The 239,605-nt window shown below is 43.7% G+C and overlaps 4 protein-coding genes across 5 annotated transcripts; 3 read left to right on the top strand and 1 right to left on the bottom strand.

The window, feature by feature from the left end:
- The first annotated feature begins 11,399 nt into the window (after window positions 1–11,399).
- Window positions 11,400–122,675, top strand: EGY2 (ethylene-dependent gravitropism-deficient and yellow-green-like 2). The gene is made up of 12 exons (XM_086783025.1): window positions 11,400–11,596; window positions 52,336–52,441; window positions 67,284–67,346; window positions 67,457–67,510; window positions 67,622–67,726; window positions 86,390–86,464; window positions 86,541–86,646; window positions 86,743–86,836; window positions 101,374–101,527; window positions 121,643–121,850; window positions 121,939–122,099; window positions 122,182–122,675. Exons 1-12 carry the CDS (start codon window positions 11,478–11,480, stop codon window positions 122,407–122,409), a joined length of 1,473 nt encoding a protein of 490 aa, XP_086639151.1. The 5' UTR covers window positions 11,400–11,477; the 3' UTR covers window positions 122,410–122,675.
- On the top strand, window positions 98,167–100,979 carry LOC147612422 (uncharacterized). The gene is made up of 4 exons (XM_086783024.1): window positions 98,167–99,478; window positions 99,593–99,938; window positions 100,045–100,206; window positions 100,330–100,979. Exons 1-4 carry the CDS (start codon window positions 98,244–98,246, stop codon window positions 100,780–100,782), a joined length of 2,196 nt encoding a protein of 731 aa, XP_086639150.1. The 5' UTR covers window positions 98,167–98,243; the 3' UTR covers window positions 100,783–100,979.
- On the top strand, window positions 113,276–114,354 carry LOC147612421 (uncharacterized). Its single transcript, XM_086783600.1, has 2 exons — window positions 113,276–113,443; window positions 113,571–114,354. The coding sequence occupies exons 1-2, from the start codon at window positions 113,390–113,392 to the stop codon at window positions 114,105–114,107; spliced, it is 591 nt and encodes a 196-aa protein (XP_086639726.1). The 5' UTR covers window positions 113,276–113,389; the 3' UTR covers window positions 114,108–114,354.
- An 8,775-nt stretch (window positions 122,676–131,450) lies between the features above and the next one.
- Window positions 131,451–142,823, bottom strand: LOC147612419 (uncharacterized). Of its 2 annotated transcripts, XR_015263454.1 has the most exons (5): window positions 142,641–142,823; window positions 133,797–133,916; window positions 133,533–133,620; window positions 132,205–133,158; window positions 131,451–132,104 (listed from the first exon to the last, which is right to left on the bottom strand). XR_015263454.1 is itself a non-coding variant. In XM_086783023.1 (4 exons), exons 2-4 carry the CDS (start codon window positions 133,908–133,910, stop codon window positions 133,028–133,030), a joined length of 333 nt encoding a protein of 110 aa, XP_086639149.1. In that variant the 5' UTR covers window positions 133,911–133,916; window positions 142,641–142,776; the 3' UTR covers window positions 131,451–133,027. The 2 variants fall into 2 exon arrangements, 1 of the variants encoding a protein (XP_086639149.1); XM_086783023.1 differs by having other exon boundaries at window positions 131,451–133,158; window positions 142,641–142,776.
- Between the last annotated feature and the right edge of the window lie 96,782 nt (window positions 142,824–239,605).

Here is a 239,605-nt window from a genome sequence, read left to right as displayed (position 1 = left end):
CATAAGAGGCACCATGAGAGCCAGAACGAGTGCGACTAGACAAAGGGGCATCCAACTTGCTGTCACGCAAAGTCTGCACCAGCCATCTAGGCATGTTCCTAGAGCCCTCAATCTCTTGTCTCTCATCCTCAAGTGCATCATGCACATCTGCATCAGATATAGGCTGATCTGTGCCATCATTTAAAACCTGCATAGGCTGAAAAACTGCCTCATGAGGTATTGCACTTGACTGTGCACCACTGAAAAGAGGCAACAATGTATCATAGACATCACGTGAGCTGATATCTGTCTCCTTAGTACATGAAACCAAGGGCTGAACTGCATCTTCCACAAATACAACATCACGGCTAACGAAAATGCGCTTTGTCTGTGGATGATACAAACGATAGCCTTTGCTCTCAGCACTATATCCAACAAAAATACATTTGACAGCTTTGTCATCCAATTTTCTGCGATGTTGCACAGGCACTAATGCATATGCCAGGCAACCAAAAACACGTAAATGGCCAACAGATGGCTTGCGGCTATGCCAAGCCTCATATGGAGTGACAACCTGTAATGCTTTGGTGGGACACCTGTTTAGTACATAAGTGGCACACATGACAGCCTCAAGCCAAAAACCATGTGGTAGACTTTGACTCTTAACCATACATCTTGCCATTTCCATGAGAGACCTGTTTTTTCTCTCAGCCACACCATTTTGCTGTGGTGTATACGGCACTGTACATTGGTGTTTTATCCCACGCTCAGCCAGAAATGCATTAAATTCTGAAGACATATACTCCCCCCCTCGATCTGAACGGAGGGTGCCCATCTTACTTTCTGACACATTTTCAGCCATAACCAAAAACTGTTTGAAGCACAAAAACACTTCGGACTTTGCCTTCAAAGGATATACCCATGCATGCGTGGTAAAATCATCAATGAAAGTCACGAAGTAAAGGTAGTTTCCAAATGATGGAGTTTGCATGGGACCACAAACATCACTGTGAACAAGCTGCAATCTGCGTTCAGCTCTCACTGATCCATCTTTGGGAAAGGAAGCACGCTGCATTTTACCCAATATGCAGCCCTCACAAACATGCTTGACAGGTGCCTCAAGCTTAGGCAAAGAAGACACCATTTCAGATTTCTGCAGGCGCAGCAAACTTGCAAAATTCAGATGACCAAAACGTGCATGCCACAGTTTTGCATTTGAAATAGCCTGCGTATCCATAATAGCACATGCTGAATCCTCTACACATTTGCCATCCATATTGAGCTTATACAGCCCTCGACATAGTGAACCAGATGCTACAATGATGTCACCACAAGAGAGATCATGAACAGTACATCTGTCATCCACAAATTTTACAACCAAACCTGTTTTGGCAAATGCGGAGACTGACAGCAGATTCTTTTTGATCCCTGGCACATACAATGCATCAAAAAGTGTAAAGGTGTTGCAATTTGCAACATTCAGCACAATCTGTCCAACTCCTTTAACGGGATAAGAGGAGTTATTAGCACAAGTGACAGTATTCCCTGTGGGAGCAGACTCAAGGAAAGTGAATAAACTGCGCTGCGAGGTGATATGCTTAGTGGCACCACTGTCAAAGTACCATACATCTGAATCTACTGCAGACATACATGTGTCATGCAAAGATGGGTCATAACTGCACTGCGCATTGAATGCCCATTCTGTATCTTGAACAACATTAGCAGATTCATTGTTAGAAGGAGAGGCATCTGCAACAGCCATACCAGCCTCTTTCTTCTTAGCCTCTTTCGCAGCCAGCTTAGGACACGCTTTGATGACATGATCATTTCCCTTACAGTACTTGCAAAATGTCTTCTGTTTGTCACCCTTCTTCTCATCTTTGTCTTCCTTCTTTGGTTGCGCAGCATTTGCAGATTTCTGCTTACTAGAAGAAAAGCCAGCTTTACCTTTCCCGCTTCTCTGACTAGCAACGAAAGCTTGATCTGCGACACGCATAATATTCCTGTTTTGCCTTGACTGGTCTTCTTGCAGCAAAACAGAAACTAACTCCTCAAATGATAAGGCATTGGGATTGCCTTTCATCATCAAGCGAAGAGTGGAAGCAAAACCCTGATAAGAATCTGGTAGACCATTCAAAACAGTCTGCACAAGTGAACTGTCTGACAGGATTTCATCTGCAGAAATGAGCTGCTCTTTGAAATCCTTGATCTTTGTCAAAAAGCTATCCATAGAATCACCTTCGTTCATATGCTCACTCTCCAACTGTTTTCGGAGGTAAGCAACACGAGCCTCATTTCTTGCCTGATACAATGTGGCAAGTACATCCCAAGCATCCTTAGAAGTCCTGCAGGAGCGAATATGTGGGATAATGGTACGTTTGACAGACAGCGCAATCAAGGCATGAGCCTGCGCATCTCTACCATCCCAACGAATCTGCTCTGCTGAAAGTGGTGGTTCTCGAACAGCTGCTACAGCACTTGTGCCTGCACCATCATCAACAGTACCTGTTTCTGATGTGTTTGCAGCATTCCCAGCCACAATAGGACGTGCATCAATACCCTGCACAATGTTCCATAATCCCTTTGCTACCAATACATGTCGCATCATATATGCCCACAATGGATAGTTGGTGCCATCCAACTTATCCTCAGCAGCCAACATGCGGAATACATCATTGTTGTCAGCCATGGCCAATGACTGTACTACTGGATGTAAATGCTGTCTGTAAGAGGTAAACCTGTATAAAATCGACCTGTGCTATGTAGCACAGCCCAAAACAGACGAATGGGCACCTGTCCTGCAGATTTTAATCTTGACAGAAAATCTGCACAGTAGGACGATTTTGCCTGCGCAGTACTTGGAATGCAAAAACGGAGGGCGAAATGACTTCAGATCAAAATTCTGAAATGACCAAGCCCTACGGGCTCTCCCACAGCATATACTAACCTGCAGACGCTCGTGAAACCTCGTCCCAATCGGAGGAGATGAAGCGGCAGGTGCCGGTGATGCTGCCCGGGAGGAGGAAGCCTGCTCTGATACCAATTGTTGGAATTAGGGTTGCAGGAATGCACACACAACTTCAAGAAGATGAGGAAGCTTGAGCACAACACAGTAGTGTATTATGAGTGCCAAAAATGAAAGATAACAAGCCCTAGAAGATAATGGGCGTATATACAATGCACGGGGGAAAAAACCTCCTAGTGAGGGAAAAAGTGCCCCGGCGGTCCTAAGTGTGTTCACACACATCACTACTATAATATGGTAACAGCCAGGGCTTCTATGAAGGGAACCCATCTGTTTAGGTCCCAAATCCCTCACGGTTTGCATAAACCCAAAAGCCAAAATGATCTAGATATGATGGCCTCATAGTACCCAGTACCACCCCAAAAATCAAGGCTTTGTTGTATCTTATCAAAATTGCTAGATGTAGATTCTATGAAGAAAACCCCACGTTTGGGTGCCGAGATCAAAGAACCCTCGGACCCCCAAAAACTCACCCTTAAACATCAAATCCAAGTGGGTGTGGAGACCCAAAGCTATGCCTTCGTTGCCAACTCTAAAGCTAAGGAGGAATGGAGAGCACTGGTTCCACTTGGACTTATGTGTCGACATAACCTTTAAAAAAGTTAAAAGAGTCCATGGACCACGACCAGAAGAGACAACACCTTGCCCATTTATAGTGGCCTTACCCATTCTTGTTCTCATTGAAGAAGAGCCACCCATGGTGCCAAACCCTAAAGAGAACCATGCACACACTTCTGTGGTACCATTAACCAACCTAGGATCACCACACCCCCCTAACACCTATGTGCACCACACTATAACATCAACTCACTAGCTAGAAGGCCAAAGTTTAGAAAAGTGTGCCAATAGAAAAGCACACCAGTGTCCAAGCTTTCATCATGGATGGGCAAGTCATTCTCTATGCTTGCCCATTGAGCGCATGCATGGTATGTAACATAACCATCCGCACTCAAGTATGCAGTCATTAGCTTCACTAAAGAATGATTAAAAAAACACCAAAACACAAACATATCCATTTTTTTTAAAATTCTTGATGGTTGTCCTGAAATTCCCATTAACATGGATATGATCGCACGATTCAAGGAGTGGCAATTTGTAAAGCTGAATTAAAATTTGACCAGTAGAATTGGCGATTCAATGTGGGTTATCTGTAAAGCCAAATAACAATTTACAAAGTAGGATCGACAATTTAAAAGTGGGATCATCCAAAAGTTGGATCATCACCATGATCCAAGATTGATGAATCAAAAAAGTTAAATAGTCTAAAAATTTGAATTGCCCCCATTGTTGGATCACCATGATTCAAGATTAACAATCAAAGAAATTGAATCGTCTGAAAAGTGGAATCCTCCAAAAGTCAGTTCCAAGAATTGATGATTAAAGAAGTTTAATCGTCCAAAAAGTGGAATTGTCCAAGAGATCCCCAAGAATTGACAATCCAAAATGTGCAATTGATAAAGTTGGATCGCCATGATCTAAGCGTTGATGTAATCAAAGAAGTTGAAATATCTCGAGGTAAGATCCTGATTCGAAAGGTGAATTAACAATTCAAAGGTGAAATCATTGGAGTTGGATCACGATCTTAAAAGTTAGATCAATGATTAAAGAAGTTGGATCGCCTACATGGATCGCTCCCACGTCTCATGATTCACACCTCATGTCTAGAGAGAGGACTCGGACTACATCTAGAGAGAGAAAGCATGAACTTAGGTCTACATGTAGAGAGAGAATGCATGAATGTGGATCTTTATGTAGAGAGAGAAGATATGAACCTAGCTAGATCTATATCTAGAGAGAGAAATATAGGCCATTGATCGAAATAGACCTTCTTGTCGCAATACCAATTAGAGAAGATAAGGGCTTGTTGGCCTTATGCACTAGTATAGCCAACAATCAGAGAAAGACAATGCTTCCTTCCCTTGTGCACCAGTAGAGAAGGGAGTGTAGGAGAAGCTAGTATTATCTTAGCCGAATGCAAAGCAAAGATTTGCATAAGCAATAAAGTGCAAGGTAAGTTGTTTCTTTCTTTTGTGGTGGGCAACATAATAGGTAGGTTGTTATTTTACTGCACATGGATGTATGATCATGGCCAAGAAGACTCTACTACTTGTTAAGGCTAGGGAGAGTGATGGGCTGACATAGGTCATCTCACATCCATACCCTTCTGCGTGTGTTTCATAGCACACCTATTTGTATGGTCAGCTTGGTCTTGGATGTATCCTTAGGTAGTGTTGTTTTGCCTCCTGATGAGATGTTGGTCAATGTCTACCACCACCACGGCTTCTGATTTGAACAAATTCAATAGAATCTCCAGTATAGAATGAAGGCTCAAGGAATCTGTAGGATGCTAACCAACCATCCTTAGTGTCAAGGCCATAACCATCTCCATAGCCATGCCAATGGTTTGGATTCTGCTACTCCTTCTAGGATATACTAAACATGGGCATGATGTGGAAGTGACTCATGCGCTTTGGACATGTGCAAGTTGACGATTGTCTCTAGATATGTTCTTGCATAAGCGTGCAGCTTCAATGGCTTGTGGCAAGGGCTGACGTTGTTGAAGAGGGTTTGTTTGAAGGATACCTTATTGTGGACAGGCCATTACATGTATGCCAAATGTGGCATGAAACTAAAGCATAGCAAGTGTTTTACAAGTTTCCTTTTCAAGACATGGATATTGTTGTAAAGTGTGCTATGTGCAAGATAAGATGAACATTGGCTCGGTAGATATCCAACTTGAGGGAGTCTTTCTAGAAGCTCCCACCTCGGAGGATTGTGGTAGCATAGGAGTTAGAGACAAGATAAGTGTGCTATGTGCAAGATAAGATGAACACTGGCTCGGTAGATATGCAACTTGAGGGAGTCTTTCTAGAAGCTCCCACCTCGGAGGATTGTGGTAGCATAGGAGTTAGAGACAAGGGCCAGAAAGTACAGGTTTTCAGGCTATGTACTGATCTTGACTCTTAGAGAAACAGGATGTCAAGTAAATGTCAAAGGAAGTAGCAAAAAGAGTCAAAGAAACTAGCTATGTTGGAGAAGTCCTTGTGTTGGAGTACACCCACACCAGCACACCTTTTGCCCATTGCCCATGCATATCACCTACGTATTTCACTAAGGGCATCACAATTTTTCACTTCTCTCATCTCATGACATGCACAAACACATGCACTTGGGAACCAACCTCATTAATGCCAACCCTCTAGGTACATCTCTAAATGTGGGAACCATGGCGGTGGTGGTGAGGACAGCACGGGGGCGCAAGCCTAGCCCATGGTATGACCCATTACTTAGAGAACCATCAAACTTGTAGGTACCTGCCTAAAGATTCCATGCCTCTACATTTTCAATTACATAAAGCCTCTTTTTTTAAAAAAAAATCAAGCCCTAAGGTTCTCTACTCTAAGGTTTCAAGAGAAGGTTTATACACAGTGCATCGCGGCTCCTTCCAATGGTCCGTTACTTGTAGCACGTGGCCCATTCTACAAGGCTATAGCTCTACATGCTTTAGCCTTTATCGGCTTCAACATCCTTACAACCAGGGGATCTCTTATACTTTCTTCTTGTATTTTTCGTCGTTTGGTGCTTCTTACATATTATTTGTTAAAAATGAAATTCGATCACTCTGTCCCACAATCACCAAAATATGTCCCTCTTTGCATACAAATACATGATTTGTGGGAGAAAATGAACTTATTTATGAATGATATCTGCCTTGTGATAACACGTATAGTACCTCAACTGACTTTGGATACCCATCACTTTGGTAGTCATGATGGTATACCGAAAAAGGGATTAAAACCAAAACTTGCATTAAAGGATTTGAAACCACCAAAGTACACTGGCACTTTACCTTCTCACATGGCTAACCTAGTAGATTAATGGCTTTCTAAGTGATATCACAGATGAGCACATTATAATCCAGCATGCTGTATTTAATTTACAGGATGTGGCTCATCGTTGGTGGAGGAAAATTCAAAAGGACAAGAAGGCAATCCCGAAGACTTGGGAGGAATTTAAAGATATGTTGATTCATAATTTTGTGCCACCAAATGAGCAGAGTAGAGCCCTTGATACTTGGTTTTTTATCTCTTAAAAGGATCTTATAGTTCAGGAGTACGCTGACAAGTATCGTGACGTGCTTATGAAAATTTTATAAATTTTACCAAATTTCTTACAGGTTCATAAATTTGCCTTGGGATTAAATGATAAACTTCGACCATTAGTGTGTCATGAGAAGTATCAAACCTTATCCAAAGCTATAGAAATGGCTTTAATTTATGAAGACGGTCGAAAGGGTCAAAATTAGGTAGTGGTTCAAGTTTCCAAGTCTCATTTTATGTGACCTACTTATGAAGCTTCAAGGTACACCAGTGGGAAAAAGGGAAAGGCACTATATGTGGTGTACATTCATCTACAAAGACTCTTGCAAGTATATGCTTTAATCTTTAATGTATGTGTGAGTTTTTAATTATTTCTTCAAGAAGTACATGAGGTCTCGTGATAGTGGTATCAGAGCTATTATGGGTACTTACACTTGAAGAAAAGCAAGAAGCCCACAAAAATCCAAATGGTAAAGGAAACAAAGACTCAAGAACTCTTGGACAAAGACTGGAAGGTTTATGTGAAATTTATGAGTCCACAAAAATCACAAAAATCCAAATGGTAAAGGAAACAAAGACTCAAGAACTCTTGGACAAAGATTGGAAGGTTTATGGGAAATTTATGAGCCAGTATAGTGGATCAAGATTTGGATCAAGGGATGAGGTTTTAAGTCACCTTTATGCACAAAAACACTCTTTTTGTGAAGAGAAACCACTCTTCTTCTTCCCAAAACCACTCCCATGAATCTTAATCCTCTCTATAATCCATCAATAGGGGCACATTGAGAAGATTATGGGCCTAATTTCAGAATTGCCAAGCATATAGAGCATGCTCAAATCTATAAAATGGAGGGTTCAAAATTTTTCTTCTCCCCTTCTCCAAAAATGGGCACTACGTTGGTGGTTTTTCTCCTTGAAGAACAAAGGAAAATTTCTTTTCTTTTTATTTTTCTTAATTTAATTAATCCTCCTCTTCCTCCATCCATTGGCGGGACTGTGCGAATGGTTGGTGGCTTTTATTATTATTTTTTCTCTCCTTCCATTGGTTGAGCGACTGATTCTTCCTCTTCTCTCTATTGCGCGCTACGTGCTTTTTTTGGATCGTCGCGGAGAAGATTAAGCCTTCTAAGCAAAGTTATAAGCTTATTATTATAAGTTTTAAAAGCTAATATAATATGTAAGCTTTTTAAGGTTCAAAGCCCCTCAAATCTTACAAAAAGGAGAAAAAGACAGAGAGTTTTATAAAAGCTTTGAAATAAAGCTTTTACAAATCTTCTAAGAGGGTTTACAAGTACAGTTTGTGGGCATCAAAAATCTCCGCACAAAAATTTCATATTTTTGGAAAAACTCATAAACAAATTTTTTACAAATTGTTCGAGGTGGAAAATCTAGCTTAGAGGTGTTATTGGATTATTATTCATCTTGTTTGCTGCATGCCATCGACTTCAAGCACTTCAACAACGGGAGTCAGATAAGCTTGTTTTTTTTTCTATTTTTGCACATTAGCTTATTATTTAAAAAAAGTTTTTTGTCTTACCTTTTACATAAGCTAAAGTTTATCTCTCTTTAAGCTTCATAAAGTCACAAAAAAAGACAAGGGAATTCTATGAAAATTTTCGCTCCTTCTACAAAGGAAAGGAATTTTTTTAGCAAGTGGCCAAATCTCAGGCATGATTATTCCACAATTCAAAAGAGTTTTTGAACGTGCTTTTTCTCGGATTCTTTGACATGAAGGAGTCTTTAATAATTTATATTCTTGCATCAAGCACATTGGCAACACTTTATTATTCAACCACGCATCAGATGAGCTAAGTATTGTTATTTTAGTAAAATTTTCATTTCTATATTTGAAATTTACACCCTTTATTTTTTTCCCACATCTCTTTTTCATCATGAATCCCCTAACATTCAAAAGCAACTTTAGTCATTCCAAAATCGGATAAGTTTGTTGCTTTTGCAAATTTTAAATAACCGTTTTACAAATTATTTTGTAATAAAAAAAAAGAAGTACTAAATTTTGATGATGAAGAAGACTTCTACTACAACAAATAATCCAACTCTTGAGGTAACATATTCATTTCATTTGATTTATTTTACAACAAATTTTATTTCAAACTTTTTGTAAATTTCAAGGAGAGTTTTTATGCATCAAACCTTAGGAAACTAAGGTAAGAGTCTTTTGAAAGCTTTTTATCAAAGCTTTGTAGTTTGAAAGGTTTAATAGCGACTGCAAATTTTGAATTTTTTTTAAACTATTGCTCATAAATTGGACCCAAAAAGAGTGGAACAATGAGAAATTTTGTGATTCTACCTCCGCTAGCTTGTGCATCACAATAGTCGATTTGAGTACGTGGATGACTTTATTTGGAGTTGGACTTCGGAAGATAAAGGTTATGAATCGGGATGTGAATGAACGATAAGGAACGTGAATGAATGTGTTAGCATGTGAATCGAGATATGAATAAATGAAATGTGATGTGATAAGATGTAATGTAAACTGAATATATGTTAATGTATGAGAAGTGATGAGATGTATGGGTAGATGTAAGTGGATGAGATCTGATGAGGATAAATGAAGAAATAAGTGATGAAATAGAAAAAGATGTGATTAGATAAAAATGGAGAATGCTTATGAAATGAATGTGGATTGATGTAGATGAAGGTATGAATAATGTGGTTTGATGTGGACAAGACAACTATCCCTAGAAATTTGCGAATTAGGTTTATGTCGAGTTGTCTAGCTTTCTTCTTCTCTTCTCTCTTTCATCCATTAATCTCAAGATTTGATTCGTTAATTTATTTCTAACTTTATGATTTGCTGTTAATTTATTGTTAATTTCATAGGGAAATTATCAATTTAATTGTGGATACACTTAATTTATTTTCTAAGAAGTTAAATTCTCGGTACAATATTGGCTTTCTCACATAAGTCTATGAGTGCTAATGCGTTAGGATATAAATCTTGAAAACCAAGAGTTGCCACACTGGCCATGATGTGTTATTATTCACGCACTAAGTTTGGTTATAGTGATGGGACAACATTTATGCCCAGCATGGTTTGTGTCATGGAGGCATACACATCCTCATATGGGCTTTTGGAGACTTGGGTATGCTAAGGGAGGTCCAACTTTGCTTAACCAGCTCTCTCTAGTCTTCACCAGCTCCCTCTAGTCTTCCACAAAAGATAAGCTTGGGGGAGTTGAAGATAGGAGGAGTCCCTTTGGACTATATATACCCTTTCATCTTCCATATTGCCTTTACATGTGGGATTACTACCCTTGTGAGATTTACACTTCCAACAAACCCTTCCAATCGAGCACGGAGGGAATCGGCGTGGGACCATGCATCAGGGCTCTTATATCATCTTGGAAACCAAGAGTTGCCACATTGCCCATGATGTGTCATGGTTCACACACCAAGTTTGTTTACAATGGCGATGGGCCAACGTTTATGCCCATGATGTGTCATGGTTCACACACCAAGTTTGTTTACAATGGCGATGGGCCAACATTTATGCCCATCGTACTTCAAGAGCTTCTAGCACCCTTAGAGGCACACACATCCGCATGGGCATGCGGAGCAGTTCCCTGTGCCTTAGGCAGGTCCCCACTCTTCCTAACCAGCCCTCCAGTCTTTCACAAAGGACAAGCATGGGGGAAGTTGAAGATAGGAGGGCTCCCTTTGGACTATATATATACCTTTTCATCTAGCACATTGGACTACACACACACACACATACACACACACACACACACACACACACACACACCCTTCAATCTTTCGCATTGCCTTTGCACGTGGGATTCCCCATCTGCAACCCCCACTATCCATGCAAGATTGGCACCTTGAACAAGAAATGCCCTATGGATGTAAAGGATGGAAATGCCATATGGCTGTAATCTCTTTTTATGAGTGCTCTAATCTTATGCGTTTGCATCTTCTTCATAGGTTCATCATTGTCAAAATTTGTAGAGAAGAAGGCGTAAGTAGAGTCTAGCTCTAGTCTTTTCGCGTTGTCCCTTCATGAGTATGTCTTTGTGTCGTCGAATGCGGTGACTCTTGTGAGCTGCATGTGAAACGGCCCTCTTCTTTCATGGGTTCATCATTGTCAAAATTTGTAGAGAAGAAGGCGTAAGTGGAGTCTAGCTCTAGTCTTTTCGCGTCCTTTGTCCCTTCATGAGTATGTCTTTGTGTCTTTGGATGTGGTGACTCTTGTGAGCTGCATGTGAAACGGCCCTCTTCTAATGCCCTTGTACGAAAGTGAGAATGGATGACGATTGGATTTGGAAGGATAGGCCTAGAAGCTCGAAGGTATATAAAGGGATGCATGGTGTTGAAGCTATACATGTGAATGTAGCCATGCTTTTGTAGCCATGATTCTCCTTCTCGCACAGCCATGTGCACCGTTGGGTCGCAGAAACGATGCTACTACTGTCTGCGCGGGACCTGCGCCTTTCATCGGCCACCACTACGTCCGACCTTTTTTCAAACGGTTCGTCCTGCGCTTCCACGCTTGAATGTTTAAGCGAAGCCTGCATTTTTTATCTGCATGCGTCTGTTTTCAACATACTAGTGCAATTAAGTAGTACGCTAAGTGAGTGTGTATGCCCAAGACCTTCAGTTTTTTCTTCTGAAGAGAATCTATCATGTTCAAGCCAATCCAGCACGTGGGTTACTTGGCATGTAGCCACAGCAGGGATGGTTCAAAGCTTATCAGTTCTATCATGTTTAAGCCAATTGAGCATGTGGGTTACCGTTACCTGAGCCAAAGCAGCCCTCAACAGACAAGATCGCGGGACTAAACACAAAGGGAGCCTGCTGCACGAGTCTTTGCCAATGTGAGTGCTTTGGCAATGCCTCTGAGCGTGTGAATGATGTCTGTTCAAAATGGAACGTTTACTGAGGGACGTTGTGCTGTCAATGGCTTTTAGAGATAACATGCTTGGTGGCTATGCTTGGCTGTAAGCCCCCTTGCCGTCTCCCCCTTGGAATGAGGAGGCATAGATTGTGCAAAGTGGTTTGAGGCCATGGCAATAGGAGAGTTGTCATGTTCTCTATCTCGATATAACATTATTGAGTAGGACATAAAGCACTCCCAAGATATCGAAGCACATACCTTTGTTAGAATTGTGCATCTCAGTGTTTTGGGGCTTTACTATTTATTTGGTATTTTACTGGATTTTCTCCTATTTATTTGTCCAGGGCTAGTCGGCCAGCCCTAGAGGCAATCGGCCTAAGGAGTTCCCCATTATTCACTCATTCATCGACTTCCCTTGCACATAGTTCAATTACTGTTGTTATGAAAGGTGATCTTGTCCAACTCTCTCAATCTCCTTTGCACTCTCTCATATGTTTACTATTTATGCTTCCGCTTGTGCTATCTCCTTCATGTACAATTTTGAGTGGTCTTCACATGAAGATTGCAGCAAGGGCAAAAAGGTGAGACACCTATGACTAACCTTGAAAGCTTGATCCTTGTAGACACAACCAAAGGAAGAAAGTGATCTCCATATGTCAGGTGCTGTCCCAAACATGATGCCATAGCTTATTGTCTTGGGTGGTTTGCCCCATTGTCCAAAACAATAATGGTTTCCTTTGATGCCTATACTCTTGGATTGACCCTAGATGCGAAAGAGTTATTTGTGACCTGGTATATTATAAAAAGTAGGAGAAAAATCTTTGTTCCATCATTTGCCATGCTGTCCTAAATGCTGATCGCATATAATCATTCAAGAAGACAAGCTCACCCTAATTGGCATCGTCGTTGTGTGGAATGATGATACAGCTAGACCTAATGGCATCAGTCGGTCCTCATAATGTCCCTTTTCCATTCTTAAAGTGGGCTTTTGATAGTCCTTCTCAGTAATCTGAATCTGATTTTAGCTAATTTATGGTAAAAATTCAGTCACTATTCAATCGCTCAAAAATACAATAAATCTGAGGCAAAGGAAACTTACTTTTGAATGTAATCTTGTTCAAGGCTTGGCAGTTCACACACAATTGGGCCAAACTGTCTTTGTTCTTTACAACCAGAGTTTTGGCAGCAATAAAGGAGTGATTGGGTAAAAACTATCCTGCAACAACTCCTCCAACTGCTTGCCAGATTCTCCTCCATCATCTTGCTCAGGAAAAAGCAAAAAAGCATATGTGACCCAGTTGATGGCAAGGGTGTGATTGTGCAATTAGGATGGCAGCAACTGAGGTGGCAAATCTTGATGCTGAAAAGTGTCTGTAAATTTGTCAATAGATTTGCCTTTGTTTCCAAACTGGAACCTTGTAGTTTCAGTCAGAGATCTGTTTTCAAAAACGTTTCATACTTTTTTTATTTTTCAATAACATTTCATACAATAAAGGGTTCAAAAAGACTTATGGCAAATTCTAAGGCATGTTGCCTGCTGCATAATAGAGAGTAAAGCATCACAAATATAACGATGTTTGGAATACATAACAGTGAATATACCCTAAATGTGGTTATTGGTAATCAAATGAGTACATGTCTCTAGCTGAAATCTGTTAGCTCTAAGCTGAAAGCTACTAGCTGCAAGCATTGAGCAGCGAGAGGGGGCTAGGATTCTGGACTCTCCCTCCTCCTGAAGATCCTCCGCCGCCTCTTCCTCTGCTTCTGGAGTGGCTTCACTCTCACCGCCACCAATAGATTCCTCTAATGGACTAGCCTCTAGTCACAGGATGAGATTGTGTCACTCGATGATGTGTACCATCTATCCTAGGGTGCTACGTGGGCATTCTCCTCTATCTAGGACAAAGGATACCTTTTCTGATGGGCCAAGAGTGTGTTGGAAATATTGTTCATCCCCTGGTGGACTCTCTGCATGCTTGGTTTTGGCCCATTTATAAGGCCTTGCATTGCATATTTTCTCTACTATTTTTTGCACCATTTTTTTGGGTGCCTTTTTAGAAATTTTTCAGCATTTTGTGGATTTTTTTTTGTGGCCGACTAGCACATGAGTACCCATATAATAGGTGCCTCAGCCCATGTCACTTTTATCTCTGATTTCAGCCGTGACTTGTACATACCAGCACTCACGGGCCTCCCTCGTGCTGTACCGTCATTCATATTCAGGTTCTTGATCATCTGCAGTCTATTGTCTACACATATATGCTGTTTTATTCTCTGTTTTCAGATTTACAGCAGTAGCACATATTTCTCACATGGTATTAGAGCCTAGAACTACTCTAGGACCTGTGTTTTCCTTCATCAACCTGTTTTTAAATAGATTTCAGTTCATAAAGACCTGCGTTTTAAGATCTGACACAACCACATATATAAGCAGCATCTCATAAATTTGGAAACAACACACATCATAAAACAACATTCACCATCTGCTCTACCGGGCTACCTCTGCAACAACCTGGAGTGCATCGTTTATCTGTAGTTGCTGTCGGCTCCTTCCTCTGCACACAGCAGCACCAGCCCGCGGCTTCTGCCCATACCTATCTGTTGTCCGCTCTACCCCTTGCTGCAGCAACAGCAGTAGCCCGGCAAACCTTTTGCGTTGTTCCTGCAGCCTGCAGCTCCAGTATCTGTACCTGCAGCACACCTTGGGACGGCAGCCCTCTCAGCTCATCATCACCCATCGACTTGGGACAGCAGCCCTCTTTGCTCATCATCACCCATCGACTTGGGACAACAGCCCTCTCTGCTCATCACATCTACTTGGGACAACAGCTCTCTCTACTCATTCGACATTGACTTGGGACAGCAGCCCTCTCTGCTCATCATCACCCGACGACATCGGGAGAGCAGCCCTCTCTGCTCTTCACCACCTACCTCATGACGACAACACACCATCTGCCTGGGATAACAACCCTCTCTGCTCCTCTGACTTGCGTCTCTCCTGCAGTCACTCATCTGCAGGTTTGCATTTGTGTGCATTACGTCACCTTTGGAGAGCCATTGCCTCACATCATCGACACATGCCTTTGACATCCAGCCTTGCAGCCCTCCAGGTATTGCAACACCCGTCACAAGTCTGTACCCCTCAAGTACCGTAGCACCCTTGTCACTAGAGCCTGCACCACTACATTTCCGCTGCCCACTACAGACATCTACTACCTCGGAGTGCCACCGCATCCACCAATGCGAGCCTTCGACACCGACCACCTCACGGAGTGCCACCGTTGTCCTCGACGCGAGCCTGTCACGGTGCTTCAGTTTTGACATCATCTTTGCTTCTTCGATCGGACTACTACGCAGAGTCACCTCACATCAGAGGGCCTCTTGGATAGGATTACATTCATCATTGTACATACGCTCATTCATCCATTTCATGCTTTGTTGATTTTCTCTGATCTCTCGTACATCTGGTCCTTTCGTCCCTTTGCCCTCACAATACGGCCCACCTTCTCTCCACGATTGAAGCTTTTTGGATTCATCAGATTTTGGAACATCTATGCTATGCACAGGATTCTCCTATCACAATTTTCTCGGACTCCTAGAGTGCTATTGCTTTGGCACAGATACCGGTGATTCATGGCCGATCCAAACATATCGAAGTGCATTATCATTTTGTTCGAGACTGGATCGAATTTGGTCGTTTTCGCTTGGTGTATTGTTCTACCAAGGACAACGTTGCATACCTCTTCACCAAACCGCTCCCTCGTGCTTCTTTGGAGGTCTTACTTAAGCGTGCTGGCTTTGGTCCGCGCATCTAGCGCTAAAGAGGAGTTGTTGGAAATATTGTTCAACCCTAAATGAACTCCCTGCATGCTTGTATTTGGCCCATTTATAACGCCCTGCATCTCATATTTTCTCTACTATTTTTTGCACCATTTTTTGGGTGCCTTTTTAGCTACAGGTCGACCAGCACATGAGGACCTATAAAATAGGTGCCTCAGCAACATCACTTTATCTTTGATTTCAGCCCTGACTTGTACATACCAACACTCACGGGCCTCCCTTGTGCTATACCTTCATTTATATTCAGGTTCTTGATCATCTGCAGTCTACTGTCTACACATATATGCTGTTTTATTCTTTGTTTTCAGATTTATAGCAGTAGCACTTATTTCTCACAGAGTGTTGGACATGTCATCTCCAGTCCATTTTACTCCATTTTATGCCACCTTTTATCCCGATATTTATATGATATAATTAGGGATTTTCCCCATATTTTCAGCTATTTTATAGCTTAATTTAGGCTTTTCTAGGCATTTATCATTTGTACAAAGTAGTAGTTTTTTTGCTATAACCGACTAGCTCTAGAGTTATGTATATAAGCATGGACATTGTTCATTCATAATTCAATTCAATACATTTCAGATCTTGCCTGTCTACTTTCTCTTGTTTGATCTCTACTTGCTTCCGCTTCATATTCACATATTCTCACATGGTATAAAGATCTTGTGCTTCCATAGATTACCAAGAAGAGTTTTCAGCCTATGTTTTTTCTCCTTTGCTCCTTTGGTGGTTGTGTTTTGGAGATCTCCTTCAAGCACACATCAGCACTTCTCTTGGCATTGATTCTAGGCTGTTCTCAGCCTCTTTTCTTCATCTTGGCCAATCCTAAAACCTATGTATTTTTTTTGGAGCCCCCTTTTTCTGCGTTTTGTATTTTGTCCGTACCCCACACTAGGGGTAGCATCGTGCGTGTGCTCCGTTAGTCTCTTCCTCTTTTACTTCATCACGCATCGGTTTGGCACCCGTTTTTTATCTGTGCGCCTTGATCTCTGGCAGGAGTACAGTTCCACATCTTTCTTTCACCTCACGTAGCCTCTAGGAAGGAGTCGGCAACCCCTGGGTACCTACTTGCAGCCTTTCCGCTATAAATTCAAGAGGAGGATTCCATGGCTTCTACACTGACTGTCGTCTCTTCATCCATTCCTTAACTTCCCAAGGAATCCATCTTAGATGGAACCAATTATCTTGATTGGACACTACAGATGAAGACTCACTTCGGTATCATTGGCTATGGGGTATTGTTTCTGGTACTGAAGCCTCTCTCGATGCAACTTCTCCTCAGATTGAGATTGATGCAACTTCTCCTCAGACTGAGATCCTGGGCCGACAAAGATGCAATGGCTCATGTCTTTATCTTCTTCAACATACAACCCTCTATTGCTCGTCAATTTGATGACAATGATGAGGAAACTGTAGAAGAATTGTGGGATACCGTCCAGAGGAGGTATCACCGTGAGAACTTTGCTTAGAAGATAGCACTGGAGAATCAACTCTCCAACCTAAAGATTGTCGATACTGCTAACATCATGGATTCTGTTACAGAGTTCATAACCATTCAGAAGCAGTTGGTCTCTTTGGGGAGCAAAGCTACCGACGAGGACTTTGTCAATCGGCTCCTTGCCAAATTACCCGAGACTTTCTCTGCTTTTTGTGATACTGTATCACTTCTTCTTTCTACTCTTGATCTACATACCATTGTTGGCATGCTTCAGGATAGGGCCAGGAGAAAGAAGACCAACCAGGGTACTTCGGAGACCCTTCTTCAGGCAAGGGTAAAAGCAAATGGCAGTCCAAGGTTTCCACGAGCAACAAAGGTGACCACAAACTTGCCAACAATCCTGCTCATAAGAATCTTACTTGTCATTATTGTGGTCTCAAAGGTCACAATTAGCCTGATTGTCGCAAGAAGAAGAGAGAAGGTGGTTTTGCTAAGAAACCCCTCAATCAATCCTCTTCATCCACCAACCAAACTCAAAAGTTCTCTTCCACCAAAAAGATTGTCTTCATCGGTATTGAGGAGCTTCCCTTTGACTCTCTCGTTCCTTCCACCTCACGTCTTATGGATTGGATGGTTGATAGTGGGTGTACTACTCAAATGACTCCCGACAGGATCGTTCTTCATGACATTTGCCCAGCTCTTCGATCGTGTCCATTGGTAATGCTTCCAACTTGCAGGCCTCTTCGGTTGGTAATGTGCGACTTAACTCTTCCCCGGGCAAGTCTTCTACCATTCAGGATGTGCTTCATGTTTCCAAGCTCTCCAGCAATGTCCTCTCATTTTTTCGGATTGCGGAGAAAGGATATAGTGTCTACTTTGACAGTTTTGTCCTTGAGATCATTGACACCACCACCTTGCAGATTGTTGCCATAGGTATCCGAGAAGGTGGCCTTTATTGGTTGAAGGACTTTGGTGGCTCTTTGACTGAGTCCCAATCTCATGTGCTGCTGTAACTTCTTCACAGCTATCATGCCTTGGTGACTCATGTGGATATGGATTTGTGGCATGCTCGTTTCGGGCGTTTGAATTATACTTCTCTGCAGCTGCTGTCTTCTCAGCAGATGGTCGAGGGTCTTCCACCACCAAAACCCTCCTACTCCACTTGTGTGACTTGTCTTCATGGCAAGCAACACTGAGATGCCTTTCCTCACGAGGCTACTCATCGGGCTTCTCATATTCTGGAGGTCATTCATATAGACTTGTGTGGCTCCATGTGGACTACTACCCAAGGAGAGCCAGGTACTTTATGCTTATTATTGATGATTACTCACGCAAAGTTTGGGTTTATCTCTTGGCAAAAAAATCTCAAGCTTTCTCCTGCTTCCAAGAGTGGGTGACTTTGGTTGAGATTTCGACTACACAGAAGGTTCAACAAGTCCGCTTCGACAATGGAGGAGAATTCATTGTCAGAATACGCAGCGGAGATGATGACCAAATCTGGGAACACGAGAGCAAAAACGCAGGCAGAAAAACAGCACAAGAGAGAGACAGATGTAGGCGTGTAACTCTGCTCTATATACACAAGAAGATCCCGAGAAATGATACAAATAAGGCATGGGGGCTGAGGACCTATATATACTCCCCTAGAGGGCAGTCGGCCAGCATAAGAGAAGCCCACGACGATAAAAGAAGTCCATGACTGCATAAATGCAGTCGGCCAGCTATCTGGTGCCAAAACCTGATCAAAACCAGTCGGCCAGCAGCAAGAGTGCCCACGACTGATAAACACCCAGTCGGCCAGCACTGTACTGCTCTTGGCACCCTCTGGCAGCCCTCCCAAGCCTCAGAAAAAATGGGAAAAATAGGGGAAAAATACGGAGAGTGGGGAAAAATGGTATACGGGTGGGCACACCCACAACAGAGGCCCTGGTGTATACAAATGGACAGGAGATGTCTTCTAACACCCCCTCTCAGCTCCTGGCTGTGTGACCAACCACTGGGAGCTGGGGTGCCGCCTGAGCAAATCCTGAGAGCGACTTCGTGAAGAGGTCCACCGTACTGTCCTCCGTCGAACAGAACTCCAGCAAGATGTCATCAGCAACGATCTGTTCACGAACAAAGTGCCTCTGGATGACCATGGGTTCCTCCAATGGAAGCCCAAACCTGCAATGTAACCTCCTCCTGCTCCGTAAAACTGCTCCTGGGCCATAAGTAGATCTCCTCGTGTCCAGATCTCCTCCCCAAACCGAGTCACTCCAACCGTGGAGTCGGACTCCATCCAACAATCCCCCTCCTGTGTAAAAGAGTCCATGATCCTTCGCATGCCGCAGAAACCACAGGAAACGCAATCCTGCCTCCCAAGGAGCCATCTGCAATCGTGAGCTCAACCGCCTCATCAAGAAGCTCCCGTCCAATCTGGTGTCCATCAACCAGATCAATGAACCATACAGCTTCTGAGTCAAAGAGACATCACACTGCTCACAAGGATCAACACCTGTTATGGTGCACAAACAAGTCCTGGAAACCTTCTGAAGACCATGCAAGGCCTTCTGAAACCTGTTAACCACCCCCTCTGAATCCGGAACCACAAAGCCTGGAGAAACCACCTCCTTCTGCAAGTAAACACCTGTCACCTGCCTGGCTTTCCGAAAGGTCCCCGTGGAAAGAACATCCTCATCTACTGGAAGGTCTATGTCCCGAACACTACGAGACATCAGAGCATAAGTGACCTGTTCAGCTTCCTCTGACTCACGAACACAAGAACTACCAACCTCAGTACTGGAAAGTTCCTGCCAACTGCTGCCATCTACTGGTAAGCTATCCACCATCTGGTCTCGGAAAGCCCGCACCTGCAGCGTATCCACACCTGAGTAGCTATTACCACACTGCCACTCATCACAATCTTGAGGACCTGGGAGAGAGAGTGCTGAAAGCCTGTAAACTCCATTCTCCACTCCACCTTCCCAAACCACCTGGCCTGTTGCTTTGTCTCGGAGAGCAACAAAATGCTCATCAAACTCCACCCGTACGCCAGTCTTGCAAACCTGATGCACTGACAACAGATGAAAACCAAGTGCCGGAACATACAACACCTGGGAGGAATGCTTCCCCCCTCTGCCATCGGGAACTATCTCCATCCTGCCCTCACTGTGAACTGGGATAGTGGACGTATCCCCAGTAAGAATATGACCAGAAAGCCTGCAGAGATCCTGTAAACCGGAATGGGAAGGAGTCATGTGCCTGGAAGCACCACTATCGAGAATCCACTCCCGAGTATCCGTTGCGGAGAGTCCTCCAATCTCCTCCCTGCCTGAAGAAAATGAAACATCGGTGTCCATCACCTCCAGGTGCACAAAAGCCGGAATCTTCATGATTGCTGCTGAGGAGTCTTCACCCTTCTCGGTCTTCCGCTTGGGACACTGCCTCCAGAAGTGGCCTTTCTCGCCACAATCATTACAGGTCCGCTCTGCCTTCAGTTTCTCGCGGTCAGCGTCGGACATCTTCTCAGAAGACTTCTCCGATGAAGCCTTCCCTTTGCCCGAGTTACGGCCTTTCGACCGTTGGCCAGTAAAGGCCTCCGAACCTCCACCCTGAGGAGGGTTCGTGAATCGTTCCTCCTGGTCCAGGACCATGGGCACAAGCTCCTCCCACGTGATGGTGCGGAGCCTGCCACTGGTAATCAAAGAGGAGTAAAATGCTGAGTACGAAGAGGGCAAATGTGACAGCAACGTGATGGCCATGTCCTCTGACGATATCTCCTTCCCAGCCTGAAGAACTTCCTGCTGAAGAGCCTGCAGCTTGTTAATATGCTCCCGCATCGTCGACGACTTTGCAGGGCTCATAACCCGCATTTGTACTTCCAAGGAAATCCTCTTCATGGGCGATACCCTGTTGTAAAGTGAGGCCAAATGCTGCCATATACCTCTGGCCAGCGTCATATGCTTTACATGATTGATTACCTGCGGTGTGCAGTTGAGGAAAATAAATGAACGGACCCTGGCGTTGACACGATCCCACATCTGTGTCTGGGCCTCCCGGTCCTTCCGGATCGACGGTACCTCCCCTTCCTCTACTTCCGGCCGTGGAACACCAACAACGACAAAATCGGCGAGGTCGTAAGACTCCAGAACGGATTCCATCATCACCTTCCATATGCCGTAGTTGCTCCCGTCTAACTGACGGTCCACCGGGAACGTGGGGAGTGTCGGGATCTTCACATGTCTCTCGGCCATCTCAAACAGATCTGCCACCATAGCGGGGATGTACTCTGAAAAGGGTGGGTGGGTGGGAACAAAGAAGAACTAATACTTGCAAGTGGCTGTCCAGCAAATCAGCCCGCCTTCCTCTTGCTTCTCCTCTTCCCGATCAGCCCAAAACAGTCCACCAATCAGCCACAAAACAGTCCCCCTCTTGCTCACACAAATCCCAAGACCTATCTAGAGCCTAGGGCTCTGATACCATGTCAGAATACGCAGCGGAGATGATGACCAAATCTGGGAACACGAGAGCAAAAACGCAGGCAGAAAAACAGCACAAGAGAGAGACAGATGTAGGCGTGTAACTCTGCTCTATATACACAAGAAGATCCCGAGAAATGATACAAATAAGGCATGGGGGCTGAGGACCTATATATACTCCCCTAGAGGGCAGTCGGCCAGCATAAGAGAAGCCCACGACGATAAAAGAAGTCCATGACTGCATAAATGCAGTCGGCCAGCTATCTGGTGCCAAAACCTGATCAAAACCAGTCGGCCAGCAGCAAGAGTGCCCACGACTGATAAACACCCAGTCGGCCAGCACTGTACTGCTCTTGGCACCCTCTGGCAGCCCTCCCAAGCCTCAGAAAAAATGGGAAAAATAGGGGAAAAATACGGAGAGTGGGGAAAAATGGTATACGGGCGGGCACACCCACAACAGAGGCCCTGGTGTATACAAATGGACAGGAGATGACTTCTAACATTCATCTCCAAAGCTTTCCATAATTTTTGCTCACAAAAAGGTATAAGCCGTCAATTTTCGACACCTCACATTCCTCAGCAGAATTGGTGTGGTTGGACGCAAGAACAGGATTGTACAAGAGATGGCCTGGACCATGCTTTCTTCTTCTTATCTTCCTTCCTCTTTCCGGGGAGAAGTTGCGAGCACTGTTGTTTACATCATCAACCGTTCTCCTGCAAAGGCGGTTTCTCATATGACTCTAGAGGAGGCTTTTACTAGACAGAAACCTTTCGTCTCTCATTTCAGGGTTTTCGATTGTGAAGCCTATGTTAGTATGTTCACATCCCTGATTCTGACAGATCCAAATTCGATCCCAAGTTCATGAAGTGCAAATTCCTTGGATATAGCTCTCATTCCAAAGCTTACAGATTATGGGACGTGGATTCGTGATCCTTGGTGATTTCTCGCGCTGTTCACTTTGTTGAATCCTTAGATGATTCTCGCTCTCATCCCAAGCTTACTATCGAGGTTCCTCCTCCTTCCTTGGCCACCCCAACTCCACCACGAGCTTCTCCACCATCAACTTCTTTACCCCTTGCTGCCTCTCCACCCCCACTTCCTCCTACCTCGGCTCCTGCTCCTGCTCTTGCTCTTGCTCCTGCTCCTGCTCCTGCTCCTGTGGAGGATTGCCCCTTAGATTCCACGATCGCTGGAAACTACTGTTTGTGATTCTCATCTCTTTGATATGGAACTTCTTTAGCTTGTTGATTCTTAAGCACAACCTTTGACATGGGCACAGAGATTATAGCAGCTTCATCATTCTTGTAGCCTCACCCTGATGAGTACAGTGATACAATCATATGAGCCTACTACAGCTAAAGAGGCTCTTGCTCTTCCCGAGTGGTGGGAAGTCATGGAGGCCGAGATTGTTTCCATTGAGAGGAATCGTACATGGGAGCTTGTGGACCAGCCTCTACATCGTCAGGTTATTGGGGTCAAGTGGGTTTTTAAGACCAAGTTTCATGCTGATGGATCTCTGAACAAACACAAAGCCAAATTGGTTGCGAAAGGGTTCTCTTAGATTGAGGGTGTGGATTATGAGGAATCTTTTGCTCCTATAGTTGGAAACACCACCATCCGGACAGTTCTTGCTCTTTCTGCTCATGAACACTGGCCGGTTTATCAAATGGATGTCAGGTCTACCTGTCTTAATGGTGTCTTACAATAGGTGGTGTATGTTGAACAACCTCAAGGTTTTCAGGTTCTCAGATATGATAGTAAGATGTATTGGTTGCACAAAGCCCTTTATGGTTTGAAACATGCACCCAAGGCGTGCTATGATAAGATTGATGCATTCTTTCTTTCCCTTGGATTCCAGAGATGCAGAACGGTCAGTCCAGGCGGCGGCCAAGCGGGCTGATTTGCCGCCAACAGCTTTCTTTTGGCCTTGCTCTTTCCCTCACAAATCCCTTCAAGGTTTTCATGAAGGCATTCAAGAAAGCACATCCATCATCTATGAATAGTTCCACATATAGGCACCTCATCCGCCAAATGTACTAGAAGGTGCACTTGAGTTGTGAGTATGCTTCTTGGAAAGCTTTCCTCAATCATACACATCACCTCAATTGACTCACCTCCCCCTCACCTCTATCCTACTTAATGGAATCTTGATGTATCTTTTTTGACACTATCCACCTATTCAACAAAGAAATAAATGATAAATTAAAAAAGAATATATAATTTCAAAGCTAAATGTCAAACCATGAAGTATACATATCAGCTCATAAGTTTATATACTAACCAAGGAATTAGCATGAGGCATCAAGTTGGTTGACATTGGTTCAAAAGATTCCTACTTTCGTGAATGAACAGTTGGTGCTCTGTTTCTTTTCTTTTTCAAAAATTCACAAAAATAAAAAACATAAGGAACCATTGACTGTGCCAAAAACTTGCATTCCATTCCTTACGCGTGGCACAATCAGTTTGGGATCAATTGGATAAGTATTTCTCACCCAAAATCATAACTTTCGACGCGGGAAGTTCCACATGAAACTATAGAAAAACGTTCACGCGGTGAACATTTTCTGCAACTGCACGCTGCGAATCGCTCCCGAAATCAGCGCCGCAATTAACGTCACAAATCACGAGATTGTCTTGCCAAAAATAGGCAACCTTATTCTGACACTTGAAGTCTGCCAAAATTTTGATCACGTGAAAGTTCAGCAAACAGGAGATGATATATCCTAACAGATATTGTGGAGATGATATATGCTAACAGATCTTGCAGCATTGAAAGATAATAGTGTTGTCTTGCAATACACCATGAGAAACTCAACTGATAAGGAAGTAACCGCCTCATTGATGAAACCTCAATGCTTGTCACGTGCATCCCGCACTTGGATGCCACGTAGACATTTCTGTACAGCAGGTGCAGGACTTGGGATGGTGAACTGGTCCCATGTGAGCCCAGTCGGGGATGAGTCAGCCAGGAATCCATCTCAGTCGTCCGAGGTCAGGTGTGCATTGTCCTGCACATGAGTCCAAGGTCAGGTGTGCACTGTCCTGCACATGAGATAGTGCGAGTCCGCGCTGTGAGTCTCCCTCTGGAATGATGTCAGTTGTTCTGTATGTTTGGTCTGCCACCAGATGTCAGACAGCTGAGTAGATGTAGGTATGCAGTAGGTTTGGACTCGGGTAAGGCTATGGGCCACCCCAAGGGGGGCCAGGCAGCCCCAGGACTTGCCCACCAGCCCAAGGAGGGGCTGGGCAGGCTGTCGGCCAGCCCAAGAGGGCTTGGCCAAGCAGTCGACTGGCTTTTGGGCCAGCCCAGCCAGTTGGCTAGCCCATAGGGCAGCCTGGACTGCAGGCGGCCAGTGCCCAGGTGCTGCCCAGCAGCCTGCGCTGGCCTGGACAGCAGCCCACAGAGGCAGCCAGGACAATCCAGTGTGAACACGTGGCATTTTCAGCATTAAATGATATTAAAACAGGTCGTGGAGGGAAAGTGAACCAGCCGACTGCTCTTGATGGGGTAGTATAAATAGTGGAGGCCACAATCCCATTCACCATCTCATTATTCACCAAGAGCTCAAGCAAATCAAGGGCTAGACAAGCCAAGGGAATTGCTAAGCAAAGGGGTGGAGAACTGAAGGTCAAGGGCAGAGATTTCTCAGCCAAGAAAAGGTCCAAGATTGCTGTATTATCTTTCAGTTTTCTCATCATTCTAATAAAGCAAATACACCATCCGTGGTGGGGGCCCTGCAGAGGGTAATTGGGACCCAATACTGTGTCCTCTCCACCTCTCCCTCTCTCTCTCTCTCTCTCTCTCTCTCTATTTTCTGCACATCTCCTTTCAGTTTGTGCGTTAATTTTCCATCGCGAAAAGAGTGCTGAATTCTGAGTTTTGAAGTTACCGATTCTTCTCCGAAGCTTCCGCATATTACAGTGGTATCAGAGCCTACTTCAAGTACAAAGATTTAGCAAAGAAACCAGAATTTTTTCTCGCTCGTGTGGTTGGTTTTTAGACGCCGGTGGACTACCCTTTTCGGAGTGACCCCTGTCCCTCGAAGGACGGTTGGTTTTTAGCATCCAGAAGCCTCCGGAAGTCTCCCACACAGATAGTGGATGGTCAGATTGCGTTCCGGAAAGGAATTGCATTTTCCTGCTATGGCGAGCTTCGACGATGAGGGAGACCAAGAACCATGGGACCAGAGTGCACCAGGCAGCCCAGCTAGGGCGCCAGGCTTGAGTGTCACAGACATGTTCCAACAGATGATGGCAATCGCAGAACAGACAGCCAAGTTGGATGAGCAGAAGGCGCAGATCTTGGCTCTGGAGGAGCGTACTCGCTCTCCAGCGTCGCGTTTTCCATCTCCTCCTCCCTCTCCTTCCGTAACCCAGATACCAGATCCTCGACACAAGGACCCTCTCGCGGGGTCACAGATGCAGCCAAGCTCCTTGCTTGAGTTGTAGATGCGTGCATCGGAGATCCGACAACGAGAAGACGACGCCATGCGACGCGTGGAACACGAGCGTTACCTCAGAGCTTTGGACGCCAGATTGACACCGGCGGCGCCCTCGAATCATTTTCTCGAGAAGATGAACTTCAGTAAGTAATAATGGTAAACTCGATCCCACAACTCTTTATTCATGGTTACATCAATTTGAAGCTTTTTTTTTTTTCCCTCCGAGAAAAGATCCTTTCATTAGTTATATAAAAAACGCCCGTAGGGCTACAAAAGATCCTCTCTGCTCATAAGAAAACAGAGTAGAGAACAAAGCAAGGCAGCCAGGGAGACTCTCCCTAGGTGCTGAAAAGTACAAGTATCAGTACAAAGAACTGAGAGGCTATATCATACAATAGGAGGGGGGAAAAGCCAAACAGGTGGCGTGTAGTGCCAACGGGGGACCCCGCGTGTAGGGTATAGAAGGGGCCGCTGCGCCAAGTGGTGTGAAAGGCCTGGCGCCGCAAGATCGCCTCATTCGAGTCGCCCCGGATGCGGTCATACTGTCCTCGCAGGGTGTGGATCAACTCGTGCCAGATCCCCCGAATAGTCTCTGCTGGTGGCTCCAGTCTCCCCTCAAAGGCCCTGAAGCACCGGGCCCTCCAGGTGAACCATATGGTGAGGCTGCTGAGGAGCTCCCATCGTAGATCCCTCTCCTGTGTCCAGCCGGCGGACGAGAATGCCTAGCTGTCTTGCTCCGTCTCATAGCCCATGGCAGGCCATGACGAAGTCGACCAAGCAGCGGCACCCCACGTATACATACCCTCTGGAGAAAGGGGGGCCAGAATGCGCAGCATCCGCAGCCAAATCTGCTGTGCCTGAGGGCAGTCCCATAGGCAATGTCTCTATGTCTCCCTAGGGTGGCCGCATCGGACGCAGGCCGCCGGAAGGCGGCTTTAGACAAGCCAGGTGCCAACTGCAGAGCCCCCTGTGGGCGACCAGCCACTGGAAAGTCGAGATCCTGCGTACCTGTCGACTAGCCCAGATCCTGGTCCAAAAATCCTCCAGGAACTCCTGAGAGAGTCCCTGTTGCTGCTAGTGCCCCGATGCAGCTGGAGAGACCATCCTCCTCGCCATCAAAATATGTCGCCCCAACCGAACAGTATACTGGAAAAAGGTGATCTCTGTGGCCTCAAGGGATGCATAAGGATCATGCCACTCGTACTCGCCTGGGTCCCATTGGAGCCGGGCCAAGGGGCGCGCTGCATATGCCCATATGCGCCAATCAGAGTCCACATCTGCAGGGTCTGGGTCAATATGCCACTTCCGAGAAGCGGCGGCCACCACCCGTATCCTCTGAAAGATGCACTCTGCAACCAAAGGCGACTCCACCTCCACTCTCTGAACTTCTGAAGCCTGCCCTCATCTTGGATCTCATAGTAGAGGCATCTGCCATCCTCAGTGCAAGCTCTGACAGCAATCAGGATCTCCAACTGAGTAAAGGCTCCCATCCACCGTGGGGCCACGGGCTCGAGAGGCATGAACCACTCCTCTGTGAGTGCCTCCTGAATGTCATCCCTCATAATCAACCCCCCTCTGAAGTGACTCAGCCTCTCCACCTGGATCTCCTCTGGGAGACTGCAGAAGGCCTGCCAGTCTCCAAAACTACGTGCTGGGCCTGCCGCCAATGGTCCCCAGGCTAGACGAGGTCGAGAACCCAGCATATGACCTTGCTCTGTGCGAACCGATGGACTCCAGATGAGCGGCTATCTGGCCCGCTCCTCATCACAAGAAGGAGGTCTCTGAGAGAGCCCCGGTCTCAGCAACTCCCAAGCTCTCAGGATGCTCAAGGCAAATCTGTCCTTCCATCCTCTACTGAGGCTTGTCCTCCTCATCTCTTTTTTTTTTTTTTTTTTTTTTTTTTCCGGAAAAAAGATCCTTCTATTAGTTAATGAGAAAACGCCATAAGGCTACAAAGCTCACCTCGCAAGGAGGGATAAAAACACAGTGAACTCCTGAGCTCCACCCCCGTGGCTGGCCGCTCTCTGGGGGGGCTACCTAGTAGTACATGTGGGAGGTGAGAAAAGCCAAACTGGAGGCCTGTAGTGCCAAGTGACATCCTCGCCCCTCACGGCGAGGAAAGGGCCAGGCTGCCAAGTGCGAAGAAAAGCCTTGCGGCGCCCTCTCATGCGATTCGAGTCGCCCTGGAGTTTCCCCCAGTGTCCTCTCAGTGTCCTCTCAAGGTGTGAATGATGTCCACCCAGAGGGCCTGTATGACCTCCGCCGGTGGAGTCGCCTGGCGGTCAATGGCCTCCCTGCATCGGGCTCTCCAAATGTGCCAAGCCGTCATGCTGCTGATCAACTCCCATCTGTGCCCGACCCCCTCCTGAGGGGCTGCCGAAGAGAAGTCTGGCGTCGGAACCACCGCCATCACCCTGTCAGAGACCTGGATGGTCGCACTGCCAGGGACGTCCTCATATCCAAGGGCCGGGCCGCTGTCCGTGGCCCAAGCCACCGCACCCCACGTCACCAGCATCTCACCTGGTGAACCTGCAAAAACCATCCTGAGAGCGCGCTGCCAGACTTGCTGTGCCTGTGGGCAATCCCATAAGCAGTGCCGCTGCGACTCCTGTGCATGGCCGCACCGAGGGCAGGACGCTGGGTGACTGCCGAAAGCTAGCCAAGCCCCCACAGCCAGTCCTCTATGCGCTGTGAGCCAGAGAAACAGCGTCACCTTCCGGGGCCGGAAGCTGGCCCAAAGGCGCTGCCAGAAGTCCCGAAGAAAGGCAGGGGAGAGCCCCTGTCGCCGCCAATGCTCGGCCGCCGCCGGGGTGCTCGCTATCCTGTGTCTCTGAATCCGCCGCCCCAGCCTCGCTGTGTACTGAAAAAAGGGGATGCCTGCGCTGGTAGGGGCCAAGTAGGGATCTCGCCAGAACCACTCACCTGGATCCCACTGAAGGCGAATAAGAGGCGTGCTGTCCTAAGCCCATAATCTCCAAGAACAATCCTCCCCTATCGAGGCCGGTGAGGGGTCTACATGCCACTGTCTCTGATGAAAGCCGACCACCCGCACCCTCTGAAGAATACATCCCTGGAGCCCATCCAAATCTAGTCGTGTCCTCTGAAGCTGGCCACCCTCTCCCACCTCGAAAGTGAGGGGGGCGACTCTCTCCGCAGTGCCGCATACCGCTAGAAGGATCTCATGCCGAGTAAAGACACCCATCCACTGTGGAGGTGGAGGGTCCTGTACTGGGGTCCGCCACTCCCGGGGGATGGCCGCCTCAATGTCCTGTCTCATCAACTCTCTGCCCCTCATCCCACTGAGTCTCCTCTCCTGAGCCTCTAGAGGCAGTTGCTGAAAACCTATCCAGTCGTCTAGGGACTGGGCTGGGCCAGAGCTCAGCGGGCCCCACGACACGTGAGACCGCGATCCAACCATATGGCCACTGGGGAGACGAATCAAGGGGTTCCAGATCAAAGGCTGCCTCAGGCGCTCCTCATTGGTGCCCGGGGGAGTCTGGAAGAGTGACGGCCTCAGATGCGACGAGGCCCTCAGAAGGCTAGCTGCAAAACGCTCCTCGAAGCCAAGGCCCACTCCTCTGGATCGCTGCTCTGTAAAGATCCACCTGATGCTGGGGGTCCAGGGGCCGCTAAGAGAAGGGGTGCGGCTGAGCATCCTGGAAACAAGAAACTCCTTCCACGGCTCAGCGCCTGGCAGGAGGCCACGAACTACCAACTTGCCAAGCAATGCTCGGCTTTGGCAAATAGGATCAACAATGCCCAGGCCACCTCTCTCCCTCGGCTGAGTGATCACCACCCATGCCACCTTGGCCCTGGCAGGCCGCCCGTCGCCACCGGACCAAAGAAAGTTCCTGATGAGCCTCTGCACCTGGCCAATGCACGCCCGAGAGAAGGCCCAGCAAGAAGTGATGTACCACATAGTAGCGAGCAGAACCTGGTTGGCCACAACTACTCGGCCAGCCAGAGATAAACGAGAGGTACTCCAATACAGAAGCTTCTTCCGAATGCTCAGAAGAAGGGGGGCTATCTGCTGCTCCGGAGATGTGTCAATGCCCACATAGCATCCCAAATAACGCGCTGTAGTGCCGGGGGGCAGCCACTGAAAACCGTCAACTGGCCTCCAAGTCGGGGGGGGCATAGAGCTGACCCACAACCCACACGACTTGTGCCAGTTGATCAAGGCGCCCGAAGCTCTGCAAAACCTGTCCATGGCTAAGGCGAAGCGGCGGAGGTTCTCCTCACCTCCCTGAAGATAGACAGCAGTGTCATCCGCAAACTTCGAGTCTAGGAGCTCCTCCGAGGTGCGGATGGGAAGCTGGAGGCCCCGCAGACCTGTATCCTGTGTCGTCAAAAATGTGCTCATGGCCTCCGCCACAAAAAGAAAAAGAAAGGGCGCCAAGGGGCACCCCTGCTGCACCGAGCGCGAGAGCTGGAACCTCTCTCCGCGCATGCCCTGTATCAGCACCTGGCTATGAGCCGATGTGTAGAGTGCAGAGACCCCACGGATCCACTGAGGGGGGAAGCCCATCCTCTCCATAGTGCCTTCCAAGAAGGCCCAGTCCACCCGGTCATATGCCTTCTCGAAGTCGAGAAGGAGCACTGCCAGATCCTCCTGTCGAAATCTAGCCAGAGCCGTAGCCTCCCAGAAAGAGAAAATGTTATCCAGAATGCTCCTATCCTGGATGAAGCCTGTCTGCGTGGAGTGGATGATGTCCGGAAGGTGAGGCTGAAGCCGCCTGCTGATCGCCTTAGCTAGGACCTTGTAGGCCGTGCCTAGCAAGGTGATCGGTCTCCACTGTCTAATCTCCAGTCTGTCTCCTCCCTCTTTGGGGATCAAGTGGATCAACCCCTCTGCCATGCTGTCCGGCATGACTCCTGACTCCATAATCTCCTGGAATGCCAATCTGAAGCCCCTATGTAGGAGGCCCCAGTACCTCTGGAAGAAAGCCACCGAAAGACCGTCCTCTCCTGGGCATTTTCCCCGAGGTAATGCCTGAAGAGCCTCCTCCAGTTCCGTATCCGAGAAGGGGGAGAGAAGGGAGTGCTGCAAATGGGCCGGTACAACCGGTCTCGTGAAGCTCCAGACTGCCTCCCGAGCCTCTCTCACCCTGTCATCTGTTGGCTCAGCAGAGAGAAGGTCCCTGTAAAAATCTGTGGCTATAGCCCGAACCCTGGGGGGATCCACCACAACCTGGCCATCAGCCTACCGAAGACGCCTGAGACCCTCTCGTCTGAAGCGAGGCCCTGTCGCCTCAAAGAAATCTCGAGTCACTGTGTCTCCAGCCTGTGTCCAAAAAGAAGCCCGAGCATGGAATCGGAACTCCACCCTCCTCTCCTCGATGGATCTGATCTCCGTGCGAGCTGACTCCATCTGCTCTGATATCCAAGGGCTCGTAGGATCCCTCTCCTGGAGTCTCTGGAGGGACGCTAGACTCCTCCGTAGGCTCCTCTCCTGCTCTCTGAAGGCCTCCAGCCGGTCCAAGGCAGCCTGTCTGAGCATCTGGCTGATCTCCTGCAAGCCACTGGCAAGATCGCTGGCTGCCGATCCTCTCCTGAACTGCAGCTCCTGCCAGACCTGCTCAACTCTGATCGCAATCTCGGGCTCCTCTATGAGACAATCTGGAATCCGGACGCTCTGGCCCTGCTCTCCTCTCGTGGGGTCCTCGATCTGGAGAAGCACTGGAAAGTGGTCTGAAAACGAGGAGCCTGCAAGTATGCCCACTGTGCCACCTCTATCACAGGCCCACTCATCAATGTAAAACCTGTCGATGCGGGAAAGGTTAACTCCTGTGGCCCGTCTATCCGAGCGCGAGAAAGATAGACTCCCCTGCAACCTGCCAAACTCCGGGAGAGTCCACGGATCCTGGCCTCTCACCTGTAGCACTAGTTCCTCCCAGGCAGCGAGCTCCGGCCCATGAATGGTCTCCTGGCTGCCCCCCATCCTGTCCTCTGCATCCTCCAACATGTTGCAATCCCCTCCGAGGCACCAGTGGTCTGCCAAGGGGAGGGACTGCCTAATGGTGCTCCAGAACTCGGCTCTCCCGGTCGCCCCATTAGGGGCGTAAAAGTTGAGGAAGCCAATGCGGTCTTCCCCAACCCGAAGGATGATCCACTGCGCACGACCCTGGACCAGAATGCCAGAGTCCACAACCTCGGATAGAAGCTGCTCGCTGACTGAGATGCATACTCCACCCTGGTTCCCCTGGGAGCCATATGCCGGTGACCAAAAAGTGTGACTCCTGCCTGGCAAGATCTTCCCGCAGGTGCGGGTACGCCCTGCAGAAAGGTAGCTCCTGGATGAAAAGGATATCTATGGGTCCTCCAACGAGAGCCCTTTGGATCTCCTGGCGAAGTCTCCCCCGACCAATGTAGCAGCGATGTCCACCGAGACCCTGGATGTTCCATGAGAGGATCCTCATGGATGAGCTATGGCAAGTGAAGCCTCCACTGGCTCACCCCTCTCAGCCGGCCCGGATGATCTGCCCTCCACTCTGTGAGTCTTGGGCGCCGGCTTGGAGGGAGAATAATCACTGTCTGTCCGGGTGCGGAGTCTCTCCAAAAAGAGGGTGACCTGTCTCTGTGTCCAGCCCCACTCCGCCTTCGCCCTGTCCAGGGCATAGGCGTGAGACCAATCCTCTGCATATATGTATCTAAAGGTAGGCTGCACCCTCTCGGGGCGGCATGGAGGAGAATCAGAAGCACCGCCTCAACTGAGGTGTGGACCGGATCCGCCCGCCAGTCTCCTATACCAAACAAGCTCATGCGGGCTGAGTGTAATCGGGTCTGCAATAGGTCCGTGAGCCCCAAGTCACTGAAGTGGTGAGAAAACTCCAGTATCTGATCACGCAAAACTTCCTCTACAGAGTTGCAATCCCATGCTGTGTCTGGGGCAACACTGAGAGGAAAGGAGAAAGCCACCATGCTGCTCACCACAGAGGGAGAACGAGAGGGATGGCACACCACGCAAACTCGCAAGGGCGCGACCAGTGTCTCGAACGGGCCAGCGTCCAGCTGGAGGCACCTGAAAAAACCGTAATCCACTGGTAGCCCCATCACTCGCGGGGGCCCCCCAGGGGAGGCTGGAGAGAACTCTGTGGCGGGCGAAGCAAGGATCGCCATCTCCACCGGCCCGGAGTGGCGGTGGAACAGCCGCTGGACTGAGCTCTGGCCTACCCAGCTGCGCTGCCCCGGGGCAGTGGGTGGTCTGGCGAAGTATCCTGGAGAGGCCGAGGGAGGGATGGGGGCTCGCAGCGAGGAGGGGGGAGAGCGAGGAGAGGATGGAGAGGCATCTGCCAGAGGATAGGTGTCAGGGGGGCCGCCGGGGGAGGCGGGAGGGGGGGGGCTGGGGGGGGAGAGGGGAGGGTGGAAGGAGTGCTCTCCGGGTGAGGGGAAAGGGAGCCGGGGGTCCAAGAGTGCGGCCCAGGATCCTCAGGAATCTGCTCCAAGGAGGGGCGGGGCCCCCCGCGGGGGGAGGCGAGAGCGGGGTCTCCACGTGGGAGGCTCCACCAGCGGCCTCAACGGGCACTGAGTCTGAATCCTCGTCCATCGGGGTGGGACCTGCTGGCCGCCTATCCCTGACAGGAGCATAAGTGCTGATAGGTGCCTGCACGCCAACCGGAGTCGCCTGTCCGCCAGCCTGTGCTGCCTGCTGGCGTCTGCGACGACGGTCCCTGCGGGCCGGGCGTTTCCGCCGGCGAACCTCCTGCCATCCGCCAGCCTCCTGGGACTGCGCGGCATCCTCCGCCGGGGCCTGCTCGTCAGATGATGGCGCCTGCTGTGACGAGCCAGGGATGTCCGGTCTCTGAAGTGGATGGCCACCCCTCGGGTCTCCTGCAGGGGGTCCGGAGGCGGCATAGCGTGAAGGATGAGCCCCCTTGCGGGGACAGGCGCGTGCGAGATGGCCCATCTCCCGACATATGTAACACTGGCCGGGGAGGCCCGAATACTCCACGCGCTGTATCATATGTCCTCCAGAAAGACAAGGGAGAAGGATCGTCTTCGGGAGGGACTCCGGTGACGGAACCACAACCCGAATGGCCGGGAGTCCTGCTGCCCGAGCAATCACTGAAGCCGCTGTCTGAGGCGTCTCCACCACCTGCCCGAACGCCTTGCCAATGGATGACAAGAGGGGCAAGTACTCCCTACGGAGTCCAGGAAAGCAGATAGTGACGTGGAAACCCGTCGCGCCTGCTAGCGGGTCAGAAGCGGGGTCGAAACCATGAGTCCATCGCGCCAGGAACGCCCGGGATGAGCGGAGGGCAATGGGGCTCCGAGCCAGCACCATCTGAGCTGCCTGTGGGGACTCGAAATCCACCTGATAGTAGCCACGTCCCAAAAAATCTACGCTGACGATCTTGGCGGGCACGCCAACAAGGCTGCCTTGCAGAAGGTCGCGAAGCTCTCTCCGCATCGGACGGCTACCCACTATCTTGCAGACCAAGGAGGAGGCCTCAAGAGCGGAAACTGTGGAAACAAACAACTGAAGATCTTCAGCTGTGAACTCCAGACGGAGACCGGAATCGGCAGGGTTAGTCGGAGCGGCTTCCATGGAGTCCTCCAGAGGGAAAAGGCCAGAAACCGGGGTCACCAACGGGAGGGACACAGCCTTGCGAGGAAAAAAGAGAGGCGGAGGGCTACAGGATAGCGGGGGCGGGGCGGGGGAGGGGGGGAAGCTGAGGCGGGGAGGAGTTGGCGGTGGGCGGAGGGGCGAGACGGAAGGTAGGAGAGAGAAGGCGGAGGGGGGAGAGGTGGCGGGGGAGAGAAGAGAGGTGGGGGAGAGGGAGGCGAAGGGGTTAGAGAGGCGGAGGAAAAAAGACGTGGGAAGGAAGCAAGCGGCGGGGGGGAGTGGCGGGGAAGGCAGCGAGGAAGGAGGCGAAGGAAGAGAAGGCGGGGGGAAAGAGGCAGAAACGAGGAGGGAGGCGGGGGAGTGAAGGCGGGGGAGGACGCGAGGCAGAAGGCGGGGGAGAGATGGCGCAATGAAGGAGGCTGGGGAGAGGGCGGAGGACTGACGGGGGGGAGAGTGGGGCGCGATGGCGAGAAGCAGCGGGGGGGGGGGGGGGGGGGGGGGGGAGAAGCGGAGCTCGCAGGCGTCTTCTTCAGTTCGTTCGTCTGTCCTCCTCATCTCTATGAAGATCCATCGTATCTCTGGTGCCCAAGTGCCCCCTGTTGGGGGAGCCCGAGCCTGCAGCCGCTGCAAAAGAAGCTCTTTCCAAGGCTCAGCGCCTGGAAGCAGCCCCCGAACAATAAGCTTTCCCAATAAGGCTCTACTCTGATCAACTGGATCTATAATGCCCAAGCCTCCCTGGGCCAATGGAAGTGTAATAACTGCCCAAGCAACCTTTGCCCGGGCTGGCTGACCATCCCGCCCAGACCAAAGAAAGTTCATGATCAGCCCTCTGTACTACCTGGCTGATACAAGAGCTCGAGAAGATCCATCAAGACGTAATGTGCCACATGGTCGCTAAAAGCACCTGATTTGCCACCACCACCCTCCCAGCCAAGGATAGCCGAGCTGTACTCCAATACAAAAGCTTCCTCCGAATGCTCAGAAGAAGCGGGGCAATCTGCTGCTCAGGTGACAAATCTAGTCCAATCTGGCATCCCAAATATCGCACTGCTGTGCCAGGAGGAATCCATCTAAAACCTGGGTCTGGGCTTCATGCCGGAGTGGGAGCGTTACTGATCCAAAAGGCCACTGTCTTGCGCCAATTGATCAATGCTCCCGAAGCTGCACTAAAAACCTAAAGCGACTGCTCGGCCTGCTGAAGATTGGCCTCCTGGCCATGCAAAAATAAATCCGTGTCATCAGCAAACTCAGCATTGAGCAGGTCTTCCTTCCGGACTGGGAGCTGGAGTCCTCTCAAACCAACCTCCTCTGCCGTCAGATACATGCTCATAGCATGGTTGTCACGGTACGAAAGTACGATACCATATGGGAATTTTTGGTACGATATGAAATTTTCGGATACCGTACAATAAAATACGATTTTTATTTTTTACACTTACAACCTATGGAGCTTCAAGCTTGAATGTGAGGGAAGGTTGGGAGGGGAGGAGTCTACAGTGCTTGAGGAACTAGAACATGGATATGTGTCTCTCCCGGTTGGATCTCCCGATTGTCTCCAAAAAAGAACCTGGATGGGTAATGCAATACCAAAGGTCTCCCAGTGTAGAGTTTATGACTAAGGGACCGTCCTTGCACAAATACGAGGAGTGCATCTAGGGTGATAATGTTAGGGACTCCTCTCTAGATCAAAATGGCCATGTCCAAATCTTCTCCCTCGTACATAACTTGAGAATCTAATTGTCTAGCCTACCTATACCAGGGATCCCCAAGTGATGTAGCAAGATTCTCTCATCCTACCAATCAAGTGTACACTACCAGTCTACCTCGCCAGATTTTTTAGGTCTCTCAACAACCCCATATGGAATACTAAGTGGACACAAAAGTTGCGAAGTATTGCGAGCATTTGGGATCTTCGTAAAGCAAGGTTTCTATATTTTTTTTAAGCATTTGGAAAATTTTTTTTCAAGGAAAAATGGTTTTTTGGAAAAAAAAAACAAAAAACTTCGTACCGTACGATATCGTACGGTATCGTACCACTCGTACCGTACCGTACGAACCTGTTTGTACGCGTACGAGAAACAACTATGGCTCATAGCCTCAGCAAAGAAGAGAAAAAGAAACGGGGCGAGAGGACACCCCTGACGGACTGATCTAGTCAACTCAAAACTCGGTCCCCGTCCTCCTGCATCAATTTGAAGCTTACTTTGCCCGAGTTAGGAAAATAGATACTGATAGAGTGATCTTAGTCAGTTGGTACTTGGAAGGTGAGGCCATTCCTTGGTGGACTCAGTGGGCTCCCCAGAAGATTTCCATGAAAAGTTCCAGCAGATTTTTTTTCGGGACAGTCTCTCTCCCCAGCTCCCCCCGTCTAGACCGGAGGATCATAGGATTGACCTCCTCCCAGGCTCGGAACCCCCGAGCAAGTTTCCGTATCGCCTTTCCAAGGCAATGGAATCGGAGTTGGACCCCAACTCCAAGAATTGTTGCAAGCTAGCTTCATCCGTTCCAGCGTGTCGCCATTTGCAGCATCGATCTTATTTGTCAAGAAAAAGGATGGGTCTTCCCGTTTGTGTGTCGATTATCGTGCACTCAACAAGCTGACTATCAAGAGCAGATTCCCGATGCCTCGAATTGACTATATTCTCGAGAGGCTGAATGGAGCAAAGGTGTTCTCAAAATTGGATTTAAAGAGTGGGTACCACCAGGTGCGGATTGTGGAGGGGGACATCCCCAAGACAGCCTTCCGTACAGAACAGGCCCACTATGAATTTGTGGTCATGCCATTTGGTTTGACGAACGCCCCTGCTACATTTAACCGCATGATGATGCGTGTTTTCCGGGAGTTGATTGGAAAGTGTTCATATTTTTGGACGACATACTCATATTTCAGCTACGGTTGAGCAGCATGACATTGATGTGGAGAAAGTCCTTAAGTTGCTAGAAAGCAATGAGCTCTACGTCAATGAAAAGAAGTGAGAATTTTATCTGTTCCAGGTGCATTACTTGGGATATATAATTAGTGCTGAAGGCATTCGACTTGATCCGGCTAAAGTGGCCGAGATTGTCAACTGGGAAGTACCTCAGACAGCCTATGACATTAGATAATTTGTGGGTATATGCCAGGCATATTCCACCCACATCGACAAGTTTTCTGACCTCTCGGCAAATCTCACCGATCTGCTAAAGGGAGTGAAAACAAGAAGGCAAAAGATTCGAATGACTCCACGAGCGTTGGAGGCATTCCAGAACCTCAAGGTGGCTTTATCACAAGCACCTTGTTTAGCACTTGCCTCGTCAGACGATCCATTTCAGGTGATCACCGATGCGAGTAACATCGCAATTGGAGGTGTATTGCAACAGAATGGTCATCCAGTAGCTTACATGTCTCGTAAGTTACTGCCTGCCGAGAAGAACTACTCAGTCTATGATCGTGAACTCCTTAGCAGTTATACAGGCCTTGAAACATTGGAAACATTTCCTGTATGGCCGTGACTTCGAGGTTCGCACTGACCATCAAGCATTACGCTGGATTCAGACGATGCCAAGTGCACAGTGGAGTGATCGCCAACACAGCTGGAGTCAGATATTCCAGCAGTTCGGTATGATTGAGTACCTTCCAGGAAAGGCGAATCCAGTGGCCGACGCTTTGAGCAGGAAGGGACAAGTGTCTACGATTCAGACCACTAGACTTGACCTTGTTGGTACAAGACTAGAGGACATGAAGCACATGTACGCGGATTCCGAGGAATTCGGTACACAGTGGGAACAAGCATTGGATACCATAGGACCATGCCATTTTCTGATATGCGATGGTTGGCTTTTCTACAAAGGCCGACTATGTGTCATGAAGTCGTTCAGGGCAGCTCTTCTCCATGATGCCCATGACGCCATTACATGGGTCATAGGGGCATGAATTCGACTCTAGAGAAATTGGAACGGCAATTCTATTGGCCAAAGATGAGGTGTGATGTGTTTACATATGTACAACGCTGTGACATTTGTCAAAAGGTGAAAGCTCCTCGCGTTTTTCACGAATCTGTCTCCCAGTCGGAGTAAGCGTAATACGCAGTGCTTAACTATTGTTGATAGGTTTAGCAAATTTGTTATGCTTATTCCTTGCAGGGCCAATGTGACCGCCGAGAATGTTGCCCAGTTGTTCATTCGACATTGGTACCCGATTGGCGGGATTCGTAGGACCATAGTGTCAGACCGAGATGCCAAGTTTACCAGTCATTTTTGGAGGGCATTGTTTGATAATTTTGGTACTAAGCTGAATTTTTCCAGTGCATTCCACCCACAGACAGATGGCGAGACAGAGATATACAACCAGTTGGCCTTTGATGTGCTGAAGTGTTATGTCCACGATCAACAAGGTAAGTGGGAATCGTATTTGCCTTTAGTTCAAGCTGTTTTGAATGACTCTTTTTCTTCAGCTATTGGCAGGACTCCATATGAGGCAGCATTTCGAAGACCTTTCCAGTCTTTGTTAACCAGGACTTCGTCTTCAGTACCGGAGGCGAACAGAGTGACGGAGTCTTACTAGGAGATCTTAGAGTCAATAAAAGACAGATTGGCTAAAGCGCAAGGGGCCTACACTCGACAGGCCAATAAAGACCGAAGGGATATAAAGTTTTCGGAAGGAGATTGGGTTTATCTTCGGATAATGAAGCAAAGATTGAAGCAGGTGGGCAAGCGATGTCCAAAGTTGTCTTTCGGGAGCTTCGGACCTTTTCCCATCCGAAAAAAGATTAATGAGGTTTCTATGCAGTTAAAGCTACCTCTGAGTTGGACTATGCACGATGTATTTCATGTCAGTTGGTTAAAGCTGTATGCAGGTCCACCATCCCCTTCAGAGGTCAAAGACGAAGCGGAACCACACATTGTTGATGAAGCATAAGTAATGGTTCCAGAACAGATCCTTCTGCACCGTTTCAAGCATGGTTCAGGCCGAAGACTACGAGAGTTCCTCACGAAGTTTCAAGACCAAGGAACTCATGAAGCGGTCTGGCTCGACAAAGAATTTTTTGAAGACTATCCGGCGTTATTGATGGATTATTTGGAGGCTATGCAGCTTCCGTCAAGTTAAGCAGAAGGGGATGTCACGTGCATCCCGCACTTGGATGCCACGTAGACATTTTTGTACAGAAGGTGCAGGACTTGGGATGGTGAACTGGTCCCATGTGAGCCCAGTTGGAGACGAGGCAGCCAGGGATCCATCTCAATCATCGGAGGTCAGGTGTGCATTGTCCTGCACATGAGTCCAAGGTCAGGTATGCACTGTCCTGCACATGAGACAGTGCCAGTCCGCGCTGTGAGTCTCCCTCTGGAATGATGTCAGTTGTTCTGTATGTTTGGTCTGCCACCAGATGTCAGACAGCTGAGTAGATGTAGGTATGCAGCAGGTTTGGACTCGGGTAAGGCTATGGGCCACCCCAAGGGGGGCCAGGCAGCCCCAGGACTTGCCCACCAGCCCAAGGAGGGGCTGGGCAGGCTGTCGGCCAACCCAAGAGGGCTTGGCCAAGCAGTCGACTGGCTTTTGGGCCAGCCCAGCCAGTTGGCTAGCCCATAGGGCAGCCTGGACTGTAGGCGGCCAGTGCCCAGGTGCTGCCCAGCAACCTGCGCTGGCCTGGACAGCAGCCCACAGAGGCAGCCATGACAGTCTAGTGTGAACACGTGGCATTTTCAGCATTAAATGATATTAAAATAGGTCGTGGAGGGAAAGTGAACCAGCCGACTAACCTTGATGGGGTAGTATAAATAGTGGAGGCCACAATCCCATTCACCATCTCATTATTCACCAAGAGCTCAAGCAAATCAAGGGCTAGACAAGCCAAGGGAATTGCTAAGCAAAGGGGTGGAGAACTGAAGGTCAAGGGCAGAGATTTCTCAGCCAAGAAAAGGTCCAAGATTGCTGTATTATCTTTCAGTTTTCTCATCATTCTAATAAAGCAAATACACCATCCGTGGTGGGGGCCCTACAAAGGATAATTGGGATCCAATACTGTGTCCTCTCCACCGCTCCTCCTCTCTCTCTCTATTTTCTGCACATCTCCTTTTAGTTTGTGCGTTAATTTTCCGTCGCGAAAAGAGTGCTGAATTCTGAGTTTTGAAGTTACCGATTCTTCTCTGAAGCTTCCGCATATTACAATGCTTTTAAGTTCCAATGGATATCCATACCTAGGGAAAACTTTCTTTTAAGTTTCAATGAAAACCTCAATGCTTTACGTTCCAATGGATATCCATACCTTAGGGATAATTTTTTGATACAAAATGTTCTCCATAGTAGGGCCATTCCTATTAGCATTGCTCACGCTTTTTTCACTTTATAACATAGTCCATGATATTTATTGTGTGCGCGTGCGCGTGTGCGTGCATGTGTGTGTGTGAGAGAGAGTGAGAGACATGTACCCATCTGTTGGATTAGTTCACAAACAACCACACACTTCAATTTAGAACTCAAGTTAAAACTTACATATATCCAAGTCCGTAAACTAGAACTAGAAATCATAATGTAATTAGGTTCAATAAACCACACAGACTTTTGATAATTCAGATTGGAGGTTTACAATTCTCATAAGTATGAGAAGATAATGATTAAATATTAGTGAGCAAGCCATGACAAATTGACTGGTGCCAACTGACATTGAAAGTGATCACACCAAACTGAGAACAAAACATGTTATGATTCTTTCAGTAGTGGCAATCTTGGTGTGAAAGGTTGCCACTGCTGAAAGAATCATCACACGTGTAAATGACACAACTGTTACGTATCACCATCCAACCAAAAATATGTTTTGGATAGGCATCTATGTCATGTCCCACTTGTTTTGGTGGTCACATATGTAAGTGTGATTCAATAGCAAGTGTGGATGCAAATGCAACATGGGAGTTAGTGCCTTTGCCTAAGGAAAAGACAAATTGACTGGTGCCAACTGACATTGAAAGTGATCACACCAAACATGTTATGATTCTTTCAGTAGTGGCAATCTTGGTGTGAAAGGTTGCCACTGCTGAAAGAATCATCACACGTGTAAACGACACAACTGTTACGTATCACCATCCAACCAAAAATATGTGTTGGATAGGCATCTATGCCATGTCCCACTTGTTTTGGTGGTCACATATGTAAGTGTGATTCAATAGCAAGTGTGGATGCAAATGCAACATGGGAGTTAGTGCCTTTGCCTAAGGAAAAGAAGACAATTGGATGTAAGTGGGTGTATAAAGTCAAGCATAACACTGATCATGTGTTGGAAGTGTGGGTGAGTACTCGGTAGTATACGAAGTCTTACTTCCAATTTTGCTAATTTTCGTCATCGATTCCTAGAGCATAAGCTAGCAATTGGTGACACGCATTGTATGGTTTTTTCTAAAAATCACAAAAACTACAAAAACAAGGAGCCATTGGTTGTGTTCATGACTTGCATTACATTCCTAATCCTTGGCACAACCTTTCTAGATCATTTGGATAGGGAAATCACCCTCTAACCATCATTCTGTCAATGCGGCTGTAAACTCGTGAAAGTGTAGGAAATTGTTCACGATGTGAGCCATAACCTGCTACTTCACAGCGTAAAACACTTTCTGCAAGCAACGTCGAGAATCTTGAGATTACCTTACTAAAATTAGGGCATCTTATCTTGACACATCTGACACAACGAAACAGAAAAATCTTATCTCTTGAATAGCAACGAAGCACTTCACGACGTGAACAACATTCGTATCACGGCATGAAGCATAGTCTACTTCACGACGTGAACATAACCTGCTACTTCACTGGTTAACATCGCACGGTTTAACACTTCACGAGTTAACCCTTCATGTACTAACACTTCATGGATTAGCAGTTCATGAAATAACATTTCACGGACTGTTAGTTCACGGATTAAGGGTTGTCAGCCCAGTAGTAAGAGAGTACCCTAATTGCACCATTGGGGTCTATCCAACTCAGATCAAGGTAATTATGAGCTAAAAATTTGAAATGTGAAACACAAGTTGCCCGCGGCGTGAAACACAGGTCATGTAATATGCGGAAGCTTCGGAGAAGGATCGGTACTTCAAAACTCAGAAAACAGCACTCTTTTCGCGACGGAATTAACGCACAAAACTGAAAGACGATGTGCAGAAAATAGAGAGAGAAGGGGGAGATGGAGAAGGACACAGTATTGGGTCCCAATTACCCTCTGTAGGGCCCCCACCACGAATGGTGTATTTGCTTTATTAGAATGATGTAAATCTGATACAAATACAAAGTACTTGACCTTTTCTTGGCTGGTAAACCTGCCCTTGACCTTCAGTCCTTCACCCCTTAGCTTTAGCAAACCCTTGGCTGTCCTGGCCCTTGAATGCTTGAGGCTCTTGGTGAATTGTGAGATGAATAATGGGATTATGGGCTGGGGTATTTATACCCCCTCTTGCATCCAGTCGGCTGGCTTCAGGACAGCCCACGACTGAGTCTTGTAATAATTGTGGTCACACTTTAATAAAGTGTTTTCACACTTGTCTGATGGCTGTCCAGCCTGCGCCTGACTCTGGGACAGCCTCCTGGCTGCTGGGCAGGCTGCGCATAGGTGTGGGGACTGCCCCTACACCTGGCTGCCTACTGTCTAGGGCTTTTACCCTCTGTCGGCTGCCTGTCCAGAGGCTCTGGAGCTGGCCGACTGCCCCTCCAGCCCTTGCCTTGGCTGGTGGGCAAAGTCTTGGGCCCTCCTGGCCCCTTGGGGGTGGTTCTACACCTCCCCCATGCCCATCTAAGTATGCACATGCAAACACCTACACTGGGGTAGCCCTATGGGCTGGCCCCATCTCTACATGCAAACTACATGCCTACAGAGGCCTGGCATCCAGTTGCAAACCAGATACACAGCACATCTGACATCATTCTAGAGGGAGACTCACAGCGCGGACTGGCACTGCTTCATGTGCAGGACAATGCACACCTGACCTTGGACTCATGTGCAGGACAATGCACACCTGACCTCGGACGACTGAGATGGATCCCTGGCTGACTCGTCCCGGACTGGGCTCACATGGGACCAGTTCACCATCCCAGGTCCTGCACCTTCTGTACAGAATGTCTACGTGGCATCCAAGTGCGGGATGCACGTGACATCCCCTTCTGCTTAACTTGACGGAAGCTGCATAGCCTCCAAATAATCCGTCAATAAAGCCGGATAGTCCTCGAAGAATTCTTTGTCGAGCCATACCGCTTCATGAGTTCCTCGGTCCTGAAACTTCGTGAGGAACTGTCGTAGTCTTCGGCCTGAGCCATGCTTGAAACGGTGCAGAAGGATCTGTTCTGGAACCATTACTTCTGCTTCATCAATGATGTCTGGTTCCGCTTCGTCTTTGACCTCTGAAGGGGGTGGACCTGCATATGGCTTTAACCAACTGACATGGAATACATCGTGCATAGTCCAACTCGGAGGTAGCTTTAACTGCATAGACACCTCATTAATCTTTTTCCGGATGGGGAATGGTCCGAAGCTCCTGAAAGACAACTTTGGGCATCGCTTGCCCACCTGCTTCAATCTTTGCTTCATAATCCGAAGATATACCCAATCTCCTTCCGAAAACTTCATGTCCCTTCGGTCTTTATTGGCCTGTCGAGTGTAGGCCTCTTGCGCTTTAGCCAATTTGTCTTTGACGGACTCTAGGATCTCCTGGTAAGACTCCGTCACTCTGTTCGCCTCCGGTACTGAAGACGACGTCCTGGTTAACAACGACTGGAAAGGTCTTCCAAACGCTGCCTCATATGGAGTCCTGCCAATAGCTGAAGAAAAAGAGTCATTCAAAACAGCTTGAACTAAAGGCAGAAACGATTCCCACTTACCTTGCTGATCGTGGACATAACACTTCAGCACATCAAAGGCCAACTGGTTGTATATCTCTGTCTGGCCATCTGTCTGTGGGTGGAATGCACTGGAAAAATTCAACTTAGTACCAAAATTATCAAACAATGCCCTCCAAAAATGACTGGTAAACTTGGCATCTCGGTCTGACACTATGGTCCTAGGAATCCCACCAATCGGGTACCAATGCCGAATGAATAGCTGGGCAACATCCTCGGCGGTCACATTGGCCCTGCAAGGAATAAGCATCACAAATTTGCTGAACCTGTCAACAATAGTCAAACACTGTGTATTACGCTTACTCGGACTGGGAGGCAGATTAGTGACAAAGTCCATTGAAATGTCTTGGAAAGGACCCTCAGGAATTGGCAAAGGCTGTAACAACCCTATCTTCTTTCCACGAGGAGCTTTCACCTTTTGACAAATGTCACAGCGTTGTACATAAGTAAACACATCACGCCTCATCTTTGGCCAATAGTATTGCCGTTCTAATTTCTCCAGAGTCGAATTCATGCCCCTATGACCACCTGTAATGGCGTCATGGGCATCATGGAGAAGAGCTGCCCGGAATGATTTCATGACACACAGTCGGCCTTTGTAGTAAAGCCAACCATCGCGTATCAGAAAATGGCATGGTCCTGTGGCATCCAATGCCTGTTCCCACTGTGTACCGAATTCCTCGGAATCCGCGTACGTGTGCTTCATGTCTTCTAGTCCTGTACCAACAAGGTCTAGTCTAGTGGTCTGAATCGCAGCTACTTGTCCCTTCCTGCTCAAAGCATCGGCCACTGGATTGGCCTTTCCTGGAAGGTACTCAATCATACCACCGAACTGCTGGAATATCTGACTCCAGCGGTGCTGTCGATCACTCCACTGTGCACTTTGCATCGTCTGAATCCAGCGCAATGCCTGATGGTCAGTGCGAACCTCGAAGTCACGGCCATACAGGAAATGTTTCCAATGTTTCAAGGCCTGAATGACTGCTAGGAGTTCACGATCGTAGACTGAGTAATTCTTTTCGGCGGGCAGTAACTTACGAGACATGTAAGCTACTGGATGACCATTCTGTTGCAATACACCTCCAATTGCGATGTTACTCGCATCGGTGATCACCTGAAATGGTTCGTCCCACGAGGCAAGGGCTAAACAAGGCGCTTCAGACAAAGCCACCTTGAGGTTCTGGAATGCCTCCAACGCTCGTGGAGTCATTCGAATCTTTTGCCTCCTTGTTTTCACTCCCTTTAGCAGATCGGTGAGGTCTGCCGAGAGATCAGAAAACTTATCAATGTGGGTGGAATATGCCTGGCATATACCCACAAATGATCTAATGTCATAAGCAGTCTGAGGTACTTCCCAGTTAACAATCTCGGCCACTTTAGCCGGATCAAGTCGAATGCCTTCGGCACTGATTATATATCCCAAGTAATGTACCTGGAACAGATAAAATTCTGACTTCTTTTCATTGATATAGAGCTCGTTGCTTTCCAGCAACGTAAGGACTTTCTCCACATCAATGTCATGCTGCTCAACTGTAGCTGAAAATATGAATATGTCGTCCAGAAATATGAACACACACACTCCAATCAACTCCCGGAAAATACGCATCATCATGCGGTTAAATGTAGCTGGGGCGTTCGTCAATCCAAATGGCATAACCACAAATTCATAGTGGGCCCGTTCTGTACGGAAAGCTGTCTTGGGGATGTCCCCCTCAACAATCCGAACCTGGTGGTACCCACTCTTTAAATCCAATTTAGAGAACACCTTAGCTCCATTCAGCCTCTCGAGAATATAGTCAATTCGAGGCATCGGGAATCTGCTCTTGATAGTCAGCTTGTTGAGTGCACGATAATCGACACACAACCGAGAAGACCCATCTTTCTTCTTGACAAATAAGATCGGTGCTGCAAATGGCGACACGCTGGGGCGGATGAAGCCAGCTTGCAACAATTCTTGGAGTTGGCGGTCCAACTCCGATTCCATTGCCTTAGAAAGGCGATACGGAAACTTGCTCCGGGGTTCCGAGCCTGGGAGGAGGTCAATCTTGTGATCCTCCGGTCTGGACGGGGGAAGCCGGGGAGGGAGACTGTCCCGAAGAAAAATCTTCTGGAACTTTTCATGGAGAACCGAGTACTTCTCGGAAGCACTGGCCACCGTCTGGGCTGTCTGGATGTAAATCATCGCACACTGTGCGCCTTTCCTGACTGCTCGCTTAGCCTGCAAATGGCTTATAAGCGGAAAGTTTGGAATACCTGGCTCACACTTAATGGTCACAGGGGTGTTTGACACATTCCGATCAATCTGGAACGTGTGCTTGTCCCACTTGACATCAGGGAGAAACTTGTGAAACCACTGGATCCCCCAAAATTATGTCTGCTCCTACAAGAGGGGCAACCATAAAATCACGCACAAACTCTATGCCCTGAATGACTAATTTAGCACCTAGAGCTTCATACTTGACGCTCGTAGTCATACCTGTGCTAAAACCCTCAACTTGTTTGTCCACCGGAGTGAGCTCGAAGCGGGCACGCCTAGCGGCCTCTTCCGTGATCACATCCTCCGTGCTGCCGCTGTCAAACAAGACAACGACTCTCTGGCCACCTATGTAGCCAAAGGACTTGAGCAATTCGTTGCGCTCATACTCCTGGTCATGGGCGCCCTTCTGCTTATCTTCGAGCTCCCGGCTGATAATTGCTCCAACTGAAGCACCGGGGGTTGAAGAACTAGGGGTAGCCACTGGGGTCTGTGTGGGAGCTGTGCTCACCACGGAAGCTGTGGAGGCGGCGGCGGGCTTTGGAGGCTTCTTCGGACAATCCCGAGAAGTATGTCCTTTTGTGTGACAAAAGTAACATCTACCCTCCTTCCTGTACTGAGCAAGCTCCTCAGAACTCAACTTGCCACCTGTCTTGCCTGCCTCCGCTTTCTGGTCTGGAGTAAGCTTAGACGCATTGTTCGAGTTCTTGGAGCCAGAGGCTCCCGGGCTCTGTCCTGGGGAAGACCCCGTCTGGTTCTGGCTTTTGCCCCCCGAGGTGTTAGCCTTGGGAGAAGCCGGCTGGGAAGTCTTGGGCTTGCCACCATTGTGTTTCATTTCTGCACTCTGCGCAAGCGAGAGTGCGTCCTCGAAGGTGGCTGGCCTAAACATACGCACCTCCCATTGGATTTGCGTGTCCAGGCCATACAAAAACTGCCCTTTCTTGTCCGCATCAGATAAGCCTAATTGTAGACACAAGGTCGAAATTCTATTGGCAAACTGAAGGACTGGTTGCGCATTCTGACGCGCACCCCTGAACTCGTCTTCGAGTCGCTCAAGGTAGTGGGGCGGTAAAAACCGCTGCTTAAGGTCACAGACGAACTCGTCCCACCCATAAGCTGCCATACCTGATCTGGTGTGGGCATGAGCCCACTGAGTCCACCAAGGAATGGCCTCACCTTCCAAATACCAACTGGCTAAGATCACTTTGTCAATATCTGATTTCCTAACTGCGGCAAAGTAAGCTTCAAATTGATGTAACCATGAATACAGAGTAGTGGGATCGAGTTTACCATTATACTTACTGAAGTTCATTTTCTCGGGAAAATGATTCGAGGGCGCCGCCGGTGTCAATCTGGCGTCCAAAGCTCGGAGGTAATGCTCGTGTTCCACCCGTCGCATGGCTTCGTCTTCTCGTTGTCGAATCTCCAATGCCCGTATCTGCCTCTCAAGCAAGGAGCTTGACTGCGGCTGTGACCCCTCGAGAGGGTCCCTGTGATGACGAGGATCTGGTATCTGGGGTACGGAAGGAGAGGGAGGAGGAGATGGAAAACGCGACGCTGGAGAGCGAGAACGCTCCTCCAGAGCCAAAATCCGCGCCTTCTGCTCGTCCAACTTGGTTGTCTGGTCTGCGATTGCTCGCATCATCTGCTGGAACATGTCTTGTACACTCAAGCCGGGTGCCCTAGCTGGGCTGCGTGGTGCACTCTGGTCCCATGGTTCTGGTTCTCTCTCGTCGCCAGCTCGCCATAGCGGGAATATGCAGTTCCTTTCCGGACCGCAATCTGACCATCCACTATCTGTGTGGGAGACTTCCGGAGGCTTCCGGAGGCTAAAAACCAATCGTCCTTCGAGGGACAGGAGTCACTCCGAAAAGGGTAGTCCACCGGCGTCTAAAAACCAACCACACGAGCGAAAAAATTTTCTGGTTTTCTTTGCTGAATCTTCGTCCTTGAAGTAGGCTCTGATACCACTGTAATATGCGGAAGCTTCGGAGAAGGATCGGTACTTCAAAACTCAGAAAACAGCACTCTTTTCGCGACGGAATTAACGCACAAAACTGAAAGACGATGTGCAGAAAATAGAGAGAGAAGGGGGAGATGGAGAAGGACACAGTATTGGGTCCCAATTACCCTCTGTAGGGCCCCCACCACGAATGGTGTATTTGCTTTATTAGAATGATGTAAATCTGATACAAATACAAAGTACTTGACCTTTTCTTGGCTGGTAAACCTGCCCTTGACCTTCAGTCCTTCACCCCTTAGCTTTAGCAAACCCTTGGCTGTCCTGGCCCTTGAATGCTTGAGGCTCTTGGTGAATTGTGAGATGAATAATGGGATTATGGGCTGGGGTATTTATACCCCCTCTTGCATCCAGTCGGCTGGCTTCAGGACAGCCCACGACTGAGTCTTGTAATAATTGTGGTCACACTTTAATAAAGTGTTTTCACACTTGTCTGATGGCTGTCCAGCCTGCGCCTGACTCTGGGACAGCCTCCTGGCTGCTGGGCAGGCTGCGCATAGGTGTGGGGACTGCCCCTACACCTGGCTGCCTACTGTCTAGGGCTTTTACCCTCTGTCGGCTGCCTGTCCAGAGGCTCTGGAGCTGGCCGACTGCCCCTCCAGCCCTTGCCTTGGCTGGTGGGCAAAGTCTTGGGCCCTCCTGGCCCCTTGGGGGTGGTTCTACACCTCCCCCATGCCCATCTAAGTATGCACATGCAAACACCTACACTGGGGTAGCCCTATGGGCTGGCCCCATCTCTACATGCAAACTACATGCCTACAGAGGCCTGGCATCCAGTTGCAAACCAGATACACAGCACATCTGACATCATTCTAGAGGGAGACTCACAGCGCGGACTGGCACTGCTTCATGTGCAGGACAATGCACACCTGACCTTGGACTCATGTGCAGGACAATGCACACCTGACCTCGGACGACTGAGATGGATCCCTGGTTGACTCGTCCCGGACTGGGCTCACATGGGACCAGTTCACCATCCCAGGTCCTGCACCTTCTGTACAGAATGTCTACGTGGCATCCAAGTGCGGGATGCACGTGACAGGTCACGACGTGAACTGCAGACGACTACTTCACGATGTGAACCATAGTCTGTTGTTTCACGAAAATATGAAAATTTAATGACCAGAAAAGACAATTTGGCAGAAAACCAGGTGAAACTGTTGGAGTAGTGAATTTGCTTGTTGAAATACATTCTCATGCACTTGAGGTCTAGGAAACTCATTGGAGACAACCTTAACCTTACCCCCAACGACAGTGCATCAAATCACCCAAGTTCTTCGAACCAAAAAAGTCTTGGTTCAAGTCGCTTGGCGAGCATTCAATTGAGTGTTGCAGCTTGGAGAAATCTGACCACCACTATAGAAACAAGTAGTGAAGAATCCATGGAAGAAGGGCTAAGATTCTTTGGCTTTGGAGAGGAAGAAAAACCCTCTTCTCTTGCGAGATCCGACGGAATCTTTGATATAGCCGCCAGGGGGTTTTTTGGTCTCCAGCACGGCTCGGAAGATGAAGCGCAATCTACAGGCACAGGCCCATCAACAAGCGCGAGAGACGGTCTAAGACCGGATTTATCAACCCAACCTTCTGGTCCTAGGAATGCTAACACAGTGAGGATTGGGGGGATGACCCCATGGTTAGAAGGGATAAGGAAAGCGCCACCAAGATAGGTCAAGTCTTCCTCCCCACATCGGAGGAAATGGAAACATACTTGAAGAGCGACAATTATGGCTATTTAGCTTAAGAAAACAAGAGCTCGATACGCGAAGAACGAGGGAGAAACAAAGGCAAATGGAGAATTTGAATCCGATTCGACCACGTGGCAAAGAACCAGAAACATTTGGAAATGCCACTGATAGCATGTGGATGGGAATAACCAAAGGAGGGATACCAACTCGGATTTGCTGAATATGACCGCAGAAATGGGCCGAGGCATGGTTAGGGAACTAGGTACTGCCCTAGAATCCAGAACTTTCCAAATGAAGCCACATATCATTTCAAAGCTTGTGCAAAAATTCTCAGGAGATGGGGACCCGATCCAACATGTAGAGGTCTTTGAGTCTACCTGTGAAACTTGTGGGCCAGTGAGCGATGTAACCATGATACATGCTTTTTCTCTAACCCTAGAAGGGAATGCCCGCCAATGGTATCGAACCTTAAAGCTGGAGGATAAAGTCAACTTCACTCGGCTTAAGAATGTGTTTATACTGAGCTTCGCTCGAAGTGGTGACAGATGGAGCCAACACACAAAGTTGTCATTTTCACAAGGGCCACACAACTAGAATAGGAGTGCTATTGGGAAGCTGACATCACAAGAGTCTAAAAGATATATTGGACTATGACCAGGTCAAACCCTATGAAAAACCAAGGTGTCTGGATGCGTCCACAACCATGGTCTAGGTGGCCATAGAGGCATCGGAGCTGTAGTTTACACTCCAGCCTATTTTACTCCATTTTATGCCACTTTTTATCCAAATGTTTATCTGATGTAATTAGGGATTTTCCCCATATTTTTCAGCTATTTTATAGTTTAGTTTTAGGCTTTTTTAGGCATTTTATCATTTGTCCAAACCGTAGCTTTTTTGCCACAGCCGATTGGCTCTATAGATATGTATATAAGCATGGACATTGTTTATTCATAATTCAATTCAATACCTTTCAGATCTTGGCTGTATACTTTCTCTTGTTTGATCTCTACTTGCTTCCGCTTCATATTCACATATTCTCACAAAGAGCATGTGTGTGTCCTAGCCCAAGGGACAAGTCACCCGGCATGTTCTAGGTCTTGTCGTGCCCTCTTTGCAAGATATGATGTTTGTATAGGCCAGAGTGGACACTTATTAGACCCATGGTTTGGTGTCTCGGAAGGCCAAGTGAATTGTCAAGTCCTTGTCTAAGTCTGGGGCAAATGTGTCGTGCCATGTGTGAAAGCCACATAGTCCTATGGTCACTAGTAAATGGTCATTTAGGGGGCATGGTGGCTGTGTACAGCCCATGGGTCGAGGACCTAAAGTGGGCATTCGGTAATGTCTAAACGTAGGAAAATAGGGTGGACCTTTTATAGGCGCCCATCTCTGGAGTTGTCATAAAGTACTTTGTGGACGTGTGCCAATAGTGCTCACACATACATCAATAGTCTTTGCATGACCTTGATCAAGAGCGTAGAATAAGACAAACAACCAAAATCACTATAAATATAGGCTTGTTAGAAATGCCTCATCCAAGCTCTGAATAATCCATGGCCTAGGTTGGATTTGTTGTCTCACTATTGCATCTCCTAGTACCTTTCTACATTTTACGACCCAGAAGTCTCACCTACCATTTTTTAATTATTTGCAGTCTCACCTACTATTCTTTTATTATTATAGATACACACTAGCATTGTAGAGTGTGAAATTGCAAGACACTTGATTTTACATTGTAGACCTAATATATAGAAAAGGATCGTTTTACACTTGACACCTGTCTTCTTTTGGCAAATTTACAAAATATTTTTCACTTGATTCAGGCTGAAATGGCAATCGTTGCAATTTAGGAGAAAAAGAATTTTCCATTGTAGGGCATCATCACAAGATGCTGAAGACATGCCAGAGGATGATGCATCAAAGAGTCAGGTTATATTGCTTTTTTTTTTTGGGTATTGCTTTTGCATATCGCAACACAATTATCATTTTCTTTTAAAATCTTTTTGTTGTGATTTGACTAGCATTTTGAAAGAAAGATTTTGTACATTTTAAATCTTATTGTAGGTGGTGTTAATACATGGGAGCTCGTTTGTTCTTAGCACAAGTACTAGATGCTTTGTTTAGAGAGAACAAGCTTTGTGGCAATATATGATGCTTTTATAGAATGACATAAGCAAAGGTGATGGCTAGTGGATTTGCTCACATGATTGATGCATTGCGGCTAGCAAAAGAAAAAAGCAAAGAGAGGGCATTCTCAATTGTAATAGCCTTGAATCATTTCCAGATGGTTGATGTGGGAAAGGACGCTAAGCCAAGGAGTTGGGATATGAGTCTCGTTCTTTGGCTTTATCCTACTTGGCCATGATGGGTAAGATCTTCAAGGGCGAAGATTGGGAGTATTTGTTCAAGAAGCCTGTGCGACCAAATCCTTTGGGAGTTCCCAGAGACAGGGTGAGATCTAAAGTTCATCAAGAGGAGGCTTCCGTAGTTTCCCACCATGACTCCTCTATTCTGTAGCGGTCTAGTGAAGATGCTCCAAGGAATGAAGATCAAGATCAGGCACATTGGCATGCAGATTGATTCTCATCATTCCCGTGAGGAGAAGAGGAAAATAGAAAGAGAGGTCTCTTCTTCTTGGAAGAAGACCAAGGACTTCAAATCTGGCGAGAAGACAGTCAGATTTGATAACTTCATGTTTGAGATTGACACCAATAAACTTTGGCATTCCTTTCTCAGTTTGAGATATCCTTTAGTGATGAGGAGTATTTTGATAAGTCAAAGCTGCGACTTGTGGCTATGCATATGAAGGGAACCACAAGTAATTGGTGGGTGGCACAAAATCTTTCCGATGACACTCCAACTACTTGGAAAGACTTAAGGCAAAGTTCAATGCATAGTTTTTGCCTCCTGGCTTTTGAGCAGGGTATCAGACAGGAGTGGGACAAGATTTCCCAAAAAGAAGGTGAATCCGTCACTTCCTACATCTCGAACTTTGAAAAGTGCTTTTACAGGTTACCCCTTTCATGTCTATCTCAAAGGAGGAGAAGAAGCAGAAGTAAGGACTTGCTCCTACTATTTAGAAGGGTGTAACTTTGTATCCAAATAGCACCATGCAACATTTGACCATCTCCGCCCTTGCCGCCGAGCATTTACATGTCGTTTGGTTACAACAAAAGATTGATTCTAGCATTGCAAAAAGGAGGGACTAGGCTGTCTCACCTCAACAAAATAGCGGGCAGCCACTGAAGAAGGATTCTAACGACACCAAAAAGTCAAAGTTTTCTTTCAAAAAGAAGCTAGGGGACAACTAATCTAGCTATCGCTCATTGAATGAGCTGAAGCGTGCCTATTTCTTAGAAGACAAGTGTTTCAAATGTGATAGCAAAGACCACAAAGCGAAGCTTTGCCACGAGGCAAAGAAACCACGAGAGAATACTAGCAAGAATGTAGTTCCTGATGTGCAGTGGGACTCCGGCCATGCACCATAGGATCGACAGGTCTGCACAGCAGGCTTGGGGAACAATCAAGAATCAACCTGCTCTTTTGTTATTCGATGTTTGTTTCATAGATAGCTTTATCTCTACGGAGATGGATGCTTCTTTGGGATTGAATGTGGACTTGGTATTTGGCCGCCCATAGTCCGAACGCTTTTGACTGATTGCCATGAGATAGAGAGCATCATTAGACGAAACTACACAGCAAGAAATGGCAGTTATTGGATAGTAGGTAGTGGGCTAGTGGAGTTGCACACCCAGGTGGTTACAAGAATCCCATGTATAAGTAGTCTTTTCTTGTACTTTGAAGAGATGTAATGCATGAGATACATTAGGATGCACAATTTTAGTTTATTGATGCCTATTTTTTTGTCATTCTCGATCTGTGTTCCATCATCTTGGTGAAGCTGCCGTCGCACAACTTGGCGATCCGGCGGGTTCAATACCAGAATCCACTCTAATTATGTAGAAATCTTTTTCATCCCTTTTTGTTGGCTCAATAATTTTTGGATGTTACTGCTGCAATCTTTGGTCTTCAATGTCTCTCATAAAGAAAAATTAAGGCCCAATATAGAAAATCTGTCTTGCTAAAAGGCTCATGCCTATTTTCTCAACATCCGTTCTTGTTACTGACATACCCGCTGCTCACTACCTAACCGACTGCAATGAACCCCAATATAGAAAATCTTTCTTGCATGCCTATTTACTCAACATCTGTTCTTGTTACCGACCCGCTGTCCACTACCTAACCGACTGCAATGAACCCCATTGTAGCTGATCCGTTGTTTAGATACCCACCATTGTACCTGATCCGCTATTCAGATACCTTAGTGAGTTGCATGAGAGTCTCCAATTCCGAATTCTTTCCTTCATCCCTGAATCATACACAGACGACTTGCAAGAAGGCACTGTCTTATCCATAGACAGCCTGCAACAAACCACATGGGATCAAATTTGGCATGAAATCTTCTCTATATTCAGCTTGCTGCATCTTCTGATTAGCCGATTGCATAATATTCACCACAACTAGCTTCCGCTATACTTATATAAGCTTTGATGACTTCTGGCTGTTCCTGTGGCTCATCAACCGTCTTTCCTTTACTTTTGATGAATCTGACGGGTTGCAAGTGGAAGCGGGAAGAGCCCCTGACTGGCAATGACCACAAGAATCCGGCTTCTTGTCAACGGAAGCAGAACGAGAAAGAAAATCTGCAGTTTTTGTGGCAACAAACGGCATGACTCCAAACAATGCCCGATCAAGCCATGTTCATCACGTGCACAAGTCGGAAAAACCGTTCTAAGCACTGTCCATGCACAGTGGAAAAACAATTCAGAAACCTTACCTCCATAGTTTCGAATGCCGTATATGACAATTGTATAGACGTATTAGACATTTTTGAAAATGAGGATTATCATGAAATAGACTGGTTTGAAAAGCATGTGTCCACATTTCCGAGTCTGCCCATTAGGAATCTTAAAAAATATACAAGCTAGATGGTCCGCCATCCGCCGACGTTTGTGGGAGGAGAGGAAAAGAGAGGTTAAGGTGGCATGGGAGGACGAAGAAGGCTATGAGTGCCGAGAAGAACCCTTGGATGCACCTAACCCATCGACAGAGAGACCCCTGAAGACAAATGCCAGGATGCATGATCCGACAAGCTGTGTGGAAGGATAGGATGCAAATCTGACCAGGGTAGATTTGGATAATGTGAGTAATGATTCGCTGTGTGATGCTGAGATAGCATGTGGTGACACATTTCACGATGATGCATGTGCTCATAATGATAAGTCTGGCACAAATATTGTGTAATACAAATTAGAATGTTAAGGATGTCTATTGTTTGGTATCAGAGCAGGTCAGCATCCTCTTGAGTACATCATCTGTGGGTCGTCGCCCATTCACTGTTCGCTACTGTGCACGGCCATTGTTGCTGTGCATCTTTGCTTCTTTGCTGCTGTGCGCCGGCGCCTTCAGCTGCTGCCTTTACTGCTGTACTCCCTGCCCAACAGTCGCTTCAGCCAGCTGTGCTGTGGCCTCTACAACGCCCGCCATCGCCAGTTTTTTTGCTTGCCAAATAGGAATTTTAAGGATGTCTAATGTTTGGTATCAGAGCAGGTCAGCATCCTCTTGAGTACATCATGTGTGGGTCGCCACCATTCACTGCTCGCTACTGTGCATGTCCATTGTTGCTGTGCGTCTTGGCTTCTTTGCTGCTGTGCGCCGACGCCGTCAGCTGCCGCCTTTGCTACTGTACTCCCTGCCCAACTGTCGCTTCAGCCAGCTCGCCAGCTTTTCTGCTTGCCACCACCACAGCGTCGCCTAGCAAAAAAGTTGCTTCAGCCAGCTGTGCTGACTCCTGTGCACAGCTAGTGCCAGCTGCTCCACCCAACAACGCTAGCGACGCCCAGTTGCTGCTCCTGTGCAGTGCCCATGGCTGCCCTCTGCCGACCTCAGCCATCTTTGTTGCCGCCGGTCACTCCATCAAAATTAATTTGGGGCGTTTCTGATTTTTTTGGGAAAATCCAAAAATTGGACCACCACTAGTGCGTACAATTTGGGGCTTCTTCAAAAATCGGCATTGCACTTTGGGCTTTTTGCATTTTGGCCCAAAATCGAACAATTGGACCAACATTGGTGCCAATATTTTGGGGGGGTTCGCAAAATCAAGCTCTGACTCCATCTTGTGTCATCTTGTGTCATCTTGTGTCTGAGAGTTACCTCAGCCAAGTGAAGGTCTCCAAGAACAATTCAGTCTATTTACAGCCAGCAGTCAGTCATTCTACTCATTCAATAAAAGCAAATGCACCATACGTGGTAGGGGCCCTTCAAAGGGTATTTGGGACCCAACACTGTATATTGTCTCTCTCATAGTTGTTAAGAGGCGCGCCTCTAAGAGTTCGAGGCGTACGACTGCCTGATTGAGGCTTCCACATTTTTTTTTTTTTGCTGGTTTGAGTCTTTAGACGGGGGCTTTAAGGGCCCAAGGCAGCCCCTCTCACACACTCTCTCCCTCATTCTCTCCCTCCCTCCCTTAAGCCTTTCTCAAGATCCAAAGTTCAAAGTTCAAACTTCAAACACAGTAGGATGATGATGTTTTTTACACCCACTGTTGGAGCTATCTCTATACTCTACCGGTTCATTTCATTTTACTTTGTACCCTTGAATCTTGATGATGAGGATGGACTATTTTGGTCTCATAGGTCATTTTGGCCTTTTGTAGACGTTTAATATAGCGCCTTTGGTTCAAGCAGTTCTTAATGACTCTTTTTTTTTCAGCCATTGACATGACTCCATATGACACGGTGTTTGGAAGACGTGTTGAGTCATTGTCGACCAAAACATTGTCTTAGACTTACCAGGAGATCTTAGAGCCTGTGAAGGATAGATTGGCCAAAGCACAGGGGGTCTGTTCTCGGCAGGCCAACAAGGATAGAAGGGATGTGAAATTCTTGGAAGGGGATTGCTAGACCTCCTCCCTCAGATGTCCAAGATGAACCGAAACCTAATATTGTCGATGAAGCCGAAGTGATGGTTCCAAAATAGAGGGTTGCATTGTTTCAAGCATGGCTCCGGCCGAAGAGAGCGTTAGTTTCTCACGAACTTATGCATGAAGCGGTTTGGCTTGACCAGAACTTCTTTGAAGACTATTCGGCATTATTGACGGTCTATTTGGAGGCTATGCAGTTTCGAGAAAGGGATGCCACGTGCATCCCGCACTTGGATGCCACGTGGACATATCTGTACAACATGTACAAGACTTATAGCGGTAACTCGCCTTTTGTGAGCCCTTGTGTGAGAAGTGTCAGCTAGGGATCCACTGTAGGGCATCATGGTACAAGTCCCGTACATGGTCATGGCCAGGTGTGCATGTCCCACAACCCTCTGGAATGATATAGAGGTGTACCATGCATTTATTAGGCTTCCACAGCTGGATGCATGGGCACCATTCCGGGTTCAGGATGCATAGACCTTGAAGAGCTTGAACATTGGCATGAGGCTAGCCATAGGCCAGCACACTGCCGGATCAGCCAGCCCTAAGGAGCCTAGGCCAGCAATAGGCCAGCCATTGCTCACTTGGCCAGTCCCAAAAGGCATGTCGGCCAGCAGCAAATACAGCCAGCTACATATATGAAAAGCAATTTAATGCTAATTTCTGCAACTGGAAACTGACCAGCATCTGGCTGTTCATATATAAGGACCTTCATTCCCTTGCATCATGTCATATTTCCGCAAGTGCCAAAGGTTCAAGGGCCTAGACAGCCAGAAGGAGCCGGAAGGTGAAGATCAAGGGTCATCTTCAGGCTGATAGTTACCTCAGCTAAGTGAAGGTCTCCAAGGTCGAGCAAATACATCATAGGTGGTGGGGGCCCTTCAGAGGGTATTGGGACCCAACACTGTATTGTCTCTCTTCCATAGTTGCATTCTGTACCCGTACTCATCCGATGAGTACCTTCAATACTTTCCGTACCACTCCATATGTACCGTACCTCGTATGGATAAGGTCTTCGTACCAAATATGTAGTTCAATGTATGACACTTATTTGGCCCGTTTTTTAACTATTTTAGTCAGTGGTCATTGCTCAGTAGTTAATAGATTAGTTTTCATTTCAGTATCACCATAATCTTTAATGCTATTTTTGTATGGATGCTAGATATTTCTTATTTTACACACACACACACACACACACTTTTTTTTTTTTGTAAAGCTTCATGTCATTAATTACAGGTGGGAAACCTCAAAACGAGGAAAACCCACCAAAAAGACCATATACAAGGGAGACTACTAGAGTGTTCACTATGTTCAGTGTGAACATAGTTAAACATCTAAAAAGAATCTGTAAAAAGAGCATACAGAGATGAGTCAATCTCGTGAAGAGAGAAACAGTCATATAAAGATTGCTGAAGAGAGGAACGGAAGAATGAGTAAGCATCCAAATGAGGCCCAGCAAAAACTATCCTGTTGCGAGACTCCCAGGTAGTCCATAAAGCCCAATAGCGAACCCAATCAAAGAAGACTTTATAGGATCTAAGGGGTGAAGGGAGAAGACCGAAGATCTTAAAGTATTTCCCAAAGGGTGCCTGTCGGAAGCGGGCTCTCAAACGTGCAGCAATCCGATCCAATAAAGTCCTGGTGAGAGGACAACTCCACAAAAGATGAAAGACTATCTCTTGAGAAGCACCACAACTATGACAAGTTGAAGGTGCCAAAAGTCGCCTAGCCAAGAAAAGGCCCGACTGGCAAGACTCCAATCAAGCATCTCCATAAAAAAAGTCTACTTTTCAAAGGAAGACTGCATTTCCAAAGAGAATGAAGCCGCTGTTTCCACCAAGCCTGACTTTTATGAAGATGCCAAATCTGATTCGCATGTTCTTGAACCCAAGAGGCAGGCAACAAGAAATGATATATCGAATGAACCGAAAGTTTAGCCATTGATAAAGGGCCTCGTGCAGGTTGTTCTCTTTTAAGGCTCCAATCAACCAAACGATCAGAACGATCCAAATCTGCAATTGGTTCAAAAGGAGCAAGAAGCTCTCGAATAAGCTACCAGATTGATCTATAATGCATCCCCAGACCAAATTTCCTGGCGGCAACCACAAAAGAAAGCACATGGCCACCAGCATCCAAAACATCATCAATAAGATAAACTCCTTTCTTTGAAAGGAAATATGCCTTCCTAGGCTCACGTAGAGCCAAGGGTACATCAAAAGCCTTGGACCAATGAATACTCTCAAGGCGAAGCGAAGAAGATTGCGCATTAAGCCTGGGATTCCAAAAAAGATATTGCGTAATCTGTTTCCAGGCAAAAATTAACTTAGATGAAAGAGGGCAGCCGACAATCTTTCCATCAAAATGGCTGAAAATTGCATCCCAATACGTAACAGTCCACTTTCCAAAAGCAGGTGAAGACATAGACATACACATATGACCCAACATAATAGCCCATGGCTGGCGCTGTTGTACAAATTCCAACAGCAAAGTGGATTTATGAGCAAGCACATGAAAATGAATATTCAATATGTTCAAGCCACCATGTATCTTTGGAGAACACATCTTTGGCATTGACAAAAGACGAAGACCCTTTTTACGATGTTGAGTTTTCCACACAATTGCCATTGCCAGAGACATAAACCGATCTATATCAGCTTTCCTCCACATAATCAATGGAAGAAAGAACTGTATTAAGCCATTACAATAGCCTGCACTATCCTGAGACGTACATGAAGAGGCCAAGTGGAAAGCTGCCAATAATCAATTTTGCGATTCAATTTTAGCATAACCCATTGAATCATTTGTGAAGATGACAGCTGCCAGCCCAAAGGGTAACCCAAATGACGAATGATATGTTCACCAGGAGGTATTCCACCGGGCCACAATACATGATGCCATTGCTGTACATTAAGCGCAAGCAAGGTAGACTTACAGAAGTTTACTTTCAAACCAGCAGCCAGACCAAAAAGTTCCAAAGCCTCCATTAATCTCTGAAGATCTTGTTGCGTATTCTTGGGCATAAAAAAGGAATCATCAGCATAAGCCTGAGCCAGGAAAGTATGCCCAGCAGGAAGCTGTAAGCCATGCAATTCATCAGTAGCTTGCAAAAAATCCAAGTAGCAAAGAAAAGGATGTGTGGCAATAGCAAACAACAAGGAACTAAGCGGACAACCCTGGCGAACTGAACGTCCCAATTTCCAAGAATCTGATAGAGAAGAGCTCAAAATCAAAGAAGCATCACTGTCATTATAGAGCCAATACACAATATTTTGCCACTTTGCACCGAAACCAAGATAATTCATAGTCATAGCTATATAGTCTCAATGCACAGAATCAAAAGCTTTCTCAATATCAACCTGCAAAATGAGTACATCTTGCTTAGTGTATTTGGCATATTCAATGGCAATATAAGCATTAGCCAAATTATCATTGATTTGCCTGCGAGGTACAAAACCATATTGCGCAGGATGTAAACCATCATGTAAAAGTCCTTTAATACGATTTGCCAACATCTTAGTCAGAAGCTTATAGATGACAGGCATAAGAGTAATGGGCCTCCAATCAAAAAAAGCTTCACAAAGATCCCGTTTAGGGAAAAGCTTAACCAATCCTTCTTTCCAAGAAGATGGTAGTACATCATTTGCCCAAGCTTCATTGATCATATACAGCAATGATTGTTCCAGCTGAGGCCAAAACGCATGGAAAAATTCCACTGTCAATCCATCCCATCCGGGAGATTTCCATCGACCCATTGAACGTAAAGCATCTTTAAGTTCAATATCAGTGAACGGAGATTCTAATTCCAAAGCATCCTGTGGAGAAATAATGGGCCGAACATGATGCAATAAAGCATAACGAGCATTAAGTATGTTAGGTGAAGTAGTTGGCGGTTTAGCAAAAAGAGCTGCAAAATGCTGACTAGCAATATACGAGAGCTCCAACAAAGAATGAGTCCATTGACCATCAGATTTTTTCACCCTTCTGATGCATTCCTTTTGTCTTGAAGCATGTAGATTTTTGAAAAAATCTTTGGAAGAGCAACCCTTATCTATGATAGCTCGATGTCGCGAACGTGTCAACCATTTTTGCAATTTTCTCTGATCATTTAGCACGAGGAAGTGCTTAGCCTGCATTAAAGATTCTTGTTCATTGGTATTTAAAACCCGAAACTGAGCAAGATCAGCCATAGATTGACATGTTTCTTTAGCCTGCAAGATCCGATTCCGCAAGTCGGCCATGTAATAACGACCATAATCACAGATCACAGCTTGCATGCGCTGAACAAATTGAAACCAAGCAATGTCAATATCCTCATGCATTTGAAGGGGCAAAGGCTCAATGGCTTGCAAAACCATTTCCTTGAAATCAGCATGCACAAGATAACTGTTGTTTAAAAGCAACAGCCTATGTTTCTGAAGAATAGAAACATCCTGTGGCATATCAAAATAAAGGCCTAACCATAAAGGAGAATGATCAGAGAGTAACATGGAGCGATCAATCCATAGCTTGCAAACAAAATCATCGTATTGGTCTGCATGTAACAAGTACTAGCGATCCAGACGTGTCCAGATATGTGGAAAAGCATTGTGATTAAAGGTAAACCCTTGCAGATGAGGGAATACATGCTGCCATAGGTCCAAAATATTGCAGGAAGAGAGCAAATCATTCCATGTTCTGCGTTCAGCTCCAAGCATATGAGTTCTTCCAGTGGAATTAAATTCAGGAGATGGAGCATTATTAAAATCTCCACAAAGGAATGCATTATGGAGCTAGGGATAAGCCAACATTTGCGACCATATATTTGCCATGCCAGCTGAGCTTTGTGGCGCATAAACTGCTGCAAATTCATAAATTTGTCCATACAATGAACATTGAATGACCATCCATCTGCCAGCAGAATCATTGTAGGCCAACATTGGTTGCAGATCATGCTTAACGAGTATAAAAACTCCCGAGTAATGCTGAGTGCCCGCATAAAATATATCATAACCAGCAAAGTGACCTGATTGACCCACTAAGGTATACTGATTGTGTTCTTGCACACACACCAGATGAGGTTGCATTTTATGTACATAGTGCCAAAACAACCTAAATTTACCAGGAGCACAAAGTCCTCTAATATTGTACGAAAGACATTTTATTGGAGCATCAAACATCAAATCTATACAAAGGTATATACAGTGAACAGTCAGCAAAAATCAATGCTGCATAACAACAACTGAATCAGGGAGAGAGCCCTCGCCCTGAATCAAGAGAGACTCATGCATATTCGTATCAACACACATATCCAAAGCATTTACATCGGCATCCATACTCGAGGAATCACCTCGAACTACATCCGACCATATTCTAGAAAGCATAGTCGAAGAAGTGGAAGACTGTGCAATAGTGGCAGATGCAGTCCAATTACGTGAAGGAATGGGAGCACGACGAACCATAGTAGCTTTTTTCGGAGTTTTCCATTCAGCCGAAGATATTTTATCCTTTCCTTTATCCTTGGATTGATTAGGCACGGCCAAAGAAGAAACAACTTGTGGAATAACTTTAGCTTTTCCTTTCTCTTTCTCCTTTTGAGTATTTCGAGTGGCTTGATTTGTTGGTATCTCCTTAACTTGAGTAGGCTGCACATTCGGTGAAATGGGAGGTACAGCAGATAACGGCGGAGGATGCAGCAGAGAAGGACATTCAGAAGCCATATGCCCAAACTTATGACAAGTGAAACAAGCACCTGCAAAGACTCCCCAATTTAATTTGAAATAACATGCACCCATGCCACGCACATTTTCTACTTCAACAGCAATTGCAGGTGGTTGCTCATGGTCCGTATCCCACAAGATGCAAAATCTGTTTTTGTTTCCTGTAGGACGAGGTGCACAAACCACTTTGCCCAGAGTGGCTGCTATACCTGGCAAATGTTCCCTCAAATATTCCGGAAAATCCACGACCTCGACCCAAACAGGACAACGATGCCTAATCAAGGACTGATAGTCCTTGGTCGGGGACCAAGGTAACACATGTACCAACTGTATACCAAACATAAGGGGAGAAGTTTCAAGCATCTGCTGCTTATATTGACCATCAGATAGCAATACATCATAAAAACCCCTTGCTGCAAAGTGAACTCCATCTACAAAGGGTCCACCTAGAATGGACTGAATCCATTGAGCTACTTCTTGCACAGAAGGCATTTTGCCCGGAAAGAAGAGGATAATCCCTTTCTCTGAGTATCCACGCAGAGGAGACACAATCGTCGGCAATTTAATCTTATAACTGAAAGAAGGAGGCGGGTCCTTCCATTTGACACGACTGTCTACAAAGTCCTCACATAAAGCCTCATATACAAACTGTGCATCCGACGAATCTTGCTTAATCATGGTGACAGATTCAATTGCAGTATGCTGCCTCTTGTTACTGTCTGTAGCATTATCCCGACGAGCATAGGTCACAACAGTCTCAGACATAATTGCAAGAGTAAAGTCTGTACAACACTGCCAAACAACCTTTTTTTTTTTTAATGAAAGCTGTATGCTGTATATAGTAGCCTAAAAAATTCCTGCTGATGCGAATCAAAAAGAAGCTCTATTTGTTGGAATGCTGAAACTGACTTCTGCTGATGCGAATAAAAAAAAAAAGCTCTGTACGTTCACACACACACACATACAAGGTTGTACAGAGAAGAAAAAGCGAGCAGGTGCTGAACAGAGAGGAAAAGAAGAGCAAAAGAAGAGAGCAGGTCGCAAGCAAGGGTGCGTCAAAACACAAGGATGCGTGAGGTCGTGTCATAGGGGTTGCAGGTCACATCGAGAACTAACACCACTGTGTACGTCTGTACACAGGCACACCACACACACACGAGCACGTGCACACACACGCGCGTGCGCAAAGGCACATACAGCAGGCGCACAGAGACGATAGTGGCGAAGACGGGCACTGCAAAAGCGGCAGCAGGCAAAAGGCAGTTCTGCAGAGGCGTTCCTCTCTCTCACTCTCTCTCACACACACACATACACATTCTCTCACCACACACACACACACACACACACATACACACACACACACACAGTTAAAAATGTGAACGTACTTAAAGTACTTATCTTGTTGCGTACTTTACGTACTTGTACTGCTCATGCACCGACCTAAAGTACTCAACCACTATGCTCTCTTCTCTTTCTGCACTGTTATTCTCATTACATTGTGCTATACATCATCAAGAAGAAAGGTGCTGAAAGCTATTTATTAAAGTATAATCTTCATTTGCAAGCTTTTGCATGTTACAATAGGAAAGTGCACAGAAACATAGCATGGTAAAATAGTACAAAAACAGAACATTTATATGGGGAAAAACTAGGCTGCCCATCTGTGAGAATTCCACATGACAACAAAATCAATTCAGCAAACACAAATATGTGCTGAATTTCATCAATGTTGTTATGTTTAATGAAATGATGATGGTAATCACACACATAAATAACAAAAACCATAGCTGACGCTACTCCAAGCCAACAACTTTCTCATGTTGCCGACATTGACACCCTGTTGACTAGCGTGTGCACCACCTGTTTGGGACTAAGGCGGTGAATTTTATGTGTTTTGCAGGTGGTAAGTGTGCACACTCAACCTTATTTAATTATTATTTCTTAGTTTACTAAAGTCTATGGTTGTAGGTTCACATTCATTAAAGTTTGGGCGGACAAACTTATATTTTATAAGAGTGTTCACATCGGGCTGGAATATTTTAATGAACCGGGACCAATTACGAGGTTTGGGGACCTGGGCATTGGACCAAAAGCCCACGAATTGCTAAAAGAGACCAAGGAGTTATTTTTGACATCCACGAGTTGCTTTTCTGGGTGCTTGGGGTGTGGAGCAAGCTAAGGGCAGCCAAGAGAGCTGGCTGACTGCTTCTCTAGAGAGCACATGGGCTATGGACAGAAAATAAGGGAGATATGAAGCTGGTCGACTACTTCTCTTCTTCTCTTTAGTGCTAGAACAGAGTACAGGTGGCTGGTTGACTTTTGATGTACCTGCAGCAGAGCTGGCTGACTACTTTTCGTCTCCTCTTTAGTGCTGGCCGGGTTGTACAAAGGCTATAGGGACCAGACAAGTCGCACATAAACTCCATAGGGCTGGTTGACTTTCTGTATTGATTCTCTTTTGGCTGGCTGTACTGAATTACAGCAAATCTCAGCCATACTTCATGGGTTTCCTTGACATGGAATAGATACAGGTTGTGCCAGGCTTCAACATAGCTTCATGGGATGCAAAACGATCGGTCTAAGTGCTGTTTTGGGCTTGTTTGGAGCTGCTGAATTGCACAATTGTGTGGACAGCCGTGAAACTAAGAAATAGTTGGTGACTGTTAAGCCCAGGTTGGTGACCACGGGCTTGGTTTCATGGGACAGCAGTTGGTGACTGCTTTGGCCCTGGATGGTGATCGAGGGTTGGCTTTATTTGGACAGAAGTTGGTGACTTCTTTGGCCTTGGTTGGTGACCGAGGATCTATTTTCTCTATTGGGCAGTTGGTGACCAAGAGCTTGTATTGTTTTGTTTTCCACACAGATTTGGATAAATCTGGTGCTGGTTGAGGAGTGAAACTCCCGGGCACCCACATCTTGTACAAGAGAACACACTCTGTTGGTAATACCTCCGAGGGAGGGGGGGGGGTACCGGCCCAACTTCAGCCCCTAGTGCTGTAGCTTGTGTCATGTGCAAGATTATCTTATGTGGTTTCAGGATGTATATGTACATGATGTATGTGACAGATGTGTTGATTAATGCTCATGTTGTGATGGATGTTGAAGGTATGCTGTGATTTGGGCCACTAGTTTTGTGTATTACACGTGCCTGCTTGTGACAACACAAGCCATCTTGTCCACCCGACCTTCTAGGTGTCATCTTCGAGAGAGATCTCCAGTTGCAGCAGGCTAGACGTCGGAGACCTAGTGGGTCGAGGTGATCCTCTACATGGCAACTTCAGATCGGAGAACTTCCACATAGATAGGGTCGCTCCACCGCGTACAGAGTTTATATAAGATCACAGCTGCTGAGGATACACATTGATCTCCCCTTTGCTAGATTGAGGTCTTGTACCTGAGACTTGAGAGGCTGAGTCCTTTTCTCTTCTTTTTTTTAAAAACTCCCACCATATGCTTCAATCATTACAGGCCTACTTTGTGTCATTATCATTCACATGGCTGGTTTTTCTTTCTTTCTTTAGTTAGGTGGTTATCTTTTTCCATGATACAGTTACTTCTGGATGTATCAGTGCATAAGCTCTTCAACAATTTATTTAAGTCTTGTCCTAACATTGGAATGAGATTTGAACCAAGATAAGGTGCAAATATAAGTGGGCTCATCGTAGCGCGGGGTCAGCAGGCCAGGGGAAGTTTGGGGGGGGTGTATGTTTACAAGGGGTTTGTTGGTTTGCTCTTTCCAGCCCCCCAAAGGTGGGATAATTATGCTGGCCTGGTTTCAACTGGATGGCTGTGACTAGTGAACGAATGGGGCTCTGTCTATTTTGGTCCTCTCTGCCCCTGCGTTTGCATTCTATCATTGAAAAAACACTATTTAATAACTGGATTTAAAATTTGGCAAGGAAAAGATATCACACTACTTTGGTATGGAAGTGTTAATGGATTAGTTTTCTGTGTTCTGTTTGGCTTGTGGAGTTTTGTGGTATCACTTAGCCCATGTGAATCATACTGCATTGACTGGGCAGAAAAAACATCTTCCCTTTGTTCTTGTACAGGAACTATCAAGTGATTGTAAACATTGCACTGCCAACAGGATGATGCGGAGAAAGAGAGAGAGATTGATTCTGGAACTGGAGCAGAGCCTACTACTGACAAGGTGAACTTGCTGTGGTATTATCCACTTGTCCAAGTTTTTGCATTTAAAAAGAAATGAAGGCAAGTTATAGTTCGACCAATTCCACTTTGGAGATGCATGTTGCTTTGCAGGATACAGAGGAACCTTTGAAAATTTCTAGTGGTTCTCCCCTTCCAGGAGTGAAGGTCAGAACATGTTGCACTCTGAGTTTCTGAGGTTTTTCCTTTGAAAGTTTGTGTTAATCTCATTGTTTTGATTCTAACTTGAGTTTTTATTGATGGTAATGAATGTCCAAGGCTTCTGGAGACATCGGGCAGATCCCCAGAAACGTGCTTGAGATTTTACGAGATCAAGTATTTGGGTTTGATACTTTCTTTGTGACCACTCAGGAACCTTACGAGGTAGGTTTAAGAGTTGCATTTGCAAAGAATCATTTGGATCCTTAATGGTTCATTTTTCTTGTCTTTCTTTCCTGCTTACCAACTGAGAAACACTCTTAATCTATCATCATCTGGTAGAAATAGTAATGAATTGAGGTGGGTGTGGATGACCTGTGATATGAGATTTTACTGCTGTCATATCTTAAAATTCTGCTCGTATCAATGGCTTGAACACTGTCTTTTTATTCAACAAATTATGGCCATTTTAAGAGAAACATGATCTGTAATCTCCGTGCAGCTTTTTTAGAACAAAATGTGTCTTGGAAAATTTAAAAATCTGAAAAATATAGATGACTTCCCTCTCTAATTGGCATAAAAAGAAAGCAAAAATGCTGGATTGAACTGGCTCCTCCTTAAGCATTGCAGGAATGCAGTTATTGCAACTCTTGCAGGGGGAGTGTTTTGGTGCTTGCATGCTAAGGGTGCTGTCATATCTTAAAATTCTGCTCGTATCAATGGCTTGAACACTGTCTTTTTATTCAACAAATTATGGCCATTTTAAGAGAAACATGATCTGTAATCTCCATGCAGCTTTTTTAGAACAAAATGTGTCTTGGAAAATTTAAAAATCTGAAAAATATAGATGACTTCCCTCTCTAATTGGCATAAAAAGAAAGCAAAAAATGCTGGATTGAACTGGCTCCTCCTTAAGCATTGCAGGAATGCAGTTATTGCAACTCTTGCAGGGGGAGTGTTTTGGTGCTTGCATGCTAAGGGTGCCAGGATTCACAATACCATTAAGCTTTGAGAAATATTAAAGGCATATTAGGTCATGAAACCATTAGGTTTGGGACCCTAGACACCTAGCGTACACCCCCATTCAAAATAACTTGGACTGCTACGAAAAAGCCTTGAGTTGCTTTACTAAGGCTTTACAGGCAAGCTGCCCAAGGAGTTAATGATCCGGTAACAACTGAAGATTGTCTTGGGTTGGCAGGGGAGCAGGAAAGAGTAAGTAACTGCAGAAACAGTGTGGGGGTGTAGGGAAATGATTCCAGGAATCACTATAAAGAAGTATCACCTAACATAGAAGTTTATGGGTGATTGGAAGTTTATGAGATTGTAAAGCCTTGAGCTGCTTTACTAAGGCTCACAGGAAAGCTGCCCACGGAGTAAATGATCACAAATCATTTGAAGATTTTCTTGGGTTGGCAAGGGAGCAGGAAAGAGTAAGGATGAAAAGTAACCGCAGAAACAGTGTGGAGGCATGATTCCACGAATTACTAGAAAGAAGTACCACCTAACATGGAAGTTTATGGGTGATTGGAAGAGAGAGAAAGACAGGTGGATGCCTTTTTCTTGAAGACCCCAAGTAACAAGGGAGTGGACCAGGTTGGAAAGGAACTGCAGAAGTTCTGTGTGGGGGCATGAAGGCGGTCTCTACTGCAAAGAGATGTTGTCGAACATGAAAGTCATGGGTGATTGGTAGTGAAAGGAAAAGACAAGTGGATGTCTTTTGTTTCAGACTCTTTTTTCCAACTAAGAAAAGATCCTTCATTAGTCATAAAAGAGAAACGTTCAAAAGGAAAAAACAGCCCCAAAGCAGGGCCTGATAGGTACCTCCCTCGATAGAGGTAGAATGAACTGAAAAAAGGGGGGGCTGCCTCTTTGGCTGGCCACTGTTGGAGGAAGACTACATCGGGTGTGAGGGAGAGGAAAAAGCCACACTAGGGTATGTGGAGTGAGATTGGTCCATCATCCTCTCTCGTGAGGAAAGGGCCCAGACTCCAAGTGCATAACAGAAGTACATACTTTGGAAGAGGGATGAGGTTAAATGGAGGGAGAGCTGGAAGTGATGGGAACCACTTGGGTGCAAAAGCTCTGCATCCGCTCTAAGTCGCCTGTGAGGCACTCCCACAGTCATCGTAGGGTGTACCACCATGCCATCAATGGCCTTTGCGTAGGATTATACGTATGTGGTAGTAGTGACTGTGTGAACGGGGGCTTACCAGGGACACTTTTTCCCTCTACACGTTATAGAGGGTTTTTCCCCTTGACATTTTGTGTCCGGACACTTAAAACTTTTACATTTCTGGTTTGTACTTAGGGTACTTGTGGTTGTACACATCTTACCACTTCATTCTAGTATATCCACACTTCCAAGCTCCCTACCGTGTGTTCTTGCTGTTTTTTGTGTATTTTTGCTGAATATTAGGGTTTCTTAGAACCCAACAGTGGTATCAAAGCTCTAGGTTGATTGTGCGGCCTCAAAATTTAATTTTTTGCCCGTCCGTATAGCTCATACCCAACCGTACATCCTTGCACCGCCTCGCACCTGTCCGTAAGCTCTGCCTGAGCCTGTGCTTGACCATATATTCTCGCCTTGTTTTGAATATGTTTGTATATCCTTGCGCGAAGATTGTATAGTGACCGTACTTGCACTCGGTAGTATTCATACCATGAGTACCTGCTTGCATTTCTACTTGCAACACCTGCAAACTTCAAAATTTGGGGCTTTTTGCAATTTTCTGCACAATTTTTTGTGTGCAGACACCTTTACTTTTACATTCCGGCTTTGTACTTAAGAGTACTTGTGGTTGTACACATCTTATCACTTTATTCTAGTATATCCACACTTTCGAGCTCTCGATTGCCTCCTACACCATGTTCTTGCTATTTTCTGTGTATTTTTGCTGAACATCAGGGTTTCTCAGAACCCAACAGTGGTATCAAAGCTCCAGGTTGATCGTGCGGCCCAAATTGTTTTTGTTGTCCGTAAAGCTCCTACTCGACCGCACATCCACGTGCCGCCTCGTACCGGTTGTACACCTGCACGAGCGTGTAACCGACCGTACCTCCATGTGCTCTCGCAAACTTGTTTGTATATCCTCGTGCGGCGCCCATACAGTCGCCATACTTGTAGTTCGTTTTGTTCATACCTTCAGCGTTGCTCGCATTTGTACTTGTAACACCTACAAATTTCAATATTTGGGGCTTTCTACAATTTCATCACAAATTGGAGCATTAAACCTTCAAGGTAACAATAGTTCTTATGAATTTTGCTTTCAGCTGTCCATTTCTCTCCCTGGAGGACTTTTTTGTAGTTGATTGCCACAAGGTAGTTTGCTGTGTGTTGCGTTTCCCAAGGGGAAGTTCACAAAAAGCATTTCAGAAATTGTGTGCATTGCTGCCCATGCAGTTGCAATTAGAAATGGTACAAAATGCCAGAGATGTATCTAGTGTATTGGCACAGGAAGACAAGCTTGACGGGAGTAATTACTCCTTGTGGAGCTTAATGATCAAAAACTTGCTTGTGGCGAAGGGCCTATGAGGTTTTGTGAGCGGGGATGTTATCCGTTCTTTAGACATTGTGCCTCGGATGCCTCAAAGAGTTGATGGGGCGAGGTGGTTAGCTGGCCCAAGCTCACCTGCATCACTTGCTGCGCTCCACATGAGCAAAGAAGATGGGATGTGAGAGATGCACATGCCATGCCTTTAATTGCTTTGTCCATCAAGAGGTCAATTATACCTCATATCCGGTCTTGCAAGACATCAAAGCATGCTTAGGATACGTACCAAGCTAGGAATGAGGCGAGGGTTATGTACTTGAAAAGACAACTTGATGGTATACATATGAATGAGTGGGACAACATGTCGGATCACTTCACGAAGATCCAGGATCTTTGTGTAAACATTGATGAAGTGATTCCGGATAGCCAGCTTGTGTCTATGACACTTAACTCTTTGCCTGAGTCATACTTGAGCTTCCACACGTCGCTGAACGTGTAAACTAGGGAAAACCCTAACCCACTCACATTTGAGGAATTGGTGGGGCTTTTGTTGCGAGAAGGAAGAACCTGTCTATGGGTATGCGTGGCCATGATCATGCATTTGTGGCACATAAAAAAGGCAAAGGCAGAACAACTAAGGGCTGATTCCGAACAACCATCAAACAAGGAGAGGGACGATGCACGCAAGCAAGCCCAAGAAAAAGGGCAAGTCTCATTACTGCAAGAAGCCAACGCATTATAATGATGAATGCGGAAAGAGGATAGCCAAAGAGAATCAGAAAGAATATGGTATTGTTGTTGGTGACTCTGCTACTACTCTTGTAGGTTATAGTGATTACAGTGATTCAGATTGGGTTGGTGAGTATCGACACCAAAGTGCTCATAGTGATTCAGATTGGGCTGGTGAGTATTGACACCAAAGTGTCCACAAGTGAGAATTGCTTTTTCCATTGGCAGCTCATGTACGAGCACGAGGCAACTTTCACTACTACAACTGAGTGTGTATGGTTGAGGAAATTCATGGCAGATCTTCGTGAGTGTTAGTAGACACCCACTCCCATTCTCACCGACAGTGAGAGTGCTATGGCTGTAGCACAAGGAATCCAGTTTTCCATGCTCACACCAAGCTTACAGAGATTCATTATCACTATGTTGGAGAGAGGTTACATGCAGGGGAGATCAGCTTGATCTATTGTCCTACACATGATAACATTGCATATTTGTTTACGAATGAGTTGTCTCAAGAGAAGTTTGGAGCTTTCTACAAAGCTTTAGGTTTCAATAGACTCTAGAACCTTTGCCCGGCGACCACAACCTATGTGGTGCTGAAGATTCAATGCAGATACTAAGCGAATGGGCCACAAAGAAGGTAATTGCTTCAAAAAGGAGGAAAAGGAACAAGAGCAACATCATGCAAATCTTTTTATTGAAGATGTTCCAGAACGATTCGAGGATAGAGACAAGGATGCTGAAGATGAAGAATTTCACGCCGTCATTGCTTAAGTTTAAAACCTCTCTCTCCGTAAGGTGGGAAACTATGACTGGGCTTTCTAAAGCCCTTATCTTTTTATGTTAAGAGTCAATAAGGTTTCTCTGCCCTGCCTTGGATAGTCCGCCTAAAATCTGATTGTATGTTTGTGTGTTCCCACCCACACCCATCACATCTCCATCCATATAGCACACATATGCACAATCCCTATACGAAGTACCAGATCAGCTCCCCATCCACCACCATCACATCCACCTTCTTCACATCCGACATGGTAGCCCGAGCCATCCAGAGACTCAAAAACAGTAGATCATAGGACCATGAGGGCCTCTTGGCAGAGCACATCTCCCATGCGGGGGAGAGACTGGCACCCCTCTTGGCCCATATGTTCAAACGGGCTCTTTCGGAAGGCTTCTCACCCACCTAGACATCGCATATCATCACACCTATCCATAAAGCCGGAGATCCCATGGACCCCAACAACTACATGACTATTGTGATTGGCCACACGCTAGCCAAACGTTATGGGTTAGTATTTGAGCTTGAGCTCAACACACTAGCAGAGAGACATGGGCACATAGCATTAGGGTAGGCAAGCTTCCTGTGGTCATTTTCTACTCTGGATCACATCTTCACCCTCCAAGCCATCATAGAGGAGGCCAAAGCATGACACCAATGGGTTTACTGTTGCTTTGTGGATTTCCGCAAAGCATTTGATACAGTGCCTCGAGCTAGACTACTGCAAAGACTCCAAGATTTGGCGGTACCATTAGACATGATTTCGGGGATCATGGCATTATATGAGTCGGTCATAGGGCGGGCGAGATGCCCAGGAGCATTATCAGAGGAGATCTCTAGTACCGTAGGAGTGAAGCAAGGATTCCCACCACTGTCTCCCACTCTCTTTCGCCTCTACATTGACGAGATTTTGGCCTTCATTGATAGAGGAGAGGCATGCATAGTCACAAGGAATGGGCATTTTTAGACTCGGGAATGTTGGGGATGGCAGCATCTTCCTGTTCCCATTCGCGTCGCATGTCACTCTATAGTCATAGGGAATGGCCATTCTCAATCTTTTCTGTCATTATTCCCCGTTCCCATTTCGTGTCCCATGTGACTATGGGGGCATGAGGCGTATCACTAGCAGGCCTCCTTGTTTTCCATACTACTTTATGTTGATGACATTGTGCTTATTGCAGATTCTCTAGAGGCTCTCCAGAGGCATCTTGACACGTTACATGACTTTTGTGTACATTGGGATCTCACTATAAACCTTGGGAAAACAAGGTTATGGTCTTCACATCCCCTCTTTTCACATCTCGATTGAGTTTCACCTACATGGGCAGCCCAGTGGAGATTGCATACTCATATGTTTACTTGGGAGTCACTTTTACAGGATTGGTCTTCTCGATGAGCCATGCTGTAGAGGCTAGATTAATGCGAGGGTATGCTTCTCTTGCTCTCATGGAGAGACAGTGTTTTCAGGCCCACTTCTAGGAGCCGAGGACCAAGATGTGGCTATTTGACACCTTGGTCACTCCGGCATTGATGTATGGAGCACCCTTCTGGGCACTTGATCGTACAACGGCCAAATGGCAGAGGATAGAGAGGCCTCAGGTCATGATTCTCTCCCGTATGATACGCAACAAACCATCGGTCCCACGCAATATTATCTTGGCAGAGTTTGCTGCAACACCCATGCATAGTCACAAGAAACGTTTCGAGGTTTTTTTTTTCGTTTCGAGGTTTTTGGGGTTTTGTTTCGAAAGGTTTCGTCCCTTGGCTAAGAAACCGCGAGGTTTCAAAAAATCTATAATTTCATGAAGTATAAATACGTAAAGAATTTATAGTAGCCATCTAAAAACATAGTGTAATGATGAAAAAATGGTCTCCTTTCACATATCTCGAGGAACCATCCTTATTTTGGTGAGGCATTATAGCAATTTTGCTTGATTAGAGATCACAAGTGGTTGAATCAAGGACTCTTAAGAAATTGAAGAAGAGAAGGTAGAAATTGGGAAAGATTTAAGACATTGAAGGAAGAAAAAGGGAAAAGAAGAGAAAAGGAGAAGAAGAGCAAGGGAGAAGAAGAGAAATGAAGAAGAAAATAAGAGAATGAAGGAAGCGGGAGTAGAGGTGAAAGAAGTAGCAAAAGGTGGAAAAGGGAAGCGGGAGGCAAGAGAAGAAGAGGGAAGGAAGGTGATGAGGAGGATATTGAAAAAAACAAAAAAAATCCCGAAAAAATCAGGGGAAAAAAATTCAAAACCTGAAATTTGGGCGAAACTGTCGTACTGGAGAGGTTTCGAGGTTTCAAAAGCTAGAAACAAGTTTTTTTGTTACTATGCACCCATGGTAGTAGAGGGAGTCTTCCAGACAGTTACATACATTCACAGGATTAGTGCCATGTCCCCTTGGAGACTCCCAAGGCTTGCCCTACAGTCCTCCCAGCAGCTCGTAAGCAGATGGGCACGAGTCATGGTATAGCCGAGTATGCACCTGGTTCCTGAGGTAGGGACTCAGGATGGATCGCCTCCCCCCACTCCACTATGACCTGGACTCCCGATTCATCAGGCTCTCTCAGGATGAAGAAGAAAATAAGAGAATGAAGGAAGCAGGAGTAGAGGTGAAAGAAGTAGCAAAAGGTGGAAAAGGGAAGCGGGAGGCAAGAGAAGAAGAGGGAAGGAAGGTGATGAGGAGGATATTGAAAAAAACAAAAAAAATCCCAAAAAAATCAAGGGAAAAAAAAACAAAACCTGAAATTTGGGCAAAACTGTCGTACTGGAGAGGTTTCGAGGTTTCAAAAGCTAGAAATAGGTTTTTTTGTTACTATGCACCCATGGTAGTAGAGGGAGTCTTCCAGTCAGTCACATACATTCACAAGATTAGTGCCCTGTCCCCTTGGAGACTCCCAAGGCTTGCCCTACAGTCCTCCCAACAGCTAGCAGCAGATGGGCACGAGTCATGGTATAGCCGAGTATGCACCTGGTTCCTGAGGTAGGGACTCAGGATGGATCGCCTCCCCCCACTCCACTATGACCTGGACTCCCGATTCATCAGGCTCTCTCAGGATGATAGGAAGCGGGTGATCAGATACGATTTCTTGGGACGATAGTCACTATACATACACGATACCTGGATCACCGCACTTGAGCCACTCTCACACAAATGGTAGTACTACATGGATACTTTCATGAGGCTTATAGAGGATGGTTTCATACTGAGGGCCAGATATCTTGACATATATGTGTCACATGCCATGCGGATTGCAATGGACCAGTTGTGGGTGTCATTGCACCGCTTGAGGATAGAGACTGGGATAGCCATGTAGATACCTCGTGAGGAGAGGATATGCACTATGTGCCAACAGGAGGTCGAGTTAAGAGGAGCACTTCATATGCAGATGCACCGTATATTATGAGATTTGAGGGAGGTTCCATTGTCTCTTCTTAGAGGGGTTCGGACTATCTAGGATCATGGATTACCCAGATCAGCAGTGCCTGGGCCTCTTCCTACTAGAGCTTCACCGCCAGAGAGACTCACTGATGAGGGAGTCGAGACCCCATGGGAGACACCCACCGCGGCCCAGGCAAGCATCACTCGGTTCTTCCGACCACGAGAGAATGCCCCACTAGCTATGGATGACATACTCACAGCCTCATTGAGCCACACATTCTTGAGTGCTCGACCCCCCGCCAGACCCCACTTTGGCGTGACTTTCGACCGGGCCACGTTACTACAATGAGCTCGACGCCCCAGACTCCTTGGACCTCGCCAGCAACACATATATCAGCCCCAGCTTGAATGAGAGCTCGGAGACAGAGCCACCTTCCCACTCCCGGTGGATCTGCAGAGCCTTCTACAGGCTAACCCCATGCTCGATATCCTTGATGGCCCCCTCCCCCTACCGGGGGATTAACTCCATAGGTTGTATGATGATGGTCCCACTTTGTATCAAATGGCTCGGATTTGACATTCTTAGCTCATAGCTCTAGTCTTTGTTTTCTTTTGTACCATGATGAGATTACATGTACACTATTCTATCACTTTTGGTCTCATAGACCCACAGGGTCTTTTGAAGATGTTTAATATAACTTTCTTTCTTTCTTTCTTTCTTGCTCTCCCTCTCTTTGTCTGTGCAAGCCATGGGCTTTCATCCACCATAGCTCATCAATACCCGGATCCCGAATCTCCGAGATCCTCACCATCTCCAATCAAACTAGAAATAGGCTCTTGTCAAACTAGGGTTCCCTGAGGTGTAGTCCTGGTCAAACCAATGGCACAGCATGCCTTCAGGGCAGGCCGCCATGGGCAGATGTTTTCCAAGTCAATACTGGTGGCACACCAATGATAGTCATACTGGCCTCCCATCTAGTCTTACTAGGTAGAGAGATTGCTAGTCTTACTAGTAGTCACAACTAGACCAGGGAGTACTAGTCATACTAGCAGAAACCTCTCATCTCGTCTTACTAGGTAGAGAGAATGGTAGTCATACTAGTAGTTAGAACTGACTTGGGAGTACTAGTCATACTAGCAGATCCCTTGGGTCATATTAGGCGGGCTGCGACTCCAGTCATTCTAGAGCATCACTTACCAGTCATATTGGCTATCAATAGACACCATGGCTAGTCATACTAATAGAGCATAATGCCCTGCATTCATGGCTTTTAGATACACATGATGTACACACATCCTAGTAAGCATGATTGGGGAGCCAAATGGTGACATCTCTTCCCTCTTCTAAATAGTTGGCCATAACTGAAAACCTTCAAGGTACCTACCCAAAAGCTTTGGATACTCCTTGAGAGTTACTTTTTGGACAGTTGGCCGTAACCGAAAAGCTTGAAGGTACCTACCCAAAAGCTTTGGATACTCCTTGAGAGATTGCTCATCCAAAAAGCGTCTGGTTGGCAAGTCCTACTAGCAACATTGCATATCCAACATGCTTGCTAGTCTCACCAGAAACTTTGCATGTGTCATATAATATGGGTGGAACCAAGCAACTAGTCAAGCTAGCATTGCCGCAAGGCTCCTTGATGCACTCAAACAAAGTTGCCTTGCCCATAAGAACAACTTAAACTGCCAAACTTCTCAAAAGCTATCAAAAATAGGTCTTTCTTAAGTGATGCATTTTTTTTTTCCGGAAAAAGATCCTTCTATTAGTTAACAAAAAACCAGCCACGAAAGGCTACATACAACCACGAAGGGCTAGATTCAAACTCGCCTCCATGTACATGGCGGGGATCAAAGGTAGAGAGAGATGCACTTCTCCTCCGGCTGGCCGCTCTATGAGGAGAAGGCTATCTCATACAAGGGGAGGGGGGAGGAAATAACCACATAGGTGGTGTGTACCCATGCATAAACATAAATACTTAAAACTCCTATGAGCTTAGTCTATGTATAATCGGCAATTAATCCTAGACCGTGGCACCCTTCATAAAAATAAGCAAGAAAAGGTTTTAAGAAGAAATAGACGCGAGAGATTGTCCCTCAATCACTAAGCTTCTTGCTCGCAGAAGATTACCAATTGAAGGAACTTGTTCCTAGAGAGCCAATCATTCTCCCAAGTTACCTTCAAGTCTTGGACTAAAAAGGCCTTACTCCTTGAGTTATTCCAACTGCTCAAATCATGTTGCATTCCCCGAGCCATCCACTTGAAAGGCAATAAGCTCTTTTAGATACCATATGCTCACTAAATGCTAGTAGCCTGTCATGAACCAACAACTATCACAAGTTTGGTTCCAACTGCACTTTTACCCTACCAACTTGGGCAAAAAATTGAAGGTAAGCTTTTCAAAATGTTAACCATCTAGGGATATCCTATACGACAATTTCAGAGTGTCCGGAAGAAGAGAGGTTGTATTGACCCGTTCTCACAATATTCCCTCCAAGACTCAATTGATTTTGAACCCTAACGTTCATAAGGATGAAATATTTTGATTCAATAACAAAACTAATGAGGATGAAATATTTTGATTGAATAACAAAACTAATGAAATTTTCGACTGTTAATCTACCTTTTGGGCAAGTAAAAACTCCCCGTCTAGTATTCTATATGTCGTTTATCTTCATGAATCCCGCAGACACAACACATAACCGCCTCAAACTAGAGGTTTACTTGCAGGAACTAGTAAGTATAAATACACAACTCCTTAATTAGAGGTCCACTTCCAACAACTTGGAAGTGTAATCCTCACCCAACATGTCCATGATCCGTAGCTCGTATAAGAGGTGAGAATCTATAGGTTGTGAGAGGTGTCCAAAGCTCAAAACAAATAAGGAGTAAGGAAATTTATGATAAATAAATGATGATGTGTAAAGGTTCCCGGGTGGCACTAACAGCGTGGCAGCGGAGAGGATAAGAGCAGATGTTGAAAAACCAAAATAGAAGGCGCATGGATGAAGGAGAGAGAAGGCACAAAGGTTCCAGAAGGCGGCGACCCAAAAAAGGGGTTTTTTGGGATGATTTACGGGACGGACGGAAAAACAAGAGACAGGAATTATGAGAAGCGCAGGAGTGAGTAAAGTGGGAGAAGTACCTACAGTGAAGCAAGCTAGTTGTAGTCAAAAGATTTCTTAATTTTCAAGGGAAGCAGACGTGATGTTCGGAGTAATCTAAGTGAATTTGGGTAAATTAGAGCAGAGAAGGTGCTAAGACCCAGAGAATCGATCAAGAGAGGTGTTTCTGGTTCGTTTCGATGAGGCATCTCTGTTAGAGACGTGATTTAATCCAGAATCGTGTCAGCTGGGTGCTGAATTGAGTCTGCAGTATGTGAATTGAATAGTAGTTAGTATTGGAATTAGGGTTAGGGTTGCAACCATAGTTGCAGTGAAACGTGTTTCATTCCACCTGAATGAAAACGAAACGTTTCATTGGAATGAAAGGTGTTTCTTTCATGTTGCCTGGGAAAACCTATGTTTTTTACCATTTTCTATCTTGAGAGCACGTTTTTCGAAAAAAAAACGTCTACAGGCGACTGGAAAACTGATTGAAGGAGCTCCTGCCTTGCACAAATCAGCTCCTCTAGTTTACTATTTGTCATCATTCATGCATGATTGCATCTATCAGGCTTCAACATACTTTACTTTGTGTATTTTAGACTTTACTTTACTTTTTTCGTAGCAGCTCAAGATTCAAACTTTCTGTGATCACTTTGAGTGCCATTATTGAGTAGTTGCCATTATTGATGATGAAATCTAGATCTTGATTCTTGATGTTGCCAGTTTATTCATGCCAATTGGTTAGTGACTCAGTCGGGTGCCCACTGTAATGATGCATGTTTAATATTGTTTTGCAAGGAAGGCATTATATTTTTAACATATTATAAACATGTATATAAATTTTGAGGCCTGTACCCTCCCTTTTTGTATGAAACGTTTTTGAAACTTTTGGAAAATGAATGAAACGTTTATGAAACACGTTTCATGAAACGCCTGGCAACTATGGTTGCAACGATGCACACACACACAAGATAGAGAAGCTTGAGAGCACACAAACTCAATAGATTAGAATGAACAAATGTGTGCCAGATACAAAAGATAAGTACACACCCCAAAATGAGTAGATAAGAGAGTGTACATGCGCACGGGGGAAAAAACCTCCTAGTGAGGGAAAAAGTGTCCCGGCGGTCCTAAGGGTGTTCATACAGATCACTACCATATAATGCTACAAATCCCTCCTGGAGTGATGATTTGAACATGTACAGGGTATGGCCAATCAATCTTGAAAAGGCAGTAAGCCCAAAGCTTTACGAAAAGCTTCGAACTTTTCACGAGGAAGAGCTTTCGTGAATAAATCTGCCATGTTGTCATGTGTAGGCACATAGAGACCAAGCTGATCTCTGCTGCAGAGTCTTTCCTTGACATAGTGGTAATACACCTCAATGTGCTTAGTGCGAGCATGAAACATTGGGTTCCTCACAATTGCTAATGCGCTTTGGTTGCCAGTGAAAATGGTAGTGCTAGACGACTGTCCAACACCAAAATCAGCCATAAGACGTCTGAGCCACACACACTCAATTGTAGCTTTCAAAGCTGCCCTGTACTCAACTTCACAGCTGGAAGTGGCCACTGTAGGCTACTTCTTGCTGAGCCATGATATACATGAATGTGCCTGGTACATATAAAACTTTAGAAAGAGTAAATGCGCCCCTATTTGCAGTAGTGAACACAACTCTACGAACTCCTTTGACAAGATATGAGGAACCATTTGCACATGTGACAGTTCCTGCACTTGGGATAAATTCCAGAGATGAGAACAAATTTTTTTGTGAAGTAATGTGCTTACTAGCACCACTGTCAAAGTACCAAGCATCCAATTCTGCCACTGACATGTATACATCATGAACAGAAGGGTCATAACTGCAAGTACAGTCCATGCCTAATCATCTCGAGCAAAACTTGTAGTTTCCTTCTTCTCTGCACTTGGTGCAGATGCATTAGCCACAGCCATGCTCGATTCTTTCTTTTTCTCCTTCTCTAGCCTTTTCTTGCACACTCATGTATGTAGTGTCTTGGTTTCCTACAATAGTGACACTTGCCCTACTTTTAGGCTTATCACCTTCTTTCTCTGCATCCTTACCTGAGGATTCTGATTTTGGCTTATAGCCATCATGCGAAGAAGCTTTACCTTTGCCTTTGTGATTGGCAACAAAAGCTTGGTCACCAACTCGCATATTAGATCTGTTTTGCCTAGACTGCTCTTCTTGCAAGAGTACTGAAACCAGCTCATCAAATGTAAGGACATTTGGATTTCTCTTCATCATGAGTCTAAGGGTAGAGGCAAAACTCTGATAAGAATCCGGCAATGCATTGAGAACTGTGGGCACCAATGTACTATCAGGATATATCTCATCCACACTAGCAGGTTGCTCCTTAAAATCTTTGATCTTGGTCAAGAAGCTGTCCATTGAGTCTCCCTCATTCATGTGCTCAGATTCCAACTGTTTGCGCAGATATGCAACACGTGCTTCGTTGCGCACCTGGTATAATGCAGCAAGTGCATCCCATGCCTGTTTTGAAGTCTTACATGACCGAATATGAGGAATAATGCTTCGCCTCACAAAAAGTGCAAGCAATGTATGTGCCTGTGCATCTCTTCCATCTCATCTCGTTTGAGCAAAAGTGGGAGATACTGGTGGTGCATGTGGAGGAGCCACATCTATATCAGATTCTACTTCAGATGTACCTGCAGTACCTGATTGCACTGGTAGTTGTGAAACAGGATGAGTGTCAATACCACTGACCACATTCCAAAGGCCTTTAGTAACCAGTACATGTCTTATCATATAGGACCACAATGGGTAGTTAGTCCCATCAAGTTTGTCCTTAGCAGACAACATGTTGAATACATCACTACTGCCAGCCATGACTTTCTACCAAATGCTAAATCTTTCAACACACTGCAAGTACTGAGTATTCAGTGAATGTAACCCTGGATGGCTGCCAACTGACTGAATCACTTGCAAAGTGTATGAAAAATAACATAGAGTAGAGAATAGAGTGTTACTAGGAAAAGTACGATGGTCGATGTTGTTGAAGACACTGCAGATGTGCTGCTGCACACCAAATCTTTGCCGCTACATACCCCAAACACCCAAAATCGAGCAGAACCAATCCAAAATGAGGCCTCTCTAGAACATCTGCAGAAACCTTGCGGTGCCCAAAACGCGCCCGAATCGCGCTGCGAACCTCGAAAACTCTATATACTTTGTATATACCTTCAGTATATACTTTGTATATACCTCGAAAGCACACTACAGTATATACCTTCTTTTCCTAAGAGGGTATCTCAATCGGAGACAGAAAAATAGAGTCGTGAAGAGGGAGGCAGACTACTAGATCAAGTGTCAACGAACCTAGCTCTGATACGAATTGTTGGAATTAGGGTTAGGGTTGCAACGATGCACACACACAAGATAGAGAAGCTTGAGAGCACAAAAACTCACTAGATTAGAATGAACAAATGTGTGCTAGATACAAAAGATAAGTACACATTCCAAAATGAGTACATAAGAGGGTGTACATACGCATGGGAGAAAAAACCTCCTAGTGAGGGAAAAAGTGCCCCGGTGGTCCTAAGTGTGTTCACACACATCACTACCATATAATGCTACAGTTAGAGTCTACAAGTGGAGAAACTACAAGTGTTTAGTGTGTTTGTTGGATAAGTTTGAACCCATTGTCTCAGGGTTGTTGAGACAGTCTTTCTTTGCTTTGTGAAGAGAACAGTGAGTTTGAAGTTTGTATCTGTGTCAAGGTCAATGAGATTTGTTATTTTGGAGCTTGGTTTGAGTTGTTCTGTTTGATTTTCTTGAGATAGAACACCTGTGGAGAAGTGTCTGATGATTTAGGAGATTTGAGCTGCTTCATGATTGAAACAGACTTCTTCTGTTGAGAATATGTTGTCAAAAAGGGGAAGAAGAGTGTCAGTTATTACAGGCAGTCATGTGTCTAGGGGATCAGGAGACGAAGTAAAAGGGTCGTTTTGATCATTTTGAGTATAAGGGAAGGGAAGTTATTCTGTGTCGAGTCTGACAGTTTGTAGTCTGACAGAGGTGAGATTGGGTTGTGGGCAAAGTGGTCATTCTGGAGCAGCTGTAACTTGATAGTGATCAATTGGATGTCTAGAGGTTCATATTTTGGTTTGTTTAAGTGTTTAGAAGGTTTAGAGGTCTCGGAGGACTCAGAACTAAGAAATTCTGCTCCAGTTAAGTCAGCAGCAGTGAGTAATCAGTAATCAGACGTCAGATCAGTCAATAGTAATTGGTTGGTTGCAACAAGGTGTCTTTAGGGTCATATCTTCATGGAACTAGGGCAGCCTAAGGGCTAGGAGGATACGACGCACATAAAAGAGAGTTTTTGATCGAAATAGAGATTCTGAGTCGGTTGGTTCTGTCTCCGAGAGCAGAATTGGTAACAGTTTAGACTAGTGAGATCAATGTCAGCTGTAGACCGCAGAGCATAAGGGGATGCTTAGAATGGTTATGGGACTGAGAAATTAATGGCAGCTGGACCAGGAGAACAATAAGGGAGTAAGGAGGTCAAATATTGGGGTTGGATTCTGCATCAGGCATCTGAACCAGTTTATAGGCATCTAGGGGAGAAAAGCATTGACAGGGCGTCAGCATAGGGTCTAAGAAGTTTAGTATAAAGTGTTTATGGTTGGCTGCCATTGGAGGACACTTTGGAAGACAGGTGGACATGTTTCTGTCTGGAATCTGTTGCAATCATCTGTCCTAAAGCTATGGTCAGGTTTTGATCATTTCTGTGTCAGTCATTTGAGGCAGTTTTTTGTCAGTTTTTCTGTTAGCAAAGGATCAGAAGGGGGTCGGCCAAGAGTTTGGTAAGCTTTTGGGATAGTAGCTATAGGGTTAGCTGATGTGGGAGGATTGAAGAGGATCCGTGAGGACTCATTTTGGTATGGAAACATGAAGAAGATTTCGGAGGCGGTTCTCTTTCATTTCTGTATTAGTTGAAGTGAGTTCTGGTCAGCAAAAGGATGCTAATGAGTGCTATGGAGTTCTAGAACAAGTTTTTGAGGCGTTCTGATATTAGCGGATAGTTTTTGGCCTGGGGTCATTAGCTTGTGTCTGTTTGAGGTGACAATCAATATCTGATCTGTCTTGGGCAGTTGGGAGAGATTTAGGTCACCTAGTCGTCAGCTGAAGTCAGCTAAGGCTTTTGGGTTGAAAATCTAAAATCTTGAAGGTTTGGTCTGACCATAGAGGACAGTTGGAAGTAACAGCCCAGTCGGATTGAAGATGTAGTGGTGACAATTTGTGTTAGCGAGAGGACAAGGGATAGAGTCTGAGCTGATTGGTGCTATTTGAGTAGGGATCCTGGTATCCCCAAGTTTTGATCTTCTTACATTTTCTTCTTGTGTGTCTACTGGTAGTGTTATAGAGGCCATCCCTATTTCGGTCAAAGCTGGTAACTGAACGATTGTCTGGTGTTAGTTCTATCTAGATGCCCGGCTTCCGCATAGTTAGGCTAAATTAGCCATGTACAAGCGGTCTGGAAACCTTGGCATCCTCAATTATACCATTACCACAAGATTGCCTGACATGACATCTTTGGTTATGTCAATCTCGACAAGATCGCTTGCTACCACCCAATGGCTATCTGGATAATACTATGGATTCATAGTGAACCTTGGTACTCTCTAAACATCCCAAAGAGAAAGATCCCCAAATCTCACAGAACAAGAAAAAACACAACTTTCCATGCTATAATCCACAAGATGGAGCTTCTAGCCAAGGTTTTTGGAGTGGATCTCATCCCTAATCACTAAGGCTGAGCAAGCCCTTGATTCGATGCAATGAAATCCAAGCCTTTTGGGCCTAACAATCATGCAAATATCCGAGAAATTATTTCAAGCTTGCAAATCGAATGTCCTAAATGCGATTGGATTCGGAACAAAGTCCTTGCTGCCCTTGTCGTTTGGAGAGAGCATGTTTTTAGGCACACTTCTAAGAACCTAGTACCAAATGCTGGTTGTTTGATACTTTGGTCCGCCCGACAATGCCTGGGAGAGGAGGACTGGTAGAGAGTGGAGAGATCGTAGGTTATGATGCTCTCACACATGATCATATGTAAGCCATAAGTGTCACTTGCCATAGTATTGGCCAAGTTCGGATCAGCCCCTATTGTCATAGATGCCCTGTTCTAGGCCGTGACGCTGTCACATACATAGAGCACATCTTCACACTACATGGAGATCGCCTCCCACGATTTGCCTTGGAGTCCTCTAGACAGCTAGCACCAAAGGGACATAGCAGTTGTTGGCATACACTCATCACCGGTTGGTTTCAGTCACATGGCTTTGGGATGGAACCCCCTCCCCCCCCTCCCCCCTTCTTTTGAGTACAGCTTGTTCTCCTTGATCTCTCACGGCAGGAGATCAACCGCATCATTCGTATAGATCTGACTAGACTTCATACAGACCGGACAAAGATATCCTCGGCTCAGCTTTCTTTGAAGCTTCAGTCATACGAGTAGAGGGCGTCTTAGGAGAGAGACGGGTATGCAGGCTATGTTGAACAGGGGAGATCGAGTCTGAGGAGCATTACATACTTAGATGGCTAGTTTACTGTGAGATACATGGACACTACCACTCTCTCTTTAAGGAGGGGTTTGGGCCCTTCTCATAGGTGATGCATTACAGAGATCAGAGATGCTTGGGACTATGCCTATTGGAGTTGAGGCACCACAGAGATAGACTATTGACGCAGCAGCCCGAGATGTAGGATACCGCACACTGACTTCTTTGGCCTCGAGCAGAGAGCCCCTGCTAACACTCAGCCTGCGTGCGATTTTCTGGGACACATGGACTAGTACAAATCTGCATCGAGTGAGCTCCCTCTAGACCTGTGGCAGGGTAGCATCACACACCTGGGGAGTCCTTCGAGAGAGCACTGTCCCTTCAGAGAGCCAGACACCCCCTGCTCCTGGGGATTGAGACCGTCTACTCATGAGCCAAGGATATAGCGAAAAGAAACCCCTGGCGGCAAAAAGAAAAAACGGAAGAAAAAGGAAAAAGAAAAAACCAAGTTAATACACATTTAGATTTCTCTTTGAACGACCATGCTCAAACAAATTGCTTAATTATGAAACCTCTATTTGGTTGCTTATTCTATGGTGTCTTTATGAACCCATGCATTTGATTTATAACCAAAATCAGTACTTAATGCAATCAACAAATCTTTTAAAACCAGTACTAAAAGTGAAGCTTCACCAGGTGTATCATAATTATATCAAGTTCTTGATCTGCTATCTTTTTACTGCAAAGTTGTAAAAGCTCACTTTATTAGTGCTAGTTTGCTGTAAAGTGCCACAGTGCTTGTTATTGTGACTTGCAGAATCGCAGTCTTCACACCCCTGTATACCATGCTTTTGTACTTGTTTCAGGGTGGTGTACTTTTCAAAGGTAATCTCCGAGGTGATGCTTCAAAGAGCTATGCAAAAATAAACACTAGACTCCAGGTAAAGAAGCACACTTTGTATAGTATTTAACTGATGCACTTGGCTGCACTTCGTATTAATATAAATAATGTTACAGGATAAATTTGGAGATCAGTACAGGCTTTTCCTTTTGTTTAATCCTGATGATGACAAGCCAGTGGCAATTGTTACTCTGAAGGAACTCGTGGAGCCAGATCCTGCTAGTAAGAACCTCTGCATCCTGGTTTACTAAAACATTATGAGGTTTGGTTAGTTGAAAATTAAAGATTCTCTGACGATTTTACCTTTCCCATTTTCAGCAATACCGGAGTGGGTTGCCGCAAGCGTGTTTGGATTGGTTACTTTATACACAATTCTGCTCAGGAATTCCCCTTCTTTACAAGTGGACTTCTTGTAAGTCAAATCTCAAGTTCTTAATTTTCATATTTGCCAAACAAAAGATTACCTTACCCACAATAAAATAGAGGAAGAGAGGCAAACTAACCTTTATGTACAGCTTATTTGTTTAGAAAAATCTGATTCATCAGATGTTACTTGCCTTGAAGCATTTCCTAGATGATTGTTCAAAAGAAAAACTGAAAATGCTTTTTTTTTTCCAGTGTTCTTAACTATTGTGACAGCTCTTCAGCCTGCCTCGTTTAATTGAGTGTTGGTTTTACATGGCTTTCCACGGCTAAGTTTGCCTGGAATATCGGTGGCAGCTATATTCTCTATAACTTATCCTTCACATTCTGCTAACTGTGCCAAAATCAGCAAAGCTAGCAATTTGTTCTCAAACTACACCAGATACGGTTTCATGATGACGCAGCAAGCTCATGGGAACTCAAAAGTTTTTCAGCATTAAATCCTATTAAATGTCAGATGGCCCTGTTAACTGGGCTGGGCCGGGAGAAAAGGCCCTGAGGTCAAAATACCTTTTGATACATCCAACCATGCATATGGGTAGGTTGTGTTAGTGTGTCAAAGCCCATCTTTTTTGGCAGTGAGCCCATCAAGTATAGCTTTCACATATCTGCAGTGGCTGCTGCATCATCACCTCTATGAAGTGTTTTTTAGCGCAAAGCTTGTGTGCTTTTGATTGGAGTAAAACAGAGGGATTCGTGGAGCATGGGATGGAATGAAGTAGGGGAGTGTTTTAACTATTTTGGTCTGTTCCACTCTCTGAGCAATGCCCAGTATACCTCTACCAGACCCTGGAGTTTATTGTACACTTGCAAAGCTATATGGTTCAGTTTTGGAGGCTGAAACTAGCTCACATGTGGAATGTCATGGCATGAGAGCAAAGGGGCAAGCAGGTTTCAGACGCTCCTACTTGACATTGGATCACATCTTCACAGTGAGTACCATCATCGAGGAGGGATGATCGGGAGGCAAGAAGATCTTTTGTTGCTTTGTGGATTTCCGCAAGGCATTTGACACAGTCCCATGTGCTCGCCTCTTCCACCAGTTGGGTTTCACTGAGGAGATGATTTGGGTAGTGATGGTGAAACCGGCCTTGAATAAAAATCAAAGGGCAGTGATCAATCTGTCGCACAAACACACATGCTTAAGTTGAAAATGCAGTAAAGAAAGCAAACACAAGGGAGCTAGAGTGCTCCTGCAGACAGTACACGAACACCGATTGGCCCCAAAACGCAGTGGCGTCCCTTGTGGTATTTCTTTAATTGATTAGAAGAGCTTTGATTACAATATGGCTGGGAACTCAGCCAGCACAGAAGTACACTTCAAGCCTGCCAGGAACCTGTAAACTCAAGCCAAGGAGAAAAGAACCAATACCATAGCCAAACTCCTCCATGAGCACCAATCCAGTTCCTATACCATGGCCTCATGTTTCCTCAGCATCCACAAAATAGTTCTAGACATTGTCCACATCAAAAGGCTGTCACACATTGAGTCGTGCATACAGAAGCTTTCTCCCACGATCAGGGCTGCCACAACTACCCATAGTCTTTCACCCTATGACCAGCAGACATCCCGATACTTCCAGTGCTCCTATCTCACAACAAAGACTCCAAGTTGTCTCCAAAGAAGAACTCCCATGTGACAACACATCATACCATAGAGAAGACACACCTGTACAACACCTCCTTGCTTTCCAAGAGTCTTCTCCGTCTCAAACATGGATCCCTCAAACCTTTGACAAACAGCAGTAGGGTGTACCGAACCATCGGTCCTTCCCTGTAACCACAACTTGCTTGTAACTAATCTCCTCGAGAAACCTACAACCTATTTTCACACGAAACCCTTAGGCCTGTTTCCCCTTGAAACCTTTGTCTTGTTTCCACACAAAACCATACACAGCACCATCCAAAGACAGTGCCGATAGCGGGCTGTTTTCCACAACAACACCCTATGCTTTTTCCACAACCAAAATAGGGCTTCTTTCCCACAGCAAACAGCATGTGCTTTTTCCCTATAACCAAGCAAGAGAAAGCATAGAGAAACTGCAAGAAAACCCTGAATACACTTAAGTCCACGACAAAAAGGAACCACACAATCTCTTCCATGAACACTCTCCCATGTATCCTTAGCTTGAACTCCTGTTCCTAGGTCTCTCCAACAATCTTGTCACACAGCTTTCCTTCCACACTTAGGCTGTCATGCCTCTCCTCTCACAAGAGGCGAGGGTTTGTTACACAAGCGGCCCCTACAACAGCCCACGAACCAGGAAGGAGGAGAGCAAGAAAGAGAGAGATCTCCACGTGCCCAATGCCCACGATGAGAGAGAGAGTGATCTTGACCCTCCACGATGCCAGGCTCACACCCCACCAACTCCAAGGCCCGCAATGAAGGTGAAAGAAAGAAAGTTGTATTAACGTCTTCAAAAGGCCAAAATGACCTATGAGACCAAAAGGTTACATCATATCCATGGGGTACATCATCATGGGTACAAAATAGTGGTAAAGAAAGAAAACAAAAATCTAGAACTTTAAAATATGATCTAGGTACATGAGCAGAGAGCTCTCATATCACCCTAATACATCCCTCATGGGCCGCTGTGACATGGTGCTCAAGGTGGTAAAACTGAGCTGGCACGAGAAGGTCCTGTGATGATGGGAGATGATGGCCCGGATCCTCCTGTGGTGGTGTGGCCATGGGCGAGGGGGCCATGGGGTCTAGGGCGTCGAGCTCTGCATAACTCAGTAGCTCTGTCAAGTGTCACACCTCTCGGCCGAGCTCTTGCGCTAGCCTGTGGTCTGGGTATGATGGCTGGATCGGCCCTCGGAGTGCTGGTATGGAAGGACTCGGTGAGAGCTCTCTGTGTTGGTTCTCGAGCAAGTACAGCTGATTTGGATCTCACTAAGGACTCCCTGTGTCTACGGAGCTCTAGAAGAAAAATTCCTAGGCATCTCTGATCCGAGAAGTCCATGATCCTAGAAAGTGGTCCGAACCCAGCTCGGAAGAGGTAGTGGAACCTCCCCGGAATCTCATAGTATACAGGGCATCGGCATATGTAATGATCCTCTGTCTCCGGCTCTGTGTGACAGAGCTAGCATATCTTGTCCTCTGGTGCCGCATAGTGCAAACCTACACATGACGAGGTTCCGGTAGTTCTTCCTCCGCTCCTGCAAATGAGGACGCTTCGATTGCCTTGTCAACAGGAGCTTAGAGAGCCCGAGTTTGATGACAAGGGCAGCCTCCTTAGTGGCGAGGGTGACTTCTGCGAGCGCTCCGATGGGCACTCTTCTGATGGAGATGATCCTAGCGAGAGCTTTGATTTTGATAGTGATCAGCTCTCCATCTAGATTCTAGCCCCAACCTCTAGCCTCTCTTTTTGGTGCACCACTTTTTGTACTTACTACTATGGCTACATGCGTCTAGAGCGCCTCGCATTGTATGACTTGGGCTTTAGCCTAACATCTATGTATGTTTTCAACTTGGTTTTAATGGAATTTTGGTGTTTGTGTCATATGACAACTTGTCTTCTCTTTGAAATTGAAAATACTAAAGTTTGTAAGTATTTTTTTAAAAGACCGTACGATAAGATTTTTTTTTAAAATATTATACTGTATTTTCCCGTACGGTATCGTATCGTAAGAACCATACGGTATCGTACCTGACAACTATGCATGGCATCCACACTATGGAGGGATAATTCCTCTCCAACAAGCGACCCATTTGTCGGCAATTCGACGCATTGTCGGTGATCACTTGCACCACATTTTCTAGGCCAACCTACATTATACATGCCAAAATGTTTAAAAAAGTAAGTTAGTAACGTAATCATACTTTCAAGAGAACAAAAAGCAAGGCACACCTCACGATTCTCACCTCAATGATGGCTTGCTTGATATGTCGATATATAAAGTGGCCCGTTGTCTTCCTTCCCTTCTTCCCGGAATCCATCGCTCGTACAAAGTATGTGCCTAGAGGGGAAGACACAAGTATATTGATGATTCCCCTCTTCTTTCTATCACTCCACCCATCTGAGAGGATGCTACACCCATACATGGCCCATCCTGCTCGTACGGGTGCTAGAGAATTATCAATTCTCTCCCTCTCTTCGTCAAGTTGTTTTGTGCGCATGTCGTGGTATGAGATGCTGGTCCATCCATCCTGTGTCGGGTCCACATTTGCAATGACTTTCACCATTGTCTTCCATTGCTTCACCTTGAGCACATTAAAGGAGAGATTGCACTCAGTAACGGTGCGTGCAATCTCTATCTCTGCTTGACGTTAGAACCCCCGGTAGCTTCGGCTAAAGAAGATCGCCTCGTGCCTTGGTCGGACCTTGGCCTCTTTGTGGAGGCGGAGGCGGAAACGCAGGTGGAGGTGGAGGCTTCAGCACCGGCGGAGGCGAAGATGGCGGGAGAGGAAGTATCCTGTGGCGGGGAAATGACCTCATCATGGGCGCTTGAGTTCCTACTTGGGCGGTGGACACCCCTAATGGCTCTAAACATCTCATCGGTGATGTTTTGAGGCACTTCCTTGCATGGTGCCACTTGCCCCCCCACCTTTGCAATGTGCTCCCGAAGCCTAGTGAGGCCGCTTACATAAGGCTTGCCACAATATTTGCATGTCCACCAACTATAGCATTTTGATTTTCCGGCGGCTTGTGAGACATGGATGACATGCAATATGAAAGCTTCATTCATGTCTCTGGTCGTCATTGTGATTGATGAAGAGAGAAGCGGCTTGAGAGAGAGGAGTATAGAGAGGGGGAGGAGGGTGGAACATGCTTGAGCCTTGGGCAATGGATTATGGAGCCTTGAAGATAGAGGAATAAAGAATAGAGAGGGGGGCAGAGAGAGAGAGAGAGAGAGAGAGAGAGAGAGAGAGAGAGCTTCAAAGGTGAGAGCTTGAGATCTTCAAAGCTTGAGAGATCATAGATGGAGAGCTTGAGAGAGAGAGAGAAATGAAATGAAATGAAATGTTATATTAACGTCTTCAAAAGGCCAAAGTGAGACCTATGAATGAGACCAAAGTTACAACCATGTGACATCTGATACACTGTCTAGAAAAGAAAAGAAAGAACTGAAGGTAAGTATCTAGCCCTACAATACATAGGGAGCATCCGGAAGCAGCAACTAGGGAGGTTTGAAGCTTGAGAGCTCAAGCCTTAGAGTTAGACTCTAGCTCACAAGGGCTTGAGAGCTTAAGCCTTAGAAGTTAGAGGCTTAGAGGCTAGAGCTTAAGCCTTAAAAGTTAGAGGCTTAGAGCTTGATGGCTAGAGAGCTTGAAGGGCTAAGTGCTTGAAGGCTTGAGAGCTTAAAGGTGTGGAGAAGAAGCTAGAGGGCTTGAGTCTTAAATAAGTAGAGCCTTAAAGGCTATAGGCAATGAGCATATGCCATATGGCATATGACTGGCTAAAGACAAGTCACAAAGCCAATGGGCATCCAAACGGGCAGAAACGGTTAACAGCGAAACTGTGCGCAGGCGCCAATGGTCGACTCTATGGCCCGTACGAAACCATATCGCATGGTATTCCGTACAAAAACTTGTCGTAGGACGTACGGAAACAACCATGGGTAACAATAGAGTGTTAGAAACAGGTTATGTACACACAAAGGCTTCCTAGCCACTTGCCTTCTCTCCCAAAAATGGATACCACTCATAGTTGCCAGACGTTTTTAAAACGGGAAGTATTATACAAATTTTATACTTTTAAAAATGTTTTTTTATTTTGGGAAAGTTTTTAAAATTAGTTTTTTAGTACTTAAATTTTTAAGCTATAATTATGGTCTGTATATATAGTTTTTAAGCCTAGGAACCACGTATAAAAGTTAAACTTGTGCATAAAAACTCAAGAAGGAACAATTTGAAGCCTATGGCTATCATAATTCATTAAATCGTAATGATAATACATTCACATGATCCCAGGCTTGCATGGGTTTGGTGGTGGCAATGCCATTCAACATCAAGTTTAATATTAATTTACCAATGACCAATCAACATTTACCATTCATGTACATTGTAAACTTTAAAAACCGAAAGAATGATAACTGAAGAACAATCAAGACGGTAGAGGTTAGAGCTAGGAGACAACAAGTAACATCATCCACCATCCATGATCAAAGTTGATTCAAAATGATACTTCAAACTGAAGTCTGAGGCAACTTGCAAGACCCAAGTGGCAAGGGCCAAGACCAAGCACGTGGCAAGTGCTTGGTCTGAGCTCGGGCTCTGACTCTCGAACGCTAACTCTCGAACGGCTCCACGTGGTGTGAATCGGTTGCATGGCCTCCTCGTAGAGCATAGCATAAATGTCTCGCTCATTTGGTGGGATCTCTAGAATTTCCTTCACCTTCCTATGTCGATCAAGTTGACATTCACTTGGCAAGGCTCAATGGGATTGCCTTTCTCCTCAAGAAGACGAAGGTTGTAGTGGCAATACACCAAACGCTCCAGTTGAGCGGTAGATGCCATTCACAAATAAGAAGAACTTAGAAGTTGCTATAATAAATGAAGATTCAAGAAGTTGAGGAAAATTTACTAAAACTCCATCACTTTAGGACCACAAGCAACAAAATTCCTACCAGATTTGGAGCACCAATGCCATATTTCTCCCACCATGACATAGCTAGCACTCTGGTAGACGAGCAGTGAGGCACCCAAAGTGTTTTCCCGTGCCATTCCGAAAGTTTAGGCGCTCCTGCTCTAGTATCCTCAACTGTTGCACATCTCCACTAGTCAAATCATCGATGTACTCCCTCGAGCCATCCTGCAACTCCTCACATAAGAATTGCTTATCATCTCTTCATAAAGGATGGAGGATGTGTGCAACAGCATGAATTGGTCAATGAATCCAATCCCATCGATTGAGCCATGTATTGCGAAGATCCGTCACCCTAATTGATGGTTGAGATATTATATATAAAACAATGAAATTCAATATCCAAGTTACGCTTTAATGATATAACTTACAAGTCAAAATTACAAAGATAAGCGTGAATGTTCAATGCAATATTGTGCTAACTCCTCTTCTTCCAAGCCTTGTGCCTTGTTAAAGCATTCATTGATCTTGTCCATATACTCATACAATAAGCAAAGTGTGGTGCCCTTCATATCGATGATGTGTAAGCATATTTGCAATGAAATGGGTTTCATTCAGTTTGAATGAAATGAAAGGTTTCATACGAATGAAACACGTTTTCATTCGTATCCGCCACCTGGGAACTTCAGTATTTAAGCGTTTTTTACCCATATTCTTTAGTTTTAGCTTGTAAACATGCTTTAATGTGTAAATGATGCATGTTTAATATTGTTTTGCAGGGAAGGTAAACATATTTTTTACATATTATAAACTTATATATAAAGTTTGGAGCGTGTACCCCCTTTTGTATGAAACATTTTTGAAACGTCTAGGATTTGAAAGAAACATTTATGAAATGTTTCTGAAACGCGTTTCATGAAATGCCTCACAACTATGTGCGTAAGACACTGTAGAATGGCTATAGAATCCTCACCGACACTTAGCCTTCTTCCAAAAGGCTTCCTCTTCCATTATAGTGGTTTCAAATTTCACATATTTGGGTCTTCTTTCTTTCACCTCTTTCATCTCAAACCATGTACGTGAAACAACTGTGTGCAAGAGTCTAGCCTGAACTCGTAGTACCCTATAACTAGAATAAACATATAGGCAAATCTAGTGGAGGAGGTTTTTTGGAGCTATAGCACCTTTGGCCTTTTTGTTACAAATTTGACAATAAACCTTGAAGTGGCCAACACTTTGGCAACCCACGGCATCTTCTCCACATCCTCCATCAACAAATCCAAGCTATGTGATGCAAGGTTGTTAGAGGCGTCAGAGGCGTTTGGTACGAGGCGGGTATGGTACGCGCCTCGAAAGACTCCTATTTTTTAGAGATGTTAGAGGCGTCTGTTTATATATATATATATATATAGTGATAGATAGATATAATATATATAGTGAAAGTTGAGAGAGAGAGAGAGAGAGTAGAGTGTGTATGTATGAGCCTTGAGGGAGGGAGAGAGAGGGTGTGTATGAGAGGGAGAAATGAAATGTTATATTAACGTCTTCAAAAGGCCAAAGTGATCTATGAGACCAAAGTTACAACCATGTGACATCTGATACACTGTCTGGAAAAGAAAAGAAAGAACTGAAGGTAAGTATCTAGTCCTACAATACATCAGTAGGGAGCATCCGGAAGCAGCAACTAGGGAGATTGGGAAGCTAATGCTACTAGTCAAAATGGGATACATGAGTACATGGATACATGAATACATGAATATGGGGGAGTACAAAAGTGACAGTGAGTACAACAGTATATGGCTGGAGTGGTAATCATCCTAGGAGCTCTAGCATGGGTCTCTGCCGGATGGCCTGGATATCTGCCATAGTGAGATGCCTGGTCGGACGAGCCCGATGCCTCGCAATGATGCTCTGAATCCTCCGGTGTAGGCACTGTCTCCGATGTGAGGATCCGCGAGCCCTCGGGCATCTGAATCTGCCCAACTGGATAGCTCTCTCAACTAGAGTCCCACGGGGTGCCCACTGCTGGGCTGTCGGTTGTGTCCTCCTGGGTAGTCCCTCTAAAGAAGTTAGTAATATGTCTCTGTGTGGACTCCCTGCCAGTCGGGCGTCTGCTCCTAATAATGGACTCTCTGAGCATGCGGATCTCCAGGAGATAAAACGGACGTAGACATACTAGTCTTCTTAACTGGTAAGAAGTGTGCTTGATTTCTAAACCTGTCCACAATGGTCCATATGGGATCATTGCCAAACTGTGCGCGAGGCAAATGCATAAGTCCTAAGTGATACTTTCCCATTTCTAGTTGGGAATAGGCAATGGTTGTAGCAACCATGGAGCCTTATACCAGTCATATTTTACTTTTGGGCATACCATACATTTTTGTATATAAGCCTCAATATCCTTTCTCATGTCCGGCCAACCAATAGAAGTCTCTCTCAATCATTTGAGAGGTGACAAGTATACCTCCATGTCGTGCAAAAGGAGAGGCATGGCATTCATCGATCACTTTATGCCTTAGATCTTTGACCACTCATAAGTAGTTATCCTCCATGAGGTAGTTGTCCACACACAAACACACACACACACATACACCCTCCCCCCCCCCCCCCCCCCCCCCCCCCCCCAAAAAAAATAAAATAAAATAAAATTAAATTGAAAAAACCTGAAAATTAAAGCACAATGACTGATGGCGCTATCGGAATGGTGAGCTCTGCCATACACACCGGAAGCTCGCACAGTCACAACTGCAGAAACCTGGGCCCTCGCATCTTACCACAACTAGCTTTAGGAGCTGATGGAGGAGAAATATGATGTGTGACCAGCTAAGGACTTATCCTGATACCACTTTGTTGGAATTGGGTCGGTTGCTCACAAAGGCCCCGTAGCCACCTGCCTTCTCCCAAAATTGGGGATCCATCTGGAGAATAGGGAGTGAGGGTTCATTTTCTATTTATACAGGCCGCCACGGGATCCCATATTTGTTTATGGGATAGCTTGGACTCCACGTATCACCACGAGGAGGAATACGATGTGTGACCAGCTAAGGACCTATCCTGATACCACTTTGTTGGAATTGGGTGGGTTGCTCACAAAGGGCCCGTAGCCACCTGCCTTCTCCCAAAAATGGGGATCCATCTGGAGAATAGGGAGTGAGGGTTCGTTTTCTATTTATACAGGCAGCCACGGGATCCCATCTTTGTTTATGGGATAGCTTGGACGCCACGTATCATCACGAGGAGGAAGGGGTGCATCCACCCCAACATACAGCCAACTCCTAGTTTTGATTGTTTAATTAACAACCGTAGCTGCAAGGTTTCCTCTTTTCCATGGCTCACTGCTCACACTGGCCTTGTAATGGGGACAGATTTAATGCATGGGGAAGGCTCCTTATCTTGGACATGGATTGCGTGTATGAAGAAGATCTGCATCATTGCTTCTGGAATGAGGGTGTGAACTTCATCACCCAGGACAGGGGGGCCATTTTAGGGGCCCAGGTAGAGAAATTACTAACCTTTCTCAGGAGACTTTTCTAGGTGTGACTGAAGTGCAGGATGAAAGACAGGCTCAGAAGGGAAGAAAATATCGGAACAATTTTATGAACTTCCATAAAATACAGGAGATTAATCACATCAGAGACGATGGCTTGCAAGTGAATATTCTTGCTAACTGACATGCAAACTTGGTGGTCGGTCCCACTGATCAGGTACCAATTCAAATGGCTTTTGATGCCCATCCCCCAAACCTTCCTAGGATCAAAGGCTCTTGTGCTCTTGTAATGTCTGCTTATACTTTTTTCTCTCTCTTCCTCTTCTCTTCCGTTCCCCATCAGGACAAAATGAATTCTGATACTTTAGTTTTTAAAAATAAGTAAATAAATAAATAAATGTGGAACTGTAGTATGACTGGATGCAAGGTTGGATCAAAACGTACGTACGGATCCATTCCGTACCGTACATCCGTACAGTACGGGGATCCGTACGTACGGATCGTGTGGTTTTTTTTTTTTGGGGTGGGGTTTTCGTTGTTCGCCTGCGACAAAGGTTTTTTTTTTTTGGGGTTTCGCATTCTTTTGGGTTTCGCCGATCCGTACTGCCGCCAGCGACGATAGCACCTGGACTCGTCGCTCCGTACAGTCGCCAGCGCCACCTTCCGGTACACTCTCTCTCTCTCTCTCCCCCCCAGGCCTTCCCTTTGCTTCTGTGTTCTTCTGCTCTCGCCCCCCTTTGTTGCCACCGCCCTCCCGAGTCCCTTTGCTTAGCCATGTTGTATCTTCTGTGTTCTTCTGCGAATCTGTTGTCGGCCCCCTTTCCCCATGCTGTATCTTCTGTGTTCTTCTGCGAATCTGCAGTCACTCCCCTTTCCCCACCCACCCTTGCTCAGGCCCCCAAGGCAGCAACATAACTCTCTCTCTCTCTCTCTCTCTCTCTTTCTCTCTCAGAACCTTAGGCCACCATCTGTGGACCATGCACTTAGCTGTCAGTCTCTCTCTCCCTCTCCCTCTCCCTCTCCCTCTCACTCTCACTCTTACCTGAGCTGCCCACTAAATATTATGCATTGCACGATTGCTGAATCCTGATTGAAATTGTATGGCATTGTGCATTGAATTTGTCAGAGCAATCATGCCGAAGCGAGAGAACCCATACTGGAAGGAGCACACAAACGTCATTCGCATTGTGACTACTCCAGGGCAGGCAGGTAGTGGCACTTGACAATGGCAGTGCAAGTACTGCAATTTCACCCTCACGAGTACAATTACTCGTGTCATCAAGCACCTCACAGGCATTGGCACCACCAACAATTGTGTTGGGTGCAAGAGAGTGCCACAAGCATTGAGAGATCAGTTGATTGCTGAAAATTTCCCTGCAATGGGGGCAGCTGGAAGAGGAAGAGGCACACAAGAGACACAGGATGCGCTTCATGATGCTCTTCTTGGGGACTTGGCTGGTCCATCCACGCAGGTTGATGAATCTCAGCCTGCCTCTTCTGAGCAGGCATCGTGTGCGAGAAAGAGGCCTTCTGTCATGCAAGATGAGAATGAGGGTGATACATATACGAAAAGGCAAACCACCTTGCCTTCTCGTGTGCATGCACAGTCTTGGGTCAAAGAAAGGCAAAAGGTGGCTGAGATGGAGATTGCTCGCACTCTCATAGAGTGCAATATCTCCTTCAATGTTTTGAGGACTGACCAATGGAAGAGGATGGTCAGAGCTATAGCCCAGGTTGGACACACGGAGTCATGGTCAGGGCTTGAGTACAAAAAGATGCGCACCACGATGCTTGATGAGCAAAAGGCCTTGATAGACAAGGCATTGGTGCCAGTGAAAGCAGGTTGGCAACAATTTGGTTGCACTATCATTTCAGATGGCTGGAGTGACACACGGCGACGACACATCATCAATATTCTTGTCTCTTCATGTCTTGGTACATATTTCTTACGCGCTGTGGATGCTGGGAAGGCAGGCGAACGCATCACTGCTGAGAGTATCTATCAGCACATTCGCCAGGCAATTGTTGAAGTTGGTCCAGAGAATGTGGTGCAGGTTGTAACAGACAATGCTGCTAATTGCAAGGCAATGGGAGACATGGTGGAGGCGGAGTTTCCTCGCATTGTGTGGACTCCCTGTGCAGCCCATTGCCTTGATTTGCTTATGGAGGACATAGGCAAGCTGAGTTGGGTGCAACCCACAGTTTCTGATGCCACGAAGATCACTACATTCTTCAGAAAGAAGCAGCAGGCATTGGCTATCTTTAGGAGCCACAGCAACCTAGATATGGTGCGGCCATCCAAGACAAGATTTGCGTATATGTATTTGGTGGTACACAGGCTTTTCAAATTGAGAGATCCACTATTACAGACAGTTGTGGATCCAAAGTGGAGAGATATGTATCATTCACAGACAGAGCCCACCAAATACATACAGAGACGGATACTGGATGAGACCCTCTGGACGGATGTGCAAACTCTCTTGGTGGCTTTGCAGCCAGTATTTGTACTTCTGCGAGTCACAGACATGGAGGGCTCCACTTTGGGCTTAGTGTACCACCTCTTCATGCAGATGAAGAGTCATATTGCAGCCTGTACGTCCCTGACACAGAATTGGTAAGTAAAATCTTGATTCTTGATGGCCGATTACAGAATCTTGATTCTTGATTCTTGAGTCTTGAGTCTTGACTTACTAATTGCTCTACTTCTCTGTTTATTTTACTCTTGCAGCCGAGATGATATATTGGCTATTGTGGATTATCGATGGGGGTATATGAGTCGCCCCATTCATGGGATGGCTGCATTCCTCCATCCTTTCTACAAGACGCCACTTCTCTTTCATGATAGGGAGCTGCTCACCTTACGAGATAGATACATTAATAGTATGTATGATGTGGAGCAACAATTGGAGATTGATGCGGAGCTCTGCAGTTGGGTCAACAACTTGGGACCCTCATTTGCTAGAGTTGTTGCTCTTAGACCAGAGGCCACCAAGCTTCCTCTTACTTGGTGGCAAAACTATGGAAGACAGGGTCTTCCACAGCTTACAGATATAGCTCTGCGAGTGCTATCTCAGGTATGTATATCATGTATGTACTATGGACTATGAACTAGTCTTGTGAAGCTTATTGGGAATTGCTAAGCTCACATGAATGAAGCACTTTTTTTGAATTGGAGTGCAGGATTGTTCAGCAGGTGCTTGTGAGCGCAACTGGAGCGCTTACTCGCTCATACATACAAAGATACGCAATCGTTTGAGCACCTCTCAACTAGAGAGACTGGTCTATTGTAGGGCCAACATGAAGCTCGTACGAGCTTATCATGCTTTGGGCACCCCAAAACAGGTGAGTTTATCCTATTCATTCTCTTGTGGGGATTGGCCTCCCATTAACATAGCTTTTATACTATAGTATACAAAAAGTTGAGTCGTTGACACTCCGCATTCTCTTTGGTTTTATGTTGAATAGGTGGATCCAACACGTCTCAAGCTGGTCCCAGATCCTACCACCATTGATGAGGCAGAGCAACGGTTGAGAGATGAGCAAGACGAGATTCTTTGCCTCCTGCATAGAGAGCTGGAGAGTGTAGACAGGCGGGTGACGAGATCGAGAGCCCGAGCTTATAAAATTCAGCTACATGAGGGACCTGCAGATGCAGAGAGTTCTGGCCGGAGAGGCGCCCGGAGAGGGAAGCTGCCTATTCAGACTCCTCGAGCACGTGCGAATGAGGCCGTTCGCCTCATTCACACTACCCAGCAGGATGATGCAGAGACAGGGACAGGGACAGGGACATCTGAGGCAGCCCACCCACCTGTGCCCATGATGACAGGGCCTGAGTATGATGACGAGGGCAATGTCATCACGGAGGGTTATATGCTTGATTCTCCAGGGTCATCATCCTCATCGGATGATGAGTTTTGATTTGGATTACCTTAGTTTTGATTTGGTGTTGTATGGACATGGCACATTTTGTCATTATTCATAGACTCATTTTCAAATTTCATCATTTCTTGATGTGAATTGTGAGTTGTCACGACTCACTTGTGACAATGTGACTTGTCTTAAGTAATAAGTATTAAGTATTAAGTACGATTAACTTATTAAGTATGATTGACGACTTTGTGATTCTAATTTCTCACTTTTGAATTAGTAGGTTTTTGACCTTGTTGTGTCTCTATTTCGAAAGTTTTATATGTCAATGTGGACATGGACTGAAATTTAATGTAGGTGGCTGAAATTTCTGAGATTTTATGTATTTTTATGTATTTTTACCAATAGTACGTATTTTTACGTACCTTAAATTTTTTTTCCGTACCAAACAACGTACAGTACGTACGGATCCGTACAGTACATAACGTTTGGAACCACCTTGACTGGATGTTAAGCTGTTCCATTGTCAGTGATGCAAAAGAGAATGATAATTCTTACAAAAATCTCTCATGACAGTTTAATTGGGGATATGGCTTATATATGCAACATAAATTATTTATGCTATCTTCCTATTTTGTACAGGTCGACATTAGGAAACTACCAGCTTCTATTGGAAGGTGTTCCAGGGGCTTTGGTGACATTGGTGACACTAGCAGCACATGAAGCAGGTCACATCTTTGCTGCAAGAAACGTTGGAGCTAAACTTGGTGCACCATATTTTGTCCCCAGTTGGCAGGTATGAGTTAAGCATCTTGTATGATTTTGAGCACTTTCTCTTTTGCCAATACTTATGCTACAAGTGATGACTACAGAGGTTTCCTTTGCTAAGTAATCAACTTTCAGTGTCTATATTTGACAAGTGCACTTGCACAAGGCTGTGGGACGTGCATTGCCAAAAATTCAAATTGCTAGTTTACACTTCCCCAAGGGCCAACAAACTAGCCCATGATGGATATGGGCCATCATGCCAAGTTAGTTGATGTATCATTCTTGCTACTTTTATACATACCCAATGGGGGCATGTCAAGTTGGTTGATGTATTATTCTTATTACTTTTATATGTACCCAATAGGGGCATGCTATGTTGGTTGATACATCATTCTACATCTCTCTCTTGATGAGATATGCCATGGACATTATTGTATCACTTTGGTCTCATAGGCCCATTGGGTCTTTAGTAGACGCTTCATGTCTCTCTCTCTCTCTCTCTCTCTCTCTCTACATATATATTAGGTATATAATTCAGCCGTATTAGCGGACATGCAGATTTCACATTGTGAAGTTTTCGTACGAGTTGCGGCCAATTGATATTGTGCTAATTATTTCTATCTTTAGCGGTGCATTTGGCCTATCAACTACTTATTTGTTGTACTAATTCTTTCTATTTGCTACTTCCCTTAGTGCTAGGCTTCATTATGACTGAGTGTGCCTTGCATCTCCGGAGGTTTGACAGAAACTCAGTACGAAGGCCTTTGTCTGAATATATGCTCTTATGTGTGTGTGTGTGTGTGTGTGTGTGTGTGTGTGTGTGGAGTGCGTGTGTGAGAGCATATCTTGATACAGAGTTACACCCACTATTGGGCACTGATGACATTAGTGGGGATGTCATAGTATCTAGTCCATACTATGCATAATGGAGTTGATAGTTATATAGTCTTGTGGGTTGACTACCATGAGTACATAACATGCACGTTCCTAACAGGTGAATTTGGGAATGTTCCTGGATTCATCTACGTATATATATTAGAGAGAGAGAGAGAGATGCATATATAAATGTATATATATATACATATATACATATACATATATATATGTATGTATATATGTATACAGACATACATATATACATATACATATATATATGTATGTATATATGTATACATACATACATATATACATATATATATATACATATATCACGGTGATCTCCATGAGGAGATATATATGCAACAGCCAGAGGGTTATGCAGTGAATGGAAAGGAGAAGCTTGTATGCAAGCTGAAAAAGAGTCTTTATGGGCTCAAACAGGCACCAAGGGAATGGTATCATAAATTTGATACATTCATGAAATCCCAGAAATTCAGGAGAAGTGACATAGATCACTGCTTATACACCAAGAAAGCTTTGGATGGCAATCTATTGATCCTCATCTTGTATGTTGATGATATGTTGATTGCCGGGAAATCTCGTAAAGAGATGGATGCATTGAAGAAGAGGCTGCATCAAACCTTTGATATGAAGGATTTGGGTGATGCAAATCACCTTTTGGGTATGCGGATACTTCGGGACAGAAATCAGCATGTGTTGTATTTGTCTCAGAAGGAATACATTGGCAAAGTTTTGCAGAGGTTCAATATGGATGGGGGAAGAAGACTAGTACTCCTTTGCCTCCATATGTGAAACTCAGTGCTATGGACAGCCCACAGTCGGATAGAGACAGGGCTGATATGGCCAAGATTCCGTATGCTTCAGCTTGTGGCAGTCTCATGTATGCCATGGTTGCTACTAGGCCGGACATTGCATTTGCAGTGGGAGTGGTTAGTAGATACATGGCCAACCCTGGCAAGAAGCATTGGGAAGCAGTGAAAGGTGTCATGAGATACCTGAAGGGCACACAGGATATGTGCATTTGCTTTGGCAAACAGGATGCATTAGTGCATGGTTACACAGATTCGGATTATGCCGGTCATCCAGATAACCGGAAGTCTACTACCGGTTATGTGTTTACATTCACAGGAGGTGCTGTGTCCTGGATATCCAGGATGCAGGAGTGCACAGCCTTATCTACTACAGAGGCCGAGTATATTGCAGCCACAGAGGCTTGCAAGGAGGCATTATGGCTATCTCGGTTAGTGGTTGATTTGGGTTATACAGGGGATATTCCATTGTTGCATTGTGACAGTCAAGTTGGCAAAGAACCCTGTCTTTCATGCAAAGACGAAGCATGTGGATGTGAAGTATCACTTCATCAGAGAGGTGATAGAGAACAAGCAAATTTAGCTTGTTAAGATTCATACGGATGACAATCCGGCTGATCTGTTGACAAAGAGTTTGCCTCCGGAGCGGTTTGCTCATTGCAGACACTTGATGGGCATTGGACGAGGCCAGTTTCAGCCTTGATATGGCCTTTTATATTATCATGTACATGCTGATTTTTCTTTTCCTTCATTTAAGGGCACTTTGCCTTTAAGTGGGAGGTTGTTGGGGTAAAGGCATTATGTCCACCCTTATAGTGTGTACAAGCCCATAAGTTATAGTACATAGTACACTTAGTACTTTTAATGTACTAAGTGCACTATGTGTACTAGTGCAATATACATGTGTGATAGGGGAGTCACACACTCAATCATTCATGAGTTGACTTATCCCCACATATGTCTCTCTCTCTCTCCCTTAATCTCTCTGTGTATGTCTCCCACATGAACTCTAACCCTAATTAACTCTCCCATTCACCCAAGTGCTATGTATAAAGGAGACTGATCAAGTGAGTGCCTCTACTACCAATGGGGGGCAGCCATCTCTGCACGGATAATATCATGTGGTACGGAGGCCTTGGCCCTAATCATCCGGGAAATCATAGAAACCAAGGGCCTCTCCATACGTCTCCATCCATCAGTGCTACCAGCTCGGCTGTGGTGATCCACTGAGGGTCCCCATATCTCCACTCCATACAGCATGGCTGAAGTGACCAAAGTGTCAAAGAGCCAGAGCTTTGTTCGAGGTTCCTGAAACTGAACCTGCGAACACATCCTCTCTAGTCTCCCCAATGCTGCATAAGCTCTGGTCAATCTGGTCTCCGCTGCTCTCCTCAAGGAAAATAGTGGGCCACTAAAAACCACACCAAGGTAAGTATATGCATCTGTATACTCCATTGTCTCCTGACCATATGTAAAGGTGGGTACTGACCTCCTAACCCACTGTGCTGTGTTGTTAAACACCATCACCTTGGAGAATCTGAGATCAGCACAATATCATCAGCATACAATAACAGCGGAATCCATGTCCCTGCTAGCTGTGCTCCTCTGTCACCCTCCTGCTCTACATAGTCCGAAACCTCATCCACATACATCCCAAATAAGGTGGGAGAAAGGGGGCAGCCCTGTTTCACCCCAATAGTGGAGTGAACCATCTCAGATATACCCTGAGTAGTACGTACCTGCCCCACAACTGTCCTGTATAAAGCCATGATTCCCCAAATCAGCTCTGTGGGCACTCCCATCTCCTGTAGTCTGCGCATCAGTCTGGCTCTCGGTACCGTGTCAAAAGCTTTGCGGAAATCCACAAAGCAACAATAAATCCTCCTGCCATATAATTTGCCCTCCTCAATAATAGCTCTGAGTGTCAAGATATGATCAAGAGTGGAGAAACCTCTCTTGAACCCTGCCTGCCCTGATGCACGTATGCCCTCTCTCTCTGCCCATCTACTCAACTCCTGCTCAAGAATAGATGCATATAATCTAGCCAATGTGTGACCAATCATGATGGTACGATAATTCCCAGGAAGCATGGGATCCCCTGACTTGAAGATAGGCACAATCGTAGACGTATTCCAAGTCTCGGGAAAACCCTCACACATGGCTCGGTTAAACATCATAGCAATAAGCTCTGCAAGCATATCTCTGGCATGAATAAAGTGCTCTGCTACCAAACCATCATGATCATATGCTTCCCAGTCCTCATCCTGTCAATAGCTTTCCTTACCATCTCAGCAGTAAAGAAAGCACGTCTCTGGGCATGGCTCCGATGGGTCTGGCAGGGGCGGCTGTCCTCGTGCTGTGTACAGGGATGCTGCATACTCACCCCAAATCTCTGTGGAGGTAATGGCTGGTGATGGTGAATGCTCATGGAATAGTCTCCATGCCTCGCCTGAGTCCTGACTCAGTAATAATTGATACAAATCTCTCTCTAACTGAGCAAGATAAGCCCTCTTCTTTCGTCGCACTAGGTGCCGGAAGGTAATCCGTGACTGTGTGTGAGTGGTAACACCCATGAGCACCTCTCTCTGTAATTTGATCCTCATCTCTCTACACTTCTCATCATACCAACTGTTCTGGGGCATGTTCCCAGATTGTCTCCGTGTAGGCTGACTATGGGGATATGCCTCTGATGCTGCAGCATGAAGCGTCTCTATCAATATCTGAGTGAGCTCATCTAATGGCCGTCCCGGCTCCTCGGCACATAAGCGTCTGTATATCTCATCTGTGTACACGGTGTCAGTCTCCCTCGTAAAGGTATAACGAGTGTGTGTGGAGACCTGTCCCAATGGAGCGGTGCTGTACTGAAATGTGAGAGTGAAGGACAAGATAGCATGATCCACTGCTATTCCAACCGGCCTAGTGCCTACCATAAAATCCTGAAAAGAGGGAATGAGACTGGGCTGAGCCATAACATAGTCCACTGTACTAGCACCATGCCGATGTGGAAAGCTAGTGAAACCGCCCGATGTCGGGAATCTCTGTAGGCCATTCAGGATGGCCAATCCATGTGCAGTCCTCGTGTCTATCAAATACCGCCCATACACTGTATGTTCCTCATCCTGTGAGAGTCTAGATAGGCCCATATCCCTGACATCAAGCTCCCTTAACATCTCCTCTGAGGTATCATAAAATACTGTTTGGTTATGGGCGGTCCTGGCATTGAAGTCCCCCAGGAGAATGATGTCACCATCCCTGGAGAACTCCCAAATGTCATCATCCAAAATAGAAAAGGGAGACTGCCTGCTAGGTGATGCATACACTGATGTACTAGGAGCAAAATAGCATATAGCAATGTAGAGATATCTGCCCGTCTCTGCCCGCAGTCTAACCCACATGTACCTAGCGTGCTCATCTCTGCGGACTATATGTATCAGTGGCTGTAGCTCCTCTCTAAACAATACTACCACTCCTCCTGAGCCCCGTCCTCTATGCTCTGAACGAGTCTCCTGTCTACAAGTTGTCTCCCATCGGTATCCACTAACATGTGGCATGGACTGTCCAGGAGCCTGATGCGTCTCACTCCCTCCCAGTGAAACTATCCTCAAAAGCCCCCTACATCAAGGCGTAGAAATCCATTACAATTCCAAGTAGCAACTTTGAGTGTAGTCCCATAGGTCTCGTGCCGTCATGAAGAGCGCCTCTCCATAATCACCACTCTACCATCTCTATAGAAGGCCACTTTCCCTTTCTCTCGGGCTGCCCTTATCAAGGCGTAGAAATCCATTACAATTCCAAGTAGCAACTTTGAGTGTAGTCCCATAGGTCTCGCGCCGTCATGAAGAGCGCCTCTCCATAATCACCACTCTACCATCTCTATAGAAGGCCACTTTCCCTTTCTCTCGGGCTGCCCTTATCTCAGGCATAACTTCTTTCATGCGGGCAAGTTGCGAGAGTGTGAGGTCATCTCCAAGAAATATTCCCGTCTTCTTGAGTGTAGGACATCTCTTTAAGAAGTCCTTCTTCGCTTCCATGGAGGGGAAACGAATGATAAGTGCTCTCTCCTTAGAAGATTCGCCACTACCTTCTCTCTTCTTTCCCACTCTCCATGCCTTTGTGTGCGTGGCTTCAATGCCCATCATAGGGAAGAGCTCCTTGGTTTCCCCTTCCGCATCATCACGGTCTTTTAGACCGGACACTCGTACATGTAAGGCCCGGGTCTTCCTCCTTTGCTCCTCTTCAAGGGTCATGTTGATGATGGTGGGAGTGGGGATGGGTGGCGATTCTTTACCTTTCCCTTTCTTGGCGACCTCGATCCATTTCTCCGCCTCGTCCATCTTCTTTTGTGTCTTTGTGATCACCTCCACCCATGAAGATGTCTTCTCTTTATGTTGCTCCTCCTCCTTTCGAATGATCCTCATTTGTTCCTTGATGGTATTGAGCTCTTCAATAAAGGAAGGCTGAAATTTTCCATCCTCAAGCTTGCTTTTTGAAGTGGCTTCCAACTCCTTTTTGAGGGCTGAGATTTCAGCCGCTTGACTTTTAGCATGCAATTTGGCCTCCACTAGTTCCTCCTTTAAGGCTGAAATCTCAGCCTCTTGCTTGGAAGATCTTTCTTCGAGCGCTTGGATTTTGTCAAATCCCTTCTCGAGTTTGGAGAGGCGGTTTATGATTGCGGTAACAGAAGAGTCGACCATCTTCTTGTTTTCTTTGATAATTGTGCCGAGCTTGTCCTCCACCTTCACGAGCTCCTCTTTAAACTCGGTCTTGACCATGACTTTTTGCAGAACTTCCCACAGCCAATGGACTGAAAATTAATCCATGGCACCAGCGCGAAACAGCAGCAACAGGGAGGGGGGGGGGGGTTCAAGTCATGTAGGGGAAAGGGAAAGAGAGGAGATTCAGCAGAGAGAGAGAGTTATGTTGCTGCCTTGGGGGCCTGAGGAAGGAAGGGTGGGTGGGTGGGTGGGTTGGTGGGTGGGTGGGTGGCAAGGGAGACGACGAGGAGGCGGAGGCAGGAAGTGGGGACAGGCAGCGGGAGAGAGAGCGAAGGGGGCGAAGGGCAGGTAGCGGGGACAGGCAGCCAAGGGGGGGGGGCGCAGGCAGGCAGCCGGAGAGAGAAAGAAAGAAAGAAAGAAAGAAAGAAAGTTATATTAACGTCCACGGCCGAATCCGACCTATGGGACAGATCAGGTACATCCATTTACATTCCACTCTGGGTATCGATGCCAAAGAGGCATAAAACTGAAAAAAAATAACTCAAAATGAACTCTTAAGACTCTTAAGAGTTTAAATTACAATGGTTTCTATTGCATCTAGTTCGAAATAGGCAGGCAGCGGGAGAGAGAGCGAAGGGGGGGCGCAGGTAGACAGGCAGCGAAGGGGGCGAAGGGTAGGCAGCGAAGGGGGGGGCGTAGGGTAGGCAGCGGGAGAGAGAGCGAAGTGGGGCGCAGGTAGACAGGCAGCGAAAGGGGGAAGGGGGGGGCGCAGGTAGACAGGCAGCGAAGGGGGGGGGCGAAGGGCAGACAGCGGGGACGGGCGCAGGTAGACAGGCAGCGAAGGGGGGGCACAGGTTTAGGGTTGTAGAGAGAGAGGAAGAAAGAAAGTTGTATTAACGTCTTCAAAAGGCCAAAATGACCTATGAGACAAAAAGGTTACATCATATCCATGAGGTACATAATCTTGGGTACAAAATAGTAATAAAGAAAGATAACAAAAATCTAGAACTTTAAAATCTGATCTAGGTACATGAGCAGAGAGCTCTCATATCACCCTAATACATCCCTCATGGGCCGCTGTGACATGGTGCTCAAGGTGGTAAAACTGAGCTGGCGTGAAAAGGTCTTGCGATGATGGGAGACGATGGCCCGGATCTTCCTGTGGTGGCGTGGCCGTGTGCGAGGGCCATGGGGTCTGGGGTGTCGAGCTCTGCATAACTCAGTGGCTCTGTCGAGTGTCACACCTCTCGGCCTTGCTCCTACACTAGCCTGTGGTCTGGGTATGATGGGTGGATCGGCCCTTGGAGTGTTGGTATGGAAGAAGTCGGTGAGAGCTCTCTGTGCTGGTCCTGGAGCAAGTACAGCTGATCTGGATCTCACTAAGGACTCCGTGTGTCTACGGAGCTCTAGAAGAAAAAGTCCCAGGTATCTCTGATCCAAGAAGTCCATGATCCTAGAAAGTGGTCCGAACCCAGCTCGGAAGAGGCAGTGGAACCTCCCTCGAATCTCATAGTACACGGGGCCTCAGCATATGTAATGGTCCTCTGTCTCGGGCTTTGTGTGACAGAGCTGGCATATCCTGTCCTCTGGTGCGGCCGCCCTAGGCCCATATCTGGCAATCTCCACTTTCAGCTGATGGGACGAGGTGCGGATCTGGCCGATCGCACATCTCTTTATGCTTTCTCTTGCAAACTTTAGCATGTCTTGGTGTTGTTTCAAGAAATCAATTGCAACACCGACTCGGACTTTCTCTTAAAGTAAATCATCCATAGGGCTCTAGGCTGAAAGCCATACATGAGCATAAAAGGGCTCATCTAAGTGGCGTAATGCTTAGCTCTATTGTAAGGGTACTCTACTAATCTTTCCAATCAGGCTATCTCATAGAGACATATGCATGCAACATATCTTCCATGGTTTGATTTACATGTTCTATTTGCCCATCAGACTCAAGATGGTCAGATGAACTCATACTCAGCTTACTGTCCAATTTCAAGAGCACCTCATGCCACAAATGCCAGTAAACTTTGGATCTCAGTCACTGACAATTAACTAGCAAGCCATAAAAGCTAAACACCTTCTCAGTAAACATATGAGCAAGTTGCAAAGTTGAGATTTTCTGTTTTGTAGGGATAAACCTAGCCAATTTGGTGAGTCAGTCAACGATCACCCAAATGGCATTATTCCCCCTCAGAATCCATGGTAATCCAACCACAAAATCCATAGAAATACTTTGTCATTCATTCCAGGTATTTCTAATGGCATCAACAAGCCCCCGTTTCTCGAGAGCTCAACTTTATTGACTTGGCATTGTTGGCAATTTCAAACATATTGTTGAATATCAACATTCAAGAAATCTCTTCTTACCCAATGCTTAGTCCTTAGCACACTCTGACGCCTAGCAGAAGGCGTGTCATGACACTCAAACATGATGTGACTCCTCACACCATCAACATCCTTGCACCATCGACATCATATACGCAGACCTTTTCTTTTCGGAAGAGAAAACCATTTCGAATAGAACACTCCGTCATACTAACAGAAATAGGGGCCGTCCTAGCCTAGACAATATCTTAATGAATCGATCACGAGGATACAAGTCCTTGAGAGAGTTAAATAGGTTAGACTGATGGACAATTGAAAGTTAATTCACATGGCCGATTCTACTCAACCATCTGCCACTTTGTTGGTAGATCCTATCTAATAGCAGATCTCAAAATCAAACTCTTGCATAAGCTTAGACCAACGACATCATACGATGATGTCATGGGTGATATCATTCTTGCATCATATGTTGATATCATGCTTAGATCACGTGATGACATCATGCTTATGTCATGATGATGTCATGACACCTCATACTAGAGTAGCTTCATGCACAACATAGTAGCAATGAAACGCGTTTCGCTGTCCCTGAGGCATACGAAACGTTTCGAAACGTTTCGTTGTTTTTGAAACGAGTTTTTTTTTTTTTTGACTTTTTTTTCCCCAAAACTGCAATATCCACGTTAAAAAAAACGTGGCTGCCGTTTTTGTGCGTTTCTGTGCGAGCGCCGAGCAGCCTGCATCTTCGAAGTCACGCCGGCGCACAGGTTCTCACGCGTCCAGCGGCCAGCCTCGCAGTGCGCACTCTAGCGTGACTCGTGAGTGACCACTGACTTGCCTCTCTCTCTCTCTCTACACCTCTCTCTCTCTCTCTCTCTCTCTCTCTCTCTACACACACACACAGGCTACAGCCGTGCTGCATTGCTGTCGTGTCTCTCTCTCTCTCTCTCTCTCTCTCTCTCTCTCTCTCTCTACACACACACGTCACACCGTACACGTGACACGTTCTCTCTCTCCACCTCTCTCTCTCTCTCTCCCCCTCTCTCTCTACACACACACGTCCTCTTTACACACCTCTCTCTCTCTTTAGTATTTCTCTCTCTCTCTCTCTCTCTCTCTCTCTCTCTCTCTCTCTCTCTCTCTCTGTACACACACGTCACACGTCCTCTTTACACACCTCTCTCTCTCTTTAGTATTTACACCCTCTCTCTCTCTCTCTCTCTCTCTCTCTCTCTCTCTCTCTCTCTCTGAACTACAGAATTATGATTAAAGTTATAAGGCTGAAAATTAACCTGAAGTTTGAACTTTGAAGGCTGAAATTTTCTTGAACTTTTTACAGAATCGAGATGGGTCGCAATCGTGATGCTGTATGGGCCCATGTCACCTCACTTGGAAGATACGGTGGGTCTGGGGCCGAAAAGTGGAAGTGCAATTTCTGCTTATTAGTGACCGGCGGGAGTGTAACCCGCATCAAAGCCCATTTGTCTGGCTTGAAGGGTGAGGGCATTTGTGCTTGTCCCAGGGTACCAAAGGCTGTGTATGACAGTCTACAAGAATGGAAGAAAATCCAAGAAGGGGTTGTAGACTCTAACACAGGTACAGGTGTCGAGGAAGAAGAGAGCTCCGAGGCAGTGGCAAAGAGGGGGAAAACTCATGTGGCTGAAAGCCAAGATTCCTTTGCAGGTGGTGTGTATGCAGGTACGAGCTCTATGCCAGTAGCGGCTCGTTCTAAATTGCCGGTTGTGGGGTCTCTCAAGAGAGGCAATATCAAAGCAGGTTTTCAAAAGCAGGCTGTGAAAGAGGCAACTCGAGAGCTCACTAAGCTCTTCATACAATGTGCCTTGTCTTTCAACATACTACGCACAAATCGTTGGAAATGTGCCATGCGTGCCGTCAGTCGGATTGGGTACGAGTGGGAGGGACCCAACTATGAGGATATGCGCACTAAAGAGCTACGCAGAGAGCGTGCACAGGTGCATCACGAAATTCAGCCATTAAGGAAGACTTGGGAAAAGTATGGTTGCTCATTGCTTTGTGACGGGTGGTCAGATGTACGCAAGAGAAGTGTGTACAACATCTTGGTGTCCTCTTGCAAGGGCACAATGTTTTTGCGTGCCATTGATGCATCCCAGCCAGGCACAGTGGTTACAGGAGAGTTCATTTGGCGCCATTTGCGTGAGGCTGTTTTGGAAGTTGGGCCGGAAAATATTGTGCAGGTTGTGACTGACAATGGTTCAAATTGTGTCAGTATGGGCCGCATGCTTGAGGATGAGTTTCCACGCATTGTTTGGACACCATGTGCCAGTCATAGTTTGGATCTTATGATGGAGGATATGGGCAAGCTAGGTTGGTTGCAGGAAGTATTAAATACAGCTCGCTTCATTGTCAAATTTGTCACAAAGCGGCCCAAGATCCTTTCTATCTACAGGGCACAGGGTGAGTTGGAGCTGTGTAAACCCGCCACCACTAGGTTTGCATATATGTTCATAGTGCTTGATAGAGTAGTAAGAGTACGAAAGGGACTCTTACGACTAGTGGTGTCCAAGGAATGGTATGACTGGGAAGCTGAAAATAAGTGTTCAAAGTCAGATAAGTTTGTTAGCACTATCATGGGTGCTGAGTGGTGGGCAACAGCAGAGGGATTGGTGAGGATTTTACAACCTTTCTACAGCGTATTACGAATCACCGACATGGAGGGTTGCACCATGGGCCTCTTATATGGGTACATGGACAAGCTCGGGGAGTGCCTTATAAAGGCAACTGGTATTTCTGACATCCAGTAAGTATTATATTTTACTTCTCTTTAAATTTCAGCTCTAAACTTTATTTAATATAAACTCTAAATCGTGATTCGTGATTCGTAATGTTCAAAAAACTAGGAAGGCCAGCCTCTGTGCTATTTGGCAAGATCGTTGGGATTGGTTTCATAGACCAATCCATGCAGTGGCCCACATTCTCCATCCTTTGTGGAGACACGAAGATCAGGCATGTTGCGAGGAGTTGGAGGATGGTTGGACTGAGTATGTCACAGCATGGGTGGGTGGAGATGTGGATCAGTTGGCTACCTTGGAGCAGCAGTGGCTTGCCTTCCGCAACAAGACAGGAAAGCATTTTGGGTCACCGACTGCTGAGTTGCATTCAGGGATGTTACAGCCTGTATCTTGGTGGGAGAAATATGGTATAAGTGCCCCACAGTTGGTGAGTATTCATTAAAGTTTTATGCTCATGTCACATGATATATCATGATTCATGCATGTGCTTTCACCTGTGTCATGGATAATGAATCATGTCTCATGTGTGATTTTTCGGGTTTGAATTTTGGCAGAGGAGGCTTGCTATGAGAGTGCTTTCACAGGACTGCAGCTCAGGTCCTTGTGAGAGAAATTGGAGTACATGGGCCCTTTTCCATACAAAGAAAAGGAACAAATTTACCACTCCACAATTAGAGCGGTTGGTTTATTGTCATTGCAACCTCCGTCTACTTGAGCAGAGAGGTACTTCTATAGAGCCGATTCAGGTGAATGTCGACAAAATCGACATTGAGAAAGTGAAAGACATCCCAGAGATCCCACCTGATGAGCAGGACATTTACACCATGTTATATGAGGAGGCGATGCAGGGAACCAGGCAAACACGTAGCCGCTCTCGAGCCAGGGTGGGCAGGGATACACATGGTGCTAGCAGTAGCAGGAGTTTTGTACGTGGCACAGATGATGGTGGTAGCACGAGTGTTGCATGTGAGACAGCGACAGCAGCAGAGGATGTAGATGACTCTTCTGATTGGACCACAGCTTCTGAGGCATCTGATGTTGCAGATGAGGATGAGGATCTTGAGTTGGATGATGCAGAGGAGGATGAGTAGGCTCTCAGAGTCTAGTATCTACTTAGTACCTACTACCTAGTCATGACTCATTCTCATTTTCATTTATGATTTTTTGACATGTATGATGTATTATGTCATGTTTGACATTGGAGGCTACTAGCTAGAGCCTTGGATAGTGTTGTTATTTTTAGATATTTTTGAGTTTCTTTCATGTATGGTGTTAGTGACAGTCACATGTCACATGTGACATACTCTCATTTGCTTCAGCCATAGCCCATGTGGCATACTGGCATGTGACATTTATGATGTATCATGTGACATTTCTCATTTTATGGATTGCCACTCTTTGGTCGTGACTCCTTTTGCCATTTGGTTACTTGTAAGTTGTAAATCGTAAATTATTAAGTTGTGCTAATTTATTTGAGCCTGAGATCAAGGTAACATGTGTCCTCCCCCCCCCCCCCCCCCCCCCCCCCCGGGACCCTTGCCGTTTCATACTTCTGGGCTTCACCATGAAACGTTTCGAAACGCGTTTAAAAAACCTTTTTTATGAAACTCCTGGCTACTATGATGCACAACTCTCTATTTGTACGCTAGTCATCTCCTAACTATCAACGGTCACAATAAGATCCCTTCTAGCATCTATGTTGGGGTTCCGACCAAAGACATGTGCACCAATGGCGTCTCCTCCATAATGGGGGCCCTTATAAATGTGCACCAAACGTAGATGTGAGATACATGTTGAGAGGCGGACATTGAGTGTATACTAACACCCCCCCTGAATGTCTGCCCAAAGACAGATTATGTTCTTGGCCCAATGCCAAGTCGAAGAAGATGCCAAGTGAGCTGATTCTTCCCAATAGCCTCGGTAAAGATGTCAACGCAGTTTTGGTCCGTAGAAAAGTACTCTAGCTCCACAATCTCATCCTCAATCAGCTCTTGCACATAATGATACTAAATCTCAATGTGCTTTGTTCAAGCATGTAACACAGGGTTCTTGGCAATAGCCATACAACTTTGGTTATCACATTGTAAAGCTGTTGTCCCACTAATCTGAACTCCCATTCCACTAAAATCCTCCTGGAAGAAAGTGCCACTGAAGGTTGCTTCTTGTTGGTCCAAGAGATCCTGAAACTTATTTCGTGAAATCACAATCTCCTGCCCAATCTGAACCCATAAGAGTGTCACCTGCACTGTAAGTAATGCCGTACTCAAGAGTATCTCTAATGTACCTAAGTACTCACATCCCTCGCTTCGAATGACACTCCCGTGGCTTATGGACATAGTTATGAGGTATGACATGAAGGTACAAAAAAACGCTACCAATACGGGACTTTTAAATTTTGAAAAATAGGTTCAATTGAGCTACGATCCACTTTAAAGAACACTTGAAAAAAAGATATTTGTACACATTTAGAGATGCAAAGTCTAGAGAAGTTGTAACTTCTCATAAACTAGAAAAAAGTTAAACCACTAATACAAAGACTCGTCACTCAAGAGTCATGAACAATGAACACTGAACATATGCACCATGCCATAAATAAGAGCCGTGGCCTGTGGCCTACAATAGGAAATACAAAAAAGTGTGTTGTCACTAGTCACAATACTAAGTACAAAAATGTCTAGAGTCTAGACTCTAGTCCTCCTCCTCAAACAAATCACTAGGGGAAGGGATGCCCTCGCTAGAGGTGCTCCCATCATCAGAGGCCAACCCAAAACTACCCTCGCTATAAGGACATTGCCCTCGTCATCGTACTCGGGCTCTCTAATGCCTGCAATAGGAGTATCCTCTTCTTCAGTAAACAAAAGTGCTAAAGAGCTCCTTGAAGTTGAGCCACGCCTCACATATGTAGCCACCACGGTCGAAGTAGGACGCCAAAAAGTGCATGCACGGCCACCTACTTGTGTGCCACCTCTAGTTGTGCGACCTCTACGAGTACGAGAAACTTTACAGTCAATCTCTTCTAGCTCCTTGTAAAGATCGGCATATATGGCCTCCTCATCTGGATCTCGCTCCTTGTGGACACTCTTAAGAGTGTCCACTATCAACTTGAACTCTCAACATTCACCTGAAAGCAAACATTTATGAATTATTAGTCACGACTCATCATTCATGACATGCTATGCATCATCATTCATGAATCGAACTTTGAACTCTGGAGATCTCTACTGGTTTGGAGATCTCCATGTCATGCATCTTCTCCACCATGCGCATGTTAGCACGGCAACATACAAGAGAGGGCTTCTTAAGCTCCTAGTCGCTTGATGTTTCAAAGATTCAATGACACTAGATGTTCTTGAAACCACCATCTCCTTACGATGTGCATTTTGTGGCATAAAAATTCTGATAACTCAAAACCCTTATTTAGCATATCCATAGAAATGTGGTTTTGTGGCTTTTTTGGGCTTTTCTTCTTGATGTTCTTCTTGACATTTAAGTGCCTCACATTGATGATTCACAAGATGTGGGCATTGTGCTTACATGTGATATGCGATAAATGGGAATCAAATCAAGGCTTTACAATGCTTAGACACAATTGTCATAAAAACATGCCCTTGTAGAAAGAAATTCACACCGAAGCTATTAAGGTTGTCAAAACCTTAGCTCTCTTCCTCAATGCTAGCGCTGATGGCCATTTGAGGATGAAGAACCTGCCGCTGCTGTTTGCACCCTCCACAAGTGATCTTCCTCAGACTGTCAACACTGCCGCAAGCAAGGCTCGTATTGGGACTGCTGACCGCTGTCCTCCCTCTCTCTCTCTCTTCTAGTGCTCGCTCTTGCAAAACTTGAGATTCTTAATTAAGAGACTAATCAATAGGTAATTGGGAGCTAAAGATAACACTAACCTTGTGCTGTTTTAGGGTTCACAAAGGAGAGCTATGGAGGATGCACCTCCATGGTCTATGTGTAGAAGAGAGAGGGAGTGTGTGGTGTAACAAGTTGAAATCACAGATGATTGCACTGTAGAATGTGATGCTTGTATTGATTGATATGAAATTTACAAGGTACAATGCTTTTATATGGCAAAATGCCTTATCTTTCTCAACACTATTCTCTGGAGCAGTGACACATGTCCATACCTAGTGACATCACTGCATACACACAAAAACACTTAACTGGCCATAAGCCCATGTTCACACCTTTAAGAGGTGTTCACACACATACACTCATAGGGAGTGTTCACACACTAAAGTTTGGAATATCCAACAAACCCCCCTTCGGAGGGAAGGTGGAGATCTAGGATGGCTTTCAATAGTCCTTGTCCTCCAATACTAGCAAAAACACGACATGTTTCCCGCAATTGCCTTAGAGGCTCATCATGAACATGGCTCATAGACTTATAATCATAGCTGAGAGGTTCGTGTAGCATGGCTCATTGCGAAAGACTTAGAGGTCATATCTTGCTTAGAGAAACAAAAGACAACATACATCAGCACAACAAAGCAAACCCACCCACCCTCCCCCCTCCCCCCCTTTTCTCTTGTTTCTAAGTAGGGATAAGAGAATGCGGAGTCTTTAAAAAAGATAAGGCTTACAAAAACTATACACAAGGTTATTTATCATATTTTGGGGGACATCCGGGGCAGAGAACCCTTTGACTCATACAAAGTGGAGAAACTTAAAAACCCAATCATAATCTAGAAAGATTGTCCATCATGGTAGCTGCATGTTCCACAGTAGCTGCACGTTCCACTGCTGTGGAAGCCTTTGCTTCCTCTTTTTTTTCTTCTGCCACTAAGTTTGCATGCACCTTTTCTTGTTCCTTACCCATCTTTTTGCAGCATCGGTCTTCTGGGTGTTTGAGCTTCTTGCAGAAGTTACATTTGACAGCTTCCTTTTATGAACATGGCTTTGTCAAGGTCAAATGCTCTGTCTTACTGTTCTTTGAGACAATGATCTTCATCTGTAAAAGTTGCAATCTGTAAAAGTTGCGATCATGTCATCAAAAGAAATCTATCTATTCACCCTAAGAAAAGTTAGGATGTCAGCATATTTTGTCAAATCTTCAATGTGAGACAGGAGGACAGCTTTCTTGTTGTCTTCATGTGGCTCGAATTGTTTAAATGTTATCCCAAATTAATAGATTCACTCATTTTAAGCCAAAGGACCTTTACTTGAGAAAAACCTTGGAATTGCTAATTTTATGGCCAAACGGGTTTTCAAGCTTTTCCCATACCTCTTTTGCAGTTTTGTTGAAGTCCATATGATGAAGTAGACTATTTGCAAGACAAAGGTCAATTTGTGCGAGTGCCTTGTCGTTTTTGTCCTGCCAAACTGCACCTTAAAAATGCCTTAAGGTTTTTCTTTGGTGTGGTTGACCATGTTCCAAACACCATCACACATAAGAAGTAGACGAATCTTTTTCTGCCAGGTACGGAAGTTAGGTCCGGAGAACTTTTTGAAAACATGAGTACTTATGTTAGGATCCGTGGTAGAGGCCAGGAAGGAAAGTAAGTAATGGGCACTGAAGTCCAGTGTGCAGACCATTCCTTGTCGAGCAGGCAGTGAGAAGGCCGCGAAGAGGGACAATAGGAGGTGGCTCAGCTTAGAGCATCGGCGGTGGTTGCAGCAATAGGAGCATCAGCATCAGCATCAGTAGTAGAAGAGGCAACAACTGGAGATGAGTGGAGAAGAGCTGATTTCTCAGCTTGCAGCAGCACGGGCAAGAGTCGACAGCAGCCAGCCAGGCAGTGGGGGTGGTGTGGAGCAAATAGTAGATGGCGGCGGCAAGTGGACAGCAAGGGGCAGTGAGTGGGCAGTAGACAGTGCCGATGGTGGATGAACGGGCGGCAGGGTGGGTGGCAAAAATGTTGGCGGCAAGGGCAGCGGTGGTCCTCCAAACACTCGCACGGCCCGAAAAGCTTGCGATGAAATGGTGCTGCGGGGAGGGCTGGGCGTGCCCTGCACTAGTGCTGCCCGAAAAAGTTGGTGGCGATAGCGACATTTTAGGAGGGCGACAAAAACGTTGCTTTAATACCATTTGTGGGTTTTAGGGTTCACAGAGATGGTGTATGTGCAGAAGAGAGAGGGAGTGTGTGACGTAACAAGCTGAAATCAGATGATTGCACAGTACAATGTGATGTTTGTATATGAAATTTACACAAGGTACAATGATTTGATAGGCAAAATGCCATATCTTTCTCAACACTCTAATAATTGGGGCAGTGACACTTGTCTATACCTAGTGACATCACTGCTTACACACACAAACACTTAAGTGGCTATAAGCCCTTGTTCACAGACACTTGCACTCATTCACCTATAAGAGATGTTCACACACATACATTGATAGGGAGTGTTCAAACATTGAAGCTCCGAATATCCAACAAATCTCAATCTCTTACTAAGAACCAGCCCTAGATGGTTCTGATACCAAATGTTGAATTTGATGAGAAGGTTCGGTGAGCTCAAGTAGGATCAAAGAGCATAAAAGACATCATTATAACCTGATTAGTGAGCTAGAGAGATTAGAGTTAATGACACACTAATCAAGGCATAATGTTGAGGAAAAATAATAGAATATTCCCACACTTTGTCTTCATTAGAATGAGCCATTTAAATAGGCTTGAGATTACAAGGCAGATGACATCATTGATGAGCAAAGAAACACCTCCACATTCTCCTCCATGAATCTAGGCCCATGTGGGCTCAAAGTTAACATGATGGTGTGCATTGAATGCTGAGGGATCAAGTTTGATTTTTTGAGCTTTTACATGAGTAATGCCAAAGGCTAGCTCCTATTCACCTTAGTGCATGGGTGTATTTTCCCACAATGCCCAAGCTCTTTACTTGAGATGAATATGCACTAGAGGCTGAATACCTGTAAGAAATTGATTGAAAAGCTAGGAATTTTACCATCAATTTGTCGAATGGATGAAACGCACAAGAAAAGCCCCAAAATTTTGTTGATGCAGAAGGTCCAATTTCGATGTATAGGGCTGATTAAGGCAAAAGTCCCAAATTTCCAAGTTTGCAAGAGCTTCAATCTTGCAGATTCTCTGCAATTTGTGAAAATTTCCAATAAGTGTTGAAACACTAATCTGTGTGCCTACAGAAATGCTTGAGCAGGCAAAGTGGGCATTGCAAGTACATGCAGGTACACGTGTATGAGCAGGCACAGTTGGGTGAAGGTATGGTTGCAAGTACAGTCGGTACAAAAAGGTACGGTCGGTTACAATCAAGTGCAGCAGGTACAGCAGGCAGGTGTACGAACAACAGTGTGCAAGTACTGTAGCTGTATGGATAGATACACGACTTGTACGAATGCCACATAGGCTGTACGGACAGAGGCTGAAACCCTAATATGATGCTGTACGGGTACTGTAGTAGCTGTATCAAAACCCTAATACACTGAATTTGTGTACAAACCCTTTAATGGCAGAATGGTGGGCAAAGAAAGGTGCCCAAGGGAGGCAAGCAATGCTCGGATACCACTGTTAGGTTTAGGGCTAGATTCAGGGTTAGCAATGAAGTACACAAAGTCCTGTCGACTTACACACAATGATGCAACACGATGAGAGTGAAACAACACGATGCACACAATAATGAGATAAGATTGCAATACAAAAGTGAGCGACTTAATTAAAAAATGCCCTTCAGTGCCACATAGGCTGTACGGACAGAGGCTGAAACCCTAATATGATGCTGTACGGGTACTGTAGTAGCTGTATCAAAACCCTAATACACTGAATTTATAGGCTGTACGGACAGAGGCTGAAACCCTAATATGATGCTGTACGGGTACTGTAGTAGCTGTATCAAAACCCTAATACACTGAATTTGTGTACAAACCCTTTAATGGCAGAATGGTGGGCAAAGAAAGGTGCCCAAGGGCGGCGGTTAGCAATGAAGTACACAAAGTCCTGTCGACTTGCACACTGATGCAACACGATGAGAGTGAAACAACACGATGCACACAATAATGAGATAAGATTGCAATACAAAAGTGAGCGACTTAATTAAAAAATGACCTTCAGTGTGAAGGTAAAAAATGCCCCAGTGTCGCTAGTTAACATGGTCTCGACTCTCTACTATAAATTTCACCACCATTGTTCAATCCTAATCACAACTGAAAACACGGTTAGTACCATACCAAATCATGAGGTAGCAGGCTAGCTCACCTCCTAACCCCGAGCCAAGGCTAGGGTGCATGCACAATCCCATAGGCCCATGTCTAACTCTGGCGTCCCATACCATCGAAGCTTGCTTGACATATGTTCTCGCCATGCGCACAGCATGAGCATATCTGCTCTCCTGGTCCAAGCCAGACCTTCAAGTGGTGCATCATTGTGTGTCATAATAACCCAACCTTTCGCATATATAGTGATAACTATGCCATAAATAGCTAATCTGCTATAACAGCCATTACCTGACATTGAGGCCTTTTGTAGACATTAATATTACTTTCTTTCTAGTAACAGGTGTACGTGTACTTTTGCTTCTAGTTTAGAGCTGAGGGGATATTCATGCTTCCTCCAATGAAAGAAATTTTGGCATTGTGGTATCTTCCAAGCATCATTATGATAACAAGGTTTCGGTGGTATTGTCATAAACAATGCGTCCCTTTTTACAGATTGGTTCATTTGGAGGCATAACCAGAATAACCAACACTCTATCAAAACGTCAAGATCTACTGAAGATTGCGGCAGCAGGACCTTTGGCGGGAGCTTTTCTGGCTTTGTCCCTGCTATTGGTTGGTTTTGCCTTTCCACCAGGTGAAGGACAGGGAGTTCTTGTAAATGCAACTGCTTTTCATGACTCCTTACTCGTGGGTGCTCTTGGTATGGTTTCTTCACTTTGGAAGCTGTTTGGAGATTTTGAGTTTATCTGAAGTAGTTCAAAAGTTAAGCATGTTCTATGCTTTTACAGCAAAAGCCATCCTGGGAGACTCTATCAAAGAAGGTGCAAGCATAGGAGTAAACCCACTTGTGCTATGGGCATGGGCGGGACTGCTCATAAATGGCATCAACAGTATTCCAGTCGGTGAGCTTGATGGGGGCCGAATTTCGCAAGCATTGTGGGGAAGAAAGGTTTGTTGGTTGTCCTCGCATAAATCTGAAGTTTGCTTTTCCATGCTTGCTTGTAAAATTCTGAATTCATGTGGCCGGGCAGGTTTGGAGTCGTGTGAATGGTGTTTCTATTGCTCTTCTTGGGTTTTCTGCACTGTTCAGTGACGTTTCCTTGTATTGGGTGGTCCTGGTAATATTTCTTCAAAGGGGTCCTATTACTCCACAGGCAGAGGAGATCACTTCTCCGGACACTGCACATGTAGCTGCAGGCATTGCAGTCTTACTACTGTCATTGCTGATCTGTCTCCCCTTCCCATTTCCTCTTTCTTGAAACCCTTGTCTCCCAAATGCTTTTGATGGAGGTCTCTCATCAGCAAGCATTTGGTCCCATCTTGCCTAAAGATAAGAGATGAGGGCATGTATAATTGATTCAAGGCGTCATGTAGGCTCAATATTGAGCTCATGACTGATCAATTTCAAAAGGTGCTATGCAGACAGCCTGTGTGCTTGATTGTCAAAAATGGTACATGAAAGCAGGATTTGATCATTGTAGAATCCATCTAAATATAAATTAAGATGCTTATACTGTTTTTGTTAGTGAGGAAAATCTAGTGTTTGGATTTCTCAGGATTCTTGCATTTACAAAATTTTTTTATTGATGTTAGCCTTCTCTGATTATAGCTTCTCTCAAGCTATCTTATAGAGCCTCCATGATAGCTTTGGTTTTCTCATTGTCCTACCATAGCCGCGTTATCATGTCTTTCTCAAGGTTTTGCTTATGCATTATGTGAGGCCGTTGGTCGAACTGCTTTTTTTGGCCACTGCAGTGATGTGCTGATAGTAATGAATGATATAATTCGAGTATGATCTTTATAGATTTGAAAAGACATTTATTCCCATCATTTTTGTAATAGCCGTTCATATTCCTGATGGTAGCTGGTTCTAAATATGATAGCTAGCTTAGTGTGAAAGGGACAACTTGTTGATCCTGGCCAGCGCGATGGATGCACATGGCCTTGGAACTAGCGATGATGTGTTGTAAGATCCCTCTAATTATATAAGAATTATTAATTATTTTTCGTGATCTTTAACTACACTTTTGTCATAGATATAAGTTTCCACCTGTATGTAGTGACATTTCCTTGCAAATATGAATGGTTGGGAATATTTTAAAGTTAGTCTAGACCTTGGCCAGGGGAAATTTTCTTGGACTCGAAGTGAGACTTCAGAAATCTTGGGGCAAGAAAGTGCATTTTTTGAAAATGCATGTTTTAAGAACTTAGTCAAGTTGGATAGTTGGAGTCTAGTTGAGTAAATGCTAGTGTTAGTGGAGTTAGTATGGGGTAAGTAGTTTCCATGCAAGTTAGTGGTAGTGGGGTTTGCATGAAATAAGTGGTTGTGCACATGTATGCTTGGAGGAGGTCTGTATAAGTCTCCCCATCCCACCTCTCCATACAATCATCTCCTCTCATGTCAATGTTTCCATAATTTCAATGCATATATTGTACTTGATTTCAAAGTTGAACTCTGAGTCTTCATCCATAATTACGAGTAGAAATCTGTTTCAAACTCTCTTCGTTAGTGATGAATGTGAATTTTTGTGCATAATTTCAATGCATACACCTCTATAATTTCATTAATGTCTCCATAATTTCAATGCATATACCTCCAAACCATGGACGACATAATTCTTCTCACAAGGTCTTGGTTTTTTGGATTCAGATGCCAAAGGATGTCCTCCTTGCATAAGAACTACTATGGCAAAACTATTGGATTTAATAAACCACTTCAAAAAGTGTACCAAAATCTAGTATCTTTTAGCTTGCTAAAAGCAAATTGGCACAAGAGGGTAGACTTTCATGTGAGTGTTCTCTTGTGTACACCAAACATTATATCCTCTTACATCGTAGAGAGTTTCGACTTGCTACAATTGGGGCATTCTTCTTTAGGAGAGAAGTTACTAGAGATTCTATCTTTGCATACCATGGTATAAAGATTTAATACCATCTAGTCAACCCTAAGAGTCCTTTGACTTTTTTTACTATCTTGGGTTGTGGCCAAACTATGACGACTTGAATCTGTGTGGGGTCTACAAGGCCATCCTTAGATAATAATACTATGTATTCCAAGTATTCTACAACAGGCTTATTGACTTGATGGGCCCTATTTGATGAGCCCAACAAAGGTGATTTTGTTGTCAAATTAGTATGATTGAAGTTAAAAGCAAGAGCTTCAGTTTTCTTCTCACCATCTACAAGCAGATGACGAGGATTTGTCAACTTTAACAGCAGGCACAACTGTTGATGAGTGGCGTTGATACTGGTTCATCAAGGAGGGTGGCATACCTGAGATCTCCTAAAAAGGAGAAGAAGAATTAAGAATTTGCATCAAGAATCGCAATATTAAAAAATAAAAAATAAATGCTACACTTTGACACAAGGCTCACTCATGTGCAAGTCATGAAGTTTTGGCAATTCTATGGGCTTCACACAATGGTTACCCATGCAGGCTGATTGTCTATCACCTTAGAGTAAAGTTATTGGTTTTGTGAGCAATGCAAGCTTATCTACCCAGATTTTGTGAAATGCAATGTAGGTTGGCTCCTTTTCAAATTCAGGATATTACAATCGTTGGGTGCTCTTCGTGAAGGGTGCCGTAAAAAATACAAGAAGCTTCTCTTTAACCCTCATTGAGAGAGAGAGAGAGAGAGAGAGAGAGAGAGAGAGAGAGAGAGAGTCTTTTGACACATTAGCCAAGCTGGAGAATCACATATGATCCATATAACCGCATTGAAGAGCAGGGAATGGGACTTGAACCCTAGCCCAATGCTGCCAGCACTCCTAAGAAACATAGATACTCAAAAATACTAACATAAAAACCGTGCTAGATATCGAAAAAAACTAGAACTCCACGAAAACACGCATTTGTAATTTGCTAGACCTAATGTTAACAAGAAATCGAAAAGCATGTGGACAATTCAACACACTTATCTCTAGTTTGGGACCCCAAACCAACACTTTAGACCTTGTACATGATTTTTGACCAATGATATAACCATGACAATTGGCTTCTCTTTGGTTAGTGGGATTTGTTTGGTTAAAAGTGGTTTTGCATTAGTAGTATTGATAAGCATATCACCCAATTACCTGACATATCCCCTACACCTACACCTGTACCATGTGGACTTAAAAATTCAAAACACTATCTCTAGTTTGGGACCCCAAACAACCATTTTAGACCTTGTACACGATTTTTGACCAATGATATATAACCATGCCAATTGGCTTCTCTTTGGTTAAGTGGGTTTTGTTTGGTTAAAGTGGTTTTGCATTAGCAGTATTGATAAGCATATCTACCCAACTACGTGACATATCCCCTACACCTGTACCATGACCCTAGTCACAAGGAAGGGACTTGATTGCATGGACAAAGCAACCCAAAAAACTCTTTCTGATAAGATAGATCATCACACCCAAGTTTTGTGGGTCAAATAAAACCTCATCCGAGTCCAACCTAATCAAAAAGGAAAAAGTAGATCATCACACCCAATTTTTTATATGCATCAAGGTATTGACCAGTGCAACCTAATCACAAAGGAGAAAAGAAGCACCAACAAAAGCAACCAAAAAGCTAGAAAACGCCCCCCAAAAAAAAAGCAAGCAGAAAGCATCCCTAACCTTCATGAGATGCATTTACAATTGGGTTGGTCGTACACCCTCTCCAATGCAAGTCATCACAAACGAGTATTGGAAAAGCACGTCCGTTGTCGCTTGCTTTTTCTCGTCCACTTGCATTAAAAAGCAAAAAAGCCCATAAGAGCTACCTGTGCTGTGATTAAAAAACTTGCAGATTTTTGCGAAATGAAATGTCATGGAGACAGTGCCTCATAGTCCTTCATTGGTTGAGAAAGCTAGAAAGCTGGATTCGAACCTTGTACTTCCCTTTTATTCAACCCTATATGTGTATAACTTAAATTACTCATAGATTAGAGATAAGAGGCCATATGTGTATGACTTAAGTTACTCATATAGATTAGTGTCAAGGAGATAGGAGGTCATTAGAGTGTTTATGCTTTACCCACCTCTCCTCTCCTATCGTGAGGTTTAATATAAATTCCACTCAATTTTAAAAAAGTCATACTTTTTCTTGTTGGAGAAGGCCTCTAGAGGGTGGGTTCCAAGCTACTCTCCTAAGGCACCTTTTTTAACATCTTGACGATTCTACGAATTCATTGTCATGCCCTTTGATATTTCGAATCACCAAGCGCCTTCTAGAGGATGGTCAATTTCAAGGATCCTATTGATCAAAATGTTCCCAATAGTTTTAGATAACATCTTGATTCTTGGTTTACATGACAAGTTGAAGAACAACACTTGAGGTTTTGCAACAAAATTTAAAATTCCAACCTAAAGCTACATTCCCCAAACACTGGAGGTTTTGCAACAAGCTCTTAACAAAATTCAACATTTCAACCCAAAGTTACATTTAAAAATGCAAGTGGCTCCTAGAGATAATTCACACCCAAAAATAATTAAACAACTAAGGTGTCGTTATTTTCAACACTTGTGAGAAAAATGGGTATTATTTCGCACATTTAAGAACTATAGGGAATATTCTATTTTCAGTGTAAATATTTGACACTTCTCTTTGATTGATTTTAAAAATATGTGCATACTTTGTAACCGCCTTTTTTTAAAATAATTTTAAAATGTGTACAAAATTGCACTTAATCTTTGAAAAGATTGACATGATTCATAAATTATAGAAATTTGGGACCTTTGAATGATTAAAATAGTAATAAATAAATGAATTTTATACGTCTTATTTACTTTAATAATGTTTCTACTAAACATACATATGTAAATAAAATAAATAAATAATAATCATTTCAATTTTCACATTGCCTAATAGTAGGATTCACAAAAAGATATGTTCAACTTACTCTAGAATGAGTTAAATTGTCCATGAGTTGTGATGTAAATGATCAGTGAAAAAATTTAAGCAAGTTGCCAATTATGTACAATTGAATTTTATTTAAAAGATTAAACCTTAAAGAGAGCATGTATAACTCCCTTTCTAATTTGGCTCAAAATATAAAAAATCTCATGTTTTTTTTGGCATGTAAATATCTTGGGCAATCCGTTTTGTGACCATGTATAGACCACATGGACCATGTATTGCACCTCGTGACAAGAGAGCATATAGATATCACATAGAGCCCATTCTGCTCATGTATGGGACACATAGATCTTACAGACCACCTTGGGACGATAGAAAGGACGTAAAGATCTCGGGAACTCCATTCTAACCATGTATAGAGACCGCATGGACCATGTAAAGCACACTGTGAAAAGACCAAGCATCTAGAGATCACATAGAGTCTATTCCAATCATATGTAGATCACATGGATCGTATAGAGCACACTGAGACGATACTGAATGTAAAGATCTTGGTGGGAAATCCATTTCAACCATATATAGACCACATGAACTGCCATGCAGGGCACACTGTGAGAAGATCGCACCATTCACTCCATCCTAACCATGTACAAAACATATACACTGTACAAACCACACTGAAACGAAAACAAGCATGTAAAGACCTTGGTCAGCCCGTTCTAACCATGTACAGAGACCACATGGACCATGCAATCAAAAGACACCATGGGAAGAAGTATATCGAAACGCATTCTGACCATATGTGGACCACATGGATTATACAGGCACACCGGAAGAAGACCATATATATGGACCATATGGACCATCCAAGGCCATGATGTATGACATCATGCATATCCATCATGTGGATGATACATGTATGTCCATGGTACACATGATAGCTTGTATGTCCATGATGTATGTATCTCCATGATGTATGTACGTATGTATGTCCATGCCATGTTACATGGTGACATGGATTTGTTACATATTGACATGGACAAGTCAATTGCCACATCATTAGAGTAGTCCACATAAGCAAAACCCCATGGAGCCAAATCTTGCCAAAAAAAAAGAAGCTTGCTACTAAATGCTCCGCAAAAAGGTCCCAAGAGGAACCTTATGGCGGTGGAACCCTTTGTTTATTGTATATCGTTTGGCATGTAGTAGCGGATAATGGTATCATAGTGCTATGCATATTGGTGTACTTTTGCAAAGTACCATCACAACTCACCACTTGTTTGGAAGCGTAGACTCATTTTTTTTTCTTCAAGATTTGTTAAAAAATAAATTTACTTTTGTTTGTAATGGCCCTTCTCTCTCTCTCTCTCTCTCTCTCTCTCTCTCTCTCTCTCTCTCTCTCTCTAGCTAGTCATCATAGAGCGACTAACCTGGCCTAGAGGCAAAGCAAAGCACCAACACAGGCTTCTGAAAAATGTATGATAGAGATGGCATTGGATCCCTCAGAAGAGGCAAACCCATGAAGGTAACCAATACAAATTTCATTCACCAGCATTAACATTCATAACAGGACTATTTGGATGAATTTTGTATGAAGATTTTATACAAGAGGGCAACATTTCAATTATGCATAAGGTTAGAAGAGAACAAATCATTCAAACATCTAGCAACCAAACGATCCACAACATGCTTCTTCCTTAAATATTATGATATTGGAATACTTGGTACAAGGCATTCCATTACGATTGAAGTTCTAGGAGGTGGAAATATTTATGTTGCATGATTCGATGAATTCGATTATTCCATTCTTTGTGCTTGAAAGCAGGCATGTAAACCCAACCAACCCCTAGATTTGGGTAGGATGGCCATTCCACTACAAAGCTCCACATTGCAAAGCTTTTCAAAATGTTCGAGTTCTATTCATGCTCAAGCATATGATAAAGATTGCACTCGAGAAAAAAATACCAACAAGAGTAAATTCATATACATATAATGGGGAAATTCTCCATTAGGTATATGCATGGATTATCTACATATCCACATATAATGGGGAAATTCTCCATTAGGTATATGCATGGATTATCTACATATCCACATATAAACCAAGCTAGCAAACATCTACCTACTACATACACACATATAAGAATCATATACCGGAGCATATGTAGTGTAAATTGCCATGTGTACTTTTCATGTGGAAGCCAACGCACGCTTCCGTAAAAGTAGGCTGATACTTGCTGTCTTTCTCTTTTAGTTGACATACGCTCCCTTTCATAGATCGATACATGTATTTTTTCTTCTAAGACGTACGTATTCTTTAGATGGGTTAATGCATATACTCTTTTCATAGATCAGTATGTGTACTCTTCTTGTGGAACATAAGTGCCCTTGCTTTGATAGGTTGATACACAAAACCTTCCTTTTTGGATAAAATACCCTTCCTTTGATATATTGATACATAGCTTTCCTTTTAGGACAAGCATACCATTCCTTTTAAACATACCATTCCTTTGATATACACCTATTCTATTTGTAGATCGATACATGTACTCTTCTCATGGGACAGATGTTTCTTTGATAGATTAGACAAAGCTAAAATGCCTTCCATTGTAGTGTATATATGGCATTAAAAAAATATTTGGTTGCTTAGCTCTTTTTATGCAACCTTGATCTTGTAAGTGTTGTATAAATTTCTCTTTAATATACATATTTCATTCCACATTATTTGCATGTAAAAAATTCTCTTTAATATACATATTTCATTCCACATTATTTGCATGTAAAAAAATCTCTTAAATACTAACAATTTTTTAAGGTATATTTTTGCATTTGAAGGTTTTCAAATTGTGGGAAAAAATGTTGATTTTTTTTCGTAGTTAAAAGAAAAAAGAAATCTTGCATACATAAGGTTTTTGTATTTGTTGTAAAAAATGTTTTTCATGAATACAATGGTCCAAGCTGAGTTTGTAGGTTGAAGAGAGCATTGAGATTGAACAAAAGCAAAAATGCTCATATTACTATTTCAACAACCTTTTTACTTGGGATAAATCAATCCAAACAATCTTGATTTTAACCTTTTATGAAACCCATGATTTGGTTACCTTTGGTGCAAAAAAAGTTTAAAAAAATCAAAGTGCCCTTATATTGGCTCACATATGGGTATTCTCTCCCATGTTTTGCCTTCACATGATTTGACACTGAGTCGTTATTATGTATGCCAAAGAGGGTATCCAAGGACCTTTGTTGGGTGGACATTCACCCCCATATTGTGCATAGATATTGTAGTTCTCATGACACCACTTAATGGAAGATGTTAAAAAGCTTATGGATGTACTATAATGATTCTATGCTTGGTAAATGCAAGATCAAGATTCACACAATGGGACTTCTGTACCACTCCCCAAGATAAGGCAATGGAGGTGGTGGACAGTTTGGGAATAGAAGTCATGCCTAATCGTAAAGGGCCACAAAGTATGCAATGCTGAAGTTGGCCCTTTGACAAAAGGATATGTTATACATTTGAAATTTCTTGCAACCCAACAAGGATCAAGTGTCAGCGACACCTTGTTTCTACTAGTACTACTCCTTTTGAATAGAGATATATGAAGGTAGCACATCATTTGCCACAAGGACGAATATAGAATGGATCCAAAAGAAAAACTTCCTTTAGTTCAACAACAGATCCCATACTGCTTGAGATTGGGAGATTGCCTATTAAGGCCCTTTAATGGCTAAAGGATTATTAAAAAAATGAGTTTTATATGCAAAAATACTACCATGGTGAGAGAGAGGTATTTACACAAGCACACTTTTGAACTACAAAATATGAAAAGCTAGTCCACTTTGATTTTTGAAAGATCACTAAATATTGTGTGTGACCATTAGATAGGAACAACTCGTAGTAGCCGAGATGGCACATGCTTACTATGAGATGGCACATGCTGCCCAGTAGCAACAGAGATGCGGTAGGTTGCACCTACATCTCATCCCAATTTTGGCCAATGGGCGATTCGAACCCCGGTTTTTGTGAGACTGTAAAGATCAGTGAATATTGAAACCACCCGAACTCAATTTGCCATGTGGAGATAAGTCAAAAGGCAGGCAGGTGAAAAAAGCACAAATAACATGTTTTCGAGGGGAAACTTGTGCAAAAACCCAAGGTTTAACGTATCTTGCACTACTAAAATTTGAATAATACCTGCACATTTAAGATTTGAAGGTATCAATTTTTTTGGATTTTGTAGGGTTTCAGTTACAACAAAACTTCAAATTATTCAAAATCAGGTTTTAAAAAACTCCAACTTTGATAAAGGAAGGTTTTTCACCATTTGGGTTGAAGGTCGTTTTATTTTTTGACACCTGGGAAATGTCCCTTCTCTATTATACATGATGAAAACACAGTAGGCACTCCGAATTTGTTGCCTTTGGCAGCAGGCACTACTACGAGTAAGATTCCATCAAAACAGCAATCCAAAAATAGTAAATCCACTACTGTGAAGAAATAAAGCACCTCCCAAATTAGATGTACCTCTAAGAGACAAGAGCCATGTATGATGCCTTCCTAGCCAAGCACATGAGCTGGAAGCTACAATCACGATAAGTAACAAGACCCAACTCAGAGTTCACATAGTTAAAAGCAACATGATGCTTCCCATGGCAATAGCCTTCCATGGGAGCCTGGTACACCAATGCCTAACCACAGGCACAGAAGCCTGTACATTGGCTTCAATATGGCAATATTGTCACCAACAAGCCTTGCTATGCACAAGCACCAGCCAGCATTCTGACCTCGCTTGTAGCATTGCTGAGTAATTACTCCTCTTGGTGCAGCCCCTTAAGCATCCTTAAGCTGTGGACCGAGGCCAATGTGCAGGCTATTTGTTTAGCCGTGGCTTCATAACTAGCAATGCATACCAGCAAAACCTACTTCCATTAGTTTCATACGACAGTAGTATCTGGAAGCAGGCAAAAACTCTATCAGTTGATGACTGTGACAGCATCATCCTCATGGTGGAAGCATGCACACACTTGCTGCTGCTCCTCGGCAAAAACTCTGTTTATGACTGTATCGGCATCGTCCTCATGGTGGAAGCCTGTGCTTACTTACTAGTCGAGATCCTTTGCGATCTGTAAAGACTCCATACTCATCATCAACAGCATGAGCTCATCCTCATCATCATGCAACACCATCTTACGATAGGCGGAGTATTAGTCTTGATCCATATACCTGGTGTTTGCTTTACGAGTCAGAAATTAGGGAGGGAGGGTAGGAAGAACAGGCCGAAGGCAGAAGAGTTTGCCCAGCACAGAAGCTTCTGGCCATTAGTAGCAGCAGCACCACCACTAATGGCAGTACAGTGGTGGTTGTTTGCCAGGCAGTAGGACCATAGCTGTGACCTTCACAGCTCCGTTTTGAGTTCCAGTGACGCTCACCTTCTTCCCCTTCTTCTGCACCCAAATGGAAAAGCCACGGGGCTTTGAGTTTACAAGCTTGTTTTTGAAACTGAAACAAATATACCACCTCCTTCCTGCAGCGATGGTGTCCCAGACATCATTGCTCCCCTTCTCAAAACCTTACAATGAGGTGAAATAAGAGTTGCGATTTTATAAGTCAAGAGAAAGTAAAGCCCATTAGCACTAAAACCTTATTGTTTTTTATATGCCTCAGGCCATGCCAAGTGGGTGTGTGTGCTCGCAGCATTTGAAAAATCACTGTTATGCTGGCCAAGTAACAAGAAGGTGCTACAGATAACCTCATCAACATAGCTTTGAACTGTGTCTATGTTCAGGTGTGTGCCCTTGTCTAAGGTAGCTTGGTACCCAGATTTACTTTTCATCAAAACAAGAATAACACTAATGAATCAACTCTAGTTTGGCAAAGCAAGTGTATTAGAAAACAAATTGATTTTTGACATAAAACACGTTTTAAAAAAAATCTCATTTTAAAACAAAATCATTCCACCATTTGCTCTCATTCAAATACTGGCAGACATTGTTTAAACTAAAACTCTGATAAAAAGAACTGCAGCTCAGCAGCAAAAGTGCCCTTTTCAGCCATCTCTCCACTGAAACTGGCAATTGTAATTGCAACATTTATAAAATGTCGACATGGGCTCATCAGCAGATCTAATCTGAATCTGCATGAAATAGGCTTGACGGAAGGTACACTTGGGACAAACAGCTGCACCAGCAAATGGAACTGCATTAGCCAAGATTATACCACATTCTAAGCTCCAAATCACTAGCAGTCCTGAAGTGACATGCCAGTCCGCTCTAGCCCAAGCCGTATTGACAAGGCCTGCCAACAAGCAGGAACCAGGTTGATCCCTGGCTGCAGCTCAATCAATTCATACTTAAAAGGGCGTCATACTAGCAATGAAATCCTGCGAAAACCAGCATTATTTCTGGTTTTCACTTGGACATTCTTAAATTGTTATACAACAATCTTTGTTTGTGAGAATATTAAAAAGGCTTGAAACAGAGTAACCAAAAAGTAGACCGCAACTAAAATAAACAAACAAGTCTTTGCGAAAAACTTGGCACAAGCTGGCTTACTTTCAGTGCGATCAACATTTTTCCATGCTTCCTCTCCACCGAGAACATCATCAACTTCCTTCTTACTGAGTTGAAGCTTGTTGGTTATCTGTAAATTGAACCCCCCCCCCCCCCCCCCCCCCGCCCCCCCAAAAAAAAACAAACAAACAAACAAACAAACAAAAAAACAAGAACAAAAAACACAAAAGTATAAAAATCAGTAAGTTGACTTTTAAAAAGGTTTTCCTTTTAAGCTTTAAGAGACAAACAGGCTTATCAGCATACCTTGCGTTCAATAGGAAAGACATATGGGCAAGTGGGACAGAAGAACCGGAGGCTTCTACCCAGTGCAGCATGTTCCACCAGGAGCAGATTGCCACAAGACGGACAAAAGTCCATAGCTACCTATATAACATGTTAGTCTCTTTTAGATTAAAGACGCGCTTTCTTTGAAGTGTACTATTACCAGAAACACTACTAGGAATAAGAACTCTTGCTGATGGGCATGCAAATGTTACACATCCAATATTACCAGATCCGTTACATAAATTTTCATTGCTAACCATTGGCACACCATGGATTGAGGCCCATTGTAAAAGGTAGAAACCAACAGATAGGCACATCTATGACGTGTACAGCTAGATCTAAAATTACAGAGAAATAGGACAGAACAAATCATTTCCAGCATGTGAACTCAAAGTTGAACGATCAACAGGATGGAAAGTTTGTGTCAGCTTTAGCCCTTACTGACTGATGCATGAATCTAATGCCTAAAACGCCATCTTGTGCAAGCGAATGTGCCACCATATTATGCAAAGAATCTAACCAACCATACATCTTGAGGTTTATATATTTTGGACTTATTTGTGTAACAAACAGTGCCTAAGAAAACACCTGTCAAACCGTCAACTGCAATGGGTGTTACTTGCAACTAGGGCCTGTACTACAGTGGGACAGATCAAATCTGTCATACTAACTATCGATTTCTTGACTCACTGCACTTGGCCAAAGCATTGGAGAGTATCCATAATGAATCCACCTTCTGAACTTCCTCCTGCTGAATTGAAACACCCAGAGCAACAATGGTAGGTGCTATGCGACGTAAGTGGTATAGTGGAGGTTGGGGCAATGCCTCTTTGAATATCCCCCTTCATGACAACTGAAACTTATGTTCTCCTTATGGGCTTTTAGCCTCTACAAAAGATCAAATTTTGGGGGGCTGTGATGATATCGTTAGGTTATCTTCTTTCTTGCTTTGAAAATCTGAGGCTGTTGGGGTCATAGTTTTCAAAACATAAAGATGAAAACTCTAACTGTCCTTCCAAGAAATCTTATGGAATTGTAAAATCATGTAAATGTACATGCATAAGAACGGATGAAAGCACCATGTAAGCATATAATCTTTGCAATTGAAAGCTTAAGGCAAGACATTGATAGAGGAGAATAAGGAGGTTATTTTTAATGACTCTTGTCACATGCATGCCTTGAGCAGGATGCACATGGACAAGGATCTCCCTTGGAGCTGCCTTTTAGGCAAGATCCAAGGGCCAGTGTGGACCAATTGGAACAGTTTTGACAACCCAATGTGGAGGCGCAGCCGCCTGTGTAGAGAGCGCAGCCCACCAGCGTGCAGCAACCTGAGGGCAAGCGGAGAGATGGCTTGTGTGCAGTCCACCAGCGTGCAGTTGTCTGACAGCAGGCCATGGAAAACTGTGCGCAGCTGAATATATGCAAGAGGAGGTTCACTCCTAAGCGATGGAAGAGGGTGCATGATAAGCAGCTGGCCGGCCCACACAGTTGCATGGAGGCAGCCAGTTCCAAAAATCTCAAGGTAGGTGGCCATGCACCCACCCCCACACATGAGATTAAGTGAGGGGTTTCCCTCCCCACCTTGACCCATACGTGCGTGCCCATAATGGGTGCCCACCCTACCAAGGACATCATTAAATATTTGGGAGAGTGCCCACTCTTTAATGAATGTGAACTTGCAACCTTATAAAAAAAATTAAAGGTTAGAAAGAAAGCTATAAAATAAACAATTGCAATATACTTACCACCTGTTCACACGCAACAAAACTCGTCAGAAGACAAAGCAAACTTCAAGACTCACTGGCAGGCGTCCCTGCTCAGTAAGTGGCACGTCAAACAGGCAAACACAAAAATACAAGTCATGCGAAAACAGTTCCAAACATGCAAAACATAAATGCATGTGCAAACAGTATCATGGACATATCTCCCGTTCATGGAACAAGTACAAAACATTTGTCGAGCACAACCACGACAGAAAACATAAATCCCGGTCTTCCAATGGAGTGACAGTCCCATAGGTAAGACACAAATCCAGGCACGAGCCTCCCTATGGAGTGATAGTCCCATAGGCAAGACACGGCACAAATACTGACTCTTCCATGGTGTGACAATCCCATGGATAGAACACAGTCCAGGTCATACACGGGTGGCACCAGTCTGGCTCCCGTCCATACGACACCGTCCTGCTAACACACGGGTGGCACCACTCTGGCTCTCGTCCATGTTATACAAAAATACTCGCACCTTCACATGAGACACCGGCCTCGCCTCAAGTGAACGAGACACAAATCTGGAGATGGACCAAATGGTCGGCCAATTGGTGACATCCCCCCGGGCTTCTAAAGAGTTGTCATCAACTGAGAAGCCTCAAGATATGCCTGCAACAACTGGGGGTAGTCAACAAAATAATCCTCATTTACCCACTTTGCATCAATGGGCAAATAATTCTTGAACTTCACAAGGTATCGCTTGGAAAGCTTTCCTGCAGGTAGCTTTCGCTCCTTGTGAAAGACAATCTGTTCTGGCTGGAGGATCTCCTCAAGCTCATCAATCTCTGGCGGATCTTCGGTGACAGGCTCGTCAGAATCTGACCCGACATATTTCCGGAAAAGACTCACATGAAATGCATTGTGAATCTTCCAATGACTAGGTGAAGCAAGCCTGTATGCCTGCAACAACTGGGGGTAGTCAACAAAATAATCCTCATTTACCCACTTTGCATCAATGGGCAAATAATTCTTGAACTTCACAAGGTATCGCTTGGAAAGCTTTCCTGCAGGTAGCTTTCGCTCCTTGTGAAAGACAATCTGTTCTGGCTGGAGGATCTCCTCAAGCTCATCAATCTCTGGCGGATCTTCGGTGACAGGCTCGTCAGAATCTGACCCGACATATTTCCGGAAAAGACTCACATGAAATGCATTGTGAATCTTCCAATGACTAGGTGAAGCAAGCCTGTATGGGTCCATAATAGCGAGGAGAAAGCTTAGGATATGATCCTTCTCGTCTTGGCCTCTTCCGAAGCCTAGCCTTCTCAAATTTCAGCAAAACCCAATCACCTTCTTTGACTTGCATGTCCCTTCTATGCTTGTCAGCAGCCATTTTATGCTTATCTTGTGACCTTGCAATGGCTGTCCGTACCTGAGCAAAGGCTACATCCAAGTCACGAACATACTCATCAGCTGCAAAAATCTCATCCTTACCACTCTGTCATAAATAATCTCAAACGGGGCCTTTCCCGTGGAGGCATGATTGGTATTGTTGTAGGCAAACTCAACAAGTGGTAGATACTTCTCCCATGCAGTCTTTTGATCTGCCACATAATACTTCAACAAATCCAACACGGCTGAATTTGCAGCTTCACTTTGGCCATTCGTTTGGGGATGATAAGCTGATGAAAACTCAAGTTTAGCGCCCATGTTATCAAATAAACCCCTCCAAAAGAGGCTCGTAGTCCTGGGATCTCTATCCCCCACAATGGATTTAGGCATACCATGATGTTTGAAAATATTAGCAAGAAAAAGCTTTACCATATGATCAACTTTAATGGTTTTCTTGACGGGCAAGAAATGAGCTTGCTTGCTAAACATGTCCACAATGGTCCAAATAGCATCATTCCCATGCGGGGATCTAGGCAAGTCCATAATAAAATCCATAGTAATACTTTCCCAAGATTGCGAGGGAATAGGCAATGGCTGAAGCAAACCTGGAGGTTTTTACCTGTCAAATTTCACCTTTTGGCAAGTAATACATACACGTACATATGCCTCAATGTCTTTACGCATGCTTGGCCAAAAGAAATATCTCTCAATCATGCGTGTAGTGGACATGATACCTCTATGACCAGCATAAGGTGGAGCATGACATTCCTCCATAACCTTTCAACGCAAATCCTTCACCACACATAGGCAATTATCCTTCATAAGATAACCCTCGTTGATAAGATAAGAGGCATGTGAGAGACCAACCATCAAATCAGTCCATATATGGCAAAAATCAACATCCAAATGATACAAATCTCGTATAGCAGATAAGTCTCCATGAGAGGCCACTGAAACTACAGCCACATAAGGTCTCCTGGATAATGCATCTGCCACCACATTTTTCTTTCCCGGAGTATGCACAATCTAAAAATGAAACATGCAAAGAAAGTTTGCCATTCTCATCTGCTTCTCCGAAAGCTTTGTTTGAGATAGAAAGTATCTCAAGCTTTGATGATCTGTCTTGACTACAAATTCAGCCCCAAGAAGATAATGTTTTCATATCTTTAAGGCATGAATTACAGCCAAGAGCTCTTTCTCATAGATATCCATATGAAGCTCAGCATCATGCAAACGACGGCTCTCATATGCAACTGCAGCTTTGTACACGGGTTGCAATCCCGATTGAAACCTTCTCTTTCTTTCCGCTCGGTGACATGCATAAATGGAGACACCTCCAAAAGCACTTTCCAAAACTTTTGTACATATGCAGCTTTGTACACGGGTTGCAATCCCGATTGAAACCTTCTCTTTCTTTCCGCTCGGTGACATGCATAAATGGAGACACCTCCAAAAGCACTTTCCAAAACTTTTGTACATATGCATTTACCGATTCCCCCTCATTTTGCTTCACCCAATCCCACTTCATTGTTATCTCATTCAATGCATTGAGAGGCAAGAATTGAGCATAGAACCTCTCCTTGAACTCTTCCCACGATCTAACAGGATTCGGTGAGAGCTTCTCTGTGAGCCACCAATGGACAACAGTGCCTTTCATGAACATGCTTACATGCCGGATCATGGATTTTTGAGTGAAATCCTCATCATTGAAAGCAATATCAAACTGGGCAATAAAAGCAAGTGCCTTTGATGCATCATATTCCCCATGATATGTGTCAAACTTCACAGATTTGTCTCCGGCTTTGAAGTCACGAGACTTTGATGCATGTGCCTGCATCTCAACATGTTTTCCCCCATGTTTGTCCATTGGGACAGCCCTTGTGACTCGCATTATTTTTGGACCAAAAGGTGATGCATAAGGCATAGATACATGTGCCCTGTAAGCATGAGGCATGGCTGGCCCCTCAACATGCATTGATACATTTTCAGCCATAGCTTCTCCCTCACGAGCACACTCCAAGGCATGAGTGGCATGAGAGATACGCGGAATACCTGCACCAACAGAAAATTGCAGCCCATGTTGCATGTGTTGTGCATGCACATTTTCAACCGGCAGTGGCATTTGACATACATTTTGACCACTGCCATAAATATTGTATCCTTCACGGGCTACATAAAGTATTCCTGCATGGCGTGCAGTCACTAATTGTTCCTCTCCCATAGCATGGAGATTCATCCTCTTAAACATAAGTTCTTGTTCGGGCACCTGTGGTCGGGATTCCAAGACATGTGGGATGGTTGCCTTTTCTGCATAGGCATCCTTGGTACAAGCCAAGTATGCACGTGCTGCATCCCTCGGTTGCATGTGCAACTCTTGAGCAATCATTGCCATTGCATGATCCATATAAGATTCAGCTTTCTTGGCCTTCAAACGGTCATGTATCAATGGATCCTCGCGGCGGTAGAGATTCAATTCTTCTTGTTGTGCATGGAGAAGAGCCTACATACGAGTAAGTTTAGCCCTCAAGACTATGGACTCTTCTTCCTGCATCTTCTCTTTGCCATGGGACGGCTGTCCCACATATTCATGTTTTGTGCACCACATGAGTTTGCTCAACAGTTAGATTCTCAAGTTATGTACGAGGGAGAAGATTTGGACATGGCCATTTTGATCTGGAGAGGAGTCCCTAAACCTATCACCCTAGATGCACTGCTCGTATTTATGCAAGGACGGTCCCTTAGTCATAAACGCTACACTAGGAGACCTTTGGTATTGCATTACCCATCCATGCAAGAGAGCACGTAGGACAAGAGAACATTTAGCATCCGAAAACACTCTTGGAAGCTTGAAAATCACCTTAACAAGCTTGGAAATGGAGTTGGAAAGGAGAATGTGCAAAAAATGCAGCCCAACAGTCCTCATGAAGGAGGCGCCAATCTCTAGAGAGAGAAGAGGAGTGAGGTGATGCGTTGTCCAGTGTAGGTGGCAGGCAGGTGCTTTGTGGAGCAAGCTAGAGTGGACACATGGCTAGTTACTCCCTTTGTAGAAAGGGGATAAGGTATGGGCGGTGGACATTGGGTTATGTCCACCTCGGGACATCAGTGTGTGTGAACACCGGGCTGGTCATAATTTATAAGTGAGTTTTGGTCGCCCAAAACTTAATGAAGTGTGTACACACTCACTTGTAAATTAGTGCTAACTCCTAAGGCCAAGTTTATGACCAATACTTACCACCTGTCACATGCCACATAACCATGTCAGCAGACAGTTTCACACGCACGGTTCGCGAGCGGACGTCCCCTTACCCGGAACTACACATTGGTCAAGCAAGCATGAAAACAGCATGCAATTTCAATTGCAAGCAAGCACATAAAGATGCTATGCAATGCAGCATTGGTATGGACAATCCCCGTTCATGAGACTATACCAAACTAGACGTGCTCCAGGCAAGTACACGAGGTATCAGACCCAATGGAACACCAATCCACTAAGCATTTCCGCGCATGTACACGGAGGCACAAGTCCCAACGGAAAGCCAAGTCCACAGTATCACATCAGTGGCATCAATCCCCGGCATAAACAACTACCATGGACACCAATCCAATGTATATACATGATAAGAAAGCACGGGTGGACCAATTGGGTGGCCAAATGGTGACAATGAGCATTCTTTATGCCTGTATGGGCGATGCCCGAGAAGGGTTCAGTACAAGATGAATAATTTGGGAGATGGAATCCAGAATATTATGCATAATGTGTTTTGACATGCATGAATGACTTGTCTTGACTGCCTCGACAATGCATGGTATTTCTACTTGTGATTGTCCATGGGCTCCCGGGACGCCTGGAGCGTGTGTGCACACTTATTTGGGATTGAGGCGGTGGTCATATGTGTTTTGCAGGTGGTAAGTAACCCCAAACTCAATTTACAGCTTATATTTTATTATACTAAGGTTTATGTGTGCAGGTCTTCACATACACTTAAATTTGGGCGAACAAATTATAAAGTGTTCACATACACTTAAGTTTGGGTGGACAGTTTTTAAAGTGTTCACATCAAGAGGACCAATTTTTTATAAATCTTGGCCATTACTCAAGGTGGGCAGCCCATCAAACCAAAAAAGATCCATGAGTTGCTATTCTAGGAGTGGAGGACCAAAATCAATTAGGCGCCCCCCTTTCCAGCTGTTTTTTGGAGGTTGAACACCCTGGGCTTGAGACAGATGTTGGTGGGGCATGCAAAACAAATTGGGAGAGCTGGTCGACTACTGACACGGCTGATTTAAAGCTGGTCACTCGCTTCCACAGCTTCTACAGGCAAAGGCAGTTCTTCTCTTTCTCTCCCTTGAAGCAATCGGCCCTTCTGACTTCTCTAGGGCACCCATCTCATCTCTTGGGGTGACCTATAAAGCATGTTTGTGGGCTGAAAACAATGTTGTTCAGTCCAATTCAACAAGGTTCTTCGCGACAGATTTGAAGGCAAACAATCTCTAAACCTACGTGAAGCTTGTGGCTGTAAGGGTGGAACCTTTGAATGGCCAGAGTCAAGGTTTTTATGGCTGGTTATTTGTGACAGCACCACTACTAGAGGGTGTGATCATGTACTAGAGTGTGGCTGTGCCCGAGGAACCCTTGGAAGCTTGAGTTTGAGGACTCATGCAATTGTTTGATTTGTTTTCATCTTATTCTGGATGCATCCGGTGCCAGGCTGAAGAGTGTTTACTCTCTGGCACCCATTCTCTTGTATTGGAACACTCTGTTGGTAATAAAGATACCTCACGGGGGAGCTGGCCCAACTTCAGCCCCTAGTGCTATGTTTTGTGCTGGTTTTCATATTTTTGTTTCAGTGGTTTCAAAGTATGATAATGATATTGTCAGATGCTATGTATGATGCCATGATGTTATGTATGGGATAAGGTTTTCTGTGCACACGCTTCCGTATTTGTGACACCGTACATGGTCTTGGTCAAGTGTGCAAGTCCCGCACATGGAACAGTGCCAATCCATACTATGAGTCACCCTCTGGAATGATATGATGACAGGTGTAGTCAAATGCTAGACGCCTGAGAAGAACATGTGATTGCATAAAGCATAGGGTGGTACCCAACCCTAGGAGGCAAAGGGCCAACTGGCCAGCCCCTAGTGGGCATGGACTGGCTGTCGGCCAGCAGACCTAGAAGGCCTGGACAGCCAGTCGGCCAGCCGCGAAGACCTTACCAGCCAGTCGCCGAGCCCATGGAGGGCCACTAACTAGCCAATGCTTGATGCTGGTCGGTGGAGTTCTGCAGGGGTCAGCCTGCTTTTATTTGTTTTTTATACCCATTAAATATGTGCCTTCCTATCTACTTGGGCCGCCTGCTGGACTAGGCATTTAGTCATCTCATAACTCACAAAGTGCTGAAAGTATTCAAGGGCCAGGACAGCCAAGGGAATCCCTAACGCAAAGGTGAATTTGAAGGTCAAGAATCAGGTCATCTTCAGGCTGCAAGTTTACAGCCAAGGAAGGTCATCGAAGTCAGTCTTTTTCTCATCATTCAATAAAGCTCTACACGGCCTCTCTTAAGTCTACTGTTTACCCTAAATTTCAATGGTGACGGTAACGGTTATCATGGTTGATTATGGTGATGATGACGGTGGTGATGCGATGCCAGAGCACATACAACATGGAGGACTGCTCTATTGTGCAGAAAAACAACAAAGGAGGAATGCGAGGAGTCGTACCTTGCAGAAGCCGCCAAAAAAACAGGGACTGTGGAACAACCTTCGAGGCGGCCGCTATGGCAGCAGTAGTATCGTCGTACAAAGGGCCAACTGTGAGGGCAGGTTCTGTGCATTTGTGCATGGACATAAGTAAGATGTGGTGAAATGCCATGCATGGAAAATATAAATAACATCACGATGGACAGCGTGGAAAGGCATTGCCATTCGAAAGCGATGGTATATGTTGTACTCAAAAATCTATGATGGTTTTATGTTGACATGGAAAAGATGGAGGATGGTTTCTACTCAAAGCAACAAGAGAGGTTTGGTATTGGATTTTCTTCTACTTAATGGAATTTGATCGTGGTTGTGCACACAAATGATTGTTTGACTCAATTCACACTAGCTGCCACTCCCCCTCACGGTCAAGCGGGGGAGCTCTAGGTTTGGGCAGCATGTTTAAGATTCAAAGGTATTGATTGCAAAGTTTAAGAAGAAAATTATATTTTTAAGGGTATATGTTGACTGTATACAATTTGGCTAATGAAAAGGGTCTCGGAGACGGGTTTTACTTTATGCGTACAGCTTGCAAGTTTTGCATTGCAGAAGAGGGGTAGGAAAGATTGAAGAGCTTTACTTAAGATGCTTGCAAATGTCATAGTATTACCCATGATAATTGAGTTTATGCTCAGTCTATTGCAATATGAAGATATAAGGGAAGCGTGGGGTGGGATGTGTCCCTAGAAGAAGAGTAGTAGAACATGGTAGTCTCTACTCTATTTATAAGGTCTCAAAAATAAAAATAACTATTTTAAGCATAGAAATAACTAAGCATAAAAAATAACTATTTTAAGGTCTCACTCAAACTTTCTCTCTTTCACTCACACTCTCTCTTGCTAATCAATCTCTATCCATCTTACTCCATCTCTCTCTATTGTCAATTTAATTACCTAAACAATTACAACAAAAGCTAAAAACAATTCCATTAATATAATATGAGTGTACAAAAATGCATCACAATAATATCTAAAACAATATATTTCTTTCATTAGCAAGTGATGAAATACATCAATAAGGGTACCGCAGGCTGATGGAAGAAGGTAGGTGGCTGCATGTAGGAAGCTCTTCCAGATGGTGCAGGTGCAGGTGGGAATAACAGCCTTGCAAGTTCGAGACATGGTGCCCATGATGAGGGTATCGTAAAAGAATCCCCGGGGGACATCCATGGCATGACAGCTCGATGGGCCCCCCTTGGAACACCGGGTGGCCATGACGAGGCACTTGAGCTTGTTGGGCTCATGGGTACTGGGATGGGTAAAGGATATGGATGAGGAACGTGTGGAGACGATGCCCCCACCTCCCTTTGCTACTCCCATCATTGAGTGTACTAACTGACGTCACCCATGAAATACTGTTGACCCAAATCTTCACAGGAATGTACGAAAGTCAACATAGACACAAACTAAAGCACACCTCGTTGCTCTCCGCACTGAAGCACTGCCGATCAAATATCCTACATGCTCTAGCAAGGGTCGGAGTATCAACAAAGCAATCTAGGATTGCATCCCCTCAATCGGTGAACGTCTTGAGTAACCACCTGCCACAGTAAAATATTTCATTGGCATAGATAAATGGACGACAATATAAAAGATAATGACTATATAACGATTACACTACTTGAAATGAATTGTAATGATTAGAGTACTCTAACTACCTTGCAAAAGGCTCGCTACGCTTATCGTCATGGCACTCCTCTCACAATTGTGACATCGCCATGCCATTGTACAAGCTACTCATTGTCTTTGAATGGGCTGACGAATGCTAGGAAGCATATGATTGACTGAAGCATGCATTGGCTAGTGCGCTAATTCTACGACCCCGCAATTGGGAACTCATGTTTCATGTGCATATTGATGCATCAAACTTTGGTATTGGATGCGTACTAGCTCAGCTTGATGAGTTCAAATTGGACTATCCAGCCTGCTTCGCTAGTCTTCAATTAACTGATGCAGCGGTGAACTACACCACCACAGAGAGAGAAGGATTGGCCATGGTTTACACTGTCAAGAATTATCGACATTACCTATTGGCTAACAAATTTGTATTCTTTGTGGACCATTCTAGCAACTTCACTACTCCCAAGCTAGTAGAGTTCGCTCGGGCACATATTCCAAATGGAGAGTAAGATCTCTAACTCTCTCGGCATATTAAAGTTTTTTACAATGTAGGAAATGTAGAGTCCTTGACAGTTTGGTTGGTGGGAAGTTTGCTATGAGGGACACCTATATTCCTCCATCCGACAGAGCATTCTTCGTGTGGATACATCAGCATGTGTACTGGTTCTAATTGACCAAGTACAAGTTACAATTGTACGCAAAGTTGGAGACGAGTTCACCCGCCCCCTGTAGGCCGACATGCACGAGAGAGCCACACTAGACTTTGGGGTAGGTATCATGGATGCCCTTAAAGATTTCAGGAAGACTCACTTTGAGAAGGCATTCGTAAGGTGGAAAGGGCAAATGCATGCCACCCTGGATCTTGACCAACAAACACACTTACTGTGCATGGCATGATGCCTTGTGTATAGGTATGTAGTAGCATGCCGCAATACTAATATTGTTATTTTAGTACATTAGGTGGTGGAGAAATTATTATTATTTTATATTTTTGTTAGAGAATTTTAATGTTTCTGTACTAGGTGGTGGAGAAGTAGTGTGTTTAATCAGGTATATATTCTCGAGCACCCTCGGAGAGTTGAAAAGAAGACGATGTAGTCCTGTTGGGATCCCGTAAGTGAACTTAACATGTTTGGCTTTTAACATTAGTTCATTATTTGAACAACAGTAATAACATGTGATTGGTCTTGTCTAAATGAAGACTTCACAAGTGGTGGACCCTCTCCACTTAGTTCTCAACTCCAACATTGATCACCTCCTATCTGGCACTTTTGGGAAAGCAAAAACATAGGTATGATCTCTAACCCTTGCTAGTGACTCTTGTTAATCCCATTTTGGATTAACAAATATGCTTCTCCATTTGCGGACATTAATAAGTGTCATGAAAAGGCACTATAAAAGTTGTACAGTATGAGATATTGGCCACCCAAGGCCTTCGTTTAGTAAGTTTTAGGCGCCCAAGTGTGGATAAGGGCCAATTGTATATGACACTTTCTCATAATTGAAGGACACAATCCCCCTTTGTGATATGAGAGCTCTTGCTTATCTTATGAGAGAGAGTGAGTGAAATTATACTCTAGGACATGTTCCTTTTCTATGCATGTATGTGTGGAAGAGTGAGAGAGAGATTACCTTGTGTTGCGTGCGAGAAACTCTACAGTGACAGTGTAGAGGTGGAGTTTGGAGAAGTGGAGCTTCATAAAGCGAGCTTGGGGACCTCAAGGGACGTGAGCTCGAAGCATTGGTAAGTACCCAATGATGGTTGTTGTCTATTGCTTCTTTCAATTGTGAATGGCTAGAGTTCTCTCTTGGGGGAGGTGCAGTAGCCCATAACATTTTTGGCACCGTTGTCGAGAAAACAACATTGTTTTTTCCATCCTCTTGGAGCTTCAACTCCCACTATGCAAGATTCATGATTGCCTTTGCATTCAGAAAGTGCATTATGAAGAGAATGTATAGATAAGGTTTGATTGGTAGAGAAGAGTGGTGAGAAACTGTATGTTTTTGGTGTGTGGGTGAGTACTTGGTCGATCTTAGAGGAAAGTTGCACTGTTTTTTTCTTTTAATTTTGATGTTTGTATCATAGAACTTGCTATCGAGAAAGAGCAGGTAATACTTTGTTTTTGTTTTTTTTAAGAATTCACAAAAAATCACAAAAATAAGGAGCCAATGGATGTGCTTATAACTTGCATTACATTCCTTACTCCTAGCACAACCGTTCTGGAACATTTGGATAGGTGAATTACACTCCAGGATTCATTCAGTCGACGCGGGGGCCAAACACGTGAAAGTGTAGAAAATGGTTTACGGCGTGAATCGTTTCCTGCTACTCATGGCGTGAACCATCATCCGCTTAGTGCCACAAAATTTGGGATTACCTTGCCCAAAATAGGTACCTTATCTTGACACCTCTAACACAATGGATCTGAAGAAATCTTATCCCATGAATTAGCAGAAAGAGTTCACGATGTGAACCATTTACATTTCACAGCATCATTTCACGACATGAAATAATTCTTGTTTCACGACGTGAACCCTTGCTTACTACTTCACACCGTGAATCGTCCTCTGCGGTTTCACAGCGTAAACTGTCAGATACAGATCTAGTTCACGAACTTAGGGTTGTCAGACTAAAGTTAGAGGAGGACCTTAATTGCGTAATTGGAGTCCAACTAGCTCACATCAAGGTGACATCAACCTGAAATTTGAGTGTCTATTTAATACGTGAAAGTGCAGAAAGAGTTCACGGCATGAATCATTTCCTGCTGCTTCATGGCGTGAATTGTAGTCTACAGTTTCACGATCCAAAAACTCAGCTCAACAGAAACCTATGAAAATTTAATTGGGGTAGTGATTTAGCTTGTCAAATCACATTCCCATGCACTTGAGGTCTAGTAAACTTATTGAAGATGATCTTACCCCTAACGAAAGTGCATCCAATCACCCAGGATCTTCCTATCAAAGGAGTGTTGGTTCAGACCACTTGGCAAGCACTCAATTAAGTGTTTTAGCTCAAAGGAATCTGACCACTGTTGATACAAGTAGTGAAGAGTCCATGGAAGAAGGGCTACGACTCTAAGGTTTTTAAGAGGAAGAAAAACCATCTTCCCCTACAAGATCCAGTGGTATCTTTGATATAGCCAGAGGATTTTTTGGTCTCCAACCCAACACAGAAGATGAAGCGCAATCTATAGGTAGTATAGATCCAATACAAAATACGAAGAAAAATTTGCAAGTACAGGTCCATCCACCAGCGTCGGACAAGATACAAGACCAAAATTACCAACCCAACCTTTTGGTCCCAGGCTTTCTAACACTGTTAGGATCAATGGAACTCCCAGGGTTAGGAGAGAGAAGGAAAGTGAGGTCAGGACGACAGGTCAAGTGTTCTTCCCTACATCACAGGAAATAGAAATCGACTTGAAGAGGGTTGAGGCAGAGTGACGACTACGATTATTGAACTTAAGGAAACAAAATATTGATACTCGAAGAACAAGGGCTGAGCAAAAGGAAAGGGAGAATGTAAATCCCTTCCAAACATGTTGCAAGGAACCAAAAACATCTAGAAACGCCACTGATAGTATGGGGATGTGTATGACTCAAGGAGCAATCCCAAATCTAGAACCCATCAATGAAGAGCCAAGGGAAAAGGAAGGCTTTGATACGCAAAATGAAGGGACCACTTATCTAGGGAATTTGGAGAGGGTGAGGATCACTTAAGGAAACAAAAGATTGATATTCGAAGAACAAGGGCTGAGCAGAAGGAAAGGGAGAATGTAAATCCCTTCCAAACATGTTGCAAGGAACCAAAAACATTTAAAAACGCCACTGATAGTATGGGGATGGGTATGACTCAAGGAGCAATCCCAAATCTAGAACCCATCAATGAAGAGCCAAGGGCAAAGGAAGGCTTTGATATGCAAAATGAAGGGGACCACTTATCTAGGAAATTTGGAGAGGGTGAGGATCGCCTTTATACAAGGGATGACATAAAACAAATAATCAATGATCCCACATTCTTGCAGGGCATGGAGCTCTTAATCTAATAGAGGCGAGCTGAGGCTGCTAATAATGAGCTCTTAATCTAATAGAGGCGAGCTGAGGCTGCTAATAATGAGCCAGGCCATGATGAGTTGGCCGGATCTAGCCATAGACCTGAATTTCTTGGAAGAGAAAATGCAAGAAGAGGAAGAGGTCTAGGTAGGGGGGGAGTACCTCCAAAGACAAATTGTGGATCCAATGCAAATCTTAACGTGGTCACAAGGGCCGATTTGCTGAATATGGCCGTGGAAATGGGCCGAGGAATGGTTAGGAAGCTAGGCACCACTCTAGAAACTAGACCATCCCAAATGAAGCCACATACCATTTCTAAACTTTTACAAAAGTTCTTAGGGGATGGAGACCTAATCCAAAATATTGAGATCTTTGAGTCAACCTATGAAACCTGTGGGCCAATGCGTGATGTGACCATGGTCCATGCCTTCTTGCTATTCCTAGAAGGAAAGGCTCATCAATGGTATCAAACCCTAAACCTAGAGTGATAAAGTCAACTTTACTAGGCTTAAGAATGTGTTCGTACCAAGCTTTGCTCGAATGTAAGCTACAGGAGAGGCTAACCGATGATTAGCTGTTACCTTACTTCCAGAGAGGAGTTTGAGATCATAAAATGCATGATTATCTAGTATTAGCCCGATCGGCTACTTTAGGTGCATGTTGTAAGCTGGCAATAGAATATGAAGACAACATGCTTAAATTACCACAACCTAAGGATACCAAGGCGTCAGTAGCAAAATCGCGAGTCTCAAGTCACCAAGACACAGGAGCCTGGAGTAAGCAAGTTGGAAACTTGACTGCTCAATAATGCCATATTGGATAAATTAAAAGCCAAGGATGGAACAGAAGCATTAGGGTATGCTCATGTCTACCCCGGAGGGATTTGGTATGGTGCTCCCTTTGTAGAATGAATCACACCACGACCGAATGCCCTTAATTAGGAGTAAGGCAGTTACTTTATTGTGCTCATACCAGCACCACCAGTGCAAACCACTATGGCTGCAGGGTAGCCAAACCCATCATACTTACCAAGAGGGATGTTCTAGATACATGATACTTCGTCCTTGCCGCCACCTGTTCTACCACCACAACCACCATAGGCTAAAATCAATTAGGTGTTGATTGAGGAACCCTCTGACAAGGGTGACATCATGTGTGAGGTAGAAATCAATAATGACTACTATGAGGAGGCTGCTAAGATTGCGCCAGAGTTTTACGTCTTATAGAATAACATGCTAGTACAAGTGTTCCAAACCATGATACAATGGAAATGTAAAGACATAAACTCAACTATGAGAAGGGGGTCACTACAATGTTTTGGGTGTGGTGGACCCCATCGAATAGCAAACTGTCCTAACAAGAATGTGGTTCATGCGCACCAAGCTCAACCAATGGTAGCACAGCCTAATGACATGCCAACACTTACTTGTGTTAAGTGTGGCGTTGATCATTTGATCAAAGGCTGTCCATATTGCACCAAGTGGTTCTGCTTCCACTTCTAATCAAGCCACTATTAAGACCATAATTGTGCTACCTGGGAACATCACGCCATTGAATGTCCTAACCCCAGCACAAGTTAAATAGGGGACAAAGGGAAAACCTAGCATGTGTTACAACCTCTAAAATTGGGAGAAGGAGAAGAGTCAAAAAAGTGGGTAAGGGGGACACCATGGTCACAATCCAAGATGGATTCGAAGAAGATACCATTGACACCGGATCCACCTAATTAAAGCAAGAGAGCGACCAAGCACCAAAACCAGATGAGAATACTCAAGATACACAAAAAGAGAGACTAGCAACCCCTAGGGGGATTGGTGAATATCCAAATACTGAAGAAGAGATAAGGAAGTTTGACGAAGCTAAAGCCTTGGTGGAGAAGTATCAACGAATTCACAAAGCTAAATTAAGGCCTAACAGGGTCAGGGATACCAAGAAGGACCATTACCCACCATTGCCATATATTGAACATGTATTGGAACGGGTAGCTGGTGAAGAAGCTTACAGCTTTTTAGATGGATTTTCAGGTTATAATCAAGTGTCCATAGTACCAGAAGACCAGCATAAAACAACCTTCAACATAATTTGGGGAACATATTCTTATAACGTTATGCCTTTTGGCCTCACCACCACTGCCCCAACAACCTTCCACAATAATTGATGTGCACAGCCTTTTGTTATGGCTCACCCTAACCCCCCTTAAAACACATCCAACAAGAGATTACCAGGTGAACTACAACTGTCATGAAGATTTTTCCAATGGCCGAGCTTGTAACCATTGAGGTCTCCAAGCTCTATAACTCCTTGAGAAGCAATTCCACCGCACCTCCCCGCAAGCGAAGTCATACAACCGCATTGCACTACGGGTACTCGTCCCTCCTCTCACCTCACATCACTCACACACACTCACTAGCATGCATTAGAGAGAGAGATTAGCAAGAGGAATAGAAAGAGCAAGACTCAATTGCATAATGGGAGAGTCTCTTGTATTATGAGAGAAATTCACTTATAATAGACTCAATTGCATAATGGGAGAGTCTCTTGTATTATGAGAGAAATTCACTTATATACATGGCCATAACTATTCACACTCACTTAAACTGTGTGGCCGGCACACTCATAAGAGGCCTAATGCTATTACAATGACTACTCTCATAATATATCCATGAAGTACATCACTTGGGACTTCATCCTACATGCTACCACACGCTTGCACAAATCACCATAAGTATTCACACTCACTTAAACTGTGTGGTCGGCACACTCATAAGAGGCCTAATGCTATTACAATGACTACTCTCATAATATATCCATGAAGTACATCACTTGGGACTTCATCCTACATGCTACCACACGCTCTTGCACAAATCACCATAAGTATTCCGTCACACCATTACGGGCACCCATCCAAATTGTAGTTAGGACACCATTGCTTCATATCTTGAATGTATGACACTTTGGTGTATCTACCTTGATAATGGTGGTGCTTCTTGTTAACCCTAGGAATGGGTTAACATTTCCCCCTTCCTGATGGGGCGATCGCGTCCTCATGATCGCGTTGAAGACCTTTGTGTGGGGAGAATGGACAAGCTTTGTCGATGGCTTGATGTTGACTCCATATTGCTGAATGTCCAAACAAAGGCACAGTGATGGCACCCATGCAGTGTTATCATTGCTAAGGGCTCCATAGAATTGCCAAGTGCCCACATTGTAACGTAGCCCTAGTCCAAAACACCATACCAACAACAATGTTGCTATGCAGTGGGTGTGGAGTGTACCTATACAAGGATTGCCCACTTAGGAGACCAACAACACATGTATCCCCTACCATAACAAGCTTGAATTTATTAAGCATACAGGCAAATGTGCCATTGAATGCCATCACTTGTTTATAGGCCCAATCCCTAAAGAAGGCAGCCAAGAGGCACAAGGCTAAGTCTAGCTCATCCCAAGGGAAACCCCAAGCCAAATCAAAGCCAAATCTAGTAGAAAAGGGTGATGAGAAAGTCGTGATTCAAAGTGGAATTGACGAGGATACAACCATAGTGTCATCTCAAGCATCTAATGGAAATCCTTGGAAGGAGGCCCAATCAACCTCCAACCATGCGAGCCATAGATGATAAGGGCAGACTAAGGAGTTAGACCATCAACACCGAAGGGTCTCTTGGTGGTGAGTATCCCCACCCCCTCATCAAGAAACAAAGACTAATCAAGGCTCAAGATATAGTATGAGAGTGCCAACTCAAATTTGAGCAATGATTAAAGGAGAGCAAGGGGTCAGACATTGTCCACCCCAATTCAAGTACCAGGTAGGGTGGAGGAAGAGGAAGTACACCTAGATTCATCCAAAGGAACACATATCCCTAAGATGCCAATGAACAAGCTGGGTCATTACTTTGAAAGTGACGACTCTAATGCAATGATACCCATTTCCTACAAGGACAAGAAAGCTATAACGATCTTGGATGGAGGGGCGGGAGTCAGCATTATCACCAAGAAATGCTAGGAAAGGTGGGGGAAACTCGAGATGGAGGCAACCACACTTGTGGTGAAGCTGGCCGATGGTACAACAATGAGGCCAATAGGAAAACAATTTTTTTTTAGGGTCACAACCTTTCATCTGTCTTATAGGCACTCATTTGTGATCATGGACCTCAAAAGGCAAACCGAAACCTATGACATAATATTATGATGGCCTTTTATGAGAATCTCCCAGCTCATACATTACTGGTGGTCTAATTGCATCTATTTGAGAAAGGGAGACGAAGTCATGAACATGGACTTAAACGACATGGAAGGTCCGCCCCATGAGCAACGATCTCTTTGTTGAAGAGTCAAAAACCATGGAAAGGATTGCCTCTATGAACACCATGCAAACTTATCAACAATCACAAGGCAGGGATCTGCAAGATCCAATGTATGCCCAACTCCTTGAGCCTGACGACTCAGAAAAATGGATGCATATCCTAGCATTGCTTGATTTACTAGTGCACCAGGGTACACAATGGGCTGATCCAGAAGATGACATCTCAAGCACCATAGTGTCCCTAAACATGGTTCATGTCTCTGAAGTAGGCCTAGGAGCCATTAGCATGGAATCAGACTTTGAATGGCTAGAGCATATAAGAGCCAAACCGCCCATCAAGAATTCTCGCCAGAGTGGGGTTTGCATCTTGGCAAGCTCATCACTCTGATTGGATACATTGAGGTGGAAGTGGATGAGGATCCGAAAACTAGCTGGAAGCAGAAGGCCCAAGAGGCCAAGAAGCTAGACAAATTTGCTACTTTCGAAGAACTGCACAAGGACAACCACGAGGAGGTGGTGAAGGAGGAACTAAGAATTTGACTTCACAGTCGTTGCCCACAAAGGGTTAAAACATGTGCTAGTAGACCACCTCTCACGAGTCCCAAATGGAGAGCTAGGCGCCACGAGGGTGGAAGATGACCTCCTCGATGCCCCTTTATTCCAACTAGACCTAGTTCAAGAGTGGGCAAAGGAAATCAACCACTTCGTAGCCAATGGATTTCCCCAAAGATGGATCAACCACTTAGGGCCAAGTAAAATTTCACTTGTGAAATTGTGAAGTACCTCACTTGCACTCTACAGTCATATCAGAACAAAGCTCCAACCAATCAAATCCCAAGGCAACATCACAATTTCACAAATTCATGTGTGAAATTGTGAATTGCACCAGATAAAAATTCAAAAGGTAGGGGATAGGTGTACAAGCAAACATAGTATGGGTCCTGGAAGAAAAACATAAAAAATGGCTATCTCATAGTTTCACGCGTGAAATCGACAATTTCATGCATCTCGAGCCCAAACAAAATAGAGTCAAATGAGCACAAAACTGGTATCTAATGATAGCTAGAGATGATCAAAGAATCACTTGCAAGCATGACACGAAGATCAAACCACTCAGAGGTAAAAAAATAAAGGTACAACCCAAAACAGACACAGGGAAAGTCATCTTCAAACAGGGTTGAGACAAGGTCAGATGGTGATGTGGTCTTCACAAAAAATGATAAGGAAAATGTGACTTTTACAACTACAAAATTAGATCAAATTTTGGCCAAGGCACAAATTCACGCATGAAACTGTACAATTTGATGCATGAAACTGTACAATTTGATGCATGAAACTGAGGATTTCAATATAAGTAGTTTCCCGAGCTCACGCTTGAAATATGGTGAATAGTAATAAAATTGTATCAATTTTTTTTACTTTTCTAAAAAATAAACATAAACTTGCACAGACCACTCCCAACAGCCTGTCTCATAACTCACAATCACACCACAGTCTATCCCCTCATCTTACTCCTCACCTCAGGTAGAGATGGACAAGGAGGCACAAATAGCCAAAGAGCTCCTCAATATGATGAAAGGGATGGAGACAGAGCCGCAAGTAGACGAGAGCACTAGAGACTTCATGAGCGAAGCTTTCATGGCATGCACATCTAGGGAATACAGGAATAGGGACACCTACCTACAGAGACACAAAGAACATCAACTCATCTCAAGCACCCAGGAGTAGGCTTAAATTTCAGCAACCCTGACACTCCTCCAACACAACAACAACCTCACAAACTCACTTGCACCTCACCATGTATATGCACTTCTTCATAAAGTAGATCTTTATGCACATCCTATCCTAGCCATGTCTTATTTCAATTCATTTGTTGATTTTTGATTATCTAGACATGAATCTACAAATTCCCCCTACACCCAATTTTGCTCAATTTTCGTGCTTGGTGTAGGATCTTAAGAGAATCCACACTTTTTGGCAAAGAGCATGAATTCTTAGATTCAGTCAAACTGTTCGATCTATCGGGCTGTCCCATCCCTTTAGATTCCTTAGCTAAAGGCCTTGGTTGGATGGCAGTGAGAGGACAACAAGAGGTGATACAAAAGACTAGAGACTATTTACTTCACCCAAATGTAACAACCCAATACCACCCTCTGGCATCTTGGTCCTATACAACTGCATCTATGAAGCTTAGCAAAAATCTTATAGATCAGGACTAAGTAATTTTGATAATTCCCATGTAGAGTATCCCGAGAACTTAGAAGAGGTGGATTGGCTAACTGAAGAAGCCATTTTTGAATCACAAAAACCTGATGAATTCGACCCATATGACAACCCACGGGCCTACTCCAAAATTTGGCATCGAATTGAATCCAAGGGCACCAAGACTAGTCCATACTTAGCAACCACTCTGGAAACTAGCACATCATCTCATCCACCCACCCACCACCCACCACCACCACCACCACCACCACACAAACCTCTCACACCACCTCACACATTGACACCACACCCCTTGCAACCGCGGAGCCACCGAGAGGCCATCCCATTGTTCTAGCAGAGATGCTTGAACCATTGTTCAAAGAGGCTGCCAAAGCACAACCACCACTTGCCAGGTAACAACCCCTTCTCGATGAAGAATATGAGCCGAAAGATCCATTACCCAAGCCAATCCCCGCCATTCTCGCCCCATCATTGAAGGTAACTGGCACAAAGGTATTCATTCTTTCATCATGCTCCGGGACATAACAACTTTATCTCAATGGGATTTTAATGGAGGGCAAGCTCTCAAATGTCAAAACAACCATGGCACATGTGATGGAGGTCTGCACCCTCACTTCCCTCATTACAAACAACTTCAAGAAGTGGAGGTAGATCCACCCCTATGAAACATGTGGCATATTCATACAACCTAATGTAGATATCAACCCTTAACATCCACCTTTTTGATTTCCCCAAGGCATCTATGGCTTTACAGCTCAGTCAACATATGGAGGAATTCAATAGGAAATGTGCCAAAGTTCCAAATCCGGTAGTTGTGGCAACCATGCATTACTTTCGGCTTCTCATTTTGTTGCTTTGACATATGTTGTGACTAAAGAAGAAGAAGAGATCAACCTAAAGGGTGAGATATTTTTTGATTTAAACAAGGGGCCAACACTCAAGCAAATAATTATGCTATACTTCAGAGTTCGTAATCTCCATGCCCATCATATTGCAACATTCGAGGACATGCATGAGACACAATTCTGGGGGCTCCCATGATATTTTTTGCTGCCTTAGAATCAAGCACCTTGACTAGCATAACATCATCACACTACTACAGAAGAGAGGAATCCCCGATTGGCATGGCTAAAGGATCTAGAGGACTGGATCCACTTCAGGAAGGGGAGCATGTTAACCCCAATTTTGGTTAACAATGGGTCTTGCCACAATTTTGCTATATTTTGTAGAAACACACTATTCTTTTGTATATATGCGAATCCATTTAATTGGAACGAGAAGGAAATAGTATAATGTTCCCACCACTAGGAAGAGTCATAGGCTAATTTGGACATTTTGGGTAAAAGGTCACTTTGGACATTTTAGGTCTAGTGGGGATTTTTAGGGTGGGACCATCCCTTTAAAAGGTTTTGTATAAAAGGACAACTATTAACTTTTGGTCTTCACTCTCATTTGAAAGGAATACAAGCTCTCCACTTTCCTCCACCCTTGTGTCTTGGATTGTGATTGCTTTGCTTTCCTCCTCTTTGTTGTTGCTATGCCTACGCTTCCCCTTCCCTTTTCACCCTACTCGTACTACCTTCTCTTTCCTTACCATCCCCCCTTTCCCCTTCTTGTGGAGTAACATCAAGTGAGAATTCGTAGGCTATGGGCATGACACCCATGAATCGGAGAGCATTGGAGACGTGCATCAACTTATGGTGTGTGGAGTGAGGCATCGGGCACCTTAGTGGCATAGCATTGAGTCCCCATGACACATTATTAAGGTTAGTGGAAAATCGCGTAACAACATGACACACTGATATATCCCCACATGTATCCAAGGAGAGACATGGCTTGGTGTGGTGTGTCAGGAAAATCATACTAGCACTAAATCTCCAGAGCTATAGCCCATACCATTGCTCTAATCATGAGACTGCTCAATGCCATAATCCTCACAACACCAACCCTATTAGTCATCCATAAAGTCACCAGATTGCCTTACCAGCACTACCAAATGCCCCAAACCAAGCTCAAGCCTTGAGACAAGTGGTGAACAACCCCTAGAGAGGCATATTCAGGGCATCGGACCACTACCACCACCAATTTTGCCACCATAACCACCACCACCAAGAGCAGCACTTATTAACCAAGTGACAGTGGAAGAGGTGCACAACTTAGAGGGGTATAAATATGAAGTCAATGGTAATGTTTACCCACTTGTGGAGAATGTGACATTAACAAGACCAAGCTATATTCTCATGCAAGATGACTATCCAACCCTTATGTTTTAAGAAAAGAAGCCATACACACACACACACACACACACACACACACACACACACACACACACATAGAGGAGGGGGGGCTAAAGCAACAAAATAAAAATGGAAAAAATGTCAATAAGCCTGTATCTTAATGAAAATTCAAACACTTCCAAAATCATAGTTTTCAATCATCCTTTTAAACCAATATCACATCCATTTAGGTCACTATACTTGTAATCAACATTAATTTTATAAGGATGGATTGAAATATAGTGACGGCATTTGTTTAATATTGTGAATCTCATCGGATTAGTTTGAGTGAATTTGAATTGCTAAGCATGATCTACATGCATAAATAGTCATGCATGATATCTTTAAAGAAGGCATCATCACCTTGGTGAGGTAAGGGAGGTTGTTTTTATATTAAATTTGAAACAAATTCAGGTATTTCAAAGCAAACCAAGTCCAAAAGTGTTAATGAGCTATAGCTTAGTGACTTAGGGGCTTATGGTGGTCACTTTGCTCTGCACAAAGAATTATTCTTACAACTTGAGCAGAGGGATGGAAGTGACAATGTTGAACTACAAGATTCAACACTTTATCAAATTAGAATGCCATTAGAATATATCAATATAGATGATGGATAAGAATATATGGGACATACACAATGTCTTGTATGTTCTAGGACTTAAGAAATCTATTAGCTCGCTCACTAAGCAAAAGAAGAAGGTTGAATTTGATGAAGATAAGTGTCTTATGAGAGACAAGACTAATGGTTGTAAAATTACAGCCAAAGGAATTGAAGACTAAGGTTTATACAAATTAACATCTTGTATACCTAAATTCAAAGTCTATGTCTCTCAACAACTGAAAAGTAAAGAAGCCCTATGACATGAAAGTTTTGGTCATTTGAATATGCAAAGCCTTGTCCTTATATGGAAAACAACGGTTTTGTAAATGGCCTACGCGAAGAGGATTTATAAAGGGTGTGTCATGAGTAAAACATAGTCTTGAAAATTTCCCAAAGAAGGCTTTTAGGATAAGGTATCCTTGAGTTGTGATAGATTCTAACCTATGTGGTCCAATCAATGTCAGTTCCATTGGTGAAAACTTGAGTGGTATGGGGGAGAGATTAGAAGGAAATGGAGAAAAGCTTTTAATGTACAGGTACTTTTGAAAAGGAGCAGTAGTCTGGTTGGTCAAAGTACTTTTCAGTAGTAGCTGTAATTATTCTTGGTTGATTGGGGTGTAAGGAAGAGTAGGGTGAGTCAAGAACTCATACTCACTATGACCGGATCCTATAAACAATTTATAACCTGGGAAGTTACATTCAATATGCTTTGTATGTTAAGTGGTTTTCAACATAGTCTCTTGGAGAAAGAGGAAGGGGTTTGTAATTGTGAAAAGAGTAGGAAAGTTTGGTATTGCTATGTAGACATGATCAACATTATCTGTTATTAAGGTAATGTGCTCAAGAAAAGGTGGAGTTATAGATGAAAATTTTGAGGGTTTTTCCCAAGTTTGGGATGTGGATAGGTTTGGGAAAGCCTAAAGGTGATTAATTGATAAGGTCTTGAAAGTCTTCTTAGTCAAAAGGCTAAGGGATCCCATGGAATGAGATGGTCAAGAGAGGGGACGTTTTGAGGGTAGCCATGGTGCAAGAAAGAGTAGAGATGGATATGCATCTCATAAGGAGTACCAAGAGCAATAAGTTTCAAGTCCATAATTATTTGTAGGAGGTGCTTTGGTTGTATCATTGTAGCAACATCATATTTGGGACGTTCTGGAGTTTAAATAGAATTACGTAAATCCAATCGGGGGAGACATTTCAAATTGCTATATTTGATAGTTTTGGAGATGGTTGTACTGTAAGCACAATAGTAAAAAATGCATTCTTTAGAGTGATTGTTGTACCAGGAGTGTGAGGATAGAGGAGAGTGTAGGTTCCATTGTCAAGAATGTGGAATCATGCTAGGCCTAGTCTAACTACATGATTAACATAAGGATTAAGGAGGCTCAAAATAGTAAAAAATGCATTCTTTAGAGTGATTGTTGTACCAGCAGTGTGAGGATAGAGGAGAGTGTAGGTTCCATTGTCAAGAATGTGGAATCATGCTAGGCCTAGTCTAACTACATGATTAACATAAGGATTAAGGAGGCTCAAAATAGTCAAGATAATCCATGATAATAATTTGCACACTAATGAGAGCTAGACAAGATAGTCACACTCAACAGTTTGCTCTATATTACATGAAAGACCAACCATATAATCATAGAGGATTTCTATGCTTATCACCTTTCCAAGTCATCGTGCCATGTGGCACTATCTATTCCATATCTTTTATTGTGGTTCTCCTCACTCACACCACAATATCTCAGCCTTAGACTGTGTTCCCACAAGAACACAACTCTCAAATAATTTTGCATTGCATATTTCAACACCCCTCCTAACTATAAAATTGGGTGTGTAACTCTCCAACCAAATCACTGAACCAATCATCTCACCCCCAAACAATTTGGCATTGCCCAACATTTTGAATACTTCCCCTCAATGCCAAATTGGACTATTTCCCAAAGTGCATGTGCATGTGTTTACTAGCCTAGACCCGTCAAGTCTGTTATGACCACCATTTTGCTTGGGTGGAGCCACCCAAGTGATTTTTGGACACCCATGTGCTTGAGAAAAAGAACCAACCCAAGTGCAATACCCATGCATGCACAAACTCAATGTTCACCACAATTACAAACTGTTTTGAGTACCCATGGGCTTGGGCAAAAGACCCCCTCATAAATTTTGGTGTGAGAAAAAATACAATCCATTTTATGCAACATGCAAAGGTAGGGCACCCGTCACATGTAGTGGTCACAAAACAAAATCCATAGTGTTTTCAAAGTCAATATTTGCTTGTTATTTTAGGCATATAATTATATTTTGAGCACCATATCTTAGGCTTGCCTTGGCCCGTCAGAAAATGCCACCTTGGCATGACCACAAAATAACATGTCATGACTCCCATGGTTGCCAACTTTTCCATGTGACTCCACTCGATTGCTAAAAAAAAAGGAAAATGGTCTCAACACTGCATGTGGTTCTCCATGACCACACAAAAGAACAATGGGCCTTAAGGTTTTTTTAAGAGAACATTTATCTTTTTTTCATCTGCCTCCTTATGTAATCAGTGATGTTTCTTTCTCTGTCGGCTCACGCCATATCTATGGTGTGTGCAAGCTTCATGACTTTGTTCATTGCTAAAGATGGTCTTGGAGAGATACGTCTCTATTGGAGGAGCTTCACTGGGGGCAGATGTTGCTATTACAGGTATTGAGGAGAAGCATGTGTGGACTATGTGTGTGTTGCTACGAATGCTCTCTACTTGAGTTGTACCACTCAAGAATGTGCTACTACTATGAATGTTCTCTTCATCTTCGTGCTCTCCCTTGGTCCTCAAGCATGCACACTGCTTGGAACTATGCCCATTTCTTTGCAAGCAGCTGGTCGTCATATGGTTCACTCCTCCACACTCTCTTATTGGCCATTTGTGTTGCTCTACGATAAGGCTCGATTGCTGCATTTCTTCTTCAATATTTGATGGCCTTTGCACCAAGGATCTTGAGGTTAGTAATGCCTTGACCACTACTAGTTAGAGAAAATCCACTCTCTTTTCATAATCTTGCTATCCAAGCTTCCAACATGCACCCATTTTGTGAGCTAAAATGTGCTCTCTTCCCCATGAAAGCACCCAACTTCATGCTCAACCAACGTGAGCACACTCCAACACAAAAATAGTACTTCTCATTGAAGCACTCTCCATGTGCTCAACCAAGATGAGCACCAAAATAGGGCCAAAACAATCATTTGCAACCACAAAATTGAAATCTCACTTGTAACCATACCAGGGCAATACATTTGTAGCAACTCCTCTGTCAACTCCTTCGTGGACCTTCAAGCTCTTCACTTTGAGCTTTCACACACATCAGGTCTTTCTTCACCAACTTCTTTCTCTCCTTGCATAGGTCGCAAAAGCTCCACCAACAGTCCAAATCTCCTCTCCTTGCTCAGGTTCTATTAGCTTCTTTCATAGGTTCATATGTTATTGAACATGTACATAGACTTTTACGTCATGCAACTGCTTGATATTGTTTGTAGATGCACGCTTGTTGCTACACTGTATATCTATCTTGGTGATATACCCATGTTGCTTATGCTGCTACTTCCTCCAAAAAATGGTTCCATAGATTGCTATGAGCTCGTTCTTGCTCCACACATCATAGATCTTCAACCAGGTTCTTCTCAACAACTCCATGAATAAAAATATTTAACAACTCCATAGATCTTCAACCAGGTTCTTCTCAATAACTACATGAATAAAAATATTTAATTTTCTGTTGCCTCCTTTGAGTGTGCAATTTTTCTTCTCTATGCATAAACTTTGATAAATAAACACTCTAAAGTAAACACACAACAACCTAGGCTTCATGAAACCTACACTTTGATACCATGTCAAGAAGGTGGAATTGTGATAAGCCTAGTCTAACCACATGATTAGCATAAGGATTAAGTAGGCTCAAAATAGTCAAGATAAGTCATGATAATAATTTGCACACTAATGAGCCGTAGATAAGATAGGCGCACTCAAGACTTTTCTCTATATTACACAAAAGACCAGCCATACAACAATATAGGCTTTCTAGCCTTATCACCTTTCCAAGTCATCATGCTATGTGGCATTGTCTATTCCACATCTTGTATTTTGGTTATCATTAGAGTGTGTTCCCACACAAACACAATTCTCGAATAATTTTACATTGCATATCTCAAGACCCCTCCTCAATGTAAACTTGGGTGTCTAACTCTCTAACCAAATCAATGCATATTTCAACATCCCTCCTAAATGTAAAATTGGGTGTGTAAGTACTCTCCAACCAAATCAATAGACCAATCATCTCACCCCCAAACAATTTGGCATTGCCAACATTTTTCAATATCCTCAACATCCATAGGATGTGTGTGTATTTGTTGGTTTGAGGATGAAAGAATGTTTTTGTACTATTCATCAAGGAAAATGAACTGAGGGCATAGTGAGATTAAGCTACAAACAAAGTATTGGAAATATCTATTTTTCATAGACTTAGGAAGAAAGAGGATCATATCAATTAGGTGGTTAGGTCCTAGATTTGGCCATCTGTCTCCGTGTCTAATAAGCAAATCAAAGAAATGATTGTTTTGGAATTTGAATTAACATTGCTTTGAGGAACAAAGGAAAAAACTAGATGAAGACTTTTACAACACATACTTTTCAGAATAGAAAATGAGTTATTTTGATGCGTAGAGGGGGAGAAAATCTATACCTGATCATGTGATACTTTTAATTTATATAATATATTAAATATGTTTTAGACAACCACTACATGGGAGTGGCTATGTTAAATTAACAAAATGAGAGCTCCACATTTGGGGGGGCATGTTTTATAAATTTGTTGTGTGTATGTTTCAATGGATTTTGGTTGTAAAAAGTTGTTGAGATCAATGAGACTGTATTTTTCTTATCGAAATTATGGATGACCAGTGCAACAATCATAGTCTACATGGGGAGCATGGTATCCTTAATGTTGTTATCCATAAAGAAGTCTTTTTGGGCACTTTAATTGCAACAACACATAATCTACATAGGGGACATGGCATTTTTATAGTTGCTACAGATAAACAGTGGTTCCATAAAATCCTATTGTTTTATTGAAATAACTAAAAAATATAAAAAATAGTTCCATAAAATCCTATTGTTTTATTGAAATAACTAAAAAATATAAAAAATGTTTGATTTTGATTTTAACAAATGATATGAGAGAGAGAGAGAGAGAGAGAGAGAGAGAGAGAGAGAGAGTGTGTTTTATTAACATCTACAAAAGGCCAAAATGAAGTATGAGAGCTAAAAAAGTAGATACATCATATGTCCATGGAATATATCCTCATCATGAGTACAAAATGAAAATGATGAAAAAAGCCAAAAACTAATACTAGGGAGTAGCTAGTGTACAATGAGGTGGAGGATGCTACTCTGGTACCATATAGCTATCACCCTATGATATCCCACATTGGGTGATGTAGTAGGTGGTGTGGTGCTGGACTTCCTTTGGCGAGTGATATCATCCTTAATTGTAGACGGATCCATCCGTCCCACTCAGGCAGGAGTAAGAGTAGGAGTGTCTCCGGGCCGGTGATCAAACGAGACATACAAGCGTGACCGGTGCAATAGTGCAAGAGTAGGAGCAACAGGGGGTTTTGTGCTGCTCGTGGAAGTTTGCCTTAAGGAGATCAAACGAGACATACAAGCGTGACCGGTGCAATAGTGCAAACACAATGTGACCGAGTCAACGTAGCCAACAAAGTACACAATTCAGGCGACAAGAACAACCACAGGGAAATCAGAGACAAGCAAACACGATCACTCATTTAATTCCACTTCTTCCATTACGGTACTCCAAGTACAAGATTAACTCAACCCAGATGCAATTCTATCACTATCAGAGAGGAGAGGCAGGAGAGGTAGAGGGAGAGGCAGAGTCGGAGAGGAAGCAATGGGAGGGATAAGAGTTGGTAGCCGAGAGTGTAGAGAGTATGTGTCGACCGTCTGCAGAGTATCCTCCACTATCTATCTTGTGCCGAGTGTAAGAGTGCCAAGACCGTTCCATGCTGTGCCCACCACCACCAGGTTGGAGCGGTGGGTTTACATTTACTTCCACCACTTGGGTTCTAGTGGTGCAGCAGCCAGCTTGAGGTTGGAGTGGTGGCAGTCGGTGCTGCTCGTGCCATGGTAATGTCATGATGACCAATTTTAGCCATGGGGTTGTCAGCTCCGACTAAGTCTAGCCAATCTTGAATTAGAGCCAAGATCACCTAGATTCATGTCAAACCAATCCAAAAGTTGAACCAAGCGGCATCCAGTGACCAAACCCAACTTGGGCTTAGTCGTCCATCCACTTCAATCCCAAGGCATGAACGACCAAATTGAATCAATCCAGACCAACTAAACCCAATGGTAGGATCAATCTGATGAAGAGCAACGAGGAAAACCAAAGGAGCCGTCTACAGGTGCCCCGATCCCAAACCATTCACCACCCTTAATGAACGTAACAGTGCGTTGGTGGAGGGGAGGGGAGGCGGCAGATGGGTGGGTATGGGAGACACCGGTGGAGGGGAGGCGAGGGGAGGTGCCGGTGAGGAGAGGGGAAGTGGGCTGTCGGAGGGGGGGGGGTAGTCGGCGGGGTGGGTGTAGAGGAGTGGCAAGGAGGAGAGTAGTCGGCGGGGTGAGAGGAGTGGCGAGGGGGGGAAGAGTAGTTGTCGGTGGGGGGAAGGGGAGAGTAGTTTGCGGGTTCCTGAGCGAGGGCACCGGGGGGACGAAGTGGCAGCATGCATGAAAAAAAAATCGAGAATTTCTTTTTTGGTTTTTTTGGGTGGTCAGTGACTGTGGCGGGGCAGCACAAGATGGGTGGCACAAGGCTCGCGGGGTGAGTGTCGGTGAGGGCGGGTTTGGGAGGTAGGGGGCCGATGGAGAGGTGCCTGGTGGAGGGAAGGATCACCGTCGGTGAAGGGGGCTGAGGTGGCCGTGAGGGGGAAGTAGGGGGCAGAAGGGTTGGTGAGGTAGGGGGAGAGGGACTGTCGAGCGAGGTGAGAGAGAGAGGGTGGAAGGGGGGGAGGGCCGGAGGGGAGAGGAGAAGCCGGCGGAGGGATGGAGAGGAGCTAGAGGGGAGAGAAGGGGGGCGGGGGTACGATGGGCGAGAGGCAAAGAGGGGGGTGGGGGAGGTGGGGCCGATGGGGGAGAGGGGGGGAGAGGGAGGAGAGAGAGCGGCCGATGAGGGGGAGAGAGAGGGAGAGGAGGGGGGCACCGAGGGGTGCCGGCGCCGGTGGGGAGATATTTGTTTTTTTGGCACTGCGCGACGTGTGGAGGGCCGGTGGAGGGGAGGCACCGGCGATTAGAGGGGAGCAATTTTATTTTTGCAAAAACAATTATTTTTTTTTTTTCAGTAGCGGGGGTGGCGGAGACGTATGGGGCGCCGAGGAGAGGGGGTTGAGGGGCGTGAGGCAAGGGGAGGCAGCGGAGGAGAGAGCATCAGTGAGGAAGGTAGAAGGGGAGAGGGGGTGGCGGGCATATGGGAGAGGAGCAACGATGAGAGGAGGGGAGCGACGAAGAGCGAAGATGAGAGAAGGGGAGGGGAGTGGTGGAGAGCAGAGGAGAGGGAGGGAGATGGGTGGATTGGGCAAGTGATGGATGAACGGGGTAAGTGGGAGTGGGGAGAAAGATGAATGGGCAGGGCAAGTGGGGGGAGAAGAGAGATGGAAGGGTGAGAGAGAGAGATGGATGGTCGGAGATGAGAGAGGTGGATAGTCGGATTTTCAACCAATTCTTGGCAGAAGGGGAAGAAGTGGATGCTTCCCTTGATTTCATCATCATCATCATCATCAAAGGAAGAGTATGGGTGGCAGAAAGAGGAAGAAGTGGAGGCCTTCTGTACTTGCCATTTCACAATTTGGACCATGCGGAGGTCTATGGCAAGTGACACGACTGGTTTTCTAGGTCGAGTGGAAGAAGGTGGGAGGAGGTGGGAGTGGACTTGGATGAGAGAAGTAGAGTTGTCTCTTTGGAGGGGTGGGGGTTGAACTTATGATATGATTGATGGTGGATTTGGTGAAAGGTGGGCATGTTTCGAGGGAAAAGTGGAGGGAAGTGAGGTGGGTTAGGGTGCAAAAGGAGAGGGTGAGAATGAATAGAGGATTGAGCTGAAGGAGGAGTGGGGAGGAGAGGTGGAAGGGTGGAAGGCAGAAGGAAGAAGTGGGGGAAGTGCAGTAGCTAGAGAAGAGTAGCAAGGCTGTGGGGGAATGTCATGACTAGGAATGGAAACCTGCGACATTGGTGATGAATGGGGAGAACTTGATGCGGATGGAAGGGAGGGAGAGCCAGGCCAAAGTAAATTAGATAAGATGAGGTAGGGGGCGGCTGAACGAAGAAGTTGAAGGAATGACCGGTGATGAGTGAGTTGGAAAAGTGGCAGGAGAAGGAAGGTGGCTTCGCATGATAGGGCATGGAGTGGAGTAACAATGGGGAGATGGCATAGGTAAAAGAGGGAGATTATGTTTAGAAGATTGCATATCCGTACTCTTACGTTGGTCTTTGGAAATTGATTTGATTGCTACCATGTTGAGTCCAATGAGCTAGTCCAGAATTGAGGCTCCATTGTCGAGAAGACATTGCACCACACCATCCGAGCTTACTGCATCACGTTCAACTTTGGGCACAATCTAAGCACTCCACAGATCTGATGATATCCCAATCTGGCTTGTCCATTGTGTCTTCAAGGTGGAGCGGTGCTTCCAAAGGCATGTCCACCAATTTGCCATTCACCATGAGGCTGTCGTTGCCCCAGTTGTGCACAACTTTCACAACTCGTAGCCATGGTCTTCCGATGAGAAGAGGGTAAGCTTTTGTTGTCGGTTCCATATCCGTTACTACAAAATTCATCATGAAGGTGAGGCCGTTCACTTGGACATGAGCTCCCTTTACCAAGCCCAAAGGTTGGATGGTGCGTTAATTGGCCAAGCAGAGGACGAAGGGTGGAAGATCAGTGATGGCCAAGCCTACCTTGAGACGGGTAGACTCCGGAAGTATGTTGACACTAGAGCCACCATCTACAATGGCTCCTTCCAATTTAACACCTTCTAGTATCACAGTGAGTTTGGGGACCTGACATCGGCCACCTTTGCACCAGAGAAGCCCACTCCAACTTGGATGATTTGGGTGCTTATGTCTCCAAAGAGGTTGGAGTCCGGTGCAAGTGGAGGAGGAGGAGGGGGAGGAGAGGGTGGAGGACTCGGGGAGGAAAGAGGTGGAGCAGAGGAGAATGAAGAAAGAAGAATGTTGTTCGTTGTTGTACGATCTTTACCCTGACCTCATCTTTTGGAGAGAATAGCGAGCTTCCGAGTGACCTCTAGGCTAAGAGCATAGAGTTGGGAGAGGTTGACCTTGACTTCGAGGTGAGCCAAAGTAGTTGAAAGCTCATTGTTCTCTACCACTGGTGTTCTCAAGTGCCTAGGAGAAGAAGGAGGGGGCGGGGGAAGAACACGTTGACTTCTTCTAACTACTGCTACCAAGGGGTCAAGATCAGATTCTACCATTTCCACTAGATGAGCAGCCGGTGGCATAGGAGCGGACTAGAGGAGCACCAAGAACAGAGGACAGATGAGGATGAGGTTGGGGTGGAAGCGAAGCCTTCTTAGGACAGTAATGGGTCATGTAGTGATCCTTGAGGTTAGGACAGGCGTGGTACCTTCCGGGAGAGGACAACGAAACTGGGGATGACCATACTCACGACATGGAAACACACGAGAGGTCGATTAGATGAGCGACGTCTAGGACCATAGTTGGAAGACGAGGGAATACGGAGTGGGGTGGGAGTCGGATAAGTAGGTGGAGGGGCATACATTGGGGTAGCGTAAGGGGGGGCAGTAGGATACGTCGGAGTAGAGGAGGTGGCTGGAACAGTTGGGGCATACGAGGTGGGAGGACCGTAAGTGTGGTTAGGTCCATAGGGACTAGGGGTGGGGTGTACAGTGTAAGTAGAATGAGCGAGAGGAAGAGGGGGAGAAGGAGTTACAAAGTATTCATCAAGAGGTGTGGGGATACTTTTCGCCATCTTGGTTTAGTGAAGACCCTTAAGATAATAACATTCAAAGATGTCATGTTAGGCCGTTTGCAACTCGGGGGGAGGGGTCACTCATAAATATATAAGCGTAGCATGTGGGTTCAATAGAAGGGGATATTAAAATCTCTTTTTTACACATTTTTTACATACAAAAGGGTACTATTTAAAAGGAGTATTTATAGATTGAATAGAGAAAGGTTGTGTTTTATTCATGAAAAATTTACAGATAAGGGATTTTTAAATTAGGCCTTGAATGCACATGATATAGAGAATTTACATATAGTGGATCCCTCGAGATTTGCAAAAACTACATACCTTCTTGCTTGGACATTTCAAAGCAACATGTGGGCCATAGGAAGTACCTATGGTACACCATACGCCCCGCTATGTCCTTTCTTGAGTTCTTTGAGCTCCTATTTGAGGTTCTTTTTTTGAAGCTTTAAGTCTTCTAGTTCCCTTCTTAAATGAGGTGTACCCAGGGTGAATGGTGTTCGGACCTTTTCTTTTCCGCAATGTTTGTTCAAACCTAGATTGGCGCTCCCGTACCAATGCTTTCACTTCCGCTAATCATTCTTTTTCAAATAATAGGATTGGGCTATTCGCCTAGACCTCTAGGGGTCGAGGGACCATTATCAACATCTCTTCCTAGTGTTTTCACCGTTTGTAGCTCTGGATGGTTGATTAATTCTTCTTGAGACGATCTACCATCAATGATCTAGAGGATTCCACCATTGTGTCCTCCTCGAATCTGCTTTGGATAACAACCACTTCGTATCCTTTTCCTATCTTTACTTCTTCTCTCTTAGTACCAGGTCTATCTGGTTTGGTTGTAAAAGAGTGGGTTGTTACTTTTTTCACTTTCTGTGTCTGTTTTCGCAGCTCCTTTCCAAATGCCCTTGCCTTCAATCTTGTTATTGCATTAATTGGCACTGTAGCAACTTGTCCTCGTTGAATACTTAGCAAGTTCTAGGCTCGCCACGTTGTTATCAGGAGCTAGCGTAGCCGGCCTTCGAAGTGGACAGTCCTTATAGAGGTGCTTCACCACACATCCATTACACAATGGTTCTATAGAGGTAGTGGGAGCCCCCGGTAGGTTACCTACCTTGTGTAGTCTGTTACAATGAAAACACGCGGTTGGTTGACCACCTTTGTAGGACACTTACTGACCCAATATGCGAGCGTTGACAATGGAAACACTGCAGAGGAGGCCTTTGAATGGTACTATCGATATCTCTAGGTCGCAGTGGTGCAGGTTTGGTTTGATATACGGGGATGGGCTTCTCATCTTGAAGGATGTAATAGCCTGACTGAGTATAGCCATCCTCTGTTTGTGGGTAATCACTTCCTCTAAGCTCTTGGACATACTCTTCCCAATCCAACAGTATCTCCTCAATCATCACCTGATTTATAGGAGTGATACGTGGCGATGGTGGTTGAGGTGGCACATTGGAGGGGGTAGTGGTACATCTTGAATTCTATAAAACCCTCGGGGTTGTGAATTTGACCCTTGGTTGGTATTTTGCACTTGGTTTTGGGTTACAGGTGGAGCAAGGAGAGCTAACTACAGTTTTGGGGGAAAAGACGTCAAATGCGCTGGTTTAGGATAACGACATTGCACAGTGTCATGGTTTTCCCAATATCTTGCACAATGTGCACAAAAATAAGCTTGCGTTGCTCTAAGGCGAGGACGAGATATCAAGCTCAACACATGTTCATACTCACGAGATGCCTGGATGATCGTTGTTCATTTATGGCATTGGCATAGTTGGTGGCGGATATGTTTGATACACCGCTAGTGAATAACAGCTGTATGACAGCTACTTTTGTATGCTAGAGTTTGTGGCATAGTTAGCATGCCAACCCATGTGTAGTTTGGGTTCAATTTATGAACCATGTATGTTAGGGTTCGTAGAACACTTCTAGATACATAGTGTTCACCTATCTTTTGTATGTGTGTGCTGTGGCTTTTTTGAAGTAAGGAGAAGAATACATTTCAATCTCTACCTCTTGTGTCTCCCCTCTCTGTTTTGCGTGTGAAGAAGAAAGCTACAAGAAAGACTCCTCCCCTTCAAAGCCTGGTTTGTGGTGAGGAGCTCAAGCAACAAGTAGAGGCCGTGATACCTTGGTAAGAGGATCTGTGCTTTCTTTTCATTTGGACTCAAGGAGCATATCTCTGCAGATACCACAGTTGTGAGTGCAAAGTGCACTGTGTTTGTTTCAGGCACCCTTCGTGGTGATGATTCATACGCCCTTCTATGCCCAAAATTGCAATTTGAGGCCGTTTCGGGTCCCGTTTGGCTACCGCAAAGTTGCCGTAGGCAATTAGGAGAAGTGGCCATTTTTGATTGTGTATGCCAATTTTCCACCGTTGTGCGAAATTGCAACAAACAATGGGTTGTATGCCTTTGGTGCAGAGATTGTGAGAATCGCATGCCATTTTTGGTTGGCTATTTTTATGCAGATTGGTCACTTGAAGTGACTTTGTGGTTGCTGGCCACTACTATTAGTTGCAGAAACTGTGTTGTTTGCCCCTCTGTGTGGCAAAAGTCTGATTTTGCTGAAACTGTGCATTTTGTCCTTGTGAGGCCAAAGTTGTGATTTTGCAGTTGCAGTTTGTTGTTTGCAGGATTTTGAAATGGTTGATAATCTGTCGACTATTGTAAATGAAAAGCTTGATAAGAACAACTTCCAAGCGTGGAAGTTCAGAATGACGAAATTCCTTATGAAAAAAGGCTTCTGGCATTTTTTCATAGGTAGCATGTTCTATCTGAGTAGAATCCTACTGCACAGCAAGTGCATGCATTTAAGACCTGGCATGAGAGAGCTAGGAAGGTTATGTACTAGCTATCTATGAGTGTTTCTAATTCTATGATCATGCACATACATGATGCACAGACACCTAAGGAGGCATGGAATATCGTAACGAAAATGTATAGTACAAACACTCAAGTGCGGAAGATGCAACTGAAGCAAGCGTTGCATAATGTGAAGAGGGGAAAATGAACATTAATGACTACTCCATGAAAGTAAAGGGGCTTGCAGATTCGCTTGCTTCTATCGGAGCACCTGTAGAGGATGATGATCTGGTGTCTGTGACCTTGAATGGTCTTGGGAAGAAGTATGGTGAGTTCCCGTTAATAACTCTCTCTCTATATAGAGGTAGGGGAAGCCAAGAGAGGCCGCGGCAAAATGCAAAGGAATCAGCAGACAAATAGCAGCACTGAATGGTATTTACTATCGGAAACAAGGCCATATAGTTAAAGACTGCTACAAAAAATATAATCGTTCCCTCTCTTAAGATCATTATTGACGAAAATCGCTGGAACCGCCAGACCACACAGCCCGTTTGCCGCTGATTTTACCAGCACTGTGTGCCCATGGCCGCTTCAGCTCTTCAGCTTCGCCAGACTGCACACGACTAACCTCGAATGGCGAGGCCGTTAGCTCACGTCATGCTCATCATTGATTGCTACCCCACACCATGTTCGACGGATTTGCGGGGTTGCACACGAACTGTTGCCGGACTGCTCAAGCAGACCGTCCACTTCTACTCATGGTAATGCTCCAGCCTACTGCCGGATTGCCGAATTGCTCAAGCAAACTCCCCACAGCTATATCGAACATGCTCACGATCGTGCTCGTCGATGCTGGTGCTCTCTACCCAGCCGTGCGTCGCTCACCGTCATGTGCTTACGCTTGGCTCCATTTGAGCTGCTTTATGCGGCCCATGGTCGGTTGTTACGTGCGCCATGTCATAGGTTAAGCATTGCTATGCTGCGTTGAATGCCATGCTCAACGTGCCAAGGGAGAAGGAAGGAAGTGGATAGGAGAGAGCTGAGAAGAGCGGCGTGAGGTTGCGAGACAGGGATGGAGGAGCTGAGAAAGGTAAGGTGGCAGAGAGGAGAGGAGAGGGAAGGGTGGTCAAGAGCCAAGAGGTTAAGGGGGTGGTAAGGTAAGAGGCAGGGTGGCAGAGTAGCGAGTGAGGAGCCTGGGGTGAGAGGTTGACGAGCTGCATGAGGGTGGTGGTGGTAGTAGGGAGGGAGGTGACTGAACTGGGTTGGCTTGAGAGCGAGAGAGGAAGCCAGAAGGGAAGAGGGGGCACCGCCGAGGGCCGAACGATGGGGGATAGAGGTGAGGGTGAGAGGGAATTGGTTGGAAGGGGTGTTAGGATAGCCAATAGGATGGGGGTTAGGGAGAGATTAGGGGAAGGATTAGGAGGTGGGTAGTCGGTGGAGAGGGTAGGGGAACGTGACACGGGGAAAGTAGAGTAGTAAAAAATATAATGGTACGAGAAGCCCCATGAACGGCAATGCCATAACTACAAAAATCCTCTGGAAATGGCATAAAAAGGCATGTGACCGCGGCCATACAACCTAAATCCAATCCAGGATCCATATCAACATCAATACCACTGCAAGATCCCCATCCATAGACCAACCACACAGGCATCATAATCATCAATGGCATCCCAAAGCATCAAAGAAACCACCGAGAACCCTGAAATATCAATAAAATCCTGGTGGTGTATGAGGCAACATGCCCCTATATGGCATCCAATACCTGCATCCTGCATAATCAAAACCATCGGCATATCCAAGGCATAGGCATCACAACCCCAGGCACCCATACCATCATGCCCTACTGGCATACATCATACAAAAATAACCACATCACAGCATAAACCAAAGCATAAACCCAAGTATTCAGCCAATGCAACCATCTACCACAACCATGCAATGCCGCTGCCACTGCATCCATCCTAGCATAAGCTAGGGTCTTCTGCAACCTGCAAAGAGAATAAACCCAAAACCCTGCAATGCATCCTATAAACACAAATGCAATCTCTCCTCAACAAGATGATAGCAGAATGCCCAACCCATGAATAACCCAGGAAATGCTGTGCCAAAAGCATGAGGAAATGATGCAACACATAGGCAAAATGAATGTATCAGAAGTATAAACTTGTGTCTAATGCAATGATGATAGCAGTGTGTGCAATGCAAACATAGAATAATGGATGACGATGCCGATCATAGTGAATCACTCCGCTCCCTAACACACTCAGGCAAATGTAAAATGGAAAGGGTACCCTTGAGGCCCAATCTCACCACACTCAGAGAGCATGTTGAGGCATCGATAACCTCACCCTAGGCTCACTGTATCATTGGGCGAGATGGGACCCCTTCAACAACTATCGGATCGGAATGATGTATCAAAAAAATAGAAGAAAATGCATGTGAAAACGGAGTGAGTGCAGATGGCAAACTTGCTACTAGGTGATGGGACTAATGGAGACCAGGCAGAAGCCCACTCCATCTCTCCCATTTGGAGATGTCCTAAAAGTTGCCGTGCAAGTGTCGTGCACAAAGAAACACTACAAATAACAAATGCGGAACAACCCATCTATTAGGAAGTGACAGGTAAGAGTATGATGTAAACCAATCCACTCAGCTCACCAACTCCTCACCCAATGCACTAGTCATGGAATGGCTCACAATTCCTCTCAGGGGCTCCTTCCCCACTCAACTCACATGAGGGTCAGAAAACACCAAACCCAAAATATCCCATGTAGATTCCACTGCAGAAGAGGTAACCAAACCATACCACAACATTTGTAACTCATGAAAACCTCAATACCACAACAATTAGTAGCATATATCACAAAAGAACTTCAAAAACACACAAATCACACATCCGAAAGAAATTTTTTGAAAGTTGCTATACTTGAGCAAACCCTAGTTATCACACTTGGCCTTGTCAAGGGCTTTGGTGCATTCAATTATTTTCTTGTCCTCTAGTTGACGTAGTTTCTCTGACAGTTCTTGGTTCTTCTTTTGCAGGCTTTTGATCAAAGTTGTACCCTGTTGAGGGCTCTTTGATCTTCTTGACTTTCTTGTCTAGAGCCAAACGAGCCTCACAATGTTCATCTTTCTCCTGCTGTAGTGCTTTGCCCTCCTCTACTATTGCCTCTTACATGTCATCCTATACCTTTTTGAAAGCTTGTAGGGACTCTTGCACATCCTTGAGATCTTATTCTTTTTCGGCATTTTCTTTTCACAGGGCTTCCAACTACTCTTGGTGCTTGGCCTTTGCTTTTTTCAGTTGCTTTTTGTACTTTTTGACCTTTTTGTCATGATTTGCCCACTTGATTTCTTCTAGTTGAGCTGCTATTGCGACGAGGTGGGTTGTGGAATGGGCCATCCAACGATCTTATATGTGCATCAAGATCCACGGGTTGATGATCTTGCCATTATGTGATGTGCAGAGTTGTTGGATACTTTTGCCGAAGAAATACATGGCCCAGTTTGTGAGGAGCTTATTGAATAACTTGTCCAACATGAAAGCGAGAACTTGTGCAGGGTAGTCGTTGTGCTTAAGCTGTAGGATCAAGGGCAAGGCCCAAGCTGGTTTCACGAACGACTGATGCTTGATCTCTGAAAGATAGATCTCTATCAAGCCCTCGAGATACTTCTTGGTGTTGTGAAACAAGCACGCCTTCAGAGACAGATAGAGAGTGCGACACACACAGATGTTGAGAGAGAAGAAGAGATGTTTTGTTACGTTGCCAGAGGCTCTTTAAATAGCTGTACAAGAGGAGGCCGTTGGCCACTTAGTTACACGGCGTATGTCCTGGGAAAGTCCAGAGACATATTTTATTATTGGCTTATAATTTCGCCACACCCCCCCCTAAACTAATAATCCTTATAACAGTGGTTTTAAGCAGAGCTATTGACAGCTCTCCAGATGCTTTGCCTTTGGAACTTACTTGGTGAGAAAGTCAGCCCACTGTTCATTTGTCCGAACATGGGTGAGCTCAATGCCGCCTTCATGAATTAGTTCTCTTATGAACTGAAGCTTCATTGCAATGTGCTTGGTCTTCTCCGAATGTTTGAGATTGCGTGCAAGCAATATAGCTGACATATTGTCACAGTGAAGTAGGAGAGGCTGATCTGTACTAACTCTGGAGCCTTCATGAAACGGGACAGGAGATTAGCTGCAAAACATATATCTGGCCGAGTACAGGTGACCAGGTAACGTATACCGCCAAGAATGTTGGCATATGGGAAAGGCTCCATATTTGTAGCAGAAGCTGAGAGAGAATCAGTTTGAGACAGCTTGAGAGAAGTTGGGAGAGGAGTCTCCACTCCTTTACATGCAGACATATTGAACTTCTTGAGTAAAGATTGGATGTAAGACTGCTGGCTAATGCGTATGAAGCCCTGCGAAGGATCTTGTAGCTCTTGAACCCCAAGGCAATAATGAAGAGCCCCCATATCAGTCATAGAGAATGAGGCATGAAGTTCTTCTTTTGTTGTGGCAAGGGCAGACTCAGAATTTGAGAGCAGAAGAATATCATCCACATAAATGGTGAGAAAGAGTAACACACCAGCAATATGACGGCTATACACGTTTGCATCAGATTGAAAACGGGTGTAGCCAAGTGTGACCATACACTGATGGAAGCGTTGGTACCATTGCCTAGGGGACTGTGTTAGCCCATAAAGGGCTTTGAGCAGCCTGCAAACATAATCAGGGTGCTAAACTGAAGTATAACCACCATCAGGTTGCACCATGTAGATTTCCTCCTGTAGTGCGCACATCCATTTGATGAAGCAGAAAACCAAATAGTGCAGCAATGGCAATCAAGACTCGGAAGGATGTGATGCGTAGAACAGGAGAAAATGTTTCAGAGTAATCCATGCCGGGTACCTGAGTGAAGCCACGGGCCACAAGACGAACTTTGTAGCGTGAAATGGTACCATCAGCATGAAATTTCTTGCGGAGCAGCCATTTGCAAGTAACCAATTTTCTGTTAAGGGGGGCAGGGACCAACTGCCATGTACCATTATCGATCAGGGATTGGTACTCTGAATCCATTGCTTGACGCCAAGATGAGGCCTCAGGCCCAGACAGAGCCTCATCCAAGGAGATTTCATCAATGGATTCAGCAAGAAAGAGCAGTGCATCAAAATCACTGGAGCAAACCTGGAGCACCTATAAAGTAGAGGGCTTCTGCCTCATTCATATTGCTAGAGCCATCTCCGCATGCAAAATCAGCAAGGGTTGGAATGGGTTGGCCTGAAGAATCCAGCTGTAAAGTGAGATTTGTCTTCTCATAGATTTCTTTGAGGGATCGAACCTTTGAAGACTTGGTTGGGCGAGAGGTTGGAGATGGACCAAGCAAGGATGGCTGGTAAATAGATTCCACAGAGGGACTCAAGGGAGTAGTGGAGCTCGCAGGATTGGATGCTGATGGCAAGGAGTGAGGGGATGCAGGTGGATTACACCCACTTTTCAACACCCTTCTGCACCTAATCCCCTCACTCCTTGCCATCAGCATCCAATCCTACGAGCTCCACTACTCCCTTGAGTCCCTCTATGGAATCTATTTACCAGCCATCCTTGCTTGGTCCATCTCCAACCTCTTGCCCAACCAAGTCTTCAAAGGTTCGATCCCTCAAAGAAATCTATGAGAAGACAAATCTCACTTTACAGCTGGATTCTTCAGGCCAACCCATTCCAACCCTTGCTGATTTCGCATGCGGAGATGGCTCTAGCAATATGAATGAGGCAGAAGCCCTCTACTTACAAGTGCTCTAGGTTTGCTCCAGTGATTTTGATGCACTGCTCTTCCTTGCTGAATCCATGATGAGGCTCTGTCTGGGCCTGAGGCCTCATCTTGGCGTCAAGCAATGGATTCAGAGTACCAATCCCTGATCGATAATGGTACATGGCAGTTGGTCGCTGCCCCTCTTAACAGAAAATTGGTTACTTGCAAATGGCTGCTCCGCAAGAAATTTCATGATGCTGATGGTACCATTTCACGCTACAAAGCTCGTCTTGTGGCCTGTGGCTTCACTCAGGTACTCGGCATGGATTACTCTGAAACATTTTCTCCTGTTCTACGCATCACATCCTTCCGAGTCTTGATTGCCATTGCTGCACTATTTGGTTTTCTGCTTCATCATGTGCGCACTACAGGAGGAAATCTACATGGTGCAACCTGATGGTGGTTATACTTCAGTTTAGCACCTTGATTATGTTTGCAGGCTGCTCAAAGCCCTTTATGGGCTAACACAGTCCCCTAGGCAATGGTACCAACGCTTCCATCAGTGTATGGTCACACTTGGCTACACCCGTTTTCAATCTGATGCAAACGTGTATAGCCGTCATATTGCTGGTGTGTTACTCTTTCTCACCATTTATGTGGATGATATTCTTCTGCTCTCAAATTCTGAGTCTGCCCTTGCCACAACAAAAGAAGAACTTCATGCCTCATTCTCTATGACTGATATGGGGGCTCTTCATTATTGCCTTGGGGTTCAAGAGCTACAAGATCCTTCGCAGGGCTTCATACGCATTAGCCAGCAGTCTTACATCCAATCTTTACTCAAGAAGTTCAATATGTCTGCATGTAAAGGAGTGGAGACTCCTCTCCCAACTTCTCTCAAGCTGTCTCAAACTGATTCTCTCTCAGCTTCTGCTACAAATATGGAGCCTTTCCCATATGCCAACATTCGTGGCGGTATATGTTACCTGGTCACCTGTACTCGGCCAGATATATGTTTTGCAACTAATCTCCTGTCTCGTTTCATGAAGGCTCCAGAGTACATATTTAGTACTTAAAGCGTCTAATGCGCTACCTTCAGCACACAAAGGCCTACTGCATCACATACTATGCTCTTAAACCTTTGCCAACACCTTTTCTTGTTGGTTACTCTAATGCAGATTGGGGGGGGGGGGTGATCATCATACACTTCAATCCACATCAGGATATGCTTTCCTTCTAGCCGGCGGTTCGATCTCTTGGCAAAGCAAGAAACAAGATAGAGTCACTTTGTCCTCAACAGAGGCTGAATATGTAGCCATGACACTTGCTTTGAAAGAAGGCATTTGGCTCAAGCATTTTCTGATGGAAACTTCACTTTTCTCAGATCAGCCTCTCCTACTTCACTGTGACAATATGTTAGCTATATTGCTTGCACGCAATCTCAAACATTCGGAGAAGACCAAGCACATTGCAATGAAGCTTCAGTTCATAAGAGAACTAATTCATGAAGGCGGCATTGAGCTCACCCATGTTCGGACAAACGAACAGTGGCTGACTTTCTCACCAAGTCAGTTCCAAAGGCAAAGCATTTGGAGAGCTGTCAACAGCTCGGCTTAAAACCACTGTTATAAGGATTATTAGCTTAGGGGGGTGTGTGGCGAAATTATAAGCCAATAATAAAATATGTCTCTGGACTTTCCCAGGACATACAGTAACTAGCCGTGTAACTAACTGGCGAGAACGGCCTCCTCTTGTACAGCTATTTAAAGAGCCTCTGGCAACGTAACAAAATATCTCTTCTTGTCTCTCAACGTCTGTGTGTGTCGCACTCTCTATCTGTCTCTGAAGGCGTGCTTGTTTCACAACAAAGGCCTGATAGGAGGACATTGTCCAAGAGGGTGTGCCATTTATCAAGAAACTTGGAGGTGTCTTGTTGGTCTGGGTGTACAGCAACAAGGAGCTTCTTGAGAGTTGTGACATGAGTAATTAAATCCTCATGATGATAGGAGGAATGGAGGAAAGTCCAAATCTCAGCGGAAGTTTGACATCGCCGGACCATTTGGACCTGTCGATCACCCAGATGATGAAGCATAAGTTCAGCTTGGGCTTGCAGGTCTTTGGCTGTCCAATCAGCACTGTTGACAGCAGGTTTGGGAGTGGCGCCACTCACAATGTCCCAAAGATCTGCTCGTTTAAGCAGTAAGGTTACCCGTGTGACCCATGTGAGATAATTGGGGCCTGTCAGCTTATCAAGATGATAGCTGCGCACAGTGGAGGGAATGAGAGAGACAGGGGCAGCAGCTTGTTGAGCCATGCTGGTTGTTCGGATCAACAAACAGGCTCAAGTAGAAGCTGTGGAGGAAAAGGGAAGGGTGGTGGGTTGAGAGCGTGCTCTACAGTGATACCATGTTGTGAAACAAGCACGCCTTCAGAGACAGATAGAGAGTGCGACACACAGAGATGTTGAGAGACAAGAAGAGATGTTTTGTTACGTTGCCAGAGGCTCTTTAAATAGCTGTACAAGAGGAGGCCGTTGGCCAATTAGTTACACGGCTAGTTATGTACAAGAGGAGGCCGTTGGCCAGTTAGTTACACGGCTAGTTAACTGTATGTTCTGGTAAAGTCCAGAGACATATTTTATTATTGGCTTATAATTTCGCCACACTTGGTATTCTTTGATATCTTGAATGGCTCGGAGACTGTGGCGAGGCTAATTGCATTCCTGACTCCACCAATGGTGACTTTGATGTCCACCCATCCTGTTCCTGCCTGGTCCCTGATCTTTGTCACATTAGTATTTACATTGCAGTGGGCCACGAATTGACATAGTTGGTGTAGATCCAGGCCGCACGGCAACATTTTTGCTACGCTTCCCAACCCCCATAGCATCCAGATGAATATTCACCTGCGGATCCATTAGTTAATAGTGCATGTAAGCATTCTGCTGTGTGGTAGATAAGTCGGAACCGTTCTTCATTTTGGTGGCGGTAAGTGATGAATTTGTAAGAACTGTGGACCACATGTCCGTTTAGCTGCTACAGCCACTCTTCGCCAAGCGGTGACTCCCTGTGGAACATGTAATTCTTTTGCCGTTTGTCACCCTCGATAGATCTATGCATTTGTATCTTACGCAGCTTCTTGAGTGGTCGACGTGACAACAAAGCCTCGTCAGTGCTGGTCATCCGGATGGGGTATTGTTGTTGTATGGGCACGATGCTTGTGCCACTTACCGATGGCTCCACTTGCTGCAGCTCTCCCTCTACCAAGTAGGTGACAAAAATATCTCCCTCCGCAACATCTAGGTCAACGACGGGCATTTCAAGACGTGGTTTGGATAGTTTGGCAGAGGTTCCATGCTCATGGTGTGTTTTTTTGGGCGGGGGTTGTCATTTTTGATGGCGAGGTAGCGAGTGATGGTGGCGGTTGTTGGAAGTTGTTGGGGGGAGGCAGGTTGCTGGTGGCTGTGAAAACGAGGCAAAAATCCGGCGGAATATCGGGAGAGGAAATGATGGAAGTTCGGCTGCTTTTAGAGACCTGGTAGGATAACCTCGCGAGGTCATCGATAACCTCGTGTGGTCATGAACGACGTCGTGTGTGGGGGCCTAAAATTGACGGGTGTCTTACAATTTCAATTGATATGTATCTTTTATCACTCCTTTTCATACGACGGAGAATTTTTAAATGACACCCTTCAAATGACAAGCATTATTTTAAAATGGAAAGTTTTTTTTTCAATAAAATTATCATAATATATTAGCAATATTTAAAGTCGCAGACTTCTTTTTGACAACAAAATTATCACATGGATTAAAACAAAGTCCAAGTATTATCTTAAATTTTCATGCATATGGAAAAAACTTGAATAGCAAAGTAGATAGGATTCAAGCCTACCTATGATAGGAGAGATGATGTTACATGTAAGTGGCCTCGAATAAGAACATCTCCAAGATCGCAATCTCCAACATTGTTGTGGATGGTGAGGACCCGTGTCCCTTTACCACATAAAGAGAGAAAGTAGGGGAGTTGAACCCCTTCACCACATGGAGTGGCCACACCAAGCTCTCTTCGAGAGAAGGGGAGTTGGTTCTCTTCACCATAACCATGGAAGAGAACCGACTCCCACCCTCCCACACTAGAAAGTTAGTACAAAGTAGACAAAAAATCAAACAAAATATAAATATTTAAATTTTGTGAGTTAAGATAAAACTTAACTAGTCATGATATACATGAATGAGTGAGCTTAGAAAAAAGTACCAACAACACAAGCACCACATGTACATGTTTAAAAGTACTTCCCTTCACAAGCACCGCATGTACATACTTCCCTTCATAGATATACTCGAATAAAATACATGTCGAAGATACTTTTGATACACTTGCAATGCTGTAATATACTTTGCTTCATCACCATAAGATAGCCAATACATATGTTAAACATCATGCAATGTTGCAATATACTTTGCTTCACTACCAAAGGATTACTAATGCAGCCATATGCATGTGCTACACATACTAGTGGCTGAAATGGCCCCAAAACTAGTATGTGTAGAGTCCTCAACTACCTATCCAACAAATGCATATGTTATGTATGCTCATTTTCTGAAATGTGACAAAATACTTACTGTCCAACCATCAACTTTTCCCAAAACCAGCAATCAACTACTTCCCAAATGAATCTTTTTCCAAAATGCAACCTACAACCTGTGTATCCTAACCACCCACGACTTTTTCCCAAAATGGAACCTTTGTCCAAATGCAACCTACAAGCTATATAGTCCAGCAATGGCAAAAAAGCATACATCACTGTAATGGCATTGCCTACCTATCTTTGCTTTCCAACCAAGTACTAAAGATTTCATTCCAATGAATTTGAGACGCTTCACTTGCATTAAGTGATAACAACATCAAGGCATCAAGGGTTTCCAAGCACAAACCACATCTCAAGTTATTTTTAATAGCATTTTGACGAGAGAAGCCCCGTTCACACGATGCTGTGCTGGCCGGAACAACAATGCTTGCTTGCCACAAGTGCGTCAACCCTAGATATGTATCCCACCATACTTTTGTATTGCTGCAAATTTCCCAAGAATCATACATACCCCTGTTTCTAGCCACTCTATATAGCATACCCAAGAATCATACATACCCCTGTTTCTAGCCACTCTATATAGCATACCCACAAAATCCTCTCGTTCACGAAGACACCTTTTGATGTCGATGATTGGACTATCAACATTCACCTTATTGATAAGCCTTTCCAACCATTTTGTGGTCCTTTCTCCCCTATCAATTGGATCTAGAGGAGGATATGTGGAAGGATTAAATACCTTAATTGAGTTGAAGACTCCAAGGTCAAGAAACCTATTATTTAAAGCATCCAACACATTTTGTACATATGCTTTTCGAATAGAGATGGATTCAGCAAGAGAACCTACTTCTCTTTCAACATCCTCGGGCAACACATTCAAATTAAGCGTTGTCTCCTCATCTTCGCTACCACTTGATGCTCGAGTTCTTTTCTTTTTCCTAGCTTATTTTGGGATTGGGAAAAACTTTAATGCATGTGTATGAGTATGCCCATTACAATCAACATATTTTAGACTCCCTTCCTTTGACATGTCTAGAAACTTAGAAAGATGCTTTGAGCCCACACCAAAATTAGCATCAGAAGTTGTATATCTCATTCTTATCTTCTCAAATGTCAAATCCAAATATACACCAATCATTGTGACATCAATGCTCTCTCTTTGAAACCCCACATTCAACTTATTCAGCTCAATAAGAACATCAACTAGCAAATGGATTACAAATTGCACTTGAAAGATCGTAGCATACACATACCACTTCTTCTCATGCATTCTCCATTGCTCCAAAATAGCAGGCATTGAAGAAACCAACCTCTCCATAACTTTTCCTCTAGACAGCCATTGAATGGTATGAATCTGCATAACTTTCAAATCCATAATGTGAAAATCATGTATCAATTTTTGCAGCTCAACAAGCCTATTTGTTGACTTACCCAACCATGCATACACCTTGTTTGCTACCTTCTCAACAAAGGCAAACACATGAGGATTTGATACAAAACCATCTTTTGCTACGAGTGCCTACCTATGTGCAATACAATGCACACCCATGATTCGAGGACTTGGTGCTTGGAATCGTGCCACCACACCAGTCCTATGACCTGTGCATGCTGAAGCACCATCCGTTTGGTCTCTATCATAAATGCTTGGATAGCATTGTAGATTGCCTCACCAGACCCATTGTCTACGGGAAGTAGACCCATAAACTTGCAAGTAGGTTGTCCTTTGCCACCACCATTCAAATACATTGAATAGATGATTAAATGCTTCTCCATGGTTTGATCTGTACTTTCATCAATCAAGATTGAAAAAAAGGACTCTCACAAATTTCAGTACGCAACCCCTTTCTAATGTAATCCCTCATGGCTATCAAGAATTCCCTTCCAGAAATAGGATTAGTATAAGCACCATACTCATCGGATGTCGGCACATTGGGAGTACCAAGATCCCTTTGGAGCTTACATTGAACCGGATATTTTTCCAATGTAATATCATTGTATGCACAAAAATGGACCAATTTCATGCAAGTTACAATCCTTAACTATTTAGAATGTACTATAGTTTCAATACTCTCATCTATTGGTCCTTTTCCACCAATCTTTATCTTTGCACGATGAGCACTTTGCTGCCATTTTATGATTAACTGATTTTGCATGCTCATTCAATGCTGAAAGCTGAATGCTTTGGGACACTCCCTCCGTAAATGTATTGACTTTGCCTATATTTTGACACCATGTACATTTGATCCTATCCTCATTACATGGGGACTTGCACAAGTATGCTCAAGGATGAAGAAGATTCCATCGATTTCTCCACCTCCTTTTGGGCTTGCTTGATGAAGACTTCGAAGCAACCGGAGCACCATTTGGAGAGCTCTCAGTCATGTCTTTCATTGACATTGACCACTTTGGACATGAATTTGGACATGAATGAGGCTATTGAGGGGCTGAGATTTACTCTTTTTATGTCTCCCCCTATGAGGTACCATAGACCGACCCTCCATATCTAAATTGGCTGCCAAATACATTAGCATGAAGAAAGACTCAATATCAAATCAAGCTCAAAACAATGCATCCCCATCCTCCCAAGCAAACGACTTTAAGCTGAGGCTTTAATTATGTTAGGTAGGGATAGATGTGTAACAATAGTAACAAAGTTACCAATCTGAATTGCCTACAATTACAATATTACAAGAATGCATTATGCAGTTATTTTGAGTTTGCTAAGATTCACTTTCTGTCCACACTCAATCATCATCAAGTTAGTCAAATGTATGGAGCAGAGAAAACTACACAAATTCAAGTTAACCCAATATAATACCTAACTAGCCATCAAGTTTAATCAAAATTTGAGATACCTGCCTAGATTATTGTAGACATAGAGAGCACAATTCCATAGGCATGGACTACCATATCATGTCATTCATCAGTCTCTTCTACAAAAACCATGTGACTGAATCTCCATCTATATTATACACCTCTTACAAAAGCATGTCGAAAAAATAACGTGATTGAATCTCCATCCATAACACCCACATCAGACACCATTAATACATCCCCTAATTTATCTATAGCGTCAAAAGAGATGTTTTAGGTATGGCCATTGCCCACGATTCATTAGCAATTCGAGAAGAAAAAACAAGTTCAGTAGAAGGGGAAAAAAAGAAAAAAAAGATTACCTGATGGCAACGGCTTTGACAAATAAAAAAGCACCACAGTGCCACTGCATGTAGGTTCTTCACGCACGCAGGCGAGCCGCCGGCAACGCATGCAAAGGTGTGACTTATGAGATGAGTATTGAGAAGGGCAAAGACAAGGTTAGCAGTGAGCACGGTTAGGGTCAGGCGACTTCCTACTGAGGAGGATGAACATTGAAGAGAGATTATTCACGAATATGTGATTCAAATTTCAGACTCCACAGTGCCTCATGCTACATAAAAGAAGCAAAAAATATCAACTTTCAAGATTGTACTCCTATAGTCTACCGTCTAAACAAATATCAAGATTGAAATTTTAAACAAATATCAATATTGAAATTTGAACTCCTACTGTCCAAGAAGGCAGAGCTGCGAGCAATGAGCATAAACCTATTTGGGACTCGGGAGAGCACAACGGATTCGGTTTCCGCCCTTGTGTGCAAGATGAAGGGCTCCAGCCTTCGAAGCGCTCAACACAGAGATCGCTGCAGATGGAGATGAGTCTAGCAAGGCAACCGCATGCCATGGAGGTTTATAGAGGTGAGAAACGGGATCATTTGCCAGCCTTGCCTAGCTTGGCCAAGGTCCAACAACGGCGCTAGATAAAAGCAGGGGAGGTGGCTCAACTGGCGTTGTGACCAGACCAGGTATTAGGTAATAGCCTAATTAGTAAAAGGTATCCAAAGCTGAAAGAAGCATGCAAAATTGAAGATAGGGTATGTGAAAGTTTAAACTTGTGAGGTGGTATGCCAGGCTCCAACAATTAAACTAATTAAAATATTTAAAAGTACATGCTTTGAGTTAATAGCATTACTTAATGCAATTATAAGCTAGGCTGCTAGCCTCCAACTTCTAAGGCATCTAAAATTTTAATTTTTAAATTCCAATTTTCAATTTCTCTCCCACATTAAAAGGGGGCTTTAGGGATTTATTATTCTAAATCTTGATATAATATTATTTATAAGTCTTATATATATATATATATATATATATATATATATATATATATATATATATATATATATATATATATATATATAAGGTTAGAAAAATGAAAAGCAAATTCTTTAGACCAGCATCATGCGTTTTTAAATAAATTATTTCACAATGACATGCAATTTTTGAGTTATTGCATGTTTTTTGATGGGAAAAAAAAACTTAAACCTTTTTTGAGATGTAAAAAGGCCCTTGATAGGCAAAACACCTGTCAATTTTAGGCCTTGCACGGTGTTATTCACTTAGGCTCTCTCAAGGGTTGATTCTACGGTTGGTCCCCATACAGAAAGTTGTGGATCTAATTGACCTCCACCTACCTGTCCTGTCATTTCTCTCTTTTCATGTAGTTGAAAAATCTCGTGAGGTTATCCTTTTTTGCTGCCAATGTGAAACCTGATGTATCCATTGATGATGTGATAGTTGTGTGATGGTTTTGGTGGAGTTAGTTGCATATGTGGATGTTGTCGCATGGTCATGCTTTTTGGTGGTTGGTGGAGCTACCAAGTGTTATGATACTTTCTAGAAGTATGAGAAAACTGTTGTAGGCCTTGGGTGTCCAATCTAGTATTAGTTCCTTGGGATGACCTCGCGAAGATATATTGAAGTTGTTTATTTTGGCTTGTGTTGATCATTGTTAGCCTTGTGGAGGTTAGCTAGGTCTCTGGGGTACATCATAAGTGTCTAGTGCACAAGAGAAGATAACCATGTGTGGTTATCAAATTTTTCCTTGATTTGCAAAGTGCTTTATGTGGCACACTTAGCCAGTGTTGTGGAGTAGAGTTGAGGTAATGGATTCAACTTTTGAGGGACGTTTTGATGACCTCACGCGGTTATCCTGAGATGATTGTGTTGTGACTGGGCATATTGGTGAAATGCTTAACTCTGGACTATAGGACCTTGGTTGTGACAATTGGGTCTGACTTTGACATTAACACGAGGTTATTTGACTAGAGGCACAATGAGTATTGTCTTTGTGTTATGGTTTTGATTGGGCATTTCTGTGAGACGACTTTTCCTGTGATTAATATTGATTGACGTGTGCTTGATGGACCTCTTGTGATGACATGTTGAGACAGGACTGGTTTGTATGGCCTTCTGATAGAATGTTTAGTTATCAAGATTCTTTTTTGGACATACTTGGCACTGATAAGCTGACTCAACCTTCCTATCCTGGGCTTCGACCTATTGATATAGACACCACATCTTCTGTTGAATCGACACAAGGTTATGACTGGACAAGATCGATATTCTTTGATGAGAACCATGTTGAATACTTGGCAATTATGGATGCAACCTTGTTTCTATTGGGGATTTGTGCTTGTAAGGATGTAGTTGCCGAGGATTGTGTTCATTGTCATGTTTGAAGGTACTTGTGGGGCATCTAACATGACTTTGTTGGTAGCAACACAATGTTGATATCCATTGGGTGATTGTGCTCAGTAGGTTCTTATGGCTCTAACCCATTTTTAGGGCTAGGTTCTTATGGTTCTACTAATAATTGAATAGACTCTTTGGGTTCTTCAATATTTGTTATAGTGATTTTCTAGGTAGGCTCTTGTGTGGCTACTTGAATTGGTTGCTTCATGTTTTTTGTTCTTTGTATTTCACATGTAGGTTCTTGTGTATCTACTTGTTTGTAGGAACATTCCACCTTTGGTATCATATTCATGAAGATCTTTATTTTTCCTTTATTTTTTGGAGCTGGTTCTTGTGTTTTACCTTTTTCAGGGTAATTTCTGGTGTAACTTCTCGGCCTTCATGATCTTTGTTTTGCTGAAAGGGGAGGCATCGAGGTGTTGTTGGTAACTCCTTAGCTATTGATGACAACCATTGTAGGGGCTTTGACCTCCATTCATGTCTTTGTACCTTGTTGACAACAACCTTGTTGATGCTAAGACGGGTGGGAGTTGTTTGCAGAGATCTTTCCTTGGGCACCCAAATGTAAGTATTCCCATGATAATAAGCTTGGGCTTCAAGCAATGTAGTAGGTGTCCAACGTGATTGTACCCTTGCCTTCAGTTGCCGTTGTTCCCTTTGTTGCCATTGTCTTCTTTGAGGAAGGGGGTTGTCTGTCATATCTTGTGGTGGCTCTTGATGACGAGGTTTCTTGGGGAGCTAGATGTATGAATCTCCATCAGGGTATCCTTGGGCCCTTAGTAGGTCTCTACAGACCCAAACCTTGTTTGTGGCTCCTTTTTCTTGTCTTCTATAAGGTCCCATGCCCATGTACTTGAGTTTTTGTTTTGTGTTACGTGCATTGTACAACAAGGCAAGGTCACCTTCATTGAGATCCTTTGTCTTTAAACTGATGTCAAACCCGTAGCTTTTCAATCTTCATGCCATAGACGCTGGTCTCCTCAAGTTTCTCTAGGTCAACTAGCTGCTCAGCAAGAGTCTCTTCTGTAAGTCTTTCCCTCACTGCAACCCGTAAGCTCGGCACTAGGTATTCCATAGGCATTACTGCATTAGGGAAAAAGGGAGCTCATTTTGGGGCCTTTTACGATTTGGAAAAATAAGCTCTCAACCAATCAACAGAGGGCCAACGTAACGTTGGAAATTCACAAAAATAAGAGAAAATAGATAAAAAAAACAATACTTTATGTAGGTACAAGCGTGCTACATTAATGTGGATATTGGTTTTTTATTCTCACAAGATCTTTGGACATGAAGATAGAATCTAGTCTGACATTTTCTCTGACAAGGGCCTTCCCGCTTCCACCTTCCTTTGAACTTTGAAATGTTGTGCTGCCTTTCCTTCGAAAGGTCTACCATTCTACACCACTGCCTCATTGTGCAGCAGCCTCTTCTTTTTCAAAACTGCTCCCTTGATCCTGTTTGGCTTAGAGTAAGATGTTTCTTGTCAACTGTCTATCTGCCCACTTTCTCTTTCTTGAAACTTGTTTACATTACTTTGCTATTGTTACAGATTCACAAGGTCTCCATGGTGAATAAAAACTATGGCCATTCTTGTGGAAGACGCTCTGTGGATGATAATGCTATGAAGGCAGAATTATACCACACATCATTACCCCGTCGACCTGCTTCTTCTATTTCTTCGGTAGAGAATTCAAGTACAGTCAAAACGAAAGGAACTTGGGAAAGGATTAGTGTTTCGAAAGGAGCATGGGTGCTCATGCAACCTAGCAAAAGAAAGAGACCCCAGACAAAAAACATTTTCTTGGCATCATGGAAGGGAAGAGTACGAGATTTTAAAATCACCAGAGGGAAGATATCGGTGAAAGAAGTTTTGATTAAGCATGTGTACATGCATAAAGAACTTGTCTTGCGAGACTATCCAAATGATCTTCCGCAACACAGGCCTAATTCTATATTTTTCTATTGTGGTTTTGTTCTTTATGAGGTGTATGGATTTTTAAGATAAAGCTTTCTTTCTTTGCTTATTGACATTCTTGTGTTATTTTATTTCAGATTTATACCCTTCATCGTATGAGACATGGCAAAACATCGATTGTATTCTGGGATTTATAGATGTTTTGCATGGATCGATAGGAGAACAACAATACCAAGGTCGATGTGCAACAGAGCTAGCTCAATCGGGTATACTTTTTACTGATCATTTTTATCAGTTGGCTGGACAATGCTAACACACATGGTGTGTTAAGAAAACAAGATCATCTGACAAAATTGAGATAACACAGACTCCATAAACAAAGGTATTATATTCAATAAAGTAAAATTTTATACAGAAGTATTTAATTGTATATGTAGAACATATTCTTGACAACCATTTTCTATTTATCTACAGCCTGATCCAGAGGTTGCTCTACATGGTCCAAGCTCTCCGTATCATCTTTTTTTGGAGAATCTGTTTTCTGCTACTCCATCCTATCCTGTACAATCTCTTGGTGCTGCTCCATTGTCTTTTCTACTACCCCTGGAGAATCTGTTTGCTGTGCTGCTCCATCTTCTCCTCAATAACATCAGCAGCAGGTCCTTGTTCCTGTGGCTTCTCCTCATCATCACTAGGTCCTTGTTCCTGTGGCACCACATCAGCATCATTTGTGTCATCAAGGTGTATGACACCTTCTCGGACTTTAGAGCTCTCACCCAACTCGACAGTAGCTGGTACAATAGGTTTGGGAGAGGTATACTTCAAAAACTTCCAAATTGTATCAGCTCTGAAACTATATATATAGTTCAAGCTGAAGCTATCTTCTCTCATCTGCAATGGCATATGATTATTTAGAACACTTTGTACCAATATCAATTATTTTGAAGCTAAATGAAAATTATTTTTTCTTACAAGGTCTGACTGTCCTATCTCAAAATAGCTTGAAAGTATATATTTGGCACTGATCAGCACTCTCCAGCAGCCCCGCAGCTACTTGAATCATCTTGTTGTGGTGTCTGTACAGTTGGAAAGATATGTTAGAAACTGTTAACATCTGAACAAAATAAAATTATTCAATAGGTTCAAAGGCATAGCATGAAATAGATATCAGTAGGGGAAACGAATTTCTACCTCTAAATTTATTGACTCTATTGAATCCAAAAGATTGACAGTAGGAGGACAGTGATCCAATGCATCTAGAAACCTTCTAATACAACTGCAATACATATAATTCAGTTAGTGTGCATTAAAACAAAATAATAAAGTTTAAAGTTAAAAATAGCACACACACCACTTACAATTTCAGCTCTCTATGTGTGTTTTTAAGAGACTTGAATATAAAGCATTGCTTCTGCTGGATATCAATAGAAGCAAAGCTCCAGTGGTCACTGTGTAAGGAAAAAAGCATTAAGAAATCAAAGGCTACAAGATTTCTCAATCTTAAAGAAGAATCCCAAAAGAAGCAGTCACCCACATACCTGTTATGGTATGGAAGTAGCAAAACATCGATAACATCAAAATTGCAGTGTCTGAACCAATTGAAAATATCCATGGGAGTTTCCTTTGCATCTCTTAACCTGGAGGAAATGGCAGGATTAATAATATGAACTGTATGTTGTACAGCGTGGTTAAGCCAGCTTCTCATCATGCTACATTGGACCAAACAATAATTAGGGTAGGGTGTGAAGGAGGTACAAGAAGGATTGTTTTGCAAACAACTGTAAAATAAAAGACACTTACTAGAGCATTGCAAGAATGATAGTATCTTAGCAATACTCATTCTTATGAGCCAATGCTGCCAAGCATGGTTTTGTCAAGTCAAAATTATTCACTGAAGTTTCATCCTCAATATGGACAACTATGTTAGGGCCCCAGCTCCTGCAACTCTGTAGCTCCCTCTGTACAGTCTCCACATCTATAACAGATTTGGATTCTTTTATTTGCTGCTTCAGTGACTCCTCATAAGTAGCTTTCCCTCTGGTGTTCTTTGAGTGGGTTACTTCAACAACCTTAACCTCATCTACCTTCAACTTTCTTGTAGGTGGAATTAATAATATGTCTCTCATCTTGATGTCCTGCCATACATTGCATCTTCAAAATATTTCTCCAAGTAATCCTCTGCCATTTCTTATAAGGAAAGAATGGCAGTCCTGTTCCACCTGAAACCAAGGTGCCAACTATCACATATGTCTTTCACTAGTCTCTAAAAAGGTACCTTGGGGATTGCAAAGCCTATAGCTTTCTATTGCTTCCTGATCTCCTTTAGCACACCTGCACCATGTTTCAATCTCTTGGCCTTTTGCTGGAGCAGGCTCATTGGCTTCCCCTTCCTGCCATGTGCAACTCTTCCCTTTGGAGGCACACTAAATTCCTTGATACATACCCCAGCTGCTGCTGCTGCAAGCCCTGGCCCCTTGCCAGCACTCCTTGCAGTTGACTTGGTTCTAGCCATCACTCTGACAAGCTGCACACAAAGCAATGGAAAGAGATTATAGCCATGGAGAACATGGAATGATACAAAAAGGCAATGACAGGGGTGGATGAAGCAAAATTTATAAATTTGCAACAAAACGCGATTTCGACAGTTTGAAATTCCTAATAGCTCACTCTCGCGTTCTCCTGCAAATACTTGAAGTAACATGTTGGTACATTCCTACAATGATTTCTCTGTCTTTACAACTAAATACAATACATTAGGAAAAAAGGAAGCTCATTTTGGGGCATTTTAGAAGAGAGAGAAAATAGGCTCTCAACCAATCAAGAGTGGGCCAACGTTACGTTGAAAATTCAACAAAAGAAGATGAAAATAAGAAAAATAAATAGTACTGTATGTTCATAGAAGTGTGTCACATTAATAAGGTGATCCAATTTGAATCTTTAAAAAATTTATTTTTTGTGCAGAATTTGGTGATTCTGACACTGCAAACGCGTCCGGAATGGCCCAAAACGCTGGAATCGGACATCCGGAGGCCCGGAAACGGCCAAAAAAGGCCCCAAAAGTGAATTTGCAACAAAACGCGATTTCAGCTGTTTGAAATTCCTAAACCCTTCTCCTCGCGTTTTCCTGCAAATTTATGAGACAACCTACTAGAACATGCCTTCAGTCATTTCAACCAGCCCAATCAAGAAGATAGGGATATAGAGAGTCTTACTGACCTGGAAGCTATCTGTGGGTGTGCTGTGCTGTTGATGAGTACCCTGTGCTGGGGATGAACCTGTGCTGCTGGTTAGGATGCTGATGGTGCAGAGTAGGGAGGTAGGGAGGCAAGAGAGCTGAGAGGGGAGGGCCAGATTAAACAAGAGAGAAAAGATTAGTGCAAAATACAAAAAAGGCAGCTACTAAATGATGGAGCCGTTTTTTCACACGTGTGGATGGGACCCAGATCTCTTGGAGTTTGAAACTTGGCACTGTGCATGGGACACTTTTTGCCTTGGAACTTGTGCCAATCATGATTTCATAATCAGTTCCATAACCACTCTTCCCTCCCCGTCTTTCATCCTTGCCAGCACCCTCCCATCATCCTTTTCCTTCCCTCTCTGATCCCTTCCTACCCAACACACTCCATCCAGACTATAACCTGCCTGAAGACTACTACCACTGCCAGATCTCCAGGTTACCTTGGCTGTAGCTCAAGTTTGGGAGAGAGCAGAAGATTCACCAGTGCAACTCCAACAGCATGGAAAAGGAAAAGAAAGGTCAGAGTTCTATATCCTTTTCAACGTTTTTTGATATATATTTCTTCCATCCATAGAATTATTGATGTCCAGATATTTGGGCAATTCCCATCCACCACATCCCATATCCCAAATTTCCACATCCTAGTTTTATATTTGCAACAAAATGCGATTTCGGCTGTTTGAAATTCCTAAAGCTTTCTCCTCGCGTTTTCCTGCAAATTCATGAGGCAGCCTGCTGGAACATGCCTTCAGTCATTTCAACCAGTCCAATACAAAAGTCTTCCTGCTTGTGGTATTTATCATAATATCTAAGCTACATCACATCCCAAAAGTATGTGTGTTATACTATTAAACAAGAAGATAAGGATATAGAGAGTCTTACTGACCTGGAAGCTATCTATTTGATTGGAGATGGATATCAATAGAACCTAGAAGTTTGCAACAAAATGCGAGGAGAGTGCTTAAAATTTTCCAAATAGCCCTATATCGCGTTTTACTGCAAATTCCTAAATTTCTTTTGGTTTTCATTTCTTCCTCATTGTTTTGCTTTCTTTGGCCCTGGGGAATTCTTCCTAGTATCATCTACTGTTCAGGAATCTTTGAGGTGATCCTAGCATTTGATTGGAGATGGATAGCAATAGAAATGGAAAATTTGCACAACAAAATGCGAGGAGAGTACTTGACATTTTCCAAATGCCCTACATCGCGTTTTCTTGCAAATTCATGTGTCCCTTTTGGTTTTCACTTCTTCCTCATTGTTTTGCTTTCTTTGGCCCTGGGGATTTCTTCCTTGATGATGAGAAAAGTTTTTGCTTTGGAACAGTTAATTCTCAGGCCCCTCCTTTCAAGAGAAAGTTGGACTTTTCTGCTGCTATACTTAGACCACAACAATCACCAGGTGAGTCATGTGTGCTCATGAAGGGAGTTGTTTGGTGATATCCTATACATTCCCTGATTACATATGTCAGCATATAGAATTCATGATATATAAATTTTGGTTCAGGCAAAAGGAAGAGACTGGAGCAGAAAGCTGAGTCTTCCCTCTCAAAACAAAAGGAATCAGAAGAGCACAAATCTCCAGATTTTCTCCTATTTGAATTTCTTCACAAATGCAAGGCTTAGAGGAACTTCCACATATACCACAGTATTTTCAAACAGGGAGTTCACTATGAGCTCTGTATTGGGGCATCGTAGAGATTTTCTTTCAGATCATTGGGATACCTTCAAACAATTGCCAGAGGCAGGAAGAATTGTGGAAGGTGAAAAGGTTTTTGTGCATATAAATCTTATTGTCTCCATTGACAGGCTGAGGTACCATGTGAATAGAAGATTTGACAGCCTGCCTGAGAAATATAAATTCAACTGTAGCTTGCACACCAGAAAGTGTAGAGTGCTTGAGGAAACCATGGTATTCCTTATGTACATTGTCTTTAGTCAGTACTCTCTAGAAGAACAAGGGCAGGAGGCTGAAGAACAAGACACATTTGAAGCAGAGGAAAAAGAGGATGTTCCTGTGGCAACAGAAATGGCAAAGCAAGAATTAGATATCACTCTCCAGGAAAAAGAGTCCAATCAAGATCAAAAAGAGAGTTCCAATTGGTAGGCCCTGGGAGTAATAGGATTTAGTCATCAAATATAGCACAAACATTATGTTGAAGTTGAACTGATTTGTACAAAGTCTTTGATCCTCTACCTTTCCCTTTTGCATTTGTCCCATCACCGTACGACACTTCAATACTCTTCCCACACTCAGTAGCTTCTAAAAGCGTTTGACACTGCTTCTAAAAGCGTTTGACACTCAGTACACACTCAGTACCTTATTGATAAGGATCAATAGTGTGTCTAGCATAATTAAGTAGTATTGATTGAATTTTTTGTGTGTAGCTCATGGATGTATTGATGCTTGTTTAATATAGATCACATGTTTCACAAAAGAAATACTTTTGATGGAGTCTCAAAACATATAGGCATAATACCAAGAGTCACTTGTTCCACAAAATAAAAATCTATTGATTGAGTTTGAAAACATGTGGACATAACACCAATAAGTTACAAACTACTATTCATGTTTACTGGTCCATTTATGGTTTCTAAATATCTTCGAATCCCTCCATTGTCTATGTCTCTCTGCTGCCATTGAATTGTCCAAAGTTTGTCTTCATCTTTGCTTTTGGGCTAGAATAAAAGCAAGCTTGACTTTGGAGCTAGCAACTTTTCTTTTAGCATGCAGCCTCTGTAGTATGCCTCAGTAAAACCATTGGAAGACTTCCTTCAGACTATTTCCCTTTTGACTCCCTCCGTAGTGTTGTGTGTGTCTAAAAAATGCATTACGTGCCATGTAGTGAGACTTCTCCATGCCTTGGGTAGACCAAATTGCTGGGCATCCATACTTTTTGACAAAATAGGGAAGGTGGTTGTAGATGATATGCTGTTTTCACAGAGACATAAGAATGCATAGTAAGTTATTAAAAAAAAGAGGATCACACTTAAGTAAAAGAAGAAGGCAGAACTTTACCATGTAGTGAGTTATATTGCAGGCTGTCCATGCGCCTTTCATTGACTTCCCAAAATGTTTAATTGCCTCTTCAAAGTTCTTGTAATCACTTTTTGTCCATGTTACATTGTCACAGAACATGAAGAGTTGATCAAGAGACCTCCACACCTCTGCCTTCACATTTCGTGCTTCTCCATCTGCCTCATGATCTTTCATGGCATTATGGACTTGCTTCCACAATCCATAATTAATCCTTGAAACTGTTCTACCTTGCCTTACTTGCTTACTACTGTGTTTGGGTCGAGACAAGAATCTTCTTGCCTTAACACCACCAATAGAGGGCTTGATTGGTACCTCCTTGCCATTGGTAGACTTTTTAAAATCCTTTGTGATATGAACATCACCTCCATGCAGACCTATATCAGATAACACTTTTTCCAATGCTTGAAGAGCATCCTTTCTATTTTTTTTGGGACGAAGTTTCCAAGCAAATCCAATATACAAAAATACCAATTTCTCAATAATTCGACATAGACCATGCAATGAGCATATGTGAACATTACATAGTGGAATGTCAAGAATGGCCTTGAAGTCAGGGTCAACTTTATCTCTATTAGATGCTCTCTTCCACCATTTGGAATCCATTACTTGAGCTAATTCTTTGCAGTAAAGACAAGGAGATTTTGAGTTGCCTCCTTTACTAACGTTATACATGCACTTAAGTGTTTTAAGATCCCCCGCCATGTGCCACTCTACTTGAAAATCACCTTTTCCTGCAACATGGAGATTCTCTCCTCGCACTTGTCTTTTATTTATTCTTGGTATTTCCGTGTGGTGAAACACCCAATCTAGTGTTTCATGGTCTTCTATCTTTACATGTGATTATAGAAAACAAAAGTCTTACTATAAAAGATTTGAAAACAATGACTAAAATCAAGTATGAAACAAAAAAATGATCATACCTGGAATGAGCCTAACCACCATATGTGTTTCTCTGACTGCACACTAAAATACTTCGAACTCGCTTCAGTCAATGATGTATCAAGTGCTCCATTCATCAATGTAATAGTAATCCTTTCCATTTTCTTTTCCTTTACAACCTCACACTCATCCAGTTTGATAACAAATTTCAAAATGCCTTTTCACTCCTCAAATGTTATTCCATAAAACTCGACCATTCTTCTTTGAAGTTGTTGTAGATCTATAAATATATTGTTCCAAGGGTCATACTACACAGTGGTTCCTTTACCACCATGAAATATTTCTTCAATATGCTTGTCAATCTCATAGTCTTTTTGTAACATGAATCGTGGAAGTGTGGCAGTATCCATGTAAATATTTTGAAAAAGTGCAATCATTAAGTTCAGTGATGGATTCTTTATGAGAGGCCTGCACACGTCGTCAAAAGAGATGCGGAATCTTCGGGAAACAAAAAAAAACTAAGGAGATATTTAATGCAAAATCGTGTTAGTTAGACAAAAGATTATCTTATTCCTTTCTGAACTGACAGTTCTGTAGTCCTTACTGACAGTTCTGAACCACGTTTCCATATTTTACTATTTTTGAGGTCTTTTAGGAGAGAAATAAATCAAAAAATAGTGAATTTCTTACAGGGCCCCAAAATGAGCTCCCTTTTTCCCTAATGCCTCTAGCCCAAAGGCTAGGCTAAAGGGAGTGCAATTCGTTGGCAACTTTATATGCCGTTTGATACGCCCACAGTTTTGCCGTTAACTTATTCTATCATTCATTTTGAATAGTTTCTATGGTTCGTGTCAAGATATTGCAGAGAACTTTGTTAGTGCTCTTTGCCTAGCCAGTGGTTGAGGATAATATGGCATTGATTTCCTATGAATTACGAGGAATTCACTCAGTAGCATGGAGATGACTCCGCTTATAAAATGTGAGCCGCAATTGCTTCCTAATTCTAGTGGACACCCAAAGTGAGAGATAACTTGTTTGTATAAGAATTCTGCCGTTGACCTTGCATCAACCTTTCTTGTCGCTCGGGCTTTTGCCCACTTGATGAAGTAATCCGTTTCCACTATGATGTATCTTGCTTGCAAAGACTTAGCAGCAGGACTGATCGTTCCTACAAAATCAATCCCCCATTTTTCAAAGGTTGATTGGTGATCACACTTGTAAGAGGCATTCTATCTCTTTGTTGAGTTACAACAACTCGTTGGCATGGATCACATTGTCTAACAAATTTGGCAGCATCTTTGAAGAGAGTCGGTCACCATAATCTAGCCTACAACACCTTTCGTGCCATGATCTCTCCAGCAATGCTAGGATGGGCCTCTAGGATATCTATGAATTCGCTCGCAAATGTACCTACGCAAGATGCCATCCTTTCTCATGCGATACAGCTAACCCGCAATTAGTTTGGTATGGGGCTGCATCTTTGATCAACTTTCTAGCCCTATCCTTATTAAGGGGTCAATCCTGTGGAAATCCATTGGTCAAGTAATGCCCAATCTCCTTTGCCTATCAAGTATTAAGTCCACAAGGAATAGTGAGGCATTAGGGAGACCATCATCCACACGAGTTGTTGCTGGCTCTCCATTGGGAATTCGTGACATGTGATTGGCCAACACATGTTTGGAACCCTTGTGTACTACGATTGTGAAGTCGAATTCCAAGAGGATGAGTATCCATCTTGTGATAGGCTACCCATAGTGCAGGGTTTGTTGACCAGGTAGAGCAGAGCTTGATGATCCACAAAAAACACAAATTTGTTGGCCAATAGGTAATGGCAGAACTTGTGCACCGCATACACCATCACCAAACCTTCACTTTTGTGGTTGTGTATTTCATCTCTGCTTTGTTTAGTTGACAGCTTGCAAAGTAGACTAGATAATCGAAATTATGTTCCCCTTGCTATGCCAACATGCACCCTATTGCAAAATTCGATGCGTCAATATCAACATGGGATATAACATCCCAATTCGGGGCTTTTAGTATAGGTGTAGTAGCTAGTTCGTGTTTGAATTTCTCATAGGGACTTGGCACTCATTCGTCCATATGAAGACCACTAAGAGTTTGTACAGGGGACATGCTAGATCAACATAAAACAATATAAACCTCTTATAATACCATGTATGTCCCATAAAGCATTGGACATCTTTGAAATTGACGAGGGGCGGGAGCTCAAGGATGAGCTTCACTTTGTTGTAGTCCATAGAGATCCCGTTTTTGGTCACAATGTGTCCTAGAATCACACCGTGTTTCACCCAAAACTGACATTTCAAAGGATTTAGGGATATTCGATACAACTGACATCTTTCAAGCACCAGCCTTAGGTGTCTTAGGTGTTCCTTCCATTGGGAATGGACACACAGATCATTTTGGAAAACTTCAAAATGAAGTCCCTTAAATAATCTTTGAATGATGTGCTCATCAGCCTCTGGAATGTGGTTGGAGCATTGGTGAGCCCAAAAGGCACCACCCTATATGCAAACACTCCCCACTCTGTGGCAAATGCCGTCTTATGCTTGTCTTGAGGGTCAATGGACACTTGATTATAACCAGAGAAACTGTCAAGGAAGCTATAGCCTCTTTGCTAGCAACTCTCTCAAGCACATGCTTAGTGAACGGAAGGGGATAGTGATCACGATGCATGGTAGCATTGACCTTTCTAAGATCAATGCACACAATAACAATGGCCAAAACCCATCCTGTGTGTTCAATTTCATAAATGAACCCTGCATCTATCAACTTTTGGATTTCTTCTTTGACAATTGATGCATACTTTGGATTCATGGGGTATGGTCTTTGTCGAGCTAGTTTTGCATTTTCAACTATAGGGATCATATCTTGTACAACTTTGGGTGGCATCCCCTTCATAACAGTGTACTTCCAAGCAAAACAGTCCTTATACTCTTGAAGAAGAGAGACCAACTCTTCTTTTTGCTGAGGGGTGAGGTCCTCTTTCCTTATACTCTTGAAGAAGAGAGACCAACTGTTCTTCTTGTTGAGGCGTGAGGTCCTCTGCGATGTAGATTGGTTTAGGTCTTCACCGTCTTCTGCTAAATCCACCTCCTTGACCTTGGTTGGCCGTCATAGCCATGACCATTACCTTCATCAGTCTTTCTCTTGGCTTGTTCAAAGAGGATCTTGCAGTTTTGGACTGTGAAGGCCTTGAAGTGAAGAGGGACTGGTCTCAAATCTTCCTTGTCCTCCTCTTACATCACTTTCATCGCCACCTTCTTAGTGGTGGATTGAACCTTCGGGTTCTTGCCCTTTGCGGATTTTGGCTTTGACAGGCTTGTCTTCCTCCACACCTACCGATCCAATAGGGGTTATTAGCCTGCTCGGTTGCATGCCCCAATCAGATGAAAATTTGTGGTGAGTTGCCATGGCTCTTACGTGTTTCAACCAATGTAGATCTGATTTAACCTTGTCAACATTCTCTTTCCTTTCCTTTGAGCTTTTTATCAGACTTATCATGTTCAAGGGTATAGTGACATTACGCAATTCCGTCTCAGGAGTGGTGACTTGCGTCCCCCTCCTCTCCGGTAAGTCAATTGTTCCAAGCAAATGCATCCAATTGTGCAAGAACTCGGGTTTAGGCACAGTGGAGCATACCACAGATTGTCTTGATCTTCCACTTTACCCTTCTCGTTGCATGCATGGAATACATTTACCGATGCCGACCTATTGGTAGTGTCTGATTCTGCAGCAAACAGGTTTCCGCTCTTAGGGTGGGCTTTCCATGTATCGAGATCTACTCATTACCTGACCTCCTTTGCTCAAGTAGATGTTATTGGATCGCCAGTCATGGACCAATCCAGCTACCCGCATGAATGGTCTTCCTGAAATGATCTCATAAGAGTCAAGTTGGTGGCAGAAATCCATCACTACAAACCACACTCTGTAAGAGAAGCCAAAAGTCTTGATCCTAAGATCTTTCAATATTCCCACAGGCCGTGTTGTTGCCCCATTGGCCAGCTTCACTATTAGGGAGCTAGTTTCCATGGGGGGTTTTCCCCATTTTTTCCATAATTGCTTGGTGATAATGCTAACCCCTTCTCCTCCGTCCAAAATTGTTGTGACTTTATGATCACCATAGGAGCATTGCGTTTGTATCATCACTCTCAAAGTATTTCACATGATGCCAAGCATGTGATTAATTAGCGGCTCGAATTTTGATTAATTGTGAAGGTGGCTCATGATTATTTGGATCATACTGCCATCTGATTCCAGCCACCGCGATGGGTTGATCAATGATACCACCGGGCTGGTGATTTGGCATGCGTGACTTAATTTGGTAGCTAATGATTACTTGGAATGCGGATTCTTGATCTTATTGCACGTAGTGCACATTTAGCCATGATTAATTTGGAAGCTCCAGCCACGGGAATGATGCCATCGGGCTGGCATGGCATGCTTGATTGATTTGTGGCTCGAATTTTGATTAACTGAACGATTATTCGGATCATACTGGCAGCTGATTCCAGCCACCGCGGTGGCAATTGTGAAAGATAGGAATAAAAAATAGTTTGCATGTAAGAGCTATGTAAGTGTGACTCGGACCATACAAAATTCTACTTTTCCACTGATCCCCTCGTTGCTCTCCACCACCCTGGAAAATGTAGGAGACAATCATCCAAGAAAACACATAGAGGCTCTTGAATCAGTTGTCACCTTCCTCTTCTTCCATTCAACTCTAAGACATGCATAAACTTGCTTACACAGTGGTAACCGTCACTCGCCCAGTAGCTCTAATCCATCTTTTTAGATGTCACATCAGCCATGTCATCATTTAGCTCACCCACACTATATCATACTCTCATATATGTATATATCCAAATACATCAACACTCGCCCTCAAGCTCAGAATGAGCTTGCACATGATAGACTCCTAATGCATGTCTAAAATACTGGAACTTGTTCTTTGGGAGTGCTTTAGTAAATATGTCAGCTACCTGCTCATTGGTCTTCACATAGACCACATCTATCTCACCACTTACCACTTTCTCCCTGATGTAGTGGTAGTGTACCTATATATGTTTTGTCCTGGCATGGTAAACTGGATTCCTGGCAAGCATAATACTACTGACGTTGTCACAATAAAAGACAACACTACTATCAACAGATATCCCCAAATCATAAAGAAGCATTCTCAGTCATGTCTCCTCACAGGCTGCTATGGCAGCTCCATGGTACTCTACCTCTGTACTAGATAAGGCAACAGTTGGTTGCTTCTCGCTACACCAACTCACTGCTGCACTACCAAATGAGAATGCATATCCACTTGTGGATCTTCTATCCACAACACTGCGAGCCCAATCTACATCTGTATATCCATGCATACATGTATTCTGTGCTTTTGCATAGCACATCACATAACATGAGGTAGCTTTCACATATCTTACGATTCTTCTGACTGCATCCAAGTGACTTTTGCATGGCCTTTGCATAAATTGGCTCACCACACCAACAATGTAACTCACATCAGGCCTAGTAATGGTTAGATAGATGAGGCTTCCAACCATCTTGCTACTTCCCTTAGTGCTAGGCTTCATTATGACTGAGTCTGCCCTGCATCTCTGGAGGTTTGATAGAAACTCAGTATGAAAGCCTTTGTGTGAATATATGCTCTTATGTGTGTGTGTGTGTGTGGAGTGCGTGTGTGAGAGCATATCTTGATACAGAGTTCTACTCCCATTATTGGGCACTGATGACGTTAGTGGGGATGTCGTAGTATCTAGTCCATACTATGCATAATGGAGTTGATAGTTATATAGTCTTGTGGGTTGACTACCATGAGTATATAACATGCACGTTCCTAAAAGGTGAATTTCACTACAAGACACTGTTGCCATACATGCGTTCGATACACGCGATAAGTTACGGGCACGTGTATGGTCGTGCACGTATGGTCGTGCATGTATATGAGTAGTATCGGGCACGTGTATGGTCGTGCATGTATATGAGTAGTATCGGGCACGTGTATGGTCGTGCATGTATGGTCGTGCATGTATATGAGTAGTATCGGGCGCGTGTCTATTGGCATCTACATTCGCGTGTATACTGGTTTCAAAAACGCGTGTTCCAGCGCATGTATATTGGCATCTACATTCGCGTGTATACTGGTTTCAGAAATGCGTGTACCAGCACGTATATATACGCGCAATTATACACGCCTTATTACACGCGATAACAGAGAACTTTATTAAGAAAAACTCCATTCCTTTACAAAATTTAAAACCATTTTCTTTAAACCATCTCATAGTACATTACAGTATATATCATTACACAATCCCACTACATGCATTTACAACAATGTAATATATTCAAAAATAAATCATGAGATGATAATTAAAAGACAACATATACAATAGAAATGTCATCAATTTAGAATGATACAGTGATGGATTGGTTAGGGTTCGATCTCATCTTCAATAAGATCCATCCTTGTCGATCAACATCAATATCCATTTGATCAATTTGTAAGGCTATGATTTATTTTATTCCACTATCGATATTCTGTCCATTGATAATGGTACCGATGCCCTGATCATCCTCATCAACATCACCATCATCCTCAATGGTAGGGTCATCCTTATGATCATGAGAAATGGCATGCTCATCCTCATTATCATGATCATCTCTTATTTCTTGATCATCGATCACAACATCTTCATTGGCATGTTCGACATCATCTTCATTGTGGCTTGCTACATCCTCCATATGCTCCATATCAGTGAATGTATTATACATCACTTTGGAACGTGGTGCAATAGGGATGACGTACCACCATTTAATGTCATGCACCATTGGCAGATAGATAACCTACTCAAATACACATACTGCATTAATTAATTAGCATATTAAAAGTCAAGGGGTACGCGAGCTTAGATATATATGTACATGAAACACATTAGTAAAAAAATGCATACCTGCTCACATTGTTGTGGCAATACGAGCCTATCTTTCTTTGTTTGCCAAAACTTTGTAGAGTCAATAGTTACATAGCCACTTGCATGGCGTTTTATCGTTGCATTAGGCCCTTTTTCCACCCCATTCATTTGCCATTTGACATCCAAAACATACACAAAGAAGCGACAAAAGTCAAGCCTAAATATGTCTCGGATTGTGCCACAATAATCATCCATTTTTCCATTGGCTCCCTCAAAGCTACTAATGACACCGCAATCTTATGTATTTCTCTTTTTATCAATTCTTTGTGTTCGAAAATGCTTGCCTTCACACCATATAGCATTGAACATAGTGCACTGGACCAAAATAGAAGCAATATTTGTGTAAGCAATGTGAATAAATATTAAAAGCAAATCACTTACAACTAATGCAAAACATTAGTTCTATATATCTTTAACATGCATCCTCGTGCATACTCCCATTCTTCCGCCGTGATATGCAGCCCCTCGCCGCTCTCTGCTCTCTCCATTTCCTCATGCAATAAATCAACATGGATATCATTCGGAAGTGTTGCTAAATGCTTAGGGTACGCCTTACGAGAGCCATGTTGCCTCCGAAGAAAGAGAGCTCTTTCTGCTTGCCTTTTTGTCTTTGCATCCTCATATCTTGTAACCCATCTGCTCATCACATCACTATTAAGGATGCAAGTGAAATTGAGATCATCAATCAATGTTCTGTCAATTACTTTACTCTGTCCTTTTCCTTGAGGTACAATAGAGGTCATCCTCAAGTCCTCTTCATTGCTCCATAGTCGCGGCAAAGAGCTATCCACCTGACCAAGAAATTCTAAAATATATACAAGAGACTCTTGTATCAACCAACCCTCGGCCATGCTTCCTTCGGGCCTTGCACTTTGCCTCACAAAGTCTTTTAAGAGGTCTTCATGAAGCGCTCTAGGAAGAACATCCAACGTGCATGCACAGTGCCACATAAAGCAATTTCGTCCACTAAATGCACAATGAGATGTAGTTGACTTGTGAGAATGGTTCGCGGAAAAGTCCCCTCTACCAAACAAACCACCTCCACCGCCATAACACGCGCATCATCCAACGTGGTTGGATCAATTGCTTTGGAACTAACATATCTGAAAAATAAATGAATAGTACGTTATACCTCATGCACGTTCATTTTGCAAGGTATAATGAAGGGTGATCTGACATGGGTTTTACATACCTCACAAGCTCGCCCATCTTATAAATACATTTTTTCAAACTCTTGTTTGCACAATGGTCGATGCTAGTAGGTAGTATGAACTGCATACATAAGAGCACATGTATGTATGGTTTATGGCATTACAAAATTTAATTTCAACGTACAAGACTTGGAAAACACTTACTTGGAGCATCTTGTGCCAATCGTGGGACTTCAACCCATATAGTTGCTCAACGCCTCTTTTCTTAGTGGTTGTAAAGGCTCCCTTCAATGATCTCATGCATCCAGTGGGAGTACGCAAAGTGGTGATGGCCTACTTTACCTGCTTCTCCTCTTTCTTTGATATAATCCATGGTGCAGGCGGAAGACGAACGTGCCCACCCTCCTCTCGTGGCCAAGCTTGATGCAACCCGCAAGTCCTCCCGTACGCTAACATTGTCTCGTTTACCAATAACATGTTCCCAAATACCAGATCCCATATTCTTGAAGATGTACATGGGATCAAGAAGATGGTTGATCTTAAGATGGGTCCAATATGGTAGCCGGAAAAAAATGGAGTACCTACACAAGGGATTGCTCTATGTGATCTTTAATCCAATTAGAGACTACACAAAACAAGATTGAAAAACATTACTATACCTGTTCATGCCATCTGGAGGAAGAACATTTGTAGACTCCCAAATACGCTTCCAATCTTTTGCACGAAGTGTTTGTGGAGGAATGTTACTCTTACTAGCAACATATTTAGGATGATCTGATGGGAGAAATCGATGATGATTATCGAATATGGTCTTACACAAACCGTCAGCATACTCATGTACTAACGAAGGGCCATAAACAGGACATGCATGTTTACCCGATGTTTTCAAACCTGTTAAAATATAAATAAAAGTTATAATAATAAAGTCAATAGTTATAATTAATATAGCCAACAGTATTAGAGTAGGGAGGTAATTAGAATTCTTACCAGAACAATCGCTGTATCTTGGAAAGTCATGCATTGTCCACATCAACACTGCTTTTAAGTCGAAGTGTTGAGAGGAGGGAGGCCTACTAATGTCCACCACCGCAACACCTCTCCATAGTTCCTCCAACTCATCAATCAACAGTTCGAGATAAACATCCATATGCTTGACTTTATGTTTCCCTGGAATTAGAAGGGATAACATAAGATGTCCCTTCTTGATCGCCATTGATGGTGGAAGGTTGTAATTCACCAACACAACTGGCCACACGCTATATGCGGTGCTTTTGAAACCAAATGGATTCACTCCATCCATACATGGTGGAGATGTGATTCAAGGTAATTCTACGCGCTCGTACAATGCATCCTTGACATCGATTACACATACACTTGATCCTTTGTCCTAACCACACATCGCGATTACGATGACGCATTGTCTCATCCTCACCAGAACTGCTTGAGGAGGTTGATGACATCCTATGTACAAAAGAGCAAACACATAATCATAATCAGTTTTTAATGAAAACTTGTATAAAAAGTCTCTATATCCCTGTGTTGATCGCGTGTAATAGCGCGTCTCAGTGTTTTAAATCGCGTGTAACAGCGCGTCTAGATGTGTAAAATCGCGTGTATGAATGCGGATGTTTATTATACATGCGAATATACACGCGCTCCTACACGCGACCACATGCCTATACCTAACACATAACCCGTCGCCTTCTCCAAAAACCATTTTCAAACTCCATCTTTCCTCTCCTTCGTCGCCGCCGCCAAATCTTCCCTCTTCCAACAGAGAACTAAAGCCAAGTGCAAGGAGCAGACATGGGTGCAAGGAGCAGACACGGGTGAAGGAAACCAGCCAAAAATAAGACTCACTTTTCCAGAGGTGAGTCAGTTTGTCCTTTGTCCTGTCTCTTTCCTTCCATTTGTTTATGCGATTGTCTCTTTTCCTTATGTGTTTGTCTCCGTCCTTCTCTGGTCATGCCTACTTCAGTATTTTTGTGAACGATAGTGACAGTCTGGGCTTTCTTTATAAGAAAGATTTGTCGGTGGTCTGTCGTTTTCAAAAAAGTTTTTGCACAGGCCGCGTGTACGAGCGCGTGTATGTCTGCGTGTACCCTGTTTGCACAGATTGTTCACGTGCAGATACACGCGTTTTTGGATGGGTTTTTACACGCGACTGTGTTTGTCCTTAAAGTTCACCCATGCTTGCGTGTCTTGCTTGTTGATCCAGCTCAAGAGAGAGATGATCCCATCTGCATATGGCTTGCCTTCACAAAATCATATGTGGTAGCTTGCATGTTGTCATCATGGGGAATCATCAAGCATGTATAGGAACAACCTTGATCAAGATGCTGCATAAAGTTTGTGCTTTCAATCTTCATCTTTGTGCTTTGATACATAGCGTGATTCCCTTCATGGTGACTGTGCTTTGATACATAGAGTGTTTCCCGGCATCGCCATCTCCTTTATCGCCTCTCATAGTAGCTCTTATCGCCATCCCCTTCATGGATCCTTCATGTATATACTTTTATTTTTACAGATTCTTCATGGATCCAGGTTTTTCATCCGATCCATTTGCATACGGCACTTGGATGATGGAGATGCTAAATCATTTTGGGTGCCATCCTGGTCCAGTTGAGCTTATAGAGTACATCTATGCCCATCCCCCTCCTGGATTCCTTGGTATGGTCACCCCGCCCCCGAGTATCCATGTCACTCCACTGCCGTCTATGCCTGCGAGTCCGGCGAGATGGCATGCAGCTTCTCCTCTTCCACGCCCACCGAGGAGACATACCCCGTCCCAGACACACTCACGCACACCCTCCCAGGCACCGTCACGTCAGGGCTCACAGCCACCATCACGTACTTCCTCACAGCCACAGTCACGTACACAGTCACGTACACAATCCTCCAGTCGTGACTCCACCCGCGGTACAGAGGAGAGCAAATGCCGCAGTAGGAAGAGTGGGAGTGGAGGATGCGGCGGGTGCTTTGGTGGGAGAGGTAGTAGGGCAAGCGGTGAGAGAGGAGATAGAGGGAGAAGAGTTAGAGGAGACAGTGAGGATGAGGAGGAGGTGAGAGAGGTAGAGAGAGTGATTTACTATGATGTGACGGATAGGGGCGGGGTAGTGATGGATGCGAGGGGGAAAGAGGTAATGGAGTACATGCGTGGGGTAGTTTCAAACTTGTACAGAAATTGTTTTATTAAATTTAAAGATCAAAATAGCCGATTAGTTGGGGAGGTGATAGATGGTGTACATAGTCGGTACCCCAATCCCCCACATGCGACATTCTCGGATGTATGGAGAAGGACGCGAATAAGAGAGATCTTAAGTAATAAAAGATCTCACCTTAAGAAACTCGCATATGATGATGGGCTAAATGTAGCTACGGGTGGCTATCCTGCCGAGAAACCTACCACTGCACACAAACGCGAGTGGAAGGAGGCAAAGAAACGAGCAGAGGGTGGCATGAAGAGCAGGCAGCATGTGGAGGCACGACGGATCCAGATGGAGACCATTGGATCTTCGCATTTCGGATCTGGCGGCATCGAGTCATGGAAGACAGAGTTCGTAAGTATCTTGCCACTTTATTTGATTGTGTAATCTTACAAATTGTGTTGATTATGATACAACGCGACGGGTTATGGGGAGGAAGCCCACAGCCCACGATACTGGGTATACTCGTCGGCATAGCAGACGTGACACGTGGGCCCTCTTCAGAGCCAAGGGACGTATTACGGACGTGCAGTTTGAGATGGCCATGAGACCATACGGTCGACAGGTACTTGAAAACTCTAAACGAATGATTTTGGTTTATTGAATTACATATACATATACTTATATACGATATATTACTTGAAAAGGCACAAGCTACTGCTGCACTTGTTGATGCTCCTGCCACACTGATGATCCACCTGCCGCCACTGCTCCTGCTGGACGTGAGCACTACTCATCGGACATGTATACCGATGTGAGCTCATCTAATCATGGAGGGAGCAGCGGGTCATCATCTGGGTCTGAGTAGTACTCAAACTTATAGTATCACATTCCATATTGAGGATGTGGTTGTATATATATTTTTGTAACTGAAGCCATGGGCTTTTTTAGACAAACCAATTTGATTTTGTATATATTTGTTTATAATTGAAGCCATGGGCTACTTCGACATATGGACTCCCTTGTATATATGTGTACACGTAAAATTTGTTTATAATTGAAGCCATGGGCTACTTCGACATATGGACTCCCTGGTATATATGTGTACACATAAAATTTTGATAGTAATATTGAATCGTGAATTGATAGTATTGCATTCATGTCTGTCTTGAATCGTGTATTGACAATGTATGCATTCATGTCCTTCTTGAATCGTGTAATGACAATGCACTAAATCTTCCTCGTGGATGGTGCAATGCACCAAAAAAAAAATCCAGAGAGTGCTATTGGGTGCTGGAATGCTGAAACAGCATTCAAGTACCAAATAGCACTCTCTGGATTTTTTTTTTTGCTCTCTGTTTGCGTGTATAGACGCGTCAACTATGTAAAAGTCAAGTGTATATACACGGATACTCTGTGAAATGCGCGTGTATAAGCGCAGCTAAACTGACAAAACGCGTGTATAAGCCCTTGTATCAGCGCGTCTGACTGCGTCTATACATGCGCTTTTACACGCATGTCTCTGGCCGCGATGATACACGCGCTGATACACGGGCCCGTTACTTTTTTTCCACAAGTCATTTTCTGCGGCTAGGAGCACGGGTATGAGCCCGATCCCTTGTAGTGTTTGGACATGTTCCTGGATTCATCTAGGTGTATATAAGGATTCCAACCATCTTCCTGTACATAGTCACATCCTCAATGTAGTTCCCATCATCAACCAACTTGACATTCAGGTCAAGTGGAGTGTCAACTGGCTTGCATGAAGTCATCCCATATTTTTGCAACATATCCAGTGCATATTGTCTCTGCATCAAACATATACCTATGGGTGTATCAATGACTTCAATACCCAAGAAATATTTCAGCTGTCCCAAGTCTTTCATGTCAAACTCTTCTGCCGATCTCTTCTTGATGACTGAAATTTCTGCATCATTATCTCTTGTGATAATTAGATCATCTACATAAATCACTATGGCTACCATACCACCATCTGTATGCTTAACATAAAGAGAATAATCAGATTTTGACTGGCTGAAACCCAGACTCAGCAGTAGTTTCCCTATTCTCTCACACCAAGCCCTTGGTGCTTGCTTTAATCCATAAAGTGCCCTCTTCAGCTTGCACATAATGTGGATATCTTGGATGTACATATCCTTGGGGCTGATTCATGTATATCTCCTCTTTCAAGGTGCCATTCAAAAAGGCATTTTTCACATCCATTTGATATAACCTCCACCCATACATAGCTGCCAAAACAATTACAGCTCTAATGGTTGTCATCTTTGCAACAGAGCTAAATGTTTCATCATAGTCTAAGCCATAGGTTTGGGCATATCCTTTGCTACCAACTTTGCTTTGTACCTTTCCCATGTACCATCAGATCTCCATTTTACCTTGTACACCCATTTAGACCCAATAGCTTTCTTCCCAAGTGGTAACTTGAATAGATCCCATGTCTTATTTTTCACAAGTGCATTCATCTCTTCATCCATCGCATTCTCCCAATCCTTATTGCCAATAACTTCTTCAAAGCTTGAAGGCTCCACATGCTGAATTTTAGATACCATGTAAGCATAGTGCATCTTCATGAAACCATTGTATGTAAGCCTCTCAACTGGGTGTCTTACTCTTTCTGATCTTCTTACTTTTGGCTGTAAATTACTTTGCACCTCTTTTCTTGCATGTGGTGGTAGGTACTTTCCTCCACCCTTCTTAATATATCTGCAAATGCATGGCAAATCCTCAGAGAATTTTGAGGTGAATAACACCAGTAGGATGTTAAAACTCAAGTCACAGTTGCATGACTTTCATATGCATGAGGGGGATGGCATATCCACCCATATCACAACACATAGAGAGATTGCCGAGCAGTTGGCAGTCATAGATGAGAGGATTGAGGAGAAAATTTTAATTCCAATCTTGTCATATAAAAAATTTACAACTAGCTTTAATATGATAGCTCGGTTCATGATGCCTACGATGAAAGAGCTGATTGGGATGCTTCACCAAGTTAGAGGAGCAGATGCTACAAAGTACAAATCAATATGCCCATGATGATCATGCCTTCTACTCAAGTGGACATGGGAGAGGCATAAGCAAGTATTCTGCACAGGGAGGGAGAGGTACATCCTATGGCGGAGGAGGCTATGCTCAACCCTCTTCTTCGTCATCTTCAGGGAAAGGAGTTTCAGAACCCTCTTCACATGCATCAGGCTCAGGTAGAGGTGCAAAATCTACCTATGAAAAGGGAATTGCAACTATTGTGACAAGTATGGCCACTTTAAGGAATGCAGGAAAAGGATGCAAGACCAAGGGCGAAATCAGCAGGGGCATGCAGCCCAAGATACTCCTAATAATAACACCACAAGCACTGGTCAGGAGGAGTGTAATAATGTTGGAGTCACTCTTTAATGTGACAATTCATGAACCTCAACTGGTGATAAAATGCAGCAAATAGCAGTAAATTATTGCCCAAGTATGTGCCAAAGGTTTCTATTGATACAGAGCCTAAAACAGAAAATTTTGTGGCCACAAATGGCCTATGTTGCATCAGAAAATGCACTCAAAGACAGCCATAAATATGCCTCAACATGGACAGCATATGCAGCAGCAAATGCATCAAAAAAGTGGACAGTCAGTACCACAAAAAGGTGGACAGCATGCACTCCATGCACTTCAAAGGGATTGGTTTGTATCACTGCATGCATCGAAGACAGGCAAAGTTGAGGTTTTAGACAATAAGGTCTATAGGATTGAAGGGCATGGTGCCATACCAATGAGGCCCCACAATGAAAAGCATGTGAAGTATGTGAAAGATGTGAGACTAGTGTCAGGTTTGGACAAGAGTCTAATTTCTATCCCAGCCATGTGTGATCACAATATGGAGGTGCATTTCACCAAAATGGATGCACTATCAAGAACGGATATGGCTAGCTCATGGGCACTGGTTCACGCAAAGGGGAACTTTATAAGCGTGATGGGATAGTGATCAAGCAAGATTATACCAATGTCACTACAGAGCAGGCCAATGATGCAAATAATGATGGAATGGAAATGCAACAGCCAGCTGTAAATCAGTAGCCTACGCAGCCATCTACTCCCACAAAGAGTCTACCAAAATGGTACTTGCAGACTCTTAAGGATTCAGGGGTCACAGATTTGCCTAAACCATCTTCAACACAGCAGCAATCAGCCTGTTTACAGCAGTAAAGGGAATCAGCAAACGCAGCCCTGATCCTACATCTTGTGGACTCAGATAACCCTCATAAATTTAAGGAGGCAATCAAGCACAATCATTGGAAGTATGCCATCGATCAGGAGATTGATGCCATCAAATGCAATGACACATGGACTTTGGTTGATTTACCACCTGGACAAAATGTCATTGGCTGCAAAATTTGGGTCTACAAGAAGAAGGTTAAGGCAGATGGCAGTGTGGATAATACAAGGCTCCATTGTTAGCTAAGCGTTGGGTGGATTTCAAAGAAACTTTTGCCCCTGTTGCTAAAGGTACCATTGTGAGAACCATTACAGTGCTGGCAGCTCAATGTCACTAGTCCATGTGGCAAATGGATGTGAAATCAGCATTTCTTAAATTTAAAAAAAAACAGAGAGGAGGGATTATATTATAACATACCGGAATTTAAAATGCTTTTTAAACAGAGAAGCATACCTCTTAATGGATAGATCTTTTGAAAGCTACAAGTTCTGAATTTTTTCCTACAATTGATTCTCTGGTTCATGATCTTCATCTCTTCTTCTATTGTTTCCCATGCTTGATTGAACTGGGAGTTGACTGCTTGGGTGAGCTTGTCAAATTTCTTGTTGGCTCAATCACTGACTCTTGGTGCTTGCGTTGTAGCTTCTTCATTGTTTGTTCTTTGTCCAATTCCAGGGCTGTCTTCTTGGTGTTGACAAAAGCTTTGTCCACGTTTGTAAGAACCTGTATAGCTGCAGACATAGAAAGCTTCTCAAGGTATGAACTAGGTCCCTGTGCAAGGCCTGAAATACAAATGCATTTTTGGATAACCAAATAGCCCATAAAAAACAAGCTCTTATTAAGGACCATAAATGAGAAGAGCATCCTATAGATTCACCCAGAAGAACTTGAGTCCATGATAGAGTTGTCCTGATTGAAGAAAGGCATTCCTGCAGCAGTTCACGCGTATGAGTATTGGCTGGACAAGACCAAAGAAGATGGGTGACTGTTTCTAGGTGCCTCCGATATCTGGGGCAGACACTTTGCCCTATACCCAGCTTGGCTGCCCTTTCATTGGTCCATACTGCATGGTGGAGAATCAGCCCCACAGGAAGCAGGAGAATTCGAGGGGATTTGTTGAAATATACAAGTGAATAGAGTGTGTGTGGGAACAAGCCCTTGGCTAGAGGTTGTAAAAGAGAATCTGTAAATGTGAGAGAACCTATGAAAAGGTGAGAAGAATCTACTGGGAGAGAATAAAGGGTAGCATGAGGAGATTTAGGAGGTGTGGAGATATTCTGGGAGAGGTGGAGAGAATCAAGCAAAAGAGGTCGAGTGAATCAAGGAGAAATCAATGGGATTAGATGCTTGGATGTAAACTCTATAAATTGAAGCATTGGCCTAATGAGAACTTGCTGGTTTTTGATTATCCATGCCTACATTAAGCTATCAGTTAATTGCTCACTAATCACGTCTTAATTATCATCTAATCTCTTTGTTATTAATGATATTGATTCTAGCATTTGATCCACCATAGCTCATCACATTGCTGTAATTTTAACAGGATTAAGCTGGACCATATGTTTTTGAACCTATTATTCCATGTTTCCTTGTCCCCCATAGGATATTCCATCTCTGATTTAGCTTTAAATGAGTTGGGGTAGGGTCGGTAGACTTTGGAATAGGCACCTACATTGAGGAAACAATATCCTCACTCAAAACAAAGTTTTTGGGTACAGAGTTTGGCCGCGCAAAGATACCAAATATGTAAAAGAGTTCATGGAAAGAGCTCGAGATAGTATGCTACATCACACAAATCATGATGGAAAAGATTATGTGCATGTGCTTTTGTATCATTGTGTATGCTTGGAAAAGACAAGGATGGTAATACGTTGGATACGACAGATGGCACTTTGGATGCATGTATTGTTATGGCAAAAGAATTTATGCAAAAGGTGATTGATTGCATTAATGATAGGTTTCCAGACATGTATTTTTTTAATGCGACTAAATTATTTAGTCCCATGTATTATCCTCGTGAGATGATAAAACTAGAGAGGAGATAGCTTGTATTTGGTTGTCAAGGCCTTACCTCAGGCTTCAAATTTAAGGCCTGCTAACATGTAGGCCACAAATCCCTTGCGTCAAAACCACGCCAGCCGTCCAAAAACCACCTTCTGCTGCCCGAAGCAGCTGCCATCCAAAAACCACCTTCTGTTGCTCGGAACAGCTGCCATCCAAAACTACCAAAATTGCTACTCTGATACCACAGTTGGCAGACAAATGTCCACCCAAGAATGCGCGAAGTATAAGAAGGAAGTCCCACTTTCCCCCTCGTTTCCTAGCCATGCAACCCTCTTCCTTTCCTTCTCCCAAGAGGGACCAACCAGGATACAGAGGAGGCCCTCCAATAGTTTATTATACGTCACACTTTCCACTTGTCAAGCTTGTATATGGGATTATTCCCACTTCCACGTGTCCAGTAGTGCCCTTATGAGACTATCTTGTCTCTATTTATTTTTTCCACGGGTTTGGCCACAAAGACCACATATTCCAACACATTGTCATAGTGGTTTTGTATGTCGATGATCTCATTATTACTGGCAGTGATGGACCATTTATTTAGAAGATCAAGGAAGCACTCTGCAGAAAATTCAAAATGGCCAATTTGGGGCAGCTTACGTAGTCTCGGCATTAAGGTTTTGCAGTAGATGGCATTTTTCTTGGGCAACAAACCAAATATGCACTAGAACTAATTGAAAGGTTCAATATGCAAGATTGCAAGCCAATTTCAACTCCTATGGAGAAGGGCATGAAACTGGAACCTTTACTTGATAAACTTGACATTGATCGGACATTGTATAAGACATAAGTGGGCACGCTCATCTATTTGCTTAGCACAACCTGATTTGTCACATGCAGTTAGTGCAATAAGTCAATTTATGCCACAACCTAAGGCAATTCATTGGAAAGCAACCAAGCGCATTTTACACTGTGAAACATACCCTTCACTGGGGTATTCCTTTTGGACATGCAGATCAACTTTGCCCTCAAGGCAATTGTGACAACGGTTGGGCAAGCAATCATGATAAGAGGAGCACTATAGGATATGCCTTTCCCTTGGACAATGAGACAATAAGTTGGATCAGTAAGAAGCAACCCACTACTGCAGATGCACCCATGGCCCCTTGCATGGCCCCTTGGGGTCATGCAAGAATGGCCCTTGGGCCATTCTTGGATGCCCCCATGGCCACTATTTCATGCACTGATGCATTTTAAAGTAAATTGGTGGATATATGAGGCCTTGGGGTCATGTAAGAATGGTCCTTTCACTTGTCGTGCATGAAAAGAATGGCCTAGGGCCATTCTGGATGCCCCATGGCCATCCCAAAAATGACCTTGAGGCCTTGGGGTCATGTAAGAATGGTCCTTACACTTGTCATGCATGAAAAGAATGGCCTAGGGCCATTCTGGATGCCCCATGGCCATCCCAAAAATGACCTTGAGGCCTTGGGGTCATGCAAGAATGGCCCTAGGACCATTCTTCCTCATGTTGTGCATGGAAAAGAATGGCCCTAGGACCATTCTAGGATGCACCCATGGCCCCTTGGGGTTATGCAAGAATGGCCCTTGGATGCCCCCATGGTGGCCACTATTCCGAATGTCCCTTGGGGTCATGGACCCTTGGGCCATTCTTGGATGCCCCCATGGCCACTATTATGAATGGCCTTGGCATCATGCAAGAATGACCCTAGGCCATTCTTCTTCATGTTGTGCATGGAAAAGAATGGCCCTAGGACCATTCTTGGATGCGCCATGGCCATTCCAAAATGACCTTGAGGCCTTTGGTTCATGGAATAATGGCCTTGCATTAAAAGAATGGTACTAGGTCCATTCTTGGATGCCCCATGGCCATTCCAAAATGACCTTGAGGCCTTAGGGTCATTTAAGAATGGCCCTGGGGTCATTTAAGAATGGCCATTCCAAAATGACCTTGAGGCCTTGAGGCCTTAGGGTCATTTAAGAATGGCCCTGGGTCATGGAAGAATGGCCCTTGGGCCATTCTTCCACCTATTGTGCATTAAAAGAGTGGTCCTTGGGCCATTCTTGGATGCCCCCATGGCCATTCCAAAATGCCCTTGAGGCCTTGGGGTCATGCAAGAATGGCCCTTGGGCCATTCTTTCACCTGTTGTGTGCATATTCTTGGATGCCCCCATGGCCATCCCAAAATGACCTGAGGCCTTGGGGTCATGCAAGAATGGCCCTTCCACCTGTTGTGCATGAAAAGAATGGTCGTAGAGCCATTCTTGGATGCCCCATGTCCATCCCAAAATGACCTTGAGGCCTTAGGGTCATACAAGAATGGCCCTAGGTCCATTCTTCCGCCTGTTGTGCATGAAAAGAATGGCCGTAGGGCCATTCTTAGATTCCCCAAGGCAATCCCAAAATGACCTTGAGGCCTTGGGGTCATGCAAGAATGGCCCTAGGGCCATTCTTCCGCCTCTTGTGCATGGAAGGAGGCCATTATTGGGAGCCCCATGGCTATTCCAAAATGACCTTGAGGCCTTGGGGTCATGCAAGAATGGCCCTAGGGCCATTCTTCCACCTGTTGTGCATGAAAAGAGTGACCCTAGGTCCATTCTTGGATGCCCCATGGCCATCCCAAAAATGACCTTGAGGCTTTGGGGTCACGCAAGAATGGCCCTAGGGCCATTCTTCCTCATGTTGTGTATAAAACGATTGGCTCTATCGCCATTCTTGGAGGCACCCATGGAGCCTTGCGGTCATGTAAGAATGGCCCTTGGGCCATTCTTGGATGCCCCCATGGCCACTATTTCATGCACTATGATGTATTATAAAGTAAAACGGTGGATATTTGAGGCCTTGGGGTCATGTAAGAATGGTCCTTACACATGTTGTGCATGAAAAGAATGGCACCATGGCCATTCTTGGATGCCCCCATGCATTGTGATGCACTTTAAAGTAAAATAGTGGATATTTGAGGCCTTGGGGTCATGCAGGAATTGTCCTTGCAGCATGAAAAGAATGGCCCTAGGGCCATTCTTGGATGCCCCATGTCCACCCAAAATGACCTTGAGGCCCTGGCCATTGGGCCATTGTTCTAGCTATTCTTCCACATGTTGTGCATGAAAAGAATGGCTCTATGACCATTCTTGGATGCCCCATGTCCATCCCAAAATGACCTTGAGCCCGTGGAGTCATGCAAGAATGGCCCTTAGGCCATTGTTCCAACCATTCTTCCACATGTTGTGCATGAAAAGAATGGCCCTAGGGCTATTCTTGGATGCCCCATGTCCATTCCATGGCCATTCCAAAATGACCTTGAGGCCTTGGGGTCATGCAAAGAATGGCCCTAGGGCCATTCTTCCACCTATTGGTGCATGAGAAGAATGGCTCTATGGCCATTCTTGGATGCCCCATGTCCATCCTAAAATGATCTTGAGACCTTGGGGTCATGCAAGAATGGCCCTTGGGCCATTCTTCCACATGTTGTACATGAAAAGAATGGCCCTATGGCCATTCTTGGATACCCCACGGCCTCTCCAAGAATGGCCCTATGGCCATTCTTGTATACCCCACGGCCATTCCAAAATGACCTTGAGGCCTTGGGGTCATAAAAAAATGGCCCTATGGCTATTCTTTCACATGTTGTGCATGAAAAGAATGGCCCTATGGCCGTTCTTGGGTGCCTTTGGATGCCCTAGGTCTATTCATACTGTGCATGAGAGAGGAATGGCCTTATGGCCATTCTTGGCGTCCTAGGGGCATTGAAATTTGAATTTCAAACTAGAATTTTTTGCTGAATTCCCATATCAAATTTGAAATTTGAATTTCAAATTCAAATTATAATCTTCCCGCCTTCCTCTTTCATGCATAATGTTTTCCCTCTCTCCCCATATCACTTTTGAAATTTGGATTTGATACCATCCTCATCCGTAATTTTCCTACCCATCTATGTCCAACGCTTCTACGCTACGTGTTCGCTTAATCGACATTTGGAGCGCTATCATATCTACACTCGAATCACACCCATGTTAGGTATGCAAATTGTTTTCTTGTGTTATTAGAGTCTTTTAAGTCGATTAAGTAATTTTCTTGTGTTATTAGAGCCGTTTAAATTGATTAAGTAATTTAATTAATATTATGATTAAGATTAATAAATTACGATTAAGATTAATAAATTAATCTTAATTAATATAGATTCAATTAATTGTGTTTGAATGCATATTTAGACACAATAAATTGAATTAATTTTAATTAGGAGTCTTACTTAAATTTTTAAATATAATTAAACTTAATTAAAAAACATACTGAGAGAGAGAGAGAGAGAGAGAGAGAGAGAGAGAGAATCCCTTACCTCCTCCTCCTTCTCCTTCATGCTCCCTCCCTTCGGCGCTCTCTGAACCGATGCTCCCTCTCTCCTCTCTGAACTGGTGCTCTCTCTCTCTCTGTCTCTCTCTCTCTGTCTCTCTCTCTCTCCTCTCCGTGCGCTTCCACTGTTCGCTGTAGGCGGCTGCCTCTCTGTTCGCTTGGTGGCTTGCTTTCAGGCACTTTTGTTTAGCTAGATTAGGTTACGTTTTAAATAATATATAATATATATAATATACTATATACTACATACTAATATACTATATATATTATGCCAATCTTTTTATATATTTGCAAAAAGTAATGTGTTCTTTGTCATTCCCCACAAAAGTAAATTAGTACTCTATCTTTAAAAACTCTACGGAGTGTAAGAGGGAGATAATGGTGAACCTACTTTAAGGTTGCTCAAACATTGCCATCATGTCTAGGAGATCTTGGGATTTAGCTACTTTCATCGTAGAGCATCTTGGGAGTGTAACAAAGAGGATCTCTCTCTCTCTCTCTCTCTCTCTCTCTCTCTCTCTCTCGTGCCTTCATGGATAGCACAGTCCACGTAGGCATGCCACATGGGCTTCCCAAGCTCGAGCATTACACCATGGTAGCCATGGTGGTTGTGCTTGAGCCTGGGAATTACACCATGGTAGCCATGGTAGCCATGGTGGTTGTGCTTGAGCCTGGGAATTACATGTGGCAGTGCCACCATGGAATGTGCATGCCACAAATGCAACACATACCACGTGGTTCTTGCTTTCACTGTCTAATGGCTTTTTAAGCCATTAGATAGCTAAAGCATGCATCACAAAATAGCCCTCCTCCTCAACAAGCACTCCCCCTCAACGTGGCCCCCCTCACAAGTACCCTCCCCCTCAACGCACCCTTGCCACGCGCTCAATGCCCTCTCCCTCAACCAAAAACTCTCCAAGAACGTCTCTCACATGCCCTCTCCTTCAACGTGTCTCTTTGGCCCTTATTTGAATCTCCCTCATTGCCTCCATCTCTCTCACTCTTAAGTTCTCAAACCTCTACATTTGCAAAGAAAATGCCTCCCCGGGCGCGTTTGCAATCCAAGGGCTTCACCATGGGCATGTCATAAGTTGCCACATCAAGCGAGGTAACCAACACATATGATTGCAGTTGGTTGTGAGGGCTTCCTCTCTCATAAGACAAACAAGAGCTCTCATAGCACAAAGGGGAATTGTGTCCTTCAATTATGAGAAAGTGCCTTATATATAATTGGCCCTTATTCACACTTGGGCACCTAAAACTTACTAACTAAGGCCTTGGGTGGCCAATATCTCATAATGTAAAACTTTTATAGTGCCTTTGCATGACACTTATTAATATCCTCAAATGGAGGAGTATATTTGTTAATCCAAAATGGGATTAACATCCCCCCTACATGATGTAGGTTCTGTCCTCAACACACAGAACCTGTTACCTAGGCCGAAAGACCTTGTCATCGAACTCATTCCTGTAAAAGTTACAGCGTGAGCTTTTTTTAGGCTCTTTGAAAGGCCGAGTGGGAGATCTAGAACCCTGTGTTGACCATATCTTCAGAGGTGATATGCATGTAGCTTGGAAGACACCTTAGGCAATGATAGTGTAGCATTATGCCTCTTTCATTTGGCCCTATGTTCATGTTGAAAAGGAGTTTCTCTACATTAAACCCATCATACCACTCCTTTGGTTGATCAAAAAGCACCACAATCAAATTCAAAAACCTGACAATTGCCACGATAGATAGATCTGGAATACGGCGCCATGCTCGTATCCATGTTAGCATTTGTTGTCGTTTGTGCTATATCTGAAATGTTCGTGAAAACAATTGTGGGAAATCGTAGCACACATGTGACTCCTATTGCTTTGCATTATGGAGCTATAGTGGGGGGAACCTCCTCTTAATTGGTATGTACAATGGATCAACCCTTTGGTTTGGTCGTCGTCGCGTGAGCACTGGTACTGTTGTCTATACTCTGGAATGGTCAAATACTCTTTATGCCAATCGGGTTGTATACCAAAATATTCAATTCGGGGGTTGGTATCATTTGTGACAATGGTTGTATAACCCCCTCTTGTATGTATAGAATTTTCTTTTCGCCACCTACGGGGAAACAGCTGATCATAAATGTAATAATTCTGATCTCAAAGCAGGTCCGCTAAGGGAGGGTTGGCCAGCTTTGTATGTTTTGCTACATTAGCCCATAAGGTTCCTTCTCCTACCAGTGGCAATAACTCTTCCAATTCGGGCATTGGTGCTCAAAGAGGATATGGCACATATGGTTGCCTTATAGATGAGACTATTGAATAGGCACATATGGTTGCCTTGTAGATGAGACTATTGAATAGGCATTTGGCACAATTCGTCTGTTTGGTTCAAAAGGTGTGATTTGCATCAACACCTTGAACATCAGTTTTGGCTTTAGTAATGGGTTGCCTGCCCTGATAAGCCCTTCATATTCTACACACAACAAGGACTCAAGAATATTACTATCAGTAAACAATTGAATGTCATCTCTTGGTTGAATGTGACGTACCTCGTGAAGCGACCTTGGTGGAGACAAGTGGGGTGCCGGCATCTCCTCAGGGTGGTCGAGAGGGTTAGTGGGAAAATCTAAAGATATAAAAGGTAGTTGAGAGAAAATGCAGTCGGCCTCAGTGTTGTTAGTAGGAGTAACACTTGGAAAGGGGTGTAGTAACTTACCTACCATAGAAGAGAAAATCGGATAGGTAGTAGGAATGGAGGAGCCTTGTCTCTCTTCCTGGCCCTCTCCTAAACTAGGGGGTGGGTGGGCTTCTTAATTTTCATGAACTCTTGGAGTTCAGTGAGATCTTGGAGTTCATGAACTCTTGGAGTTCAGTGAGATCTTCTGTGTGGTAATATTAGGATATTCCAATATGTGCTTTATCAAAGTTATATACCACATTAGTCATCATTGCCTCTAAATGTTTATGTATATTGTGGTAGTGCTTTATAATACCAAATATATGATAGAGGGTAGACTCTGAGAGATTTAAATGTTGGTGTATATTATAAACTTCTAACCACCCATGACTCTAATGATCCACTGATAACTATGTGCAACCACCTCATAGTTGGCTGGTGCAGTGGGTATATCATCTGGCATAAATAAGTCAAGTTTGTCGGCACTGTTATCTAAGATGTCTAATTGTTGTAACACCCGACACCAACATGGAGGTTAAGCACGATTGGATGTAAGGGATAGAAAAATATATCAGTTGGATCCGTTAGTACTAGGTGACCCCTAAAGATACCCATAATGATAGTTGGATTGGCATCTCTTTCTGTATTTTGATAAATTAGTGTTAAATCTCCTAAATTGAGGTCGCCAGTTAGGTTTATCTCATACTAAAGAAGGGAGAGGGTTAGTGAAGAAAAAAACAAGGTTAAGGTTTGAGAAGGGGCCCGAGGAGTTACGAGCAAACAAACCTATCTCCAAGGCACGTTCAATGAGTAGTCTGGATTCATATGTAGGCTTTGTTCTTTCAGTCCTTTCCCTTATTGCTAGTAGCTGGTGTTCCAAATCTTATATCCGCGAGTCTTTTTGTTGACAGTAGATCAGAGATTGCAGCCTCACGTACCATTCATGAAACGTCCAACTCTTCATATCTTCTTGTAGGTAGTTGGTTCTTGTGCCCTTCTTGTCGATACCTTCTTGTTGATATGCTTCCAATGCATTAGCAGCTTCAATTCTCTTTAGTTGCACTTTAGCTATAATAACTGGCTGCTTTCTTAGCTGTTGATTGACTTGATCAAGCACTTATTTGTGGGCTGGCCATCATCTTATCCATTTCCAAGGATTTTGTAGTGATTTCATTTAAGGCTTTGATGTTTTTGGCATGTTCTTTGTTTAATTGCTCCCTTTCAACTTGAAGATTTACCACTTTCTGTTCAACTATGACGGATTCAGTGAGGGTGGCGATTTACTTGGTTAACTTTTCTTCTTTGACCTGGAAAAGTGTGTGAGCCTCTTTGAGTTGTTGTGTATGTTCTTCTTCTTTTTCTTGAGCATTAGCCACCTCCTTTTGAAGCTGTTCTTTAGCTTGTTCGACTTGTGTTGTTAGCTCTGTGTTCTCTTTGATTTTTTGCACTATGGTTTTGCTGAGCACTTGGTTGTTTCCTTCCAATACCTAGTATCTGGCATCTTTTTCTTCTTCGGCCTTCAAACCTTTGAGAATGACATCTTTGTGTGTAGTATCGGCTGCAGCCATTTGTTCCTTGAGCAGTTGTACTTGGTCTGTCGCTTCCTGCACTTGCTTCCATAAGGTTGCATTTCTATCACTTGCTTCCATAAGGTTGCATTTCTATCATGTAGCAAATGAGTGGTGAGTAAATGACATTGCCAAACCTGTTGTTCTTGCTCCCAAATGGAAGCGCTTATAGAGGTTGGCCCTTCTAATTCTTGAAATGGAAATTGGAGCAAGCTGTCAGACCTTCCATTGTTTCCTGTAGGAAGCAGTTGTAATTGATGTTATGCAAAAACGAATCCGTAGTGACGTGGTGTTCATTGTCTAGTCTTTGTCTCTTGCTTGAGCTCTCACATTCATTAGCACGTTTCCTTTTTTCAGCTTCTTGACCTTCCTCTGGAGCCTCTGGTTATGGATGCGTCCTCTTCATTCCTTTTATCCATAGCGTCTTGTAGCACCACTTCTACTGGACGTTTGCTGATCGGAGAGAATAGAATCGCGGAGTGGGGAGAGGTTCATGAATGCCATGTGTGCTGGGCTTGGAGGGGGTGTTTGTAGAGGAAATTCTGAAGCAGTGCTAGCTGGTACCTCATATAGGCTTATTCCCCTTGCCTCTTGTTGCTTCAGCACCACCTGCTGCTAGTATGATGCAATGTCCTGTGTTAATTCTGCCTCCAAACGCTAGGATTCCTTAGCAACAACTGTTGGTATTATCCCCTTCATCTTTCTATCTTTCTTTTTGTGTTGCCCCTTCTTCATCTCCTGCATGATCTCCTTTGTCTCCTTAATAAGGCTTGCCCTTCCTACAGCTATTTAGGAGTGATTCTTTGTGGCTCGAGTGGCACTGCAGCTTGTTGGACTTGTTCTTCTAGCATGTTTTTGGGAATTGAAAGGTCAGTTGCATAACTGAGTACCTTGGTGAGCAAGTAGGGTTGCACACCTTTGATTGGTGTGACTTTAAGTAGTTCTCCATCTCTCTGTGTATATACCAAGCCCACTTTTCTTTCTCTTCATGCACTTTGGCTATTTGGTTGAGAGGAACCCTGTTATATTTGTCGACGATGACTGGCTTGACTTGCATAATCATAGACATTGCAATGACTTCATCACGTATATTCTCATATTCTACTCCATTTGAGTTGTAAGAATTCCTTTTCAGCATTGCTTCCATGGGCATCTTCTCAATATTGTGAATATGTATTTTATCGGTGGCAGTAGTTGTAGAGCCTCACGTATCAACTCTTTTGAGAGGAGGAGCTGTTTTGTTGTACCATCTACCTTTGTGACCCGTCCCCTCTTAGTTTCTTTATCATAAGATTTAAGGTACTCTGCACATAAGTCTATGTTGATTGTGCAAGAGAGGCATTCGGCCATTCTTCCAAGCCCCTACTCTCTCTCTAGCTTACCTTTGACATCTGTATCTTCTAGTATATGTAAAGCATTCAGGGCCATGGTACTGGAGTGTGATCTTCCCGTGTTCAGTTGAACTTCTTTACTGGATCACTGACCCCTAGAAATTTTGTGCATATGACCCAAAGTAGCTGAGCTTGGTGCCATGAGGTCCTCTCTTCTTTCGGTCCACGAGTGACCCTATGGTGCTGGTTTGAGTTACAGCTAGAGTCTCCTGGACTTCTACTTCTTGTGTAACAGAGGAAGCCATCTGTAACATTAGAAAGATCATCAGTCATCATAAATGATTGGTAGGACCTCATGGCCTTCCCCTTTTTTCTTATTTGTCTTTTTTTTTGTGGGTGTTGTGTGTGTGTATGAGTTTGATGAGACGTAAGTTAGTGGGGTGAGTAGTAGGAGATGAATGAGTGCCAGTTGGTAAACAGTGTCACCACGTGAAAGTTTAAGCCATGAAAGTGTAGGTGCAAGGCTTAAGACATGAAAGTGTTAACACGTGAAAGTGTTAACCCGTGAAAGTGTTAAGACATGAAAGTGCAGGTGTGAGGCTTTAAAACATGAAAGTTTAACACGTGAAAGTTCAGATTTGGGTGTTAAACTGTGAAAGTTCAGGTTCGTGTGCTAACCCATGAAAGTTCAAGTAATGAAATCACGAATTGTTAGAGTTTTTTATTTATGATCTTTTCTGAGGAAAAGCAGAGTGAGGGTGCAACATATCTTAACCATTAAGGTGTGATTGAATGCAGTAGTGGGTGGTCCTAAACATCAGAGGGTGATGTGGAATTTCGTGAAATAGCATACTGCTGTTTCATGAGTTTTTTATTTATGATCTTTTCTGAGGAAAAGCAGAGTGAGGGTGCAACATATCTTAACCATTAAGGTGTGATTGAATGCAGTAGTGGGTGGTCCTAAACATCAGAGGGTGATGTGGAATTTCGTGAAATAGCATACTACTGTTTCATGGGTTTAGGGGAACCCTCGCTATTATGAGGCACTAAGGGTAAAGAAACCTACACAGTTTCTAACCAGCTATATACAAGTTCATGTGAATCCACTTGATGTTCATACGAAGACTATAGATAGCATGATGTTCCTATGAACACATATTGTATGCATGACGAGAAAAGAAAGGAAAAGAACAAGAAAAGAAACAATCAAGGTAAGCTCCTACCTGGGAGCAAGGATCGCAAGCAACGCCAATGGCGATGAGTACGAAGTGCAATGAAGAATGGCGAATAGGCACACGAGCACGACGAAAGCAAATGCACAAAAAAATAAAGAAGATGCCTTTAGGAAGTAGCCGTCGGTCCTGTGGTGGCGACTAACCTTAATGAGCAAACCACTTGTCAATGTGCGATTCGGCCTTGGTTTGTGACCGTTTCACGTCGTAAAATGATAGGGTGGTTCACGACGTGAACCATTTTGAAATGTTTCACAGCCTGAAGCGGCATGAAGTGTTAAGGTTGTTCATGGCGTGAACCCTCTTTGTTAATTTCACAATGTGAAACTTTCTAACTGGTGCATGCAAGTTTTCGATACCTTACTATTGCCTATATGCTCAAACACACAAATCCACAATTTATGCATTTAGAGAGAAAATGAATACACATAAAATGAATGAACATGTTTCATGGCATAAAAAGCAATACTTGTTCACCTCGTACCCATTTACTGGGGAATGGATACCTCTTGTAGTCATCTCTGATTTATTTCCATAGAAGCCAATGTGGTACTTTGGAGCTTGTGGTGGGAATCTATTGTTTTAATCGCTTCAGTTCAAAGTGGGAGCTTCTAATTTTTCCCTCCACCCAATTGAAAAGTGTATTCACTGAATCCTATGGAACACCTGGTTTGTTTCTTGTGTATGTGAGTGCACATTTCCCCTTTCTTCCTCCACAACTTTGTCCTAGCATATTCTCCTTGTGACGGTAATTGGCAATGTCGCACTTTTTTGTCCAATTGGTTGGTTGAACACGTTATTGCTACCAGACCCACTTTTTTCCTTTTTTATCTCTTGATTTAACTGGGAATTGATCCTGCTGTGCTGGTGGTTCTTTCCGGTTCTTCTGAAGATACATGTAGTATTGGGTCTTGGGTGGACCTTGGGTACCCATATTGTTGTATTACCTTGATAATAACCTTGTGCAGCTAGTAAATCCTTTCAAACCCATTGCTTTTAAATAACTTGAGGATTGCGGTTCCAATCGGAATATTGCTTTCCTTCTTGGGTTAGCTTTCTTTTTTTCATGCTTGTGGTCTGACCTTTTTGCTTAATCCACAGGAGACCTTGTTTGTGTCATAGTATCCTTGTGCTTGAAGTTGGGTTTTAGGAACCCACCGTTGATGTACTGGATACTTTTGTTGTTGTTTCTGTGGTTTTGTCGTATGGTGGTGAGGTTGTGATGTGGATGCCTTTTCGGGTATGACCTCTGGTTTCTCTGGCGTTGATGACTCCATATCACCTTTCATTTCACGTTTTCCCTTATTCAAGGGGATCCATAATGGCACAATAATGGTATCCTTGCTGCCGTCATTCAGTTGTGCTGCTCATCCTTCCCATTGGATATGACAATTACTGGTGTAGATCCGGGATCTCCCAAGAATCATCTCTTCTCCATGGATCTTGCGGGCATGACAAACACCTTTCCCACCAAGGGATTATTTCTTATAGAAATGTTAACATTTAAAAATCCCATAACTTTTGTAGTTGATAAATGCACACTGCCGCACTTGTGCATTTGTGGCTACCAGGTGAGGTTTTTCTAGAGCTATCCAGGTTTCATAAGAGATCAAGTTATGACTTGATCCCATATCAATTAATGTAATGCTCTTTACATGACTGTCTTTAGTAGAGACTTTGACACTGAGATGTGCCGACTCAATGTCCAGGTCAACCTCATCAGGAAGTGTGAGTGAAGCCATATTCACATGAAATATTCTTTCCTGGAGTCTCTATTTGGCCTTGGCTTCCGTTGCCTTGGATTCTTCTTGAGCTTGTTTGATTTTTTTTTTGGCCATCTCTTTTAGTAAATGCTCTTGTGTGAGCATCTCCTAGGTCAGTGGTCTGTAATATTTTTTCAGTTTGCTCCCATTGATATACCCTTCCATCTTCACTCCTTTGATGGTTTCAACTCGGACCAACTCTTGAGGTGTGATTTCAGATACCCTAAAAGGTCATAACCCCCTGTATTTAAGTTTCTTTTTCTTGGTGCTTCCAACACCATACATGAGAATGAGGTCTCCTGTTTCTAGTTCCTTTTGTTTCAGGTTATGGTCAAACCAACGCTTTCTCTGCAATTTCTCTACCATAATCCCATACTATGTGATTAGCTGGGTTTCATCAAGTTTCTCTAAGGTGACCAATCTCTTGGCTAATGCATTTTTAGTAAGTCTTTCTTGTACTACAATTCGCAGGCTTGGAACTAAGTACTCCATAGGCATTACCGCATCAACGCCATGAGCTAGACAGAAGGGAGTATACCCTGTGGCCACCTTATACCATGTACGATATGCCCATAGAGCTGATGTCAGTTTATGTTCTCAATCCATGCAACTGGCCTCTAATGTTTTAGTCAAGATAATAAATAGAATCTTATTTGTGCTCTCTTCTTGACCATTTTCTTGTGGATAATAAGGTGATGACTTTCGATGGACTACAAGGAATCCAACAAGTAAGTGTTCGATCACCTCATTAATGAAATGTGAACCCTGGTCTCACTGACTATTTCAAGTGGCAGCCAAATCTTGAAATAATCTGTTCGTATAAGAATTTAGTCATGGTGCATGCATCAGCTCGCTTAGAGGCTCTTGCTTCTACCCATTTTGTGAAATAGTATATGGCTACGATCACATATCTTGCTTGTGAGGATGCGCTGCTGGACTGATATGTCCAACAAAATCGATCCCCCACTTCCCAAAAGGTTGTATTACAATCACAGGCGTGACCGGCATCCTATCTCCTCATTGTGGAATAGAAAATCTTTGGCATTCCTCGTATCTTTTCACAAATTCTATAGTGTCCCCAAATAAAGTACGCCACCACCATAGTCTTGCTTGAAGTACCTTGCAAGTTGTAACTTCTCCTATAGAGTGTCCTCTGGCTATTCCTAAGTGTGCTTCCTCCATTATTGTGACAAATTCATCTTCTCGCACACATCTTCTAAGGAGATCATCCTTTCCTAGCTTATATAATTCTCCAGTAATTAATTGATAAGGTGCGGCCAGCTTAATAAGCTGACACATTTTGTCCTTGTTCAAGGGTCATTCTTGCGAAAAACCATGAGCTAGATAGTGAGATATTTTCTCATTCCATCAAGCACCATGTCTAGCATCTAGAAGGTCAGCCTCCATACCAAGTTCTCCATTCAAAATTATAGACATATGGTTGGCCAGCACATGTTGTGTCCCTTTTCTTATTGACTGCGACCGTAAAGTCCAATTCATAGAGTAAAAGTAACAAGCGAGTGATTCTTCCCGTGGTGCAAGGCTTGTTCACCAAATATAATAGGGCCTGATGGTCCACAAAAAATATAATAGGGCCTGATGGTCCACAAAAAATACAAATGGGTTACGAGCTAGGCCATTAGAAAGATCCTCATGACAGTTGCGGTTCACTAGGCAATCTCTTGTTGGATGTGTTTCAAGGGGGGTTAGGGTGAACCATAACATTTTTAGCACTGCTGTCGAGGAGCCATCCCTTGGCTTTTTCCATCGTTTTTCCTCTAATCTACACATTACCCATTGCCCATTATATTGATTAATGGTTTCCACTTGTGTGCGATTTTGTGAGAAATAACTCTCTTTTTTGTTTTGTAAAGAATGTTTTTTTGCTTAATTTTTAGCTTAATTTATTGTTTTTGTTGTTGTTAATGTGGTTTTTAATGTTCTTAGGACTTGCACATAGTTTGTATTAGGCTTAGTTTGCATCCATTGCATCAAACAATGCAATAGAATGTAATTTTTAGTGAGCTCTCTTTATTATTGAACATAGAACTAAAATCATCAATTTTACCTTAATTTATGTGTTTTTTGTTGAAATTGTTTGCATTAGAGTATTAGCAAGGATTAGGAGTAGCTTACTCCTTTAAAAAAATTCTCAAAACCATAAAAAATCCTTGAATTCAACTAATTTCTCTTAATGGACTGGTTTTTGTCATTAAGGATGATTAGAGGCAAACAATTTAGAAAATGTGTTAATTGGGGTCCAAATTGATCATGTAAGTAATCGAAATTAATGTTTCTGAGTGTTTTGAGAGCATCTACATGCTTCAAAACACCTAATTACATCAATTTCTTCATCAATTGGAGGAATTTGACTCTCTTTTGCTTAATTTTATCTTAAAAGAAGAGAACAAAATTAAGAGTCTAATTAATCTTCTATTTTAGATTAATTTACACATTTGTTGATGCACATAGCTTAGCATTCCCTTGCTCTATCCAACGATGTGCTCAATTGTGTGAATTAATTAGGGATTAGTGGATACTTAGAGTCCTTGATTAGTGTAAAAGAGAAAAAGATTAGTAAAAGGATTAATCTTTAGTTAATTTTTAATCATATTTTTACATAACTAATTAAGGCTAATGAGCATTCAATGAGTAGATGCCCATGAGTTGTAAAATTGTTCATTTTGGGAGTCATTTATGAAGGATGTAAGAGGGTGTCATAAAAAGGTTGACTTTTTTTTATTCAATTGCGTTTTTGGGATAGTGCCCATATCTCCTTAATTTAAAATTCAAAAAATATCTCCCCCCCAAACAAGAAAATTTAAATTTTCCACTAGAATCTTTTTTTTTTATTTTAAAAATGGAGCCATTTTCTGCACTCATGCCCTAAGGATTCATGGCCTAGGGATTCGTGCTACCCAAAAAAAAGAAAATAAAAAATTGGTTCATGTCCTAAGCGGTTCACAAACCCTTAAGCGTTTCACAACGTGAAACAGTGCCCGTGCAAAAATAAAAATAAAAATAATTTTAAAAAAATAGAAAAAATGATTCATGCGTGAACCATTTTCTACTCACGCCTTAAGGTCTCATGACCTAGGGATCCGTGTCCAAAAAAATGAAAAAAATATGTTCACGTCCTAAGCGGTTCACAACGTGAACCCTTAAGTGTTTCACGGTATGACCCCATGCAAAAAAAAAATCAAATTTAATTTCTCCGTGAAGTCCGCGGAGTTCACAGTGTGAAACCTTAAGCATTTCATGGTGTGCAACAATATCTCACGGCATGAAACAGTTACAAAAAAAATTTTAAATTTGATAAAATCCGTGAAGTCTGTTTCACGCCGTGAACTGCACCCTGCTAGTTCACAATTTGAAAGGGGGTTCGTCTCTCGACAAAAAAAAACCTCTAGAAAACACCTCTATTTAGAGCCTCGTATCTCCTAAACCGTGAATCCGATGAAGGCGCTCTAGTGCTCATCGGAAAGCTGACATTGAGCTCTTCAAATTTGATCATAGTCCAAAGTCAAACCGATCGTTTTGGCCTCCAACTAGTAGCCTCAAAATTTGACTTGAAAATCGAGGCAAAAACAGTCCGCACTAAATATCGCAAACAGCGTGAAAATGACTTCGAACCATATTCGGGATACTTTTTGAGGGTCTAAATGACAAAATCATGAACGACTTAGAGAGACAAAGTTGTAGTACTCCAAAAATACTACAACTCCACAGAGTTTTTCCAAATTCCTTTTGGAACACCCTAAAAAATATGCTGCGAAATAGGGAAAAATTCCCATAAAAATTTTTCGTCTTGAGACAATGATGGAAAATAGGTTTTAGGATCTTCTCTTTCATTTGGGAAGTTACTAGCGTGCACTTTTTTTGAAAAATATCCCTAAGGTTGTTCACGTGCGTGTAGCATCAGCTAATTAGAGCAAATGGACACTCGTTTAACCCAACGAAGAGTACGCCATGCCTCTTGAGGCTGTAACGGGCTGTGAGAAAATACAAAAAGCAAAAAAAAAACACGCATGCTTTATCTTCGAGTCATTGAGATCTATGCCCCAAATGCATCTCCCAATACCATTTTCCATGCCAACAACAAGAGTGTCATTAGGTTTTGCACTCCCTATCACTTCAATCCCACTGGGCTTTGGTCCTTTACCTAACATTTCCACAAATCCTATAGGTACCAACCCTTTCCAACTCCTGGATGCCCACACCTTGGACATATTGACTAGTCTAGGAAGGGGGGTAGCCCAAGGACTCAATGAGTGCCTACCATCAAGAGCACTCATATATGGCCTCAATGATGACTCAAACAAAAATACGACCGTACAGATCTCCAAAATCAAGGGCAAATATGACGGAACAACATATCCTCTTCAATTCATTAAAATGTTTGAACAGAGATGTGAAGCCTTTGGAAATCCAAACTGTCCCACCAAGGTACATGCATTGAACCTATGCTTAGAGGGAAAAGCTAGTCGATGGTTCTTTACATTGATGCCAGCAAATCAAGACCAACTTCAGAACCTTGAAGTCAGCCTTTATCCATGGCTTTTCAAGGCAAGGTGATCAGTGGAGTACAACGAAAGAACTCTATTCAATTGAGCGTCAACCAAACGAAACCATTAGAGACTTTATCATTCAGATAAAACTCTTAGACTCACGATTTGAGTCATGGAAAAAATTAAACAATTCTCAATTGAAGAGATGTTTCATGATGGGCATAAAGAATAACAATTTACACAACTTGATCATTGTATCCAACCCGGAAACATTCGATCAATGTTGTAAAGAAGCAATACGTTTAGATGACAACATGATGGAAGATGATCATGCTATAAGATGTTCCTCATCTCAACCAAGCAAAGCAATGGAAATAGAAAGATTGATCTTGGAATTGTCATTCCCTGAATTCTATGTAGCCTTGCTTAAAAGCTTTCAATCGACATCTCTAAGAGAGGATGAAATCCTTCAAAGAAGCCAAACATCCTTAATGCCTCTACAAGTGAGGAGTGAAATGCCTTGTGTTCAGTGCAATCACTACGACCATCCCAATCCCCATTGTGCATACAAGGCACCTATTTTTATGTGCATATATTGTAAATCCTTTGGTAATGATACTACAACATGTCCCAATTCATCAACAATTGACTCAAAACCTCCATCTCTCGTGCACCAAGCAAAAACAGTCGAAAGGGTAGAAATTGCTTAAGAAGCAGTTATGCAAAAACTTCAATGTTTCTATTACCGTGGATCTCACAAAGTGGAAGCATAGTTTGGAATGCTTCCATGCCCATAGTCATTGACACTTTGCAACCCATGTGTGAATGATGTGGCATTGATCACATGTTCCAAGATTGCCCAAGTCAAGTTGCTTCAATGCAACTTGTCTCACAAAATCCAACTCTTAACATCTTAAGTGTATAAAACGGGCAATTATCCATGGTACCCTTGAATGTGCTTACATGCTTACAAGACAAGGCATGAGAGTCAATAAAAAAGAATACAAAAATTAACACTCAAAATGGGTAGAAGAACATGCCTTAAAGCAGAACATGCCTTAAAGCAGAAACCAAAAGAAAAAACAAAACCTTCTAAACCCAAGAAAAACAAGGGACAACAAGCTATCAAAACCAAGGTTGAAAAAAAGGACAGGAAAAAGGAGCCTATGGAGGAAATAAACCCAAAAGAGGACATAAGCTCCAAAGAGCCAAAAGCTACACATGATACAAAAGAATCCACCTTAAAGGCCACCACACAAACCACAAAACCCATATGTGCGACACAGGAGATACAAAAGCCCAAAAGAGAATTTGATCTCATCACATGGGCAAACATAAAGAAAACTTGACGATCCAAAGAAAGTCAGAAGATGAAACAAGTTCTATATGGTTGAAGGTCGTAGCCGTTCATTGACTTCTGGTAGGTGGCATTGGCCCGTTGTATAGTGGAAGGTGGTGGTAGCACGTCGCATCTAGGGTTTTGTAATAGTGCACCCCTGGGGCTATGTCTCAAAAGCCACATCCCCTGTGCTCAATGGGTGAACCTATATGACTCTAGAGTTGGGTGGCAAGTTAGATGCTGATGTCTTGTATGGTTTGTTTTGTTTTCAAGATTAGCTTAATCACAAGGTTTAGTATGTTCTCAATCCATTAAGCTTCACATGAAATACATGGGGATGAGTAATTAGAGATGTCATACCTATTGTGTTGGAAGAGGAGGCAAGTTAGACGCTGATGTCTTGTATGGTTTGTTTTGTTTTCAAGATTAGCTTAATCACAAGGTTTAGTATGTTCTCAATCCATTAAGCTTCACATGAAATACATGGGGATGAGTAATTAGAGATGTCATACCTATTGTGTTGGAAGAGGAGGTTGCACGTAACCCACATACAGATGGGGTTTTGGAACAATGGGAGGAAACATATGAAACGTGGCAAGATTGGCTCCTGGATAAGTTGCCTGCCCAATGTATAGAGGCACATATGGTGGTACCATAGGTTGTGGTAGAGAAGCTACACCAAATGTAGGTGTATCTACAACCACTTATGGTGGGGAAATGTTTTTGTGAACCTCCATAGGAACAACCGCTTATGATGGATCTAGTAGTCCCACTAACGTAGGAGCGAGCATATCCGAGAGTCCAGGGTCAGTCGTATGCAGGAGGGGTTTGTGTTGCTTGGGTAGTAGTATGCCTCTAGGGAGACACATGCACAAGCGAGACGAGTGGTTTGTGTTGCTTGGGTAGTAGTATGCCTCTAGGGAGACACATGCACAAGCGAGACGAGTGGTCCAACTTAACACCACGTGAACATAGCTTATATATAGCTTATCTCAATCATGGGCATAACTTGATTCAAGCACAACTTCCAAAATCTCTTATGCTTCCAAAAGCCACCAATTCATTGCTCCCATATAATACCACATCTAAATCCTATTCTAGCCTGAATCCCTGTGTTAGAAAAATAGATTATCAACATGGAAATAAAAAATATAAGTTATTTCTTCTAAAATTTATTTGAAGATCCCTAAACCCTAGTGATGGAGCATTTATTGAGAAGATCAAGGTAGCACTATGCACAAAATTCAAAATGACAGAGGTTGGGCAGGCAATCGTGATAAGAGGAGCACTATAGGATATGCCTTTCTCCTAGACAATGAGACAATATGTTGGATTAGTAAGAAGCAACCCGCTATTACATTATCTTCCATGGAAGTTGAATATATGGCTGCTATGTGTGTAAATCAATTTGGCTTTGACAGCTACTTGCAGACAATGAGACAATATGTTGGATTAGTAAGAAGAAACCCGCTATTACATTATCTTCCATGGAAGTTGAATATATGGCTGCTATGTGTGTAAATCAATTTGGCTTTGACAGCTACTTGCAGATCTTGGCCTAGCATAGGCACTTCCCGCTGAGATTGGTTGTGATAATCAATAATGCATTGCTTTGGCTAAGAATCCAATGGATCATCAAAGGACCAAACAAGCACATCAATTTCAAACATCACTTCATTCGTGAAGGTGGAGTCTGGTGTAAGTCATGATGGTCTATCATTTTACTAAGGACAACCCTATAGATATTTTTATGAAAACACTTACCAAGGACAAGTGTCTTCATATTTTGGGTCTTTACGGGACAACTTCATCCTGAAGAGGGGGATTCATGCAGCTCCTACAACAACTCAGGATTAAAAGTCCATATTAGATAAAATGGGAAAAATCTTACATTTTGGGAATTTGAAATTGGTATGTTTCGCATAAATTGGGAATTTTTCACTTATTGTGGAAATTTGTACGTGTGTAAAGAATGGTCATTGGGCCATTCGATACTTGCAACAAGGAGATAGATAGATCATGTAGGAAGGTAGTGTTGATAAACACCATAATAAGGAAGCCACATATGTCTTGTACATAAATACCCATAGACTTCATGATTGTGGATCAAACTAATAAATGAAACTCTACCTTCAATGGCAGCAATTAAATGAATCAATCTTTAAATTTAAATACCAAGTCTTGAACAAGTATGATGGTAGATTATGATGGTGGAAAAACAATCTCATTTGCAAATTAGGTTGTGAGAAATAGAAAATTTTAAATAAGTGAGACTGCTGCATTTTTACTATCATGCAAATTTAAAGCATAAAAGTCATAACTCTTCAAGGTAGGCATTGTCAAAGTATTCCTCATGAGGTTGATCTGCTCCACCTAGGCACATTCCTTCTTGTGCTTTTTTGGCTTCCTTGACTGGTATCTTGATTCTCTTATAAGGCCATAGTTTTCTGGGCCTCCATGACCAAACAATTGCATCCGCCTCTTCCCACACCCGAGGATCTACCTTGTTCTCCGCCCAAAACCCCTTCCAACAATCAGCATAGGCCTCTGCATCTATCAAACCACCCTTTCTTGCACATCCTCTCCAAAGTGAATTGGTGGCCACTCTTGCTTCAAACAAGAGTAGAACCCTCAATTCCTCAAGCCAAAGGAGAGCTTACAAGCTCCATGTAAGCTAATTTTCTTACTTGTTTAATGAAGAATCTATGGTTTTCTTAATTTTTATGTTTAGCAGATGTTGAATTAAATTCAAATGCTATGCCTTTGATAAAAAGGCCACCCCTTCTCTTCTTTACATTCCTACCTTTCTTAATCCTGGAAAGATTAACTAAAGGATTAATTAAACTCTTTTTATTGTTTACTCTCTTGAATTTAGAAAATTGTGTAGATTAGAGTTCTATAAATCTAATTTGGGTTAATTTAAGTTAAATAAAGAATGATAAAAATGAGAAATGGTCAGCCATACAAAGGAGGTTATGGCAAAATTTTCCAAAATTTTGTGGAAAAGAAAGTTTGTTTTTATGTTATTCCAAAAGAGTAATGATATTAAATTTGATTTTTATGCATGCATAAAGGAATTTTTTTATTATAAAAGTGTTATTCTTATAAAAATTGATTTTTATGCATAAATAGATACATAAAAGTGTTATTCTTATAAAAATTAATTTTTATGCATAAATAGATGCATAAAAAAATTCTTTTTATTTTAAAAGTGTTATTCCTATTAAATTTAATTTTATGCATAAATAGATACATAAAAGGATTTTTTTAATAAAAGTGTTATTCCCATTGAAGTTGATTTTCATGCATAAATAGATGCATAAAGAATTTTTATATCAAAATTAGAATTCTCTTAAATTCTATGTTTAAATTCTATGAGAATTTGATAAATGAATAATTAAATACTCTAAAAGAGAAATTTCTATCGTTTTATATTCACCCGGATTGTAAAAAGAAAATTCAAGAAATCTATCGAGATCGAAATATTCAGATAAATGATTAATTTATTCCTCATTGGAATTCGTAATTAATTTAAAAATCAGTTAAGTGAATATTCAAAGAAAGAAATTTAGTAAAATAGTAATTGAACAAACCTTTTCGAGAAAGATAGTTCAGGAAAAATCTTATCTGACTCGAACCTTGAATCAGACTATGACCAAGACTAAACTCTTTCGTCAGTTTCGAGGAAAGAAGGCGTGACCAATTTAAAAAAATACACTCAAAACTCCACCAAATCTGAAACTAAGTTTGAGACCCTTCGAATTGATCTGTGGATCAAGGTTATAGAATTCGAGGAATTATGGTATGAAATTCAAAATTACGATCAAGGAGTTTTGGGGATACTGATTCAAGAAATACTCTTGTATTCAAAAGAAAATCCAACTGAAAACTTTCTTAGAAACCCTATTTTCTTAAAGGACCGTCTTACGCCAGAATGGAGGGATGAGATGTGATGTGAATAGATGTGATGAGATGTCATATGAATCAGGATGTAAATGATATGGGATGTGAGTGGATGATATGTGATGAAAATGAATGATATGGGATGTGAGTGGATGATATGGAATGTGAGTGGATGATATGGGATGTAAATGAATGATATGGGATGTGAGTGGATGATATGTGATGAAAATGGATGTGAATGTGTATGTGAAGAATGGATGTGAATGTATATGTGAAGAATGGACGTGAATGTGTATGTGAAGAATGGACGTGGATGTGTATGTGAAGAATGGACGTGGATGTGTATGTGAAGAATGGATGTGGATGAGTATGTGAAGAATGGATGTGAATGTATATGTGAAGAATGGATGTGGATGAGTATGTGAAGAATGGATGTGAATGTATATATGAAAGAATGGATGTGGATGTGTATGTGAAAGAATGTGATGTGACATGAATATATGTGGATGTGAAGTGATAGATATGAATGTATGGATAGATGTGAGTAGTTGTATGAATGTATGGATAGATGTGAGTAGTTGTACATGTGAACGATTGGATGGATGTGGATGAATGAGATGAGAAGTGTATGAATGAGATATGATGTGGATAGAAGTGATGTGATATAATGTGGATAGAATACATGTGATGGGATGGTTATGAGAATGAACGTGGTGGAGATGAATGAATGAATGTGATGTGATGAATGTAAATTGATGTGATGTAAATGAATGTGATGGATGTGAATAGATGTGATGTGATGTGAATGGATGTAAATGGATGTGAATAGATGTGATGTGATGTGAATAAATGTGATGTGATGTGAATAGATGTGATGTGATGTGAATGGATGTAAATGGATGTGATGGATGTGAATAGATGTGATGTGATGTGAATCGGGATGTGAATCGGGATGTGATGTGATGTGAATCGAGATGTGAATGAATGAGATGTGATGTCATGTGAATCGGGATGTGAGTGAATGAGATGTGATGTAAATTAGGATAGATGTGATATGTGATGTGAATGAATATGAAGTGATGAGATGGAAAAAGATGAGATGTGAATGGGAATACATATGAAATAAATGAGGATTATGTGGAACAATGTGGAAACACGAGAATTTGTTTATGACTTGTTTTTAAATGATTGTTTTATGTCACAAATGCTGGGGAAGCATTTTGACCGTCTTCACACACACACACACACACACACACACACATACATGCACGCACACACTCACACACACACACACACACCTACACACACACACACACCTTCCACCAGCAAGAGGTTACAATGGATATCGTCAAAAACTTTACTCAGCCATCCCTCATCAAGAAGTCTTGCTAAGAGGAATGTGTCTAAGTCTTTGCAGACAAGCATGGTTCTCACTATCTTCACTTGAAATAAGCTAAAAAGTTTCACGAACACAGTAATTGGTAGGTAAACAATAATTTTTACTACACGAGTTGGAATGCTCCCTCGTAGAGAGCGTTGCACATCCTTGAAGAGCTTGCTCTTTGCTGACTCCATTAATGAGGGGTCTGGGATAGGCCAATCCATGTAGTTCCACTCAGCTTGCAAAGGTAGCTCTTCCAAAGCGGCCCCAACGATTGTGTTTCTTATTTAGCAGATGGTAGAAATGATCATAGAAAAAGATTCCTGCATCTACAAGGCTTTTGTTTCTCCTTCCCTCATACTGTAGCCGACCAATGTGTGTGTGAACCAAATTCATAATTCCAATGATGCACTGAACTGGCTCCCACTCCTCATATGATGAGGGCTATACATCTGCAACCATAGACGTGGACAATTTACACAGTTCATTAGACCAATATGAGAAAATGAAAGATTGACAAAAGCAATAGATTAACTTATAGTTTGGTCTATGTGAGGGTAGCTTTATGTCATCTGGATTCTCAAGCACAAGCTCATTATGCATATATATATGCTGCACTAGGACTTCCTTGATGGTTGTCCTTCCAGTCTCTATCTTAAAGTCTTTTACTCTTCCTTCCCATGATGCTCTAAATGTATTCTTGGTTGTTGCTTGTCTTTCTTCTCTTTCTTGACTGCATAAGGACCCATGTGCCCTTGGTGATTAGCACTTTAGTCCACTGATTTTGCGCATTGAGAGAGTTGGATACAAGTATAGCAAACACTGATGATCTTGGTCTCCTTGCCCTGGGAATTGAATCATCTATGATGGCATTAGTGGGGAAAAATCGAGATGATATAAAACGAGATTTGCTACCCATCTTTTCAAGAAGGAATGGAGTACAAAAGCCTGAAGCTTTAGAAAATGGAGTGCAGCAGAAGGTAGAGGAAATGAAAAAAGCATGAGATATTGTTTAAGCCCAAGAGAGGAAGTTTGAGAGGGAGGGGATTTTTCCTCCTTTGCAAAAAGGTGTATTTAATACATGGATTTAAATAGAAGTTTCCCTCCCTACAAAAGTGTAGGTGTGTTTAATGCATTTGGGTATGAAAAGTGTAGGTGTGTTTAATGCATTTGGGTGTGAAAAGTGACAATCAAGTGTAAGTAGAGTACATTTTGAGGTGAAAAAGAATAGTTTTTGGATTTAGAAAAAAGAAATAACCTATTTTTCAACGTAACGCTGCCTTCTTCTTGATTGGATGCGCTCCTTTTTCTCTCTCTACTAAAAGGTCCTATGAATGACCTCCAAAATGTCCTAATGGCAGCAAGCTATGAAGAAGGCCTTAATAAAAAGCTTTAGATATATATATATATATATGTAAAGCTTTAAAATTAAGCTTTGTAAAATGAAAGCTATGCTAAGGCTTTTAGCTTTATAAAGAAAGAGGAGATTAGAGCTTAGAGCTTATTTTAAACCTTATGTAAAACTTTAGTTAAAGCTATAGCAAGCTTTAAATTTTTGGGTGTTTTTAAGAGAGAGAGAGAGAGATCCTTATGCTTAATCAAGCCTTGATTAAGGTTAAATTATTATAAGCTTAAAAATTTATAACTTAAAAGTATAAGGTTAAATTTTTGGGTGTTTTTAAGAGAGAGAGAGATCCTTAACCTTAATCAAGCCTTGATTAAGGTTAAATTATTATAAGCTTAAAAATTTATAACTTAAAAGTATATGTACAAGAGGCCCATGTCACTCAAACACAAGATTCAAGTGGATTCAACACCACGGATTGCAAGGAAACACAACATTGAACAAACTCAAGATCTTCAAAGCATTATCCAAGGCTCAACATCGGAACTTTATAAAATCAATAATGTCTCATACTTTTGTTAAGACTTTGTTTTTGTACCTATCTATTAACTTCTTCATCTTTCAAATTCACATCATATTTTCCCACGTGTGCATCGTCCCCACGCGATTCGATCTTGAAAACTTCATACTTTTGCACCAATCTTTGTACTTCTTCTCTACCACCGTATCTTTAATTTTCAAAGCGGCCTTTTTTTATATCACTTCCTCTGATATCAAGGTGCAGTACTTGACTCTTATGCCATTTCGAATGCCTGAACCACCTACCTCTGTGTTAGTAGTGGATCCATATGGTGGTTCTTTGGAAGTTGCAGTTTTGTAAAGAACCTTGTAGCCCCACAGCTACTCTCGATGGGGTGGGCATAAAACCTTCTGGATTCTTGCTCTCCACCTAGTATCCACCTTCCCATAATGAATATACCTCCTCATTTATGAGATTAGTTCCCATAGCAACTGGCTATATCTTAGGTGGTGGTCAGGGCAAAACCACATCCATTGTTCAGTGAGACCATTAGGGTTGATAGCCTTCAAAAGAT

The sequence above is a fragment of the Cibotium barometz genome, chromosome 45, assembly GCF_041138505.1.
Source record: "Cibotium barometz isolate CiBa-2024 chromosome 45, ASM4113850v1, whole genome shotgun sequence".
Classification (NCBI taxonomy): domain Eukaryota; kingdom Viridiplantae; phylum Streptophyta; class Polypodiopsida; order Cyatheales; family Cibotiaceae; genus Cibotium; species Cibotium barometz.
This window is presented reverse-complemented; position numbering and strand designations above follow the sequence as displayed.

What these genes read in the sequence shown, in the direction of transcription:
- EGY2 (XM_086783025.1), top strand. Translation starts at nt 11,478, where the DNA reads ATGATTCTCCTTCTCGCACAGCCATGTGCACCGTTGGGTCGCAGAAAC. An exon ending in CTCCCCTTCCAGGAGTGAAG is followed by an intron (nt 67,511 to 67,621) that starts GTCAGAACATGT and finishes TGAATGTCCAAG; the next exon opens with GCTTCTGGAGACATCGGGCA. An exon ending in CGTGGAGCCAGATCCTGCTA is followed by an intron (nt 86,647 to 86,742) that starts GTAAGAACCTCT and finishes TCCCATTTTCAG; the next exon opens with CAATACCGGAGTGGGTTGCC.
- LOC147612422 (XM_086783024.1), top strand. Translation starts at nt 98,244, where the DNA reads ATGGGGGCAGCTGGAAGAGGAAGAGGCACACAAGAGACACAGGATGCG. An exon ending in ACGTCCCTGACACAGAATTG is followed by an intron (nt 99,479 to 99,592) that starts GTAAGTAAAATC and finishes TTACTCTTGCAG; the next exon opens with CCGAGATGATATATTGGCTA. An exon ending in CTCTGCGAGTGCTATCTCAG is followed by an intron (nt 99,939 to 100,044) that starts GTATGTATATCA and finishes ATTGGAGTGCAG; the next exon opens with GATTGTTCAGCAGGTGCTTG.
- LOC147612421 (XM_086783600.1), top strand. Translation starts at nt 113,390, where the DNA reads ATGTTACAGCCTGTATCTTGGTGGGAGAAATATGGTATAAGTGCCCCA. An exon ending in GTATAAGTGCCCCACAGTTG is followed by an intron (nt 113,444 to 113,570) that starts GTGAGTATTCAT and finishes GAATTTTGGCAG; the next exon opens with AGGAGGCTTGCTATGAGAGT.
- LOC147612419 (XM_086783023.1), bottom strand. Translation starts at nt 133,910, where the DNA reads ATGGACTTTTGTCCGTCTTGTGGCAATCTGCTCCTGGTGGAACATGCT. An exon ending in TCTTTCCTATTGAACGCAAG is followed by an intron (nt 133,621 to 133,796) that starts GTATGCTGATAA and finishes TTCAATTTACAG; the next exon opens with ATAACCAACAAGCTTCAACT. An exon ending in AAATGTTGATCGCACTGAAA is followed by an intron (nt 133,159 to 133,532) that starts GTAAGCCAGCTT and finishes TTGCTGGTGCAG; the next exon opens with CTGTTTGTCCCAAGTGTACC.